This window comes from Molossus molossus, unplaced genomic scaffold (assembly GCF_014108415.1).
Source record: "Molossus molossus isolate mMolMol1 unplaced genomic scaffold, mMolMol1.p scaffold_m16_p_1, whole genome shotgun sequence".
In the NCBI taxonomy this organism is placed as follows: Eukaryota; Metazoa; Chordata; class Mammalia; order Chiroptera; family Molossidae; genus Molossus; species Molossus molossus.
Window position 1 is genome coordinate 175,554,725 of NW_023425344.1, and position 288,358 is coordinate 175,843,082.

A 288,358-nucleotide genomic window follows, 5' to 3' on the forward strand; every position below is an offset into this window, starting at 1 on the left:
TATTCAGTCAGTCTGCAAATATTTATTGAACACCTACTATGTGTCAAGAACTGTACTTATGATGGTAAACAGGAGTGAAGCCAATAGACCATGCTTGTTCCCTCAGCCAGGAAGTTAATACTTATTCCATTTGTTGGTTTAAAAGCCCATATTCAAGGTGTAGCTCAAGTTTCACTTCCTTCCTGATAGTGCCTGGAATTGCCCAGCTGAAAGAAATCGTTGCCTGCCACGTATCCCGATCTTCAGTCCCAGGGACTCTTCTTGTAGCACTTAGCTACCTCCTGTGTATTCTTGCCTTCACTCGTCTACTGGTCTGGAAGTCTCCTGATGTGTATACCCTTCCTCTCCTCTCCTTCCCGCGTTGTAAACGTAGTAGTTGCGCATGGAAAAAACAAGCCAATTTCCGTCAGTATTTCTGGAGCCTCCGACAAAGCGGTACAATGATTTCAAAAACACCTCCGCACTACGCTTTGGGTCCTCGATGGATACAGCAGTGTGCTTTTATTTTATCAAGAAAATAATTAACTTTGCTACTGTTCAAATACACTATGCCATGTGGGCTTGTATTTGCATATTAAAATAAATGGAAATGTTCCCTTGTTCCTTGTTTTACAGCTTCTATTACAGAAAATCAAGTTTTTCCTCTTTTTAATACCATCTCTACAAAAACGTTAGCACATCATCTCTTCTCGAAAGCGACACTGATTTTCATGGTCCTTTCCGGGGTATTTCATGCTACGTGGGCCTCACGTCGCAAATGTGTCTCCGAACAGATTTGCTGCTCTGTTGGCTATCGGCTCAGAAAGGGTCCCAAGATATTCATTTCTGGGTAGCTTTACACCATAAAGAAATTAAAATAGAATGTCTTAGATTCGAGTTGACTCAAGGGAGGAAGAAAACACGAGCCCCAAGGAATTGTCACGGAGGCATTTATGATCAGACCAGTGGCGATTTTACCTTAGCAACCGCTGTTCTCGTGGTGTGAGCCCCTTGGGAGCGGCTGGCGAGCTGCCCAGTAGACACCTTGGAAACGTGTGCCTGCAACTGCACCGGAAAGAGAGAGCCCTAGAGGTAAAACCTCCTGTTTCAGACGAGCTGTCCTATGTGAGTCCAGATAGCCTGGCTGCCCTCTTCCCTTCGAAAATTTTATAGTTGACATCCAGGATACAAAGAATGGGCTCCTTTCTTTTGTCAGATAAGCTACACGCTCGCCCTTTTAAATACCAGTTCGTGCTTCTCCACCAGATCTGATCCACGTCACCCCTTTTCCAGGTGTTCTTCCTCAAACTAGCCTGGTAACTGTGGCATTCATGAGAACAGTCTTTGTTTTATGCCATTTGGGCTTGAACCTCAGTTAAATGGCAAATACTTTGAAAATAGGGGAAATCTACTTGTTATCAACCACCATTATATTTTCTTTATGGTCTCGAGGACTAACAGTGGGAGTGTTTTAAAATGCCCACATGGTCACTTTTAATCGCAAGAAGAATTTAACGGATCTGGTTTACTTAGAAAAGAGAATGCTGTTCCTCCAAAAACCCTACCAAGGATGAAGGTCATAGATGTTGGCATCACCGACCTAGGCAAGAGGAAGAGGTAGACTTTAAAATGAAAAAGACTCCCCTTTTTCTTTCTTTTTTAACAGAATTTATTTTATTATGAGAGGCATTTTAGGGAGAGCAGCTTTAAGTATCAACTTCGCCCTTCTTGCAGAATTAGATAATACTAAAAGGAAAAAGGATTGACTTGTCAGGGGGAAAAAGTTTAAATTCAGCGAGAATAGAGTTTTTGGAAAGAGTAACTCTAGTTCTAACAGAATTTTATTCCAAGAATTTGAGTACTTAAAAGATTAAGACTCACCCCCTCCATCCACAAAGGGGAGCTGCCAATTATCTGGTGAGTCGAGCAGTAGTTATCTGCTGAATTTAGCCAATTTGAAAAAAAAAAAAAAAATCTAGCCTCCAACTCCTACTTTCTCCTCTGTCGTGGATTACTTTTATTTGAAATATCTGGCTAATTAATTCAGTCCTGCACTTCATTGTGTCTGTGTGGATAGAGGTTGAATGTCACATTCGGATCTAATTCCCTGAGGTAGGGCGGTGTTGGGAGGGCATGGTTTACCTTAGGGTTTCTCAGAATGACATTAGTTCGGTGAATTAATATAGAATTAGACTAACTTGCACACTCAAACAATTTTTGATTACTTATGAAAATAGAGGTAAAAGCCTGGCATGGATTACCCTAAACCACAGGCATTTGACAGAGAATCAAATTAGGCACCAACTCAACTGTTATGAAAATTTCCATTTAAAAGGAGAGTTGCATTGTGAATATACTTGTGCGCCCACTCTGACACTTCTGTGAATGGTTTTAACATCTCAAAGCCCAGATGAAAGTATCATAATTGCTGAGAAATAGAAATATCACTCGCAAACATAAGAGGGTCCTGTTATTCTTGCCATAGAGAAATGGGTCCGAACATTTCCAAGTGTGGGTGAGACTGAGAGACAAGACGGTGGGTCAACATGGGAAAGCAGCGTCCTCTCCTTCTGCTTCCTTTGCTCAACCCAGATGTAAATTCAAATTACAGAACAGTAAAACAGTTAAAGGAGCATTAACAAAGTCAAGAGGCAGCAAACTGAGCCAAGAAATAAGCCAGAGAATTCATTTCTGAATAAGCTGAAATTCTTCAAGAAGCCTTTTAGGAAAAATCATGATACACAGGAGAAAAAAAAAACACACAAAACTCCAAATCTTGAAATAGTCACATTATATAACAGCAAGTTAGCCTATAATTTCCCCCATGAAATTTAATAAAGTACAGTAAGCCTTTCAAAACCTTTAATAATTCTATAAATTCAGGATTAAAATAATTTATAAAGCAGCGGGACTCCTTTTTAAGGCTGGCCATTTATACCAAAAACAACCACAAAAAGATATTGGGTTATTTGGCACTTCAGTGGCCTTACTTTGCTTGGAGTACAATGAACCATAAAGATCTTTTACGAAGCAGATGTTAAACGGTGACTTGGCTTACCTGAGGCTAAACCACTCTCTGAAACAACAACCCTAGCAATAGTCAAATGCCTGCCTCTGAAAATTAAAACTTATAAATAGCTATAGGGTTTTGGTATGTAAATAGCTACAGAACCATCTAGTAAAGGGAAAGGCATATACCATTCAACCACAAAGTTAATCTCACCTCAAACCAGCCAAGCTGCATTAGATAAATGCCTGCCAGATTACACGTTTAGCTGGGGGCTATGAACATCCTGTTATTCTCCAGCAAAAACCTGAACAGTGTATTCTAACACTCTACCCTATCCCCACATTAACCATAAAAAAATATCAAAGAGATTATACACAGTCTGTTGTTTGGCAAGACCTGGCAAATTCTCTCCACTTTCAAGTATAAGCAAAGCATACAAACTAGATAAGGATTATATGTTTTTTAAATGCATACCATAAAAGGAAAGAACAATTGGTGTAATGAGACGGAGGAAATGAAACCTATAAAAATTATTTTTAAAATAAAATAAATAAGAAAAATTAAGAATACATCTATTTTAGAATGCATTACTTTGTGTTCTCAATAAAATATAAGAAAACATAAACTTTATCAAACAAGATAAGATGAAAGAGAGCTTTATTAAAAGATAAAGCATAAAGCAAACCAGCTGCATCAGGAATGAACATCGTGGCTTTATTTCAGCGTTCCTTCACTTCTATCACTCACATTAAAAAATAATAATAATAAGATGAAAACAATAATCTCTCTCCTTATGAAACCAGGACACAGTCACAACCCCAGGTCTCAGTTTATAAAAAATAGCTGCCAAATATATTGACTCTCGGATGAAATTGAATAAGGGCCCTGCAAGCTTGCACGGATGTCTGCAGTCCTCCTACAGAATGTGGTGTTGCTCGAAGGTTCTAGATGTTAAGTCAGTAAAAGGTCCAAGCAGCTGTCTCATAGCTGGAGCAGGCCGGTACGAGGTGTGGGCAATGCACACGTGGGTCCAGAGAACACTTTTTTACGCCAGGAAGCATGAGATGAAGCAAAGTCAAGGGGAAAGTTTTCACAGGAGCCGTCTTCCGAGGAAGCGGGTGGAGAGAACATCAAGGCAATGAGGCAACCAACTGGGAGCCAACGAATGGAAAATTTTAAATATGTGAAATTATGACATAAAGTGCATTAAAATGATAAAGTTTCCCTATGAACCACGTATATCTTTTATTCTGATGAAGAGTTGAAATCTATTCTATAACGGAGGAGTGATATGCCAAATATATTTTTTTTAAATTCTGCACTTTATATATCAACCCATCAGAACCAAAGGAAATACATGAGATATGAGTACTGGAAAAGAGGGGGGAAATTTAGTCTATGTGCCAACAGTGTTGTTATACACATTGAAACTTCAAGAGAATCAACTATAAACACAAGTAATGCATGATAACAATCCAACAAGGTGGTAATTACAAAAATCAATAGCTTTCCTATACATATATATGAGTTAGAATATATAAGGAAAGAAAAAATCACATTTGAAGAAGTAACTACAACAAAAAGCCAAAATAACCAGAAGCAAATATAACAAGAAATATGTATAGCTTATTTGGAAAAAGAATGATTTAAACTATTAAAGGACCTAAAAGAGCTGGGAAAGATAAAATCTGTTTTTAAATAGATTAATTAATACTACCTGGATAAATTTTTCCATAAATTAAACCAAATGTAATTTCAATGTAAACAACAACACAATCATTGGAGGGCAAAGGGGGTACCTAACAGTCATGAAAATTCTGGGGGTGGGGCAGAGAATCTAAGTTAAGCATTCATACAGAAAAATAAAACATATTTTACTTTAAAAAATGTTTTTAATGTTTTCATTGCTTTTTTTAGAGAGAGGAAGGGAGAGAGAGAGAGAGAAACATTGATGTGAGAGAGAAACCAATTGGCTGGCTCCTGCATGCCCCCCACCGGGAATCAAACTCGCAACCCAGACATGTTCCCTGACTGGAAATCAAACTGGGACCTCTCAGTCTATGGGACAATGCTCAATGCACTGAGCCACACTGGCCAGGCAATAAAACATATTTTAAAACTGCAGAAATTAAAACTAACACTCATCCAGAAATATATAACATACCAACTGAAAAGAGTTTAGAAATAGAAATAAATACATTATTCTATATTAGTTCATAATTAATATCACATTTTAAATCAAGACAGTAGGGGAAGAGAGATTACTTATATAATGATGTTGGAATGTCCAGTTTACCATTATAAAAAACATAAAGCTAAATCTATATCCAACTCTTTATACTAAAATACATTTCAAGTTATCCATGTAAAAAATGGAACTGTAAAAGTACGAGAACAAATTATCTATTTTTAAAAAATAATCCTGGAGTAAGTTTGCTTTAAAAGTTACAAAACAGCAAACGTAAAAAAATTACTGCATTTTATTTTATAAAAATTTTCAATATAATAGGCTTTTACAAATTAATAGGAAAATGTGAACATAATAAACATGAACACAAACAATGGATAAAAAATTTATAAAAATTAAAGAATGCAAAGGATGAAGATACAGGGAGGAGTGAAGGAAAAAAAAAACTATGAAAATTGCTCAAACTCTCCCCCTTGGAATTAAGGAAATACATGTTAAAACTAGATAGTGTTTTCTAAATTCAATTTCAGAAAAAAGAATATTTTTGATAATATATAATACTGGCAAGATAAAAGTCTTGTTCGAGGACCATTGCCAGAAATATGACCATTGTCATAAACTCATTGGTGGGAAATAGGTACCATCTGTATAAATTTAAAATACAGATTAGCTTTTGAGCTATCAATGCAGTTCTAGAAATCATTTTATAGTTATCACCTGTGGAAATGTAAACAAAAAACAAAACAACTATGTAGAAGCATTTTCATGGCAGCACTGTTTACATACCAAAGACTAGACATAATCCAAGCGTCCATTCGGAAGAATGGTCAAATAAAGAACAATAAATGACTGTAAATCAGCACACGGTAGTTAAAAGACATTAGCAGTTTGGTGTCTGTCAAGGATACATTATGCTAACATAACACACCTTACCACTGTATGAAAGTTTTACCTTGTGCAAGTACTATTTTCATGTTTAAAACAGGTTAATTAAAATGTTATTAAATATTAACATTTAACATTTGTAAATAAAAATAGTTGGGTTACATAAAAACACACCCAGGGAAATAAAGAACGTTATGGTGAAGGGAGCATTCACCTATGGGACGGGAATGGGCAGAGGAATAGGTCAGAGGGATGGATTTGATAATGGACAGCATTTTCTTTTTCTCTTGAAGATTTTTGAATCATTTATTTTAGCTCTTGACCACAGTACTGTTGAGCCTCTTCTTGGAGGAGGAGAATGAACTCAGTGAGCTTTTGAGTAGTTTACCTTAATGCTCCATTTCCTCCTGGTCAAGAGAAATCAATATGGGGAAATCCTAAGTTTTTACTTTTTCTACTGTGATCTCTTACTAATAGGTAATTGATTTTGTAGGGGAGGAAAATTAATTTTCCCTCTACCCTTCCTAGTTCTTGATGGAAATTCCCTGCAATAAAAGGCATATTAACAAGGGAAAAACAAACAGAAGTTCATCAGCAGGTATATCTCATATACACATGGGAGATACCCAGGAAAACTAAGTAAAACTCGTGGAAATGACCCAAGCCATCATCTTAAATACCAACTTCAGCTGAAGACAAAAGAAAGATTTTGGGGTGTGGGTAGGCAATTCACAGAAAGTGAGAAGAAGAAATGTTTAAGGTGAGATGCTATACAGCTAATTAAAAATATGCTTTCAAAGACACTTTAATAACATGAAAAAAGACAATGCAATTGCTGTTATGTGATCCCATTTATTAAACCAGATAAAGCCTGGAAGGAAATAAAAGTAATATTAAACGTGGTTATCTCTTATTTTTAGGATTATTGATCTTTTAAATCTTTTTATTTCATTTTACTATTTCAAATACTTCTCAAATTTTCTACACTTGATAACCACAGTATTGGAAAAATAAAAATAAATGAACATCAGCTTTTTTTTTTTTCCAGTTCCCTTTAGTCTAAAAAAGTTGTTATTACCTAATTGATGTGCCCTGCATAATTCTAGGGAAAGAAATGAAATAAGATAATCAGTTCATCAAGCCGATGGGCTGTGTTATTTCTAGTGCCCAAAGGACTTTCACGAGCTCAGTTGACACTGGTGTTACGGGAAGAGGAGAGGGGAGGAAAACACAGCGTGAGAACAGTGTGAAGCATGTTCAAATCCACTGCTCACAGCAGGGAAAAACAACTGCTTCCTCTCCTGTTTCCAGTGACCTAGCTGTGTGTGGATCACAGTGTCAGAAAGAGTATCCAAAATTGCCTTCAACATGGCTTCCCTCTGTTATTTTTACGTTAGTAAATGCCTAGTCCAAAGGACCCTCTGAGAAACCTCGAGGCCCTTGTACTGCCCTGCTTCTCTTGGGCTAAAAAAGTCTTCAAATAGACATCTGCTTATTTTATGAGACAGACAGTTCCATAATAGGAGTCAAGGACCCCTACAACTACCCTATGAACTAATAATGATTGCATCATTAATTTCTAAGGACGTTACTAAACTCTTTAAAACAATTCTCGGTGAATTTAGACCCCTGTAGACTGGAAGACTGCTTTTGTAAATACAAATTTCTTCTTTGCTAAGAAAAGGAATTTGCATATTATTCTTTCCAGATTGCTTGTTTACTGTGCCTATATCAACCTAAATCATGAAAGCTCTCAGTGTAGGTGCTGAGAACAAAGATGAAAATAGGTGAATTTAAATGTTTGTTTATAAAGATGTTTGAAGGGATTAATTTTTAGTTGGCCATTTAAATAGGATTAAAGGGATCAACTTGAATAATAAAGGCACATTATAAATATGTATGTTGTCTCTAATTGATGGGTTCAGACATGAATATAAGACATGTCAAATTATTACAGAATAGCCTATGATTACATTATTTTTAAATAATTGAAAGGAAACTCATGAGTCATTAGTAAAGAGATGACTTTGAAATGAGGCAAACTCATTCAGCAAATATAATGCTTTGCAAGACACATTTCCTATTTATATGTACAGTTAATAACATCTATTATGCAGTCTTAGTCCTAGAAAGCCTGCGTTTGTTGAGAGAAATACTTTAAAACAGAAGCTTAATTACATAGTGCTCAAGTTTCTCTGGCAACATCAAAAGGGAGAAAGTTATTTGTGTTTTAATGAATATTTTGAAAGTGAAAATAAGTTCTTAAGAATTCTACAAGTCGGAGACAAGGAGAATGTAGGAGAAATGATGTTAGATTGTATTTTTTTTTTTTTTTGTATATGACAACAAAAACTATAAGGGGAGACAACTGATTTTATATATAGTTTTGTGCAGCTGGTGTGGCTCAGTGGATTGAGCGTCATCCTGTGGACTGAGAGGTCAGGTTTGATTCTGGTCAGGACACAAGCCCAGGTTTTGGGCTTGATCCCTGGTTGGGGTGTGAAGGAAGCAGCCGATCAATGCTTCATCGATGTTTCTTTCCCTTCCTCTCTCTCTAAAAAAATCAATAAAAAGATTAAATAAATAAATAAAATAAAAGCTTCATAGTTTTTATGTCAGGGTTTTATATTTTACCCCTGAGAATTAGTCAGGCATATTACAAATAAAAATATTTATTTTTGAGGAAAAGAGTCTCCTTTAGCTCTAATTACTCATATTTCTCCCTCAAACTGCACCTAGCACATTTTGAAGAGGACTGCCGAAGGAATTTAGTGATCCACCCCAAAGGAACCAGCAGGTGACTAGCATTTGCACATGGTTTCAACTTGACTCATGATTTTGTCAAACAGAAATACACAAATTAATATTATAAAATGATTATTGATCTGTGCATGTTAACAATAGGAGAAATACACCTGGTGGTGTTCAATTTAACTTTTAGTTCTTAGAAGTGGAGAGACAGGTTTTATTCCTTGGTACAATGTATTTTATAAGATAGAAAGACATTAGCCCTGGCCGGTTTGGCTCAGCAGTTAGAGCGTTGGCCTGCGATCCGGAGAGACCTGGGTTCGGTTCCTGCTAAGGGCATGTACCTCAGTTGCAGTTTGTCCCCGGCCCTGGTTGGGTCGTGTGGGTGGCAGCCACTTGATGTGTCCCTTTCACGTCAATGTTTTTCTCTCTCTCCCTCTCACTTCCTCCCAATCTATCTGAACAAAAAATGGAAAAATGTCCTCGGATGAGGATTAAAAAAAAGATAGAAAGACATTAGACACCACTGAATGTCCTCATTTAATAAAATCAGAGCAAAGATGCTGGCAGCACACCGGATAGCCAATCTCCAATCTCCAGGCCCTGGATCCACCAGGGGTCCACTAACTAGTACACTTAGCTAACAAAGAAAATTAACAAAACTTTTGAAAGGAGGAGTATTTATCTTAAGGATTATTCGCTAGGACTTTCCAGAATTATGTTCAAGCCTAGGCTTAGACAAATCAGAAAATAAGATCAAAATCAGTTCCTTCTTCTCAGTTCCCTCTTTCCTCCCCCGTGGCTACCCTTCTCTTCCTCATTCCTTGGCCCCGTGAGCACCCCCATCTCAAGTCACAGCACCTCTTTTCTACTTCCTGACCTTCTCGTTTTGAATAATTAATTTGCACAATGCTGTGAATAAATCACATTTTACCTGAGTGAAGAGTATTCTCTTTTAAAACTTGGAATCTTGAAAGCACAGTAGTGTATATCAAAGGAATAAATCCTTCCTTTCTCCTTTTATCCTCCCTTATTTCATTTTTTTCTTTTTTTTTTTTTAACCAGGATGACACCAAAATAGTCTACTAACTTCTGTCACATATCAAACCTTTCTATAACAAACACATCATCTGTGCAAGAACACCAAGTGACTGTTTTCTTAAGCTTGGTGCAGAATAATCCTCAGCTATTAACAGTGTCTTTGGTTACTCTGATGAAATTACACTTCCGAGAACGTTCGGCAAACCAGCTCCCTACACCTACCTCCAAATCTCCAGGATGCTGGAAGCATCAGCAACTTTCTGATTCTGCCTCAAATGTTGTAGAAACAGCTAAAATAAAACGGGAACAACAGGCCTATTGTCGCCCATTTTTAAACATTTTGTCTAATTCTTCTACCTGTTCAGCATATGCTGATTTATGTATTTTCCCTAAAATGATGACAACTCTGCCCTCCCAGGACTTGGCTCTTGAGGTCACTGATTGAAAGGGAATCCCAGGTAGGATGGAACATGACCGTCACAGTCACGACTCTGGATTCCTAGCACGGTTACCACACATGACACTACACTTGAAGACCCCAAATGAACCTCGGCTATTGCAACAGAAACCAAAAGGAAAAGTAGATCATCGCGTTGCACTATGGCCTTCAATTTTGAGTTTCACATCTCGGGCTCTCGTGGATGCCTTATTTAAAGCCCTTCCTTTTGCCAATATTCCTTTTGAACTCCGAGAGATGCATCCATCATGATCTGAGATTGGGTCTGTAGCTCAGGAACAGGAATAATAATCAGAGGTGTATATATAAACTGAAACTCTCTGCATTCCTCCCAACCAGCCCCGGTTGTAGGAATGCTAAAATAATGCTAATGCAGGAAAAGATATTCCGGTGTCATTTTAGATTTCAAGCACTGCACATTTGTACCCATGATTATGTCAAGATATACACACAGGCATCATTTGAGAGAGAATTTATTATAAAAGAAAAATATAAAAAAGCAAAGCTAGCCTGACCTTGCTTTATTTATTTTTTTTAAATCAGTGCTTGAACTGGAGTTGAATAAATTTGTCCAACTTAACATGAAATTGTGTTGGTTTGAGAATAAAAAATAAAACTGGTAAGCCTATTCATGGGGAGTGAAAAGAAGAAAACATAAAAGAAACATAAAACATCTCCCTTCTGGCATTAAAAAATGCATTAAAAAATCAAACATACTTTTTAATAATATGTTTTATATAAAAAGTAAAGAATTCAAAGCTTCAGGAGCAAGGAAATTCGCATTTATTTCTATGGACCTCTCCCTAGGATGAAAAAGAGAAAAGTATAAGCACTGATATTCTTGGGGGTTTTTTTGTTTGTTGGTGGTGGTTTGTTTGTTTGTTTGTTTGTTTGTTTTTTAAGTCTGGCCAGGACTGAAAGAGACAAGGATTAATAAATGTTTTTTCTCTCAGGCTTTCACACCCTTACATATTTTATTCACTTTCCTTATACCTAGACTTGTGTGCCTAGGGAAAAAAATATATTTTATTGAGAGATTCATGAAATCATTTATTTTAAATCAAGTAGAATTTAAGTGATCCCAATTTTGCTTTCTAGACCCAAAGACCAATAGGACTAAAGTAGCATTTCTACTAGCCCGTTGCTTGTTTTTGACATGCGATATTCAATGAAGTCAGCGTTTCCTTCCATCCATACTGAAAGAAATAGGCCTAAATTGATTTTTGGTTGCCATTTTTTAGAACTTTTTAGGGCTGTTTGTTAAGTATTATTTTGTTGTTGTTGTTGTTGTTCTTTATTGATTTTAGAGAGAGAGGACCGGAGAGGGAGAGAGAGATAGAAATATTAATGAGAGAGAACATCAATTGGCTGCCTCCTGCATGCCCCCCACTGAGGATCGGGCCCAGAACTTGGGCACGTGTCCTAACCAGGAATCGAAATGGTGACTTGTTGGTGCATGGCTCAACACTCAACCACCGAGCCACACCGGCTGGGCTGTTTAGCATCATTAGTAGGTGCTCTTTGGACCAGGCTGCTGGAAGTGTGGCTTATTGTTACATGGGTACAGAAACTCAGAAATGCCTAAGAAATTTGTTTTAAAAACCCACTAATTTCAGGAAAGGGTGTCTAGTTATTATTAATCCATAGTTTTTCCTTAGAGTGTACTTGAACCATTATGGTAAAGATGAGACACTCACAACCTCTAAGACCTCATTTATTTCTAAATAGTCCTCTAAGGCATATCTCTGAGATACAGGATGCTTCCGAGTCTTCCTCAAATCTCAGTCCTGAGACGGAGTACTTGCAGCATTGGCCGGGACTCCAAAGTCATGGCTGGAATAGTTCTGGCTACACAGCCACGTGCCTTAGGTACCAAAAAACTCACTTAAGAAACTCCTGCAAGGCAAGACACAACCCGCCCCATTGCACATTCATACTGGAAAAGAAATAGAGAAAACAGAGGCATCCAGGAACACCAGACTGAACTAAGACTTGATCTTGATTGTTCTTTCCTCGTTTCCTTCCCCGAAATAAAAAGAGACTCCTGGATTTCTGTTGTGAAAAGAAAAAGCCACACCCGGCCGGTGTGGCTCAGTGGTTAAGCGCCGACCCATGCACCAAGAGGTCACCGGTTCAATGCCAGAACAGGGCACATGCCCAGGTTGTAGGCCCAATCCCCAGTGGGGGGCATACAGGAGGCAGCCAATCGATGTTCTCTCTCATCCATTTTTTCCATCTCTCTCTCCCTCTCTCTCTAAAATCAATAAAGAAAAATAATTAAAAAAGAAAAAGTCTCTATCTGAGCTGATAGTAAGATTTATAACCAAGTATCAGAATTGACCTACTGTCCCAGAATTCCTCAAGAAAACAACGTGGCAGTACTCTCAACAGAACTGGTTGTCCTCTGGCTAGTATTGAGGGGAAACAAACAGATAAGATCATCTATAGTGTATCGCCTATGGGCATAATTTACAAATGAAAGATACAGAATCCCTTTCTTATCTGAATCTGAGCCATTGAGTATGTCTCAGCAAGAAAAATGACCAAGAGGGTAAACCTCAGTAGTTGGCTACATGATGACACACAACAACGAAATATTTTGCCTGACTTTACAGTTAGAAGCATTCATTTTTATGTTCGTGTGTCTCAAACAGTATTTTACTTTGATATACTTTTATGTGATACCTATTAAATTTCAATTTGCATTCTCTTTTGGAAACAGTGAGAAGGTAGTTTATTTTCTAATCCTAGCCAAGAACTGAAACAAGGAAGGAAGAAGGTAGACTTTTTATAAATTTTTAATTTTTCTTAGAGAAACTATAAGTAGTCTTCTGCTTGGTTCTTTTGTATGGTAAAGTGTTTCTACCTGGAGCAAATTAAAGGATATTTAAAAGGAAATAGATATCTGGCAGGGGGAGGGAGGCTGCTTTTCATAATTACTATCAGTTAGAGCCAGGATAAAACATGCTCAGGTGCTAGTGAGGTGATCAACGTTCCAAGTTAGATCCAGAGACAGATAGATAAACACATCTATACACTTACATATCCATCCGTGTTCATGTAGGCAACATTTACAGCCGGTGTATATCAAACAAAGCTTGTAGCCAAAATACTAGATTCACCTCTGGTCATGAAAATTGCAAAATTTGTGAGTTTTTATGTATTTTGTACATTAAGTTTAAGGTGGCATGTGATAGACTTATTGTGCTATGTAATACAGTATTCTGGGACAGAACATGAAATCTTTCCACTTTGATGGAATGTCTATCAGTCTTATTTATGGCTGTAGATAAGGAGAGAAGCTTTGCCACAGAGAATCTCAATGATTATTATATTTTATCCTTGTTGTCATGAATGTTAATGATTATTTGGGGACAATAGCTACAGTCCCAAACACCAGTATACAAGGAAAATGATGTAGTTTAATAGAAAGCATACACAGTCCGAAAAAGCCTTACTCTCAATACAAATGAAGAGTTTTCTGCACTATGTGACTTGATTATAGCAATGTGAGAACCCTCAGACTCGCATGAAATCTGAGTTGCCTGTTGATAACATCAGGTTCAGAAGCTTGAACCTGGATGACATTTCGTAGATCAACCACCTGCCACTCCGGCTTCCCAACACCCTGTTCAAACTTGCTTGAAAGAATCTCATGTACTTTAATCTTCCAAACCTTGAAAAATGATCGGTGTGCCACAGGCATTAAACCTGGAAACTTTTTTTTTTAACCTCTTCACTTAAATACCAGAAATCTTAGTCTGATTCTGGTTGTGACCTGGGTAAAGATTTTAATGCCTGTTTGATGAGCACACACTATTTATTTATTTATTTATTTATTTATTTATTTCTAAGCATATTATTCATTGTTGCTTTATGTACAGTGCTGGAAAACTGGGAACAACAGAAGTGTCTATATAAGGGAATCCTCTGTGGCATATCTACGTGACAGACTATGAGAAATCCATGAAGAATTAATTTTCTGATGCTAAAATATGGCAAAGATTTAAAAACTTGCAAACCAAACTAACTTTGTAAAGATGAATGTGAAAAACCCTAAATAAAATATTGACAATGAGAATCTACAGTACGTTATGCAAATTGGTTCATTACAGGAATTCAAAAGTATTTCAATCTTAAAAACCCATTAATAGCCCAGCCGGTGTGGCTCAGTGGTTGAGCGTCGTCCATGGACTCAGAGTTCCCCGTGCGATTCCCGATCAGAGCACATGCCCACGTTGTGGGCTCAATCCCCGGTAGGGGGCGTGCAGGAGGCAGCTGAGCAATGTTTCTCTCTCACATCAATGTTTCTCTCTCTCCCTTCCTTTCTCTCTAAAAAAAATCAATAAAAACATATTTACAAAAAATTAAAATTCATCGTGTAAATAGGTCAAAGGAAAATATTATGAGTACCGGGAACACTGTTAAAAGCATTCAAATCTGCTTCATATTTCAAAAAAGAAAACCTTACATTTTGAAAAAGGATGTACATATTCCCCCAATTAAGACTCGTGCTAACTAGTGAAACACCTGAGGTGTGGGGAACAGCTGCCTCTGGGCCGTATAAGGCCCTCGAAATCAATACCAGCCAACCTCACATGCCTCACCAAATTAGCCTGACCACATATAGCAGGCTAAATAAAAAAGTTTTTTTTTTTCTTCATTGATTTTACAGAGAGGGGAAGGGAGAGAGAGATAGAAACACTGATTAGAGAGAACATTGATTGGCTGCCGCCTGGCCCTGACCAGGAATCTAACCTGTGACCTCTTGGTGCATGGGTTAATGTTCAACCACTAAGCCACATTGGCCGGGCTACAGCAGGCTAATTTTATTATTATTATTATTATTACATATTTTTTGGTACGTGCCCCTAGCGGGAACCGAACCCGGGACTCTGTTCCCCAGGCCGATGCTCCAACCACTGAGCCAAACCGGCCAGGGCAGTAGGCTAATTTTTCAGTTGATAATTTTGTATGGCCAGGAATGATGTTAGAAATACCCAAATGGCCCTTGGCAGAAAGCAGGTTCCCCACCCTTCAGTCAGCAATATGACATGGGGACAGTCTCATATGTGTTACGCGATATCGTTCCAAAAGCGCCAGCCAGGGTATACCCACTTCTGTCTCCATTGCCGCTGCTCGCTCGCCACTGGTAAACACCAAATGCATCTGGGGAAGAGTTGTGAAAACAATTCGACAGCATGAAAAGTTCCAATGATAAAACAGAACTCATTACATTACAAAACCAAGCAAATAACTCTGGCCAGTGTGATGGAAGAAATCCTGAGCTGTTTTTCCTGTTTGTGCCAGGACGTGCCGAAGGTTGTTCGGTTTGTGAGTGTGAGTGTGTGTGTGTGAGTGTGTGTGTGTGTGTGTGTCTGTGTGTGTGTAGGGCTTACTTTACATGAGATTTGGCATATTGCATCTGGCAGGCTGTTGAAAAATGAATAAAGACAGGAGAAAAAAGGCAATGCGCAAGCCATTGGTAATGAAGGCGGGCGGGTTGCCGGGGCCTGCGCACCGGTTCTCCAGGATCGCCCACGGGCTCCCCAGATCATTTCTTTGCCCCCAGATTTTCATGTTGCATTATCACTCACAACCTCTAAATGAACATGCCTCTTATTTTATTTAAGACACATTGGGCACTTGTGCTTGACTTCCTGCTAGGCAATACAATATTTAGTGTAGGCTGTATACACAGACGGGAGGAAATGAAGAATGGCCATATAAGCATAATTTCAAATTTATATACTTTTTCCCACTTTTGCAAAGAGATAGCTTTGCCTTGAGCTTTCAAGAGGCAGACATCAAGTAAAAAGCATTTGTTCTGTGCTGATTTTGCCTGAGAAACTCTGACCACAGAGGTCTACAAGGATTCATCCGGAGCTTTAGGCTATGGCCGCATGGCTTTGGCCTGAGGCAACGCTGGGGGCGAAGAACTTTTCATGTGGGGGGTAATGAACAAAGCGGGAACTCATCATGCCTGGATTCTCACAGTTGCTCGAACTGGTACCCAGAAGCCTCTCCCCTTACGACATGCTTGTCTATTCCTGTGCTGCTGTTAAAATAGAAACGAGCAGCATCATAACTTATTTGTGACCTACTTAGGAGAAATTCAGATTTGTCTGCAATGGCCAAGAGGAATACAGGTTGAGGAAAACAAAAAATGCTTTCTCTCAATATAGTAGCCAAAAGGAATACCGAGATGAACAAAAATACTTTTTCTTCTTAGTATGTGAATGTCACACTTGACTTCAAGTGATCACCTCTCTTTTCATGGGGTCCAATTTTATTTTATTTTATTTTTTCTTGATCTTTTTTTTCTTTATTGATTTTAGAGAGAGAGGAAGTGACAGGGAAAGAAAGATAGAAACATCAATGAGAGAGAACATCTACTGGCCGCCTCCTGCATGCCCCCCACTGGGGATCTGGCCCACAACCTGGGCCTGGGCCCTGACCGGGAATCGAACTGGCAACTTCTTGGAGCATAGGTTGACGCTCAACTGCTGAGCCACACCGGCCGGACTACTTTATTTTTTCCATCCCTACTAATGCTTGAGGAGGAAGTCATATATTTTTTTTTAATTTTTAATTTTAAATGTTTGGTCACAAGGCAGCACTTCATCTGATGTAGTAATAATTCTGTAAATAAAAGATCTGCATATCTACATCATAAGGTGCCATCTCTTTTTATTTCTTTAGCTCCATCAAGAACTGCAAAAAGAATCTGCTAGGTTGCTTATTTGTTAAGTGCTTCTTAACTTGTCTCTGACCCAAAGGATCCTCTTGTCAGAATCCAGGCCTGTCAATAATTAATGGTCTTTTTAACTTTTGATCTCCAGCCACATATTTTTAGGCTCCAATGATGACTTTAACCACCTGCAAAATAGCAGGAAAGGGCACCTTACAAAGTTCCAGAAAGTGCTGTACATTCTGGTGTCGGTGACAGTCCTTACACTGTTTCCTGGGCTGTTTTTCGTCTTTCTGAATGTCTGCCCCACCCTCTGACTTTCCTTGCCCCGTTCCCTAAGGGAACAATAGATTTAACAAAAAATGATATGAGTATGAAAGCATTTAACACAAGAACCTCTCAAACATGATCTTTTTAGTAAAATTATGTGCTCCATTTCAAAACCCACTTTTTTAGAAGAAAAGCAGAATTTCCAGAAAACAGTCGCCGAGATGAGATCTGGTCTATTGCCGCTGCAAAGAGACCAACGAAGAGAGTCGAAGAGGAGGCTAGGAAAGAGCTCTGAGCCCCCCTGAATCTGAATGTGAAGACACGTGTGGTATCTTATGACATTTTATTATTGAAAATGATTTTTCTAGTAAGGAAACTTCGGGTACTCTGTGCAATTATATGAAGTGCTACTAAGATTCATTGTAAATTAAATGTAGACTTTAAAAAGTCCAACTTTCAAAACAATCACCTGCAACAGGCAAGAAGATACATAAAACCAAAGAGAGTGAAGATGTGGCCTGAGCAATGGCCTGTGAACTATGTCTCTACACCCGAGGGGCTGCTCTGCATCCAATGCTGCTAATTTGGAGGAATGAATGAGGTTAATCTTAGGTTTAAGTCTACAGCTGTAGCTCTAAATGCAAGAGAGGTTTGCTCACTTTCAGAGTCTGCCTACTATTCGGCTCAAATCAAACAGGTCACTTTACCATTACCAATTCTATGGGTTAAAAATAGTACACCGGGCTGGCCAGTGTTGCTCGGTGGTTGAGCATCGGCCTATATGCCAAGAGGTCGTCAGTTCTATTCCTGGTCAAGGCACATGCCCAGGTTGCATGCAGGAGGTGGCCAATCAACGTTCTTTCTCATCGATGTTTCTATCTCTCTCCCTCTCCCTTCCTCTCTCTCTAAAATCGATAAAGAAAAAAATTAAAAATAAGTAAATAAATAAAAATTACACTGGGCAAGTCAGTCATGGAATGGGAGAGTCGTCTGCATGGTTCACTCAGTGATTATTGCATATACTTATAGGAGGTTGCTATTCTCATAATTCTCACTTCGATAAGTCACTGGACAGTGGGGTAGGAAGTAGGGCTGGAACTGAAGGGAAGAATCCAAACATCCTCTGCAATTTTTCCCAAAATTAATTATAAAAGTTTCCAAACATACAGAGCAGTTGAAGGAATTGTACAGCTCTCTCCCACCCATCTATCCACCACTGATATGCTATAATTTAACATTTTGCTATTTTGATGTATTATATATCTATCCATCCATCTGTTCCTCTAGTCTATCAATATGTTTAAGTTTTGCTATCATTCAAAGATAGTTACAGACACAGTAGACACTGCCCCTAAACAGTTCAGCATGCATATCATTAACTAGAGTTGACTATACAAGTTGTTGGTTTTTTTTACATAACTTGAATTGCACAAATCTTAATGTTCCATTTTGTACATTTTGAAAATTCATACACTCAGATAACCCAAACCCTATCAAGATATATAACGTTAATATAACTGCAGAAAGTTCCCTCACGACCCGAGTCGGTCTCCCCTGCTAACACTTCACGGGCCACTGCTTCGCTTCAACACCAGACACCTGTTTTGCCTATTCTACAACTTTATATAAATGAGTGACATGATACATGCTCTTTACATAAATTTTCTTTTACAACACATAATGTTTTTAAGAAGGATTTGCTCATATTGTTCAAGAATCACTTGTTCATTCTTGTTCATGCTGAATAGTATTTCCATTGTGTAAATACATCATAGTCCAGTTGTCCATCCTCTTGCCAATGAGTATGAGATTGTTTTCTTTTTTTCCTATTATAAATAAAGCGATCATAAGCATTTTTGTACAAGACTTTGTTGATATATACTTTTATTTATATAGGGTGACTAGGAGTATAATTTCTGGGTCATAGAATGGGCGTAGGTTTAGTTTTATACTCAGTTGCTAGGGAATTTTGCAAAGTGGTTGTACCATTTTAAATTCCCAAGTGTATGAAAGCACTAGTTACGCCTTTTCAAGTTTCAGCCATTCTGGTGGAGATATGATGGAAATTTCATAGGGAATTTATTTGCACTTTCCTGTTGCCTAATGATTGTGAGCACTTTTGTACGCTTGTACTGGTCTTCCATGTATCTTCCTTTGGGGAGGATCTAGTCAAATGTTTTGTCTGTTTTTAACTGGGTTGATTGCATATTATTGAGTTATAGGAGTTCTGTATATATTGCAGATAGAAATTCTTCATTAGTCATATGTTTTTTAGATTTTTTCCCCCATTCTTCGGCTTGTCTTTTTTGTTTTCTTCATGATGACTTTTAATGAGCAGAAGTTTTTAATTTTGAGGAAGTCTAACTTTTTTTAAATGATCGTTACATTTTGTGCTTAAAGAGATTTACCTGTCAGCAAGACACAAAGATTTTCATTTAATACTGGCCTTTAGAAGTTTATTGCTTGAGTTTTTATGTTTAAGTCTATGATCCATCTCAAATAATTTATTACGTGTAGTGAGGGGTAAGGATAGAGATTGGTCTCTCACTGTGTCTCTCTGTCCCATTCTCTTTCCAGATCGAAGTAAATGATTCTGGGAAACTATATAGAGTTGCTCCAGGGTCACTTGATGAAAATGATTATTATTTTCCTATATATTGGCCATACCTGAGTTTTTTCCTTCACTTTCTATTTTGTTTCATGTATCTCTATGTATACCATTTTACTAACACTCACTGTCTTTCTATAACTTTACAGACGGTCAAAATAAAATAGGGTACATCTTTCAACTTTGTTCTTCTTAAAAATTGATTTGTTATAAATGCTTTTAGTTGAATTCTGGTATATTTTAGAAGAGCTAGAGATTGCAGAGTTTATTTTCTCAGCTACTTTCCTGCTAGGCTGCAATTTGACAGTGATGTTTTCCTCTTCTCTAAACCATAGTTCCATTTGGTCTGTCATCTCTTATAGCTACAGCTACATTCTCTGGATCAGGGACAGTCCTCCAGCTCTTGCCCCCTCAGGCCAAGGAGTGTTAATAATACACTGTTGTTGTTTAACTGGGGTATTTTACCTTCCCTTGTTGGTTACCCTTTATTCTGTTCATGCCTTTGAAAACTGTCCTGTCATTAAAAGCTCAGTACAGTTTTTTTTCATCCACTGTACTTAACTATGCCACATCTTTAAAAGGCTAGCTAATTTTTTACCTTTTCAGCCACAACTTCAATGTCACTTTCTTAGAGGTGACTACCCTATGAAAGTAGGTCCACTGCCGCTCACACTTGATCACATTTCCACACTTCTCAGCATTTTGTGTAATTTCCTCATAATGCATCAACATTTTTTTATTTAACTATTATAGATAGTTAATTCCACGAGGACATGGGTTATATCTATTTCATTCATCACTATGTAACCAATGAATAGTAGAAAACTCAGCAAATATAAGCCAGTCAATAAACATTTATTGAATTATCAGTACCTTATACCTTATAAGAGAATCTGTGCCAATAGTTTACACCGAATTGCTATAGCATTAATTAAAGTCATCACTATTAGCAGTGTAGATACACAGCAATTATCTTACTTCCAGGGACAACAGATTGGTGGGAAAGATAAAACACATTAACAAAACAACACACAAAATCGTTTCAAGAATTTTCAGGTAACAACAACAAAAGCAAGTTTGTAAAGTGGAATTCAAAAAGTATGGTATCACCAAAAAAATCTGATAAATGAATATGTTAACAAATAAAGTATGTTTAAAAAACTATTTTACTCCCACAAAAGAATTTTTTTCCTACTTTGCCATTTATTTTTCTATATTGAGAAAGAATAATTCTTTCCTACATGAATTCGAGTGTTTAGAAAAATGCTTAGAATTCCTTAGGGCATTTGGAAGGACACAAGGATGCCTTTTGAAGCTGCCATTAGACCCTCAAAAATAAATTGAGACTGTACTAATCTCGGGCCTTTGAAGAAAAGCTGCCCTCCCCGACACCTCCCCCCTGGACTTGAATCATCTCCTAGTAGGTCTTTTTACCTGTGGTTTTTCTCTCTCAAGTTTTATTAATTATGCATTCCTTTGCTTAACTAATCTCCTTAAAATGCAATATTCTTCATGTTTTCCTGTGAAAGAATCTGAAGTTGTTATTATTTACTATTGCCCAGATGAAGTCTGATGTCCCTAAGTGTTCCGCAGACAGCCTTCAGCCAGCTTCTTCACTGCGCCGTCATGTCTGAGGTCAAACGAACCAGTCACCCACCACGCACCCTCTGCCATTGTCTTTTTCATGCAGCATTTCATCATACCCTGTCCTGGCCATCCCTGCCAGGGTGACCTTTGCTGCTAAGTGAATTCTCAAAATTTGTTTTAAATGATCGCTCTCATGATTCATGAAATCTTTGTTTATTACTGCAATCCACAATGCTCTTTTCATTAGTTTAATGTCCTGTTATAGTTATCGATAAATATGTACTGAGTATCTATCATATGCAGGACACCTAAGCTAGGCCCCGCGTATACAAAGAAGCAGAAAGTTCAGTGCCCCAGCTCAGAGTGTTATGTTCATCTAACAAGATAAATGATAATGCAGAGACAGAAGGATGTATAGATTACTACCCGACAATACAGCCATCCTGCAATAACGAAGCCAAATATTATACATTCAGATTGATGGGATGGGAAGGAGAAAAAAATTGGTTCCCTGAATTCCACAGTCTCCCTGTTAGGTGACAAAAAGGAACCCCTGGTTAAGCAATTGTTTAGAGGTTTCCGCTTACGTGCAGCTTAATGCAATCCTAAATGATAGAATCTATTACTGGGCTTTGGTTCACAGGAAGAAGTTCATTCAGTTTGAAAAAGTAATGATTAAAAGGTGATAATAATGTTCACTATGCACATTCACTGTGTGGATGTTTCAAAAAAAGAACTAATAAAACTTCCATTTGATTTTTTTTCACAAGGGACAAATATTTTGTTGCCATTATTATCAGGGTATAATGAAAAGAAAGACAATTAAATGGAGGCTCCCACTTTCTCTGAGCATTTTTGAAGTTCAATACACTTTCACTTTAGGACAGAAAGTTCACTGTCAGTAATAGGGTGATTCATCTTTCCTTAATCAATGAACAATTAATCTTCATTAGTATACTCAGGTCAGTTTTAATGTGCAATGAGATGCTGGATCTTAGCAAGGAAGCCTCAAACACAATGGAAGTCATTAAAATTACATTACATCTGGCACCCTTGATGAGGCAGAGCTGGCTCCATTTCCACAGTAATCATAAGCACCGAGGCCCATGGCTGAGTCATTCGGAGAATGTGGACAAATGTGTTAATTTAAGTAACATCACTTGTCCCCAAGGCCAAAGTACAAACTGCCTGCAACTCCAAGGGCCTGAAGATGGTTCCCTTAGCAACCCTTAAACATGTCACACTTTTGCCTTATTCACCTTTGCTGATCCTTAAGGGCCCACTTGATTCTGATCTCTGAACTCCATGGTGCATTCTTCAAACACTCCAGCCTGTACAGGTGTTTCTATTAATCTAGTTATTTTCTGCCTCTCATGTGGGAACATTATTATATCATCATTATTATCAGGGCTCTCATGTATTAAATGCCTAGTGTGTACTAAGGCTCTCTCCCGGCTATTGATGTTTATCATTTCAAAGATAAAATTGATTATCTTATTTCTACCCTGCAGAAATGAAAACTCAAGCTCTAGTGAAATAACCAGCGCAGTCACTCATGGGCAAAGGAAGCCTGTCTGCCGGAGCATCACTCCACACCCTGCCTTTCACTTAATTACACGGTGGAGTTTGGCTGTATTGGCCTCTTGCCAGCACCGCAGGCTGTCAGTTTCCTGAGGGGGTGATCTTGCCATAAGTTTGTAGGTATCTCTTAGATCCCAGCACAAGCTGGACGCAGTCTGGTAAAGTTTTGATGAATGCGGTGGGTTTGACTCTAGGCCAATCCTACTAACTCTTGCAGTCTTGGATCAACTTATTTGATAGGAGACTTATCTATAGACTCCCATAGTGATTTTTAAGAACGTATGGCTGGATTTCATAGATAGCAAGCTTTCATGGGCTGTTTATCCCTCTAATCATAAACATAAATAGAAGAGGGGCCTGGGTTGGGCCTTGAAAAGACCAAGTTGACTCATCAGATATATGTCTCTATCAGTCTTTTGAAACAGGCAGTCTTTTTTTTTTTAAGACTTCAATTTAATTAGAATTCCTTCTCCCATTGAGATAACATCTTCAATTGATTTAATCCTTTCTTCTACATTCCTTGCATCCTGAGAGGTAGTAATGGTTTTCATTTTACATTCTGGTCTTAAAGCATGATAAACAGCTGGTGTCAGCTTGGCTTCCCCCAACCAGAGGCTGCAGCAGGGGGGCGGAGGTCAGGGGGCTGGCCCCCAGTCCTCTGTAATTCTCCACACTCACCCCACCGCTCCAGCCCCTCTTCCTGTGGTTAGAGTCATCCTTTTGTTCTCAGAGATTGGGTGACTCTAGTTAGAGTCTAAAATCATTGCATGCTTTACAGATTGCATTTATTATAGACATTAATGAAATAGAAAGCATTCTTCTTAAAACGCAGTTCAATAACACTTTTTACGTCATAGGTCCTTAAGTGTATCACGGTTTTATTGACTACAAAACACAGCTGGGAAAGTTGGATCTATAATCTTCCCTCCTAATGAGTTATTAGTGAAGACTATAAGTTGGGGGGGCGGGGAGAGAAATACAATAAGGCCAGGAACCAAAGACTGCAAATTTAAATGTAAATACAGTAAACACTGGACGTCATAGAGTAGTACAAGTCACATGAAAATTCATCAATAAGTGAGCTCTATAATAATCAGCATGCAGAGCCAAAGCCACAGAGTGTTCCTACTGTAAGTGACACTTCAAACTTGATTTCTGTTATATCTAATGTGACTACACAACTCCAGTTGGCTTTAAACTTTCCCCATTTGGGTTCATGGCCAAGAGCGAATATTTCCATTGGGGTAATTGTAGGGTATGTATCTCTGGGAAGTCATTATGCCAGAAGAACTTTTGTTTTCTCTTTGTATAAAAATCAACTCTTTCACTACTATCATTTCTCTTCTATATCGAATTTTTAACTAACTTGCTAGCAGAAAGCTAGACATGGTACCAAAAGTGGATCTTGTATTAATTTGTTCACTTCAGAAAAAAAAAAGTTGGGCAAGGTGATCAAGTCCCACACTGGTTACAGTGACCTGCAGGGAAACAAACCACCAAAATCCAAGCTCTGGGCTCTACTTATCTCTTTAATGAATCAAGTTGCCAAATAAAACTGAATACACGATAGGTTACATAGTTCTCTAATGTATAACATTTTAATATTCTGTTACACATAAAATACAAGCTAGGGAGACACATGATATATTGTTGATGAGCGAATTAGTCTGTTTACTTCTATCTAAAAGAGAAAGCAAAGGCTTTTGCCTCAGGCAGTTTTAGGTCTAATTTACAAGCAGTATGGAGTCTCCCTGAGCCTTACTTTCACTATCTGTAAGATGGGAAGAGCAATATCTATATCAAGAAGTTATCTTAAGTGGTCAATGAGATTAGATACCATTTGAGAGGCAGCCCAAGACCTTAGTTAAGAGTATAGAATCTGAGCCAGGCAACTTACTTTCCCTTTTTGTTTCTGTTTCTTTATCTGTATAATGGAGGCAGCAGTAGTTATGGGGTGAGGTGTTAATATGTGGAGAGCCCTAGCAATCATGCTGGAGGCCAGCAGGCCTAAGTCTACTCAAGCATGAGTCTGACTGTTACTCTTTCACCTGGCAGTACTCAGCACAGACCATGCGACATGGAGGTACTGCTTTCCTCTTGTGTTGTCACTAACAGCTTGTTTTCGCACTTTATCATCACCCAACAGTGGCAGCTACAGAACATCTTTCCGAGGTTCTGGGGGAGGGGAAATGTAGTAGGAATGTTGAAGAGCTATGAGGTTTCTTTTAATGCAATGTTTGCCCAGTGGTTTAAATAACATTAAAAAATTTATTGTCCATAGAAAACGAGTAGGTAAGACTCCCGCCAGGGCTAACACCGCCTCAAATTGTGAGTCACACAGATGTTCTCAAATAGCAGAAGGCACCATCAATGTAATAAATTCTCAATCAACCCAGCATGTTCAGCATAACCAGGGGAGAATATCTGTGGGGTAATGTCATCCGCTGCTCAGCACAAGACAGTAATGGGTACCTCAAATGCATGAATTGATTGGGGTTTAGTCCATTAGGCAACCCAGATAAGTTCTTTCTATCCAAGGCATTTTACCTAAGAAGTATATAAAAATGGCAAGGACTTCCTTTATTATTGATGTCAATTTTCAAAGTATTTCAATGCATAGAAAAATTCATACCCCATCTAAAACCTCCCAGTGTACCTGTACATGAGTCCATTGAACTCTCTGAACAGATCCCACCACCACCCGCCCAGTAATACTAACACATGCACACAAACACACACCACACGTCTGTCGCCCTTTTCCATAAGGTGTAAACCTCTCCGGGAACTCTTAATTGGTAATTATTTGCCTGTTCCCTCATTCAACAAAATTTTACAACAAATCATAAAATCATACTAGTCACAAGGGAGGAAAAGCCATAAAGTCTGGCCTCACAGTCTAGGCGGGGAAAGCCAAGTAAGCAGCAAATGTTAAGGACAACACACATCCATTTTCTGCACTGCAGAGGCTGTGGCCAACCCAGCAGCAACGCACACCCCTGTGCTCAGAGCTCTCTCCCAGTACCATTTCCTACGAAGAGGAAAAGGACGCTTTGAGAAGTCGCTAATTCCAGATCTGGGAATTACAGGGGTGGGCAAAAGTGGGTTTACAGTTGTGAGTATGCAAAACACAGTTCATAAAGCTACTGTAATCATCATAACCTGCATGTCTTTTTCCATGAGAACAACTTTTTTACATACAAACCTACTTCTGCCCACCCCGGCTATCGGATCGTCCTGGCATAACCAAGAACCCTATCAGCCGGCCTCCGGAGCCCGCCTGAGTGAGCCTCCCCTGGCCAAATATGGAGCAACTGAGCACCAATAAATATATCTGAAATGTATGGAAAGACATTAAATATGTTTAAATACCAGCATCCTTGATAATGCTTAAACAAAAATTGGTCATCTCTGGAGCATCTTCAAGTACTAACTCTTTATTTTAAGAACTGATAAAGGGGGGCGGGGATTGATTCTGACTTTCTTATATGAGCTGTATTTCAGAGTAACTCAATATAGGACCAAGGGAAATTCTCTTTTTCAATGTGTTAAGATAGTAAATTGAGAAGAGATCATCAGTGGAGGTTAAGTGGATAGTGTGTAGATAAACCAATAGTTGCCATGGTGGAGAACCGTTAAAACCAGGAGATGGGTGCACGAGCATTACACTGTTACCCTCTTCTGTCCATGGGTGTGTTGTCATTTTCATAATCTGAAGTGAAAGAGGAGCCGTACGTTATGATTACTGTAGCTTTAGAGTAAGTCTTCAAGTAATGTAGTGTAAATCCTCGAAATGTATTTTTCTATTGTAGGATTATATTAGTTATTTTTGTTTGGTTCCATAGATACTTTAGAATCAACTAAGCTATTTCTACAAAATAGAGGTGTCTTTTTTTTCTTTATTGATTTTAGAGAGAGGAAGGGAGAGGGAGAGAGAGACAGAAACATTGATGAGAGAGAACATCAATTGTCCGCCTCCAGCATGCCCCCCACTGGGGATCGGGCCCACAACCTGGGCATGTGCCCTGAGCGGGAATTGAACCAGCATCCTCTTGGTGCATGGGTCAATGCTCAACCACTGAGCCACACCAGCCAGGCAAATAGAGGTTTCTTTTTTTGTTGTTCATTGCATTGAATCTGTAGATCAAATTGGGGGGAACGGACATTTTAACATGAGCGTCTCCTCATGTATTTAATCTGTGAGCGCTCTCAGCTCTTTGGTGCTTGCATAGAGTACTTCCACATGTTTTGTTATATTTATTAATAAGTATTTTGCCTTTTTACTATTTAAAATTATATTTTAAATTTTACTTTTGTTTCTTGCAAATATGCAAAACTACAATTGATATTTGTATATTGCCTTTGTATCCTGCAACTTTGACTTATCAACTGTGCACTTATTGCTAGCAGTTACTTTGTGGATTCTTTATGATTCCATGTGTAGACTATCAAATATGCACACTTTCACACAGTGTGCAAAAACAGACTGTTTTTATTTTTTTATTAGAGAGAAGAAGGGAGAGAGAGGGGTGGGGAAAGAGAAAGAGAGAAGAGAGAAAAACATGTTTCCCAACTGGGAATCAAACCTGCAACCTGGGTACGTGCCCTGACCAGAAATTGAACCCACCACATTTTGGTGCACAGGATGACCCTCCAACCAACTGAGCCACACCAGCCAGGACCTGTTTTTTGTTTTCCTTCTTAATTTTTATTTACTTAATTGCTCTGTCTCATCTTATTGCAAGTACAGTATCAAATGGAGGGGTGGAAGCAGGCAGCCTTGACTTTCTCTAGTCTCAGAGGGAAAATAGTTAGCCCTTCACAATGAAAAATGTTGTTAGCTATCAATTTTAGATACATCCTGTTAACAGACTGAAGGGATTCTCTTCCATACGAAGTTTCTTAAGAGTTTTTGGCAAGGAAGAGAAGGGCATTTTCTTCATCAGACTTGGTATCAGGCATATGCTAGCCTCATAGAATGAATTAAATAGTTTTCCCTCCTCTAGCTTCTGAACATTTTACATTATTTTCTGTAATAATGGTTTGATTTTTTTCAATAAATGTTTGACAAATTTTGCCATAGAAATAACCTGAGCTTAGATCTTTCTTTATAGAAAATATTTTTTTATAAATTTGATTTATTTAATTATTACATGTTTATTTAATAAATGCAGTTTTATTCTGATTTGCTATTTCCTCCTGCCAGTTCTGGAATATTTTTTTTCTAAAATTTGTCTATTTTATCTCAACTGTTGATTGTATTAAAATAATGTTATTCATAATATTCTCTCACTAGTCTTTTAATATCTAGAACATAGATAGTGCTGTCCCTTTTTTCAATTATGATATATATTTCTCTGCTCTTTTTTCTTATATAATCTTGCTAGGAGTCTATTAATTTATTAATCTTACTAATATTTTCAAAGAAATCACATTTGGCTCTGTTTATTTCTCTATTGTTCATCTGTTTTCTATTTTACTGATTTCTACTTTTATCTTTATTTCCTTCTTCTACTTACTTTGCATTTAATATTCTTTTTCATTTAATTTCTTAAGGTAAAATCTTAAATAATTTATTTTAAGCCTGTTTTATCTTTTCTAACATGAAAAAATATATTTCACTCCAAGCATTGCATCACATAAGTTTTGAGATGGTGAATTGTAATTATTATGGAGTTCAAAATATTTCCACCCGGCCAGTGTGGCTCAGTGGTTGAGCATTGACCCATGCACCAAGAGGCTGCCGGTTCGATTCCTGGTCAGGGCACATGCCCAGGTTGTGGGCCAGATCCCCAGTGGGGGGCATGCAGGAGGTGGCTGGTTGATGTTCTCTCTCATCGATATTTCTGTCTGTCTGTCTCCCTTCCTCTCTCTCTCTAATCAATTTTTTTTTTAATTTTTAAAAATATTTTCTAATTTTTCTTACAATTTCTTCCATATAACCTATTGGTTACCTAAAAAATTCTGTTTAACATTCAAATACCTGGAGCATTTTTAGATGCTACTGATTTTTAATTTAATTTGAGAGGATATCATCTGTAAGAATTCAATCTTTTAAAATGTTCTAAAACATTTTTTAGCTTATATGGTTTATCTCCGTGAACAGCCATGGTCATTTGAAAAGAATGTATATTCTGTAGCTGTTACCTCTAGCATTCTATAGATGTCTGTTAGGTCAAGTTGTTTGCTTGTTCTTCAAAGCTACAGTCTCAACAATTTTTCAATTAAAATAACACATATCTTACAAAATAATTTTATTCAAAATTTTCATCAGTATATTGGTTATCATCAGGACCAATTATACTTTGTCTCTATGTCAGTTTATTTTTTTTAACTACAGTTGACATATCATATTATATTAGTTTCAGATGTACAACATAGTGATTAGACATTTACATAACTTACAAAGTGATTACCCCAATAAATCTAGTACCTATCTGACACCATATATAGTTATTACAATATTATTGACTCTATTCCTTATGCTATACTTTATATTCCCATGACTATTTTATAAACTACCAATTAGTACTTCTTAATCCTTTCCCTGTTTCACCCATCTCCCCAACCCCTCTCCCATCTGTCAAATATCAAAATGTTCTCAATATCTATGAATTTTCTCTGCTTTATTTGTTTATTTTCTTTTTCTTTCTTTTTTTAATCCTCACCCAAGGACATTTTTACATTTATCTTCAGAGAGAGTGGGAGGGAGAGAGGAAGGAAGAGAGAGAGAAAGAAAAATTGACATGCAAGAGACACATCAACTGGTTGCCATCCACACGACCCCAACCAGGGCTGGGGACAAACTGCAACCGAGGCACATGCCCTTAGCGGCAACCGAACCCGGGTCTCTCTGGACCGCAGGTGGACACTCTAACCGCTGAGCCAAACCGGCCAGGGCTGTTTATTTTCTTTTAGATTATACATATAAGTGAAATCACATGGCATTTGTCTTTCTCTATCTGACTTATTTCACTCATTATAATACCTTCTAGTCCCATCTAGGTTATTGCAATTGGCAAAATTTCAATCTTTTTTATGGCTGAATCATATTCCATTGTACATATGCATCACTTTTTATTCAGTCATCTATTGATGGACACTTAGGTTGCTTTCATAGCTTGGCTTTTGTAAACAATGCTGCAATGAACATATGGATGCATATCTCCTTTCAAATTGGTGTTTAGGGTTTCCTCAGAATAATACCCCAAAGTAGAATTGCTGGGTCCTTCTCTGTCCTGGAATACTGATTTTGCGTCTTGGTGTGGACCTCTTTGAGTTCAACTTGTTTGGGATTCTCTGCACTTCTTGAACTCGTGTGTCTCACTGAGATCATTGAGCATTCTTATAACAAAGTGTTTTGAACTTTGCACGTAGAAGACTACTTTTTTCCCTTTTGTTCAGTTGCTTTCCTGGAGGTTTTTCTGTTCTTTCATTTGCAACATGTTTATCTGTCTCATTTGGGCTGTCTTCCTGCATTTGTTTCTATGTATTATCTAGAGTTGCTGTATCCCCTGGTCTTGGTCTTGGTAAAGTGGCCTTATGTGGTTAGGTGTCCTGTGAGGCACAATGACTCAGTCACCCTCGTCACCTAAGCTAGGTGCTGCAGGTGGGTCCCTTGTGTGGGTTGTGTGTGCCTTCTGTTGTAGTTGAGCCTTGATTGCTGTTGGCATGTCAATGAGAGGAACCGATCCTCTGGTTGATTGGACGGCAGGACTGGCTATGACCATAGTAAGGGAGCTGTTGTGCAGGGGCTTACTCTCTGGAGGAGGGTTCACTTTAGTGGGCCTCTGGGGTCTACTGAATCTGCCCTTCAAGTGTGTCATTCTGGAGGTGGTTGGGGGGTGCTCTGGTGTGGTTTGAATCTGGTCCAGAGCCAATGTTTGAGTCAACTGACTCTATTTACTTCTGCCCGAGTCATGTGAGATGCAGCCCTGTTTCAATCCGTATATAGTGCTGACACTCACTGTTTTATCCAAAGCACTTATTCATATAACATCATTGAAACCCATTATTGTTTTTTATGTAAGTATATAGTCTTGATTTCTACAATTGAATTGCTGTGTTTATCTAAGAACATCAAACACTTGGAATTTTAAGGTTATTCGTCATTAAATTATTACTAAATCTGTGTAAAATATGTCCCTTTTTGGAACAACTGATTGAGGTAATTTCCAGCTAATATATGTTTCCACAAATAATTACTTGTGTCCAAAATAAAATTACTGAGAAAATATTACATGAGACTTTACAAGGACTTGATTATAAAGCCTCTTTGTCTTTCTGCATATATGTGTGTAAAACATTTTACCCTTTTCTATGTAAAGAAAACACAGCAACATCATTTGTTTTTCAAAACTGAGTTACAGATCTTTTTTTACAGTTTTTCTTATATCCCTTATTGGTAGGGCATAAGTGGCAAACCAGAATTTTTATCATGAACTAAATATACTGCACATTCAAGTGCACAAATATATATATATATATATATATATATATATATATATGCACACATACAGCATTCAGCTCTGTATTCAGCTTGTTAACAAGTGGAGAGGACTAATGAAATACACAGATAATCCTCAAACCTCATTCCAGCCATTAGTTTCAATCTTGTCCCCTGCTCCTGCCTGGACCAAAGCTGCTGACGCGGAGTAAAGTAGGGCCGACGAGGACATCTCGTCCTGCACACCTCAGGTAGAGGTGCTAATGAACTGCAGAATGGCCATCAGGCAGCTCTCCCAAAGCAGAAAAGAGGCAAGAGAGTCAGGTAATCCTCCAGCGGAATGATAAACCACTGATAATGCCAGGTTAATCTCCATTTCCGTCATCTATCCAGAGGCAGCAATCCTATCCTCTTACTCAAATACTGAATAATTAGAAAGGATGGGATTTAGCTATTTTTTATTCAGTTATTGTTATTTTTTTGTAAAAAAAAATCTAATATGAGTCTTTTAAAGGACATGTAGCAAGGTGCATATCAATAGTTCATTTACATGGTCAACTAAGAGCACAGTAGAATGACCTGCTAACCAAAGACACTGTGAGCCTACTGAAATCATCTGTTGGTTTAACTGAGCTGGCACAGATTTACTATCCCACCAAGCTTGCCTTAAGGATGATTAGAAGGATATGCTGCCTCTAAGCTGTATTTATTAAATATATACAGGGCCTACATTATCAGGATTTATAACAGACATCAACCAATAAAAATTAAAGACTGTAATGTATCCAGTCTATTACAGTACTTCAACATTCAGCATAATTATGTAATTGATTAAGCATCTGAGAAAATGTAGATGTGCTGATCAAGCTTGACTTTTCTTATTTTAGAATAAACACAAGTTCCACACAATTCCATTCACATTCTTGTTAAAGTATTCTTAACCCAAAACTTACGTTTCCTCTGACAGATCATTACAGGCTTCACAAACCCTCGTATACACTGAAATGTTTTCTTTCAGTGACAAAAAGCTTGCTGAGAATATGGACGATGCCAGGAGTACAAAACCCCCAAAACATCACTCGATGAGCTCATGGAACAACAAAAAGTGAAACTGATTAGAAACAGACAAAATATAAAAGAAACCAACCAATTTAGTTTCATTACTCAAACTGAGTGAAATGCAAAACATAAACAATGTATGGAGATGCATGTCCTTTGTATTTTAGCAATTCTTAAATTTTTAATGATTCTGGGTTTTGTGGTAGCTTGGGAGAAATGTTTTAATGTAAGATTCATCTTGGCAAGAATGTCTATAATAATGGTACTGCTTAGAATAGTCCAATTAAATTTTTCATATTTGGTAAGTTTGCATTATATAAAAAGTATGCAATGGAATATGGATCATTATCACTTTTCTTTCCTAGAATCAAAATGTTAAATGTTGCAATGGCATCAAAATTGCTCTTTCTGCCCCTGAAACAGCCCAATTCTTCTGAATATCAAAAAGTTAATTACGTTCACATGGGGAGACAGGCCTTTGGGAATGGCTTGCTTCTTACAAGAAAATATATCGATTAAAACCCGCATATGTTAGCATGTTAGCTTCCATTATTTTTAGCTTTGTTCAACTATTTTAACTATATAATTGTTTGTCTTTATTGTCACCCTTCTGCAGACTGTACACTGCATAAGTTGAATGGCTGGCTGTGTTCAATTTTTTAAACTACTATATATAAAATGTCCAGATTTCATGGTTAAAATATGGCAGTTCTCGCCCTAATTTATCTAAATAATTGCATCAGTTCCTCACATCTCTTAGCCATTAGCGAATCAGCTGATAGGTTTCCTGGACTCTAGACTGAACCAAGAACTGTCCAGTTTGATGTAGAGTGGGAAATGTTAAAAAGGCAGCAATTTTGCAGTCCATGCACAAGAGTCAGATTCCAAAGTCTCTGTGTCTTCTGAGGCAGCTGCCTTTCAGAGTAGTTCCCCAGCATTACTTTACCGCTGACCAAGATCTCTGCCAATAACCTCCCCATTACTCCGTAAAAAGTTATTCTGGGATAAATCAATTTCACCATCTCATTACATAAATAAGTAGTTTAGGCCAGGGAGACATCTAAAGGACTTTCTGCACAACACTAAAGACCACCCTTGAGCTCCACGACCCGTGAGTCTCCAACCACTATTGAACTCACAAAGGCCATTTCTGGAGACCTTAGCCCGTGCTCTAGTGCTTGTCTATAGTCATTCTCTAATTCCAGCAATTCCCAAAACTTCATGGGGCTGCGAAAGATTCTGTCGTAGTAAGTTCACAAAAATCTTTTGATCAGTTAGTGAACAGAAAACTCCATTTCACAGGAAGTGTTGATAGTGAAATAGGTTGCATTCCAGAAAGTTCCTAGCACATTGTGGACGCAGAGCAAACTCTTCCGCCACGACTTCTATTCCTTTGTATCTTCCCAAGCCCACTGCAAGGCCAGGCGCAACACTAATTGCTTATAAATAGGATTGTAAGAAAAAAAAAAAGTTGAAATGGAATATCTTTGGAAACTATATCTAAATCTTTTCTCAAATTTATGATTAAATTAGCATGTTTTTTATTGGATAGATGTGAATACTATCTATGAACAAACATAGAGTAATTATGGCTTAAAAAATGTCTTGCGTGTCACATTAAAACTCACAAAGTTCAAAGCTTACGAACATAAAGCTGTTGTCTGAAAAAGAAAAATTAGATAACATAGATAAAAATCTTTTAAAACTTTATTTTGTTACCCTTTGAAATCCTTCCATATCCTCTTAAAAATATTTAATGATGCTTGAAGCCAGAGATTTTTGCCCTTTCTGCTACTTTATAGGCTGTCTTTGTGTTAAAGGACATGCTTTAAGGATGATGTAACAATTGGATTTTGACTCCACTTATGGGGTCAGTCTCAGACTGGAAACCAGTTTCCCTCTGGGGAGGGAGGCTCCCACATGCCTCTTGCACAGACTGCATTGTAATCTCCTCCAAGGAGCCAGGTCGTCTGACCCAAGTTGAAGGAAACGTCGGCGTCTGGCTTCATTATCACCCGGCCTCCAGTAGGAGTGTTACTAAAGGAGACTCCCTGAGATTCGGGTTGTGGTTACAATTGGGTCACCGCCTGCTGATAAGACGTCATCAGTGTGTGCTTCCTCCTTGTTTCTATCCTGGGGTGGGGTGGGGGTGGGGGGGTCATCAAGAAGGTTCTGAGGGGAAACTAGCATCTATGGAGGGAAAGTTGTCGCTTAAAGTAGATCCCGGGCCCTGCAGAAAAATACTGAACTGGATTATCAAATAACGTGGTGTGGGGTGCCATGGATAGCACTCCCTGCGGTCCCCAGGGTTCAATCGGGTGGGATGAAAGATGCTGAGTTAGCACTAGTCACACCCAAGCAGATTGTAAGATAAAGGTGGCAGTTTCTTGAGGAAGATATAAACAGAATGTGTAAAAATTCTTAGGTATAATTTGTTTTGTTTCCTTTGGCTATATTTCATTGATACTGTAATCTGATTAATGATGAAATATGGTTTGTCACATATTACCTCTTAAAACAAGATATTTTGTTTTCACTGTAAACAAGTAAAAAAGAAATAAACAATACGTATAATGTTAATGATAAAGGAAGAGATGGAAAAACATGCCTTGACATTAACTGGTAGAGTCATTTTATATTCAAGACATGTTTGCCAAGAGGTGGATAAATAGCGACGTATCTGTTAAGTGAAACATTCACAATATGAAAGTGTGGGGTTTCCCTGTTATTCATTCACAGGAATTGTGCTTGTCGGCGAGGGCTGTCGTAACAAAATACCACAGACAGGGAGGCTTGTCACAGTTCTGCTAACTAAAAGTCCAAGGTCAATAAGTTGGTAGGTTTGGTTTTTGCTGAGGCCTCTACCTTTAATTTGTAGATAGAAGCCTTCTTGTCATGTCCATACAGGGCTTTGCTCTCTGCTTGCCCCTGGTTTCTCCTTCTCCTCTTATGAGGACACCAATTATATTGAATTAGGGCCCCACTCTGAAGGCCTCATTTTAACTTAATCATATCCTTAAAGACCTTTTCTTCAAATAAGGTTACATTCTGAGGTACCGTAGTTGGGATTTCAATATATGAATTCTGAAGTTCAGTCCATAGCAAAACTATGTAGGACAGAACATACATTTCCGCTTTAAACTAAGAACCTCTTCCACAGTTATTGAGGACAAAAATGAATCCATTATTAACATTTATTCAGCAAGTATTTATTAAGAAACTACCATTCAAAATGCATGCCCACAAGGTTCTGTGCTAGATATAAAATAGGTAACCAATAGTCTCTTGTCATTTAGAAGTTCGTAACCTGCTGCGACGAGGAGACATGTCCCAGTGGGTTCTGTGATCTCTGTAATGGGCCACCACTTCCACCAAAGGCTTTCTCCATGTCATGAATGCTGCTCAAAGAATAGGAAGAAAAAGAGCTTCTCCAGTTCAGTAAACACACTCTTTTGGGAAACCTTCCCCTATTTCACTATTTTGCCCAGAGTTGGACATTCATTCATGCATTTATGCATTCTTTTCATCCAACATTTATTGCATACTACTACGTTCTGGACACTGGACTTTTTAATGATGGCAATATCATAAGTAACAATTGGAAAAAACCAAAATACAGAGTATTTCACTTTCCTAAAAATCCTCTGTGTTCTACCTACTCATTCTTCCCTCCTCCCACCCTAATCCTTTTGCTGTCTCCATAGTGTGCCTTTCTAGAATGTCATATAATTGGAATTATAAAGTATATAGCTTTTACAGATTACCCTCTCCCACTTAGTAATATATATGTATGTTTCCTCCATATCTTTTCATGACTTAACATCTTACTTCTTTTTATCACTGAATAATATTCCACTGCCTGGATGCACCACTGCATCTTTATCTATTCACCTACTAAAGGACATCTTAGTTGCTTCCAAGCTTTGGCAATCATGAATAAAGCTGCTATAAACACTAGTGTGCAGTATTTTTGTGTGAACATGTGTTCAGCTCCTTTGGGTAAATAGCAAGGAGCACAATTGATGGATCATATGGAAGGAGTACATTTAATTTTGTAAGAAATTGCTAAACTTTCTTCCAAATGGCTTACCATTTTGTATTCCCACCAGCAATGAATAAGAGTCCCTGCTGTTCCACATCCTCATGAGCATTTGGTGTTGTCAGTGTTCCCCATTTTGGCCATTATAGCTGGTCCATAAAGGTATCTCGTTGTTTTAATTTGCAATTCCCTAATGACGTATGATGTTGAACATCTTTTCATATGCTTATTTTCCATGTGCGTATCTTCTTTGGCCAGGTATCTTTTCAAGTATTTTGCCCACTTTTAAATCAGGGTGTTCATTTTCTTACTGTTGAGTTTTAAGTCTTCTTTGTTATATATATATATATATATTTTAAATAAACTTGTTTTTCTTTATTGATTTTAGAGAGAAAGGAAGGGGGGGGGAGAGAGAGAGAGAGAACATCGATGGATCACCTCCTGCATGTCCCTCACTGGGGATCGGGCCCACAACCAGGGCATGTGCCCTGACTGGGAATCAAACTGGGGACCTCTTGGTGCATGGGTCGGTACTCAACCACTGAGCCACACCGGCCAGGCTCTTCGTTATATTTTAGATAACAGGTCCTTATCAGGTACGTCTTTTGCAAGTAATTTCTCCCAGTCTGTGGTTTTTATTCTCATTACCTGGACATTATCTTTTGCAAAACAGAAGTGTTTTTTGTTTTTTTAATCTTCACCTGAGGTTGTTTTTATTGATTTTTAGAAAGAGAGGAAGGGAGAGGGAGAGAGAGAAAGAGAAACATTAATGTGAGAGAGAGTCATCGGTTGGTTGCCTCTTGTATGAACTCTGACCAGAGATCAAATCCTCAACCTGGCATGTACCCTGACCAGGAATCAGATCTGCAAACTTTTGGTGTACAGGACAATGCTCCAACCAACTGAGTCACACTGTCCAGGGCAGACAGAAGTTTTTAATTTTAATGAAGTCCAGTTTATCAATTATTTCTTTCACAGATTGTGTCTTTGTGGAGTTATATCTAAAATCCACAGTGTACTCAGGGTCATCTAAGTTGTCTTCAATTTTTATCTTCTAGGATTTTTATAGTTTTGTATTTTACTTTTAGGTCTACATTTTGAGTTAGTTTTTCTGAAGGGTGTAAGATCTGTATGTAGAGTCTTTGTTTTGCATATGCATATCCAGTTGTTCTAGTACCATTTTTTTGAAAAGACTGTCTTTGCTCCACTGTATTGCCTTTACTCTTTTGTCAAAGATCAGTTGACTCCATTTAGGAGTCTATTTCTGGGCTTTCCATTATGTTCCATTAATCTATTTTTTTCCAGCAATACCACACTGCCTTGACTGATATAGATTCAGAGCAAGTCTTGGAGTTGAGTAGTGTCAGTCTTCAATATTTTGTTGGCTATTCTGGGTCTTTTGACTCTCCATATGAACTTTAGAATCAATTTGTTGATATCCACAAAATAACTTGCTGGGATCTTGAATAAGACTGCATTTAATCTATTCATCTAGTTTCTAGAGAACTTACTTTTTAAAATCCTCACCCAAGCATCTATTCATCTAGTTTCTAGAGAACTTACTTTTTTAAATCCTCACCCAAGGATATGTTTATATTATTGATTTTAGAGAGAGGAAGGGAGAGAGAGAAAAACATCGATATGTGAGAGAAACATTGACCAGTTGCCTCCCACACACACCCCAACTAAGGACTGAACATGCAAACTAGGTATGTGCCGTTACTGGGAATCAAACCTGCAAACTTTCTGGTGTAAGGGATGACGTTCTAACCAACTGAGCCACCCTGCCAGGGCAAATACCTAACATTTTCACAATATGTCCATGAACATGGAATATCTCTCCATTTGCATAGTTCTTTGATTTCTTTCATCAGAGTCTTATACTTTTCCTATGTAAAAGTAGATTTTATATATATTTTATATAAATATAGATTTTACACATATTTTATTAGATTTCTTCCATTCTGGGCACTACTACTATAAAATGATATTAGGTTTTTCATTTCAAATTCCACTTGTTCATTGCTGGTATATAAAAACCCCAGAGATTTTCTGTCGGTTTCTCTCAGCTCCCAGTCCTTTCCTCGGGCTTCCGATGGCCTCGCATGCCTGTGTTGTGGCAGGGAAGGGAATCTCTTTCTGCTCTGACCCTTAGCAACCACATGAAACTTTACAGTACAAGTAGGATGTACAAATGGAGTGCAGGGACCCAGAACCCATCCCACCCCCATCTGGCGTTAAGAAGTGCCTATCTGCCCTGGCCAGTTTGGCTCAGCGGTTAGAGCGTCGGCCTGTGGTCCGGAGAGACCCGGGTTCGGTTCCCGCTAAGGGCACGTACTTCGGTTGCAGTTTGTCCCCGGCCCTGGTTGGTCGTGCGGGTGGCAGCCACTCGATGTGTCCCTTCACGTCGATGTTTCTCTCTCTCTCTCTCCCTCCCACTCTATCTGTACAAAAAATGGAAAAATATCCTCGGGTGAGGATAAAAAAAAAAAAAAAAAAAAAAAGAAGTGCCTATCCCCCTCCCTGCTAGTGTAGACAGAGGAAGCCTGGTGAAGAGTAAGGACTTTGACCACCAAGCACTTGTAACAATGCTCAATCTGTGGGGTATCAGTGGAGGAATAGTGGGGAGCTGGAAATCTCATTTGTACCCAGCAATAATGAGGAGCCTCTGTTCTACTTGGGGGTCAACGGAGGCTGAGTAGGGACCATGGGCTTCTATTCCCACCGGCCAGTAGCAAAGCAGCACTTCCCACTTCCCACAGCAAGATGTAATCAGAGAAGAGAAAACAGAAGGTGTAGACCAGATTCATAGTGTTAGTGTCACAGCCAAAATATCCAGATTCAATTTTTAAAAATCCATTACTAAGAACCAGAAAAAATTCAATTTGAATAGAAATGACAATCAATAGTTGCCAACACTGTGATTATAGAAATGTTAGAATTATCTGATTAAGATCTTTAAAACAGCTATGATAAAAATACTTTAATAAGCAATTACAAACACACTTGAAACAAATGAAAAGAGAGGTCTCAGCAAAGAAATAGAAAGTCTGAACAAAGAATATAAAATATAAAGAAGAACCAAATTGAAATTTTAGAGCTAAAGAATGCAAAATTGTTTAAAAAAAAAAAAAAATCAGTGGATAGGCTCAACAGCAGACTGAAAGAGGAGACAGGAAAAAATTGATGAACTTGGAACAATACACCTCACACCTGTCACACTGTCTATCATTAATAAATCAACAAATAACAAGTGTTGGTGAGGATGCAGAGAAAAGGGAACCCTCATGCACTGGTGGTGGGAATGCAGACTGGTGCAGCCACTGTGGAAAGCAGTACAGTTTCCTCAAAAAATTAAAAACAGAACTGCCTTATGACTCATCAGTTCCACTTCTGGGAATGTATCCATAGAAACTCAAAACACTAATTCGAAAGAATGTGTGCACCCCTATGTTCGTTGCAGCATTCCTTACAATAACCAAGATTTGGAAGCAGCTCAAGTGCCCATCAGTAGATGAGCGGATAAAAAAGTGGTGGTACATTTACACAATGGACTACTACTTGGCCATTCGAGAGAGAGAGAGAGAGAGAGAGAGAGAGAGAGAGAGAGAAGAAATTCTTACCTTTTGCCACAGCATGAATGGACTTGGAGAGTATTATGCTAAGTAAAATAACCCATTCAGAGAAAGACAAATGCCATATACTCTCACCTATACGTGGAATCTAATGAGCAAAACAAACAAACAAAATAGAAACAGATTCATAGATACAGACTAAACACTATCAGAGGGGAAGGAAGGCTGGGTGAAAAAAGTGAAAGAATTAAGCAAAAAAGGAAAAACAAGTCATAGATACAGACTTCAATATGGTGATTACCAGAGGCAAAGGGGATCGGGGGAGGTTGAAGAGGGTAATAGGGAGATAAATAGTGACAGAAGGAGTCTTGACTTTGGATGGTGAACATGCAATACAATATACAGATGATGTATTATAGAATTGTATACCTGAAACCTATATTATTTCATTAACCAATGTCACCCCAACAAATTAAATAAAAATAAAAAATAAATAAAATAAAAAGAGAAAGAAAATAAAACAACAGATGTTACCCAATTTGAACAACAGAGAGAAAATAGACTGAATAAAATTAACCGAGCCTTAGCAAACTGTGGGGCTATTACAAAAGTTCTAACATGGCATACAAGAAGAGAATAAAGAGGGCAGACTGAATAAGCACTCAAATATGTCAGACAGCTTCCTGAATTTTGCATAAGTCACAAACCTATAGTTTCACAAAGCTGAGCAAACCCCAAACAGAATATAACAAAAGAAATTCATGCAAAAACAGCTCAAACATCTAAAAGAAAAAAAACGTTCTTGAGAACAGCAAGAGAAAAAACAACATTTTACCTATAGGAAAAAACAATATTAATGGCAGCATATTTCTCATCTGAAGCTATGGAAGCCAAGAGGAAGTGGCATAAAATTTATGAACGAAAAGAAGTCTTAACCTATCGTCAACAGGTATACTTCAGTTTATTGCACTTTGCTTTTCTGCGCTTTGCAAATATTGCATTTTTTACAAATTCAAGGTTGTGGCAACCCTGAAGTGTTGCAGAGTATATCAGTGCTATTTTTTTTCAACTGGCTCAGATAATTGCTAGCATTTTTTAAGCAATAAAGTATTATTTTTAATTTTTCAATTATAGTTTATATTCAATATTATTTTGTATTAGTTTCAAGTGTATAGCATAGTGGTCAGACAATCCTACACTTTACAATGTGCTTCCCCCAAGATTTCCCGGCAGCATACATGGTTATTACAATATAATTGACTATGTTCCCTATGCTGTACCTTACATTTCCGTGACTATTTCGTAACCTTTTTAATCCTCTTACCTTTTCAACCAAGTCCCCCAACCCCTCCCTCTGACAACCATTAGTTTGTTCTCTAAGGATTTTTAAATTAAGGTATGCACATTTTTTTTTCTTTTAGACAATGCTATTGCACACTATTTAATAGACTATAGTATAGTGTAAACATAACTTTTACATGCATTGGGAAACCAACACATTTATGTGACTTGCTTTATTGTGATATTTGCTTTATTGTGGTGGTCTGGAATTAAACCTGCAATATCTCCCAGGAATGACTGTATATCTGAAGAAATTATATCTTCAGGAGTTATGTGGAGTAAAGATAGTCTCAGGCAAAAGAAAACTAAAAGATTTGCTACAGAAGTTCTGTAAAAAGAAAGAAAGTAAAAAAAAAAGGAATCATGAAACATCAAAAAAATAACAATGAAAAAATATATAGGTGAATAGAATATATTTTCTTTCTTGAAGGAAATTCTAAATTCTTGATAGTTGAAGCAAAAAAATATAACAATATCTGATATTGTTCCAAATATATGTAAAGATAATATTTAAGGAAATTATATCATCAATAAAGGGAGGTAAAGACACATAAAGGGAGGTAAGTTTCTACATGTTATACAAACTAGTAAATTACTGATGCAAGTAGACTGATTAGTTATGTATAGACAATATAACACAGAGTAACTGCTAAAAGAGTTATATGAAGAGATACCCTTCAAATATTATAGCTATATCAAAAATAATAATAATTCTACAAAATACTTATGTAACCCACAGAGAGGCAGGAAAAAGAAAGCAAAGAAAAAAAAAATGAAACCAGAAAAAAAACCTAAGAATGAAGAAAATTAAATGTCTGACTTAAGCTCTAATATATCAAAAATTACATATAAGTGGTCCAAGTATGACAGTAAAAAAGCAGAGGTTCACATAATGTATTTTTAAAGTTACCCAACCATATACTCTCTACAAGTTTCCCTTCAATTATAATGTTATAGGCAGGTTAAAAGTTAAGGGACAGAAAAAAGATGCCACATTAATATTAAAAGAAATCAGGAGTGGTCATATCAATATCAGATAAAGTAGATTTTAGAGGAAAGAAAACTAGCCCAGATATAAAAGGATATTGCATAACAATAAAGGGTTTATCCACCAAACAAATATAGCAATCCTAAAATACTAGCACCAAATAACAAAGCTATAAAATATATAAAGCAAAAACTTATAGAACTGTAAGGAGAAATAGACAAATCTATAATTATAGTTAGAAACATCCCCGTCTTCTCTCAACAGTTGACAGCACAACCCCTTCACACACGCATAACCAGGCACAGGCATGCAAAGCCTGGTAGAGTCTAAGGCAGTGGTTCTCAACCTTCCTAATGCCACAGTCCTTTAATACAGTTCCTCATGTTGTGCTGGCCCCCAACCATAAAATTTTTGTTGCTACTTCATAACTGTAATTTTGCTACTGTTATGTCATAGGCGACCCCTGTGAAAAGTCATTCGACCCCCAAAGGGGTCGTGACCCACAGGTTGAGAACTGCTGGTCTAAGGGGAGGATGGAAGAAATGAAATAAACACTCTTGGCAGCATGAGTCCTATCAATGGGTGCAAGCAGTGACCTCCTACGGCTAGAAGAGAGGTAAGAGAGCTAAAACAGCTTCCCATCTGATGTATCGGTGTGCGGGGCCTGTTCAAGGATATAGGCAATGCAGGAGACCTGAGGAAAGTCCTCCAGGCACTCATATCCAAAGCCCAAATAAAAAGAATGTATTGAACCTACCCTCAAATCACTTGAAGACTGTGCTGAACTAAATTTAAAGCAACAATAGCCCAAACCCAGCTCAACTAAAAATGTATTGACTCAATGCTCACATTAGTAGCATGATAGAGGGGAAAACCCTTCTCCTGGTACAAATATTGTTGACTTCAGTCTCTACATTTATTTTACACAGAATTCAATAAAAAACTGAGATATGCAAAATTAAAAAAAAAAAAAAAAAGAAAGAAAGAAAGGAAAAGAAAATGTGACCTACTACTAAAAAAAAAAAAACACTCAAAAGAACCACACCCAGATATATAGCCCAGATGTTAAAATAATCAGAGGGCATAAATAGATAAATATGATAAAAATGTTGAATCTATGATTGAAAGATACAAGTGAGCAACTAGAAAATTTCGTCAGTGAAATGGAAATTATAAAAAATTCTAAACTAAAAAAAAAAAAAATAGCATAACCTGTCAGAATTCTTTTTATTTACTCTTAGCAGCAGAGTAGGCACAGAGAAGCACAAAAAATAAGTGAGCTACAAAACGTGCTCATAGAGATTATCCAAATTGCAATGCAAAAGAAGGAAATTATAAAAAACACAGCATCTGATATCTGTGGAACAGTAGCGAATGGTTCGACATAAACATAGTTGGAATTTCATAGACAGAAAAGGGAGAAAATGAAGCAGAAAAAATATTTGAATAGATAATGATGGAGAATTTTGCAAAATTGATCAAGTCATTCACCCACAGTTATAAGAAGCACAGTTCCAGTGTATTTACCCTGAACAGGATAAATTCAAATAAAAACATACTTATACACATCATAGTCAATGGGCTGAGAGCCAAATATAATCTTGAAGGCAGCCTGAGAAAAAATATCACACCTTATGCACCAGTGAACAACCATCAGAATCAAGTGTGACTATTCATCACACACAATGGAGAACAGAAGAAAATGGAATGACATTGTTAAGTTCTGAAAGAAAAAACTGTCAACCTAGATTCTGTTTCCAGTGAAAATATCCTTTATGAAGGAAGGAAAAATAATTTTCAGACAGACAAAAGCTGAAAAACTTCATCCCTAGCTGACCTACACCACAACAAATGGTGCAGGAAGTCCTTTAGTCTGAAGGGAAATAGTACTGAAAAAACTAGTCCTGCAAGAAGAAACAGAGAACATTAGGAAAGATACATAGATGGATAAATATAAAGGGTTTTTCTAAATTACTCATACACACACACACATATATAAAATGTAAAAATATTTTAAAGCCTATACAATTATGACTAGCTACATATTAAAAAATTTTTAATTCTAAATTTCTAAAATTCCACTCAAAAGCAGGCAGAAAGGGGGCAATAGATGAACAAAATACAGATGGGACAAAAAGACAACAGACATCAAGATAGTAAACCTAAATACAAACATATTAGTAATTAAATTGAATGTAAATGGACTAATCACTTACATTGGAAGGTAAAAATTTTCAGGCTGGAGAAACACAAAAACAAGGCCTGACGACATGCCGCTTACCAGAACATGCTGAAGGGGTTAGGACACAGGCTGAAAGTAAAAGGATGGAAAACATATATTATACAGACATCAAATATAAGAAAAGTTAACATGTTATATAAATGTTAGCCAAAGTAGACTTTGAGAAGAAAAGTACTAACAGATAAAGAAGGAGGTTTCATAATTATAAAAACATCAATTCATCAATAAGTTATAACAATCTTAAATGTGTGTAAACCTAGTAACTAAGTCCAAAATATATATGAATCAACAATTTACAGAAGTAAATGAACAAATGGACAAATCCACAGTTGGAGATACAATACCCCTGTGGTAACTGATAGAATAAGTAGCTAAATTAGAAAGGATGTAGAAGACTTGAACAAATCTCGGCCTGATATGCTTTTATTGAGCACTATACCCAACAATAGCAAAACCCATATTTTTCCCAAGTTCAAAGGAGTCATTCACCAAGACAGACCATACTGAGCATTAAGCAAGTCTTAGTGAATTGCAAAGGATCAAAAGGATAGCGTATAGTCTGTGGTCAGGACCGTATTTAATTAGCATCCAATACCAATAAGAAATCTAGAAGATCTCCAAATATTTCTAAATTAAACAACAGCCTTCTAAATAATTCAAGGGTCAAAGAAGAACTCTCCAAGGAAATGAGGAGCCTCGGAAGCCTTAGCTACCTTCACATCTTCATGAGATTATACGCACATTTCAGAGAGCAGATTTTAAGAAGTGGGACACGAAGACAGAATTGGAGGAGCTGCATTTGAGATAAACCAGCAAATATGAGTTAGAGGACTGATACTGGGGGACATTTAGAAGACCTCTCAGAGAATGCATTTGTTCACCTGCAAACAGGAATAATAACACTTGCAGCATCACATCTCGATGAAGTATAATTACAATGCTTGCAAAAGCACCTACCAAGCAAATGGCTTGGTCCATCCTAGTAGATGCTCAACAAACACTTGTTGGATGAAGAGTCACTTGGAGCTATAAAAAATTAGCTACATAAATTTGCCTTGGGCTTAACCTAGCAAGGGAGAGAACAAAATGTATTCGTTACATGTGAGGAATTCAATTCATACCTAACTAGCCCATAAGAGAATTCTTTAAGGATAACTGAAAAGACAAAAACTTTTTCAAGTTATCCCTTTGGAGGGAACTAGGAGTTGAGGAAAGCATGCATGTTCATATTCTTCCCCTCTCTCTTAACTGAACCAACGCATTCCAGCTTCTTAAACAAACAGCATTTCCACTTCTTTGCTATTTACAGCCATAGCCTAGAGCACAAAGATCAGACTCAGCGTCTGATTAAACTAAGTTTCATAAAGAATGACAAAATAATTGGTAAAAACATTTCAGCTTGGGTATGTAAAATAGAAAAAAACAAAGTAGCAAGCGTTCAAAGCACAATGGGTTTGGGGGAACAACACTGTCTTTTCTCTTTGGCATTTCCTCAGGATCCCTGTCTTGGCTGGGTGACAAAAACCTGTCCATCAGCTGCAAGCCCGAGCCTATCAGCCTTACAAATCAGAGTTAATAAAAGTCAATCAGTGATGGTTTAACTTGCTTGCTACTGCCTGAAGCAGGATTCAGCCCCAGTGCCTGTCATCCACTTAGAAAACACTTTCTATGGCCGCCTATAAATTCTAAAAATTTAACTCATCTACATTTCTATAGATAGGAAAAAGTGCTTTCTATAAATAATGTACCAGGCCAACAGGGATGTATATGAACTCTGTGAACTCCTTATAGGTAAATGCACAGATGCAAACTTATTCCTTCACAGCTATAGATACACAGGAAGATGGAGTTTTCTTAAAGGAAAAAGAAAAAATAAATCACCCTCTTTATTTCCGTTTTACCCTGTGCATACATGCCTTTCCGTGTAAAAGGCACATATGCCATAATTGCCTTTGCATGGATGTTAGTTTGAGACTATTTCAATGAATGAAATGTGTCGATGTACTCATTGCCCGAATCCTTGCGACAACGTCCACCAACATTATAAAATTCACGAACTCCGAGAAATATGTTTAATCCTGTCAAATCCAACTCCTTGTCTGTCTACAAGGACAACAGCAGAATTTTCTGCCTCAGCCAGGAGATATATACAGCCACATACACGTGTGCCCAATGCTCAGAAAGGTCCCTTAACACAGAGGGAACAAAAATCTAAGAGGCTATTTGGACAAATATTAATCAAGTTCTCTTCTAACCATAGATTTCATGGTCTCTGAGTCAAATTTAAAATCCAGAGGTCATGTCAAACAGAATCAAGGTAGACTATAACATGTGCTCATTGCTTCATTCAACAAATATTTGCTGAAAGACAACTGTGCCTTTCATGCCTGTGCTTTTATCATAAGTATGATGTGAACCATACATGTAATTTTATTTTATTTTTTTTTATTTTTATTTTTTATCCTCACCCGAGGACATTTTTCCATTTTTTGTTCAGATAGAGCGGGAGGGAGAGAGAGGAAGAGAGAGAGAGAGAGAAACATCGATGTGAAGGGACACATCGAGTGGCTGCCACCCGCACGACCAACCAGGGCCGGGGACAAACTGCAACCGAGGTACGTGCCCTTAGTGGGAACCAAACCTGGGTCTCTCTGTACCGCAGGCCGACGCTCCAACCGCTGAGCCAAACCGGCCAGGGCCCATACATGTAATTTTAAATTTTCTAGTAGCCACCTTTTAAAAAGTCACAAAGAAATGAATAATATTAATTTTAATATACTTTATTTAACCCAATTATATATCTATGTATTATTATTTAAACATGCAATCAATATAAACATTTCTTAAAGAGATATTTGTAATCACACTCAGACCAGCGACATTTCAGGTGCTTATAGACACGTGGCTAGTGGTAACCACAGCACCCAGTGCAGTTCTAGATGCTGGGGTTCCTGCAGTAAACCAAACAAAATGCAGGGCAGGACAAGAGTAGGTTGATAGTGGTGAGTACGTGACACACAGAACTTATTCTTGTATTATTATTTATTAATGATTGTATTATTTTTCATAGGATCAACTGTAAACCTATTTTTACCCTGCCCTGTACTTGCCCTTGTGCAGATTAATCATTGTAGGAAGACAAAAAGTAAACAATTAAATATAAAATGTCAAGTTATTAACATGGCTTAAAAGGCCATATGTGATCTGGTCACAGCCACCTCTCCAAATTCATCATCATCATCTTCCGCTGTTCCCCTGCACTCAATGGGCTACAGTCACACGGCTCACCTGCCTGTCCATGAGCGGGCCTGCCACGCACATACCACCACGGGCTATCCATCTACCTGGACCATTCTTCCCCAAAACATAAAAGCACATTAAAACTTTAAAGGGCAGCCCAGTCGGTGTGACTCACTGGTTTAGCATCTACCCATACACCAAGAGGTCGCCAGTTCAATTCCCAGTCAGGGCACATGCCCAGGTTGTGGGCCCGATTCCCAGTGGGGGGCATGCAGGAGGCAGCCCATTGATGTTCTCTCTCATCAATGTTTCTGTCTCTCTCTCCCTTCCTCTCTCTAAAATCAATTTAAAAAAATTTTAAAGGGCAAATAAACACAGCTATAGAGTACTATATATATTATGTACATTTTTTACCAATTAAATTCCACAATAAAATAATAAGATAGGGATTATTATTATGCATATTTTATAGATAAGTAAACTGCTTTATACACATTATGCACATATAATTTATTTAACCAATCTCTCTCTTGTTTGATTTTCTTTTCATTGTTAAATATTTATGCTTAATGACTATTGGCTTAGAATTCACTCTCAGAGGTAGAATTGCTGAGTCAAAACTAAGAGCACGTTTAGGCTTTAGAAATACATTGTAAATTACTCTCCCAAAAAGTTATACCAATTAAAGTCCCACTACCCTCAGCAATAACCTATTTCCCATATCTCTCATGGTTTTTGATTTAATGTGTTTTCATTATTTTTATCTTTAATAGTTTGGTGTGAAAAAGATTGCATCTCAACGGTGTTTTAAATTCTTGCATTTATTTGATATTTTATGAGAATAAATTTGTTGAAAATTTTTTATTTCTCCCCATTTAACCTCCTATGCCTACTGTTATTTTTCATTTACATGTTTATCTTTTCTCGTTGTTAATAAGCACTATGCCAGAATAGGGTTTTTAACTCTTTGCTTATTTCTTATGTTGCAAATGTGTTTCCTAATTTCCCTTTTGTCTTTTCATTCTGTTTTTGATCCTGTTTATCTTTTTTCTTTGTGATTTCTTCTTTTGTTGGCATGCTTTAAAAATCCTGCCCCCTCCCCCTTCCCGGTTGGGCTCAGTGGTTAGGCTCAGCGGTTAGAGCATCGGCCTGTGGTCCAGAGAGACCCGGGTTCGGTTCCCGCTAAGGGCACGTACCTCAGTTGTAGTTTGTCCCCGGCCCTGGTTGGTTGTGCGGGAGGTAGCCACTCAATGTGTCCCTTCACATCGATGTTTCTCTCTCTCCCTCCCACTCTACCTGAACAAAAAATATAAAAATGTTCTCAGGTGAGGATAAAAAGAAAGAAAAAATAAAAATTAAAAAAAAAAAATCCTGTCCGCCAAATTTTGGAAATCCCATTCTCCATTCTCTCCAGCTGCCTTGACTGAGCCGCCGAAGGAGACACCATCTTCCCAAGTCTGAGACACTGGCCAGCCCAGCGATCACAGGAGGGCTTGCTGCCGGTGTTCCCAGCCTCCTCTTTCTTCAGTCAGTCCTCCCTGTCAGTCGCCCACATGCTCATGCAGCCTTTGTGCCAGAGCAACCCTAGCCCATGTCACTTTAAGATGTAGCTTCCCTACCTTCCAGCAAAGCGGTGGTTTCCTGCACCCACCTTGGGTCACCGCCTGTTTGACAAATATCTGACAGATTTTTAGAGAAGTACTAGTAATGGAAACAGACTTCAAGTGCAGGAGAGAGAGCACTAAATTAGAAGTCAGACCCCTACATGCTAATTCGGATTCTGCTATTAACTATATGGTCCTTACACTCAAGTTTTCTGGATCCACTATTTCTTATGAGATAAAAAATATATATATATTGGTACAGTGATCCTCAGTTGCATTCAAAGGCTAGCATTTTTCACTGACCGCTAGGTTATGAGTCTTCTTTTTCATCTGGCCTTAGAAGAAACATATTCCAAAGCACAGAAGGGGTAATCCAATTATATGACCCACATAATGAGAGTTCCTGGCATAAATAATTCTGAAAGAGGCTCAGTGGTCTAACTTGCTGCTTCTTACTGCCATTTACTGTATGATAATACTGGGAAATCAACTTCTCAACAGGCCAAGATGTTATTTATCAGTGAAGAGAGATGATCAAGGCTTGGAGTTTCTATATATGGTCCTCAATTCAAAAAGGAATTACTTCTAATTCAGAAATATCACAAGTAATAGAGAGTTGACTTTTACCTGAATTAGAAATAACAAATTTTATTGGGCTTGGAATCATCAGTAAAATATTAAGCTTCTCTTTCATATCCTACCCAATGAATAATGAACTGCTTCACTGGACTTGAACTTATTTTTGGACATGAATTTATTGGACCATTTTCTGAGGTTAGAATTCCAGGCCAGGATTATATGTTAGTAACTGAATACAAAAGTTGGCCTTTGTCTAGTACAGAAACTGCCACCTCTTCTAAAATACAGAACAGATTTTCCAGTTCGTTTTGCAGGAATGGCTTTCATGGGATTTGACAACACAAGAGTCATTCATTAATCTAATTGTCTTCTGCATGAAATTATGTTTAATGTTAGTAATGTGCAGACAGTAATATTATAAAATATGAACTGCTAAAGTAGCCTGAAATACCCTGGCAATTTCCAACCACTTGATGGATTAATGTCCAATTCTGGTAAATTTTAGATACTGATTGATGGGGCTATTTAAAAGCAAATGTAATTAGTTGCTTTTTTTTTTTAGTTTTAAACTTTATTTACCATTAAATTTCACATTGTTAACTCCTAAATGTAATAACAGGTAGGTATGAGATATTCTTATCAGAAATGACCATCTTTAAAATAAAGAGAATCAGTCAATCCTATTAAAAGTGTTGCAATATTAACCAGAATCTACTCCCAGTTTATATTTTCTCCCATACTGTTTTCTAGCTAATATTATCTTGGTAGTATAAATTATAAGAGAATTCATCCACATACATCCACATGCCTACATACACTTTCATTTATTCTTTTTGGCTTTTTTGGAAACTGCTAGAATCAGAAATAATCTAAAGTAGTATTTTCTCAACATATATTTCCCCTGTGGGGAAAATACACATTTTCCTAATTTTACTAAATAAGTTTGATAAAACTTAGGTGTTTGGACTTAAAACACCTAAAATGTTTGAGCTGTTTAAACATTATTCAGCTCAACCTATAACATGTAAAAAGTCTGTGTATTTGATGTGTCAAGCATTTCCGACAAATGTCTCAGCCTAAAGAATGCTACTTGTGTTGTTTTTTTCTCTGCTAATCTTTAGTGAGCTCACAGAGTATCTTAATGATGTAGCCTCAAATGCAAGAGGTTAGTACAGCGTTTCTGTGGTGAGGAAGGGGGAGAACGTATCTGTCCAGTATTCACGACTCCCACAGATGCCCTCAGGACACAAGTGTTCCGTGCATTTCACAGATGATTCCACCTGCAGCAACATTGTTACTGGCCCTTCCAGCCCCCTCGCGTTCCCTCCAGTCAGAAACAAACCAGAAAGTCAAAGGGTATTAGCCGAAAAGTCTTCCGAGGAAAGGATTTTCGTTATGTTCTCCCCTTCTCTGAAAGGAAACAACCAAACAAAAAAACCACCTAGTTGCGACATGTTGTATGACTCAGGGCATTTGAAATGACTGTGCCTCAGTTTATTTTTAAATCCTGCCATCAGCTCATCTTAAAGGAATGCTGCAAAATGATAATGTCTTAGAAAGATCCTCAAAATCAAGCAGAGCCTAAACAGGACAAAGCCCATCGGGGGGATGCTATCACACAGAGCGGACATCACACAGAGGAGCGATGTCTACGCTGGAGAGTGCCCCTTGGACACACAGTGTTCCTGGAAGGAGCAGGCGGCAGAAGCCAACAGTTTATTTTGTTGTCTTCTCTCTCCTCGCTGCCTGAAGAGAAGCTAAACATCATAATAATGATCATAATATATTATTAGAGCTCATATCCATTTAGAGCTGAGTTAAGTAATTTAAATCAGTTTTCTGGTGACGCCTCACTACGATTCTATGCAGTTACAGATGAGAAAATTAGAGTTTAGTCTAAGGTCATGCTATTAGTAAAAGATGGAACCAGAATTCAAGCCAAGATTATCTGGCTCCAGGGGCTCAACTAGGAAATACAAGAGGAAAAACAATCAATCTTTCAAAACTATTTTCCTGCCCACAGGTGTTTATAAAAAAAAAAAAAAAAATGGCACAGATAATGTCTCAAATTTACGCTGGAAAAAAATGTTCCCATTACTTTCAAACTACAAATTATCATTTGATAATCTTTGAGAAGATATGGTAAGTGGAAATAACCAAAAAAAGAAAATGATAAAACTACTAATCTCAATTTTATTGCACAATTATTAGGTACCAGATATTCTGTTAAATGCCTTCCATTTACTGGTTCAGTGATTTTCAACCTTTTTCATCTCTTGGCACACAAACAAATTACTAAAATCTGCAGCACACCAAAAAATATATTTTTGTGCTGACCTGATACAAAAAGTAGGTATAAATTTGTTTCATTCACACCAGACAGCTATTGTTGGCTGTTGTCATTTTTTTATTTGACAACCTCAGGGAAAAGAGGTCAGTGCCCCTGACTAAATAGTCAGGTATGGGTGTTTTAAAAATTCTTGTGGCGCACCAGTTGAAAATTGCTGCACTAATTTATTAAATCTTCTCAGCAGGCTCCTTTCCCCCTTGATTAGGGCATAACCTTTTAGTCAGTGTGGCTCAGAGAACAGTCCTGAAACCCCTCTGTGTCTTCCACATGGATTCTTGCCACCTTGTTTGGGAAGACAAGCATTTTAAATTTGGGATTAACCACAGTTGGTGATAAGGTTTCCTAAGCACATTTAAATGCTTCCTACTTCTCTTTGATGCCCCGACTGGTGTGACTCAGGTGGTTGTTCCATGCACGGAAAGGCTGCCAGTTTGATTCCTGGTCAAGGCACATGCCCGGGCTGTGGGCTCAGGACGTGCAGGAGGCAGCTGGTACTTCACTCTCACACTGATGTTCCTCTCTCTCCGTCCCTCTTCCTTCATCTCTCTCTAAAAGTCTTTTTTTTTTTCATCTTAAAAAAATTTTTTCTACTTCTCTTTGTTAATATTGACTTTATTTTTTCTATAGTAAATTCTTAACTGCTGAGCCCCATGTTCACCCAAGTCCAAGCATATAGCTGTCATCACACTCCACCTTTTCTTAAATGTCCAGTAAATGCTATGTAGTTTGAATGCGTGAAACTTTTAGAAAAAATTTGAAATGGTTTGGTCATCTTTATGAAAATTTGAGATTGAAGGCATTAAAATTAAAGCTTTATGTTTGTTGCAATCATTTTGTCAAAGTGTTACTTTGTGTCTGAAGAACATGGAAAATTATCACATATCTCCATTTCAGCTGACTATAAAGAGCTAGCCTAAATACATGCTTTGTCATAGGCTAGCCCTCTGTGTTATCTTGACTACACATATTTCTCGAGCCAGATCTCCAAAGCCGAGGTTGAAACAGAGGTAAGAGATAACCACTGGGCAATTCCTACCTTCACTGGAATTAGGCTGACTGCACTTTTCTACTTTATTTGTAGTGTGGAGACTGAGCACACAGAAACCAGAGGACACTGGCTTCCACTTGGTTTTTTAATTAGAAAATTATTTTCAATCATTCTAGAAAAAAAAAAAAAAAGTTTGGAGAAATAGAGATTCTGATGTAGTGGTGGTGAGAATATAAATGGGTAATTTGACCATGTCTAGTAGAGCTACACATGTGCATGCCTGACGACCTAGAAATTCCATCTTGTTTGTATGCGCCCTGGAGAAAATACACTGTGAACAAAGACACATGGCTCAGATTTAAGTGTATTCATACAACAAAATACTATGGCACAGTTAGAATGAGTAATTTAGATATACACGTATCAACAATAGTAACTCCCAAACATACAATGTAGATGAAACAGGTGAAACACAAAAAGATGTATATGTTATAATGCCATTTTCAAAAAGTTTAAAAACCTGAAAAATAACATATCTGCTTGTAATTGCAAAAAAATATGTAGCAAAAGTAAAATGAATGAAATAAGCATTTTTATGCATATAGTCATGACAGCTATTCTCTTTCAGGAGAGGGAACAGTCGAGGATACGTAGGAGTCCTCAACTGTATCTATAACATTTATTTCTTTAAAGCACACACACACACACACACACACACACACACATCTGAAGTGCAATGTTAAGATTTGATAAAGTTGTGTTGTGGGTCCATGGATTGTTATTATATTATTCTCTATCCTTGTCTGCATGTTTGAAATATTTCATTATGAAAATATATTTTTAAATCATCCAAGCACAAGAATATTTCTCATAGGAATTGCCAAAGCAAGACAAAATAAAACATCTCACTCAACGTCTTTTCCCTATAAGAAGCCATGAATTATGGAGCAAAGAATGCCTTGTATTTATGAGAGGGAGCCTTCTAAAGGATGCCTCACATTTGTAAGTGAGTATCCTTGTAAAGATTGTTGCTTTTTCATCCTGGATTCCAGACAAGGATATCCCACATTGGATTTGGTTCAAGCTTATGATCCCCAAAGCATTAAGGCTAGCTCTGCTTAACATTTTATTTCTTAACAGAACAGTTCAGGAATTCAGAGAGAGGATCACCCAGCGAGATCAGGGTGTTACCCTGCGCTCAGAGCAGTGGGGAGATAAGATAACTGCGGAAATGAATGATGGAATGAACCGAGCCCTCGGTTTGCTATGTTGTTTATCATACTTGTAAGACCACGGCCATCAGAACATGTGTGTGCATTTTCCCCTTAAAACATTTTTTGAGTGGTAGTTGTGTGAAACAATGATCTGTTGAATTTAATTCACAGATCAAAGAGGGAGGAAATTAACCAACACAGTAAATTGATTATTTCATGGGTGACATAACCAAGGCAATGATTTATCTTAATAAAGAGCAACTTCCCTCTAGTCCTTAACTGAATTCCAGCCAATGCAATAATACTCGGCTGTTAATGACTTTGATGTTGATGTGGAAAAGTGAATGACTGCATAATCACTGAAATGGGACCTCATCACAGTTGGAAACGTTTAAGCCAAATCATTTTGGACTGTGAAAAGAGCCCTGAGTGGTGGAGATTGGCTGGGTCCCAGCTCTTCAGTCTTAACTAAACAGGGCCTGAAAACTTTATCATGTTGCTCTGCTCTGGGCTGGACCATAACTCTGACAGCTCACAGGGACTTGAGCTTAATGTATATGTCTGTGGCCTCACAGAGGAAAAAAGAATTCCAGGGCTTACGGCACCGATAATAAATACACGTCTATCAGCATTCAGCTGAAAGTGTAATTAGTTAAATCCGTCTTTGGGAGAGGGAATAGAAGAAAGGAAACAGAAGTCAACTTTAAAAAAATTGAACCAAAAGCTTATTTTTATACCCCATGTTACTAAATATGGCTTAAGAGCTTGCAAGACAGCATTAGTCATAGATGGCAGCCTGCACCTCCTCCCCTCCTCCTCTCCCCATCTCCAAATAATAAAATGAACTAAAATTAGAGCTGTTTTCAACTATGTTCACTTGATCATTATTATTTGAGTTACAGCTGAGAAGTCTATGAGGCGAGGGAGCACCCTCGGGAAAATAAGTGACTCCCCAGTGCCCACATTTTTGACTTCCAAATGGGAAAAAGGAAAACAAATCCTGGGTCTCAGTCCAATCACCATCAGCCAACCCAATAGATTTCCTCCTGTGCTAATCAGATCCTGGATAACATCAGCTTCCTCGAGTTAAATTATTACATCCATGTATTATAATTTCAGTCTTCAGCAAGTCTTTCTAATACACCCCCATTCTGTCCCCATTCCCTGGTCCCCACCCCCTCCACCCTCCTCGTCACCTCCCACTGTCCCCAGATGCTCCTAAGCAGAAGTCCCAGGGACTCGTCCATGAGAACTAAGACCAAGCTCTGCAGCCAAAGCTTGGTGACTCAGTCTTACAAGCAATACGGCTACAGGTATAGTTGGAGGAGTGCCAAGTGCTGGCCTATTTGAACACCACAAAGCCCCCAGGCTCAAGATGCCTCATTCTGATCCTTTGAGAGAGAAAAAAATCTTTGTTTACAGGCGAGGATTGTTAAAGTGCTCATCCAGGCCTGCAGCTGGGGTAGACTCAGTGCAAAGCTGGAAAATGCCCACGTGGCAAGATTAGAAACTCCTTTGCGTGGCCTTGCCCGGAGCCTCCTCCCTCCCTCTCCTCTCTCCTCTAATCCAAGGCTTGATCAGTTTATTACTTTAAAGACACCCTCTTCCTGCTGGGAACCTGGCCTGCCTGAGTCCTGCAGCTTTTCCCCGGGGCATTCATGACCCTCAGAGTTTTCATTCCTATTCAGCCATCTACCTATGTGACATCATCTGGGAAACGTTTCTAAATTTCTGCTCTCCCCAAACTGTCCTCTCTCATGCACACTCAATTCTTTTGTTTCATTCCCTTTCCTCAAGTTCGATCTGAAGCCAAGTGCTTTTAATTTTTAGCTGCATTTGCAAGCCTGGACTTTCAGGAATATATGTTATGAAAGCGGGGAAAGAAAAGACTTTCTTGTCATCAAAACCATAATAATTATGTGTCAAAGATAATTACGGCTTGGTGTGTAATACATCTAATACCAAGTGACAGAGAAAGTAGTCTACCGGCAGACAAGGGTAACTGCCGGCTGGCTGAAACCTGATATAAAATTAACCACCAGGCTCAAGCTCTCTGCCCACTGGATTTTACCAGATCAAGGCCAACTCCACCCCCCAGAAGAAATTGGTAGCGATTGCTAGTCTATTTGTGTTTGTTAGTGGGGTATTTTTAAAAAGTATATATATTTGCATATGTAGAAACATCATTTGGGTCTCTCATAAAGATATACGACTACATTCCAAGGGCCTGAATAACTGTCTGAGAAGTAACAGTATTAATAACATAGCTAGGGAGCACAACCAATCTCTGGGCAACAAGATGAGAAGCTTTCAGAGACATGCTAATAGTTTTGCTCCATAATAACTAGATTTAAATCTAGGCTCATCTGGGAAACCCAAGCTTGGAAAGCAAAGCACTTAAGACATTTAGAAGATGGGCTACGCCCTGCCGGGACAAAGGGAGGTAGCGAGAAATCTGGAGATGCTACCCAAGAAGGACATAATGTTTGAGAAATTTCTCTGTATTAGGCGGGGAATCAAGTAGAGTAAAGATAACTATTAAGAATGGCAAGCAGGAGAATTCTGCCCAAAGGTCCCTCTGGGCAACTTTATGGCTGAGGATAGAGCCCAGCTCCTTTTGGCGCTGGGGTCCCTCGGCCCCATTTCCGCGTGAGCAGAATCAGCCGTGCCAGGGAAAAGCTGGCCTGAGCCCAGCAAAGGCAAATGTCGGTTGCCAGTAGGCAGGGCTGCACGGTTTATGCATCATTGCGTGTAGATCTGAATCTTACCTACCTCATCAGCAGCAAAAACTTATCTGCCACAGCAGGAGAAGCCAGAAAGTTAGAAAAAGAACTGAGTGGTTGCCAACTGTTCCCCGATTGGTTGAAATCACTAATCATCGTGCAGTCTGCTCACTGTCATGCGATGAATGGGCTTGGGTTCCATTTGTACGCAGAGGCACCAGTGTGGGAGTTTTTAGAGGGCTTGTGCAATCCTCTGAGGTTCCAACGCAACTGGTGGGCCCCCGTCCTCTCAGTCAGAACTAAGCCTGTCTCCCGCATAGCACCATCCCTGCAGCCTTAAAAATGAAACCTAAGGGGGCTCACAGAGTTCATACTTGTCCCCATCGAAAACCCTGCTGTTGCTTTATTGAAATAAATCATTTTGATTTAGCCCGCTGCTGTACCATTTGGCTGTTCTGCATCAATTACGCAGGAATCTCTCATTAACTTCGGGGTTACATTCTTAAAAAGGACTGAGGTTGTCAAAACTACATTTGGCAAGCCCAGGAATCAGAAAATAATTAAAATGGTATTAAGGACGTATACCTAATAATAATAAATAAAATTCCTAGAAGGCATCTGATTTCAGAAGACTTGATTAATTAGCGCTGGACATCTCCCATTGGTAACCATTTATTTGTTTAGGAAATATTGCTTCATCATCATGACTGGCTGAGGTGGAGTTGCTTGCGAATTTTATGCAACACAAACTGTACTAGCTCAAAAAAGTGTTTTTTGTTTTTTTTTAAGCATTCTTCACTGGATTAAAATTCACTGTCCTTTGCACTTAGGTCTTGTTTCTGTTTGCGCTCAGTCTGCGACATTCTTGTGTAACTGTCTCTTCTTTTTCTAAGCATCCGCCTGCTCAACAGCACATATTACTGGGAGTTGTCCTCGATTTGAGGAGATAGAGCATAAATAACTCTCTACGCCATTCTACAGACCCTAACACATGGTCTGCTGCGGGGGTGGAGGGAGAGAGATGAACTAATTTGAATTGCACATAAGGAAAAAGATCATTTTAAAAAATATTTAGTATATAAATACAAAACTGTGGTGATCTCAAACCCAATGGTGAGGAAAGATTCAAAATCTACCTTCCCTCCTCACCTCCAAGATTTTGAAGTAAAAATCAAAGCTGTCTTCTCATTCAGCTGCTCACAAGAGAAATCGAGGATGGTGAGAAACGAGATGCTGAGATGTGCAAAAAATGATACAAAGTCTCAGGGAACGAGAAACATATTCATATTATGGCTTCTGTATTCGTGTGTTTGGGAATTTTTTCACAACATATGAAAAGTATCTTTCCACTATGATTTTCTCAATACAAACTACTATTTCGAGCCCACATTGCTTCTCTGAAGAATATATAGTTTTTTGAAATGATTTAGATTTTCTTTTAAAATGCCTGGCCAAAATATATTAGTTCCAGCAAAAGAAAAGGTAAAATAGGTTTTTCAATATATATGTATATATGTCAACATATTCATATTTCATGGATAGTAAAGTATTAGATTGTCCCAATAGTATCCTTAGTAAGTCTATTCTAATTCTTATATTCTTAGAATCTGTGGTAAAGCTTAAGACAAAAGGTCATAGTCAATACAAACTAGATTCTACAACCTAGAACACATACAAATAAAAACAAATGGAAAAGGGGTGCAATGAGATGAACCAAAACAGGTTCTTGACTTCATTATCACATGGATTATTTAAAATCTTAACAAATGAAAAATAGCCATCAGAATACAGTATGGTGTTGCATCAGGTATTCACATTCGGTCAGCAAAATAAAGCTTCTCTAAGCTACATCCCCGAGCCACAAAGAGTAGATTTCTATCCGGTACTCAAAATAATATTTTAAAAATTTGTCTCAGGCATACATTTATTTATAGTCTGGTTTCCAAAATGCCAAGTTATTAGATGTCAGTTCTCAATGTACCAGGCATAAGGTATCACCTCTATTGAAGGGCCATGGCACACCTTACTTAATGTTCTGACACACTCCACCTACACTAAATGTCGATCCCCAGGACAGGCACGGATCCTTCAGTGATGCACGGATCCTGGCATCCACTTTCTTGAGACATCTGATTGGATTGAAATGATGTAAAGAGAAAGAGAAAATATACAAACCAGGGAAATTCACACACACACACACACACACACACACACACACACACTACCACTGGGTTTCTCTTATTCTCATTGTTACCAAAGAAAAGACTTCAAGCGAAATAGATTTCTCTTCAGCCACACACGAAAAGAAATAACCTTGGAAAATTGTTAAAGAAAAGCTGGCACGCAAGGTACAAATAACAAATGGCTAAGATGCTTGTTTTTGCGAATCATTGTCACAACACAGTGCAATATCATGGCTGGCATGTTTTGCAAATCTATGTCTGTCTACTGTGTGATATGATGCATCATTCAATGAAGAACAGTAGATTTTTGGTGAGTTTCTGTTTTATTTCCAACAAGATAGCAATAGAAATGGCCCCTAGAAGAAAAGTGAGAGAGTGATCAAGGCTGATGTAAATTTCTTTGTTCAGTGGGATGAATGGGTTGCAAGTCATTCTGGGTGGCCCTGAAGTATCACCTGGGCCACTTGTTACTCAAATACTTTTTTCTCTCATATGAGCCTTTAACTATCTGGTTTACCTGTATTTAACTGTATACATTAACCTGTATACATGAGTCACAGGTAAGCCTAACATCTTCCTAGATGTCTTTAATATTTTCTAGGGATAAGGGCTGCAATGATGCCCATCTAATAGCTACCACTGTGAGTTCTGTCCAGCTTGTGAAATATAAAAACTCCTTAAGGGTAAAAAGGAGCTTTAAACACTAACAAAATCCTCTGCGTTTTTGTGTAAGGAAGGCTCGTGCAGAGGATCCACTCAAATGCTCTATTTTTACTAGCACTTTTCCTCTTTGCTTGGAAATGCTTTTGTTTAGAGTGATGTTAAATATCATCTAACCAGACAGTGACAGGAGCATTGATCTGCTTAGCCTTGCAATGAACTGAACATGGTTCATTCATTCCCACAGCCAAAACCTGGGCCAAATGGGTGAACGGCTCTGACAGGGAAAAGTGGGAGCTTCCCTGATTAATAGCTAAGACGCAGAGTATTTGAAAAAGAAATTAGAAGAATGCATTATCTGGAGACATTTCCTGCCACCAAATCACCCCCACTTAGGCCGATGACTGAGAAGTCCCAGAAGGCGCTCTCCTCCGAATGTGGCCTGCGTCAATGGCACATTTCTGAATTGTCAGGCTGAAAGCCCATCAATAGTCATAAAGAGAAGGATGTGTCCTCATTGGGGGTGTGTTGATGGATCTGATCCAGAACATGAGAGGTGATTCCTGGGTTAGTTGGATGTTGGACATATTTGGGTCTGGTGACGGTGCTTCTGATTCTAAATCAAAACCATTCTCCCTGCTTCGTTCAGCGCATTACATAATACGAGGAGGGCTGTCTCTATGCATAATTATCACCGCTCATGAGAAACAGGCCCAAAAGAATTCTCTGACCTTGTGCTGATAAATTGTGTGGAGGAACAAGGGGCTCAGAACTGCCAGTCTCAGTTACGGACTCTGAAATATTAAGTCGGACTGAAGGGAAATCAAGCTTCTGCATGGCACATTTCTCAGTAGACTGATACTCTAATCTATTGAAGTCTGTTCCTCGGGACCCCGGTTCAAGCCCTACCTCTGCCCATCCGTCAGCACATCATTCCCGGCTCTAAACAACATGCTCGTAATTTCCAACCTGACTGGAATTAGCTCCTGAGAGGAGCAGGGAGGGGGAGAGGAGGGGGAAGGAAGTTAGGAAGAAATGGTTCAAAAAGTACTCTTTCTAAATCAGAAACATCTGTGAGAGTCATAAATGGTTTTAAGTAGAAGTCGGTGACAAGGGCATCCACGTAGGATCGGCAGAAAGGAACGAAGCCCCCGTCCCTGAAGGGTCCCAGGTAACTGAAACGGAACGTTTCCCATGGGTGAGGGCCGACCTCTCAGCCTGCCTGGTGGCTGGCACTGGCGTTCTGAATTTGGCTCGTACTCCAGAGAAGCGTGTAATGCTAAGGACCTGAGTGTAGTTCAGCCATACCTGAAGTGCCAGGCGGGCTTCTTCACACATACATGTCGTCATATATTAATCTCATTGAAGACCCTTCTGATTATAATTCCTCAGGGAGCTTTGCCAGAAGAGACAGGGAATGAGAGGAAGACTTTTCTCCCTCAGTTCTGATCAAATTCGCACTCAGATTTGGGGGACCTTCCTACAGATATGGAAACTATGGAATGCAAATGAAGTGGCCGCTTCTGCCTGTCTGGTGTCTCTGTGTGTCCATGTGTAGCTTGGAAAGAGCTTAACGGGAAGATTCTAGAAAGAAACTGTAAACTCCCAAATTGTCTCAAGAAACTGAATAACTTTTTTTTTTTAATTAAAGAAAAGGTGGTGTGAGTTCGAAAACAGGGATGTGTCTGCCCTGGCCAGTTTGGCTCAGTGGTTGAGCATCGGCCTGCGGACCAGGGAGTCCCGGGTTCGGTTGCCGCTAGGGGCACGTACCACAATAAAATAAAAAATAAAACAGGGATGTCTCCAGCACAGACATTCTTTAGTCATGTTTTTTGTCATATCAGCCTCACCACACACAAAGCAATTCTCTTCCGAATTCACGTTTTGATTAAATTTCAGGCATTGTCAGAGATCAGCTAACACTGAACCAATGTGTTGCAGGTATTTGCTTAAAAGGAGAGTAAGCCCCAAGAAATGACCAGGTACCTCAAAAGCAATGGGAGCTTTAAAGATGAAAAATAAACAGGACTTTTCACAAATTTGCATTACTGTAACAAAGGAGGGATTACCAGGGAGTGAAGACTAGAAAGAGAAGAAAATATAAACCAACATTGTTTTAATCGAGCCCTGGAAGTCTGAATAAGATGAGTAGTGCTTTGCTATAAAATAGCTGGGGGCAGGGGTGGGGGGGAAACAGTGAAATAAAGAATTTCTTTAAAAGCAGACATCAAATTGCAACCACATCAATCATTCCCTGATTTAGAAAAAAAATAAATGAGTGCTTTTCTCCACAGTTGGAAATTTCATTACTTCTGTATGTTCTCCTCTTTGTTTATAAGCTGACTAAGAACTCCTGGAAGTTTTGCTTTCGTTTGGGAAGAGGGGTCAGATTTTTGATGGCCCCAAATGTACCCCAGGGATTCTGCCCCAACACTAAAGTTTAACTTATTTTTCCTTCTCTTCTTGGCTTTTTCTTGTGGGGGAACAATAAATATATCTTTCAAATATACCATTATAAAACAGGCTCCCTGCCATGCTATAGTATCCAAAGAGTCACTCACATTATGGGGTCCTAATGAAATACAGATCTCTCAAACTCACTTCTAAAATGTCATTTTTGCGCATGACTAGTTTATTGCATAAAATGCAGTGGTCAAGTAAGCAAATAAGTTATTATGTTTGATTTAAAAACAGAAAAAAATTATCTCTTTTATACTTTGCAAAAAATTGTAAATTAGTAAGTTGCTATTTTTCTTGAACATGCAGGGTTTCAGTCAGAAGCCACCGAGAAGGTCCATGAAGGGCAAGAACAAAAATGATTAATGAAAATGGTACTAGGTTTCTATAAAAGAATAGATGAAAATTCTGGAATTAATTATTTCCAAAAATAATACGGTAAGGAAAGCTCAACTTGGAAATGACTTTCTAGCCGGAGTTCCTCCTACAGAGCCCAGAGTGGAGGCAGAGAAAGAAAAATAAATGGGATAATAAATGATACAGACGCACGCCAGCCAAGTATCTTTCCAATGATACCAAAACACATTTGGAAAAATGTGTAGGCTCTTAAAAATCTTATTTTAAGATACAGGTGGAATGTCAGGAGAGCTAAAAGTAATTTCTCGTTCTATCAGATGACCTGCAGGTAATGTATTTTTCTAAGATTATTTATGGTGAATGCTGACCTTTAAAGTACTGTTCTAGTACCTTTTTAGAGCACTTGATTCAGGAATACATTCAGATAAAACAAAGAAACCCTTTGAATGGAAAGTAAAAGATATGCATATCCTAATTCGAATTCTGCTCTTAAGAAAACTCTATGTACAGACCTACCTCGTTTTACTGCACTATGCTTTATTAAGCTTCAAAGACGTTGAGCTTTTTGCCCTGGCAGTGTGCCTCAGTGGTTAGAGCACCAGCCGGAGCACTGAAGGGTATCGGGTTAGGGTTTGATGCTAGGCCAAGGGAACACCCCTGGGTTGCAGATTCCACCCCTTCTCCAGGCTCACACAGGAGGCAGGCAATGGATGTGTCTCTCTCACATGGATGTTTCTCTCCACCCTCTCTCCCACTCCCTCTAAAAAAATGGAAAAAATATACTCAGGTGAGAGGGAAAAAAAGAGACAGATGATGCTTTTTTGTTGTTGTTGTCATTGTTTGTTTGTTTTCAAATTGAAGGCAAGACCCTCCACCAGAAAAAAACATTGCAACTCATTTTGTTGTGATACTCGCTTTATTGTGGCGGTCTGGAACCCAACCTGCACTCTCTCTGAGGTACCCCTGTAATAGAATGTGCTTTAATTGTCTCTCACCATATTGTGTGTTTTGATTATAGAGGTAACTTGGAAAAAACAAACAAACTGTAATTTTACCACGAAGGGATTTCTTGTTCCCTGGTAGTGGGAGGAAAAAGCCAAATAGCTTTTATTCTGCTGAATGATCACTCCCTGGACACTTGTGCTCACGTTCACTCTCTAGAACTTTGTCTGTCATTTGACTCCTGGAGAAGCTTTCCTCTCTTACCCTAGTCCATGCAGCGCATGGCCTTGTGCTCCCTCATAGCTCTTGCATGTGATACAATCGTATCACAAATTTGCACAGAATGGAGAACAGCACAAAAGCAATTCGAGTACTTTTCTGCCAAACCTCCCAGTGGACTTTCTTATCAGCCAACTTCTTCCTTGAACCCACTGCTGAGTGTGATCCGGCAGCCCGTTGCTGGCTCCCCTTCCAGGAGGCACAGCCTCCAGCTTCTTGGCAGCTCGGCTTTTCTTGCACTGGTCAGGTATTTTGAAAATACCTCCCAAAATGACTTTCCCCTACCGACAGGCCATTCCCTCCCTTTCTTGTTTCATTCCCATTCATGAATAATACTTAGCAACATGACTGACGTTCGGACACAGGAGACTAGGAAGAGAAGTCTCAGCTGCAAAGAAAGTGGAAAAAACGTATTTTTTACATCTTACCTCTTTCAGCCCTAGAGGGTGGTGCGAAGAAAGAGCAGGATGTGGCCTGGCAGCCAGGGCTGAGAAAAGTGAATTTCCTTCTCTGAATTCCACCTGGGGAGAGGATGGCGTATTCAGTAAGCCGAGGAGAATACCCAGCCTGGAGGGCCCTGGGAGGAACACGGTGCACAGGCGCCCTGCTCAAGCCTCCCGGTGCAGTGGCCACAGAAACGTCCATTTGGTAGCGACCGCAGTGATTGGCACGGGAGGGCTGGCTCGGCTTCCCTGAACTCTGTCTCCTAGATCCTACGGGGAACCCAGAAAGCAGCTGAGTTGAAAGGCAGCAAGATTCTTGATGAGGCTCCTCACGGGACTAGGAAGAGCGAGCGAGGCCAGGTGGGGACGCGGAGGGGCGCCGAGAGGCCGCACGGAGGGCGCACCTGCAGCCCTGCAGCCAGGCTGCAGCTGGGACAGCAGCGGGGCAGGCAGTCACCAGACACAAAAGGACCTTTCCACAGAGACCAGAGGCGCTGGAGGACATCATGGGTTCAAGGTCCACCTTCCCTTGAGAATATACACTCAGATACATCTGAGAAAGAAAAAAGGAAAGAGAAGAAAAAGATTGGGCATTTATCCAAATGAGATGGAAATTACCAAATTGGACTAAATTTGGCCCCCTCCCAGCATTCCCTTATTTACCTAGCCATGTGGAGGACGAAATAGATCAGTAAGAAAATAAAGAGCCTATATTTCTCCACATATCCGTATGTCATATAAATACATTTTTTACGTTTTACCTTTTTCCATAAAGTTTTGCCCTCCCTGATTCCTTTTATTAATAATTCCCACTTAAAAACTTTCATAACAAAACCACTTAAAAACTTTCATAACAAAACTATTAAAAAAATCTTTGAGGTAAATGCTGTCCCTTCTCCTAATAATGCTGAGATAAGACAGATTTTTGTTTTTACTTTTTCCTCTCGCCCCTTTCCTTCCTCCCTTCCTCCCTACATCCTACCCTCCTCCTCCTCCTTCTTCTCTCTTTCTCTCTCTCTCTCTCTGCTTTTTTTTCTTAAGCTTTTTTTTTTTCTTTTCACACAAGATAGTCTTGTCATTGAGGCAGCATTTCGGTATTTTTCAGTAAGGATCATTCTTAAAAAAGGATCTGAGCAAAGCGAGCAAATACCTTGAATTTCCTTGCTTACCACGAAGCATGCATACTTCTCTATTCCTTGTATAGTGAGTAGAAACATTTTTTCTCTTTTTTTGTTGTTTTATAATTTTTTTTTTAATCCTCACCTGAGGATATTTCTCTATTTATCTTCAGATAGAGTGGGAGGAAGGGAGAGAGAAACATCAACATGAGAGAGGGACACATTGACTGGTCGCCTCCCGCACAACCCTGACCAGGGCTGGGACGAACCGCAGCCGAGGTACGTGCCCCGGACTGCCATCGAACCCAGGACACATTGGTCCGTGGGTGACACTCTAACTGCTGAGCCCAACTGGGCAGCGCAACATTTTCGTTTGTTGTTACTCTTAACATCCAATAGGCTTTCAAAGACAGAAACCAAATTAGTAACTAAGGAGGCCCTTGCCTTCTGTTCCTTTTCTTAAAGCTAATTTCTAAAATTTCTTCGCTCCATAACATTAATATACAAACCATCTATTGACTCCTAAGAGGATAAAAGGGTATAATGATCCATTGCTAAGAACTCTCTGATTTTACAGAGCCAATGGGAAAGTCTAAAGTGCGCCAATTGATTTTCTTATATTTATAATTTTAATATATCACAATAGAATGATGGAGCAGATATCATCAGAGTAGGTCTTGGCTGTCTTTGCCTTCTCTCTCTACCTTATTGCTCCTCTACCTTTAGGACTGTAAAGGGTTCAGTGTTTCCTTTTGACACTACCTCATTAGTCAAGAGCTCACCTGCTCTTGTTGCGTCTGGCACAATAAAACTTTGTTTTCAAAATACTGGCAACTCAGCTTGACAAAGCTAGCATTATGTTCCTTACACATCAATGCTTTTTGAAGGAAATTAACCTCTGGTTTTGTGGATTTTTCCCCCCCACAACTACCTTGTATTTACATCACACATTTCCCTGGATGACACCAAGTAATTTACGGGTGTTAATCAGGTGATACATGCTTAGACAGGAGTTGGGGGAAGACACAATAGTTTAGTCCCAATGTTGGAAGTGAAGGTACTGAGCAATAATCACTTGCATGAAGTCAGAAAAGTGAGAAAAATAAAAATCTGCCATTGAATCACAATTTGACCTCCTTTACTCACCGAGGAGGGGCACAGTACAAGGCCATATCATGAATCAAGGCATCGGCTAAGCTAGCTTTACTGGATCCCAGTTTTCTATCTTTAAAAATGATGGTGCTTGTCCTGGCCTGTTTGGTTCAGTGGTTCAATTCCTGGTCAAGGGCACGTACCTTGGTTATGGGTTCAATTCCTGGCCCCAGTCAGGGTTGTGCAGGAGGCAACCAGTTGATGTGTCTCTCTCACATCAATCTTTCTCTCTTTCTCTCTCTCTCTCTCCTTCCCACTCTATCTAAAAAAATAAATCAATGGAAAAATATCCTAGGATGAGGATTAAAAAAAAAAATGATGGTGCTTGATTAAGTTTGGAAACGCATTAAACTCAAACCCAATCATTGTGTCTATTAACACATACACACACTTATTGCTTAATTCAATTAAGATAAAATTCTACCTTCAATTTTTGTTTTAAAATCAGAAAGAATATATGCACCCCTATGTTCATAGCAGCACTATTTACAATTGCTAAGATCTGGAAACAGCCCAAGTGTCCATCAGTAGGTGAGTGGATAAGAAAGCTGTGGTACATTTACACAATGGAGTACTATGCAGCTATAAGAGAGATCTCTTACCCTTTCAGATGACATGGAGGGACCTGGAGAGTATTATGCTAAATGAAATAAGCCAGTCAGAGAATGTCAAGCATCACATAATCTCACTTGTATGTGGAATGTAATGAACAAAATAAACTGATGACAAAATAGACCCAGAGACATGGAAGCAGGAAACAGACTAATGAATCTCGGGGGGGGGAGGGGAGATTAACCAAATAATTTATATGCATATATGCATAAGCCATGGACACAGACAACAGTGCAGTGAAGGCGAAGGGTGGGCGGAGTGGGGTAGAAGGGGTAAATGGGGGAGACATCTGTAATACTTTCAACAACACAGATAAAAAAATAAAAGCAAAAGCCATTTGCTCACATTAAGTATGGGCAAAAACATATTTTGCTTGTTTCCAGGAAAAAAATATGGCAAGAAAGCAAATATCTATACTTGTTATAGGCCATTTATTCCACATAACTTCCTGTTCCACTCCTGCTCCCCCAACACACAAACATTAGCAAAACTGATTTCCTGCTAAAATATTGTTGGAATAAGCCCTGGCCGGTTTGGCTCAGCGGTTAGAGTGTCGGCCTGCGGTCCGGAGAGACCCGGGTTCGGTTCCCGCTAAGGGCATGTACCTCAGTTGCAGTTTGTCCCCGGCCCTGGTTGGGTCGTGCAGGTGGCAACCACTCGATGATTCCCTTTCACATCGATTTTTCTCTCTCTCTCCCTCTCACTCTGTCTGAATAAAAAATGGAAAAATGTCCTCGGGTAAGGATAAAAAAATATATATATTGATGAAATAAGTCAAATATTTCACAGTTTTGGTAATTGTATTTTTATAATTGATTTTCCATAATTAATTTTGAGCACTTACCATTTTTGGTATACTCTCTCATATGCCCATTTTTTTAATCAAGAAAAAACATGAAATTTGTAAATTTGTTGGTTTTACTTTTTACTGCTTTGGGTCCTTTATTTGGAGCCCGGGTATGTGTGAGTGTGAGAGGTTAGGCCACACCATCGGCACCATTCCCTCTCCCCTCCCAGCCTTTCTCAGCTGGTTCTACGGCCAGGGACCTAGTTCCTGCCTTTAACATCAAGACAGCGTGATGCTCCGCTCTACTGTCAACTTTAACCACTTCCCTTTCCACCTGCAAGACGTCACTGCCACTGAGAGATGAAAGAAATAATGATGAAAAACAACAGAAGATCCTTCTCATCACAAGGCTGAGAAACCCGCAGGACTATCTTCCTTCCTGGGGCCATATTAAAAAGGATGAAAACGTGTGTTTGGTGCAGATGTCAAATTTTTCCGAAGGTACACAATTAATTCAATTCTGTATTTCCCGCAGTTACACAAACTGTTTGCTTGTTTTTTTATCCTCACCCGAGGACATTTTTCCATTTTTTGTACAGATAGAGTGGAAGGGAGAGAGAGGAAGAGAGAGAGTGAGAGAAACATCGACGTGAAAGGGACACATCAAGTGGCTGCCACCTGCACGACCAACCAGGGCTGGGGACAAACTGCAACCGAGGTACATGCCCTTAGCGGAAACCGAACCCGGGTCTCTCTGGACCGCAGGCCGATGCTCTAACCGCTGAGCCAAACTGGCCAGGGCCACAAACTGTTTTTATTAGCATGAACTGTTCTGTTATACGCCCAAGGATGTGTGGGGTACAATTTACAATCGGGAGAAATAATCAGAGTGATAGATCACATGGGGTTGCTTTTAGCCACACCATGGGAACAAGGACCAGAAACAGTGGGTACTTTTTGTATTTTTTATTGTTATGTTTGGGGTTTTCATCTTTTCCCTCCAAGCAACCTTACATTATCCCAAAATGAGATCACAATCTTGATCAACTTGTGACTTAAGAATACTTTGATAATCTAAATATAGTAAAAAACAAATGACTGTCACTGATATCCAGGATAAAATATTTCACCCTTGTTTTTTAGAGGATGGGATTATTTTAAATATCCCAAATTAACCTCAACAGGAAAACTGCCTTATTTTGGGTAAATCAGGAAAACAGAATGAAATTTATGAATAGCAAGAATACGTAGTCACTCAAGACAATGGACTTTCTTTTTTGAGATTTTTTTTTTTTTTCCATCTGCTTGAATCGATTACTGGGAAACAGAGGTAGCACAAAGCCTAGATTTTGGATTCCTCTCTTCCAGGCAGATGTATTCTTCCTGTTAGTTGGGTCAACGTGGAGAGAATAAACAGAGTGAGAAATAATTATTTTTAAAAGGATCATATACATTGTATTTTGAAACTAAATGATGATTTGTTAAATAGATATCCACTAGTAGGTTTTCTTTTCAGAATAATATAGCTTTGAAAAATGAATATTATTAAATACAGGAAGTAACCTTACAACAAAATCATCCTCATGGTTACTGATCATGATAATCATTCACAAACATATCCTGATGTCTTTTGTATATTCATTCAATAACTAAGCTGGCAAGTTATTACTTAAACACATGGGTTATCCATGAATATCAGGCATATCACACAAAGTTATCCAGCTATGGACCCATATTTTATAAAAAGGATAGGATGTGAGATTTTTATATACTGGTAATTGGCGGGGGGGGGGGGGGGGACAAAGTGTAAATCATCATTATAATTCCTAGTCACTTAATTCTAAATGACTCAGACTGAATTTTTCATGATGTGTGTATTAGGCTAAAAAGAAAAGGTACCTTTGATATTTGAGAATTTAAGAATTCTGAAATTTGTCAAATACAATTCTTACTGCAATGATTCATCTTCTAACAAATAATATAAATGAGGTTGTCTGTTATTTTAAGAGTCAACACATTCTGACTGACATGCATTTCTTCTTCAATAGCCTAAAGTTCTTTCCCATTATGTTAAACAACCATTATTCTCCAGATCTGAGCTAGAAAAACCAAGGTACACATCACTGAAAGTCTTGCCATGAGTCATTTGGCAATTACCTGAGAATAATTATCCTTGGAATTCAGAGTCACAAATAATTTAGCCATTCAACCTGCCTTCTTTCTGCAAAAGCTTCGTTTGAAATGGGAGTCAAGGAAATAAAATAAACGTCTGTCTCCAATATTCAGAACATCTGCATGAGTAAAAATTATTCAAAAAGATACCATGAATTTTTAAAATGAAATGCAGCATGTAAAAATTAAGCACCTGGTCTTTTCCTTTATATTTCATTAAAAAATTCTAAATAGACTATCACCAGCTGTATATTTTACTGCATTTTATATTATAGCAGACAGTCAAAGCAATACTGCATCCTTTCTCATCTGAATTCCACATAAAAATTAATAAAAAGGAAAGGTAAAAAGCAGAGCATGCCTTTTATCAGATGCAACAAAGAATTAAGGATGCCACACAAACCAATAACAGACCATAAAAATGATCCCAAACAAACTTGATTCCAAATGAAAGTCTGAGATAAAGCAAAAGCGATATTGTTTGATTTCTTGTTAATTCAGATTTCCTAAAACAAACATAGGAATCTGGATAAGAAATCTCGTTTAGCTTCGGAGACAGTATCTACTTAACTTATAAGTGAAAACTGTGGAAATGGATGAAGTCATCTTACTCTTCATTTTTTGTCACATAACCAGATGATTTATAAACCAACCAAAAAGAATATACATGTTATAAGCCAGGAAGCAACACTTTCTAAATTTGATAGTTGGTTGGCACATACTATAATGTCAATACCAGTCAAGTTTCTATGTTTTTGAGAGAAACAAGGAATAATTGGGGAAAACGATCCTAAGATAAGCAAGAATCCCAAATAAGCAGATAAGCTTAAGTTACAATTGGCATTTCTAATTGTTTCATGTAAATTGATTAGTCAGAGGATTTGAAGTTTGCTTCTTTAATTTAAAAATATTCATTCTGGCCCTGGCCAGTTTGGTTCAGCGGTTAGAGCATCAGACTTCGGTCCTGAGAAACCGGGTTCGGTTCCTGCTAAGGGCATGTACCTCGGTTGCAGTTTGTCCCCGGCCCTGGTTGGGTTGTGCGGGTGGCAACCACTCGATGTGTCTCTTTCACATCGATGTTTCTCTCTCTCTCCCTTCCACTCTATCTAAACAAAAAAAATGGAAAACTGTCCTCAGGTGAGGATAAAAAAAAAAAATTCATTCTGAAACATTTTAAATATTAATACTGATAAAATACCTAGTAAATAATGTGGAAACAATTTAATGGTGTTTTATCTTTCAAATTTCTATTTTATCAAGTATGCTGTATCTACGGTCATGTGTTGTGAACATTAGTCTCTTCTATATGACTGTTTTTGATTACTTCTTTTTATTTAAAAATAAAGGGGAAAATCCCTAGCCTGGAGTCTAACTTCAGTTTAAATTCAACTTTAACAACCATGCCTCAGAAAATTAATTTCTTCACCAAAAATGTACCAAGCACCCAGTGCTTAGGTGATGAGGATACAAAGTAAGCAAAACAATCCCGGCCCACACCACAGCTTTATCTGTAAAAATGAGAAACAGTATTGAGATAGCATCTCAATGAAATGGTAGCCCCTTCCTCCCTCCCAGGTCACCAGGCCATGCAGAATGAACAGCAGATGGATAAGGTCCTTTAAGCAAGTGACAAAAATGTGCCGGTTGTTGTCTTTTCAAAATGTTTATTGCCTCTAATAGCATTGGCTGTAGTCCTGGTCATAAAAGATATGAAAATAAGACACTATTGTATTTTTCTCTTTTAAACGTCATTGAATTTTTAAGGTAGATGTGTCATGTCATGGATAACAGTTAATTTATTGTGGTGATTTTAACAATTGTTTTAACCCTAAAGAGAGATATAAAATCTTTAATCAGAAGCATTTCACACGATTTCAACTCATACACTCATACGAAAAAGTCAGAATCTTTTTCTACTAAACAACTCAACTGCTGGTTAAAAATTTTGAGACTTGAAGTACATTGGAAGCTAAAGGGAACCTACTGTAGAAACACTAAACATCACTACGGTATATTATAAAGTTCAAACATACTGTGTATATTCATTTTAAGACATATGTATGCTGTAGTTCATGAAAATAAATGGACTGTTCTGTAATATTTGCCTTTAAACCAAAACCCAGGGAGGAGAGAGAGAGTTTGAAATAAAAGCATGGATTTATTTCTTTGATCCTTAGCTACAATTGCTCTATTTGTAAAGGTATGTGAAATCATGACGATGATATTGTAGAATTGAACAAATGTTAAAAAATATAGTTCTACATTGTTTTCTATTGCCTGTGAAGTCCTAAGAAAACAGAATATGATCACCAGAATTATTGCTAGGAGATTATAATAATAACTGACAGTATTTTCAAGATTCTACTTACTAGGAGTAAAAGTAGAAAGAATGACTGAGCGTGTGATGCCTTTATTTTAATACCACACTACCTCACTTCAGCATTTGGCTACATAGGATTGATAAAATTGTGGGTTTTGTTATAAATTTTATTTAAATTAGAATTTTCTCACGTGTTTGATCTTGTGAATTGCTAGCATTTGATCTTTGCGTGAGTAATCAATCTTTAGTTTTTCTTTTGTGTTGTTCTTGTGATGACTCTTTATTAAATTTTGCTACAGTCTTCCTGGAAAAAAAAAATGTTTCTTAATATTTGGGCCTTTAAGAATAAACAGTTGCCGTGAAAAAAGAATCTTAATGGCCCTATTTAATTTAAAGTATAACTTCTCAGTACCCCCCAAAGAAGGGCAAAAACATTTTCAAGGAAAAAAAGCTCTTTTAGTGACCTTTTGTCCCTCCCTAAGAGGAAGAAGTCTGACAGGTAGATATATGGAGAGTTTGTTATTGTAAATTCCAGATCTTGTGATTATCTCTGACTCAACTTCTGGGGTTTTATCTGGAATTCCTGTGAAGGGTCAACAAATGTATTACGGCCTGTCTTCACCTTCTTGTGACCCTAATTTTAAAACTACATTTTGTAGGATTCCGAGAGTACATTACGGTGCTGCATTTCAGCAGACAAACTTGGGAATGGGATGCACCTGAAAATATACAATTAGATCAAGCAAGAAAAAAATTTAGAATTTGCTGATATATTTATGTATGTCCACTTTTGTTTATCTTTAACTGTAGAGTTTAAGGGGGAAAATATAGTGACTGCAATAATATTTTAGAGCCAAATGTTCCATTGCACTATTTCTTTCTGAAGAAAATTTTCTTATGGTATTGCTATAATTAAGTGACTTCCATATGGATAGATAGATGTAGATGTATTCACATAAATACATCTTAATAGATAAAACCATGGTGAAGACTCATTAAATTTTAAAGAGGGACAAATGCAGATAAAGCAACACATTTTGACAATAAAACTGTCTTTCCATGTATTAGAAAAATGATATGAGCAATTTCCAATAAATTTTAAGTATAAACTGAAGTTCAGTGGTCCCAAGCTTCCAATGAGTTCTCCACCGACCTCCAGAACCAGTTAAGAATGGCACAACCAGTACTGTTACGGGGTGACGGAGATCAATTTGCTAAAAGGAACTCTTGTAAAATGGGCAACAAATGGTGGAAACAGATGTGCAAGAAGAGAGAAAATTAAAGGTGGGTATTTAGAAAACTTCCTGGGAAGGAAGTATTGCTGTGCAATGCTTCACGAGGATGGTTTTTGTGTTTTAAAGCAGGTTCCAGATCACTTGCTAAATGTGTCATCTTGCAGGTCATTTAACTTCTCTAAACCCATTTTTCCGTCAGTGAAAAGGACATCAAATCGTGCCCATCTTACAGGCACGACATGAGAATAAAAGGCTGCACATTTGGCACAGCATCTGCCATATCATCGTCTGTTTTTTAAACACGCCCATTGTAAGTTTAACAAGTAAAATAGGTGGATGATAAACAAACGTTCCAAATACTATAGATGATCTAAACTGTTACTATAATCTAGAACATAAGGGCCCAAGTCATCTCAAATGCAGTTGTGGGATAAAATTAAATTATTATTTGGAAAGGAAAATCATTTCTATAAAAACCCAGGCTATGAATTTGTTTTATTGTCTGAAACAGAATAATACATGGAAATCATGAGCTATGGGTGCAACCGTCCTTTGTGTCATACTTTATTCCTTTGACAGTGTCAAAGACTTATGACAACCCAAAAGTTGAGAACATTTGAAAATTAAAAGCATGAGAAATGCCAAGAATAATGGTTATGTGCAATGCAGAGATCTAACACTTTTATATTTTTACCAGCAATTTTTAGTTTCTTTTAATTTGAGAAAAAAAATGTATTCTGTCAAACATATTTGTCAAACAAATAAAATCCCTGCAATCGTGTAAAGATAAATGAGCTTCAGAAGTGAAAAAATCTATGGGACCATTTCCACTCATGATCACATGTAAAATGTGAGGGGAGTTTTCCTTTTTAGCAAGTTTCTATAGCAAATTTTGTCAAGCTATATCTAAATATCCCATCCTGATTCTAATTCTTCTTCCACACATACCTTTCCAGTCATTTTGGTTCAAATGATTGTTAATGCCCTGGCATTCTTAAAAAAGGTTTGTCAATATAGTCATATTTAGAAATAATCAGCCCAGCCAGTGTGACTCAGTGGATGAGCCTCGACCAGGCACCAGGAGGTCACTGGTTTGATTCCCAGTCGGGGCACATGCCCAGGTTGTGGGCCTGCTCCCCAGTGGGGGGCATGCAGGAGGCGGCCAGTCAGTTCTCTCTCATTGGTGCTTCTCTCTCTCTCTCTCTCTCTCTCTCGCTCTCTCTCTCTCTCTCCCCCTTCTTCTCTCTCAAAAAAATAAATAAAGAAAAACATTTTTTTTAAAGTAAAAAAAAAAAAAATCACAGAGGGCTCATGGCAATGTGCATTCACACAGGGAGCTTGTCACTTGGTTGGTTCAGCCTGATCTGAAATGAAATATTCTTGTCCTTCTTTTGTGATCTCTCTTATGTTATTGTTCTAAACTATTTATTATCTAAACAATATCGTTTTATATGTTTATTCCATCTTTCACATATTTATAGCCAAATCTTTTGTAGGTACCTTGACGATGTAACCTCATTGTCTGTCTATATATTTACCAGACAAAATAACAGGTTGTCAAAAATATTTTTTGAGATCTCTGATTCTGATTTACTGTGTACCACTGATAATTCAGCATAGTGTCCTATCAACAGAAAATAGAATCCTGATTATTATTTAATTAAGGCATATTTTCTTGCCTTAATTAACTCGGACTCAACTAAGCCCAGTGTCTTTATTTCGCCATTTCATTCTTCATTTGATCGATTCATTCATTTAATGTACCCAATGTTGTAATAAGATATTGTAGATCGACCTCAAAATATCAAATAGATCACAATGTCCACATTTATTTTAACCAAATGTTATTATTAAATATTCTTACAGAAGAATGTATGTAACATACAAAGAGGCTAGTTCTAACGGTAGCAATAAAATGACTACCAGTGTTCCCATTAACCAGTTTATGTGGTTGGGACCTTACAGAGCTCTCGAACGCTTCTTTTGTCATCCTTGCTGGCACTTCCTGTTCTTCTTTTAGCAATAACTAATAGATTTCGTATTATTTATTCTCCCTTTTCTTTATTGGTTTTGCCACATATATCTGTATAGTCATAAAACTGGGATTTTTTTTTTTTTTTGGCCTTAATCTGAACTTTGCATAAATGAAATCATACTGAAGAAACTTTTCTGTGACATGATTTGACACTTGATATTAAGTTGTGAGATATGCTCATGTCTCTAGTTGTGCATCATTCAATCTTAACATGATGCCGCTGTCTGTGTACATCAGCACGTATTTATGCACTGCCGAGGAACGCGAGGCTGTGCGCCTGTCTGGGTCTCCTCCTCCAGCGTGAGAGACTCCAGGAGATCTATTGCTGGGTCATATGTCAAAACGTACATACATTTGGAACTTCACTTGGAAAAGGCAAACTGTTTTCTAAAATACGTCAATTTATAATCCCCACAGCAGTATGTTAGCGTTCCGATTGTTCCTCACATCTGAGAGTTTGTGGTCTTATCAGACTGTTCCATTTATTTATTCCTATATCATTGGGCCTTTAACTGATCTTTTCCTGATAATGGATGAGCTTAAGCATCTTTCATGTGTTTATTAAAATTTGTGTTTCCCTTCCAAGAAATAACTGTTCATAACTTTTTGTATATCTTTTCACTGGATTGTTTGCTTATCTATTTCTTTTTGATTCATGGGACTATATGATAGTAACATGTATGATACCATATGTAGAGATACATACATGATATGTATCTCATTTTACTTGTCTTTCACCTTTTTTAATGAATGCAAGTTCTTAAGTTTAATGCAGACAAAACATTTTTACTTTATGTTTGGCTTTTTTAAATATTAAGAAATCATTCTCTACTTCAAGTGCATAGAAATAGTCTCTACGATTGATGCTAAAAGTTCGAAGTGCTGGTTTTCAAAGTTACGTTCTTATCCCTCTAGAATTGACGTTTTGGGGCATGCTGTGAGCTATAGATCTAATGTTATTTTACTGAATAGGCCATTCTTTCTTCAATGCCATCTCTGTTCTGTATCAAATCGTAATATGTACACACTGGTTCATTTCTGGGTTCTCTAATCTGATTCATTAGTTTAGTTGTTTATCTCTGCCCAAATATCAAACTATCATACTATAGGTTTGTTTTAAGTCTTAATATGTCCTAGAGCTTAGGTTTCATAAGCAAGATGTATTGCTCAGAGACAGACGTCAAAATGTTGTCATCCTCTTTATTTCTAGGAATGTTTGTACCTTATTATCTATTTCAACCTCTTTCAATACAACTATACACACTTTGGTTTGTTTTGAATGTGTCTGGGAAAACTTTCTTTTTAATCTTTTACTTTGAACATTTCTTTGTTTTTATATTTCAGTTGTGTCCAGATTTTCTTTATAGTTCCATTTTGATAATCATGGATTTTATTGAGGAATTTAATCTAGTTACATATGTTGTGTTATCCAGATGAAATATTTGGAATTATTTACATCAACTTTTTTGTCTGTATTCCTTACTACTTGTTTCATGCCTCAGTTTTAAATTTCTGTTTCTTTAGTGGTTACCTAGATATTTATGTCACTTAAAAGGTTCTAAGGTTGAGAGTATCATTAACTTAATAACAACATGTAAGTTGGAAGGGAGCTAATTAGAATGAAGCAAACTTAGGTCCTTGAATTATTTGAAAAGAAGGTCATGTCTGGCAAACTTCACATCAGAAATACTTTATTTTTACTTTTCTTTGTGGGACCACATAGGTAATGTGACTCGGGGCCTCAGACTGACAGCAGAAAAGAATTGTCAGAGATTCCCATGGGCGGCTTTTTTCATTCACCCAGGACTGCAGTATCCCCACAATCCCCCTCTGCAGAGCAGGGTTGCTGTTAACATTATTTTTCATTATTAACTTTTTATTCTCATTGTGTTGTTTATGACACGTCTCCTTTGCAAGAATATCAGATATGATTTCCCAATTTTTGTAACTCAACATTTTTTTTTAAATCTCTATGCAATGTATTGGCTTGTCGAACCGAAACTTAGTCACTGCTTCTCAAATTACCTGAGATACAGGACCAAGTTTTTTGTTTGTTTTGTTTTTAATTTCCAATCCTTTGCAGACCAATAATTTAATAAGATACATTTAAAATATTGAAGTGATGTCAAATTAGCTTGTCAAAGCAATGTCAAAAGTTGTTTTTTCCTTTTTATTCTAGAAAGAGAGGAGGGGAAAGGGAGAGGGAGAGAGACAGAGGTAGAGAGAGATCGATGTGAGAGAGAAACATCCATCAGTTGCCTCCGGAAACCTGGGTATGTGCCCTGACCAGAAATTGAACCCGTGACCGTTCAGTGCATGGGAGATGCTCCAAGCAACTGAACCACGCTGGCCAGAGTGATGTCAAACGTTTTTAAACATAGTCTCTTTTAAAGACACTATTCCAAACCACGAGATTTTTTTTTGTCAGAGTTCAGCATTTTCTTGAAGGTGTTACTAAAGACGTTTAGTCAAAAAGGTCAAAGCCCACGTCATCACCAGACTCTCAGATTCTTCTTTGTTTGCTTCCACTTTCTTCTCCTCAGCTGGGGCATTCGTGGTGCGGGGGCAGGACCTCCTGCTGGGGCAGCACCAGCTGCTGGCGCAGGTCCACCAGCCCCTACCTTGCAGAAGAGGCTTCTGATGTTGACATTGGCCAGAGCCTTTGCAAACGAGCTTGGCCAGAAAAGTTCAGCATTTACACCAGCTGCTACTTTTTATTTACGTATTTATTTTTACTGTTGCCAATATTACAGCTGTCCCCATTTTCCCCACCTTTTTCCACCTCCACCCAGCCCTTGCCCCCTTCCCTCTGGCCATCACCTCACTGATGTCTGTGTCTAAGGGTTATGCCTGTATGTTCTTTGGCTAATCCGTTCACCTTCTTTATTCAGTTGCTCCTCTACCCCTTCCCCAATGACAGATGTCCGTCTGTTCCATGTTTCCATGCCTCTGATTCTATTTTGTTGTCAGTTTATTTTGTTCATTAGATTCTACATACAGCTAATTTAATGAGGGCATTGATCTTATCCTCTGCCACCATCATCTCATCGTCATGCAGGATAAGGGCCAAAGAGATGCAGTGAGCTCCAGCCGAGACCCCAGCAATGGGGTGAGCACGGCCCCAGGTGTCAGCTGCCAGGTCGAGGGAAGGCCTCACCCACCCGGCCTTAGCTTCCTCGGAAGGACCGAGCACCCTGGCGGCAGCTAGGGTAAACCAGAAGAGATGCTATGCAAACAACTCCTTGAAGTTCCTTATGCTTTATATTGCCAAAAATGGAAGCCTCATATTTATTTCTTTATTCTTGAAAAGTGATTTTATATAACTATACTATATACTGAAGTTAACCTTAGAAATTCTTTCCTGAAAATATTGTACTACTGACTCTGAATTTAATTAAACTCACTTCTTTGTTATTTTCATGATAAAGTAACTGGTGACTTTAAACTGCACTATTTATAAAGATTAAGATTTTTTGTCAATGCACATGAGAGAGGTGAAGCCTTTTCCTTTAGGGCAATACTTGTTGATGTTATAACAGCAGCAAAGTACTTTATGTTTACACATAAACATAGAAACAGGTTTATAAATTTGGGTTTAAAAATTATATTTACTTAAGTGAATCATCCCAAAATTACCTTAAATTTAAGATAATATTTTCTTATGTACTATTTATATCAAAATCATTTTCTACTTAATAATTAAATAGAAGGGGGAAATATAATGACAAAAACAAAATTAGTGATAAAAATACTGGGCAGATGAACCCTGCACTTTAAATTATATACATTCAATAACTGTTATATACAGAGTATGATCCTAGTATAATATATAACTGCTTACTATATTGGTCATGTTGTTACAAAACACAAATCCAGATAACTTCCTTCTGACATTGTGCCTCATTGAAGAAATTAAAGAATTATAATGTCATGACTGCTGACAAAAGTGCAAAAATCCAATAGAAAAATTAACCCATGAAACGTGGTATTTGACAGCTAATACTGAGCCTGGACTATGAAAGGGTCAAGATTTTTAAGGTTACTGCTGATAATGGAAGAAAACAAAACAAGCAGTGTCCCTGAGTTATAGCTTTCAAATATATGATGTGAAAATAAATCTCTGATTTGAAGGAATGACTTGCTAACCCATTTCTGTCCTGTGAAGAATGTACAGCTTTCTCAAAATGTTCCAACGTATTTGTTTTCCTGATATGCATTTATGTTCTAGCTATTTTGAAATTACACAATAATCATCGAACATAGCAATAAAAAAAATATGCTAAGATCATATCCAAAGGAACTCACCATGGTTAACGTGGCTGGAGCTAGTGCAAATTTTTCTTGCCAAATTTTATATTTAACCTAATGTTTTCAAATGTATTTGTAAGAATGACTTTTAAAAATTATCTGCTAATGTTGTGTTTCCACCACTACCCCTTCATAAATGTTATCAATTACAAATTTTTCATTAGACTAGAGCAATAAAAACATTTCTACCAAAACACTTACTGTGTTCATTTTTTTTTTTTTTTTTATCCTTCCCCGAGGACATTTTTGCATTTACCTTCAGATACAGTGGGAGGGAGAATGGGAGGGAGAGAGAGAGAAAAACATCAACGTGAGAGAGACACATTGAGTGGTTGCTACCCACATGACCCCAACTGGGGCCAGGGAAAAACCACAACCCAGGTATGTGGCCTTAGCGGAAACTGAACCCGGGACTTTCTGGTCCATGGGCTGACGTTCTAACTGCTGAGCCAAACTGGCCAGGGCTGTGTTCATTTTTTTATTCCCAAGACCATTATAACCTAATTTTAATAAATAAAGCAGAGCCCTGGTCGGTTTGGCTCAGGGTTGGAGTGTCAGCCTGCGGATCAGATAGTCCCGGGTTCAGTTCCTGCTAAGGGCACATACCAAAAAAATAAAATAAATAAATAAAGCAGAATGAGAATTAATTACTACCTAAAAACTCAGATTATATTTAATTACTAAATGAACTTGATATTTTAAATAAACAATTCTACATTGTTCATATCTATGAAGATAGATAGATGGTCATGGCATAAAACACCTGTACTTTTGTCCAACAGAAGATGAAAAACAGCATTATAATATTTCCAAAACTATTGATATTCTATAGAAATTTTGGAATAATTAATAAAGATACCTCAGATCCTTTTGCCCAAACATTTTGATAACTGTAAGATGTTCCATTCAAAAGAGATGTTTATCTATTCATACACATGAACTTCTAACAAAATATATTCAGTAAAATAGGCTTAGTATACATATTAAAACTATCTCATAAAATTTTATTTAACATTAAAATACAACTTCTATGTTCTCTTTCTAGGTAAATTTATCAAAGAAGCATTCCTCAGTGATACATTATGTTATAAGCTATGTGAGAACTATAGTGGCTAAAATTTGATAATATTTCAAAGATAATATGTTAAAGTAATAACTGAAAATGTTATATTCAAAAATTATTAGATACAAAATTATTTTATACTAAAATTCTTGTGTGCACTTTAATTCAGTGTAAAGTCTATGTAAAATATTTAATATTAGTCAAGTCATTTGTAATCATTATGTACACATGCATTAAAATAGTTCACAACATTATCTCTGAGACTGAGCTGTACCTAACTTTAAAGAGAAAATTTTAGAAAAGTTGCTAGAGACATTTAATAAAACAGAGAAATCATTAAAGTTGACTTGATCACTTTTAAAAATGTTGGAACATATCTGTAAATAAATACATTATTTATTGAACACTTTTGATGTGTTCAGCAATTTAAATTCTATACTTGTTTTAAAATATCTTACGTCAATGCTTCTACCCCTCCAACCACAATTATGTCTTCTCACTGGAAAAATATCCTGAGTACTGTCTTCCAAAAGAGAATTATAGAATATGATGAAACAGTATCTTTTCAAAATACGGATTAAGTACTTTATATAGCCAACACTGCATGAACTTCTCTCTGTATAATGCATTGCATTTAGTTCATGCATTCATAATTGCTGTTCAATTTGCCCCAAAATAAAACCTTTAAAAAGAGAGAGAAATAATGATAAACACCTGTTGAAGAAAAAAATATTAATCACATAAAAAATTAGACGTGTCTTCACAGATATTTTGGCTTTCCACACAGTAGGTAGAAAACATCTCTTTCATGCTACAGAAATCTCTTGTTATTTTTTTTACTACCTTCCAGTGTCACCACATATTATAAGACCCAAGTGGTGACATCAGAAAAATTAGACCCAGGACATTTGGGCATACTGCATCCAAGCATACGCTGGCAACGCAGCGACCTGACCTTTGAAAGAGGACAATTCGTGTGCGCACATCTCATGCCTGTCTGCCTTCCGCATACTTAGCAGGCTGATGATTGCTCCCAGCTATGTTGATATACTTCTATCCACTTGACTGGCTGTGGATAGGAGGCAAATGATCTGTTAAAAGGTGATCTTCTTTGTAGATGTCTCACTTAATCAGAGGAGGATATTGGTAAACATAAGCAGGTGTGCTACTTTATCTAGTCCGACTGCTACCTGCACGGCTTTCACTTGCCTTATATAAAAGGTCACTGCAAATACTGCTGTGAAATGGCTCGAGGAATGAGTGCCTTCAACAAGGTCCCTGCAGCAATGGACAATAGGAGACCCTTTCCGGGAAATGTAATGCACGTCTTCATAGATAATCCAGCTACACTGTTGGTTGAATGTTGTCCATTACATACTAGATCAAGCTATATGAAATGGCCAATATGCAAACATGTTTGATCCATACAAATGCTGATTTCTTATGGTTCAGCCTAACAGATTCGATAATGCAATATAGAATGTAGGAAACTGCCATTCCCACTTTTTCTTTCAGATTTCTGTTATTGAAAACAGAAATTTCCGTCTGGTGACCTACATCTCTGCCTGAATTTTCAGAAACATTTGAAAAATGATCAGTGTCGCAGAACTCCTATAGCATTTTCTATCAATACCAGCGGTTTTCTAAAGAGTAATGCAAGTCCCAGTGGTAGGTAAGATGAATTTTGTGGTACGCTGATAAGCATGAGAACTATTAGAAAATAGGCAGCTAGCATTTCGAACTAGTATGCTTTAAGGCAGCGATTTTCAACCTTTTTCATCTCGTGGCATGTAAACAAATTACTAGAATTCTGTGGCACACCAAAAAATATATTTTTTTGTCAATTTGACAAAAAAAAAAAAAAGTATAATTTTGATTCATTCACACCAGACAGCTATTTTATTTGACAAGGGAAAAGAGGTTAGTGCCCCTGACTAGTCAGGTATTGCATGTTTTAAAAATTAGTGTGGCACACCGGTTGAAAATTGCAGCTTTAATGGATAATATTGCTTAAAACAGTTAAATTTACTTAAGTTTTAAAAAGTGACTCATTGAAAAAATGTTAACTAGATAAAAATACAAGTGGTACTCATACAGATTATGAAAAGTATAAAAAGCACTGGTCCACATGACTACATCTTTTCATGTATTACCATGTACTATATTGCTATATTTCCAAGTTTCTCCAGGGAAGACAATAAAGTTTATGTTTGATTGTACCATTTGAAATAGTTTTTTTGTCTATGAAAAACAGACAAATAGTGGCAATAGCATATGGTTCAACATAGATGTATCTCTGTGACCACACAAAATTCAATGTCTAAAAGGTATTAAGTAAAAATTAAATTTTGATTGAATGAATGAATTAAACACAAAGACTTTGAATTTTTCATAAGTTTCCCTATGAATACGAAATATATCAACAAGTTTAAGAAAACGTGCCTATAAACAAATGCCAACTGAAACATAAGGATAGAAGTCAACATGTTTAACTCATGTGTAAATATTAGAGATAGATGAGTTCTTTTTACACAACACTCTTCCCTGATAGCAACAACAACAAAAAAATGATTATCCCTCCTAAGAACTCACACCTTTGTTGATCTGCATCCAAATTGGATCAAGATCAAGAATACATTTTTTTATTTTCCTGCAAAGATATAGAATCTAACTAATTAAGAAAAAAAAAAAACTCAGAAAGCCTATATGTCCTTTTGTCTGAAATAACATACAATTAGAAGCAAATGATCAAAATACAGCAAACATAAGAAGACTGAATCAAATCTATTCCACCCACCCACCCATTTTTTTTTCTCTTTAGGCACAAAATGTAATGATGTAAAAAATTTTTACTTTAATAAATTAACTTTAAAAAATAGCTTTGTAAACTTTATCAAAACCCAAATATTCCAACCTTTCTTAGCAACCTTATTAGTTCTTCATAAAAAGAATAGAAAGACTGTGTATTAGTAATCTCCTTGGGAATCTATAACTCTTTGGACATTACTTGACCTATTGTGATACAGGAATAAGAATGCAGGGTAGGGGGAATATTGAAGGATGACCAGAATCAGCAACAGATAACCTTTAACACTATCAATGGTTTCTACCCTTGTTTACTCCACTCAGTCTATCATACCCTTCTAGCATACAATTTCTAGCTATGATACCAGGAACGTGAAGAACTTAGGAAAAGGCACCCTTATTTAGAAATTTCTGTGAGCCCACAGTATAGAGACACACTCTATAAATACAAGTGAATGTTCTTGTGAATTCTGTATAAATAAATGATGGTATAGTTTGAGAAAAAAATCACAAGCTTAAATTTAATTGTAAAAAAAGGAATACTTATATTTTTATGCCTTTGAAGCTATTCCATGTCAAATCTAATGCCTGATTTATTAGCCTGTGCTAGTGCAATAAATTCAGAAAGCTTAAAATACTTAGAGTTGTCAGAGGAAACACAGGATTCCCAGATAAATTTGAATTTCAGGTAAACAACAAATAATTTGTTAGTATAAGTAGGTCCCAAATATTGCATGGAAGCATTACACTAAAATATTATTCATGGTTTATCTGAAAGTCAAATGTAACTGGGCATCCAGTATTTTTAAGTCCTTAATTTGCCAACTCAAAAATAGAAAAGAAACAAAAAATAAAACAAAAGCCTTTTTGTTAAACAATCCAAAGATCAAAATAGTATTGGTGAAGATTGTCAGAGGCAAATGTTTTGATTACTCTCAAAGCTAAAAAAGGTCTCCAAAACTTCATCTAATGAGTCTCCACTGACTTCACCATTCTAGAAGTTGGTTATCTTGTCTCTTGCCATGCCTTTTCTTTCGTATTAGCTATAGATTTCACTGGTTCCTTCTCAGATGTAGAAAATCATCACGAGTTTCCTTTTATCACTTAGATTTAAAATTATGTACAGATTTTTATTATTACATGAAGTCAATGAAGTCTAACATTAAAAAGTAGGACAGCCACCCGACTGGTGTGACTCAGTGGTTGAGCATCGACCCACACACCAAGAGGTCACCAGTTCGATTCCCAGTCGGGACACATGCCCAGGTTGTGGGCCAAATCCCCAGTGAGGGGCATGCAGGAGGTGGCCAACTGATGTTCTTTCTCATCAATATTTCTATCTCTCTCTCAAAATAAAACCAATAAAAGGAAAAAAAATATATTACAGCCAAACAAATTAATTAATTATAAGGTTGGAAGAGAATATAGTATTGCTAATTACTCACAGCTTGGTGCCCATTTTTTCATGGCAGCCAACAACTGCATGGTTTTAATCTCCATAATAACAATAATGTCATACATCATTAACCTTATTTTATTCTTTTTTAATTTTTTATAATTCCAATAACAAAGATCATTAACCTCTGTTCTGTTTAACATCTAATCAGCCATTTTACTTAAATAAATATCATAGAAAACATTAAATATCACTTTGCTAAGCTACACTGGCTCTCAGGAGGGGAATTCTCTCTAATGCGTTATATTAACATCAGTTTACTCCACAAGTGTCAAGCCATGAATGGTAACAAGGAAGTAGATAAAGAATAATGTATGGCTTTCATCAAATTAGTCCAAAACTCTCTTTTTCAAAGCAGTTTTACATCTTATTTGTATACTAACTGCATTGTGTTTATGAAGTTATTTTCTATAAAATAGAGTTGCCCCATCACTGAGATAGTGTCAAAAACTTGCTCATGAGGATGCCAAGATAAGGAGACCGAACATGTTTTTGAAGGGGCTTTCTGAGAATAACTGCTCTCTGAAGCATGGAAACCTGTGTGGTATTATAATAGTTACTTTAAGTATTTACTTCAGGATTCTTAGTCAAGGCAAAACACCTGCTTACCATAGCATTTCCGTGTGTCACCTGAATCAGCATTTCATGCAATCGGTGACATCAGAAAAACTAAAATGGTAGACAAGACTTCTACTGCAAACATTTAGCAAAGCTTTGCCCCAGATTTCAAATGAATGGCCATTTCTCTACACACAGGCCCGTTAGCTTCTTTACCAGAACAAGCAGGGGACTCCGGCGGTCCCGCACTGCCCCATCGACCTGCCCTGTCAGGCTGGGTTTAGGAGACTGGTGCAAGGGGGATGGATCAGAACCACAGAGAAGGAGAAGAGGGTTCGGGTAACACTGCTCAAGTTTTATACACACACTGCTTGGCTTTCAGTGCCACAGGTACAACAAAGAAAACACAGGAGTCAGAAAACAGATTCGAACATGATTTGGACAGAAACATGTCCTAAGAGGAGCTGAAGGAATTGTGGGTAGTTGTTCCCCAAAAGAATCAACAAAAAATAGAAATCAGCAAGTATTTGATTGATGCCCTTTTGCCTGAGTACACTTAAAACCTCTGCTATTGTTTTCCAAAGGGAAAGGAACGTGAGTTAATTATTAGAGAAGACACTGACGTCACTTTGATTGATTTATGATCCTTTGACAAATTTCCAGAGCCCATTCCACAGTCAGTATCAACGTCTCCGTCCCCCTTTTCCCCCAGAAGTCTCAGAGGTGGCCTGGTTTGTGGGATGGTCCCTGGGCAGGACAGTAGGTGGGACGCCGGATTCGGGAGCACCAGGCTGTGACAGACACTGGCCCAGTTCTGCGCTCTCCTTGCTCCTGGGTGCCGGTAACTGAAGGGCTATTATTCTTCCTGAACCTGACCTCTCCACTGAGAATTACATTCTGTATTATATGACTTCCATTTCTACTATCCTGTATTTATTTAGGAGTTTCTCTACTTTATGGACATTATTTAAGACTGGTGGTAGAGAGCTTTCACCAGTCTTTGATAAGGTACTCAATAAATGCAGGTATCTTATCTTAACTAGCCATGGACCTGGGTACTTACAGAACTGAGTGAGGATAGCAAAAAAAAAACAAACAAAAAACAACTTTGGGTTTTCTGTACAATGATGTCAGGAAAAGAGAAAGCCTTTCTGTATTTCCCTACACTTTATTTTGGCCAAGAATCCTGGTTGCCTAGCTCCCAATGCGAAACACTATTGATTTAAGACACTAAATGAGCTACACTGTCATGTAAGATTTGTTGACATTTCACACTGTCTTTCAAATAATTTATACTACTACACAGTTCAATGAAAAAATAATTAAAATTTAGATTTGCCATAAATTAAAAAAGTGATTGCTTTGGTTGTAGCACATTAGGATACCAGAACACAGTAACTATTTATATTTTAAAATATGAAGCACAATGCCAAGCAATGTCTTTACATAACTCTTGGTTTTGATAGGATGGGATCTGGTCTAAGAAGAAATACATTGTAAGTAAAAAAAAAAATATATATATATATATATATATATATATATCTCACTACATGGATATATATTTATATGATTAAATAGTAAATATATATCTCACAGTAAGTGTTTTGAGTGGACAAACATAAATATATTCTTGCTTCTTAGTCAAAGAGAAGTATTCTTGCTATACTGGTATTATAAGGGTGAGTTCTAATAAGACTGTTTAGTAATAATATAATATAATTTTAAGATTTGCATTACCAACTCTGCCCCTGATATCTAGTAGTTTGATTTCAAATAATTAAAATCAGTTTTTATCTCAAATAAAATGTTATGTATTATAGTAAAAAATATAAGGTGAGAACTGACAAATTTATCATAAACTTCTAGACCATTGTTAAAAGTTAAGACTCGCCCTGGCCGGTTTGGCTCAGCGGTTAGAGCGTCCACCTGCGGTCTGGAGAGACCCGGGTTGGGTTCCCGCTAAGGGCACGTACCTCGGTTGCAGTTTGTCCCCGGCCCTGGTTGGTCGTGCGGGTGGCAGCCACTCGATGTGTCCCTTTCACATCGATGTTTCCCTCTCTCTCTCTTCCTCTCTCTCCCTCCCAGTCTGTCTGTACAAAAAATGGAAAAAATGTCCTCGGGTGAGGATTAAAAAAAAAAAAAAAAAAAAGTTAAGACTCAACCCCTAACCCATGTCTTCAAACTTTTTCAGGAAACTTCTCCAAGAGGACTATTCTCATTGAAGTGTAACCTAAATTCTTCCTTAGGGAAGGTAAACATTCCCCCTAAGAAAGATTTTTTTTTAGGAACACAAATTGGCTATACTCTCTTATCCATATTAGAAAAACCCATATGAAATTGCTATATTTATAGGTTTAAAAAAATGGTCAAATATTAGGAATTTCACATAGTTGAACCCAGTATTATTCTAAACAGGTTTAATGTTCATTATAAAAATCATTTCTAGGACAAATGTGTTCAAGTCAGATTTTCCTGGATTCCTTCATTAAGTTTAAAACAGAAAATGCTATTCCTTCAATCACAGATGAAAGACGAAGGTGTGAATTTAGGCTCATTTCCAACTGTGGGAGTAATATGTTCCTTGCTTTAAAACTTTCTGAGGCAATATTTGATGTCTAAACTCAACATTTTACTGAACATATTCTTCTGGATGCGCTTTTAAGAATCTAAAGAGATTTGAAAAATTATTAAAAAATAAATACCACCATTCTAATTTTACCTTATTTCTTTGCTTTTGGAAAACATCATTATTTATTTCAAAATATATAGTCATTTGCTTAGGAAAATATGTTTTCATGTTAGCTACAATGGGTTTATTATTTTTTTTAAATGAATTAATGAATACATTTTTACCCTCTCTGTGTTAATATCTAATATAGTAAATATCAAAAGATATAACCCACAAAAGTCAAAGCTCTGTGGAGTTTTCAATAATTTTTGAGAGTGTAAAGTGTCTCTGGGACCAAAAAGTTTGAGAACGACTGGGTTAATTAAAGTGATAAATCAGTAAAAGAGAAGGGAAACAGCAGACGTAAGACATTTTATAAATCATACTATTTATTTGGTCCTAAAGGAACCTAGCCTGGACCTGCTTCTAATAAGGGAGTATCTGACTGGCAGAATATCTGAGGACCTCATCTCATTACTCACTTGGGGTGAGGTTAGGAGGGGACTCTGAGGTGAGTGCAGGGATTTCCACAAGCATATTTCTGAACCTGGTCCCATGTAATCTTTTACCGCACACAGGTGCTACAGAGAAACCTCTGGGCAAGAACAATTCTATATATTAACACAGCACAGCAAAAGGTATTTTCTTGCATGACTCACTGATTTTAGATATAATTTCAAGGGTCATCAGGTTATTTTTCTTATCATAACAATCTTGAGAGATTAAGAAAAGCAGAGGTGTTTTACTCTCAGTTTATAGGTGGGGTAACCAAGACGGAAAGTTTCAGGGTTTTACCCTGAGGCACCCAGATTGTGTTGGGACAGGTTGTGAAATGTAAGACACCTTCTTCTAAGCTCGGTGCTTTATCTACCAGGTTCATGTCTTTAAAACTGCCTGTTAGAACTAGAAGGATTTTTGTTTTTTAAAGTGAAATCTTACTCAGAAGTCCCATTATGGAGCACAAGAAAGCACTGCTGCATGCGAAGAGAGAGCTGGTAATCCAAATGACCACTCACTGTGTTTCCCTGTAGCCAGTTCTCTTCCATTGTCTTTCCTCTCCCTCTCCCTCCCCTCTCGGGACACCAGTCTGTCCAAGACCTTCCCTTCTTTATGTTTCCACTTTACGCCAAGATCCTGCTTCCATTACTTTGCTTTCCTAGACATCTACTTAAATACTTTGACTGTATTTCTTTGCATATGCACAAATTCTTGTAAAATATGTAGTGTTGTTTTTTGTGGGTATGTGTTTAAACTACTCCAATGGTATTATGCTATAAATCATGTTCTGCTTCTTACTTTTCTCCTATTAATGCTATTCTTAAAAAAATCAACCCAGATTTTTATTTCTACATCTATCTGGTTCCTTTTTATGCTCATATGGTCCCCTAATATATATTAATATGCCATATTTTACTTATCCATTCTTCTATTGATGAATTCAACTCTCCACCATAAATACATATATATGTATAAGATACTTATAATATACAAAAATTTTTTGACATATAATCTTGGGGTCAAGGGGGAGAGGTTCTCTGGTATAGTCACTGGCTTGTTGGGTGTACACAAATATAATCCTACCAAATGCCACCACACTGCCCTGTTGAATGGTCCTTCCCTCACAGATCACACGAGCTCCTCACTGGGCACTAAAACCTGCTGTTCCCTTTTCTAATATTCCACATGCTGTTGAGTGTTAGGTGCCCTCTCATTATCGTTCTAATATTTCCCTGATAACTATTGACACTGAGCATTTCTTTAAAGATCCTAGATTTTGAGTTCTCTTGCCTATGGAATTATGTATTTTGTGCATTTTCCTACTGGATTTTACATACTTTTCATGGGGGTTTCCAGTTTTCTATTACAGAAAGGAATTTCTCGTAAGTTTTAGATGTTTCAAATATCTTTGGCCAGTACGTGAACTGTGTAAGAATCCTTCATTTTGATATGGTCACATCTCTCTCTCTCTTCATACAAAATACACATATACATATTTTTGTATCTATATTTTTCATATGAAAAATATAGATATAAAAATTAAGAAAGGTCTCTTCATGGGTTCATTATTTAGTGAATAAATATAAATTTTGATACTTTGTTGTACAGCACATTAACGTTGACTCCAGATTTTTTTTACTGAAGATATTACCTTCATCATTATAGGACGCTTTGCATTTGATTCAATGTTGTCTGATGTTATTACACAGTCGTCACTCAGTATCCATGGAGGATTGATTTTAGGACCTCCAGTGAATACCAAAATTTGCAGATGCTTATGCCCCTTATATAAAATGGTACAGGACTTATATATAACTATGCACATTCTCCTGCATACTTAGTATCATCTCTAGATTACTTAAAATATCTAATAAAATGTAAATAGCTGTTATACTGTATTGTTTAGGGAATAATGTAAAAAAAAAAAAAAAAAAAAGTTGTACATGTTCAGTACAGATGCAATCATTGTAGGCCTGACTACATAGTGGGCCTAACTCAGCAACTATGGAACATTGTTTTCCGAATAGTCTCAATCTGTGGTTGGCTGAATCTCCAGATGTGAAACCTGCAGACGCAGAGGGCAGACTGTACCACCTCGGGGTTTATTTTTGTTTGCATGTGCCTGTTACTGATCCTTTTCCTTTATACATTTCTCAGTCACTTTTATGTAGGTGTGTCTTTTAAATACAAATATATGTCAAGAAAAGCGTAGGAATCTGCTAAGCACACTAGACACATGCCTGTCGCATGGAACCTACATTCTCCAGGGACAGTAGACATGAAGGCAGCCAGCACTTTACCCCCAGACACTAACACACTGCCTGGCACATAGGAAGGTAAGAATAAATATAGATTGACTGAATAAATTTATTTTTAAAAATCAATTACTAAGGAATTTAAAAATTTACATCTACACAAAGACCTGCACGTGGATGTTTATAGCAACTTTATGCATAATTGCCAAAACTTGGAAGCAACCAAGATGTCCTTTAGGAGGTGAAAAGATAAACTGTGGTATATATAGACAATGGAATATTACTCAGCTCTAGAAAGAAATGAGCTATAAAGACATGGGAGAAATTTAAATGCATATTGCTAAGTGAAAGAATTCAATCTGAAAAGTCTACACAGTGTATGAATTCAAATATATAACATCCTGGAAAAGATGTAACTATAGAGATAGCACAAAGATCAGTGGTTGCCAGGGATTAATGAGGAAGGGGGACGAATAGGCAGAACACAGAGGATTTTTAGGACAGTGAACATATTCTGTATGATATTACAATGATGAATATATGCCATTATATAATTGTATCACCAACCCTACAATTTATGAAAGCAGCTCTGCGTGTCACATACAGAACATTTTATGCTGGAAAAATAATGCAAAATTTCCATACCTTCTAAGGTTAGCTATTAGTATCAATATAAATAGAGGGATTTTATTATACTTTCTTAATCCTCACCCAAGAATATTTTTTCATTTATCTTTATCAGATAGAGCGGGAGCGGGGGAGAGAGAGAGACATCGATGTAAGAGAGACACATCAATTGGTTACCTTCCACACGACCTGGACCAGGGCTGGGGACCAAACCACAACCAAGGTATGTGCCCATGACTGGAATCAAACCCGTAACTCTTTGGTCCACAGGCTGACACTCTAACTGCTGAGCCAAACCAGTCAAGGCTAAATAGAGGGATTTTAGAACTCAAAAATTATGACTTTGAAGGTTTACAGTTAAAAGTAAAGTAGATGAGACATCAAAGAGGACAAAATGAAGAAATAATTAAGCTGCTGGCCTGAGTTTCTTCCCAGTGTTTCTTATGAGGATAAAGAAGAGTAGAGAAAAACCAGGAAATAGGTTCTGAAATTGCAGCCCCCCTGAAGATTTACTGGAGCCAAGAAGGAAAGGAAGACATGGCATGCGCAACAGAAGATGGAGTGAGCAGCCTCAGCTAAACGTTACTGCAATCATTTCGTACTGGAAAGGTAAATCAGAGGAGCTTACTGTAGTAAGCAATAAATACCTTCAAATGCACAAGCATCATGGAATTATGAATTAAAATTGAGTAGGAGTGTCTGTTTTTATGGCGATGTCTCTACGGGAGAATACCAGAGATAAAGGGAAACTGGTCGGACACCATAACCTCTTAAAATGATTGCTTAGGGTTTGCTGCACACACACACACTGTGGAAATAGAATGCTTCTTGGGTTTTATTAGTTCAGTCTATCCAGGATCATAAGTATGTAATCAGGTATGTTATAGGATATTACATTTAAAAATAGCATTCTTGTTTTATTTGCCTAATCTCTTATTGCCTTCCAAATCAGTTATTTGTACACAAGACTTCGGCAACATATACCCTCATGTTTTCTTCATGGATTCTGTAAATTGTGTAACAAAGAAACAATTTGGCATCATCAAATAAATATGAGTTAAACGTTTTAAAGTAAAGAGTTTTGTTCGGTGTTATACAGATTATCTAACACAATCCTTCCCTAGAGGCAACATGTATTCTAAAAGCAGGAGCATATCCAAATTCAAAATAAGCTCTATTAGAGTAAAATGCTAACATAACTCAGGGATAAATCCCTCTTTAACCCAATCCTCAAAAGTATGCTCATATATAAAGATATTCTTAACCCAAATCAGGTCTATTTTCATCGCAATTCTTCATTTTACCTCACTAGAAACCTAGTAAGAAATGGAGTATAAAAGTATATGCAGATATATTATGTATATATTTATATCACATATATATAAGTATATTCCTTATTTTATGATGTAATAAGGGCTGCTTGAACTTGATTACAGGATACAGTTAAAGAGAAAATAAAATGCCATAAACCTCGTGTTCACTTATGTTGTATTTTATGATAATATTACTTTCATTTTCCTAGTGCAAAAATCTCCACATATTGAAAAAGTATGTCGGAGGTGACTGCTCTGTACTAGGGACTGAGATCTAGACAGTAGATATATACAAAAAGAGTGAGATTTAGTTTTTACCCTTGACAATGACTCAGACAGGAACTGTATTCAGCTACTAACAGGGGTTTACCTAACATGTAAGTATGGTCTCTTCTGAAGTCACCAGGGACTCGGGCTTCTCTGACCTTTTCCCTTTACTATTCTCTATCCTCAAGATCGTAGTCTGGCTGCAAAAGAAATTTATTGGCAGTAAGACTACCCTTTTCTGCATCTAAGGAGCTTTCCTCTCTGCCCCCACAACAACTACAACTTACACCTCATTGGACAGAATTTAGAAATACAGCCACACCTAGCTGCAAGGAAACCCGAGAATCTTTGTCTTCAGAGGACAGATATTGAGTAGGCAATGAAAAGTCTCTGCCATAACTAACAAAAACATAACGAAGACAATGTGATGTGTATGTTAGTGCTTACTTTTCAAATTTCTTCTTGGCCTTTAAAAATATATATTTTCCAAGTATTCTGTCTGTGTTTTATCATTATATACAGGTTAAAGTTTTGTTTGAATTGCTCCATTTTCCTAGCAGGAAAATGCTCCCTGAATTTAAAGTAAATGTAGAACTTTACTTACTGATATCCAATTATCAAAATGCCTCTTTAAAAAATAACGTTTTATGCCCTGGCTGGTTGCTAAGTGGTTAGCACATCGACCCACAGACCAGAGAGTCCCAGGTTCAGTTCCCACTAAGGGTACATACCTCGGTTGCAATTTGTCCCAGGCCCTGGTTGGGGTCACGTGGGTGGCAACCACTTGATGTGTCTCTCACACGTTGATGTTTCTCTCTCTGTCCCTCCCACTCTATCTGAAGATAAATGCAAAAATGTCCTCATGTGAAGATAAAAAATAATTTAAAAAATAAAAAAATAATGTTTCCCTTTTTATTCAGAGTTTCATGAACCTGAGATACAATCAAGTAAGCAAGGAATAATCAAGTAAAAGCGGAAACCCCATTAATTCACTACTATGTTGTTTCCCTGTCCTCTTATTTTGCTTATATCCTGGATTCAGACATGGAAAATCAATGCCTTCTGGCACACATTCTAGAATGTTGGTTTGCTCTTGCTGAAGAAATCCGCAAGTGCAATTGTGGTGAGACATTATTTTCATATACTGTCACTGCATCTAACTGAGACTGAGCATTTAAGTTCAGTTTTGTGGAAAACAAGACCACAGTGCAATTTAAAAATGAACACTAGCCTTACAGGGGTTAAATTAATTAAACAAGGAGGCCATTAGTCTGAGGCGGCTCTAAGACCTTAGCAGCCCGCTTAAGCAAAGCCAAACTTAAGCCTGTAAATGCCTAAAGGTGAAGAAACCAAAACCCAAGGACAGCCTATCACAAACAGCCTAGTAGGCTTGTCCAAATTGGCTATGCTTAAGCTATAGCCATTCCAATGATTTCCGTGCTTTGCTCTGCTTCCTCTCTATAAAAGCCTTTTCTCAAGCTCCTGTCCTTGAACCATTCCAATTTGGTGCTGACTGATTTTAATCAATTTTTGCTCAAATCAAGTCTTCAAATTGTTAATATGCTTTAGCTTGTTTTTAACATGGGTAAAAATCAACTGCATTCATATTAGCTACAGCATGAGCTAATATGGCATTTTTTTAAAAGAATGACCACAATCAAATCTTTTATTTTTATAAATGTACAAAGGTGATCCAAATGTGACCACCACTCATTTTTCAAAAAGAAACTTTCTATAAATAAGCAAACCATCTGCTCACGGACATGTGCATGGATTTATTAACTGTCTCATTGGGCTTAATTACAGACCACTCACAGTAATACATTTTTACTATTACTAAAGGATAGTATGATGTTAAGCTGTTTTTTAGCTTTTGCATATACATGTTACACTTATGGCTGAAAATGCAAAAAACATAAAATGTTTCAAGAATTTGCATGTTATTCTTGAACAAGGGTCCTGCTAATCTCTGTAATGGTCCAGTTTAGTACACGTGCTGCCATGCCACCCTGAGCACTAGATGGCTCCTTCAATAAAAGCAACTTTGAAATATTTTAAAACAATGCTACATTGTTATTTTGAGTGAACACTATGGTTAAGGTTTCCTGTCTCTGGAGCACATTTTGAATATTTTTCTCTCTTCTCACCACATAAACATTCAATTAGCTGGAAAATTTTGACTAATTAAATTGCTGGGGAGTATGTTTTGCCTCTCCACCCCTAATCTCTGATAAACGTTGCATATCAAGAGCCTCTAAGCTGGCATTTCTGAGCCATTGATATGAAGTGACTGTTTTGAAACTTATTCACTCCTTTAAAAGACAAAGATCCAGTGTTCTATCCTTATAGGGCAAAATTACTGTCTATGTTTGGCTAACAGGGATACATTTGCTCCAAATCCAAAAAGTTCCTGAACTCATTTCCAACATAAAAGCAAATTATAATAGTTTTAAGGTAGTGGAATTCTGAGTTATGATAAGCTAATGCACTTAGTTTTTTTTCTGCATCTTCGAACCCCACATCCTGGTTTAAGATTCAAACGTCTAGACAAACTTCTTGTGGTCGAGCAGTAGGCTTTTTAGCTGATGAAGGACTGGCTGATTTGGAAATCAGTTCTTAAGGCCTCCGGAGAACAACATGCTGATATCCCTGAGCTTTTAGCTCCTAGATTTTTCACATCGTTTTTACAAAAGAAACACCTCCAGTGTACCAAAGCTTTGTGTAATGAAATCTTTCAGAGAAGCCAGAAATATATAACTCTTCCCTACCTGAATTCAGTCGTGGGTTAGAGCACATTTAATTTCAAGCCAATAGATTCACTGCACATCAGCACAAGGGATTAAAGACAAGTCTAGTTTTGTTGCCCTAAATGTACTGTTATTGTTATCAATTCATGCAGACTTGCAATAAGTTTTCAATAAATCTAAGATTAACTATTATTTTCTCACCTATAAATAAAATATAATCATCTTAAAAATCAATGAAGGAAAAACCATCATATCCATTAACCTGGCTCAGAATCCCTCCAGGCCCTTGCTAGGAAGCACAGCGCTGTGGGTCTTTCATTTTATTGAGCTATATCTCTTTGTATGGCAACCAGCAGGCAAAAGAAAAAAAAAAAATCAAATCTGAAAATCAAAGACTACAGTTTTTTATTCTGCAAAACCACTGAGGCAGAGACTGAATATTCTTTTCTGCCTGAGGTTAATTTTTTTTTCCCCACTTTAATTTGCAATCAGATGCAATCAAATAAAATAAATAAAAAAGAAACATTGCCTCAAGTAGCCAGTGGCTTTATTACCATCTCTACTGCCAGTCTCTACTTTCTATCACTTCCAAATCCTATGCTTGTAAAGTCACCTGCACAACCCTGCACTTTTATGAACACTTTAGTTGTCTTCACTGACTGTCATTTCGAACCACCTGCGGTTACAAGCTCAAAAGCAGTAATACATAGGGGTCAAGGCCACTTTTTCTCAGTAAACTAAAAAAACAACAGCCTAGTCGTTTAGTGATTTTTTTGTTTTGTTTTGGGGTTTTTTTTCTTTGTTTGTTTGTTTTTCTGTCAGCTTTTCTATACCCTACAGTGGACATTTTCCTTGCCTTTCCGTTGTGAATGTTCCTCCAAAGACATGAACTTCACAATAAGGTAACCATACAAAAACAAGGTTTTATAGACAACCCATTATCAACTAGCAGAAGGGGGTGATTAGTCATCTGCTCCACTTGAAATAGATCCAAAAAATTCAAGCCAGTACTGCAGAGAGGAAAACGTTTAACGTAGCATTCCAGAGCTGGAGCCATCCTGCCTTCGTGCGGGGCGTTGGCGGCCGACTTTGGAAAGGCTGTGAGTAATCTCAAAAGCCAAGCAGGAGGAGTTGACCAGCTCTCCCATCCAAGGCGGTATTTTTTTCCCCACCCCACACCACTCCACCCTGGTTGATCAACCCTTTGACTTCTCTTTGGACTAGAGCCAGAAAGAACCACCTTTTGGTTCTGCTTCTGTGGGCTATTAACACTGGTTGGTTCCATTAAATTATATTCAACCTTTTAGTCCAGATAGGTTCTCTAAAGTCATAACCTTTTCTGAAAATAAAAGGAGTGTTTATCAGCATATTCTTCTCTCTTCGTTTTCTGCGATTCATTACCAATTCACATAAAGTTTTTCAACCTGTAAGAGGCCTAGTTCACCCTCAAGGCAGTTCACATGCAAGTCCACATTTTCCCTCATAAATAAAATATGATCATTCTTAAAAATCAATATGAGAAAACAATCAGAACCATTAACCTATCTCAAAATCCCTTCAGCCTCTTGTAGGAACCACACAGTGCTGAGTCTTTCATTTTATTGAGCTGTGTAATTCTTTGTATGGCAACTAACAAGGGGAAAAAAAAATCAAAGACTCAGGTGTTGTGTTCTGGAAATCAGAGAGAAGTGGAAGTGTGAGAATAGATTTTTGACCTTTATGATTATATGTAAGAAAAAAATAGGCTTTGAAAACCCAGGAAATAATGGTTTTGAACTACTGGTAAATTAGCTTGGTTTGGTTTCTCCCTTACTCATGAGCAATTTATAAACCTGGGCATCAATTTTGAAAATTGTCAGAAACTTTTCTTTTAGATTTAAAAAGAAAAATAGGAGGTAAAGATTGATTTTAAAAGTGGATGAATAAAATGTAATGAAAGATAAGACTGAGTTAGGCTCAGACCTGTAATTGAGGAGCTGAAATGCAAATACTCATGGGTGCCTGGTCACTGTCACTGTTCTGGTCACTGTCACTGCTTCATGGTCACTTATTCTGTCCTTCCCTGTTGGAATTCCTATGTAAAATTCAATATTAAGAAAAAAATATCAGACTATAACTGGATTTTAAGTCAACGTCTAACTTCATCAATGTATAAGACAATGTATAATGTCTTATAATATAGTCTAATCGATCTCATTGATACACTCTTTATGAAAATACTCAGCTTCCCTACTATCCTCCATCTCTTTAAAAAATGAAATACATCTCCAATTATCACAAAGATAAAGTAAATAATTTTCTAGTAATTAATCTAACATGCATTGAAAATGTTAAAATTATAAATAGACATCATTAGTATAGCCACACAAAAATAGTCAAGTGTGCATGGGAAGAGAAAAATGTAGCTTGGTATTTGATCATTATAAAAATTGAGTAAAGAGCCCATTTTTGGTAAAAGTTTAAGAAAATAATCTCATAGTTTTAATATTTGTGCAAAACAATATTTAAACTACCATTTTGTTCAAAATCTCTAAGACCCAACTTAATAGCTAAACATGTAGAGAAAGAAAACTACATGTGGTTTTCTCAGTAAGAATGCAATAAGGAAGTAACAGAATCTGAACTATAAATGCTATTTTCCACAACTAAACGCATAAAAATCAACCTCCTTTTATTAATTCTACTTTTAAAATTTTAAATTGCATTTCATGCCATATGATTTAAAGTATTAAACAAAAGAGTAGAAGACACATAATTCTTTACCAGCACCTATGACCAGGTATTTAATCCATTTCAGGTATTTAATCCATTTGCATTTATTGGGATGGTGGTTTTATTTCTTTAATCTGACTTATGTTTAGTATTTATTATAATTTATTATTGTTTCTTCTGTTCCCTTTGCTTAAGTTTTGCTGGCTTATCTCTCTTCATTCTCTTCCTTCCTTCCCTCCCCAGATTATTTTTAAATAAAATTGTGTTTATTGGTTTCACTAGTGATTACAGTCCCATCCCTAATAATGATAATTTAAAATATATATCTGATTAATATCTTGACATTAAATAATAACTGTGCCTCCCACCAATAGGCTTACTCGATCACTGTTTCCTCTTCTCTCCTCTCTGTCATTCAAACATTTAACTTGCCATTTAACATTTCTGGGAGTTATATAATGCTATCCATGTACAGTTGTGTTACACATATACTTCTAATAATGGCAGTGTTTGAACAGTTCATACTGGACCCAAGAATTCCTAAATTTTAGAAGACTGAAATACAGGCATCACATTTTTATGGGCTTAAATCATCAATAGAGAAAAATAAAATAACCAGAGCCAGTTGGTTTTAATTATGTTTCTAATCATTGACTCTTCACAAAAAAGAAAATTAGAGGTTTGCATTAATTACTCAGTACGTTTAGAACAGTTAGATTTTATACAACTAAGTAATCGGTAAGCTTTTAGTCACAGCACATTCTGGAAAGTTCACAACCACGCTTCCAGGTTAAGCACATAGACTGACTGGTTCAGCAGAGGACATTTCTCATATTTCTCTCAGGTGCTTGATAACATCCTCAAGCTATGTGGTCACTTCCCCTGTCATTCTGCATGGTTTTACCACAGTTCTACCTCTTCCAAAAGGACGTAGTCCCCTAAAACCTGCTCTTTCTACTTTTCCCTCAAAACTTTAGCATCCTTTTGTTCCCCCAAGCCCCAACTACTAAGTTAATAGGTTCAGTAATATCAAAAATCAAATGTGACTCTGAGTCACTGAATGTAACAGTTAAAATATCTATGTCGTAGGTGACATTTCTATAGACAACACTTGCAATTTGAGCAACTGTATTATTGTATTTTTTCATTTACTTTTTAATCTTCACCCGAGGATACTTTTCCATTGATTTTTTTTAGATGGAGTGGGATGGAGGAAGGGAGGGAGGGAGGGAGAGAGAGATCGAAACATGGACGTGAGAAAGACACATAGATTGGTTGCCTCCTGCATGACCCTTACTGGGGCCGGGAATCAAACCTGAAATGCATGCCCTTGACTGGGTATCAGACCTGTGACTCTCTGGTCTCCGGAGCGATGTGCTAACCACTGAGAAAAACCAGCCAGGGCTGAGCAATTATATTATTTTATAAAATTGTCAGGACAGCCTTTATTTAAATAAAATATGTTAATAAGAACAGTGAACAAAAAAGAAAAATGTAAGCTATAGATAATAATCAACTCAGGAAAATTTGACATGGCAAATTTAAAACAATAAGAACTTTGGACAAACTCTCACTTCTAATCATGTTGGTAGACAATGTTTTACTCAGATATTTGGTAGACTACAAAATCCAAAACTGCAGATTTACCAAAGATTTATCATTATTTAATATTTGCTTACCATTTATTTCAGAGACACACCAGACTCATTTTCACTTACAGCCAGGTACAGAGCGAAGGCTTAAGCCTTGCTTCTTAAGCTGACAAGGTCATGACATCCAGCAGCATCTATTTCTCTCTAGTCCCCAATCTCTATACTAACCTACTAACTAGTCCTTTGATACTAGAATCCAACTTCCGGTATTGCTATGCTATTATCTTCCTATAACTGGAAATCTGAGGAAGCTTTTAGCATTCCTCTCCCACGACTGGATAATCTATTTTACTGCTTTCTATCACTCTGGGTTCAAATCCTAGCTCTGCAATTTGCCAGCTGTGTAGCATGGGGCAAGCTCCTTAATATCTCTGAGCTTCAGTTTTCTCATCCTCATATTGGAGATAATAACCCCTCTCATAGATTGCTGTGAGCATTAAATTAGTAGGTGAATCAATTAGGACAAAATTCATATGCAATTAAAGTTAGCTAGTGCAACATCCAGAGATCACTGGTTCTCAATGCTGGATGCATAGTCAAAGCACCCAGGGAACTATTTAAAAACACTGACTTCTGCCTACACAGACCAATGAAATTAGAATATTTAGGAATGGGGCCCAGTCTTTGGTATTTGGTAGGTTCTAAGGCCAGAACACCCTTTAAAGTAATAAGAATAATAAGTCATTTACTGACTGTCTACTGTGTGTCCGGCTCTGCCTTAGTCACTTTACTCACAGGAAATGGGATGATGCGTAAATAGGACTTTCTTCATGAAGGAGCCCAATCAAGACTAAGAGGTGGTGTGCATTTTTACACAAAGTTCTCAGGAACTTGTCTTCTAAAGCTTGGAGTCAGGAGCTCCAGAGGGGAAAATAAAACCCACAAACCACCTTGGATCTGTGGGCCTGAGAGTCCAGTTCCCCTCTGTGAAGTTTTCCCAGGTATGACCGTCTATGGCTAAACTGGGAAAATGGAGGGAGACACTGTTCGCTGAATGAAGGAGAAACAGCCTCTTCTTTGATTTCCTCTCCAAACCACCCACATTTGCCCTTTGCCATATTGGATGTATTTGTAACATAAATTATATACATTACATATTATTGGAACTACAAAATATATTTAAAAGCCCAACATAATCACCCCTGTTATTAGCCCTTGCATAGGTATTAGCGTGGATGCGTTTGGAGGGAATATTAATGTTAAAATTAACTTAAAACACAACTAAAAAATTATAATTTTTGCAAAAAATAAACATGTACTATGATATGGAAGAAAATGTATTCTAATGTCTATGATACATAATAAGTGAAAAAGGCAGGGCATAAAACACTAGGAACATTATGATCCCATTTCTGCAAAATATATTATTTTCTATTAATATTGTATACAGATATAGTCATGTATATTCATACCAAAATATTATCAGCCAGGCATAAATGTTACAACTATACCATTAACATCAATTTTAGTCTCTGTAATAATTCAAGAATAGTTTTAAGTTCTCTAAATAAAATGAGATACTGAAATGACCTCTTCATGACATAAAAAGACCAAAAATGGCTATCATAATTTTTCCAGAAGACTCCCGGACAAAAATGTTTATGTTATTTTGAAAGCTTCTTTATTTGCATAAAAGCAGGCTATGCCACATTTCTATATTTTATTGAATATATATATATATATTTTTTTTCCAAATGTTTCTTGATTTAGGAAAGTAATTTTTCTTAAATCTTAGCTTATTTTCATTACAAAAGATGCTCTTTTTAATAAAAGAATTAAAACCGGTCCCCTTGAGAATTTTTAATTTTATTAAAATTATGTTTCAACTAATCAGAGGTACTTATAATATCAAATATATTAGGTGTCCACATTACTTGCTTGTAAAATATAGTGACTAAGTGTATGTAGAGTAATTTAGGAGATCGCTCCTCCAGTGCCTAGTGACAGTACCCATGCTTTTTCTACTGACCAAGGAAAAGGAATGATATTCCAAGTAATGCTTCCTCTATCACCCTCCAGTCTCAAAAATTGTAGCTTCTCATCCATAATGTTTTTTTATCCTCACCTGAGGACATATTTTTGCATTTATTTTCAGATAGAGCGGGAGGGAGAGAGGGGGGAAGAGAGAAAGAGAAGCATCGACGTGAGAGAGACACATCGACTGGTTGCCACCCACACAACCCCAACCGGAACTGCAACTGAGGTACGTGCCCTTCGTGGGAACCGAACCCGGGACTCTCTGGCCCATAGGTTGATGCTCTAACCGCTGAGCCAAAAAGTCCAGGGCCTCATCCATAATTTTTAAATGAAAACCTTATTTGTAGATCAGATAGCTGAATATCTCTTTCTTAATGAATTTATATAGTTTTATTTTATTCAAACTTCTTTTTACCAAAAATGGAAAGTGTTAAGATGACAAATTTTAGGGTGATATAAGTTTACTAAGCAGAGGAGTAAAAATATAGAAACAGTCAAGGTGACAGGAGAGTAGGGAACAAGTCATGGGTTTCAGGATATGTTGAAACATGTTCATTGTCATGTTTCTCTGCAACATTCAGATGACTACGTAGTAGATGGTGGAGTACAGACCTAGACTTCAAACATTAAAATGTTAAAGAAAGCCTGGCCAGTGTGTCTCAGTGGTTGAGCGTCGACCCATGCACCAAGAGGTCGCTGGTTCGATTCCTGGTCAGGGCACATGCCCAGGTTGTGGGCCATCTCCCCAGTGGGGGGCATGCAGGAGTCAACCAATCAATGTTCTCTGTCATCGAAGTTTCTATCTCTCTCTCCCTCTCCCTTCCTTTCTCTCTAAAAATCAATAAAGAAAAAAAAAATTTTTTTAAGTGTTAAAGAGAAAACCACACGCCCAAATGGCATCACGAACAGCCCATGATACCAAGCCCAGCTTTAATACCTGATCTAACTTCAGTTTCAATCTCTCCCAGAAATGTAATCTTAATCAACCATTCTGGAATTTTCTGGTCAAGCACCAGTCAAGTATTCTCTTCTATACATCTCTCTATCTCCTCCCACAGAAAGACGAGGCAATCTGCATGATAAACACCTTGCCACTCCCTTACCCCCCAGCCCACATCCTGCTCTAAAAATAACCCTTTCTTCTCTTTTAGTAACCGCTCTCTTGCCCTACCCTTCTCCCCACGAAAACCTTCCATTCTGTACAAGCCCTCATGGAGCCTCTGTACTTGCTAGATGGGATGCTGCCAGATTTATGAATTGCTTGATAAAGCCATTTCGTCTTCAGACGTACTCAGCTGAGTACTTTTGAACAAAATGTATGGAAGATAATAGTGAGTAAGTGTGAGATAAGTAGATAAGTATGTGATAATAAGAGTATATACTGGTCTTGGATTCCAGGTCCTGGAACACAGCTTCTGAAACCCTTATAATTTCTTGGGTGAGAGGAGGACTTTTATCTTAATGGGGCAATTCTGGATGCACCCTGGATGGCGTCCGAAGGAGGGCTGGTCACTGAAAACACCGAGCCACGGTTAGAAGCTTGAAATGCTTCTTGAGAAGGGAGAAGGGCTGAAAATGGAGTGAATGACTCATCATGTCCACAGGATGAAGCCTCCATAAAAAAAAATTAAAAAAAACCCAATAATATGGAGTTCAGAGAGCTTCAGGTGGTGAACACATCCATATACCAGGAAGGTGACACACCCCAACTCCACGTGGACTGGAGTTCTTGAGGTTGGGACCCTCCCAGACCTCATCTTATGAATCTCCTCATCTGACTGTTTGCTTATCTCCTTTATCATATCCTTTCATAAACTGGCTAATGTAAGTATATTCCTGAGTTCTGCAAGCCACTCTAGCAAATTAATTAAACCTGAAGAGGGGGTAAGGGGCACCTCCGATTTACAGCCAATGGGTCAGAAGCACAGGTGACAGCCTGGCCTCGCGACTGGCATCTGAAGGGTGGAGAGGGGACAGTCTTGTAGGATGGAGCCCTGAACCTGGGCGAGCTCGTGTCATCTCCAGGTCGGCCGTGCCAGAATTGAGCTGAAGTGTAGGGCACCCAGCTGGGGTTGCGGAGAATTACTTGATGGTGCAGGTAAAACCTCCATGTTTGGTGACCAGAAGTGTCAAAAGTGAAGTATGGTGTTTGAGGGTGGTAGTATGTGAAAGTAAAAAAAAGAAAAAACCACAGGAGGGGAAAATTGAGTTTTTCAACATAATAAGAATGCAGATCTGATGTCTGATTGTCTCTAGGGTACTTCTGCATCTAAATTTCTAGCATAGATTTCTTGCTTAATCCTGACTCATATATCTAAATGTTTATAGTACCGTCTCTTTTTGAAAATTTCCTAGCTACCTTAAACTCAACTTGACCCCACATGAACATCTCATTTCCCCCTCCTCCCGTCTCTCTTCCTGTATGTAATATATAAGATCATGACAGCAAAGCATGCTCTCTGAAAGGCCAGTGGAGCCAGTACGTGGAAGACAGTGTTTAAAAGTGGACAGAAGAAGTTCTCATGAGAAACCAAGCAAGAACAACATGAAAGATTGCAAGTGTCCCAGAAAAGTTTAGGAGAAGCCAAAAACTAGAGTTACAGAAAGGAAATGATCAATATCATAAAACGCCACTCAGGGGCTCCGTGAAATACAAGCTTATACAAAAAAAGAGTCCAAAACAGTCAGTCACTTGCCCGAGACAGAGACATTCAGTCATCAAAAGTAATTTTAAACAGGAATTACATTCTAATATAAAAATGACAAATAGCCTGGCCAGTGTGGATCAGTAGGTTGAGTGTCTTCCCAAGGACTAAGAGGTCCTGATTCAATTCCCGGTCAGGGCACATGCCCGGGTTGTGGGCTCGATCCCCAGTAGGGGGTGTACAGGAGGCAGCTGATTGATGTTTTACTCTCACACATCAATGTTTCTATCCCTCTTTCTCTCTAAAAAAAAATCAATGAAAACATGTTTTTTTAAAAATGACAAGTGCACCCTAGCCGGTTTGGCTCAGTGGTTGGAGCGTCGGCCTGCGGTACAGAGAGGCCCGGGTTCGGTTCCCACTAAGGGCATGTATCTCGATTGCAGTTTGTCCCCGGCCCTGGTCGGTCGTGCGGGTGGCAGCCACTCGATGTGTCCCTTCACATCGATGTTTCTCTCTCTCCCTCCTCCTCTCTCTCCCTCCCGCTCTGTCTGAACAAAAAATGGAAAAATGTCCTCGGGTGAGAATAAAAATAAATAAATAAAAATGACAAATGCATTATATAACAGCAGATTTTGTGTTTTAATAATTAATTTAACTGAAACAAGATTTGAAGGGATTTTTAAGTAAAATTAACAGAGTGAAATCAGATTTCAGAATCTCTTTTCTCCAATACCCAACAAAATGACAAATTATAGTACAAAAATGGCGGGGGATCACCAGCAGCAACTGAACTTAAACTCTCACCAAACATCTTAGAAAGAGGGCAGAACGACGGATTTCCTGTGGGGTCAGCGCCATCCATCCCCCCTGAACACCCTGGAGGCCATGCCTGAGGAAGAGAGGGAGTCACCAAAAACCTCACGAATAGCCCCAGGTTTTGGAAATACAGCAAAGGAGTAAGTACACAGCTCTGGGGAAAGTCTCAAGAAGGCAAAGCCCCTCCTAAATCTCCAGGGCTCAGCAGAAAGTTACCAGGGCCTTCACAAATTTATTTCTCTACTTTGGTCTTTCTAGGAAGAAATCTAAGCGGAACAGAAAGAGATAGGACTGTGAACAACCAAAATTATTTACCCCCAGCTAAACAAGGACTTAGCAGAACTAAAGCTACAACAGAAGATAAATGAAAAGACCCTGTGAGGGTGGAGGAAGGTGTGTGGCCAGGTACCCTGGTTAGTGGAAATCCTCCTGAACTCTTAAGTATTAACAACAGGACCCGAACCTATGGGTTTTCATAATTTTCCTCATTCTGAACTTTTAGAATGTTAGAAATGCAGGTTAAGAAATGAAGCTATAATTCAGGATTAAATTTAGGCTCAGAGCTCAATGTCCAATCAAAGGAATCTGAAACCCTAGAGGCTCCTCTTTCCCTCCTCGCCCCCCATTGGGAACAGATCACTTCTACTAAATCAGAGTGAATCCTGGTGTCATTTACCAGGAGGGGCCCAACCTAATTTCAGTTTTAACACACTGTACCCTACAATCAGATCTTCATCTTCGCCTGAAGCCTAATTCTAGGTCAGATTAATTCTCTCATTTGAAAACACAAATCATTTGGGAAACATTAATTCTACCAACTTTCTTCATGACATTGCTTAAGGATTAAATACAATAACTTAGGCCAGTTTGGCTCAGCAGTTAGAGCGTCAGCCTGCGGTCCAGAGAGACCCGGGTTTGGTTTCCACTAAGGGCATGTATCTCGGTTGCAGTTTGTCCCCGGCCCTAGCTGTTCGTGCAGGTGGCAGCCACTCAATGTGTCCCTTTTACATTGATGTTTCTCTCTCTCTTCCTCTCTCTCTCTCTCTCTCTCTCTCTCTCTCTCTCTCTACCTTCCTTCCTCCCTCCCTCCCACTCTATCTGAACAAAAACTGGGAAAATGCCACTCTATCTGAACAAAAACTGGGAAAATGTCCTCGGGTAAGGATAAAAAAAAAATTATATCAAAATGTGTAACTTGCAGTCTAGAGCTTTGATATAAAAAATCTGTGGTTGTTTGTATTTGACAAATGTACATGTATCTTTTTCTATGCTAATGCTTGTGTGTGTGCGCGTGTGCAGATGATGTTTTGTTGAGTTGTACACTTAAAACCTATATGATTTTGTGGCCCAATGTCACCCCAATAAATTCAACTTTAAAGAAAGGAAAGGAAATAACACACACACACACACACACACACACGTTAATGTCTTATAAAGCCACAGCTCACTGCAGAACTGCCCTCCCACACTGATTTCCCTTCACCTCATAAAGTTCTGTCAAAATATTTCTAAAGCTCTGGCAGAATGGATGTTCAAGGTGTGTCTGTTTTCACTGAGATTCTTTGGCTTTAAGAAACTTTGTCTTTCACAATATTGTATTTGTAAACTGGTTCCTTAATAAAGTTTAATTTGACATTGTGACCATCATAGGATTTTAACAAAACTTCAGGGCTGACTTTGCAATTGTTTCATTCCCTATTAAATATAGTGACTTTATAATTTGTCCAGGTAACCTAGAAACAATATTGCCCTCAGTGGTTTGGTAATTGGGTAGATATTTATGGTAACATCCCATACTCTCCATGTAAACACTTGATATTAGTAGCTATTCATAACTGCAGCTTGGCATGTTCATGAAATTAAACAAAGTAACTAATTTAGTTTCAGGCATAAAACAAGGAAATATGCGGGGCTACTGCAGCCACATGCACATGTGAAAACTCACAGACTCATCACAACAACAGAAAGTGTATCGCCTGCAGTAATGAAGTGATTTTTAAATTATTTTGTCAAAGAAATACATTTATCATTAGCAGCCTTAAAGATACAAATTTTAATATTTTCCCATTAAATTATCAGGTTACTTTCCATACATATTGACTATAATTATTTTGTTAGCAAAACACAGACAAAACTAATACATATGAGAAGCATCATTTCTTATGTGTGAAACTCTCCTTATTCCATTCACTATGGTAAAACCTCTAACAGGATATCATTCAAAACAACCTGTTATCTAAGTGAACACCAGGGGAGGAGAACAGTGATGAATATCATCAACGCTAAGGTGATAGAGAGGAGAAAAGAAAAAAAAAGGTTTTCTATCTTGGAATGTAACCTAGTGCAGGCATCGACTTGGTATCCTGGTTAATCTATCAGTAACAAGAGAATGTTATCCCTTGCAAAGCGCTTCACAATATGTATATGAAAAATGCTGTCTGGTGTGAATGGAGAATGAAGCATTCTAATAGCTTCTTTGTAGTCGCTTTATATGCCACATCTGGATTTCTCATTTTCAGGTGGTTACAATGTAATAAGCAGTTGTGACACTTTCACCACACTGGATATAAGTTAATCTTTCACAATTCCAAACTTTTTTCAGAATCTTTCCATATCATTATCATGGATGATATTGAAGCTACATGAGAATTCCAGCTAAAGTGTGCATATTGGTAAAAGGCTGGGTAGCAGAGCATTTAATATATTTTAAAACTAAAAAGCCATTAATGGAGGTGGGGAAAGATGGGGGAGGGGGACATCTGTAATAGTGACAACAATAAATGAAAAAATAAAAAGCCATTAAAATTATACATTAAGAAACAATTCCTCATGGAAAGGATGAACAAATAAAAGGCAAATGCCAAACCTCTACTTATACATCAACTACTGAAATACTGTTTATTAATAAAATATCAATGTATGCCTTGCACATTTTGTAAATTTAAAAAATAGTTCAGGATAAAAGGAAGAGAGAGAGAAGGAAGAGAAACAGAGAGATGAAGGAAGGGAAGAAGAAAAGCAGGCCAGCCGGGGGTGAGGTGGGATGCAGGGAGCACCTTTCTGTGACATAATTTTTTCCTCATGCCCTTAAAAACTTATTTTTCATCATGTTAAATAAAAAAAAAGAAAATATCTCCTAATAACCCCAAGTTTTAATGCATGGGACATCAAAAGGGCTAGTTATTCTAAAGGCTATGTTTAGTAAAGGTGAGAAGACAGACAGAAAGTTGCTCAGTATAGTAACTGAAAAGAGCCCTGGCCGGTTTGGCTCAGCGGTTAGAGCGTCGGCTTGCGGTCCTGAGAGACCCGGGTTCAGTTCCCGCTAAGGGCACGTACCTCAGTTCCAGTTTGTCCCCGGCCCTGGTAGGGTCATGCGGGTGGCAACCACTCGATGTGTCCCTTTCACGTCAATGTTTCTCTTTCTCTCCCCCTCCCACTCTATCTGAACAAAAAGTAGGAAAAATGTCCTCGGGTGAAGATAGATAGATAGATAGATAGATAGATAGATAGATAGATAGATAGATAGATAGATAGATAAATAAATAAAATATCTGAAAAGAATAAATAAAAAGCTATTAAGAATTAAGGCTTTGAAAATCTCCTACTGGTGATTTTCTCTCTCTCTCTCTCTATCTCCCTCCACCCCAAAGAAGGTTAATATTTTCTCTTTATTTGCCAAACCTAAACTATCATTTTGTTTGTTCATATAAAACAGAATCCGTGAAGGCTGCTGATCCTGTGTCCATGCCAAAGGCCATAAAGTTTGTGTTGCCCCATTTGATGGAGTCTTTGTGAACAGTGGCTGAGTCGTCCAAGTCATCAACAGGATGTTCAGGGTGCTGTTCCCCAGCCTTCTGTCTTCACAGCTGTGTTTAGCTTTTCTTCCTCGTTTCTGCTGAACTAAAGCTGCCAGGTGGGCAAGAAAAATTTATCTTATATTTTCTTTAGACCCTGTGAATAATAAATATGAGATTTAGAAGAACCCACAGCTTAAACATTGTTCACTTTCACCACTACTATTACACACACACACACACACACACACACACACACACACACACTTAAATAAATAAATAAATCCACATCAGTGACAAACCTTAGTAGTTTTTCTAGCTTCCTAAAGTTATCCTAGAGTTCTAATGTTTGAAATTTCAGTTTGGTTTCCAATGACAAATCCAAAGCTTTTTTTTCTTTTCTTTTCTTTCTTTTTTTTTTTTTTTTTGGAGCATGTTGTTGTGGCTGTTGTTTCGTTTCATTGTTTGCCTCATTTTTTTTTTTTTTTTCCAGTGAAAGACTCTCCACTGATAATCAAAAGTAAAATTCACCAATACCATTTCTCTTCTAACATTGTGTTCTCTTTATTAACCTAACTAGGTTATGCCACAAAATAATATTTTCTATCTGTGTAATTCTCCAGTTACACCCACCCAAAAATCAAGAGCCAGCATATACAGAAAATGTGGTGAGGGGCACTTCACCAAACCGAAGCGTGTTGGGCTACCAGCTGAATCTAAGCCTGCTCACCTGATTTCTCATTGGCAAAGCACTAATCACTAGTCTCACTCTCTAAAGTTCTCCACATTCCCAAAAGTAAGAGCCTCAGAATCCCTGCTATAACAGAAACTCACTGCAATGTCCCCCCACTCCACCCTCCATCTGTATCACCTGAAGATGTAGGGAGTTCACTGTGGGCGCAGCATCCAACCACCGCAGTGAGGATCTAAAGGTGTCTGCTGACAAACTAAGTAAGATGAGCTTTACCTTATACAATGACTGACAAACCATCACCAAGAAATCATTCTTATTCTGTATCTACCTGTAAAGAGTGGTTTTCAATTAACACACTTATTAGAGAAGGAGGACTTGATATGAGAGGCCAGCCTATGGGAACCACTGAATACTCAGTTGACCCCCCCCCCAAAAAAAATGTTTTTTCTTTTTTGCCTCAAAGCTGAAGCTTATCATTTATGCTTTTGTTCCAGGTTATAAATGGTTAGAAAAACTAGCATTCCTCCCCATGATACAGGAGACTATAAAATGCTTTCAATAGCAAGCATGTATCTTTATAAAATGTAACAGTATATAAGTCAATCTAAATAACTGTCTATTGGAACTAATTTTTAAAGATAGGTTTTGAGGGATTCTAATTGAGGAATGTTATTCCTTCAGTCTTTTTCTATACAAGGTGATTTTGTTATCACAACCCTGCTAAGCAAGTTCTGATTACATGCATCTCTTTAGAATCTCAATTACAAACCAGATTTTAGCATATTTCCGTTTTATGATATTCTACATTTTGGCCACAGTTGGTGAGTGGTTTGGGAAAAAAAGGGAGACTGAATGGGGAGGGGTTTTGTAAGACATTAAAGGGATACCCAGAATGAGTTAATTTTCTTACCCAAAATGTGTGTAAATAAATTGAAATGATATCATTTTATAGAAGATAAAGTAAAACTTGATTTATTGAAAAGGAATAAGAGCATAAACAAGATAGGGTATTATATAACATATCTCTGCTACATGAGTATCATGCTACCCTATATATTGTGTTCCTAAGATTGGACCAGATATATAGAATAATCAGAAGCAGCTCTTGAATGGAAAAAGGTCCCCCCCCTTAAAATGGGGGCATGATCATCATGCATATTTTGTATGACCATTTCTTAGGCTCTCCCTCTCTGACGCATTAGAGCCAATGCCTTTAATGCAGTGGAATCGTCTGAAGCAAGTTCTTGATAGAAAAGGACACAGAAACTCCCCTGATTGGAAACCCTGATTCCAGTTTGTATATCTACTCATACAACTATGAGATAGCCTGCTCATGTAAGTTATCTGTCTGAATGGTGGTGTCTCCCCTTAACTCAAGGAAACAAGTAAGTTCCCTGCACAGGTTGAATTGGACATCACGCTCCCACTGAGTCCCTGTGCTTGTTGAGGGCACACATACATTTGCGACTCCCTTTCCTCTGCTGCTCCCTCTACGGTGAAGTCTCAGAACCGTGGTCACTGCTCTGGGTTTCCTCTGCAGTGTGTGGATCCTGTTTTCGCTGATGACTTTACCCTACTGAATAACAAAAATACATTTTCTTCATAATATATTTTTAAGGATATGTCCCAAGAGTCTCTGAGTTTTCTTTTTGTTACTTTTTTTCTTTTTAAAAAATGCAAGAATAAAATAAAAACTCCATCAAATACCAATCAATACGCCTAGTGTTGCAAAGTTGTTAAGATTTTACTCAACTTGCCCTGGCCAGTTTGGCTCAGCGGTTAGAGTGTCAGCCCGTGGACCAGAGAGACCCGGGTTCGGCTCCCGCTAAGGGCACGTACCTCGGTTGCAGTTTGTCCCCAGCCCCAGATGGGGCCGTGTGGGTGGCAGCCAGTTGATGTGTCTCTCTCACATCGATGTTTTTCTCTTTCTCTCTTCCTCCTTCTCTCTCTCCTGACAAATGTAAAAAAATGTCCTCGGGTGAGGACAAAAAAAAAAAAAAAGATTTTACTCAACTTTTTCTCCTCTTATTCTTTTTTCACTATGGCTCAAGATTCACACAAAAAAAATACTAAATGATGACTGATTCTCATAACAGTTTTGCTGAAAAAGCAGCAATGATTATCTACATTCTGGGGTGTCACATTGCTCGAATTTTACAAAATAAGAAGATTAGGAGCAAGAATATTTTAAACACTGAATCAGGTCTCAGTGGAATCTCTTGAGGTATGAGGCAAAGTCAAGTGATACCATTTGTTCTTAATACTGGAATTATCGAACAATCACATGATTTTCCACTCTGCCAAAAATGTTTTCCATCGTCCTTCAAACTCCAATTCATCGTTCTTAATTCTTTTTTTGAAATTTCACTTTCATGTATTCATTCGTTCGTTTATTGCACATTTATTTAATAAACCTTTTCGGCACTGAGAGCCAGACACATGGAACTTTAAAGAGAAAAGGAAAGGGTGGACGTGGACACAAGATATGGACCTAGAAGGCCAAGTTCACTGAGGAGCAGGCCCAGGCTGCCTACCCATCCTCATGCCACTCTGTAGATCAGCCTGGGATGCATAATAGGAATAAATATACTTTCAGTGCCTGGGGCCATCTGCCCACGTAAAGAAACAGATTCCATAAACAACACAACAGCTCAACATGTGCCCAGATCTGGTGTCTGGGTTCAAATCTCAGTTTTGCCACTTTGAGCCACATGACCTCAGAAAAGATGTTTACTCCACCACTGTTTCTTTGTCCATAAAATGAGAAAACAGTAGTAACTATCTCATAAGTATTTATAAAATGAGTCAAGGTTGTAAAGTACTTAGAACAGGCTCGGCTGGTGTGGCTCAGTGGTTGAGTGTCTACTCATGCACCAAGAGGCCGCTGGTTTGATTCCCGGTCAGAGCATGTGCCCAGGTTGTGGGCCAGATCCCCAGTGTGGGGCATGCAGGAGGTGGCCAACTGATGCTCTCTCTCATCGATGTTTCTCTCTCTCTCTCCCTCTCCCTTCCACTCTCTCTAAAATCAATAAAGAAAAATAAATAAATAAGTACTTAGAACAGTGCCTGGTACAGAGTAACTGCCATATGTTAGTGTTTATATAAATGTATACTTACATAAATTTAAGTTCTTATATTTGTTAAATAAAGGCAAATAAATTGTGTGTTATAAAAGTTAAATGAGTTAGTACACATGTAAAATCCTTAGACCTGTGCTCTTACGTGCTAACTAAAGGTTATCAATAAATACTTATGACTCAACAGTTCCCTCCTGGGAAGCCAGGACCCTTCTGCAGAAATTCCCCCATACATTCCACCCTGTGAAGACCTCGCCACCCAATCACAACGGACTTGACCAAAGAGAAAGCACCACGCCAAAGGCAGGTGATACACCACAAGGAACTGGACCAGTCCAATTGTCCCTCTCAGGAATTCCCACTGAGGATACAGAAGACAGCCAGTGAGTTGAGAGTAAGAGCTGGAGTGCAAGAACTAGCAGGGACTGGGAAGGCACCTCAGTCCTAGTCCCAGCACAGCAGGAGAAGGGGCCTCTGGACCCCTGCTGACACCCAGCTACACACCCGAGTCACCTTCCTGTCTCTGAACTGTGATCCAGGCACCCGAGTGCCCAAGCATGCCATGGTTCCTCTTTGTCCCCCACTGCCGAGTGCTCTATCATTGTCGGTTTCTCTGAGCCCTGGCCAAGGCCAGGTGGCAAGACTCTTCTCTTTGTTATGTCCACTGATATCTTAACAATGGACCACCATAATGTATGGATATTTCTTGCAACTTAATGAACCTCCTCACTGAATCATAAGGTACTACGGGGTAGAGAGGAGGTTCAAAGGGAAGCTTTCAATCCTGTCTGGACATAAGAAACACTTGTACTGATTTTTCAAATTCATAGCCTAGGCCCTACCATCCAGATGTTAATTCAATAGTCTGGAGCAGAGCTTAGGCATTGATGTATATCTGAAGTTCCATTACATAGTATTAATGTACACCTGAGACTGAGAATTACTGAGAATAGCCAAAGAATGATGTAGGCCAGGGCCAGGAAAAGAGGGAACAAAAGAAAGATGGGGACTTAAGCATAAAACGACCTCATGATTTCCTCACTAATAAAGTACTAGTGGGTATTTTCTAGTCCATTGTAATACAGGGTATAGAATAATCTTTTCAGAACATGTATTATTCTTTCAAAACCTTTACTGACTCCCCACTAGGCATGGAAAAAAGCCCAAACCCTATTATAAGCCAGCATCCAGGCCCTCCATGAATCCAAAACACTAATTTGAAAGATACATGGACCCCTTTGTACTTTGCTGCACTGTTTATAACAGCCAATATATAGAAGCAACCTAGGTGTCCATCAATAGATGACTGGATAAAGAAGATGTGGTACAGCCTGGCCTGTGTGGTTCAGTGGACTGAGTGGTGTTCCACAGACTGACTGACAGGTATATGCCTGGGTTGTGGGCTCAATCTCCAGTAGGGGGCGTGTAGGAGGCAGCCGATGGATGTATGTCTCTCACAACGATGTTTCTATTTCTCTCTCCCTTCCTCTCTCTCTAAAAAATCAATAAAAACATATTTTAAAAAAAAAGGAAGATGTGGTACATATATACAATAGAACATTACATGACTATAAGAAAGAATAAAATCTTGCCATTTTTGACAACATGGGGGGACCTAGAGGGTATTATGCTAAGTGGAATAAGTCAAACAGAGACAGACAAATAACAAAAGATTTCACGTATGTGTGGAATCTTAATAAATAAATAAATAAATAAATAAATAAAACGAAACAGAAACAAACTCATAGTTATGGAAAACAAATTCATGGCTGCCAGATGGGAGGCAGGTTAAGGGGGTGACTGAGAAAGGTTAGCAGGATTGAAAAATACAAATTCCAGCGATAAAAAATAGTCATGGAGATGCAAGATATGGCATAGGGACTATAGTCAATAATATTATAATACCTATGTATGGGGTTAGATGGGTACTAAACCTGTTGGGGCTACCACTTCATGAGATATACTAATGTCTAAGCACAACATTGTACAACTGAAACTAGTACAATATTGTGTATCAACTGTAATTGGCAAATAAATTTTAGAACGTTTTTCAAGTTTTCCACAATGTCCCTAATCATAGCACTTAGCTTATAATGATTACCGATGATCACTGCCATTTTTAAAATATTCAGTATATGCCAGACATTATGATAAGGGCTTTAAACACATTACCATAGGTGCTACCTATGAGAAGACTGGGGTTTAGAGAGATAAAAGAACCTGTCCGAGGTTATCCAGCTAATATATGGCAGGAGGAGGCCCTGATTACAGAGCTCATGTGCTTGACCCTTATGCAATAATCTCTCTCTACCTGGTTATTATTTTGTTTTGCTTTCTGAAAGGTTAATTGTTAACATGTAGTTCTTCTCTCTGCTCTAAAACTCTCTGGGTTTAGGAAACTTCTCAGGTCACATCCCACCGCTATCACCACATAAATATCTGTGGTGCTTTCAACCATTTAAAAATATGTCCGAAATGTATTAATGTAAGTTGGCCAGAATCTTTGAAAACCAATTGCTCAGAAGACATTCAACTTATTTCATCTCTATTTATCTTCATTTTTACTGTGCCTCATCAAATTCATCTAGAACAGAATACTTCCTGAAGGCTTTCTGCGGGCCAAGCCATCCTTCACTCCGCCTGCCCCATGAGGATCAAATGGTCAAGTGAGATAAGATATGGAAATTCACTCAGGCAAGTATAAAACAGCTGACAAATGTGTATCACCCCACCCCCACCTTGTCCTGCTCCAACAGAACAGTTATGGTACCTGTTCCAGGAAATTCTTTACCTCCAAATGTATACTCTATTTGTCAATACCATATATGTTTTCTGGAGCTGTGGAGTCTCCTGACTACATTATGACTAGCATAATTAGGGTAAATGATATGAAAGGTGCAAGGATCAGGAATCCCAATTTTCCAGACCACCACTGAGTGAGTCATAATCTCATCATTCAGCAACACATTCCTGCAGTGCTTCTGACAGGAGCCACACCTGTGTCTACATTCTTTGTTCTTGAGGTTCTCATTGCTATGTGACTCCCTGATATTGTTCCACCTCTCTTTACTAATCTTATTTACATTATTTTTGACCTGGATCCCTTGATGATTTTTCCCACTCCCAAACCTGTCTGCCTTACAGGTGGTTCTCATTGCCACCCATCAAAGAATATCAACATTGGTTGAGCCACAGTGACTATCTCCACCCAAACAGCTCCTGACAGTCCATGCACAGACTTTATCTCTTTACATAAAACTCCATCAATGTTGCAGACTCAGACACAGAACTTTAAAACCATATGTTTCCGATATTTGAGACTTCAGGTTCTGTGAATGGAAGAGAGATATGACATGTTTCTTGTTCTTTCACTGACCAGGGTTCGTTTACATAACCTAAAGTCATTTGAGAATGAGTCTTCATGATGTCTTATGTTCAAGTCTTGTTATCAATTCTGTCTAAATGTATAAAGATTCTAACATGTGCTCAGAGGAGATGAACACATAGTGAATCAATCTTGTCCAAGAATATACAATGTTTCACATTTGTCCATTTTTAATACTAACATTTCAGCTGACGCTGTTAGAAAGAATTTAGAAAGTGGCCCCTTTGTAGTTTTCCCTGGTGACAAAAATAAGGATGAACCCATTCTATTTTTTAACCCAAGGTGCCACCGATTGGGTGTTCAGTTGCATGATGCCAATTCTGATTTTCAGGACTGCTTTACTTTGAACACTTTGTATTATGTATGCCATGATCGTATCAGCTTCCATTTATTAGTTTCTTCAAGTAACCAATTAGCTAAACTGTACTGTGCACATGCTAACTGCTAGGAATTCTGCAAATATCTACTATTATTAGATACTATTAGTAAACTCATTTCACAGGTGAAGGAATTGAGCCTGAAGAGAGTTAGTACATTTTTCAGAGCATCCAGCTAATAACTGTGGAGCTGGGATTTGAAAGCAGGCGTGTCTGACTCCAAAGCCCAAGTTTTTAACCCCGTGAACCATTTAGAGATGTTGACTCATCTGCAGTTCTACACAAGATGGGCATTGTGCTGCGGTCAGGGTTCAGAGGGCATTACTGACTAGTTTTCCTTTGTGCACAGTCCATGTAATACACTAACTACACTGGTCATTTTGCAGCTTCTATCTGTGACCTCCTCGCTCCTCAGGCCTCCCAGTGAAACTGGAAACAATCTGACATCAGTGATGTCCTCCTCCATTTAAATTGCATTAAAAGCATTTTTCTGGGACTGATTCTCTGTAGCCATCAGTCCACTGCCTTTCTTCAAATTATTTTAGCCAGTATCCTGTGGCTATGCAGTAAAAACTGCCCAGGTTTTAGTATCCTTCAAAATAAATTTCCATGTCAATTCTTTCCCCTACCCCACATAAAAAAACCTTCCAAATTCCTAATTCTCCCAGACAGAGGAATAGGGAATTGCATAACAATTTGTAATATATCTTTCAAAGTACCCTTTCAGGGGTCTCTGACATTATGTGGAGTGACTATGTAAGAGCAAAGTCGAGACTCTGGAAAGGTTCTCTGCTACAGAGTGACAGGTAATTTAAGATTTTAAAAAACTTTTGCCCTAGATAATACTTGAAAATTCAGCCTTCTATAAAGACTCACTTTCTCCCCTTTAAATCTGTTCTGGGGCTTCAATTCCTAGTTTCCCAGCCTACATATGCTATCATACATAATGTCTGTGGAAAATATTGATTTAAAGATCAAGTCAGCAACAGAATTGGGCTCTTTGCAAGTTACCTTGGTTTAACTACTGAAAACCACTGTAATTGCCTCTGAGACTCGAGTCGCTGGAACCAGAATTCACTAGTGCTCTCACATGAGGAACTTAACTGCTTACTCCCGGCCCCCACCCCTCCTAAGTGCCTTTGGAAGGGAATGACAGCCCAAGCAAACTGCCTATTTGTGGGCATAAGGAGCAACTCCAGTAAAATTTTAGCCACAGAATAACATTCTGGATAGTATCCATCTGTGAGGCTGGTTATTTGCCATAGCTGTCTTGGGAATCATACATCCTATGACAGTCATGAATTTTAAAAAGTGCCCATTGACTTCTGACCTGTTGGTTTTGAGAAGGTGAGTAAGCAAACAGTAGAGATGGGGACTCAAAGTTAAACAGATTTCAAGGGAAACCAGGAGGAGAGGTCAGAGCAGCGAGACTAGAAAGCAGGGCAATGGCTTCTCCTGGAGGAACCTCTAGTGGCCCAGGGGGGCACACAGACTCTCCAGGCTTCCTATGAAAACAGTGTAGATTACATTCTTCATATCTGTGTGTACATTTGCTTGAATTTAAAGGGCACTTTTCCATAAAAGTCCAAAGCATTTTCATGGTTAGAGCTATGCTGAGACATTACAAAAATTGTCTGGAGAATACCACTAGAATTAATTTAAGGGACTCTCCATTGAGCAATTTCTTAATCAACTACACTTTGTATACACATGCATAAATATGTGCATAAGATCTTAACATTGTTCAAGGCCATGTGGTAATGAGCTTTTTAGTGTTTCCAAATGTATGTATGTATGTATGCTTCCTGTCTAGACAATTAAAGGAGTTATCTGTCAGTTCAACAGTGTAAAACATACCAAAAATAATTTCCTTTTCCTATTATTGGCATTGAAACCCGAAAGACATTGTGCAAAAAGAAAAAAGAAATACCAGTCACTCCTGAATATTTTGCACTATAATATATATTTTTTAGAATTTAAACACCATGAATTAATTAGAGTTCTCCAGAGAAACAGAATCAATAGGGTGTGCATATAGAGAAAGAGATTGTTTTAAAGAATTGGCTCATGTGATTATGAAGACTGAGAAGTCCCAAGCTCTGCAGTTGGAAGCTGAAGTGCCAGGAGAGCCCATGGTATATTTCCAGTCTGAGTTCAAAGGCCTGAGAACCAAGAAAGCTGATGGTATAAGATCCAGTCCAAAAACCATCAGGCTCGAGATTCAAGAAGAGTGGATGTTTCGGTTCAAGTCTGAGGCTGGAAAAGACTGATATTCTATCTCAAGCAGTCAGGCAGGAGAAGTTCTCTGTCACTTAAGGGAGGGTTTGACTTATTATTCTACTTTTTGTCCTTTGACTGATTAGATGAGGCCCACTCACATTAGAGAAGGTAATATACTCAGTCTGTTGATTCAAAGGTTAATCTCATCGCAAAACATTATCACGCACCTACACCCAAAATAATGTTTGACAAAATATCTGGGCACCCTGTAGCCCAGTCAACTTGACACATAAAATTAGCCATCATAACCATATTATAAACTTCCATGTTCGTTATTTGGGTCAGACCAATTTCAATCTATTAGACATCTTATGAAGGCTTATTAAAATACTCAAAGACATTTACTAAGTTTAATAGCATACTTTATAAAATATTTAAGAGGTAAAAGTATTGTCTGGCTGGTGTGGCTCAGATGTTGGGTGTCAACCCATGCACCAAGAGGTCGCCAGTTTGATTCCTGATCAGAGCACATGCCCAGGTTGTGGCTTGATCCCCAGTGGGGGCATGCAGGAGGTGGCCAATCGATGTTCTCTCATCAATGTTTCTCTCTCTCTCTCCCTCTCCCTTCCTCTCTCTGTAAAATCAATAAAGGGGAAAAAAAAGTGTTTTAAGTGATAATATACCATGAGGTAGGCAAAACGCATGATTTCTCAAGCCTAAAACGCATGATTTCTCAAGCTTATTGATCTTTCCCTATAGAAGGTACATATGAAACAAAATAGAGAAGATCCTCTTGCTGGGTATATATTAATTAACATTAACAAAGGAAGGTTTCGATAAAATATGATGTGTCATTCTATCTAGTTTTATCAGGTCAATAGCTCTGAAGGAGACACAGAGATTTTTTGTGTCAGGAAAGTGGCTCCTTTCAACTTACCCATAAATACTTTAGCCTCAGAAGTCTGATGGTAGAACACAAAGCTATACAACGTCTGAAGCTATCACAGACAGTCTTAAATGAAACTCCAAAGTGGCAGAGCCCATTCTCTCAAGTTCCCTAGCTCAGCGAGCAGAGTATAAGCTGACAAACGAATGCTTCAAAGTCCTGTTTTCCATAAATACCAAAATCTTGTAATTTATCTCAATAACTATACATTATTTATTTAGTTTCATGCCTTAATGAAGACTTAGTGTGTATCATATTAAAATTCAAAGGTGGGAAATGAAACTGGGCTGAGAGGAGAAACACATAGTTCTTTTCTTAATGAATCAGGCCTTATGTTTCTTTCTTTCTTTCTTTCTTTTTTTATCAGCAATTTAATGCTCTGAAGGTGGTAAACAAAAATGATGACAGCCAAACACGCATTTTGCATCATAACAAACCCATTGGATCTGCAAACAGTTACTTAAGGTGCTCGGTTTCCATCCGGAAAAACAATAGCATTTATTAGCAGCAGTTCGCTCCGCTAACATGATTTGTGTGTTCTTCACTCTCAAAGTGTCAGCTGTCAAATGAAATGATGGGGACTGACAGTTCAGAATTTTAAAAGTTCAGCTCCTTTCAAATGCACTAAATGAACAAGAGCTGCCTAATTTGGGCTGAAGAAAAAGCAACAAAAATCCCCTGTAAGTATGCAAGGTTTTATTCTACTTCTGCATGCTTAGTATGCACAGAGAATGTTAAATACTTTTCAGCTGGATACACTGTTAATTCTATGAGAGTGAAAGATTTCATTAGGTGAGCTTCAGGCAAGACTGGGCTACAAATGGAATTCCCTTTTATTTTCTGAAATTCACAGTATATGACCCATATCCAATGATAAATGGTCTATAAACTCTCTTGTTGTATTTAATTGCATAAACTTCCATTACAGTCTACTATTAACACGGGAATACTTTGAGACAAGATGTCAGAAGGTGGAAAAAATGAGTAAAAAACTAAAAACTTCACTTTTAACAAAATCAACTTAATCTTAGTGTCTCTCAGAATCTCGTTCAACTTGTAAACTCTAAACACACAATTTAAAATATTTTTTTCAACCAATTAGTTACTTTTAATTTTGGTAGCACACAAAAAAATCTATTAATCACTATTTAATTATCTGGAGCTCTTGCCTGCCTAATTAGTGCTTTCCGTATTGCATCTTCTACTAACTGAGGACCCTATCAACTCATTTATCTGATACGTATTCAGTGCACTGGTGAGTTAATTAATGAAAAAAAAAAAAAAAAAACTCGTTTAAATGGCTCATTCAAAAAAAAAAAAGCTTATTAAACACTTTGAACATTAAATAAGCCGACTGATTTTATTGGGATTTCATTGCCTTAAAGAGCATTATATAAATGCAAAGTCCCATGTGACGTTTTTGGGTAAATATACATGGTAGAAGAAATCAGAAGCAGCAGTGATCAGTTGAGTAACAATCCCTCTTAAGTTCACTGCCTGAGGCAATGGGCTTTTGAAATCTTTTATACAGAAATGGGGAGCATGATTAGACATAAGATTTTATTTGGAATTTTCTGGTGTTAGGAACACTAAGCATGATTGTAAATGAAACCGCATTGTTTTATTCTAGGTAATGTAGTGTAAAATGGTCTGTGCTATAACTGTGCTCATAATACTGAAGAAAACAAAGGCAGAATAATTTCCCAAACCCAGCCCATCCTTCCACCTCATCTCCATTTGGCTCTGCCTTGCCACGGGGCTGTGTGCTTGTCCTCCAGCATTGTAGCTTACACAACACCTCCAAGAAGGCTTTCCTAAGGACCCCAGACCCCCTGGACATTCTCACCGCACCTGGGCATAAACCTTTGTCTTTGCACTTACTCTGAAGAAGCAGCCGGGTACAGTGGTAAAGAACACGGCTTTGGCCTTAGAAAGACCTGGGTGCAAGTCTAGATTCAGACACCAGGTAGGTTGTTGGGATTAAATGAAATGGTCTAAGTGAATCATCCAGTGCAGCGCCTGATACATCATAAATGTATTATAACCATTAGTTATTTTTGTTAAATCACACTCAACTGTACTTCTCTGTTCAGATGTTTCTCCTGCTAGCACCTGAGCCCTTTGTGGAAAGAGATACATGATCCGTCTTCATATTTCCAGAGCCTAGCACAGTATCTAATAGATAGTGAGCATCCATCTATGCCAGTGTAACAGATGGACAGAACAAAGAATCTGCAGAATCTAAGGGACTTAGAGGACCATACGCAGATGCGAGTCAAATTGTCCTTCCTTCTTACAGAGGGCAGTAAGAATTCCAGGGCACAAATCCATATATACTAAGTGCTTATAACATAGTTCACCTTCAAAAAAATATTAGCTATTTAGCTATTATTAACACCTATATTGCCTTCTCTTGATCTCCATCAGATTGTCCAATAGACACAAGTGTCTGCATATTCATTTTGTGAGTCTCATCAGTTAGTAAATTGTTCACAAGTAATAAAAATTTGTCATAGCATGAAAATATTCAGTAGTGAACTGAGCCCTTTCAAGAGTAGTTCTAACTCAAACTCACCTCTGCAATTAATATCGCACCTATTTCAATCCACAGAATCAACAGCTTAATCGGTTATAATTCTGCTGAGAACTGAGGTCTACAACTTTCTCTGCATATAGAATGCAAATTTACAAGTTAAACTGAAACGCTTTCCAAAATGCAGGGTTTCATAAAGTTAATTACAGTGACATTGGAGACCTGCTCAAGTCACGGGCAAAGACTGAGGATCTATCAAGATCAATCAGTTGCAAAAGGGAAAAATGAAAAGAATAAGATTCAAAAAAGAACAATTTGCAAACCAAATGATTAGAAAAAAACATTTTAAAATTAATAAAGGCATGGAATTTTGTGTGTGTGCAAAATCTCTCTTTTATGAACATACATTTAGTGTCTTAAACTTATGTTAGAAAGAGTATTCAAAAGTCTAAGATTCGGTTTATTCTTCCCTTGTTCTAAAGATTGGAGAATACTTTTTAACGCAACCTAAAATTTTGTTTTTAAAGTATTTGCAGTAATTTTTATTTTATATTTATAGATAAAGTTCCACCCACACCTTTCGCTTTCCCACTATCCTCTATGAACGTTTGGTTTTACTTTTTAGTGGAGGCGCTGTGAGTAGTCTTTTCTGGTACCAGTTACACACTGGTTCAAGAGAGAGGATTTTCTTTGATGTAGCCACCAAGAGCAGTCCTGCTGCCGTGGTCCACCAACTCCTGAGAACTTCCAAGGGGGCCATTGTGGCATTCCTCAACTCAAGTTCATGAGCAATGCACTTTTTGAGGAGAACAGCCGGTGGAGTTCTACACAGAGATCTTATTTATTTTTTTATTCTCACCCGAGGACATTTTTCCATTTTTTGTTCAGATAGAGTGGGAGGGTGAGAGAGAGAGAAGAAACATCGACATGAAAGGGACACTTCGAGTGGCTGCCACCCACACGACCCAACCAGGGCCGGGGACAAACCGCAACCAAGTACGTACCCTTAGCGGAAACCGAACCCGGGTCTCTCTGGACCGCAGGCCGACGCTCTAACTGCTGAGCCAAACTGGCCAGGGCCTACACAGAGATCTTAATGAGACAAATCACATCTCAAGAAAAGTGTTGGGGTAGTTCCAAATGGGTGGTAGTCCCCCTTTTAAAAATTGCTTTCTTCCATATATATATAGTAATAAAAATATCCCAACTCGACCACACCAGAAAGTGGGTATTGACAGGGGCTCCATAAGTAAATCATATTGGGTGCCAGATACTGAAATGCTCCAAAAAGTCAGTGAAGACCGTGAATATACTATATACAATATTCCAGAATGTTTTCATCTTCCCCCACCTTTTTTTTTTTTCTTTCCTTGGTTGGTTGAGAAAAAAGAGGATTTATAAAACAATTTTAATCGAGTCATCTCTGGAATGTTGAAATCACTAAAAGGAGAAATACATAATTACTAAACTATTTGTAATTTATTATGTAATATTTCTAAAAACACATTCAAGTTCAAGATTTTAAAACTATTCCATGGTCTTGCCCAGCCAGTGTAGCTCAGTGGTTGAGCATTGACCCATGTACCAAAAAGTCACAGTTCAATTCCCTTCAGTGCACATGCCCAGGCTGTGGGCCAAATCCCACAGTGGGGGGCATGTAGGAGGTTGATTGATGTTCTCTCTCATCGATGTTTCTATCTCTCTCTCCCTCTCCCTTCCTCTCTCTCTAAAATCAATAAAGAAAAAAAACAAAAACAAAACTATTCCATGGTCTGTGAATATATTTTTCCCAAGGATATTTACTTTATAACATTGATAATTATATATTATACATGCTGTGTTTTTCAAATATGACAAGGTGTTTTTGTTTCCATTTTAGTGATACCTTTAAAGAAAAATTCAAATACATTCATCAGAGTAGCAAGGTAATATTTTTTCTCGATTTCTCTGTCAAGTTAGTTTGCCTCTAATTCAGGCAAATTCCTGACAGATATCAGAGTTCTATTTACTGATTATCTATCCTTCCCTTTGGGATCATAAGATTATAAGTGAAAAAAAAATCTAAAGATTTATTGCTAATGGGATTCTACAAATGTTATCTTTGTTCAGTGTGAAAGTAATATACGACGCCGGCTTTGTAGAGCGTCTTTAATGTTCCTTTTCTGAATATGTATAACTCATTTAGAGACCAAGAATAGATAGTAACTCATCATCTTTTCTACCTGCCTTAAAATATCTGCAATTTTATCTCTTTGAAAATAATAGAAACTTGTGATTTAATTGATGTCATAACTTCGATTCATCACTACATTCACTGTAAACAAAGAGATTCGGAATAATGAACAAAATGCTTATTGTTCACCAGAAGAAAGGTCATAACTTGTTATATACTCATTTATGTCATGTCTTATTACTGAATCTGTATAAACCATCTTCTTTTATTATTTCTGAATGGGAGACTGATGATAAGTGCTATTTTCAAGATTTTTTTTAATCCTTTTTATTTGCCTAGCTAATTTGTGTGCTGAAGCATTACAAGGCTAACTCTATGTTTTGCTTGTTAAGTTATTAGGGATTTGTAACTCCCCCAAATCAAGAACGCGTTCCTAAATGTAACACTTGCGTGGGTCGAAAGCTTCAGGGAGAGAGGTCAGCTGCCCGCTGACGGAAGGAGAAATCTGTCTGCGTGGTCCTAATTTGCTTTGTATAATTGACACTGGGGTTGGAATTGGGAATGATTTGTTGTTAGGTTAAACAGCAGGGAAGTTTATGGCTTATTATTTTTACTTCTGATACAACCGAAGCAATGGGTGAGTAATGAGAGGCCCATAGATAATCATAATGATACCAGGCAATGAATCGTGAGCGCCTGGGCGATAGTGCAGGTTTATCAGACGGGGAGAGCCAGTGAGCTAATACAAACTATGAATATGCAGATTAGTCCGATCTTTATTACATCTGCAAAGAGCTACTGGCGTGTGCTTTTTCTCTCCCACTTTATAATTTTGATCATTCTGACTCTAAGTCTTATTTTACATTCAAGGAAATTTCGATGGAAAGACAATGTATCACCTTGGGATGGGAAAATGAAAATGTACCGGTGACATCTAACAGTCGCACAATTAAGTCACTAATACTGACGCTGGTTTTCTATTCCTGGAACGCCTAGCGACTGATTCCTTACCCAGTGCAAGTCCACCCAGTTTTCACCCCAAATCCTTCCCTCCCCACCCATTCCAGTGGACTTAGCTCACCCAAGATTTCTCGTCTGCTGTGCTCTGTCCCTTGTTTAAACTAAAGAGAATACAGGACCAGTTCTCTTTATTTCTTACTATAAAGTCTCTTCAGAATCTAATTCAATAAGATTGTATTTGCTACAATGAATGCGGATTGTTCACTCGGGCAGATTTAAGAAATGTTGAAAAGAGTGCAGGGTTTCGCAGGGTGGGGGCTAGCTGCAACGTGGGGGAGTGAAGTTCTACACATCACCCCATGTTTGTTAAGGTCTAAAAGCACTGAAAAGGATTTGTTCTGTTTGTGTAAAGAGCCTCCGTGCTCTGGGTCTCTAAGATGTGATGCCAAGCTTTTCAGCACATGAGTTTTCTCTTGATCTTGGCCCTGACATGACCACAACGCAGGAGCTCAGGCCCTTAGGGACTGACCCCAATTGTCACTCCAATCAGGCATCCAGGAGTCTGCTACTTAAGCAACTGGCTTTCTGCAATTAACACGTTGTTTATTTTAATATATAAATTCGAATATTTTTTTCTCTTATTTTAAAGAGTCAGTTTTGTTTACTAGATGTTTTCACTATCTAACTGTAACTAAAATATTTGAGATCTTCCAGGAGAATGAAGATCTTTAATCACATGATGTGAACTAAACAGCCAATTTTTAGAGTCACTGACAATATGAACAGCCCTAAACAGAGGCCCGAACCATACGGAAGCATACTCTACTCATGATTCGTCAGTCACAGACTTAGGTTCTATTCCTTATCTCCATCATTGTCCTACCTGCTGTGAGTGGAAATTACATACAACTTCATTTCACTATTACGACTCATGGAACAAAGGGCTTAAGGTTATTTCATCCATCTAGAAAGAATGCAACAATGTGAGAATATGTAGATATGTATATGTTGTGCATTTGTGTATACATTGAACAGGCAATACTTGATGACGTACAGCCAAGACTTAGTTTTCTTCCCTACCACCAGTTTAAGAAATCCTCTGTTAGATCTCCTTTCCACTCTCTTGGAAAATATCTCAGGAAATTCCCTGCAGCTTTTGTGGTCACTTTGGGATATTAGAACACTATTATTTTCAGGTGTGAAAAGATCCAATCCAATCTAAATCAAAACCTGAGTCATTTCAAAGCCGTCTCCTCCACCCCAACACACAGCAGACTTGCAACCTGAGTATCAGAAATGGAGGCAGGAAGCAGCCTGAGCAGGGGACAGGTGGAAAGGACAAAGACTTACTCGATAGGTGCTTATATAATATGACCCTTTCTCTTCAGACTCTTTATCTCACAGGCTACTGTGGGGGATCTTTGGAGATCCCCAGCCTGGGACCTGGGCATCGACTCTGTCACCACAGAGGCAGTACATGCCCGGGCTAACTACTCCCGATTCTGCCTCGGCTTTCTACTCGGTGCTACATTCCTGGGGCTCCTGCCCCTGTGTCTTAGTCCTCCCGACTGATATATCAAAGTACCATAGACTGGGTGGCTTATAAACAACACATTTATTTCTCGCAGTTCTGGAGCCTGGGATGGTTAGGTGAGGGTCCTCTTGTGGGTCACAGACTTCCTGTTGCATTCTCAAATGGTGGAAGGAACAAGGGATCCCTCTTGGGCCTCTTTTTTTTTGGTATGTGCTCTTAGCGGGAACCGAACCTGGGACTCTCTGGTCCACAGGCCCATGCTCCAACTGCTTAGTCAAGCCGGCCAGGGTTCTTGAACTGCTTTTATAAGGCTCTGCCCTCATGACCTCCTAACACTATCACATTGGGCATTGGAATTGCATCACTCCCTGGCAGACAGCACTAACGTTCTGGGTCCTTTCTAAATGGCTCCAGACAGCAAACAAGTATCTGGGTGGCCCACAGAAAAACTAAGCCCCAATGCACCCTCAAGCTCTAGAAGTAAAAGCCACTCCCACCACCGCACTCTCTCTAGACTCTGCTCCAATTCAACAGAAGTCCTTGACTTAGAAGTTTCTAAAGGTCACAGGATCCCGGCTGTAGAATATATGTCTCTGGCAGACACCAGCAACGTCTGTGCATCGTTCTTTGGGAGCTGCCTCACATGGCTAGGGGAACACCACAAACTTTTTTATACTACAAAATAATAAGTAATTTAAAAAATGAGCAAGAGAGCTGAGTAGACAGTTCTCCAAGGAAGATATATAAATGACTAATGAGTACATGAAAAGATTCTCAACACCATTAGCCATCTTGGAAATGCAAATCCAAACCACAATAAGATACCACTTCACACACAGAATGGCTATCATCAATAGAACAGTTAATAGAAGTGTTGGCAAGGCTATGGACCAATTGGAACCCTCATAGATTGCGGATGGGACTTTAAAGGGTTCACACACTTTGGAAAACAGTATGGTAGTTCCTCAAAAGGTTAGACAGAGTTACCATACCAACCAGCAATTCCACTCTTAGGCATATAACCCAATGAAAGCATATGTGCACACAAAAATGTTTATATATTTATAGCAGCATTAGTCATAATAGTCAAAAGTAAAACCAACCCAAAGGTCTGTCAACCAATGAATGAATAAGTAAAATGTAGTATGTCTATACAATTATTATTATTAGCCAATAAAAGTAAATGAGGCCCTGGCCGGTTTGGCTCAGTGGTTGGAGTATCGGCCTGTGGACCAGAGAGTCCCAGGTTCAGTTCCCACTGGGGACTCTTACCAAAAAATAAATAAAATAAAAAATAAATAAATAAGTGAGGTACTGATATATGCTACAATGTGGATGAAGCCTGAAAACATGATAAATGAAAGAAAGTAATTACAAATTACCACAAATTGTGTGATTCCACTTATATGAAATGTCCAAAAAAGGCAAATTAATAGAGTCAGAAAGTAGATTAGTGGTTGTCTAGGATTGGGGAGGTCAAGGGGACAAGTGAGGATTAAGAAGTGATGGCTAAGGGGTGAAGAGCTTCACTGGGGGGTAATGAAAATGTTTGAAAATTGATTATTGTGATGGTTTCACAACTCTGTGAATATATTAAAAGCTACTGAATTATACACTTGATACTGGTGAACCGCATGTTATATGAATTACAACTAAATCATAGAGCTATGTTAAAAAGCATACCCTCATTCTCTTCCTTCAAAAATCTGTAGAATTCTCTTCTGTGGACCAGAAGAGAAAGGCTGGTACTACACGGATGAGTCGCGCGTCTTTCCATAGAGTATGCAGGACTTATCACTGATTTCCTCAGCTGTAGGGTCCCAATCAAGACTCCAAGACAGAAAGAATATCCCATTTAACAATCTGTTAAATTAATAAGAACCTAACACATTACTTATAACATTTCATTTGTCTTTTCTTCATGCTCCAATTTTAGAATAATGATTAAACTTCCAAACTTTGCAGAATGGTACATATATTTTATAGGCTGCATTACCCTCCCAAGTGATTCAGCTTCCCATAACTCTGCTGGTTATGTATTTGAATTAAAGGATTAAGTGCTAGTCTTATAACAACCTCAATAAACATTTGGTGACTGGCTGACTGACTATTCTAATAAGAATATAGTTTATTATTTAATAAATTTTTATATTTGAATCCTTAAACAACCCTATAAGGTGTTATTAAATAATTATTTTACAGATAAAGAAATTGAAACTCAGAATGGTTAAGAAATTTATGCAAAATAAATCACTTAATGCATGACTGAGCCAGAACTCAAATCTATAGCCTCTTTCTACACACAGGACCTCTGAGATTCTTTCTCACTTTTTGGCTGTCCTTTGAGAAATGTTCACATAATTTTTAAATAAAATGCCTAGTTGCTGCTTCGAAGAGTGAGACCTGAAATCATGCAGCAATATGTAGTGTGAGTTTGAAAAAACTTGGCCATTTGCCACAAGTAATTTGTTTTTATGAATTTTGAAATTGGGAAATGGATGGCCATTTGGTCAGGCTATGTCCATTTCTGAGTGTGTCCTATACTGGATACTGATGTCTCTTGAATTCTATTTTGGATATTTATTTTCACAAAAGCAGTGGAAAATGGGCAGAGATTGTCATTCAAATAAAAACAGAGACTCTAGATTCTGAGAAGAAGAATAAAACTATTTGAGAAGTGTCAATGCCAGTTGAGAGAACCATGTGGACACTCACCTCAGTGTACTTTGCCATCACAGTATTACCTTCTATAAAGATGTATCCACATGCAAGGCAGTGCCAATGTGGCTTCAAACACATTCAAAATGTGCTTTCTTTATAAATACAATTATTGATACAAAAGGAAAATAATAATTGTTGATTCTGACTAATCACTTAATGTTCTGCTATTACCTCATCTATAAAATGTAATGTTTTGCCCTGGCCGGTTTGGCTCAGCGGTTAAACCATTGGCCCACAGACTGAAAGGGCATGGGTTTGATTCCTGGTCAAGGGCATGTACCTCGGTTGCAGGCTAGATCTCTGGCCCTTCCATTCTGTTCTGATCCTCCACCCTTACTTTCTGTTTCCTTCAGGATTTCACTAAAGAAAATATAACCTAATCATTTTAAGTAAAACTGAATTAATTTATATCAATTAAATTGATCCATCATTCACAGATATGAACTGACAGTTGGGAAGAAGCAGTTGGGAAAACCAATGGCATAAAAGAGAAGGGTCTAAAGTGTCCCAGCTGGTGTGGCTCAGTGGTTGAGTGTCAACCCATGCACCAAAAGTTGCCAGTTCGATTCCCGGTCAGGGCACATGCCCAGGTTGTGGGCCAAATCCCCAGTGGGGGGGCATGCAGAAGGCAGCCAATCGATATTCTCTCTCATTAATGTTTGTATCTCTCTCTCCCTTCCTCTGACTCTCTAAAAATCAATAGAAAAAAAAATTTTTTTAAAGAAGGGTGAAATGTGAACAAAACAAAAATCTGACCTCGTAGAAACAGAAAAATACTTTTTTTAAAAAATCCTCATCACTAGAGGATATTTTTCCATTGATTTTTAGATAGAGTAAAAGGGAGGAAGGGAGAGAATGAGAGAGAGAAGGAGAAACATCAGTGTAAGAGAGATACATCAATTGTTTGCCTCTGAACAACACCAACCGGGGTCAGGGATCAAACTGCAACTGAGGTACATGTCTTTGACCAGGAATTGAACCCATGAGACTCTCCAGTCTGTGGGTTGACACTCTAACCCCTGAGCCAAACAGGCCAGGGGAGGAAAATACTGTTTAAAATTTCTAATGAATTTTCTCAGAGAGGCTAAGGAAGCTAGTATATCCATAAAATTAGAATAGGCCACAATAGGAAAAGAGCAGTATAAGGAATTAAATTATGATAGACAGTAAAGAGATATTAGAAATATGAATGACAAAATAAAAAATTTAGTGTGCAAACTAAATAATAGAAAGAAAAGCTCCAATAACCAAACTGGTGATCAGGAGTACAGAGTTAAGAGAATTTCCTAGAACCAAGAGCAAAACAAACAAACAAAAAATGAATAAAAAATATGAGTGAAATGTTAAAAGATATGAATATCCAACACCCATCTCGCTGGAGACTGAGAGGCAGAGAAGAGCAACGGAATAAAGGAAATAACTTTACATAAAGAGAGAAAATTCTATGAACTAAGGGAGACTAAATTTAAAAAAAAAAAAAAAAGAAACCCACAAGATTAGCATAAAAGAATAATAATTTGAGTTGTTTTTGTATGCCAGAAACTATGGAGTGGTTCCTCTAATGTCTGAGAAGAAATAATTTTGAACCAATAATTTTCTACTTGTGTAAAAGCAAAACACAAATGTATCAGGCAAGGACTCCAAAAACGTACCTTCCGAGCCACTTCCTGAAACACTATTTATGAAAAGAATACACAAGAAAAATTTAAAAGACTACAAGCTAGATGATGACCCACGGTAAAAGGCAACACTAGCTACTCAATATGAATGAGAAGTAAAGAAAGCTAAAAAGTGTTTTAAAGAATCTGCCATCCTTTCACATATTATAAAAATAATTTCATTCACAGAGGTTTAGTGACTTAAGATTTGTTATATTTCTTCTCCTGTACATCTATTTACACTGTTTGGTTCTACAAGGAATAATATTCACATAATCATAATATTATAAAAGTTGTTTTATTAATTTCAAAATGTTAGTCTCCACTTATAGGCAAAGCATGAAGTCTTAGTTATAGCTAACTATAATGATATAACAATAGAGTGTAAATGTTATAATAAATGGTGAAAATAATATAAACAAAAAGACAATAAAATTATATCTCCTTAGACACTGACTAAAGTTAGTAAATCACAAAACTTTTAAAGTCGTAAATACAATATTATTCAGGGGCAGGGTGAGCAAAAGTAAATTACAGTTGTGCATGAAACGCAGAGCTTATTCTTCATCATTATAATCATAACCCGCATGTCTTCCCAGATGAACAACTGTAAACCTACTTTTGCCCACCCCTGTATATAAATTAGCTAAGTCAAGCATAAAGGTAGAATGTAGTGATGGGGCAGCAGATGTTTTTTTAAGTTGATAAGAAATTGACAAAATATATTATTTAGATTTATAATGGTAACTATAGAATAACTGAAAAATAGAAACTGTTAAAAATGCTTATCTTGTAAGATGAAGAGAGAGCTTGTCCTTTCTATTCTACGCTTTTATACGTGGCCTGGATTTTTATTAAACAGTCTAGATATCATTTTAATTTTTTAAAAGTTTAACATGTTTAAATGCATATAAAGTAGATTAGAAATACATCAAAATAGTACAGTGATTTTTTTTCTGGTTCAGAGAAATTTGGGACGATTTTTGTCCTTGCTCACATGTTTTTAGTTTCCAAACACCCTATGTACAAGACTTTTTTTCCTTCAAAAATATAAACTTAATTTTTATGTTTTAATAAAGCCATCTAACATGATTTTTTAAATGCAAAATCGTTAATATTTTAGAATTCTTTAACCTGCACTCTGAATGTCATGATGAAATGAAATCAAGGTAAAATAAAAAGTTCGTCCAAGAATGTACCTGCTTACCCCTTCTTTAGCTCTGTCTGCTGCGAGAGAAAGTGTTTCTGTCCACCATAAAGGTAAGAGTAGTAATAGCCAATAATAGCCCTGACCATCTGGGTGTTTTACTAAATGTGTGTCCTTGGTGGTCTCTAACAATCCACCTTCTTGTTCTCTACTCTATGTAGTCAGGAACCTAATTTCCCAGTTACTCAGGAGTAATAGGATTCTAAGTGGCTGATTCTAATTAATCTAGCATTAGGATCAAAACAACAGTTTACTAATGTATCTTCAGAAATAGAACTGCCAAAATGTCCATCAGCAGAGTCAAACGTCCTCTTCCTAAATAGATCTGGAGATACCCTGAGAAGGATCATGATAAAGGTTAGTGTTTGTTGAACACCCCATGTGCCTAACTTCCATGCATCAGATTCTTCTTTGACTTTTTTTTCCTCCATCCCTAATATTCCCTTTTCATCTATCACCTCCCCCCATTTTGTCAGTAATCGTTCTTTGACAACATGTTAAAATTCAATTACCTTGTTTATTTTACTTTAGTCCTCATTACAAATGGTGTCTCCCTGCAGATTCCAGGAAACTTGCAGGGTTGGAGGGTCTGGTGGAAAACACAAACAGTTAAGACTAAAGGAGACATTTTAGCCCCCTGTATACACACTGTGTGTGCTCCTCTCGCAGACTGCCAACCCCAACCGTTTCACCTTGATTCTTATTCACTTACATTACAGAGAGAAGCAGTGTCGACTCTTGCCTTAAATTCTAGGTGTTTCTTCAACCTGGCACTCACAGCAGCCTGCACAGTGGCTGTGTAAAACAAATCAATGGATTTCCTGCCCTTGATATCAGAATGTATGTTTTGAAAAGGATAAGTGCTCTCCATCTGCAAAGGTATTCTTGTTATTGTTGTTGTCATGTCCAATAGACTATGATGGGAGAATCTGGTTCATTATTAAAAGCAGAAAAGAATCGCCTGTGTGCCTTTAGATAGATCTGACAGCTAAGAACAATGTGTGGTAGCCATTTCTTCAGAGACTGACAATAACTTCAGAAACCTACACTGCACCATCTAATTGTGTTTTTCTGCCCTTCAATTCTGTGAAAAGATATTAAATATCATTAGTTCATTAAATAAATTTCTTGTGGTTTTTATGAATGCTCATGAATATTTCATAACATGATTAAAATTGTTAATCCTGCTCCCAATTAATTTTAAGTAATTTTTAGAATACATGTAAATAACAGATAATTATAATGTTTTATTATGTGTCGTTTAGGCCATTAAAATTGCATTTAGATGTGATACATTTCTTAGGGCTCTATGTCATTTTTTAAGAAACAATTAATTTATTTTAACTTTATTTGAGCCTATATTAATTTTGAGGGAAAAATTTGGAGGGACTTTAAGAGAGAAAAATAGGTTCCAAGAATGCCCGAGACTGACTCATCTATGAAGAATCATTACCAAAGTTCTAGGTTTTCCTTCTTCATCAATCTGCCCAGGTGACATTTACATATCTATTCTGAGAAAACTATCATCTTTGGAATCAGACACAAAGCTAATTCTACTCTTCTTTCTTTCTTTCTTTCTTTCTTTCTTTCTTTCTTTCTTTCTTTCTTTCTTCTTTCTTTCTTTCTTTTTCTCATGCTTTAGCCTTTCATTATGCTTGGCACTACATTGGAAGAAAAGGAACTCAAATCTGGAGGCAATTTAGAATAACACAAAATTCACAGCATCGAGAAGAATGAGTCAAAGGGATCATGACTTCTTACCTAGCTATGTGGTTTTGGGCAAATTACTTTACCTCTCTGAATTTCAGTTCCTTTACCTGTAATATTTGGAAGATAATACCTTCACGACTTACCTTGCAAGATTGTTTTCTCTTTTTTTGAGGATTAGTTAAAACTCGTATTAAAAAGCCATTTTGTAAAATGCTCAGCTAGTGACCCCAACTGATTAAATAAATAGGCCTTTTTGAGCAGATTGCTCCATCATTTCCATCTGTCTAGGCCTCAGTCTCCTCACGCCAAATAAGGGAATTGAAACCCATTCATTTAGAACAAATTTATTTTTCTAGTGGTCTATTTACATTTCTGATTTTTTCTTTAACTTTCAAGTTATGAATAATTTCTCACCAGTTCAGGGACTGCAGGAGTTGAGGAGCTACAGGGGATGACATGTGGTCCAAAAGTGATCCACAGCCCTGGCCTGTTTGGCTCAGCGGTTCGAGTGTCGGCCTACAGTCCAGAGAGACCCAGGTTCTGTTCCGCTAAGGGCACGTACCTCGGTTGCAGTTTGTCCCCAACCCTGGCTGGGTCGTGCGGGAGGCAGCCACTCGATGTATCCCTTTCAAGTCGATGTTTCTCTCTCTCTCCCTCCCTCCCTCTCTATCTGAACAAAAATATCAAAAAATGTCCTTGGGTGAGGATTAACAACAAAAAAAGGTAATCCACACACCATGGTGAGGCCTGTGGTCCTTCTGTCCCGTGGCATCTGGTAGGAATTCACACACTTCAACATCGCCTCAAATGCATCTGAATTTATGCTCTTGAACCACGGAGCTTACATCCCGAATATCCATCCCTTCCAAAGGAATGCTTCTGTCACCGGTTTGACTTGCTCTGGGGCAGATTGTTTCCACCGTAAGTAGCCAAGTGAAGTTCTGTTTTGCCTTTGCCTGTTGTGTTCTGTGAGAACGAATTCCAGTCTTTGACACGGGGAAGCGTATTTATGACATTTGGCTTCTTTGCTCAACAGATTTTTTCTTCCTGTGTTTATGAGCGTTAGCATTAAATATTAGCGCTCAGTCCAACTAGGTTCCTTTTGTTTAAAAGCATCTGTGTCCTTTGCACCTACTTTGGCCATTGTTACGAGGAGTTTCATGTGTTGCTTGACTGCTTTTATGTCCCTTTATAAAAGGATTCCAAGTCATGTATTTGTTATTCCTGAGTCCATTAAATGCCCAAGTAATTAACGTTAGCCATTATGCCACTAACAAAGCATGGAAAACACAATGTTTTTGTGATGTACAGTCATTTCAACGTCGGCTTACAGTTGCACAAGCCCATCTAATCACCTGCATGACAATGCATCAAGACAGGCGCCAAGATTATAGGGCCAGACATCCAAAAGACTCTATGGTGTTCAGAGATGCACAGACTCCAGCCAACCAACAATGTGTTATTTTAAAGTGTCTCAAGTTGTGCAAGAGAAACTCTTAAAACAGAGAATAGTGGTAAGGGTCTGAAACAGTGTCTAACCTGTACCTAGAGTTAACATAAACACACAGGAAAGTTACATTTCAGACAGATCCATAACATAATCAGAAACCAGGATCTGACATCGCATAGTCCCCACTTGCAAATGCATTCCTTTCTAAAAAGCTGCAATTAATTACAAACTAGTTTTGATGCCGTTTTTACTTTCCTTAAATATGGAGTGAATTCACCCCATAAACTAATGAACCAAAGTGGAGCCAAATAGAGACCAGCTGGCTGGATGGCTCAGTAATTTTATCCACATGATTGACTTTATGATCCTTTCACTGAAGTAACTAGTCTTTATTCTTGCAATCAGCACCAATGACAATTTGGGAGGGGTGGGGAATTATTAAAATCTGGAGAAAGAAGAGGTGTGGTTTGTTTGATGTGGAACAACACATTCTTCCACACACCTCTCTGGTATTATAGGTGCTGAATTCCAGGCCTCTCTGGCTTCCAAAGAAACACACTGATGACTTGCCACAGAGACATAATAAGCAACCAATGCCCAAATAATCATTACAGATACTCCATTAACAGCATCTAACTGTGTGGCTTTTAACCATACAAATTGGTTTTTGACAGCTTGTAACCTTTTCAGATACTTTCCTTTGGGCATTACACCACACTCAGATCTAATTTTAACTTTTGCTTAGTCTATAATTTATGAGTTTCTTTGGCGATGCATAATGTATTTGAGAAGAAAGGCTACATTCAAATAAAAGCTAAAAACAAAATCAATTGCTGTTTTAATCCAGGAAAACTTTCCTCACCAGAAGAGAACTATAATAGGATGAAACAAAGAAAGGAAAGAGAAGGACCTAAATAATCTCGAATTCCCATAGAACCTTCTTTAAAACAAGTAGGTTTAATTCATTTAAACACGATTGTAGCTTTACAGAAATCAAGCATATTACTGATGCATACAAAAGTTGGTCCTAAGATCCATGAAATTCTGCAACACTAAATAAAAAATTATAAAATAGCTTAATGGGGCTGTCAGTGAAGAGCTAAAATATACAACACTCCTTTAGCAGAGAAAATCCCCAGGTTTACAATTTCCAGACACTGGAATGCATGCACTCAAAGAGGACAAAAGAGTATCATTCCAAACTCTGGTTAAAAAAAAAAAAGGATTCCATTTAAAAATCATAGATCACAAATTGTTGAAGCTAAAGAGAACTTTGGAAATCATCTGGTCAGGCTCAGAATGAAGCCCAGTGCTTGACTGTTCCCTTTTTCACTCCCAACACCCAGACTATCATCAAGCTGCCTATCCACCAGCTCTACTATGAGAACCATATTCCACCCAGTGCTGCCCCCTCAGCGTGCTCCCCTCCCACCTGGGGTACTGCCCAAGAGCCCTGAACTGGGGGTCAGCAAACTCCAGCTCACCATTCTACTTGCTGCCTCTTTTTGTACATCCTGCAAGCTAAGAATAGGTTTACATTTTTAAACGATTGTAAAAAAAAAATCAAAAGAACAATAATATTTCATGACATGTAAAATTATATGAAATTCAAATTCCAGTGTCCATCAATAAAGTTATATTGGAGCAATGCCATGCTTATTCTTTCATGTGTTGCCTATGGCTGCTTTTGCTTTACAAAGGCAGAGTTGAGTAATTAAGACAGAGAGCATATGGCCCACAAAGCCTAAAATATTTACTATCCGGCCCCTTTTTACTATCTAGCCCTTTACAGAAAACGTTTGCTGACCTCTGTGTAATCAGGCCTTTATCCCCGTGCTTTCTCTGCCACAGTCAGTTCCTCACACAGCCACCAGTGACCCCTCTAAAGCAAATGAAAGCCCGTCACTCCCTGCTCTAGACCCTGGCATCCTAGCTGTCTAGTAGGCTGCCACCAGCCACATGTGTCTACTGAACACTGGTGTCTGGGGCAGATGAAGAACTAAATTTTTCATTTTATTTCATTTCAATTAGTCTAAATTTAACAATGGATACTTGGTTTAATTATTGAAAAACATTTAAGTATGTTTGGAACATTTTGGGAATGCAAATCTACTAGCTCAAATGTAAATTTTATGAATTCTCCATGCAGATTAATTATTTCCAATGAACATTTGGCGTCCGAACTGAAATGTACTATAAATGTAAAATACGCACTGGATTTCAAACACGTACTCCAAAAAGAGAGTGTAAAATACCACATTAATAATTTTAATAGTGACTACGTGTTGAAGTATGTTTATATATTCTATAAAATAACGTTATTAAATCTAACTTATCTATTTCTTTTTACCTTTGTTAAAAGTATGTTTTTATTGGTTTTAGAGAGGAAGGGAGAGGGAGAGAGAGAGAAAGAGGAAGAGAGAGAGAGAAGCATTGATGTACGTACCCCAACACCCCAACCACATCCCAATGCCCCAACCACAATCTAGCCCACAACATGGATATGTGTCCTAACCAAAAATCAAACCAGCGACCTTTCAGTGCATGGGAAAATGCTTAACCAATTGAGCCATACTGGCCAGGGCTCTTTTTACTTTTTCAATGTGGCAACTAAACAATTTAAAATTCAATATGTGGCTTGCAGTATATTTCTATTAGACAACACTGCTTCAGTGAGTCCACATGACAATAAGAATAAATTCAAACCCCTTACAATGTCAACAGGGGCTCCTGTCCACCTCTTTAATCCCTTCGTTCATCACTCTCCCCGCATTCTTTCCACAGTGGCATTTTGCCAGTTCCTCTAAGACACTAACGTAATTTCTTTCAAATCCTCACCCGAGAATGTTTATTGATTTTTTTTTTTTTTTTTTTTTTTTTTTTTAGAGAGAGAGGAAGGGAGGGATGAGAGAGAGAAAGAGAGTGAGAGAGAAACATCTACTGGTTGCCTCTCATACTCGCCCAACTGGGGACTAAACTGCAACCAAGTATGTGTCCTGACAGGGAATCGAACTCACAGCCTTTTGGTGTATGGGAGGATGCTCCAACTAACTGAGCCACCCGGCCAGGGCAACACTAACCTAATTTTTGCCTTCCAGTCTTTCTTTACCCTACTGTGCCTTCTTTCTGGGAACAGCTGCCCTATATCATGACTCATATTCATCACTGAGGTACAATTTAAATTCCAGGCTCCTCAGAGTCCTCCCTTTACCCAACTGCAGGCACTTTCTGTCGCCACACCCAGCTCTCGTCTCCCCACAGCTAGTATCAGCATCCGGAATTCCCTTCAGTATACATGTGCGGGTCCACGGACTGCCTCCTTTTCCTGCATCCCTCCCCCAAGACACCGAGGGAGGAGACTTGTGAGATTTATTCACTGCCTTATTCCCAGCATTAAAAGCAATGCTTAGTGCTCAATTAATATTTCACTGAATAATCCTTCATTTCACAGATGGAAAACTAAGATACGAAGCAGCTAAGATTTAATCACGGAGCTCCGAATGGAAACTAGGTCTCCTCTTCCAGCTCAGGGTCTTTAAGAAGTGGCAGGGCCCCGAGTCTCTCCTGCTCAGAACATAAAGACCTTCTGTTCAGCGGTGTGATGCTTTGTTGGGGTGCCCGCTTCAGAAGTGAAAGGTCAGCTAACCCAACCATTTCATTTACCCGTAGGGACCTAAAACCTTCTCCGTGGCTCTTCCGCTCTCCTGAGTGCCTTGCCAGATTGTTAGCAGCTTTTAGAATTGCTTCTCCGATGATGCTTTCCTCTGGGCATAGAAGTAATCACCAAAATTAAAGAAGGAAGTCAATGGCATTTAGCCTTTCTCTCACACCAAAGTGATAGTCACAAAGCAGAAAGAACTGGATCACAAGGATGCAAAGAGACCAATCAAGTGGTCTGAAGTCACAGTGTGACCACCACCAGCGAAGAGGAGCAGAAAAATAAACACGAGGGGTCAGGATGCCCTTCCTCTAATCTTTTTCATTTTCCTCTTTCCTTAATCAACATTCAGACTATGCTCCTGTTCCTGCAAATTAAGCAACAACCCAGAGGATGATATTTGAAGGCAACTTGGAAAAAAACTGCACACCCCATTCCTCAGTTACAGTCTCAAATGGCACTCTTTGTAATGCTATATATTTTAGGCTTTAATCCTCACTTAAAATCAGATATCTCTGGGAGAGACAACAGTACCTTAATTTAAATTAAAAGAGTTAGGAGAAAGGAACCAGAGGAGGCATCTGCCCTTTAGTTCTGCTTCCAAGTAGTCATACTATGGTGGGCATATTATATGCAAAGGCAATAAAATGTCCCAATAAAAGCCTGTTATTTAATTCTCATTTACTACCAGCTTAAGGACTCATGGATTTCTCTCTTCTTCCTTCCTTTATTCTTTCACTGATCACTGGAGAAGAAACTTTTTTCTTCGCCCTTCACATGCATTTATTCAGTATCTTTCGAGAAGGTATCATGTAAGCTGGACTCTCAGGTATGTTAGCAACATGACAGGAGGCTTAGAGTTGTGGGAGACCATAAAAGGAGGGGGCTGTTCTGGGGCAAACCATCATGGCTAAAGCGGACCCTTCACTGTATGTCAAGAAGAGGGTATATAATGCAATGGATGTGATGAGCAGAATTTAACTGTCAAGTTGGGGTGTTAGAACTTTATTCTGTCAGTAACGTGAAATTACCAGAAATTTTATTTCATGAATAAAGTATCATCATTTATTGCATAAAAGGACATATTTAGGAGAATATTAATAACCAGCATTTATTCAGCACTACATTCTAGACATTTCTAAGCACTTTACATGAGTATTATGTCACTTAGTCCCCACACTGACCCTGTAAAATAGTAGAACATTTACTATTCCCATTTTACAGATGAGGAAAATGAGATACAGCTAGATTAAAGAACTTGCCCACTGTCATACAGCTAGCGTGTGCCGAGCGGGGGTTCAAACCCAGGCAGCCCGCCGTGGCACCCTTCGCAATGGCTGAGCAACGCGGCAGAGTGGCCACAGCCGCTACTAGCGAGTGCAAAGCTTTTGCACAGAGTCAGGGAAGACGCGACCTCTCTTAAGCTCAGCGAAAGTGTTGGTCAGTGGATGATGTCACGATGTCTTTCCTTAAGCTTTAAAAGGCAGCCCTTCCTGTGGGCAGATACAGCCTCGTGCTCCAATCCATTGCTTAGTTTATGGAGCAACAAGGCTGGATTGAATCCCCTTTCTCCCTGTTGCACTGACTGTCAAACCTCTTATTTTCCATTGAATTTCTGAAATATGTTATACCTCGGCCTGCTAATACAGATGACTTTATCTAGGCACACATAGACTACACAGAGAAGTGCATGTGCTTTCCCAAAAGAATCCACCACACGTTGGGGCCCAGATTAGCAGTGCTTTTCTACCCTTGACAGATTTGCAGGCTTGTTCCTCCTTGTGAGCTCAGCCCTGCTTGCTTTTAGTCCCAACACCAGTGAAAATGCATGAAAACTGCTGAACTGCAAAGATCAAGGTTCGAGATCAACTCAGCCACAGTGCCCATTGCTTAGTCATCTCCCCTCCCCCACCTTGAGCAATTATTCTCTAAAGCATTACCCAGCACTCTGGTGCCCAGGTTCTCAGGACTTCCTCCTGTGCCCTGGGACCTCCAGCCAGATCCCCGTGCCCATGCCACCCCACCAGCCTACCTAATTCAGATTTCACTTATAAGTCTGGCTGGGGAAATCAGAATCTGTTTCCACTTTATAATCTTTGGTTATATCTGAGTTCTTTACTCTATGTCCCAGCATTTTCTTCCCATCTAAACCTTTCTGCTGTCTTTAAAACCCTAGACTTGAACAGAATTAATTACCAGGACTTTGCCTGAGGTTAGGTCATAAACTAAAACTCCAAAGCACTGTGTGCCCCAAATAATTCATTCCTTACAATATGGAAGAGCCAGATTCCTGGAGTCCCTGGAGAAACTGAAGTTCCAGGTGATTGTATTAGTGTAGCCTGGACAAGACAGCCACACAATGTTTTAAGGAAGAACTGGTCCTTAACCTATAGAAGCTCATGAATGGACTTTTGGAGCTCTATAAACGTTCTGAGACAGTATATACTATTCGTGTATGTGTGTGTGTGGTGTATGTGTGTACATTTTCTGAGAAAAGGGAGAATAGATTTCATCAAAATTTCAAAGGAGTCAGTGAGCCACAGCATGTAAGGTACGTTGTCTGGTCCATCAACCATATTTCTTCCAGATAGTCATGCCCCTAGCTATGTATCTTTGCCTTTATAGAAAAGCTAAAATACTTGGCAACTATTCAGGTCTATTTTCTTTCTTTTAATGTATAGTTTATAATACTAAAAAAGCCATGTCAAATCACCATTGTTGATGGTTTTTACACATTTTCTGAAATATAATTTGCAAAGCTCAAACATTATTTTATTTTTTTGTAAATGTACCTTTAAAAGTCTCACCTTAATCTATTAGTAAAAGTATCATAAGAAAAATATTTGTATATATTTACACACACACACACACACTAAACTAATGACTTAAAAACTGAGAACAAAATTAGATGACCATGTTTTTTTATAACCTTCAAGTTTTATATTAGATTTTATTCATAAATTACAGGGGGGGGGGCATTCTTATCGCATGAAAACAGCAAAACAGGACTATCATCTGCACCATGGGCTAATCCTAGCAGGTTTTTACACTAGGCATTTGCTATATTTAAATCCAGATGATAAAATGCTACTATGTCACAGCCCTTCCTTACCATGATGTCAGAAAATCCTGTCATTTTTCTAAAAAATAATTCATTCTGATATAGATAATGTCAATATTTTAAACACACATAGGGGCACTATTTATTCTATTAAATTGGAAAGGTTATTGGTCATGCAAACCCTGTCAAATCTCAACTTTATCTGACTTTACCATCCCACTGGGGTTACCTAAATCACATTCAATCAGAACAAATACAAGCTTTTTGACAGCAAAACTATTCCTCAACCAATACCGCATAATTAAGTCATTTTCCACTAAGATTGACTGGGGTTAGGATATTGACAAGTGTTCTGAAAAGTCTCTCTCTCTCTCTCTTTGTGTGTCTCTTTCTCTCTTTCTCTCTCATTTTCCATCTATTCCTTCTTTTTCTCATTATGTTTAAATAGCTAGTCTTGCAAATGGATTGTTTTTACTTGCCAATTAGCCAGCCATAAGTTATTAAAGTGGGACAAATTGTTTAAAGTTAGAATGCAATTTTTGGTAATTCATTTAGTCTGTACCATTTGGTGCAAATAAAACTACCAAACATATTCCCAGAAGCTATTAAGGAACTGAGCATGCAACTCAATCTTATAAACACGTAGCCAAGGACGAAGTCACATATAGAGTGAGGCAAAAGTAGGTTTACAGTTGTGAGTACACAAAACACTGCTTATTATTGTATTTTTTTCACACAAACAACTGTAAACCTACGTCTGCCCACCCTGTAAATCTCTCACACAGACTCTGAATGCCTTTGTGCTAATTATGTGCTAGTTATTGGAGGGGTGTATCCTTGCTTTTAGCTAAATCTTAGTCCATTTATATCACACCTGAGAGAAATGAATTAGCAAAGTGAGATCTGGATATGAGTCCAATACCTCCTGTATTCATTTTCTATCGTTGCTGTAAGAAATCAACAAAATTTATTATCCTATAGTTCTGTAGGTCAGAAGTCTAAAATGGGTCCCACTGGGCTAAAATCTGTTAGCGGGACAGTCTTGCTTTCCAGAGGCTCTAGGGGAAGGCCCACTTTCTTTAGAGGAGAGCCTGTCTCCTTCTCTTCTTCAGCTCTTAGGAGCTGCTCACATTCCTTGGCTGATGGCCCCTTCTTCCATCTCCATAGCAACAATGGTGAGACTTCTTCCCATATCACATCACTCTGACCCCTCTGCTTCCCTCTTCCACTTAAAAAACCCTTTTGATTACAGTGAACCCACCTGGATAATCTAGGATAATCTGACTGTTTTGAGGCCAGCTGATCAATAACCTTAATTCCATTTACAAGTTTGATTTGCATTCACTGTAAGGTAATATATTTACAAGTTGTAGGCGTTAGGACATGGACATTTTTACCAGCCATTATTCTGCCTACTGTACCTCCGGAGGCCTACTCATGTATTCTCATATTTCTATTTGCTCTTCAAAAGGAGATAGAACATTTTTGCTTAAAGTACACCCCCTAAAAGAGCTATATGCTACTTCACCTCATAACTGATGCCTGTATAAGGGGATCATAATTATTTCATTTTCAACCTGATTTTTTTTTTCAGGGTAATTTGGAATCAAAAGTCATTTTGGAGGAAGACGAGAAACTGATCATTTTGAAGCAGACTTAAGTAGACTTGAAGGATACTTCTAAATATGCAAGGTCCAGATGAGCAAGTTATTATTATTATTTTTTTTTTTGTAAACTTTTTTGCTCCTAAACAAATCCATTGTGTTCTGAATACAAGGGAAGTTATTACTCTAGTTTGTATCATATGCTTGTGATGTATATACACGGCAAGTGTTTGCAGAATTTACTTTTAAATCCACAGGCGATCTTTATGAATATCATTTCAAGCAGGTTCACTATTTATAGAGTTTGTCTCTTACCAATTAGAGGTAGTCACTCAAGAAATGCTTCTTTGCTCAAATGATCAGGCCAAGTACAGTGCAGTCTAGGTCGCACAAAAACTCCTACTATATCAGAGGGCATGGTACGCAAGGAGGGTCGGTCCAGGAAAGGCCTATCAGAGGAATACAATTTTCCTGTGAATTATTTCCCCATCACATAAAATCACAGATGTGTTCTGTTGAAAAACATTTTTGGCTCCTCACTGTAATAAGATTGTACCTGAGCATGCAGCAAGTCTTTTAAAATCACATATTTTAAAAGAAAAAAAATGTAACTTTCATTAAACATTGATACCAGCACTCAAGCATTAACCACAACAATTTGCTACACTAAAAATAAGGAAATCAAAACGCCGCAAGTGGAAACGTCGTCCCGAATCTTTGGCCGCGTTATCCACCTGCTTGATTTTTGTTTCCATTAAAAAGATAGGATTCCCTAACACTTCGTTCCTTTCTAAATTCCTCACAAACCTCATGCCATCTCTGTCTTGATCTCACACCAATGTTCTGGCTTTATGATTACTTGCAGTTTTTTTAAATTTTTTCCAATTCCAAGTCTGACATCCACTTTCCACAGTCATTCACCTCTTAATAACTGTGCAGTTTGTATAAAATGACTCCCTTCTCAATCCGCTTAATTAAACACACACATGTACAAGGACTCATATGTACACATATAGGGATGCATACACTTACACACAGTAACTCCCTTCAGGTCTTGCCTTGAAGAAAGAGAGAGAGACTGAGAGAATGAAAATGTGGCTTGGACTACACCAAGACTGGAATTATAAAATAAGAAGACAGAGAATCTCTGGCACTCGAAATGCTCTAGGGTCTTAGTTATGGCCTGAACTCCTTCCTAGAGGGTTAGGAGAGGCAACGCTGAGCTGTTTTTTTTCTTTTTCTTTCCAATAAATATTTTGCTCTCTAGAGAAATACGTAAACTTCTATCTGTATTTCCAGTAATGTGATTATTTGAACATATACGTGTGTGATATTTTTAGCAAAAGTGAATTTTTAATTATTGTGTCGGGACTGTCAACCCCCAGAGAACTTAAAAGAACCACTACTACAACCACAGGCCAGAAGGTTCTTAATGTGCATAACGACTCAGTAGTAGACACGCATCCTGAAGTCTGATGGATAGTGCCCTTGATGATAGTGCCATCCTCACAAATATATTGGAGTATTGCACTGAGATATTAGCTTAATGACCATGTCCTTCTGAGGGACTTTAACCGTATCCGGAGGGTGTGAGCTGAGTTAGGGAAGTGCTAACTGCTCATTGATGCTGAGTCTGTGCATAGATTAGCGGGCTCCTTGTCACCCGGACCACAACACAAAGGAAGGATACTCCTCAGATAGTTCCAGTAACCCCAAATTCTACTCAGGTAGTGTTTTTGCTTATGGTAGATAATTTGTTATAAGACTGATCAGAATTCATTAGATAGTAACATTTCTAATTCTATGTTGTCCTCCTATTGTGAAAATACTATTTGCCGTCATAGGGCATAAATTAATACATGATTATACTAGTAGCTAGAATGAATTTTTTTCCTCAGAAGAATACACTCGCTGCAATAATTCTCTTTAGAGACCAGTGATAAGTGTTTGCCAGAAAAGCTAGGCATGGTCACACGTAGATATGACCCCAGATCAAAGGGAGGCCGACTGGCTTGTGTGCGAACACATATCAAAAAGTATTTTGATGAGCCTGGCCGGTGTGGCTCAGTGGTTGAGTGTTGACCCATGCACCAAGGGTTCGCCAGTTCCATTCCTGGTCAGGGCACATGCCCAGGTTGTGGGTCCAATCCCCAGTGGGGGGGCATGCAGGAGGCGGCCAATCGATGTTCTCTCTCATCGATGTTTCTATTTTTCTTTCCCTCTCCCTTCCTCCCTCTCTAAAAAAACAATAAAAAAAGTTTTTTGAGTATTTTGATTAAACTCAGGGAGGAGACACTCTTTAATGTAAAGGGACATAATTCTGACAAAGTAAAGATGAACATCATTTGGGTCACTTTGCTCAGGAATGTAGAGGAGAGAGTCACGCTAAGCAGAGTGAGAGGCCCTGTCCTGACTTGGGGCTCTGCAGCGGTGCCATCTGTGAGTGGCCACGAAGCCAGGGGCATCTCTCCCACAGAACACCAAGGCGGCTCTGCGGTCCTCGCACAGACCAAGTATGAGCAGGGACAGGCCTTGGAAACATACCACAACCCACCCAAACCCTGCTCTGGTTCAAGTGGCCTCTTGGAAAGTATAAAATACAGTTGAATCTTAAATCAGTCTTACATTATTCACAATTTACAGCTCAATCTCTACTCTGCACCCTCCCCCAAAGAACTCGATTGTGAATGACACTTTCCGTTTGGATTTTCATATTCCGTCCAGTGGACTTGTCCCTGCTGGGACTGAAATGATGGAAAGCAAACAGGTCCTCAGTCCTTAGCCCTCGTCCTTCTGGCAGCATCTTGTGCTGCGGGTGTGTTTATTTTTCTGAAATCAATGAACTAGTCCGAAAACATCCTGTTTTTCTCTTTGCCTTAAAAAAGAAAAAAAAAGAAAAAGAAAAACACCTAATGTATATTTCTTACATAAAATCTCGGGATATGCAACTATTAGAAAACTACATACACATCAACTAAACCAAATTGTTCACAATAAGAAAAGTGGCAGGAGAAAATGTTTTGTTAGATCTGCCTTTTGTGCTTCCTTAACTGACTAATTGATAAAATAAATAAATAAATAAATAAATAAATAAATAAATAAAGCATAAATAAATAAAACAACTGTAACCATAACTTACTAGAGAAAAAAAGGTTTATTGTAAATGTATACTATTTTTAAAAATGTATAGTACTTACAATCTTTGATTTAAAGTTTTTCCCAGAAACTGATTTTATCCTGAACATCTGCAATATTAGTCTCTCCTTTCATTTTGTTAAAATCTACTCATTCTTTTGTAATCCACAGGAAATTTCTACTTCTTCTTTTTACACACTGACCCAAATATAATCCTTGCCCTTCCCATCTTCTCAAAAACAAAACCATAAATGCAAACCTATTAATAGCAGCGAAAAGAAGAATATGGGGGTGGGGGGACCTAAATCATATACACAATGAAAAAATGAAAAAAGACATTACAAATCTAGAACAAATTAATAGTACAAAATGTTTGTTCTTTAGAACCAATGCATTTTGTTAAACTGAGAGCACGTCAAACTATATGGCATGTCTTTAAAGATATATGGTGTGCACATTTCTAAAACATATTTCTCAAGAGAATTCATGACAACTGATGTTTAATTTTCCTTAGACTGCCTTCTGACCCAAGTTTTCTTTTGTTTTGTTTTGTTTTTCATAAAAGGAGTACTCCGTACCTTCAAAATGAAAAGCATTCTTTGTTTTAGTTCTCTAACCACAGAAAACATAAAGCACTGACTAAATTGTTATAATATCTATCCACTCAGAAGAAAGAAATGGGACCAGAATTACATTTCTGAGCAAGGCAAAAATAAAATCACAAGTAAAGTTTGGAGATTTTCTCCGATTTGGGCCTAAGTGAGTTTCCTGGTGACTTTTCTGTCCATGCCTTTGTGACACACCAAAGTCCTTGTGGAAACAGGTGAAACAGCATCATGACTTGTCAGAGACTGCTTTCAAGGGACTAAAAGGCCAGATTCCAGCCTAGCTCAGGGGTTCCCCAAACCCAGTTGCACATCAGTATCATCCAGGGAGATTTTTAAAAATGCAAATGTCCTGGGAACGCTCCCTAGTGATTTTTACTCAACACGACTGGGTAGAGACCCAGGAATTTCCATTGTTAATGCTTCCCTGATGAGCAACTAGGTTTTTGACTGTCCTAGGGGTGTGGTACTCAACTTAATGACAAGGTAGACACGTTCAGGTTTATGTCCACTCCTTTCACCTCTCCCTGAGACAACTATCTGTTGATAGGATTTCAATATGCACTGCCCACTTGTATTCATGCCTTCACTAAAAACGATTGTAAAGTTAAAGAGAGATCAGAGGTTTCATAACATGTTTCCAGATTTCAAGGTAGTGTCTACTTATCTGTTCCAAAGAGAACTTTTGAATTCTTAAGTTATCTGACTTTTTAAAGTCTACTGCAGCCCTGGCCAGTGTGACTCAGTTGGTTGACTGTGATTCCACGCACCAAAAGGTAGTTGGTTCGATTCCCAGTCAGGGTACATGCCCAGGTTTTGGGCTCAGTCTCCAGTAAGGGGTGTGCAGGAGGCAGCTGATCAATGTTTCCCTCTCTCTCTCCCACTCCCTCTCTCTCTAAAATCAATAAAAACATTATATATTTTTGTAAAGTCTACTGTATAAAATGAACAGCATGGCTCTGATCTTTTTTTTTTTTTTTTTTTTTATCCTCACCCGAGGACATTTTTCCATTTTTTTTTCAGGTAGAGTGGGAGGGAGAGAGAGGAACAGAGAGAGAGAGAGAGAGAAACATCGATGTGAAAGGAACACATCGAGTGGCTGCCACCCGCACAACCGACCAAGGCCGGGGACAAACTGCAACCGAGGTACGCGCCCTTAGCGGGAACCGAACCCGGGTCTCTCAGGACCGCAGGCTGACGCTCTAACCGCTGAGCCAAACCGGCCAGGGCAGCATGGCTCTGATCTTAGTGACATCACCCTCCCCCTCCAGACCCCCTCCTCAATTCCTCAGGTCCTCTAAGGTTTTGTTTGGGATCTGAAACTTAACCTAAACTTGTCCCATTGCCTCATCCAAAACTCATAAGTAACATTTTCCGTAACATTGCCTAACATTTGGCCTGAATTTTAACATGCCAACCTGAAGTCAAATCCAAAATTTAAAAGTAAACAAAATGCTATCTAATTATCCAACAGAGTTGGGTTTGTCCAGGCACCCGACTGGTGTAACAGAAAGAGCTTGACTGTTGGAATCGGGCTGACTACGGATCCACTCTGTAGGATCCTGCTCTCCTGCGCCACATTAATCACGTCACCCTTGGTAGACATCCAAATTGTTTAAGCTGCAATTCCTTTATCTTCAAAATGAAGATAATAATACCAGCCTTCCAGTATTATTTTGAAGATTAAATGGGATAATGTATAGAAATTGCTGTGATCCTAGTAAATGCTCAACAGTTAGGAAGAGTCAGGCTTTGGAATAAGAGACACCTGAACTTTTATTCCAGCTCTACCTCTTGTGACATTGGGAAATTCCTGAAATGTTCCATCTCAATTCATCATCTATCATACAGACATCATAACGACACCTATTCCCTTTCAAGATTACAATGAACAATACGGCTAGAGCAGTTCATGTATCCTTTCACGTTGCCTGCACTTAGTAGGCATCATTAAATGGGAGCTATTTACTTTTACTTTCCTTCTCAAGTTGTACTCTAAAGATTTAGTAAGAGGTTTGGGTTTGCAGAGATAGAGAGGGTCTCAATTTTCCCTTCACAGATGAGGACACTGAAGTCAGAGGCTGGGTGTTTCAGGTCACACAGCCAGTTAGTGACAAAGCTGAGTCTTTAACCCTTAGTCTAGTGTTGTCCTTACTATAAGGGCAATTCTTCTCTGCCCTCCCTCAGGAGAGGAATGCTATTTGTGATGAACCCAAATCACTGAGAAAATCATTATTTAATTACCCTCATGGCCGGAGAGTAAGTCTTGATTGTGGGTTAAAACAAAAGCAACCATTTTATCACTGTTTGTTATAAAATACTAGTATCAAAATACAACAACCTAACTCTATGAATCTTCTTTGCTGCGTGAAAACTGAAGAATGACTAAGTCTGTTCAATAATCAAAATGAGGTGTTTTTTCCCTAAATGAATAGGAACATGGACTCTCTGGGATGTGCTGCTCATTCTTGGGTTATTGGCTGTCTGTAAACAGAAAACAAACTCTCCACGCCTACCAACAACTGGAAAACAAATCCCCAAGGAGCCTGGTGAGCACTCTCAGGGAGATCGATGACAGATGTACAGCTGGGAGCCACTTTCGATGCCCTGCGCAGGGCAAGGTCTACAGAGATGTGGGCCAAGAAAAGCTGTGCACAAAACTTGAAAAGAGGGCAGTGCATACTCGGGAGTCCCTTTGGACCTTCTCTATCACTCACAGAGGACTGCAACCTAAGTGGTTTCTGGCCACAGCAGAAAGCAACAAAAAGCTGCATGGTTGATTTTTCTTAAATGAAAAAAGAGGGGTTTATGCTGCTTAAATAGCACGGTCCAGATGGTGTTTTCCACCCTTCATGCTCTTTCGGTTGTGGCCATGTCTTGTCTATGGCTTTTGTGGCAGGACACACTCACCAGTCAGCAGCTTCACCACTGCCTGGGTCCAAATGAGCTATGGAGAAAGAAATTAGGTTGAGTGGAGAGGCCACAGCTGGGAGAGATCAGCCACACTCAACAGGCCTCTGCCCATACATAAACAGAGCAGACAGAGGGAAGGAGGGTGGGGAAACAAAATACTGAGGTTTAGAGGGGAGTACTTGCGGCCTGCAAAGCATGTTCAACCACATGACATGCGCATACAGGTTCTAACCCAATGGCCGAAAATCCCCGAGTGTCTCTGAAAGGGTGGCTGTTCCATTTCTCAGCCGAAACATCCAAATGTTTTCTGATACCACAGAATATTTTTTCATGCACTTTGACTGTTCCTTAATAACTAACTGAAAGGAAAGAATAATTTAGTAAGTTTATTCTCACGTAGGAAAGTCCTTTAATAACAAACTGTGTTAGCTGGATTTTGAGTTCCTACTGTGGTTTTCAATCTCTTCACTGCATTTCCCAGTTGAAATTTCTAGGATTCAAAATTTACACGGACCATGATTCTTCCTGGTTTATTGGAAGACACATTAAAGAATGTAGCATGTCTTTCATAGCACATTGCATTTGCACCTGAACTGTAAAAGAAAACGAATGCCTTTAGCGATGGATTATGGCTTTCTAAGTACCACTTTCCTTGCATAATACTGCAATAAAAAAAGAAAACATCCAAATGAGGTATCAGTATTTTTTCTACAGGGTGAAGGAAATTTTTTTTAACTCCCTAGTTGTGGTTTGTGTTTATTCACCTGCTATTGAAACAGGAAGTTGTGTTCCTTGTTTCTTTGGCCACAAGCAAAGGGTCACACTTCCGTTCCTCTTTTGCTTTCCTCACATGCCACCTGAGTCTCCTAAAATGAACCAAATCATGCAAGGAATTCTTTGTTTCTTTTGTTAATCCTCACCTGTGGGTATTTTTTTCCATTGATTTCTCGAGTGGAAGGGAGGAAGAAATGGGGGAGAGAGAAAACATTGATATGAGACACATCGATTGGCTGTCTCCCGCAAGCGCCCCAACTGGGGATCAAACCTGCAACCCAGGTACGTGCCCCTTGATCAGGAAGCAAACCTGAGACCCTTTGGTTCTGGGGCTAATACTCTAACCAGAGAGTCACACTGACCAGGGCAGATTCCACCTATTTTTTGTTGTTGTTATTGTTACAGATATTTCTCCTTTTTTACCCCTTGACATCCTCCTCCCCATCCCTCTCACCCCGTCCCCGGCTTTGTTGTCCATGTCCATTGGTTATGCGTACATGCATATAAGCTCTATGGTTTATCTCTTCCCTCCCCCCACCATCCCCTCTTCTGAGGGTTGTCAGTCTGTACCCTACTTCCATGTCTCTGGGTCTACCCTATTCCTCACACTGTTATGTTCATTATATTCCACAAATAAGTGAGATCATGTGGTATTTGTCTGCTTGGCTTGTTTCACTTAGGATAATACTTTCCAGGTCCCTCCATGTCGTCTCAAAGGATAAGAGATCTTTCTTTCTTACAGCTGCATAGTACTCCATTGTGTATATGTACCACTGCTTTTTTTAACATTTGTCTACTGATGGACACTTGGGCTGTTTCCAGATCTTACCTATTGTAAATAGTGCTGCTACAAACATGGGGGTACATGTTTCTGATTGGTGATTCAGGCTTCTTAGGGTATATTCCTAGAAGTGGAATCACTGGGTCAAATGGAATTTCAATTTTTAATTTTTTGAGGTATCACCATATTGTTTTCCATAGTGGCTACACCAGTCTGCATTCCCACTAGCAGTGTACTAGAGTCCCCTTTTCTCCACACCCTCACCAACACTTGTTTGATGATTTGTTGATGGTGGCCATTCTGACAGGTGTGAGGTGATACCTCATTGTAGTTTTAATTTGCATCTCTCTGATGATTAGTGATGTTGAGCATTTCTTCCTATGTCTCTTGGCCATTTGTATGTTCTGTTTGGAGAGGTGTCTATTCAGCTCCTCTGCCCATTTTTTAATTGGGTTCTTTGTCTTCCTTTTGTTGAGTTGTATGAGTACTCTATATATTTTGGAAATTAACCCCTTATCTGATGTATCATTGGCAATGATGTTCTCCCATACAGTGGGTTGCCTTTCCATTTTGATGGTCGTTTCTTTTGCTGTGCAGAAGCTTTTGAGTTTGATGTAGTCCCATGTGTTCATTTTTTCTTTGTTTCTGTTGCCTTAGCTGATGTATCAGTGAAAATTCTGCTGCGTATAATGTCTGAAATTTTGTTGCCTACATTTTCTTCAAGGATTTTTATGGATTCACGGGTCACATTTAAGTCTTTTATCCTTTTTGAGTTTATTTTTGTGTGTGGTGTAAATTGATGGTCTACTTTCATTTTTTGCATGTAGCTGTACAGTTTTCCCACACCATTTATATAAGAGGCTGTCTTTACTCCATTGTATGCTCTTGCTTCCTTTGTCAAATATTAATTGAGCATAATGTCTTGGGTCCATTTCTGGGTTCTCTGTTCTGTTCCACTGGTCTATATGCCTGTTCTTGTGCCACTACCAGGCTATTTTGATTACAGTCGCTTTGAGTATAACCTGATATCTGGTATTGTGATCCCACCTACTTTGTCCTTCTTTTTCAAGATTGCTATGGCTATTCGGGGTCTTTTTTGGGTCCATATGAACTTTTGAAGTATTTGTTCTGGTTCTGTGAAATATGTCGTTGGTATTTTGATGGGGATTGCATTGAATCTATAGATTGCTTTGGGTAATATGGACATTTTAATGATGTTAATTCTTCCAATCCATGAACAAGGTATGTGCTTCCACTTTTTTATATCTTCCTTTATTTCTTTTTTTCAATGTCCTGTAGTTTTCTGCGAATAGGTCCTTTACTTCTTTGGTTAAGTTTATCCCTCGGTATCTTAATTTTTTTGCTGTGATGGTAAATGGGATTGTTTTTTCAGTTTCTCTTTCTGTGAGTTCATCATTGGTGTATAAGAATGCTGTCAATTTCTTGACATTAATTTTGTATCCTGCTACTTTGCCAAATTTATTTACTAAGTCTAGTAGATTTTTGATGGAGTTTTTAGGATTTTCTATGTAATATCATGTCATCTGCAAATAATGACAATTTCACTTCTTCCTTTCCAATTTGGACCCCTTTTATTTTTTCTTCATGTCTGATTGCTATGGCTAAGACTTCCAGTACTATGTTAAATAAGAGTGGTGAAAGTGGGCATCCCTGTCTTGTTCCTGTTCTTAAGGGAAATGCTTTTAGTTTCTGCCCATTGAGTATGATGTTGGCTCTAGGTCTTTCATATATGGCCTTTATTATGTCAAGATATGATCCCTCTATTCCCACATTGCTGAGCATATTTATCAGAAATGGATGCTGGATTTTGTCAAATGCTTTTTCAGCATCTATTGATATGATCATGTGGTTTTTATTCTTCATTTTATTTATGTGGTGTATCACATTTATTGATTTGCAAATATTGTACCACCCTTGCATCCCTGGGATGAATCCCACTTGGTCATTGTGAATAATCTTTTTGATGTATTGCTGGATCTGATTTGCTAGTATTTTGTTCAGGATTTTGGTGTCTATGTTCATCAGGGATATTGGCCTGTAGTTTTCTTTCTTTGTAGTGTATTTTTCTGTAGTGTATTTTTTAATTTAAAAAACACAGTTTACTTATCAGAAGAAAGCCTGAAAGTGCTACGTCACAGACCTCTATTCCCCCATCATCAGCTTGCAGGTTTCTTCTGGTTACCAAGGACAATTTCAGAGAATGGAGATGAATAATAAAAATCCACAAAATAATAGCATTAGAATTGGGCAGCGATCATCCTTTCCAGAGACTTCCACACCATATTCAATGGAATGACCAGTTAGTTCAGCAGAGGTTCAGAGGCGCCTCCTCAGGGAAACAAGGACACTGAGCATGCACAACTGCTCCTACTAAGTAGTGCCATTTTTTTTTTTTTTTTTATCCTCACCCGAGGACATTTTTCCATTTTTTGTTCAGATAGAGTGGGAGGGAGAGAGAGAGAGAGAGAAACCTCGATGTGAAGGGACACATCGAGTGGCTGCCACCCGCACGACCAACCAGGGCCAGGGACAAACTGCAACCGAGGTACATGCCCTTAGCGGGAACCAAACCCAGGTCTCTCTGTACCACAGGTCGACGCTCCAACCGCTGAGCCAAACCGGCCAGGGCAGTAGGGCCATTTTTTTAAAAATATTTTTTCTTTGTTGATTTTAGAGAGAGAGATAGAAACATTGATGAGAGAGAACATTGTTTGGCCATCTCCTGCACGCCCCTCACTGAAGATTGGGCCCACCACTTGGGCATGTGCCCTGATTGAAAATTGAACTGGCAATCTCTTGGTGCATGGGTCGATGCTCAACCACTGAGCCACACTGGCTGGGCTAAGCAGTGCCATTTTTATTTGTTTTATATAATGGATCTTAGTTTAGAGTCCTTCAAAAGAAACCAGGATTTGGGTGCAAGCACTTTATTTGAGAGATGAACCCAAGAAGTACCAGGAGGGAAATGGAGAAGAAAAATGAAGAAGAGAAGAAAAACTAATAAAAGTATGTTTGTGTGGAGTTTATCACTGTGGACAAGTAAGGCTCCGTTTGGCTAAGGATCCTTTGAGAGGTTGTAGAACATGACTTAAAATCATTTCATTGCTCATGAGAAAGCTGGATTATTTATCCACCAATTCTTGTCCCACATTGATTGAAGGTTACTCTTGGAAGGTTAACTCATTGGACTTTGCTGTCTAACTAGACTCAGCACTCTTCTGGAAACTGTCCTGGGTTAAGAGATACACAGGTAGCCTTCAATGAGCTTGCAAGAATTCACTTAAAGTCATAAAACCATGGAGAGAACATAGGATTAGAAGCTGATTAGACCTAAGGGTGAGTTATGGTGCTTCCACCTACAATATTTGGAGCAGCTATTAAATCTATGTGAAACTCATCTTTCTCATTGAAAAAAAAAGCACAATACTATAAATATTTAACACAGGCACTTTTGTTAAGTATTAATTCCCTTCCAACCACCTTAGACTATCAAGCAGTTTTCCACTGTGCAGGTAACGAGGAAGGGCTGCTAAAAGCAGTGATATATGGTGTCTACCATTTGACTGAAGCTCAAAGTGGGAACTTTAAGCTGTGCTCTCTCACTTGCCGTTTATGGTATTATCACCCTGAACACTCATTTATCTTTTAGGATAATTATTCTTTATGATAATTTGGTGGGCTCCCATATCCTTCAGAAATATTTTAGATCATTAATTTCCATGTTATCATAACACAATAAATATTCTAATTTTATAATAATGAATCTTTACTGCAGACTTCACATGCACTATCTCAATAAAGTTAAGTAATCATATTTGTTAGGTGCTATTACTTAAGCCTATTTTACTAATGAGAAAAATTGGAATCTAGAGAAGCTAAGTAACTTGCCCATAATTGTATAACTGAAATTCAATATAACCTGAGCCCCGACCTAGATCTGAATGACTCCAAAACTAATGCTCTTAACAACTACACTCTACTCCTTTTCACTCTATTGGCAACTGGATGAACCACACTTATGCAAGAGAACATGCTCTGCCAACTCTCTAATCACTACTAGACTAGGGCAGCACTCTAACATCCAACAGTGGTCTGGCAGAAATGATCAACCTTCAGCCTTAACAGATCACCACTATACACCATTACAAGTTTGTCATTCCCAGTCTTCTTTATTGGATCTCTGGAGCCAGACAGATCTGGGTTCAAATTGTAGTCCAGTACTTCATAAATGTTGATATTGGACAAATGACTTTACTTCCATGTGACTTAGTTCCCAGCAATGCCCAATTTGCAGAGAAGGCAGAATATAAAAATTAATGAAGATGTATTTCAAGGGTCTGACATAGTTCATGCTTACAAAAGCATAGCTAGAAGTTACTAATTCCCAATAGTCAGCAAAGCAATCACTCCATATCCATTAACTGACTGGAATACTTTTGGACTGGTATTTTAGATGTCCTATTGCTCAAAGTACATGAAAATGGAGCTGCTATAGTAATTAAACTTTCCTGTTATTATAGGTAGTTGTCATAGCTAAGATGTTTTGCTAGACTTTTCACACCAAGTAAAATTGGTCCTCTATCCCTGAATAAATATCAATTTATATATGTGTGTATATATATACATACATATATATAACAGTTGTACATATATACATAACATGTATACATATGTTTATGTAGTTATATGTATAAATAAAATAATTAACTCACTTCTGCTTTACATAGGTTGTTAAAGAAAATGTAATTTTTCTACTCCTACAAAAAAATAAATATATTAACCCATCTTGATGAATAGATGATGTGATAGTAGCAAAGAGTTAAAAGTCAAAAAAGAGATGAAGAAAATAAAATTAAGAAATTAAAATCGATTCTGCAAATCTTATGATTGCCCATCAGTAAAATCATTTTGGAAAAATAGCCTGTGGGTAAAATTGTAAACACCATATGTTTTTGAATATTGAAGTGTTGTCTAAGAAAACTACTGAAAATAAAAAAATCTTTATCCCAAGATTATTTTGATTTGGCAGATATAGCAATAATATTAATAACTCTTTTCGTTGAACACCTTGCTGGTTTCTGCAAATAGTTATTTATGCTAACTAAAATGATGGCTACAAAGAATTTATGTCTTTATTGAACTTTATAAATTACACATTTATTGGAAAAGAAGGAACTTCTAGAGAAAAACAACAACACTTAGATTTAATCCACAGCTGTGCTTTTTGGTGTTTCTGTCATTAGCACACTCTGACCTTTTTGTGTCTGAGATTTCACACATAAACCTAAGCAAACTGGTGCTATTTGTCCTCTAAGTTTCTTACAAAAAGTTATAAAAATGATTAGATATTGTAAAATAAAAACCATTGCACAGCCACAGCTAGTGATATTTTACATTTTCAGTTGCCTCAATGATTCTTAAAAAGAAATGAAGGAGAGTATCATAGATAAATGCAGGCTTAGGATCATTTTGTAGAGCTGTTATTAAGTTATAGTAGAAAACTTTTAATGATTGCATCTAAAGACAGTATAAAGAAGATGGCTGTCATGATCCACACCAGTGTTTGATTAGATGGATATAACATTTGTAATAAAGCATGCCCTCATCTTGCATTCTGAGGAAGTATCAGAAGAAATAATATGGAATCCAAACAGCATTTTCACACAGTGTTAGTGTATACATCAGTCAACCATCACATGGCTCAGGAGTTGTATACATTTTCATGCATCAATCTGAGCAAGTTTATCAGACTTAATGCTTTCAGCTGTTGAACAACAACAGATTTCTTAAACTCATTCATGAGCAATTCAATGAGGATAAAAAAAAATGTTTAACAGAAAGTTAATAGAGACGCCCATGAGGAATCATTTCCTATGAATGACTATGAGTTAGACAAATAGAACGCAGACAAATAGAGCTGCTGTGTGATTTGGGCATTCTGTTCAAACACTCTGATCTGCAGCAACTTCATGAAGAAGGCATGGGTCAGTTGCTGCCAATACCGTCCTACCACCAAATTCACGAACTGTGTTTTTGTGGGTTTGCTTTCATAAATTCAGTTTCATTTGAGAGTAGAATTGTACTGAACTAAAAATGTGAAAGTAGTAAAATGTCCTTTAGAAAGTTTTGGAGATTTTTTTCCTGAATTATTTTCATTCTTCCTCTCATATTTGCCTGCTTACATATTTACCTAACCAGGCAATAAACAAGTCAATTTTCTCCTACTACTTAATGTTTGTATGGCATATGCTTTTGTACTTTTTATTGTATCTCTAACCATCTTCCCACCCATTAGAAAGTAAGTTCTTTGAGAACAAGATCCGTGTCTATTTTTCATATTTCTCATTGTAGTTAGTTAGCAAAGTGATGTGCTCAGAGGATGTAGGTTTTAAACATTTTTAAATAAATTAATCAGTGTTACCTGAGGGTATCAATTTAGTGTGAGGTCTGGTGTCTGCCTCCTCTGGCTATTGCCACACTCACTGAGGCTGTGGACATAGCATCCACTGAAATCCAGATGGCAGGATGTCTCCCCTCTGTGCCTTTATTCCATTGCTCTAAGCCATTTCAGAAATCATCTGCTCTTGCTTTCTACCCTCCTGGCTTTGAGAATTGGTTCACCCTCCTTGTTTTGTTCCATTTGGTTTTGGCAACTGTTCCCAGACTGTTTACCTTGTGTACTGACCTTGGAAATCCCTAAGACTTGCCTCTGCTAATTGTCTCCGCCTCTTTTGGCTCCAAATTCCAAATCGTTGCCCAGAAAAGGCCTCTGAGACACCACCTGCCCCATCTCGTGGAAAGGAGATCGTATTTGATTTCTTTGGACAACATCCCTCTTATCAGGTTCATCCAAAAACTCAGCTTTGTTTGTAATGGGCACTTGAAACCCAGACTGCAATAATGTTAAAGTTTCTAGCTGTGAAGTTGAAGAGAACCGTCATTTGGTTCCAATAACAAGTGCGTATATTGAAATAAAGCAGAAGAGGAAAAAATGCGCTCTGTAAGATGTGTGAAGAACATGGAAAAACAATTAAGAATTAAGGAAGATAAAATATAACTGAATTATAAAACCTTGGGGTTAAAAAGAACTCCAGAGCTTTAAATAAATAGAGTATCTAATAAAAAAACCTTCACTCAACATAAATCTCCCTTATAAAATATTTCTGATACATGATCATTCGACTCTGCTTTAATATTTCCAGTAATAAAGAGCCGACTAAGCCAGTATCTTAGCAATTCTATAATAATTGGAAATCTCCATTCAGTAATTTCCACTGTGCTTGTTGAGTTCAATCCTTTGAAACCACCAAAAAAAAAAAAAAAGTGTTTTTTTTTCCACATAGTTTTTTAAATATTATAAGATGATCACAACAGACCCTACTACCCCATCACCTTTGTGCGTGTGTGTACGTGTGTGTGTGTGTGTGTGTGTGTGTAGCTAATCATAAGAGCTTTCTACTGGTTAATGGTGAGGGAGGTACTTTACATAGATTATCTCCTTATCATAACTTATGAAGTTATTAATTTCACTGTGGGCTCATGTTTAACTTTTCAGAGCATGATTTTTACCATACACTAATAATGTAGTCTGTAAACTTGAATTTTAAAATGAGAGGGAAATCATGATACATAACCTCATACAGTTTTTGTGAGGCTTAAGTAAATTAAAGTTTGTTGTCAAGATAAAGTAAGGTGAGTATGGAAAGGGCAGGATTTTCAGCAAATTGATTGTCACGAGCCATCATCATTGACTGCTTTTGGCCAGGCATCCAAATTTACTGCTTCTGAAACTGATTTAAAAATATTCATATAATTATTTAAAAAATACATGTTCAGTATAAACACTGAAGCAGAAAGAAGTAGAATTAAGAGACAGCATGTAGGAGAAAGAAAAAGATAGTATTTGGTATATATTTGTGGAATTTTTTTATTTGTGTATCATTTAAATTATTTATATAGATGAAGAATCATCCAATTTGTATTTTGTTTTTAGCATGAATAAACATTTTACCATGTTGTTGGAAGCTCTATCCCTTCATAATTGTTTTTTAATTTGATTTAATCTTTTTGTTAACCCTCACCCGAGGATATTTCTTCCATTGATTTTTAGACAGAGTGGAAGGGAGGGACGGTGAGAGAGAGAGAAACATCAATATGAAACAGACACATTGATTGATTGCCTCCCATTCACGCTCAAACTGGGACTGGGGATAAAATCGGTAACTCAGGTACAGGCCCTTTACTGGGAATCAAACCTATGACCCTTCAGTACATGGGCCGACCTTCTAACCACTGAGCCATACTGGCCTGAGCTGTAAGTTTTATTTTGATAAACAGATGATATTCTATCAAGTAAATCTATCATGATTACAGTAACTAGTCTCCTCATTTGGAAGTTTACTATTTTAAATAGTTCACTATTATAAACAACTAAATAACAAGTATGTTTATTCCTAAATATTGCGTTGTTTTCTGTTTTATTAGGATAGAGCTCGGGTGATATTTTTTAAAAAATGGTAATCTTATTATGTATACTTCCAATTAATATTGTTAACCAAAATGCAAGATGGCATACACATGTATCTTACATTTAGGGTGGATATGTGTGTAACTATTAAACTTTACTGTGTTGTTTTTGTCCCATATTGATTCAATGAGCCGAGTTTCTTAATATATTTCTCAGAGTTCTATAACTTCTACACAGATGATGTGTCTACCTAAGTTTTTGGTCAAACCATTCATATGAACTTTGAGGAAAAAGTGTCTAGGGCAGACACTTTCTCCTCAATGTTCTAGGGAAGACCCTTTTGACATGTCACTAGAGATACCACCATGGTTTGAAACTGATCCATTAATCAGAACTTTGGGAACATTATTCAAATAGCTAAAAATTTACTAACTGTTCTATCACTCAGTTCATGTGTCTCCATATCATCAAGAGCATAAAATTCCTTTCAAAATATGCTATAACAAGGTATCTTCCATGTATATGGGTTCAAACAATTACATGGAATTTGAAACTACATAGGAAAATTTTAGAAGCAAACCATTTTAAAATAGCTATTAGTAGGTGTTATGAATTAACAACTGATCTGTCTCATTTTACTGCCTAGACCTTTATACACACAATATTTAGAGGGCATCTGTTAGGGACCTTGCCATATGTCCCATGTATGTTTCTCAGTAGAAAAATAATAACACTGCCTGGAAAGCCAGGTTTATTGTTGTAAAAATAAAAGCATAGAAAATTATTAGATAATTTGTTTGTTAAATATAAAAGCATGGGTTATTACAGGAATGGATGGATGAATGTATGGATGCATGATGGATGGAATACAGTGTCTAAAATGTTTATAACATCTTAAAGCTTTTATGGTCAATAGCATATTGTCTTGTGTTCCTTGAGCTTTACTTGTGCGTTGACAGGCAAGTCTCATCAAAGTGCATGTTTGCTAAAAGAATCAGCAATCATCTGTTAGTTCTGAATACTAAATAACGGCAGCATTGTTTCATTCCACTGCTTAATAAGTTAAATGTGTCAATGGATAGATTGTATTCTCTGCAAATGTAATTCTTCACATAATAAAAATAATTTCAAGTGTTATTAGATTTTAGATATTACTTGTCACTAAAATGTTGTTTATTCCCTTCCAAAGCACTACCCCCAAAAAAGAATTTTAAAAGAATTACTCATCTTTTTTTCATGATGAATAAAATAAGCCTGACAAAATTAAAGGGGGCTTTCCACGCTACCAAGAGGAGGGTTCACACGACTTGCTCGGGGTTCCCACTGTAACGTAAAGGGAGACCTCACAATGTCCAGAGCCCTTGATGTCCTCAAATTCTTACAGCAAGACCCCACCTAGGTGGCACCAACCCTGATTTCCAAATGGAATAGTACATCTGCAAAAGGTAAAGGGATAGCATTACCTCATATGTCTGAAGAGAACCTGGGAGAAGCTTCCTGCTGGCAGCTTGAACCATTGCTGCCACTGGGAACACCGTTGACGTCACTGTCACGTCCTCCAGGAACACTGACCAGCTGCTGCTGCCACCGGCGCCACTCCTGTTGCTGACCTGGGACCTGCCTTCGGGAGTCACATCCTCCGGTGGTTACTGATCCCAGGGCCGAGCACTGGACTCTCACGGAGGCATCTTTTGTTAACCTGCCTACCATTGCTCTGTGTGTATCACAGACTCTCCTCCGCGCTGTGTGGACACTGTCATCTCCCGCAACAACAAGGAGGCTCAGTCCTAGGGCTGAGGTGGCGGGTGCTGCCCAGGAGCTTCTGCGCATGCGTGACGTCATCTCCCGAGAGCGCCTGCGGGAGGTGCTGCCTGATCTCCGCTTCCACACGGAGCCGGCCAGGTGGGGACGGAGGACAGGCCTGCTGAGAAGGCTGCGACCAAGGAGGCATTTCAGGGTGAATGGCCTGCTCCAGCTCCACAGCTCACTGCTGCTCAGCCTGAGGTCGCCCACTGGTCTGAAGGTACGCAGGTGCCCCCTGTGCCCATTCAGCAGTTTCCTGCTGGAGACTGGGCTGCAGCCCCCCACTGCCCAGGCCACTGGATGGGCAGGAACAACCACTGGGTGGTCTTAAGCTGTTCTTTCATGGATGCTTTAAAAAGGAAATGAGCCCGACTGGTGTGGCTCAGTGGTTGAGCATCGACCCACGCACCAAGAGGTCACCAGTTGATTCCCAGTCAGGGCACATGCCCAGGTTGTGGGCCTGATCCCCAGTGGGGGGCATGCAGGTGGCGGTCAATAGATGTTCTCTCTCATCGATGTTTCTATCTCTCCTCTCTTCCTCTCTCTCTAAAATCAATAAAGAAAAATATTCTTTAATAAATAAAAAAAAGGAAAAAAAGATGAAAATAAGCTTAACAGATAATAAACAATTTCAATACTAAAACCATTTTTTTAATCCATGTGATAGGAACTAGGCAATTTTCTGATCCCTATGTCTAATTTTTATTTGTCTACATTTTAATTTTCCTTTCCTTTGTTCTCTAAAAGTTAAGGTGTCTTATAAATTGTCTCCAACACAGCGTATCATGAAAAGTATATTAAAGGGAGAAAAGTAATTTGGCTAGGGTAATCATTGTTAAGGGTACGATCTCATTTTTTAAAAGCACATTACAATGAGAAAGTAGTTGGAAACCACTCGACAACCATTATTATTTACAGGTTCTATTTGGATGACTAGGAGACTGGAAAGTTATGCAGAACAAAGGCAGATTCTTCAGCTGCAATGATGTCCTTGTCATCCATTAAGAGCGTCAACGAGCATCTACACATGGTGAAGAAACTGGATATGAAGAAAAAAAAAGTTATGGTCAGACACTAACATGCATGGAGCACCTATTATGTACCAGCATTTGCATAGTTGTCATTACTTCTTTTGGGGGAGGGTCATTACTTTTAATACTCACCAAAACTACAAAGTGGGTAGAACTGGAAGCTCAGGGGAGTGGAGGCACCTTCCCAAGGCCTCATAGCTAGTGAGTGGCACCGCTTGGTTCCAACTTCAAAGTTTAAGCTTTCTCATTTGCCATGCTGCCTCTCAGCAACCAGACAGACGTCTTTCATGAGGAAAATGAAAAACTGTTGAGATCATTGTGGAATCTTAAGATATTTAAAAAGATTTTTATAGCAGACATAATTATTCCTATTATCATTGTGATTAAAATAAACAATATTCATCTCATCAATGGTGAGATGCTTTTGAGTGTTAGGTTGCCCATCTCAGAGCCCCTAATAGTAAATAGAAAACATGACTTGAGGTCCCCCCCCCACAACCAAGCAATTTGCTTTTAGAATCATGATAATACTATATATTAGCATAGGATCACAAGAACATCAAGATTTCTCTGTGGTCTGAGAAATTCTGTATCTTTATTTTTGTAGCACAGGATTAGGAAGAAAATACTAACCCAAATTTCAATATTCAGAATTCTAATCAAACACATCCCTCTTAAATCAAAAGTATGGCAGCATCGAGAGTAAATAAATGCAGACTATTTTTGACCCTCTATTTCTTCATTGTTATCTTTCTCTATTCCTTGGATTGCTTTGTCTCATCTTGCTTATTTGACAAATATTTATTGTGCATTTATTATGTCACTGGAATTTTTCTGGGACCATTAGCTAATCTCTGGTAAGTGAGACTAGTGAAAACATAACAAAATTTCTCTAATGTTGTTCGGAAAGAAAGATCAGGCAAGAATCAAATATGGTTTTAAATGATTTTTTTTTCTTTATTGATATTAGAGAGAGAGGAAGGGAGAGGGAGAGAGAGATAGAAACATTGATGAGAAAGAGCATCAGTTGGCCGCCTCTTGCATGCCCCCCCACTGGGGATTGGGCCCACAACCTGGGCATGTGCCCTGACCGGAAATCGAACTGGCGACCTCTTGGTGCATGGGTTGATGCTCAACTACTGAGCCACACTGGCCGGGCAAGAATCAAAATATAGTTTTAAGAAAATAAGAAAAGAAGACCAATCCTACATTTAGCCTTTCTAGTTAACCACGGACCATAACTACTGGCATTAGAACAAAATTTGAGTCTAGTTTTATCACTGCAACCTATTTGACTTTGGATAAGTGATTAATTTCTCAGAGCTTTGGGTTTCTCATCTATAAACTAGACATGAAAATATGTCTTGCAGGATTTTATGAAGGATTCCAAGCAAGATTCAAAAAATGTAGTATAATCCAGGCAATAAAAAATTTAAATATATGTTTAGCTATTTGGAGATTATAACCTATAATTAATCTACATTCAAAATAAATTTTAATTCTAGCCCTGGCCAGGTGGCATTGGTTGGAACATTGTCCCATGCATGAAAAGGTTGTGGGTTCAATTTCTAGTCAGGGCACATACCTAGGTTGTGGGTTCAAGCTACAGTCAGGGCATGTCCAAAAGGCAACCAATTGATGTTTCTCTCTTACATCAATGTTTTACTCTCTTTTTGTCTCTGTTTCTCTCTCTCTCCCTTCCTCTTTCTCTAAAAAGCAAACAAACAAAATATCCTCAAGTGAGGATAAATAAATACATTTCAATTCTATATAAAGATTTGTTATTAAAAATATATATATTATAAAATTATTAAATTGAAAATAAAGATAAGTAAGCCAATAAAAAGAAAATATAAAGTAAAATTTACTAAATCTTTTTTTTAACCTTAAAATGATAGAGTAAATTATAAAGTTTATGCACAGAAAAAATTCTGGATGAAAACATATCCAAAATTTTTTTTTTTTTTTTATCCTCACCTGAGGACATTTTTCCATTTTTTGTTCAGGTAGAGTGGGAGGGAGAGAGAGGAACAGAGAGAGAGAGAGAAACATCGATGTGAAAGGAACACATCGAGTGGCTGCCACCCGCACAACCCACCAGGGCCGGGGACAAACTGCAACCGAGGTACGCGCCCTTAGCGGGAACCGAACCCGGGTCTCTCAGGACCGCAGGCCGACGCTTTAACCGCTGAGCCAAACCGGCCAGGGCAAAACATATCCAAATATTAACAATAGTTGTCAATGGTAGAACTATGAATAACCTTTTTCTTTATTCAACATTTCTGCATTCTCTAAAAATGTTACAAGAAACCTCTATTAATTTCATGGTGAAAAGTATTTTTTAATCAAAATAAAATAGCTACATTACATGCAGGATGAATGGGGCTTTAAAAGAAGAATTTAAGCCCTGGCCAGTTTGGCTCAGCGGTTGGAGCATCGGCCTATGGATCAGAGAGTCCTGGGTTCGGTTCCTGCTAGGGGCATGTACCAGAAAAAGTAAAAAAAAAAAAGAATTTAAAAAGTATCGGGAGCTAGAAACAACACTCTTCCAGGGTGATCAAGGAGTCAAAAAAGGCTTTATAGAGGAAAGTATATCTGTGTTAATTCAAAGAATGTATAAGAAATGGACAGGTGGAAGGAAGGACAGATTTATATGGAGAGGATAAAGAGGAAAGTCAGGATGGACTAGAGGGTGATTGATGTATTTACTGGTTTAAGGGTTTTGTTTTTATTTTTATATTTAAGGGTTTTTATTTCCTCCTACAGGCAGAAAGGAACATTATATTCATCACGGGGTATATGAATGAATGAATGAACGAACGAACCAACCAACCAACCAATCAATGACTGATTTGATTGAAAGTAAGGATTTTAAGCTGGTGAGAAACATGATGAGATTGTAGAGAGTTGTGTGAAGTATAGATGGTCAAGAAACATGAAGAGGCTATTAGGACACTACTGCATAGGTAATAAAATGGTGAATATTTTCTGAAAGAGTGAATTCACCTAGGAAGTTAAATTGGCTAATCTGCCATGTTCTTGAAGCCAATTTTAATATCAGCCCCCTAACTCTTTTATAGTGCCTGTACTTTCATATTATTATGTATTTTATTTTTACTCGTCACTGGGGAAATCTAGTATGGAAACCAGCATATATCATTTGTTTTCTCTGTTTAGTTCTTATGCCATGCTTGACTTAAGGGGAGAAAGAATGTGCAGAGAGGGAACCAGAAAGGAAAGGAAAGAAGAAAGACATGATAGGGAAGAGGGAATGTGGTAGAGAAAGAGAAATGGGAGAAAAATGAAAGAGAAGGGGAAAAAATGGGCAAGAAAGAAATGGGTAGAAAAAAGACAAGAGACCACTGAAATATTTTTATGAATAATGAGAAAAGGTGAAGAATTTTCAGATATCTAAACTAAAATAGCACCTGTTCATGTAGCACAAATCATCAGAAATTGTTCACTTATGCTTATTTCTATTATTTGTGCTTAATTCCTAATAAGGTTCCTACTGCTATTTGTCCTTGAGTCAGTTTCTTTTGTTTTTATGGTGTGGATCAGTTGGCAGATTGATTTTCCAAAGACAGCCAATGTACCATTGCTCTTAGCAGACTCATTTAGGTTCATGGCCGTTTCTAGCTTCTAGCTGCATTGCTCAAGCTTCCAAGTTGTCCTCAGTCCGGGTGTAGCAGCCATCCATTTCCCACTCCAGCCAAAATGATCACTATGCTCTTTGAAGTCTTACTTTAAATAACACAAATTAATAAATATATTGAACAACCTGGTCAGTACCAAGGGGCTAACATTGCTATTATTTGCTAAAGGCAATATAATTTGATCTGGTATGTTTCCATTTACTTAACTATAGATCCTCATTCACAGTGCCAAATATAAACATCTCCTTGTCTGCTGGGAACCGTTTTTGAAAAGATGATATTTTTATCTATCTGAATAACCAGGGAAAGGAATATAGATCATTTCCTCAGATTAAAAAAAAAGAAAGAAAGAAAGCTTTACTTTTATGAGCTTGATTGACCACATCATTTACTAGTGTTGGCAAAAGTGCAAAGCCTAATGAGTAAAAATAAAACTGGTGTTGCCCCTCAAGAGGTTATTTTTTTTATATACAGCACATTTGAGGAGTGTTGTTTATTACTGCTTGGTCAATATTTTCAAAGACTTGTTTTGATGGAGCTGTGTTTCTTCTAAGAAGAGAGGTTTATGGGGATATTGTAGCATCCTAGAAGTTGCAAATCAGCCACATTTATGAGCTGAAAAAAAAATACTTATGAAGTTGTACATGACATTCAAGGAAATGTACAACTTTTGCCACTAAAATTGCACCTAGGTGTCTGAGGAAGTCACTATTTCTCTTACAGCGTGCTTTCCTAGGGCATCTCTAAGCTATGTATGCCAAGTGCCTGCTCGCTCTCATTCACAAAGACATTATGCACAGAATTCTAAATTCACAGAAGATATAAATTGGAGGATAATTATGCAAAATCAAGAAAAACATTTTAACAAAAAATGTTAAATAGGTAGCTTCTTAGTGTATTTATTAAAATATTATCTGGGCCCTGGCCAGTGTGGTTCAGTGGTTAGAGAGTTGGCCCGTGCACCAAAGTTCTCAGATTTGATTCCCAGTCAAGGACATGTCCCTGGGGTGCAGATTCAAACCCCAACCCTAACTGGGGCATGTGCAGGAGGCAACCAATCAATGTGTCTCTCTCACATGAGCTTTTCTTTCTCTCTCTCTGTCTCCACCTCCCTGATTTCTTCCCTTCTACTCTCGAAAAATCAATGGAAAAAAGTATCCTTGGGTGAGGATTTAAAAATTTGTTTTTAATTATTTAGTACACAGAACTGTGGCTTATAGCATTCCATCAAAATTACATCAAAATTACTAATTAGGCAAAGTAGGGTGTAGCTATAAGTAGAATTTAAATAGTATAATCAGAATGTGTTCCATAAAAGTATGAAAATAAATAAAACTATCTTAAACCCTGTTTATTTTTGAATTTCATGAAATACCCTTGGCTAGTGTACAAGAAAAATAAGTATTAATTTAAATTTACACATAAAATTCAAGGAAAGGACCAATATTTTTTTCCTGCATACTTGAAAGATTAGTGAGACTAATATAAGGTTTGGGGTGTGGACAACTTCAAAAACATTTTTAGATATATCAGTAGTTCTCAAAATGTGGTTCCCAGACTAGTAACATCAGTATCACCTGGGAACTTGCTAGAAATGCAAATTATTGGGCTCCACCCAGACTTAATGAATCAGAAATTCTGGGTGATGGTCTAGCAATCTGGAGTTTAAAAAGTCTGCCAGGTAATTCTGAGGCATACTAAAGATTGAGAACCACTGAAGTGAACTAATAAAGAGAGTTCTAATACATGCATACATCTGGTTACAGCTTCATACAGTTATTTTCAAATTCGGTTTCTTGGAATGCTGGGCATTTGTCCCAGGATCTTCTGATAGGGAGTTATAGAGAGAGAAGGAATAGGAGGGAAAAAAATATTTTGGATATAGTTGGCGCTACTGTAGTATTTGCAGTTGAAAATGTATAGTAGGTAGCTGCTATTAAAAAGTCCTGAATACAGGAGATTGAGCAAGACTTACTTGAGGGACAAGGGAGAAAAGAAAAAGGAAAAAAGAATAAGGAGAAGAGTCAGGGAGAAAAGATATTATTTATTTGGATATTTTTAAAAATCTGCAAAATAGTATACAGCAATCAAAATGAATGAATGTCCACTGTGGATATTTACAATGCAACAATATGAATAATATTAATTTTATGTTAAGTGGAAAATGTCACAGATGAGTACATAAAGCATGATCCTTCTTAAAAGTTAAAAATAAATAAAATATATATATATACTTTTTAGAAATACAATTAGATAGAATAAAATTATACAAAAAGCAAGAAAATGGCAAACACAAGACTTGGCATAATTATATCAGGTAGAAAAAGACAGGGTGAGGGAACAGAGAAGGACCACAAAGTTATTGTCAAGGTCTCAATTTTTGTATTGAATAATGGATTTATAAATGACTGTCTATCTCATTGTATAAATGAGGGAGGGAGGGAAGGAATAAATGAAAAAAGTCATTAGTGGACTAATGATGACCAAAATTATGGATAATTTATGCCCCCGATGTCCATTAAAAAGTTACAAAGATTCTTGTAGTGAAATCATGCACTTAAAAACTATCATCAGAATCAATATAAAAATAAGAGTTCTTATTATTAGGTTATGAAGACAATAGGACATTTCCTTACACAGAACTGTATTATTACACAGTCTTCATCCGTGAGTTGTCTATATTTAACAAAAAAGGAAAATATAACAAATTCTACCTCTAGGAAAGATTGATAAAATTAAAATGTATCTTTAAGATCTTGCCACACCACTTATTTAGTACCACCTTGCTCTCCTTCATTATCCTATTCCTAGATTTCCAGGGCCCTCATCTATGGAAAGTGAGAGTAAAGGGATCACTGCTCTCAGTAACCCTAAATACAGTGTGCGGATTCTAACCACTGACATCAAACCTGACTTAGTCTGTGTCAGATTGCCCAACGCCCTTCTTCTGCTGCATAGCAATGAGTAACAGGTATCCATATAGACTAATTAATCCCTGTGAACAAGCTACCTACCAGTTAACTCCTCTTAGAGTGATAGTTTAACTTGCTTAAAATGTATTGCTTCTTGAAAGAATGATAAGGTTACCTGGATATTTGGAATTTGGAACTCTGTGGCTTGCCATGGAGAAAGATATTTCTGATCAGAAAGACTATTCTTCAAAGCACACCCCTGAAATTGCATATGAGATTAGCTATGTATATATTTTTTATTAATAAAGGTAATTTTTAAAGTGTATATATAAGTCTTTGGTGGTGATGGGGGCTGAAATGATTGATTGTGGAAGCTGGACCACATTACTACTAAGTCATTTGCACCCTGGTAACCACTGGGACTTAATTGAAGAATTTACAAAGACCTTGTTTCTCAAGTGACATGGAAAAAAAAGGAGGTCATAATAAGTAAATATGTCTTATCCAAGTACCCAAATTTAGATAAAACATTATTTTAAAATATAGATCGATTGGACTTATATTTTATTTTTACCCAGTACAATGATACAATGAAATAAGAACTGGATACTATTAACATATATATATATATATATATATATATATATATATATATATATATATATATATATATGGAGAGAGACACAGAGAGATGGAGAAATACATATACGCATATGCATATTACCTGATAATACATGAAAGATTTAATTATGTTTACTTTCAAAGAAATACCATCCATAAAACAGCGTAATATTACTCTTAGCTGTCCATGTCTGTAGGCACATAAACCATGAATATTCCTTTCTTTATTACCCATAAGTAAGAAAGTAAGAATTCTTTAGGTTAGGTAACAACATTTTTTCCCCACTTAATATAAAGCAAACACAGTAACTAGATTTAGTTCAAGACTTTGCAAAAGGGAATTTACCTTTGCACTAAGATCAGATACAAGAAAATTATGCATAGCCTAAGAATATATTTGTAGTAGAGATTACTTAGTAAATGGAATCATGATTTGAAGTGAGATGGTCATACATTGCCTCCATTAGAGAAAAAAGAAACTATCATTTATTCACAGGCACAGATTCGACCCAGATATCTATAAAAAGTTAATGGGAAGATTGAGAACCTCATAAAAATCTGTAGAAGAGCATCCTGCCCCACATCAAATCACCATCCACATCCGTTGTGTGTGGTGTATATGTCTGAGAAGAATGAACATTATGCATACAAAAGGCTACCAATATGTTAAATAACAGATCATCACTAGCCTGGATATTCACAATACTGAAGGCCCCTTATTCTCAGCATTTTGGGTGAGAACATTGTCAAATATACTTTGTTACATGTGTTACTGTCATTGTGAATGCTTTCTGCTTTTTTGTTAGACATATTCTATAGGCAATACACATGAAATTGGCCTGGATGCTCAAGGAAATGTAGGCTTTCTTTAACACATTTCTCAAAATCCTTCCAGCCTCAACCCACTACCAAATCATGACATCACCCCACTTCCAGGTTCCAAAATCTGTATTAGATATCTATGACTGTGTAACAGTGTATCCCAAAACTCAAAACTTAATGGCTTAAAGCAAACATTTATTATCTCAGTCATTCTGTGATTAGAAATCCGGACTTGGCTTCGCTGGGTCAGGTAGTACCAGGTTTATCACAATGTTACAATCAAGGTGTCAGCAGACATTGTATCTGAAGGCTGAACTGAGGGGAACTCTCCTTTCAAGCTCACTCACAGGGTAGTGGTAGGCCTTAGGTCTTTTTCCAGCCAATGGCCAGAAACCTGAGTTCTTTGCTGTGCTGTCCGTCTGTAGGGTCACTCACAACATGGCAGTTTGCTTCCTCCCGGACAGGGTGGAAAGAGAGGGGGAGGGAGAGGTCACAGCCTTTTTGTAACCTAAATTCGGAAGTGACATCTCGTCATGCTGGCTGTATTCTGTTCTTTGGAAGTGAGCCACGATATCCAGCCCACGTGCAAGGTGAGTGGTGGTAAATTGCACAGGGCAGGAATTCCAGAGAGCTCCCGGAACCCTTTCCCAGGCTGCCTACCACAGCAGTCTTCCTGCGCTGGAGGAACTTGTCACACAGTTCTAATTGCCTGGGAGTCGTCAAAAAAATCTGGATGGGTTGCATTGGATCCCTGTGTTTTATCTGCATCTAGATCACTCATTAATTCTGAGACATTCTATCTATAGAATGCAATACGGTCATATAAAAGTCTAAGTCTAGAAGGTAAGGGACGATGCCCCTGAAGAAAGGACACTACACTACGATGTGAAGGGTAGTGCAGGCAGCTCTGTGTGCATGGAGGTCTAGGTGCAGAGAGGGGCAGCGAATGCAGAAAGCGGAAGAGAAAGGAAAGGGTGATATTCAGAACCCCATCTGCTTCTCAGCTCCCATTTTTTCTTCCTTGTGTTCATCTTTTATGCCTTGATTTATGAACTGATCCAACTAATTTTAGAATACATTTGTTCACTTTGATGAATTAAAGAACCTAAAATGTAATGAGTTTAGAGCACCAATGATTTGAAGAAAAATGAGAGGAAGGAAGGGGAGGAGATGAGGGGGCAGAAGAAAGGGGGGAAAGGAGGAAGTCCGGGGGAGGAGGACTGGGGACAGGAGACACAAGATGAGAAAAGGATATTTCAATGTAGCTTCTCCGTCTTTGTTCCTGAAACATACTATACATGCTGGTGAGGGAGCCTGCAGGAAAAGGCTCTACAGCCTTTCATGGTGAAAAGTCATCGTGGGTTAATCAAATTTGAGTTCAATTCATGAGCAACAAGACAAAACCAAATTGTTGAATAAGAGAGCTATTATAAATCAGAATCAGAACCACTGGTTGGAATTAAAAACAAAACTGAAGGAACATGAGGACTGCTGGCATTCAGAATGGGGACACACAAGGAGCAGGTGACAGAGTGGACGGACACTTCCATAAGGCAAGAAAATCCCAGCAATTCCAGCTCCTTGAAGATGGAAAGGATGTCCGAGGATCTTACACACATCTGTCGGCACTAGATTTTTATATTAGGTGTCCTTGTTATCTGTATCGCCATTTGAATGAAGTGGACAGGTAAAATCCTTCCCTCCTAGGCCAGCGGTTTGCCCACAGAGCTGTGAGATAGAAAAAGGTTTCTTCATCCAGACTGCATAGTTAGGAGGAGGGTCAATAGGGGAGAAAGGAGAGACATCTGTAATACTTTTAACAACAATTAAAAAGCGGGGGGGAATGTATATACTTGAAAGCCTTTTCATTCCTACTCACACATAGTCATCTTGATGCATGAAGGATATGGATATATTTGCTTTATTGTTTTGTTTTGTTTTCTATGCTCAAAGATGGAACAAACCAATTTATTTAGATTAGAACAGATCACCTGTTAAAAAATGGTCTTTATCACATTGTGAACTCATTAAGGGTGTTCTTTAATTTGTTGTTATGGCCACTGTTTATAGGATATTATATTGCTTCAATCTCTCAGAATTGAGGTCAGATGTAAAAAAAAAAAAAAAAAGAAATATAAATTTTGACAAGTGTACATCAAGCTATCAAGCTGACCTGGCTAATTGCATGTATGCCTAGTCACCACCATTTTGTTATATGGTTTAAAACATAGTCTCAGGATATTCTTAATACACTTATTTTACCTTTCCTACATGTAATTGTATTACTTCAGATCACCTTAAAAAAATGAATATTTAGCCCTGGCCGGTTTGGCTCAGCGGATAGAGCATCGGCCTGCGGTCCAGAGAGACCAGGGTTCGGTTCCCGCTAAGGGCACGTACCTCGGTTGCAGTTTGTCCCCGACCCTGGTTGGTCGTGCGGGTGGCAGCCACTCGATGTGTTCCTTTCACGTTGATGTTTCTCTCTCTCTCTCTTCCTCTCTCTCCCTCCCACTCTGTCTTAACAAAAAATGGAAAAATGTCCTCGGGTGAGGATAAAAAAAAAAAAAATGAATATTTATTCATCTACACAAACATTTATTGAGCTCTTGCCTTTGTGCTGAGAATATTAAATTTTGAGTCTGCAAAGATAAATTGGGCCCAGACCATGTCCTTAAGCTCAGAATTTTTCCTCATAGTGGACATAACCATGTACTGTTTGGGAACCATTCTCTTGCTACTAACCTCAATCAAGTTGTGCCATTGGCTAAAGTCGTTAAGAATTACCATAACCCTGACATGTGTGCTTCGAGAATGTTGTTTCCAATATATAGAAGTTCATAGATAAACATTAGATTGTTTTAATTGCTATTCTTTGACTTAATGAGATAAAGTTTTCTGGTTGGCATATTTTTAAAAAAGGCCTCCACTTCCCTTACTATCTCCTAGTGTAACTCGGAAGACCAGTTGACTAACACCAGTCAGTATTTATTTTTTGGAAATGGCAACAGAAGCACCACCAATTTTAAGATTGGCAGTCATGTCATTAAAAGGTATTGGCCTTGGCCAGTTTGGCTCGGTGGTTAGAGCATCAGCCCATGGACCACAGAGTCCCAGGTTCAGTTCCTGCTAAGGGTACGTACCTCGGTTGCAGTTTGTCCCCAGACCCAGCTGAGGTTGTGTGGGTGGCAGCCACTCGATGTGTCTCTCTCACATCGATGTTTCTCTCTCTCTTCCTCCCTCTCTCCTTCCTGTTATATCTGAAGATGAATGCAAAAAAAAAAAAAAAAGGTATTGGAGAACACCTCAAGCAAGGTCATCTAACTTGCTCAGTAGCTACCATAGTTCCAGTTGACTCAAAATGTACAATACTGAAGGTGATGGGCAGACCATGACACTATTTCTTTCTTTTTTTTTTTTTTTTAATCTTTATTATTGAGAGTATTACAGATGTTCCCTCTTTTCCCCCACTCCCACCCGCTTCCTTCCTTCCCCATATTATTGACACCATTTCTTATGTTTTTTTCTCAATCTTTGTGCAACGTGGTTCTATCAGTTAAGCCTTAGAGGTTTTTTCCTCCCCACCTCCACACTCTATAACAGACACCAAATCAAAAAGGATCTCCAGTACTTTCTTGCAATCTGCCTATAAATAATTGGCCTACTCCTGTTTCCCACACTTAATTCTGCATTCTCAATACTTCTAGTTTTTTCCACACTTTGGACTCTCCCCTTGTGGCCCCACAGGCCTGAAAATCAGCACTGAGGTGCCAGCTATAGCCCTCAGTTCTCTCTGGTTATTCTTCATCAAGTTTGCTCGATTGGACACACTTCCTAATAATTCCCATCTCCAGCTGGGCGGCCCTTGGCCCAGCTGGTGGAGCCAGAAAATATTGACTGCAGTGTGTATATCACAAACCACCATAGTTATAATGTTCCATAGAACCATAGTGTGTTCTGTGGAGCAGAAATTCTGAGCGATGTCAATGTTTCACTGGGGACAAATTACTTTCAAAGTTTAAAATTTAGTTTACAACAGGAACATTTCATAAATCAATGAGCATTGTGAATCTCAAAGAGGGAAATATAGATGCATTATTTTTCAAAGGTATCGAACATGAGGACACACTTCTTTTTTAGTGGACTTACGTTGAGACGATTCTTCTTTGGGAAATGTTAATCATATGTGACTTTATACTCTAGAAACCCATTATGGGTTTGTTGAAGCTTCATTGACAATGTAGGTCCATAATAATTCAGAAGGTTACCAGGATATTTTGATCGACAGTGGGAAAGATAGAAATGTTGTGACAATTATTCAATTATTTAATCAATTCCTTTGATATGAAAAAGAAAAGCTTCTTAATCTTTAGAAGTTTTTTTCATAATTATGTCAAAGAGGAATGTTTGTGGTCACCTGAAGAATATTTTCTACTTCTTACTTAGATGTCTTAGCAATCCTATTATCAGGGTCTCTGATGACTATAATGCCATTATATAAAATATAAGACCAGGAACATATACACATTTCTGATGTCTTTTACTTTTTCCTTACACAAAGCTTTCTGAGTTTTATTTTCCTCTGGTTGGAGATTCATCTTAAGACGCATGCATTTTAAAATAGTAACAGGGTCTTGAACTGTTCTGAGCAGACATTAAACAAGGGGGCTGAAAATTTCTATTTTAAAAATGGAAACAGGTGGCCCAGCTGGTGTGGCTTAGTGGTTGAGCGTCAACCCATGCACCAAGAGGTCGCTGGTTCAATTCCCGGTCAGGGCACATGCCCAGGTTGTGGGCTCGATCCCCAGTGGGGGGCATGCTGGAGGCGGCCAATTGATGATCTCTCTCATCGATGTTTCTATCTTTCTCTCTAAAATCAATAAAGAAAACATATTTTAAAAAATAGAAACAAGTGGGAAATTGAGAAGTCACACACATATGGTGGGGTGATAGTTTATTCTGCCCCCCCCCACCACCACCAAATTGAATCTGTAACTTACTTTTTTGTGTTGCAGTGATCTGACATGCTGCTTGGGTGTGCTGAGCAGCACAGTGCCTTCCCCCAAAGGTCATTGACTCCTACTTCTTCCCTAACGGCTCTGAGCAAGGGGGAGGGGATCCGCTGGAAGATTCCTCCCCAGCCTCTGAGGGATCTCAGCACAGCCTGCTGGGGGAAGCTGAGCCTCCTTTTACTGATGTCTTGAATAATAATTTCAATAGATCTTATACACAGTCCCACATATCATCATTTAAATTTTTTTTAAATAAAATGACTAGTTCTTTACATATTACATCTAATCCCTTGATAAACTGTTTTTAGTCCAGCATATTATATCATTTATATCATATCCAGAATATTTTATCATTTAAAAAATGTTTTATTGATTTGAGAGAGAGGGGAAGGGAGAAGGAAAGAGAGAGAGAGAGAAACATCGATGTGAGAGAGAAACAATTGGTTGCCTCCCATTGCACCCCAACTAGGGATCGAACCCAAAACCTGGATATGTGCCCTGATTGGGAATTGAACCCTCAGCCTTTCAGTGTACAAGATGACACTCAATCAACTGAGCCACACCAGCCAGGGCCATAATATTTTGATAAAGTGTTTTCTTCACACTATGCCATTATGGTGAACAGAGTGAAAACACTAGCCATTTAATTTAGAAACAAATTCTGTACATGTATAGATCCCTAATTTTAGTCAGAGCAGGAGCTTTGTCACTACAAGGACCATGATAATAAAGTAAGAAATTTAAAATCCATAAAATATCATAGAACAGAGGAAAGCAGATCTTTTCTTGAGGATCTTCTCCTCTAGTGCACTTAACATTATTAAAAAGCATTCCGTTTATTCTACTGAGTATACCAGCGTCTGGAAAACAACCAGCTCAGAAAGTAGTTCAAAGGTTAGTTACAAGATAAACTAATAGCTATGCTAAGCTATTACTTTGTAGAGCCAATAAAAAGAAAAGAAGTAAACTATATTATTTCCACAATCTATATGGTCAGCCCCAGCAACAACCAAATCAATAATAAAACATTTTTTATTTCAAACTTTCCCCTGCTTTTCAACATCTCTGCTTCTGAAATTTTATCCCAACAGGGAAATCTCCTTGGAATATACCATAAATATAAAAAAGCAAGAGTGGACAATGTAATAAATGTTTTATTTTCATTTGTTAATAGATGGTGAAGTTTAGCTCACTTGTGGATTGACCTTACTCTAGTACATGGATAGTTTTTCTTAAATGCAGCTTTCATGCAGCCCTAGCCATCTCATACTTCAGCACACACCCCAGGGAAATAGATCTATACATGACACACGTGTATACACAAAAACTGTCATTATAATAACAGCATTTCATAGCTTTTTATATGTCATAATTCAAATTGTATGGCCCAAACATTTTAATCACATGTATAAGTACCCAATGAAATATGCATGATCCCACATATATAGTCTCTACACCAAGGCATCAGATAAAAATTATTTTTTAAGTTTCACTATATGTATTAATGTTAATAACAATTGATAATAACAAATAATGAATATTGAATCTTTTTAATCCTCATCGAAGAATATGTTTTTATTGCTTTTGAGAGCGAGAGAGGAAGGGACAGAGAGAGAAACATCAGTTGGTTGCCTCCTGTACATGCCCCATCTGGGGATTGAACCCATAATTTGGGTGTGTGCCTTGATGGGGAATCGAGCCTGCAACATTTTTGGTGTATGGGATGAAGCTCCAACCAACTGAGCCACCCGACCAGGGCTGCATATTGAATCTTTATTGTAGCAGTTTTCATCCTGGCTTTACAGTGAGATATTCAGAATGACAGGTTTGGTGTATGGCCCAGGCCATGGTGTGTGGTTTTTTTGTTTGTTTAAGTTCCAGATGTTACTGATACAAATGTAAGGCTAAAAACAAATGACTTATTAAATAGTTGCTGAGTCCTATGCTAAGTGAGTAACAGTCATTATCTCATTTAATCCTCATAACTGCTTTGGGTAAGTTTTATTATCTCCATGTCACATAGAAAGGTTAAATAACTTGTTCAAGGTCTCCCAGAATTTGGATTTAAACTACATAATTCTATATTTTTTATCATATAATTCCTCAAATAAATAAAAATAAGAATAAGACAAAACTAAGATGGACCAATGAAAATCCAAATTAAAATAGCAGATGGTCTCCCCCAAACATTTTCCTTCTGCAGGATCTTCCATAAACCACTCTGAACAACCCCCCCCCCCCAATCTATTCTCCACCCTACAGCACCATGATTATTTCAAAAACAATCTGATTGAGCTACCAAGGCCCTGAGCTCTGAATTCTCTAGGATTACCTCCAGTCTTGCTCCCCAGTATACATCCCTGTCCCATTCATGTTGCCTTTTGCATGATGAGGGGTCGAAAAATATCTTTTAATAAAGGTTACAGATTCAGTTCACTGCTTTCTCAACAAGCCCCATAGTTCCATCTGCTGCTTCCTTTACAGCACTTGCTGGTTTCTAACTCTCAGTCCTCCCACAAGTCTGGAGCTCAGAACCTCCCCTACTAGGCTTTCAGGCTCCTAGTGAGCATCTATATCAGGCTTGATTCATCAATTACAGATTGAACCAACCCCTCTGATTTCCCCCTGGGGAGCTCCAGTGTTCTCTGAGCAGATCCCTTAGTTACCACATAATGCAGCAAGTGGGCAGCAGAAGCAAGCTGAGACCCAGCATCCCTGTTTCAGTGCGGCCTGTTGGCCTACAGTATAGGACTACAGACACTCCCATGCTTCTGTCCCCATGTGCATCATGCTGGTATAATTCTTACATTAGGTTATGCTGTCTCTCCTCACTGGGTGAACTCCAGAAACGGGATGACAGAAAGTAAAAGCCCTTTATTCACATGGCTCTGAGTAAGGACTAAGCTGGAGGAAATGATGCGAGTGAAGAGATCTTTTTCTCAACTTTGATTTAAATATGAACACTCAAATCGCCTAAAATGGTTTGATAGAAATATTCCAACAGGGCAGAATTAACCCTCTATGACTTGCCTACCTTTCCAGAAAGACAATAGCTTGTCCTCAGAACTGGGAGACACACCTAAAGAGAAGTCTCACAATTAATACATCAGTGCCTAACATTTTAGACAAAAACAAACATGTAATTCAAATAAGGTATTTAAAAGTTAGGAATTACTCTCGTGAAGAGGAATTTTCTATCATGATGGACAATATTAGTGTGGTCCCTCAACAAAGGCTTTTGCTTCTTGCATACTATTACAATTGCATGGTAATCTTACCCAGCTAGTGTTTCCTTAATGTCCTGGGGAGCCTGATCGCTGTAAATTACCTGTGACATCTCATTAATCCTCTTTTTCCTCACAAACGCATAATTAATGGTAACATTGACAATAATACACAAATTAGCTAAGTGACGCTTTATGGTGTTGGTTTTGATTAACGTCAGGAACCCAAAAATGACATTAATGTAATGCAGATCCCAAAAGGCAGTCTGCACTTTGACCCCAGACATACATTTTGTTTGCACCATCACCAAGATTAATCCTCCTCTGGATGAAGACGAGACAAAACTCTGGCCACTGGCAGTGTGTGCCGGGCTGTCGGAAAACAAACCGCCTCAATTGCATTTGTTTAAGAAGGAAATCTTAATGCATAGAAAACAACAGCGTAGTGTCATTTCCTATTGTCTAGTTAGGACAAAGATAAATGAGCAACTGTCATGATTTAGATCAACTGCTTCTCTGCTAACTTCTATTATTTGCTTATTTATGGAGCAGTGTTTAATTAAAAGTATACCTAGATGATATGAACCCCATGATAAAATGATTGAAATTCCTTCTCCTTTACTGTAAATGGTTTTTGGCAATCAAAACTGATTTTTATATGCATTTCAACCTGCAGGACCTCTAAATAATAAATTCTTATTAACCACAGAGGGTAAAAAAAAAATCAATGCCTGAAAAAAATATTCTTTGTCTCTGACTTGAGGAACAAAGCGAAAGCAATAGCACCAGTACCAGAAGAAGTTTGGATAAAGTAAACTTCTTTGCTTCAAAAGAGAGGCACCTTTGCAGAGAGTGAGGAGGCTGATTCAGAAGCACTTTTGCCAAATTACAAAAGAAACAGACACTCTACGTTAGCCACAGTATTGTCTATTGCTGCATCATCAACTTCCAAATTCAGGGTTAATCATATGACTTTATTATGATCATGAATAGTTCCTTAATCATGACTTTTCACAAATCCAAGCTGAGCACTAAATCCTTTTATCTCTAAAGAGGTATAGTATGCTAATTTTTTTTAAATGCAGCCTTCTATCTTCATTATAACAATTATTCTTAGCTAAAAAAATCCTGATGGTATTTTTGGAAATAACAATAATAGTCTTTTTTTTAAAATTAATCTGACATCTATTTATTTACGCTATTTTTCAAAATGTTGCCACTAAACCTCAGCCCTGGCTAATGATCACATTCCATTTCAATAATGGAATAAGGAGAAAAGTCATATTTTCACGCTGTTTTCTATTATTCACATAAATAGCTACCATTTGAAGAATGCTTTATGGACAAAAACATGTAATACATAACGTTGTAAAAATTGAAATAAATCCACCAAAATTGGAAAGTAAAAATCACCAAAATTATAAAGCACATGGTGTGTATATTTCATAAAAGAAGAGGAATTTGAATATCTTAAAAGGTTTTCGTTCCTTTGAGTATGCATTTTCAATGGTAATACTCCTAATCTTCACCCTCCACCCACACACACCAAAAACTGAGGAAGCAGACTGCCTTACGACTGCTTGTCATAGCAGTTTAATTTTGAAAAATGTCTTATCTGTCCCTGCTTGCAATATATTTATCATATGACTTGGTTTATCTTTTGTTTGTTTGTTTTGGTTATTTAAAGTTACAAGGAGCAAAGTAATTTATTTAAAGAGCCTCTGTTTTTTCTTCTTTTCTCATTTAAATATTATTTTAAAATCCAAAGCAACTTATTTTTAAATCAACATATTAAGTATTAGTTGTGCCAACTTTCACCAGCACACAGATCCACTGTAAAGCAAACTGGAATTTAAGGGGCAACAGGGATTCCTCTAGAGGTCATATTTTCATTCTGCCTAACTAAACCATAAATCAATTACAACAATAAATTTCTTTTTATTATTTTGGCAGGAATAAGTACAGCTATTTTGAATTTTGAAAGATATTTGAGCTTAATTCATATGTTAAATAGGCCAGGATAAACCAGTGGTAGAAGAAATCGAAACCGGCCCTGTTTTATATAGAAACCAAATTAGGCATTCACCACCAAACTAATTAGTAATTGATAAATTTATTATAGAAATGCAATTCCTTTACACTACAAAGCCTTAGAAATAGGATGATTAAAAGCTTCAAAATTTAAAAAAAACAACCATCTGTGACAATCTTTGAATCAGGGGCATTGTTTACAACATGGTTTTAAGGTAGCTGTAGTAACATCTTTAACTAGTTAAAAACACTCATCAAACTATAAAACTATTTTCTTTGATGCCTCTTCTGTAGCAAACTATTTGAAACCTCCCAAAGTCCTTAATTTGTATTTTTTCAGCAGTTACAATGACTGTTACCATCAGCTCAAATGTATCATTATCACTTTTCAACTTTATTCAAGTTCATAGCAAGAAATCTGTCAAGCCATAATTTTATAGAAATCTCTTTTTCAGATTTCAGCGTGGTAGACTGAATTTTAATAAGCTCCAACAGTTGTACCAAAGTTACTTTTTTGTTGTTCTAAGGAATTATTCCATGCAAATAAAGAGGCTGCTGTGTGGGAAAGCATGTTTTCCTAAGTGTTTAATCGGATATTTCCATACCACAACACTTTGTAGACATGTTTCTGCTTTGAAAACATATCTTATCAGGGGTGGTTGGTGTAACATTCACGTCTGTTTTCTTACCTTTGAATCTGAGCTCTATTTATAAGGTTCTGCTAAATGATGTCTACAGCTAAGGAATTTCCTTACCAGGGAGTTTTACATGAACACGATTAATAAGAAAGCACCACAAGGTACCGAGCAGGGTGTCAAATTAGGTTTCCTGTACAATCTAACCTTATCAAAGCGCTTCCCTTTCCACAGGAGAAAAAGCCGTGACAAAGTGGTTAAATATGTACCTGGTTTTATCTTTCTAATATTTTCCTCTCGATAGAATATCTTTTCAGAATAAACAAAAGGAGTGAATTCTTCCTTCCTTATTTGTGTGTGCACATGAAATGGAATCCCTTTCACTGTGGAAGGTGCTGGTCTTTCTCACACAGAACAAACTGCTGGAGAAAGTTGGTTTAGACGAGATGCAAATATTTAATCCTCGCATCTCGATTTTGAAATATAACATGGTATTTTCCATAAATCTAGGCGTGATGACATATTTCATAACATTACATAAGTTTTTTCCATGCATTTTTATTCATGGAAGAATGGTTTACAGAAAATCACAACCTTGTGCTATACTTCTCCAGCAAGTTAATTTTCACTTTAATGTGAATATACAATTTAGGAAAAAAATAATAGTTATTTATAGACATGGCAGCATTTACCTGTTGCTGTGTGAAAATCCCTACCCTCAAAAATGTGCTTTCATTTCAGTTATTATTGGTAGGCGAAACCAATGCTAAAGATTTTGAAAGCAGAGCATAAAATATGCATTTTGGTTTCGGGCTTTACTTTTGGAGACAAATGAAAATCAAGCAGCAGGACATAAAGTCAAGTCCAAAAGAACATTCTTATACATGTCCTGACTTTGGCTATTTCAGTAACTGCCCTATGGAGACTGTCCTTTATTAAGATTCTTAATGAGTGTTCTGCCTGTATTTTTCTACCAAGAATGTCAAATAAGGCTCGAAAGCAAATGTAAACTGTAATGCAAGTGACACACACTAAAAATAGCCCTATAAATCTGCTCATTTTGTTTAGATAGTCTCCAGAGTTGTAAAAAGTAGAACTGCTCAGCTTTATTATTTGTTTTGGAAAAACTAATTCTGTAGAGAATAGGCCACTGATAATGCTATATAACATAAGAGAAGATTTATTAAGACTGTCTCTAGATTTAATTTTTTTTAAAAAAAGAAAATTTTCCTGCTTTTTTCCCCCCAAACAATATACAATATAATTAATTGAATAGAATCTACAATGCCTGTATAGTCATTGGAACTAAGATTGTTGAGAGTCACATTTATCTAAAATGAAATTAATTAAAATTTCAAATAGAATTCTCATCCCTATTAACCTGTCAAATATGTTGTTTCCAATGTTTCCAGTGACAGAGCAACAATATTTATTATCCAACATACCATAAGTTTTTAAAAAATAACTCCAAGAGAACATTTTTAGAACATTTACAACCTGAATAGACAACCAAAATAAAAAAAAAATTTTTAAATCAGACATTTGTGTGTGAAAAATAGCTATTGCAATTTACAGTGTTTGATGGAGGATGTATTTTTAGAAAAACCATGAAATTTGAATTTGAGAAATTGGGTGTCAGGGCAAAACTGAAGGAGGAGAGCATGAGTTTCTCCTATGTTAAGGAGGTTTAAGAAAAGTGGTTTATTTTTTCTCTTGATAAAAAGTTTAGGAGGCTTAAACCCTTCCTTCTCCCATTCCACGTGACAGTCAGCAGGACTTCTTGGGTTGGTTAGATAGCTCTGCCCTTCAGCCAGGATTGATTGCAATCTCAGGCTTTGTTTTTGGATATCTTCTCCCGATGGAGGCGTGTATAAACAGACAAAATGACTAAACCGGGCAGCGATCTGACCTTTTAGAAGAGAGGCAGTTCGAAAACTAGACGAACATGTCTTTGAAGAAATAAGAATATCGTCATTTCACAGAACCTTACAGCTCAGTTCCTTTTCTTCTACATGGCCAAACTGTACAGTTGAATTGCTAAGAAATGGGAGTTTCCAGGGCTCTGGGCCTCCTTTCCCCCCAGAGCTCTTCCCACCCCCACCCCAAGTTCAGAAAGAAAAAAGTGTTGCTATTCATGTGATAATTGTCAAAACCATGATAAGTGCCAAACAAGACAGTGCCAAGAAATCATTAGTTCACCATACATCTCGGATTTCTCCAATGTTCTTTCTGTTAATGGGCCAGATTTCAACAGACTTTTTTTTTATCTTGTACATTCTTCTTAGCTTGTTTTTAGCCATCTTTTAAAGGAATTGTGCAAGCCAGCTTTGTAGTAATTCTTCATGAGTTAATATTAAATATAAAAATACCTGGAATATTGCTTTTGACAAATTCTTACATTCCATTCTCATTACATGCATTTTTAAATGACTAATTTAGAAAACCAAAATACTGGATTGAAAAATTTACCAGCTCATTATTACAGCTGAAAATTTATATATCTCAGTACATAAAGCATAGAAGGAAGATCAAATAACCAATTTATCTTTAATTTTTTTTTTCTAAATTCTGGTTCATGTAGAAAAAAATAACCTTCAGGAAAATTTAAGAACATCTTCCTTTTTAATCATCATGATATATGTTGATGCAAAATCTTTTACATAAATGAATTACATCTAATGCATCAAGTACATAGTTTAATTGTATCTTTCTAAATATTTCTTAGAAAAATATGTCATCATGAAAAGAGCAAATATTACAATTATAGTAACCCAGCAGGGTTTTAAAAAGCAAAGAAAAAGGAATAGTACAATTTTTGTTTGTAAACCCATTGACATAAATAGTCTGACCTGTCACAAATTATGTTTTAGCTACCGTATGTTATGTATAGACCAGTCAAAACTGATAACATTTTGCTTTCATCAGTTTCACGTTAAAAATCTGAAAACCTGAAATGTTTATTTTGGTGAGATCATACGATGTATCTAGATAGCATGCACTCCCTAGACATGTTTACTTGAGTGAGAATTCATAAATGGAAAATTGTTAGGGCTAAAGAACAGAGTTATTGCTTCTAAAAGGCAGCTCATGGGTTGTTTAATAGTATTTTAAATGTCTGCTAATGAGAGTCACAAAAAAAGCACAGAAGAGTAGAGAATTGGTTCCAGAGGCGATCACACAGTAGTCAAGAAGATTAACATGCCACTAGGGGACAGCAGAAAGTCACAAAATAAGGTAGTGCCAGAGAGACCAGAACAAAAGGCTTTTCTTTGTGGAAAGAGGAGAGAGAGAGAGAGAGAGAGAGAGAGAGAGAGAGAGAGAGAGCTCTTCCAAACCAAAATCTTTTACAAGTGTTTGTAACTATATTTTTAAAAAGCAGTAAAAAATATTTGCAGGGATCTATTTTTAGATCGCTAAAATCAGTGTACCAGAATGTTATAAAATATACATAACTATCATCTTGGCAAAATAAATTTCAAATATGGACTATTCTATTTTTTGCATTTGAAAGTGAAGAAAAGTTTTAAACATCAGAGGAAAAATGCATTGCAAGACACATGAGACTGAACCTCTCAGTGACAAAATACAGCTGTGAAATATTGAAAATTTGTTCAACAAAACTAAACATAGGCAGAATCCATTCCATTTTTAAAGAGGTATAATGACTAGTTGAAGAAATAAAAGTAACTAGAAAATTGATCAAACTCACCAAGTAATCTAGAAGTAAAGCCACTTATCCGGACCCTGGGTATAATATACAGGTTGGGGTAAAAGTAGGTTTATTCTCGTATTATTATTTACTAAGTATTGTATCCTTTTCCGTATAAACAACTGTAAGCCTACTTTTGCCCCACCCTGTATTTGTAATCTTTAAACACAATTCTGATTTTTGGTTCAAGTTGTAATCCTTGTTCAAGGGGACTGGAAATTTTAACCTCTGTAATTATTTTAAAAGCCAAGGCACATCTTTTAACAATTCCACTTGCTGAAATGGTCATTTATACTTCTGTGTTTATGCAAGTAAGCATCATTTTAAGTTCAGTAGATTCTGCAGTCCCCGGTGATTTACCTGTGATGTATCAAATATAATCAATCTTAGACTCTAAATTTCTTAAATTCATGGATCACATTTCTTTGTTTGATCTGCATAATACTCAGTATTTCCTGTGATAAGGTTGATAACTTTTACAACCATTTTTCTGGGTTATATATAACACAGCTCCCTGAGTTTTATGCATTCTTTTTCTTGTTTTGTGTGGTATCTATGTATCAACGTATCATCTTTTACTTAACAAAGAGTCATAGTTTTCCCTTGTGTCATAAGATCAAAAGAATAAGATTTGGATATGGTGTAAGAAGTTATTTGTTTATCTCCTTGTTCTTCTTTGTTTATTTTCTAACACTGGGCATAAAATATGGTAAATCTCTTTTTTTGTTAATCCTCACCCAAGGGCATTTTTTTCATTGATTTTTAGAGAGAGTGAAAGAGAGGGAGGGAGGGGGAGAGAGAGAAATATCGATGTGAGAGAGAGACATAGATTGGTTGCCTTCTGCATGCACCCCCACCCAGGCCAGCGATCGAAGCTGCAATGCAGATACTGCCCTTTACCAAGAATCAAACCCATGACCCTTCCGTGTTCGGGCCAGCACTGTAACCACTGAGAAACACCAGCCAGGGCTGGTGGTCCTATTTTTAACATTCAAGGATGTCAATCCAACAGAATTTGCTTAAATAACTAGTAGTTAGCATATATATTATTTGCATGAATGTTTACAATCTTTTCTTACCACCAAAACAAATTGTTGATTAAAACTGTACATTCATTTCAAATACATGCCATACCCTCACATTTTCATAGTCTTGTCTTTCTCTTTTTAATCCCCTTTCTTCTGGCACGTATTTTCCCTTGTAGTCCAGTGTTCTGCCTCCTATACACATCTAGAATTTAGTATTTCTTTCATCCCAGATGGCCTTTATCCCTGGATCACAGCTATTCATTCTTTGCCTCCTTTCCTCCAAAGGATCCTGTTTTATAGATTGTATGATTGTATGCTCTCTTTTTATTCTGCAATTCGGACTAAATGACTCCAAAAAATACTAATACAAATACCCTCAACACATTCTAAATTGTGAGGACCCTCTCCTTGCACTTCCCCTGATCTTCCCAACATCTTTCCCAAAGCCCATCTACTGCATTTAAGACCCTGCTGTCATATATTATCCTTAGAGGAAACAGAGACCAGCTATTCACCTCTACCTGCAAAGGACTGTTTTCCTTCATGAGCTTGAAGACGGCTATTAATTCCCTCCAAGTCTTTTCTCCTCCAGACTAAACAAGGCCAGTTCCTTTACCCTTGTTTCATTGGGACTGTTTCCCAAGCCTTTCGTTGTTTTGCTGCTTCCTCTGGACCAACTCCAAATTCTGCACACCCAGCTTAAGTAGTAGGATCCTGAAGGACACAGTATGATAACAAGGAACTGATTACTATTGCATATAATATGGACAATTATTTATGTTCCCTAAATTCTTCAGTAAGTATCTATCAGTATTTTGTCTTTGAACAACACAGCTATGTTCTGAACCCATAATTACTTTGTAATCCTCTATGGCCTCCTATGTCTTTTTCGTTTTTATGATTGAACAAATATTTCCTTTTATGTACTTGATATTTTTTCTCACCATCAGTTAATTGCTTTTACTTTTTTATCAGTAGCCCTCACTATTTTTTCTACTTGCTTCTTTAACTTTTGTTTCTTCCCTTGGTGGTTCTCTCTTGTTTAAATTTAGATCACCATGTCTTGGATAGCTATCAAAATCTCAATAATTTATAATACAAAAATAATTCAAGTCATTCTGTGTGTACTTCATTTTCTTAAGCAGACTCTTAATAAATAATATTAGTACATATTTAAGAAGGAACAATATCTGAAAAAAAATAATATATTACACTAAAAGCTAGATCTTTTTTTTTTTTCTTCCAAACAGGAAGACTTAGTTAATGTGGCAAGTGGCATGAGAGAGCGAGAGCATGTCCGTTAACTAGTTAACTTCTGGAACACTGAGAGCATCTGGCCTTCACCCTTTTCTTACCCCAGAAAAGGCCTGAGATGTGTGGTTTTCCTCACAACTGCCCACTCCATCATGTCTAATACTATGTCTGTCTATACAGAGAGATAGAGAAGATAGATATGAATAAAATTATATCTAATCTCGCCCATCCCTAACACTTGTGAATTACAGTTATCTTTCAGCATGGTCACCTTACACAGGATGCTATTACACCTAGAAATTATATTAAGATTTTAGAGGAAAAGCTGTGCAATAATTCTGCAAATTCCACTGTGCATTATTGATAACTAAGCTGGTTAGTAACAACGAGGAACAGAGTAAAAATTGGTATGTAATTTGTTATTGCCTAAATATTGTACTGTGAAAAGGAAAGGAAAAATTGTGAAATTATGTGGACTTAATAGAAAATTATGAGTTAAGTCGATTTTCAATAGCAGTCATCTAACATGAAAGAATAACACTATATGCAAAATGATAATTATTTGTGCTATATTACAAACTTTTTTAAAAAGAGATCACAAGAAATAAGAAATTACTTGCACCGTATTATCCATTTATCTCCAAACTAACCTTTACCCAGAAAGGGGGGAAAGGGAAAGAAATAAAATGAAAAAAATATAACCTTCGAAATTTTATCCTCATCCAGATGTTAGCCTATAAAAAGAAGACATTCCGGCAAAGACAATCCAGGACTCTTGTCATTTCCAGCACCTGCGTTCAAGTTGCTGAAATCACAAAGAAAAGTTAACTCTACTTAACACATGTTTAGTGCATCTGAGCCCTTTTATTTTTTCTTAAACTCCTCAGCTACCTTCATTAAGAAAATACTACCCTCAAGTAAGAAGACAAAAGTAAAGGTCCACCCCTGTTTCTATTATTTCAACTTACAAAAAATGTAAAGTAAAATAAATAAAACCTTTGGGACAGTACTATAGCTGTCATTTGGCACATGGTGAATTTAGCCAGACTGTTTACTTACACAGGAGTCTCATCTGAAGGTCAGAAAAGTAATAAAAAAACAACAACAACAACAACTAACCGAATACAAAGGGAAGCCAGTGAAAGATGAAATAATCCAATCTCAAAATAGCCTACTTAAATCATTTATGGTTTTTGTTTGGCTTTTACAATTATTATTTTCTGGAAATAATTAGAGCTGGAGAGAAAACACTCCATGCGAAAGTTCCCATAATGTACGCTGTAGAATCGTGGGAGTGAGAAGTGGACGTGCAGGCTGGGCTCACTGGGGTGGAGGGGCGCAGCGCTCCGGGACAGGGTCCCTTCTGTGCGTCTGTGGAGAGGGACAGGGAGACGGGCGTGGAGTGTCGGACTCCCTGTCCCTTGAACGCACAGACGCCGGGGCTGGGAAACCTCAGGGGCTCTGCTAGTTCTGTTTCTTCCCCTTCGTTTAGGACTTTCTCTGCTGATCAGCTGTCTGCATATGACCCATTTTTCAACTTCCTACAGTCTACTTTTTTTCCCCTCTCCCAGGTTTAGTAAATCTCACTTTCCCTATGTAACATTTATGTTTATTATGTTAAATTATGTTTATATTTTACCTTCGTGATGCCCTTCTTTATTTCCCCTCCCTAAATCATGTCTTTCTGTCTACCTCTTTTCTCCTCCAGGCCTCCTGTCCCCTCCAGCTTTCTCTCTGATTCTGTCACCTCAGGGTGCAGCTGAGCTTACTGCTCTTTTTCCTGTCACTCTGTACACTCTTCAAGAGCTGATTTCTTTTGCACTCTCTTTCCACATGGTCCGTGTGTGCGTTTCAGAAGGATGACTTATGCATTGGGTCAGAGGTAGGGAAAGGGGTCATTATACCCAAGAAAATGCAGAATGTCTCAGGAAGAGTAGATTTTTCAAAATATTTTTATGGAGAGTCCCAGCAGATGCAAAAATTAAAAAGTAATATTCATAAAATACGATCTCTCTGGGTTTCAGACACACTGCCTTTATATCCTGCAGGTGTTCTTCGAGCCCAAGTTGAAGCACATTCATTTAAAAGATCTCTTGCTATTTTATTTTCACTTTTCATTTCCCAAAAGGTTTTAAGTGATTTCTTTAGCACCATTTACTAAAAGGAAGATAGATGCAGTTGTCTACTGAGTCTGAATACTTTGGTTTGGCTCCAACAAAATGCATTTTAACAAGTCTGTTCTTAGTAGAGACACAGTTTAAGTAACCTACTGTGCATTTCATTTGTAAATAATTTATTATTGAATACAAATGACCACACTTTCTAACATGTCAAAATCAACAGGAGGCAGGACTTGGAGTAAGGGTCCACCATTAGCCCAACTAAATTTTTGTCGAGATGGTATGAAAGGCATAGTTAATATTTAATTCAGCTTATAACACTGAAAGATTCTGGAATCGACCTCGTTGCAGTGATATACAAAGCTAAATTGTGTCTTCCCGTTTTGGTGAAAAGAAAAAGGCTTTATTTTCCCACCTATGAAGCAATCTGAGAAACTGGATAACTTTCCAGATGTTTTTGTCAATTCCATCTTTAAAAGAAATGAGCATTTATATGTGTATTCGGCAATGACTAAGATACCATTCAGCAATGACCACGATACCACCCCCCCAGGAAAAAATCTCTGATGGGTTTTCAATCTGCGGCTCTCCCCATTACAGTCTAGGAGGCCAGAGAACAATAGGTGGGTTTTATGTAGCACCTGATTGATATTTGCAGGGTGTAAAAGCCTCCACTGGCAGATTAGGCTGATATTGCATATTCAAACACATACAATGATATATTTGTCATTGCTATTGACCTTTATCTCTCCAATTTCCTGACAACCTTCTACAGTTATTGACATTACAAATACCAGCAACAACGTGCAGGGCAAAGTATAACCTTTCATTTACCTTCATGTCCCTCAAATGACTCGTGTAGGTAGTTTCAACAAAAGCGGCAAACAATGATACTGTTGATTTTTTTCCTTAACTTGCTAAAATGTTTTCCACTTTCTTCTTGTTCTCAGAAAATCATGCCAATAACTCTCTACAAAGGAAACGATTTCAAATGAATACAGGTAATTAGAAGTGTCAAGAAATCAGCAAAGTAGGGTGTCTGCCATCATTTCTGTGGAAAGAGTGCCAGATTCCCTTTCAAAAGGTCTTTGTCATTTTTTAATAGAAGGTAATTAATGTAGACTACAGAAAAATGTACAGGATCACAGTCACTTGTCTTTCTTGCCATAGAAATGGGGCCATAAAGATGTTTTGATATCTAGAAACAATCTTCTGAGGTTATTTTTAAATGACTTTTAATTACAAAAGTAGTCCTTTTAGTCTTTTCATTATAAAAGAAAAAGGATTTAGAAAGGGCATATTTATTAGAAGACAAAAGAAAGAAAGTTTTACGAGGAAAAATGATCTGGAAAGTGAAACAGGACTGTACAAAGCTGACAAGAGTTGAGAGTGCAGTAAATTAGCCTATATCTCAAAGATTTCCAACAGTAAGAGAAATAATGCCTAATGTCCTAGTGGAAATAATTACACACTTTTAACACCATAATACCTTGGAAGAATGAGATTTTTTTTCCTCTCAGGCCACACACACCAAACTGACTATTTGACTATATCAAAGGCATCCCTCCATGAGATCAGCAACAAATGACTCACAGGGATTTATTAAACAGGAGACTATTTAGAACTGTTCCCATTCTTTTGGGAATGAGGGTGAAATTCAAGCACATTTTGAGAATATCTGAAGGTCTTCGCTTTGCACACTACTCATCAAACACACAAAATAAAAACACTAAACTACAATGTATATGATAATCCCATGTTATTCCATGTGCCAATATATGCTTCTGGGGATCATAATTTCACGTATTTTTGTTTATAAACCAGTCAAATCAAGTTTTCAGAGTGGGTACACCTGACCATTTTAGAACAGATGGCCACTTCATCCAAGCATAATCTTTCGAGTCTGGCATTAAACTAATATTTAAAGGGTAGTGCAAAATGTCACAGAATCATTTGTAATAAATATTTCCCCAAAGGTGGAAGACGTAGCAAAGTAGTAATTAAGACAGAGTCTAGGAAAAGGGGCTTGGTCGATATGGTCAGATTTCTCAGGCCCAAGAAAAGTGCGTAAATAACAGACCCATGCGTCAACCCTCACGTGGAAGCAATAATCTGAGACTCTTTTAATGATTAAAGATAAAGTGTGGTTCAGAAGCGGAGGTTACTTCACAATATTATGTAAGAAACGTGGTCAGAAACACAGAACATAGTCAGAAAGACAGACAGAGGAGGTGGAAAAGGGTGAGGGGTTCAAGAAACACATGCGCATCAAGGAAGAGGAAGGTGGACTTGCTCAAGTGCCTGAGTTCGGCTGATGGTCCTTTCTTGCTTATCTGACTCTTGCTCTTTTAGCCCCAGGATTGTGGGTGGTCAGGAAAGTAAGTCTAAAGTAGGATCACTTCAAGCTGTGCTGCCTCATCCTCTAAATCATATCATCTCGGCTGAGAGCCGTGACTCAATGCTCTCTCAGAGCCTATATTATAAAACCCACCCCAGAATCAAGAGATTGGAACAGTTATTTGAAAGACCATGTTCCAAGTATAATGTGTTCAACTGGTCTATATTTCACCCCTTCCCCTCCTTTCTTGTAAATAAAAAATTCCATTAAGATGTGTTGCATTATTGCCCTCCTGCCAAAGACAATGAAAATGACTCATTTTTCCTATTACTGATGACATAGTTTATTATGTATGGCCTTAAAAAACAGATGAACCTATTGGTTAATCACTGTCAAATATAATAGCAAAATATTAATCATGCTTAAATCAAAGATCACTGGTTTCACTATACCTTGTTGTTCCAATGCACAGTCCTAGGCAGGAATGGTATTCAACCAGGGGATAACAGAACAGGCCATGTTGGTTGTTAAACTAATGAAATACTGCTGGTCATAGTCACAAACCACTAACTGCTCTTAACTCTGCGAGGACCAACCATGCTCCTCTACCACCCTGTCTCCTCATTCCCTTAATACCCACCCCAAGCTAATGCAAGTAATGTCTTCATAGCAACAGGTTCTCCAGGGCACACCTTGAGCGATATGACTGATGCCTTTTCTTATTGGCTTGTGCCCTTACCATACCAGTTATTAATTTTTAAAATAATGATCCCTGATTTTAGCTTCTCCCTTCACCCAGTAGGCTAATTTATTACACTTCCTATGCATATATTTTGCAGCTGGTACACTCATTCTATAAAAAGCCACATTTATATTGTAATAGCTAATTCGATTGATTGATAAAATCTACACTTAAATTTTCTAGTCAAATTACGTCTTTCATGCATGTATTTGGGCAGAATAAAAGGTATTTTTGAAAAATAGCTTTAGCATAGCTCAGATGTACCTCTGCAGTCTTTCTCTGAGTAGAGGTAGCATCGTCCTCTACGTATTTGTGTAAGGTTTGTCAGGCTCATTAATTTTCATAATAGAATACCAGCTTTACTGCTCGCAAGTCTGATATCTAAAGTATACAGCTTTTAAGTTCAATAATCAGCTCAAATATTATTGTGGGTCTGTTATGAACTAGGCAATTGGCAACATACACAGTCCATGCTTAAGGCACATGGAATTCAATTTTTAAATGAGTTCCATGTAACTCTGCCAAAGCATGGTCAAGACAATCAATATTTGAGAAAGTCTAAAAAACATTGACTGTCTTTTTCTCTCAAATTATCTGAAATCTATAATAATAAAAAATAATGGAGCTGGACTATATTAATTTGGCACTCTAGAAAAATGCTTTCATTAAATTAATGTTGTTGAAATTCAACACAAGAGATAGTATGATGAAAACCTTTTTTTTCTTTTTCCTCTTTCCTAAGCTAATTACTCAACATATCACTCAATCTCACTCCCATCCAGACTAGTCAGAATCCATTTTTATACCAACCACATTGATATCTCCTCTGCCTCAAAGGCATCTGAAATTCAACATGTCTAAGACCCAACTGATTATTTCCCCTCCAAATCTGCTTGTCCTTTAGGAATTTCCCATCTCAACACCTTCATCAGAAAGGGCAAGTTGGAAATTCAGAAATAATCCGTGACCCCTCGCTCTTCTTCACCTTTATATTAAAACTATTACCAAAACCAACTCATTGACTCCCCTAAACACCTCACAAATCTCTACTGCTCACTATCTCCATACTGTTATCCTTCATCTAGACCCCATCATAGCCGCCTCGGTGGTCCTCTGCTTTCACTCGGAATACCCTCTGCTCTGCCCTGCGGAGGGATGCTTTCCAATGCAATCCGATCATCATCTTCCTCTGCTTTCCTAATAAAACCTAGCGATCAAAGATCCCGTGTCTCTCAGGCCTGCAACGCCCTGCTTGAGCGGCCCCGCCCTGGTCGATTTCCATGACCTTCTCCAACAGGCTCGCCCTTCCTCCTCTTAGAAAGGCCGTAGCCACATTGCCTGCATTTCGGGTCCTCAGTACTCTCTCCTACCACAGATCCTTGGAACACACAGTTCCTTTTGTCCTATCCCACCCCTTCCCCAAGATCAGTGCCTCTCGAAGTTGAATGTTCAAAGGAATTACCCGTGGATCTCGTTAAAACAGAAACAGATCCTAAATCAGCATGTCCAGGCTGGAGCCTGAGATACTGCATCTCAGAGAAGTGTCCAGCTGGTGCCAGTGCTGTTGGTCTGTGGGCAGCACTTTGAAAGCAAGGACCTAAACACCTTCTGTTGGCCACTTCTTTAGGTAGGCCGTTTCTAAACCCCAAGTCTAGGTCATGTTCTTTTGTTATGAGTTCTCATGGAACTGTGCACCTTTCCACATAACAGAGATCTCTCTTTGTACGTTCAGACTAATACAAGGATCCACGGCTCTTTGCTCCACTAGTGTCCTCTCCAAAAGGCCTGAGACTTTCGTTCAGCACTGAGTTCATAGTGACAGACATAATACTGAGGCCATAAATGCATTTAATAAATAAATAATTGTTGAATGAACAAATAAAGGAGAGAAGACAGTGCTCATGGCATAAATTGTTGGAATTTAGTATTATAACAGTTTGAAATTTGCCCTATTTGCCCTTACTGAGAAATATTTCCCCTTATTAAATGAAAGCCCTATAACCCATTACATTTTCCTTCTTCTTTTTTTTTTTTTTTTTTCCCCTCATCTGTGGGGAGTATTCCTAAATTTACTACTATATTCCAGTATTCAGTTTAGCGCAAATTTTAGTTTTTAATTATAATAATTTCACCTTCATTTTTTTTGTTTATGGCCCCTTGTTTTATCCTAATGTTCAACTGTGTTATCTGTTGATGTGTTATAATAAGCTGCATCAAATTCTTCTTGGAAATAGTGAAATAAAATTACTTTTAAAATGATAAGTGAATGGGTATACTTGCTACATTCATAGTTAAAGACCAGAAAAAGAACTCGATTCTGGAATCCAACATCAGAATCCTGACTTCATTGGTTAATAGCAGTGTAGCTTGAATAGTTAGCATTTATTAGTGTTATTATTTTATTGCTGTTAAGAGGCACAATCAGCAGACGAAAAAAGTTTCCAAATTGAGTTGCCACTAGTTTTAGACAATAACATTAGAGCACCCATAAGGTAAAACTCTGAAATTGTACAGTAGGCATAAAAATGGGGACAGGTATCAGTGAGCATCTACAAAGGTGGTTATGATTCTCAGGAAAGGCTTGAGATCTTTATAAAGGTAGAATAATACTGCCTCATGTTCAAATAACACTAGACATAGTACAATTAATTGATTTGAACACATTCATAAAGCCAACCAGGAGTAAAAGTACACAGCAATCATCATAGAACTCAGAACTAATTCCTATTCTGTAAGTTTTGAATTCTCAATGATTGCACAATATCCAACATTCAATACCTAGATATCAAGACCAACATTTGAATGTTGAAAGAAAACTTGACAGAATAATAAAGTTGGACAAACTGTGTTGACACAAGGTTGAACAAGTCATATTGCGTACTTGCCCACAAACCAAAGATGCCATAAAAAGCTCCAAATAGATATCTTGCCCTCAGGGAAGCTTTTATTTTAAAAATTCAGTGTGTGTTGTATTCCTTACTTGTAAAATTTATTTAAGCTTAACTACAAATTAAAAGTTAACTGATAAGCAATATATAATGTAACATCAAGGGCAAAATACAGCTTCTAACTGAACATATAGAACAGTCTTACCTTCAAATAAGGGCCATGTGAGTACCATGGAGAATAAAAGTGACTTTGGGTATGAAGACATTTTATAACATGAGGTTGTAAATGGATCTACTTTAAACAGCCCATTGTAGATCCAAGAGAAGTGTAAAAGGATGAAAGAAAGAAAGGAGATGAGAAAATGTATCTTTCCAATCTATTAACAAATGTTAATTTAACCACAGGGCAGGCAGGTTTTCCTTGTGTTCATTTTCATTTAAGGTTACCAGATGAAAAAGAAGCAAACTCTTCGCAGTAAAATCCCAGAGTAGTCAAAAATTCTTTTGGGGCATTAAGGGACTTGTCTCACCTTTTACTTTTCAGTTTTACATCTGTAATTCATGCATCTCCAAATAGTATGCAAACAAAACTTTTCAGGAAAGAGAAAATAATTATTTGAGCCTGAGGATATATCACACCCAAGCCAAAATTAAAATTTGGAGTAATTTATGCTCATAAGTAAAGAGGTGATAAAGCCCCCTGTAAAATGAAGTAAAATGAGTTTCACTTACCTCCAATAAATGCAGGCCAGCTCAATCTGTATTTAGCTGTGTTCAAATGTTTTCTGTCGCTATCTTTCATTCCCCAGTTAAGCCTCTTCAGCAAACATGTGGTGGGATAAGCAGGACTTTCCATTCATTCATTGTTGTGAGATTTTCAAGTTGTGTATGTATGGACCTGTTCCTTTAAAGTGTAATTCCATTCAAATCAGTGGAAGAAACAAGTTCTCTCTTACGTGATGGAACTTTCAAAAACATGCATATTGTTTTTACAAACACGACATACTGCAAACCAGAAGAATTCTGTACAAAAGAAACATTTCCCAGGGAAGGAGAAAAAACTATGGTTAATTTCTGGTTTCGAAAATGACATACCACCTTCCAAAGCAAGTACATAGCTGTGGAAAAATAAAATGCAACATTTTAAGGGCTGAAGTGTAAGAAAATCCTCTGTCGTAAAGACATCCGAATGTCTTTTGAACTATTTACACCATATGCGTCCCAATAAGGCTCTTTTCTGATTAAATAATGACAAGTAAGTGGAACCATAGATGGCTTCAAAGACCCTTGAATCTTTACACAGCTTTTTGTAATTTTGCAAGTGTGAAATTTCGCTCTCATTAAACAACTCTTCTAAAGCATAATTTTCTTGGCCTGTGAAATGTGTCTAGGAACAAGAAGCCATGCCCATAGTAGGCACTCAAAAAAACCCAACCAAATAAAGTCATAACAAATGAATGCTTAGGAAAGTGATTCTTATAAATAGCACATATCTTTTCCAAAATTCTGAACACACATTTAATGACTTGAAAACAGCCATTGCGAACTTGAGGTGGACAGCCATAACTCAAACGAAAGTAGCCGTGAGCTAAGAGTGAGACTGCAGGGTGATGTCTACGCACGCGTGGAACACAAAGGGGAAAGTGGTACCCTCATTAAAAGTCTGAGTGGCTTGTAGGGACGTGGGAAATATTTATAATAAAATAAGTGTAAAAGCAGAACAAAACATGTACAGTAAAATAGGAATGCTTCCGTGCTCATGAAATAAGACTGGATTAAAATATGCACAAATTTCAGTAGTGGATATCTCTAGGTCAAGGAATTATAAATATTAAGTTTCCATTTTTTATGAAATGCCCCTTCAATAAGCATGTAAGACTTTTAAATTCAGACTAAAAAGATGCCTTTGAGTGGTATATTAGTGCTATACTGTTATAATAACCTTTAAGGTCTAAAATTCCTTTTAAGAAGATGTGGCTATTTAAGTAGCGTTCTACGAACCAATGGGCACCTTCATGGGTTCAGCCGCCCCAGCCCTGGACATCCCGAGAGCCAGGAGTGGCGCCCGTAAATATCTAGGCGACATCAGATGCCTCAAGTTGCCCAGGCAAACTGGACCAAGGTCATTAACAGAACATCATTGTTGAAATAACACTAGGGCAAATGAATGAAAAACTCCAGAGACGCTTTAGATACCAAAAACTTTAGGTTTCTGATCTATAAGAGTATCTGAAAGCCAGTCATCAAGAGACTTCCATACATAAGGATGTGGCGGTCCAACCTTTCCTTTTCGGGAAGTTGAGGAGAGCCTGAGGCCATCTGGTGTGGCGGCTGGTGTGATGCTTGCCATCCTGGGGTCAGCATTGCCGGGTCTAACAGTCTCCTAGTTGGCAACCTTCCTGTGGCACATTTGTCGGTGAGAATGTATTTTCTCTCTTGGTATCCGTAGGGTAGCAACCAGATCAGCTTGATTTAAAAAAGGGGGGGGGGACACATTTGCCAGCACTTTTTGGTTAAAATGGGGGAAAGAAAAATTCAAACTGGCTTCACCAAAAAATAAAACAAGACATATATTGAGAAGTTCCGAGGTAAAACGGTCTCAGGTAAAACAGGATCCAGGATCTCAAATGTTAAATCAAGATTCGAGTTCTCGCTTTCACTCAGCTCTCTGCCTCTTTCTGAGGCTCCATCCTCAGGCGGTCCGGCTCCTCAGCTGTGGTGACAAAGGCTTCAGCAGCCCCCGGGTCCAAGTTCTCCCCTCTCAGCTACCCTCTTAACACATACACACAGCATTATTTTCCTCAATGGTTTCTTAAAAATAAAAATCCTGGGCCTAAACATTATGGTCCTGAATTGAGCTTTGCAACCCGTGAGAACCAGTTTTTATGATCAAGGGTATGACATTCATTGATTGATTCCTTTAGACTATCCATCTACTGTAAGAACTGAGCACATGGTCAGTTCCAGGCAAACCATATGGTGTAAGAAACAAGAGAAAAGGGTTAACTCAATGAGTGTCAGGGAAAGAAAGAGAAGGCAGAAGAGATACATGATGATGGATGGATGGATGGATAGATAGATAGATAGATAGATAGATAGATAGATAAGCAGATAGATAAGCAGATAGACAGATAGACAGAAATCTATCCATTACGAGTTAATTTCTTTGCAGCTGTGCTCTTCAAGGCCTTGACAGGAGGGGAGGAAAAAGAGTAGGGTTGAACCAAGAAAAACGCAGGAAAGCATTATTGTTTGTGTCAGCATCGTACAGATTTACAGATTCTAAAATACACAGAAAAATGAACATAATGGTAAACCACTTCACAAATATTATGATGATATTAGCAAACAATGAAATAGAATCAAAGATGAATTTTACGATGACCCATGCCATCTGCTGCCTGGCATGGTCTCCTACAAAACCAAACATTCTGTCACCACACACCACATGCCTTCAGCCTTTCCACAAAAGCAGCATCCAGTGATTCAAGGTATTGGGCACAAAGTGACTGGTTGTAAATTTACCTGCTCAGGTGACTCCCTCTGATAATCCCGCACAGCTTGTGATCAGAGTGAGTGGGTTGGATGCAGTTGGATGAATTTAAGAAGTGTGCCGTGGGGTGGAAGCTGAGAGCAATCCTGATGTGTGATGACTGACTTAGAGAGGGCTTCTGTTGGAAGATCTTTCAGAGAAACTGTGAAATAATAGCTGGTGGGAAAACTTTGGTTGAGATGGCTAACATTTAAAGGATAATGCTGAATAAAGACGCTCAAGTATGTGCGTATTCATGCACCAACTGAAAGAAAACACTGAAAATTTCTTTTGAAAGCCTAAAGTCTCAATCAGAAAAAAAAAAAATCTTTAAGATACAGAAAAAATTTTAAAAATATATAATAAAGATGATTCCAGGGAAAAAAATTAAATAGAAACTTTAAATCTTTTGAAGGAAAAAAAAAATCACTCTTTTAATGTATGGGATTACTACAATATGACAGATGATCCTGGATTAAACTCTTTTACTCTCTCGACAGGTGTGTGGTGAGCAACTCCGGTATGCGCCCCACTCCATCCTTCCTGGAAACACAAGGCATAAGCCAAATACATACGGTGTCTGCCATCAAAGAATTTACAAGGTAGACCACACTATTACAGAGACTTCCATGAAAAAGTTATTTAAATAGGAGTGTTAAGCCCTCACCGGTGTGACTCGGTTGGTTGGTCATTGTCCCATGAACCGAAAGGTTCAGGTTCAATTCTCAGTCAGGGCACATGCCCAGGTTCTGGGCTCAATCCCTGGTAGGGGGCGTGCAGGAGGCAGCCGATCAATGTTTTACCCTCGTATCAATGTTTCTCTTCCTCTCTTTCTCTCCTTCTCCCTTCCTCTCTCTCTAAAACTGTAATTTACAAAACAAAACCGGAGTGTTAGGAGTGAGTAAGAGAGAGGCAGGCGGACAAGGTGTTGGAGGCAAGGGGAATCCGATGTTCTGGAACATCCTGAGACAAGAGGGAGCATGGAGCTTCTTAAGTAGGAAAAAGACATTGTGAGTTGTGGTAGCAAGAAAGGAGGAAAGTGCTCGCAGACTAGTCGAGAAGCAGGAGCTTTGCCAGGTCACACAGGCCCTGGTGACCCTGTTAGGGGTATTCATCCTCATGGCAAGAGCAGTGCAAAACCACTCTGGTTGTGAGCAGAGTGGAGTCAGGAAGGTGTGTGAGTTGAAAAGACCATTCAGGCTCTACTGTGAAAACATAAGTGTAAAGGATTTGATGGGGGAGAGCAGGCTGCCAGAGTATATAGCAGAACTCTGGGGGAGAGGGGTGAAAATAGAGATGAAAGAAGTGGGGGATCTGAAAGATAGGTAGGAGCTCACCGACAGAACTCAGGACAGACTGACTAGGATGGCCAAGGGAACTGAGGTGTGCAGGGTGACCTCTGGCTTGTTAAGCTCACTGGTGATAGGTTCGCTGAGATGGACACACAGAAGCAGCAGGCCCAGGAGCAAGGCTGGAGTCTGGCTTGTCTTGAATGTATTGAGTTTGAGATGATGTTGATACACCCCCTTCAGAAAGCTGAGTGGACAGTTTGATACATGGGTTTTGAACCCCGAAAGAGAGGCCTGAGCTGGAGATACGAACGTGGGAGACATTTGAGTAGAACGAAGCGTCTGGGGCTGTAGGGTGGGAAACAAGGTGTCAGGAAGGAATACAGGGGGAAAGGTCATTTTAAGCCCATTTTGAGGAATTTCAAAACCTAATGGCCCAGTAAAAAGAGCATATGCTTGGGAGAAAAGGAAAACCCAAGCTAGAAGTCCGGCACGGTAAGAGGAAGATCGGGGTGCATGTCTGGAAGTCCAGAAGAGAGGGGGCTGCGGGAGGAAGGGCTGCGGGGCCCGTAGCAACCTTCCATTCCTGACAAGCTGCCGCAGGTTGAGAAGAGCCAACTCGAAAAACCACCTCCTCTGCCCAAACACAAATGGATTTTTTCAAACCTCTAACATATTTTATTAAAAGTGTAATAGTGCTTTAGTCTGGTACCAAAAGCAGGCCTACATTGTGTAAAGTTTAGGTAGACCTTGGCAGGGTAGCCCCTTACTAAGCAATGGCCACCACAACATTGTGGGGGGCCATCTCTTTTCCTGCCTCTCCCATACGGGCGGGAGGAAGTAGGGGAGCAATTCTCCCTTGATGCCAGGAAAATCAAGGTGGGGGAAATGCTCCCCCACAAGCAGAGATACGACGGGAGCTGTCTATTTTCTAGAGGCCGGTGGGAGGGGACGGGCTTCCTTCGTCACTGCTGCCCCACTGGGTGAGGAAGGAACTCCGCGCAGAAGCACTGGCGGGAATGATCATGAAACTGGATTAGAGCTCAAATAGGTTTCGCTGGATCAGCTGGAACTGAAACCACCATTTAAATCCTGTTTTTCCCTGGGCAAATATGTTTGAAATTTGCCGCATTGAAGGCAAATTCTCCTATAAGCCTCTGATCCTATATGCTGTTAGTATCTTTGGGCCCAGGGCAGCCTGCTTGCTCCGGAGGGCGTAAAGCAAGGAGGAGAGAAAGCAGTGTTCATCGAGGTTGATGTTGTTTGGACTCCTCCCTGTTCATGCTCCAGGAAGATACTGAAGCAAAGAAAACAGCAATTATTTCTCACAGACTTCATTTGGGGCAGAGGGGTGAGTGCAATCTAAGCTGCAGTTCATGGAGGTGATATGTCTTCGATTTCAGAAAGGTCTTATGTGTTCCTGAGTTCATGAAAATGCAGCTTTTTTGCCTCTCAGATCAGGAACTTCATTATCATACCTGAGAACGTAAACAACAGAAAGGTTTGTGCGTCAAGAGTAGGTCTAACCAGGCAAGACCAGGGCTAAATGCAAAGTACTTCCAAATGTTTCCTGCCTTCCAAAGATTACAAGGACCCTGGGAGCTCTCCCTGGTGCTACTAATACCATGACCTGCCTCATTTGCTTGATGTTATCTTTGCTCTTTGTGCAAATCTGCCAGAAATGCAACCTGAAGGCACTCTGAGTCACTGGCGGCCTCCGGCCAGGAACGCTGGCTGCCCTCGGGTCCACCGCCAGCACCTCCACCCGATGTGTCTCTATTAAAAGTCCAGTTCTGAAGTAGAACTGTCTTGGATGCAATGTGGATGATGCTCCTCCCTAGTAGGTCCCCCTCAAACTCTCAAACCTCACTGTAAATTCTTAAGTCTTACCAAAAAAAAAAAATTGGCAGAACTTGGAGGGAGCTTAAAGACTATTCAGTAACTACTAATCATTGTTTTCCTGAGTGCAAGTAACTGCCCTAGAATTTATTAAACCTTCACTCCATCCTTTAAAAGTTAAGGAGTTCAGCCCTGGCCGGTTTGGCTCAGAGGTTAGAGCGTTGACCTGCGGTCCGGAGAGACCGGGTTCGGTTCCCGCTAAGGGCACGTACCTCGGTTGCAGTTTGTCCCCGGCCCTGGTTGGTTGTACGGGTGGCAGCCACTCGATGTGTCCCTTTCACGTCGATGTTTCTCTCTCTCTCTCTCTCTTCCTCTCTCTCCCTCCCACTCTATCTGTACAAAAAAAATGGAAAAATGTCCTCGGGTGAGGATAATAAAATAAAATAAAATAAAATAAAGTTAAGGAGTTCTATAACCCCATTTTATGAATGAGGGCATTGAGACTCAGAAAGGTTAGGTAGCTTGCTGTCTTGATGCCTGGATAGCACTCCACTCGCCTTTCTGCTCCTCTGTGTTGCCTGCTTGGGCCTGTGGCCACTCCTCCTCCTCGCTGGCCCCGGTTAGCCCGCGGGACTCGATCCCCAGCCCAGCTTGTCCCACAGCACCTGCCAGACGCAGACTGCTCCATGGGCAGCCAGTCTTGGCCTCAACAGCCACATCATCTAGTAGTCTTAAGTGCAGACTTTGGGTGTCGAGAGACAGATGTGCACCCTGGCTGTGCCGCATCACAGCTCCGACACCTGTGTGGTTAGTGACTGTCACAGCCTGTGTCTTCACCTGTAAAATGAGAGTGCTCGTATCTACTTCTTCAGCTTGCTTAGAGGCTGAGATAGAGAATATACCTAAAGTGATTTGTGTGCAATAGCTGCTCAATAAAAGAGAGTTATTATTTTTTACCACTTCCCATGTGGCAGGGATGTTACAATAGCCCCTCATGCTCTGGCATGCCAAGAACAGACTTTTGAAGCAGGAGGTTTTTATATATATATATATATATTTATAATCAGCCCTGGCTGGTTTGGCTCAGTGGTTAGAGCATCGGCCCGCGGACCAGAGAGTCCCAGGTTCGGTTCCTGCTAAGGGCACATAACTTAGTTGCAGTTTGTCCCCGGCCCCGGTTGGGGTCGTGTGGGTGGCAGCCACTCGATGTGTCTCTCTCACATTGATGTTTCTCTCTTTCACTTCCTCCCTCTCTCCCTCCCGCTCTATCTGAAGATAAATGCAAAAATGTCCTCAGGTGAGGATTTAAAAAAATGTGTGTGTGTGTGTATGTGACCAATTTTATACAATCTCCTATATAGTCATACACAAACACACATATACAGCAGAGATTATAGAATATTGCTTAATCACATTTTAGAAAATCTTATGTCACTAAAAGACCAGCATTGGAAATAATCTGTTAACATTTTCTATTTTGGCAGTTAGTCAAAGAGGTTGCATATGTACCCAGCACTAATTTGTGCTTAGTTTCAAATGATGGTAACGTACATTAATATTCCTCCTTACAAGACCCCCAAGCCTGTTTCCCAGGCATTTCACACCAACAGGTCCACGAGGTGACTAAGTCTAGGCACTTGATGTCTGATACCAAAACCCAACCAGACCCAGCCAACTGGTGCCAAGGCCATGCCATGAGGACAAGGGCTGCATGTGTGGAAATGGAAAGAGCTGTTCCAGTTAACACCTATAACATTGAGTCCAACAGCAAGAACATCTGGCTTCCGGACCGGAAGTCCTCACAAAGGTTTTCTCTGGGAGAGTCCAGTCTCCTGTCTGAAATAGTCTTGTTCTGAGCTTCCACAGTTCATTAATGTGTTTTTAATCATCTTTATGCTCAGTTGGGTGTTAAGAATAAAACACTCAGCCCAGGGGGTGTTGCTCAGTGGATTGAGCATCATCCCATGGACTGAGAGGTCCCGGTTTGATTCCGGGTCAGGGCACATGCCTGGATTGCGGGCTGGATCCCCAGTAGGGGGCGTGCAGGAGGCAGTTAATTGATGTTTCTCTCTCACATCGATGTGTCTCTCTCTCTCTTCCTCTCTCTCTAAAAATATCAATAAAATATATTAAAAATGAATAAAATGGTCAGATCCAAGATCTGTTTTTGTTCAAAAGATTGTTCTATCTTAGTGTAAACTTATAAATGCAGGTATATAGATATATAGAAGAAGAGATATTGCTAGGTACAGGGATCACTGCTATCCATTAATATCCATTTTATTTTTTTTTATAAGTGGGGTACAGACTGACAATCCCCAGAACAAGGGGTGGTGGGGGAGAGATAAACCACAGAACTTATATGCATGTGTGCATGAACAGTGGACATGGACAACAAAGCTGGGGACAGGGCAGAGAGGGAGGGGGTGGGGGGGAATCAGTGGAGGAAAAAGGAGAAACATCTATAACAAAAATAAATTATTAGATTATATATATATATATATATATATATATATATATATATATATATAATTTTACAGCCTCCCTTGAATTTAGGGCTTGGTACCATGACCACGTTCTTGCCAGTGGAATTTGAGCAGAAGTGATGTGTACCACTTTAAGACTTAGCCCATAACAACCTCCCCTGTGTGATCCTTTATGCTTCTTCCCTTTCTGTCAGCCTGTTGCAGATGGTAATGAGGACCTTGGAGATAACTGAGTCATAATGTAAAAGGAGCCTGGGTCCCTGAATGACCAGATGGAGAAGAGTGCCCTGAGCACCTACCCAGGGCTGACAAACTTCCATAGTATTCAGCCGTCACATGCTTGTCTCTGCCTGTCACCACAGATATCCTACCCTCACTGATAGGCTGCCCAGTTCCTCTTGGAAGCATTCAAGCCATAAAAACTAGGTATGTTGGGGAAGAAGCAATACACCTCCTGCATGTACAGCACCTAAGACTCACGCTCTGAGTCCAGCTGAAATGCTCTGTACAAAAATCTGGTTTAGAGTCAGCAGTACCCTTCATGAGGAGTAAAAACATATAAATGAATTGCCTAAGATCACACATACTGCACGCAGCGAAGCTAGTATTTGAACTCCAGGTTTGGTCTCAGTCCAAGGCATCTTCCACCATACACCAGCAAACAAAACACATGAAGAGCTTCCATTCAAGAACCATCAATACTACTTATCCATCGAATCCTGGCCTCTAGAAAATTATTTCCTTTCTCATATGCATGTTTCTAAATTCTTTTGAAGTGATTTTTTTTATCCATTTCATAGATAAGAACATAAAGGGGCAGAAAGTTTAAGGAGTTACAGAGACTACCAGTAATAAAATGTAGATTCGAGAGCAATTACCTTCTGATTTCTTCTAAAAAATGTGATTTCTCTTACCAACCAAACCCACTTGTTTATAATGCATGAACTCTTTCAGGTTTATATCTTTTTCTCAGTATCTTAACAGGAGTTATATAGTACAGGTACTTCAATAGCTTTAATGTGTCTATATTTTTGTCTACGTAATAAGAGTCGTAATGTAGATACAACTCAGATATTTAAAAATAACTTTTTTCTTCCAAGAGTATATAGATCTATGTGTAAGCCTTTGGGAGTTTAATTTCAGAAGCATCTTATAGGTTGTAAAAACATAAAACTGTGAGTGGTATTTAAGTCAATAATAGACACAATGCTGTAACATTTTTAAGTTGAATGTTGCAATATGTACAGAAAGATACTGAATGCTCCGAGGGAAGTCAGATTCTGCAATCTTGCAGCATCAATCATGATTCCAATCAAAACTTGACATAGCAATTAATGGCATATCTGGCATATATAGGTGCCTCTAATCATGTCTTGGACTGCATACCAAAATAACACTGGGCAAGGACTTCCAGTAAATTACTTTCATTTACTCTGCCCAACTGAGTAGAAATTCTCTCCTTGTAATCTGGACAAATTACTTCTGCCATATGTGTATTTTTGACTTGGACAAGAGATTATATAGAAATGGTGATGATCACTCAGGCAATACATTGACTGAGTCACGTGATGATCAGTTATGATGCCCAGCTGAGGACTTACCAGTCTCCATGCTTTTTAGAAAACTATTTCTGCCAGGGTTGGGAAAACCGCCTTTTGATCTATGAAATCAAATGGTCCTCAAGTGACTATAACATTTATGGAAAAAGAGTTGACTTCTTTCCACAAATATTATAGTGGAAAACATTTTCCTCCCCCTCATCCCAATGTCCAACCCATCTGGCGTGATCAGCATGACTTCAGCACGAACCCGTCTCTGTGTTCTTCGACTTCCAGGTGACGGGTATTGTACCTGAACTTCACACTGTCCTGTAGCGTCATAACTACAGCTGTGCTGCCCGGCTGGTTGTGTGCATTAACCCCCTCATTTCTAGGCACTGTGTCACATCTGACTCATTGGCATGCTATCTTGATAGGCCTAACCTCACCATACACAGTGCCCTAGGTCTTTACATGCTGACCTGGGGTGTGCAGGTCAATGGCATGTTAGTAAGAGTCAGCTATGCTCGTGAACTGTTCATTATTTCATTGTTTTAAACATGTATGAAATAAGAACATAAAGCAATGTACATTCATACACATACACTAACACACACATTATAGTTCCTATGTAGATTTAAGAGAATGAAAGAGAGAGAGACTAAGTTTCTGTGGTCTAGGAAGCCTTATTCAAATCTATATATTCACTAAGGCAAGAGAAATCTCTTTTTGCTGAGGGCAAAACTCAGTACTGTTTATGTTTTTCATTGAACTTTAGAAGGATGCACTATATCATTTTTTTTATTTAGAAGAAATTGTTATCAAAATAGAAAAGACTAAAGTTGAACCTAAAATATATTTTAATTTCAAGTGCATGCCCTTTATTTGGATCCTGACAATATTTTTTGTGTGATGTTACTATTTCTTCTAAGGAATGACCTTTTAGAGATACATACAGACACTATTTATAGGTACTTGGTTTAAAACAGTCCATTGTTGGATGCGGTCGTTTTTATTTTTTTATTGTTTAATTAATTTATTTTTGTTACAGATGTTTCTCCTTTTTCTGCCATTGACACCCTCCTCCCGTTCCCACCCCCACCCCGTCCCCAGCATTGTTGTCTATGTCCATTGGTTATGCTTATATGCATGTAAGTTCTGTGGTTTACCCTTCCCTCCCAAGTGTAGTTTTTTAATTAATAAATAGCCTTTTCTTACTTTAGAGTTGATGCATCTCTTTACTCATAAGTCTTCCTCTCAAATATCTCAATCTAGCTGTGGGTAGCATTGCACTTGCAAAGACAATGTAGCTTTATATTCTGCCCTGGAGATGATTTGGCTGCATTCTAGGTAACTTTGAGAGCAACTTCATCTCAGTCAGAAGAAAAAGAACACAATGGCCTGGGCCATGTACTCATAAATGTCAGATACACTTGTGCAAGCCTAGATTAGCATGTCCGTTAGGTCACGAGGGCATGGTCATTTCAGCTCTAAACCCCCCCAAATTCATTTACCTTTTATTTGTCATCTGTTATGACATTTGAAGCTCAATTTGTGTGCTTTTCTTAGAATGTCTTATCTAATTGTTTCTGTAATTCATAGTTGCATTCTGCATCTTACAATGAAAAAAGAAAGCATTTGCATTTGCTATCCATGTTCCCAAGTGCTTATTTCCAAATGATATTTTCATAAGTGGAGTTTGAAGGTTTTCTATAATGCGATTCAAAAGTGCCTCTCCCAAAAAGGATAGGTTCCTAAAGCAATAAATCACTGTATATTAGATATGGAAGGGAGGGGGGAGCCAAACTTCTTCTGCTGTGTAGATCACACTATCCAGCCACAATATATCTGCTTTTTTTTCTTTTTTATCTTGACAGGGATTCACAGCTGTCTTTTTAACCACCATAAACCAGAAATACTCAACCTAAAAACAAAAGAACATGGATATTCTCAGTAATAATTTGAGTAATCCACAACTCCTTCCATTAACACCATCATGTTTATCTGTTCCCACATGCAAACTTCTTTCTGCTTATAAATCAGGAGACTAAAGGGGAATAAACACACACGTATCATAGTGATCTAACACCCATCCCAAGCAAGCCTCATCCTGTGTCACTGCCTAAGTCATGCAAATTACACCAGACCTGCCAGTTGACTAAGATTAATGACACCGCGCCAGCTTCTTTGTTTCTCTCTGCGGCCGTTTAGTGTGAAATACTATCCAAAAACATTATCTATCCTCGATTAATCCCACAAATTTGTTCACACGATGCACATTGTTTAGGGCAATTTACAACAGGAACATACTGAGCACAATTGCATTTAATTACTTGGGTTCTAATTACATTCATTAAAGGCTAATAAAATAAATGAAACAGCTTTAAAAGCTTCTGCAAAACACATGGGTCTTATCTCCCTAGTGAAACATACAGTAGATGTTTGATGTGAAACACAGATTTGACTATCTATGTGTGTTTGTAGATGGAGATGTATACATATTCCATGCATTGTCGAAGGCAGATTTTAAGTCATAAGCAATAAAATAGCAAGTGTTGTATGAATGCACTTCCTTAATGAGTGGTTGAGAGATTTTAGGAACCTTAAACTACTTTTTATGTGGCAAATAAAGAGAAAAGCAAATCAGTTTTCAAAATCCATTTTGAATCGTAATTGTTTCCACCTGCATGGTCCAGATGCCCAACCCCCCCTTTCTCGTGTCCACATTGTAAAGGCCATTGACCAGCAGAACAGGGCAGCGTTCCACTCAAGCTGGGTCCTGGAAACTATTCCCCTCGGGTCCGATCTCCAAACTCAGGACTTGGGACTACTTCCCCCCCAACACTGGAGGCAGCTTGTTTAAAGACCACGTAACCTACTGAATGAAGGTTCACACTGTAAGACACACTGGGCACTCTGAACAATTTGCTCTGCGAGGTTAGAAAAATGAGCCTGTAAATATCAGATGTTCCTAATATTTTCATACCCATTTAATGTAGTGTGTTTGGACCATCTGAGAAAGAGAAAACGTAAAATATCATTGTTTACAACTGTGCCAGAGAGAAACAATATTGGACATGCACAATAAGGGCTTTCATTTCAAGCTTTTTTGTCGCCTGACTGGAGCTCTGAATAATCTATATTACCTAATAACAGATGTCTACCTAATTGTCTCAGATACCACTAGAGCCCACGTCTGCTGTATCAAGTCCACGGTGATTTTACAGGTAAAGCTACACTATGCTTTGTACGTCCATCTTCAATGGCCCACTGGGAGGTGGGGCAGGAACATACACCTCTAAATGCGTGTGACTGGCATAGCTCACCACAAGCAGCGCTTTGCTTCTGGAATGGGTTTTAAGCGTTCTCTGAGATAAATTAAGAGCTTTGCGAATGATTTTGATAGGTACCTGGATTTATCGTTTAACTGGAGTCAGATCTGTGCCAAAGAATAAAGATTTTTAAAAATCTTACATAAATGCATGGGAAACATCCTATTATTGTATATATATACTTTTGACCCAGAAAGTTCACTTCCAGGTATCTGAGTTCAGGAAATTCTCTCACACGTGCACGAAGAGGGAATGGGGAGAGGGCCTGATGGCATTGTTTTCAATGGTGGAAACACTGGCAACCTCCTCAACGCTCGTCAGTAAAGGAATGGCTGATAAACTATAGGAACCCATATTATGTAGTCCTGTGTAGCAATGAGAAGTAACATGGTAAATCCATGTGTGCGATATGGGCTGTTTTCAAAAAGCAAGTGGTTGGACGACATATACTATGTGAATGTACACGACAAAACAGTGTGGAGATGTGTGAGTGTGCGTGTGTGTGTGTGTGTGTGTGTGTAATATGGTCTGGAACATGGACAGCAGTTGTGAGCGCTGAGGAGAGCAGACACAGGGCAGGTAGGAGGAGTCGCTAGGCAGGAGGAGGACTTCCACCTGTTCTCAATATACTGTGAAATTAGGTGATTTTTATAAGACTGTATTCATGTATTATATGTAACTTTTTAAAATTAATATATGTGGAAGTTAAATACTTAGAGCTACACACTAATTTCCCAGATATCGTCCTCTGATAGCTCTTCAGAATGCGATTTGGGAGGGATTTTTCACAGAAAGTTATAAAATGGAGTGGGATTTTACAATCTGGAAGTCTTCTCTCTCTGACACCCATTGTCTGCTCCTACCTTATTATTTTCATGTCCCCCTGTTACAGGTCGCTGTCAGCAATTTGGGGGGAGTTCCTTTCTCATGACGCAGCTTCGGGGGCACTTAATATATTGGCAGAATCCCTCTAACAAGAACCTTCCGGCGTCAGCACCACCTACCCTGCAGAACCCTGTGAGTTCAGAGTCCCGGCCAAGATGCGGACATGACCTCTCTGGGAGGCAACGGTGCCAAGTCTGGTGCCCAGCGAGCACAGCTGTTGGCTGTGGGACGGGTTTGAAAAGAATGATGCTTTGCTGTCATTCACTCACTAATAGGAATGCTTTCACAGGATCTCAGCACTATTTGATAAAACTTAAAAATCATAATAGCATGGGAAAGGACTTGACACAGAAAATAGATGGGTAAACTGAGAAGCAAGTGGGACCGCTAAGCCTTGGAAGGGTGTTTTCTGATGAAAGCTCTCTTCGCCATTTCTCAGACACCACTTGATCTCCAGAGCTTGGAAGATTCAAGACGTCTAAAACCGAGACCCCCGTTTCATCACGTTATCTCTGGTGATGCCTACGAATGCAGTCCAAATCGCTGGGCCTTGCATTCAGGTTCTTGGGCTCCGGAGTTTCGAGTCTCACTACACCATTTCACATTCCATATGCCCTGTGCGGAGTTGGCAATGTCTTCCGATAGTCTCTCCTCCTAGGATGTCTTTGTTGGTCTCTGCTGCTCTCCATCTGTTAGAATTCCTCAAGGTCTGTCTTAAATGTCTTTTCCTCTGGCGATGTCCCCTGGTATCCTGTGAGGTGCCTTTCCTGATGAAAGTCGTCTTTGCTCTCACCGACTTCCCCCGCAGTTGCTGTGTGCCTCTGCGGCACGGACCGCTGGCGCTCCCGTGTTTCAGATCTCCGTGCGTCTCATAAACCCCTAACCAGTCTGAGCTCCTTAAAGTTCCGGACAGATATCAAGGTGTCCATGAAACTAAGTAAGGTGCTTATCATATAGCAGGAAGAAATTTTTAAAAATTAACAAATTAATAGTTAATTTGATTAAAAGAGTGCCTGAATTATTTGAATTATTATTCAACAGTTTGAATCAATATATAGCTGTCATTAGACAGAGCATCTCTAATATCTAATAGAATGCCTGGCATATAGTCGTGCTCAATAAGTATGTGTTAGTGCACATGAATACATAAATAAACAGAGGAAAAAATAAGTGAAGTAATTTTTTTCCTTCCTTCCTTCCTTCCTTCCTTCCTTCCTTCCTTCCTCCTTCCTTCCTTCCTTTTTCCCATTTGTCTACCCCAGGAGGAGAAAATGTTTATATAGTATATCATCAATAATGTCAAAATTGTTTTATGGCATGTCATCAAAAAATGGCAGTCTTCAATATTATAATCTAAAACTATAATAACTTTATAGAGGGTGTAATTCAACATCTAGTTTACATTATGATTTTGGGGACTGACTCTTACAATCTAAAATTCTTCTATTTTACAACAAAAGCTGCAGAATAATTACAAATGTGTTTACTGAGCCCTGGATTAGTAATTCGATATCTTTAGAATTCTGTCTTTAAACATTCTTGCTGAGATTTAAAGATAATAACCTGAACATCCTGAGAGGAAGTAGGCAGAAGAAATGCCTTCAAGGAGAATAGAAAGCTAGAGGATTCTTTTGTCAGTAGGAAAGTCCCCTGTACTTTGACACTTCTGGGCAAGAGACCGCAGTCTCTGGCTGGCCAAGTGGCAGTGCTCGCTGTCACACGCTCCCGTGCCATCCTCCTCAGGACTCGTGAGGACTTCTCCTTCCCTTACTGACAAGGATACACAACAAGGATGCACGATTTGTCAGGAAAACACCCACGCTAACAAGAGTAACACATTGTCATGGGATTCAGCGATTTCGTTCCTTTTCTCCTCCTTTTTTTTTTTTTTTACTCACCTCTAGAAAACTAAGGGGAGCTGTTCCACCTAAGCACCAGAGAAATATATAACTACAAACTGAAAGCTCATGACCTCAATCCTCAGCCGCCCCTTGCCCCTCATTACTGCCGCAGTTGGTGTAGGGAAGGATTAAAGAGAGCTAGAAATCATTGGGTGAGCATACAAGGGCTCAGAAATTTGACCTTCGTTACTTAAAGCACACAGTCTCCACTAAAAGCTGGTATATGAGGAGAATTAAAAACAGAACCTAGAGAGGTCAGGTGGAGTGCAGATGCACTAACAAAGATGAGGTTGAAATGGCAAAAAAAAAAAAAAAATCCGCTAAAATATTTATATTTTCTTCTACCAGGCAGAAGTTGACATCATAAAAAGACACTTTGGCTTTTGCCACTAACCAAAAATGCAAAAGAGCCTCCGTGCCCCAAGCAAGAGCTGAAAGGTTACAAATGCGAAAGAAACAAGAGTATTTCAGAACGCAGCTCCCCGTGCAGGGGACCTTCTTGGGGCACTTTCTAATGAAGTGGAATCGGACTGTGCCTCCCCCTAGATCTGATCACTTTTATCATCTGTATCTATGAATTACCCACGTTTAATGGGAAATACAAGAAGAAATTAAAAGGCACGGACTAGTAAAATATTTTTACGGTTCTGAGGCTTGCAGGAAGCACTCTCTTTTCTGGGAAGGCGGAGTGAGGGCCAAGGGCTGACATCCTGACGTCGTAAAGCACAGGACCATGGCAACCGCCCGATGGGGGCGTGAACTCAGAACCTGCAGAAAGCCTACGCTGAGCCTGAATGGTTCCCATCTGCCAGCGACAATGGAGCCACGTTACCATTGTTCTGGCAGGCCTGGGCTCTGTGGGTGTTGGGAACACGCCTGCCAGTTCTGAGAGCTCTGGTTGTAGATGAGGAAACCGAGGCATTTAATTGCACTAAGCCTGAATGGCTTACCCCACAGTGCTAGGCAGCCCGAGGTCGGCAAACTGAGTTCTGAAAAGAAAATCCAATAGCCAACTAGTCTCTTTCTTAACAACGATTACAAAGATGTTTTATCTGTTCCTACTTTTCTGAAGCAATTTTATAAATTGTCAGTGAAGCAAATAAGTTAAATACTGTCCTAGAAAGATGACAAGGGGTGTGTGTGTTCTAAACTCTTTTTATCCCCCCTTGTTTAAACAAATAATGAATCCTTTGGAACATTGCTACAGAATAGAAATATAAGGTGATACACTTTTATAGTTTTCAATTTTCTAGGAGCTTTAATAAAAAGGTAAAAATAAAAAACTGGTAAACTTTAAGAGCATATTTTATTTAACCCAATATATCAAAAATATTTAAAATGCAAATAATGTAAAATTGTGACTTTTTTTTACTCTTTTTATCTAAGTCTTTTAAGTCTGCTGTGTTAATTTTAATTACAGCACATCTCAGGACTGGAGACCTTTCACGTGCTAAATAGCCACGTGTCGCTCCCTACTAGCAACCATTTTGACTAGTGTAGCTTCTCCCCTCATTTAGATGTTACGCTGCCCTAGTTTCTCTGTTAGCTGCTGTAGACTTCAAGAATGTCTTCAAAACTTGTTTGACTTGAGTTAATGTCATATTTACCGAGCACATCCCATAATCCACGTGGGAGGTATCAACACAGTCTCTCAAGTCCGAAGAATGAACATGTGTGTGTGTACTTATGATTATACGAGTGTGTACGTGTGACACGAATTATTCTCCACAAGCCTAATGGTGTGCCTACTCTATGGAAATCATTGTCACAAAAACCAGATTAGCATCAAATCCTCATTTTGGCCAAAATATGTATGCAGCTCCTGCAAGTCAGGAGACCAATGTTTCTTTCACCAGCAACCCTGGTTCTAAACTTTCAACACCTCTAAGTGGGGGGGGTTCGACGTTAAACAAGGACAATGGAACCCAACTTTAAGTCTTGCCTTTTTTTTTTTTTTTTTACCTTTGTTGTAGTGAAGTCTCGCCTCTTTATAAGCACCATGAGAAAGTCATTTTTCCACCCAGATCTTTAGGGTACTTATTGGTAAAATGAGGATGGGGTGACCTTTAAGCCCCTTTCCAGTTCTGACAAGCTCTGGCTTGATAATAAAAGTTTACTTCCTTTTAGCCTCAAGGAGCACATTCTTTACACTTTAGCAGTTGTCTATATGCTGTGATTTATGCAGTACTGATAGAGCTGGATTTAAGGGGCAGGGGGAAAGAATGTCCAATTAAAGTTCAGTTAAACTTGAATTTCAAGTAAGTAACAAATACAGTATAAGCATGTCCCATGCAATATTTGGTATGTAATAAAAAATTATTTGTTGTTTACCTGAAATCCCAACATAACTGGCAACCCTATGTACTAAGAAAGTCTCATGGCCCTCGGCCCTTAACCAAAGCTTGACATTCTCATGCAGGAGCCCAGGAGAAGGAGATAAGCACAGACTTTTGTCAGATCCCATGAGTTTGAACCCTGCCTTAGCTCATTTTCACTGTGTGTAAACTGAGGGCACCAGACCCATCTCTATCTTATCTGAGCTCCTCTTATACTTTTGGTTGGTTTAATTTGCTTAACATTTATATTGCCTGTGAAGGTGTGTGTGTGTGTGTGTGTGTGTGTGTGTGAGTGTGCTCCCGTGCCCACGAACGCGTGCATGCGCAAATATGAGAGTCGATTTAGAATGTAACCATTTTGAGGAAAAAAAACAAAGTCTTCCAGTTCAGTCTCCTCACACTGAGTGAGACAATACCTTGTACATGTTCAATAAGCATTATTTTTGAGGGGATAGTAATATAACCCATCAGACCTTCTTCTAATAATTCATGATTTTGTCTCATTAAGACTGACCTAGCCTGTTGAAACCAGTGAAAATTGTTCAAGTCGTGTAGACTGGTCTAGGGAGCATACTCAGACTTCGGTGGATGGCGGACAGAAAGGAGGAAGCAGGTTGACGATGAAGCTGGGAAAGCTGACCCAGCGGTGGAGCTGGCCCTTGAGGGGACTGCCCAGCAGTGCAGATTAGCGTCTGTATTGATGTGGTTCATCGGGTCACTAAAGGTAGTCACTGAAGTGTCCAGACTTTTGTGAGACCTCAAGTTTGGTGTATGACAGCACTGCATTTTGGGGGGTTTCGTCCATTTGAGGATCAAGACCTGTCTAGGAGTGACAGGTACGAGAAACAAGGTCTAGCCCCTGGGAAAGATGGCTGGCAAGAGGTAAGCAAGGCATGTCTGTCCGTAGTCTGGGATCTAGGGCAGAAAGCTGGTGCCTGCAGCTCCTGACATGCTTATTTGAAAGCCCATGTAGAGGCCTATTCGTATCACTAGATGTGCACGGAAAGATGAGTACCAGAACTAATGTTAGAACTGCAGGTCTCAGGGATCTTACAGAAGCAGGACTAATTCTAGATCCCACTCCCTGGTGAGGTAAAATCTCCTAATGTTTTTCCCAGTCTCAAGATTTAAGCCCATGGATTGTGCAGGAGATAAAAGGCCTCAGCACTTGTGTATATCTATCGCTCTAACAGGACTGGACGAGTTAAAGACTGATAAGTACTCTGTTGAGGAGTAATGAGATACCTTTAATCACAGATACCCTGAATCTTCTCAGTAATGGTTAAAAGCCTTGCAAAAAAAATGTAAGCTAATTATTATTTAATATTAACTAAGAAACACATAGACACAGAAAAAAAGAAACACACTTCTCCAACTCACAGTTTAAAAAACAGACCAAATAAGAGCCTAGAATGGATATTCTTCATGAGTTTATAAAGAGCGAATATTATTTTTCTCCAGGCTATGACTCTATTATGTAGTCAGTCTGCTTTGGAAATATGGCGAGTGTCTCAAGTAGAGCTCACAACATCGGCCACACACTCCTTTTGCACTATTCGGTCATTCACTTTGGGGTATGAAGTGTAGTAGATGGGGGGAGGGAGAAATGAGAAAATGTTGGTCAAAGGGTACACGGTTTCAGCTATACAAGATGAATAAATTCTGGAGGTCCAATGTACAGCATGCCGACTTCAGTTAACAAACTGTGTAATATACTTGAGATTTGCTGAGAGGCTAGATCTTAAGTGTTCTCACCACACACACACACACATACACACACACACACAATTCTTATGTGGAAATGGTGCCTAATACAGCTCACAGGAAAGTGTCATAGATAAAATAATAAAGGTAGAGAAGACGCTCAGGGCAGAGCCCTTGAAGCCCCTCTATACAAAGACAGGGAAGAGGAATAGAGTTAATACAGTAAACTGAGAAGGAAAGGCTGGAGGTCAGGCCAAAGAAGTAGAAGAGCTAGGAGAGGGGAGTGATGAAGCCCGAGAAAGAGGCATTTCCATAAAGTCTGTCTTAGTCAGTGGTGGCAAATGTTGAGAGGCCGAGTTGTTTCCTCCTCGGCTCTCACACCTCCTTTCTAAGCAAATTCACACATTCTAACTTTGGCTTCAGCAGTCACCAGTTTCAGCAAAGGCTGGAAGAGGATTACACAGAGTTTGAGCTGAAAATCCGCAAGGGAGTGGAGCAAGGCGTTTTCTTCTGTGTGCATTGCAGAGCACGAGACGGGGGTATTGGGGGCTCCATGGAGCTACTCCCTTCCAAATTCAAGAACTCAGCTAATGTTTGTTTTAATAGTACATACAGTAGGAGTCCAATGAAGTCAGTAGAAAGATAAAGAAAAACCAAGAGATTCCTGGATCTCATTTGAAGGCATTTTTTAAAAGGGCTTGTTTAAGAGTCTTTTGATTAGCACATAAATCTGGTACTGGCAAATAATGTTGTATTCTATCACCCAAGTTGTACTTCGGGGTTCTTAGAATTCTTCCAACATGTCGTGACATAGCTTTTAGAGTTTAGAATTTGTTTTTCACCTGTATGTTGAGAAAATGTGTTAGATTCAAGTAATAAACTATTCTCTAAAATTCATTTCAAATATTAAGGTTCATAATATTAAATATCTTATAAAAGCATTATAAGTCTCAACATTCTTACATTATTATTAAAATAGGTTATAAAAATCTCTTAAACTTGTAATAAATTAACCAAAACTTTGGGGGAGGTGCAAATTTCCTTTAAAAATATATAACAGAAGGCAAATAGCCTTAATATATTCTTGTTTGTTCAATGTGTCACCAACCTCCTCTGTCCATGCACACTATATGTTAGCATAGGACTTTCCCAACATTTTAAATTCCATTAATTTAAAATATAAAGCCCTAAACCTGTGATATATTACTAATGCTAATAGATAAGATCACTCAATTATAAACTTCAGTTTACTCTTATTAATGTAGCAAATGAAGTCGTGGAAGTGAGTGAGATCTCATTTTGGATAAGGTTCCATTTCTTATTAAACGTTGTTATTCCAGAGCTGGGCATATATCATCATCGATATAACAATAACGGATGTCTTATTTGTGGATTCCTCTCCTGTCTGCCTCAGGAGCAATGGTTTTAGTACTTGTGAGGAATCACAAAAAATTACTGGAGGATTTAAAATAGGTCTCAGCAATATTTATCTAGAAGCCAAGGATAATCATTGTTTTCTCTAAACTCATCAACCAACACAACTTCATCTCAACTCAAAAAAGCTGCATTATTTTTCTGTCCTTAGCCTGCCTGCATGATTACAGCTTCAGTGCCCTTTTTGTCAATAAAAGTTGGATTAGTTGCAGATGTTAGGTGGGGTATGATGAACATCCCACCCTCTTATCCTCCTGGAAACATCAAAAATCATCTTTCACAGGAAGTACTAGCACAGGTATTGTAGTGTGTACCTACGGAACCAATTCCTTTTTTAAGTGGGTGGTACTTTTTCATTGTAGCTGTCCTCAAGGATTTGGAACTTGCTTGCTTTCAGGTTTAATTAAAGTTTTTATTATTATTTCTTATGAACTGATCAGGAATAAAAGCAGTAGAAATTTTGGAATTTTCAGGACATTCTGATTTCTTCCCCCAGTCAATTGTCTACCGAAAAGACAACTGGAGTAATGAGTCTTTAAATGTCATAATCTTGGACACTTGCACCAGTGCTGTGTCTTTAAGTACCATCAGCAGCTTAGCGCTGCTGCCTCTCCTGCAAATGATAAGAACATCAGAGTCTAAGTACATAACCAAGATGCAAAGAAACAGTTTGTGGGCTTTGTTACTATCTCAGGAATTATCCACAAGACCTCATTACATTCCCATTGACATATGAGGGCTATGGATTGCCATTGTCTTCTTACAGATGGATACAGACAAGGCGATTTTTATTCTATTCTACAAGTTAAGCAATGGAAACCTGCAGTAGATCTGATTCTACTCTACATTGTTTTTCACAGCATATCAGAGTCCAGTCAGGGAAATGCCCTTTAGAGCTTTTATGCAGAGGAAATTGAATACAAGAAAACGGTAAGATGGTGATGGAAGAGCTGAAGCCAGAAGGAACAATGAAGCCGCACAGAAATTAGCAATGCAGGAAGCATCCACCACCTCTGAGAAACAAGGGGAGGAGGTGTTGTTCCTAGAGCTCAACAGCCAGGGCTGCCCAGTGGGAGCAAGAATCCCAGCAGAGGGTTGCCCGGTGGGAACTGGGACCACAGAAGGAGGGGGCAATCCCATAAAAGCTAGAGCCACAGAACAAAGGTGGCCAATTCCAGAGAGGCAGCCAAGGCAAAGAACCAGGGGGAGAAATATCTGGCTTCTTCTCTACTATTGGCCAGTCTTCCACCTGTGCCTTTTGGCCAAAGCTACCCAGAAGCCACTGGGAAAAGAGACTGAGAAGTGTAGGTCCCTGCAACACAAAGCAGAGAGTCAGGGCAAAGAATGGATTTGTTTGCAAACATATCACTGGCAAAAACTGCATCTGCTATTCAGAGAAATGTATATCAAATACTGGGGGGGGGGGGGGGGGATTTTTCAATATTACATACATTCCCTATCTTCAAAGAATTAGCTCCAGCATGTCACTGGAAAAGTGAGATACAGGCATTAGATCGTTAAACAAAGTAAATAGATGAATTCTGACTGTTTTGCTAGACTGCTCATGTCTATACTGTGATTTAGTTTATATGTAATTGATAAACAGAGGAATATAATTAATAAGCAGGGGAACGTCAGTGCCATGTGGAAGTCACATTGTTTTAATATGCATGTTATTAGGGTACCCATATACAGCAAGAGGGCAATTATAACTTTCTGTAGGTAAGGAAAAGTTCCTCTGGTGGCTAGTGCATTTGTTGCAGCAACGCTTTTAAGGCTGCAGTATCTACTTTTAGAAAATTATAAATAAATGTTTGCACTCCAGGCTCTCTCCGCAAAGAGGTGCTCTCGCCCAAGGAGACACCAAGCTTGTGGCAGGTTGCACAGCCCTATAGGTTCAGACTCCATTTCCATCTGCATTATCTCAGCAAATCCCTTCTAATGAATCAAAGTATCATCAGCGTCTTCACTCTATTATCACTATTGTTATTGAGACCTACTATGGCCATGTCCAGCCACATGGAGGAAGATAGCCAGGGAGATCCAACTTAGCTCAGATTCCACATATTATTTTTATTAGTGCTGTGATTACAAAGTGCATGGGGTTTTGAGTGGTCTGCCCAATGAGCCTTTTTTATTGTTTGTCTATGTTTGTTCAGTTTTGTTTTTGCAGAAGATTGAATTTTTTAGGAAAGCATATATCATGTTATCGTAGAAGCACTTACAATAAAAATATCATTTGGTTTGGTTACAAAGCACTATAGTATATGGGAAAAATCAATGCAGCATTTATTAAATGCATGCAGCATTTATTAAATGCCCTTGTACTTGGAAAATTCAAATATCAATCAGGTATTGGGAGAGCCCTTTCCCCAAAGAGTTTACAGTCAGACCTAACCCATAGGTAAAATACAAAGCAATAAATGTTATAATAGAAGTATCATTGGCATGCTGAGGAAATATAGAGTAGGGTAAGAATAACTCTGCCAGTGTCAGAAAAGACTTCAAGAGGAGGTATGTGTTTTTATTTTTTATTTATTTATTTTTAACCCTCATATGAGCCCTTGACCGGAATTGAACCTGCAACTCCTGGTCCACAGGCGGACATGCTAACTACTGAGCCAAACCAGCCAGGGTGAGGAGGAACATCTTTTAAAAGGTAAGAGTTTGCCAAGTGTTGAAGGAGAAAAGAAGCATCCAAACAGTAGGGCAATATGTGTAAAGGTATCAATTATTATAATTAATTAATATAAAAGTTTGATATGAGTGTTTAGGAATAGAAGCAGAGAGCCAAAGAGGAGAGTCCACACAAAAAGTAGCAAGAACTGTAACTGGAGAAGTAAGTTGCTGCCCAATTGCCAGAGCCTTATAGGCCCGCTTAGGAGATTAGAGTTCATCCTGTGAGCCACTGGACTCCAGCTGAGGTCTTTAAGAACAGAGGTAACTTGATGAGAATTGTTTTCGGGCAGCTCCTTCTGCTGTCTGTGTGCAGAGTGGACTTGAGGAGAGGAACACAGATGCCAGGGAAAGCAGATAGAAGGTTGTGTCATACTCGAAACAAAATCGATGAGGGTCCAAGCCAGGGGCCATGAGGATGATAAAAAAGAAAAGGACTTTAGCCAGAGGACACTTCTCAGGAAGAATGGACAGGTCTAATGATCAACTGGACATGGAGAATAAGGGACATGAGTCAAGGATGACTTGAGGAGTTCTAGCTGGAGCACCAGAGTGTTGAAATGCCATAAGTTGAGGTACGGAATTCCATGAGGAAATGCAGGTTTGAAGATGAAGATAACAGGTGTAGCACTTCTTATTTCAAACCATCGAGATGAATTCAGAAGTGGACAGGGGCCTTATTTTCTGTGTGACAGCTACATCCATTGGGGGAAACCCAACCGTTTGGTTTGCATATCATAGGCAAGTCACAGGTGGCCTAATCTCCTGATCTGCTAAATGGGTTATACTTACTTATGTTTGTAAAGAGATCAAGTTTAAATCCATACTCTCAATGTTTAAAAATATTATTAAAAGCAGCAATATCTTTCTAATCCAGAAAGCATCTGTACTGCTTGGCAAGCATACGATGTGTAGATTGGGAAAGAAACAGTCAAATTCAGGGCGGGCTACATGTTACAACTGAGGACAGATGCAGTTTCGTGGAAATTTTTGTAGTGTACATAAAGAAGGCATCGCACAGCCTTGAATTAATAGGAATATATATTCTAATTAATTGACAGCAAGAGCTGTTGATAGAATGAAAGACTAGATCTCCAGCTCCCTAAGCAAGCACCCAGACACAGCTGAATAAATTGCTGAGACTCTGTCTTTATATAATATATGATGCAGCCTTGCAATAATCATCCTGTGTTTTCCCATCCTCCATCTATTATTTCGGATTTGGGGGTTCTTGTATACGCTTAAATTTAGCATGCATGAAAGAGAAAACCTAGAGATAGAAATTAGAACAAAGAGCAACATAAAAAATCAGAAAGAGCACTAATTCGGAAAAAAATGGGCACCACGTGGTACATTTAAGAAGTCTATGGTTTTTGTAAAAATGAAAATTATACCAGTGATGCTCCTTCCCTGTGGCGCTTTTTCCAGAAGCGACGGGTTACACTGGCCATCAGCATCGTGCTGGCATGTCCCTGTGACCGACAGCACTGTCATGTGGGAGATTAGCATTCAAAACACAATTGTCCTTTGTACTAAATTAACACACCGCCTTGCCTTAATAGTGGTATCTTCTTAAAAGAAAAATACTATATTATTCACCTCAGATAATTCATCAACGTTATGTCAAGTACCAAGGAAGTGTGTGAAGCCAAGTCAAAAAAGCAGAGGAAATAGGTTTTAGAGACACTGGTCTGCCTCTTGACGTTCATTGACAGCAGCGCCTTACGAAGGAAAGTCTCACTTCATATTCTTTGCTAAAAATGCTGCTGAACATGATATTTGTGTGTTTCTGTTGTACTGATCTTGAAAACACAGGAATATTGTAAGTCATCTTATTCATACAACCTGCTATTTTAATATGCAATTGATTAGCTATTATTGCTCATAAAGAGAGGATAATTGTAAATTGCCCAAGTGGTCTATAAATATTCCCCTTAGAAGTGCCAAAACTGCAAGCCATAATACCACAATAGGGATGGAAACTTGAATAAACTTCTGTAAAATAAAATTTATTTCCTAATAATTTCTCCATCAAACCAATATTGTCATTACCATTTATTGGGCAATTACTTGGTGGCAGGCTCCAAGTATCTGGGAAAGAACATAAAGATAAATACGATTCAATCTCTGCTCTCTGAAAGTAGTTTCGAGGAGAACTTAAACATATTAATAGCTATCTATAACAAAAATAATAAACGCTGTTACACATACAGGACACAGACATGCCTGATTGTGTGTGTGTGCGTGTGTGTGTGTGTGTGTGTGTGTGTGTAAATACAATGGGTAAACAGTTGAGAACACAATTGTCAGTAGGCACTGTGGTGACACATCAATTCTAGCTCCAGAAATATTGGGCTTTGACTCCTGGCTTCGCCTCTCACTTGCTCTGACACCTTCGCTAGTTACTATGTTTCACTGGGCCTGGATTTTTGGATCTGAACATTAAATAAGAGCAACATGAAAAGCACCCAGTACAGCGCCTGGCCCACAGGAAGTGCTCAATCAAGAGTGACAATTATTCTTCACACAGAGGAATTTAATAGATAAATTATATTGGGCAGTTTCCTCCACCTGTTGGCAAGAAGTAACCACGGAGCATCATCTGTGGCTGAGAACAAAAAGGAGAAGGAGCGGCAGGCCATTCTGGTAAGAAATGAGTGTGTAAATAAAATGATACAGAGTGAGAGAAATCAAGAAATTACAAAATCAAAGGAATAAAACTGGGTCAGGAGCCCAGGAAATCTTCAGATAGAGGACGCAGTTAACGTAACGCCCCGGCAGGATGGAGGGTGTGCCATTGGGAGTAGCTGAATTCCTTTGGCTCTGGGGCCAGTGTGGATGCTTTTCCAAAGGGAGCAGGTGGAAAGGAGCAAGGACATTTAGGACATTTGTAATCAGGGTTCAGTGGTATTATCAGAGCATGGCATTACCTTTCTCACAACTTACATATGGCACCTGTTTTAATCCACGAAAAGAATTGTTCATAAATCTCTCTAGTTCATAAGCATCTCAGTCCTGTTACGGCACTTGGGAACTTCACATCTTTGCAGTCCAGAAGACTCTACCCACTTCTTAGGGCTCTGCTTGCAATTTTACCTCACTACACAACAAAAGAAACCAGATTCCTCGGGATCCAACACAGAGATTCCCTGCTGGGATAGAACTAAATCATCCATTCGCGTTATCCCATTGTAGGTTTTCTAAAATTGCATAAAGGACCATTGTTTGGTAGAGAGCACCAGGCAAAACAGAAAAGCTTTGGGAGCCTGGGCCCGAGGAAGAAACACCTGGAGAGTATTCTACATGCTCCTTTAATGCTTTCAAAATTGTTGTATTGTGGTGCACATGGAAATGAATTCTGAATGTGAGTCAAACAGTAGGAGGGCACTGTTGACAGCTGGGTCTGTTGGAAATCTGCTCACTTATAAAAAATGCTGCAAGGAAAATCGTGAATTTCCTGTTGGCATTCACTGCAATTTAGCAATACTTTCCTTAAAAAATGTAAAATAGCAAATGAAGTGCTTTTTTATTTGTTTATGACTTGAGAGTTTCTGCCTTGTGGGAAAAAAAAAAAAAAAGCTAAAAGGCCGAAAGGCAAAGCCATCTTTCGTCCTAAAGGGAAAATGTTGTGGAAGAAAATAAAGGTTGGGTTAAGTATTCAACAAGATTCAGAGCCGCTCTCAGGGGAGACGTCCTTCATCTGGGGAGACTCAGACTCATTCAGGCCGCCAGGGTACCAGTTAGCACATGGCAGCTGTAATTCACTAAATGGAACCCTGGCGACCTAAAAGAATCAATGCCACCAAAGAGACAGACTCACCACGAGGGAGCAAATTCTGTGCTAGCAGAATGTCTGATTATTTTGCCATTTATATTTATAGAGTCAGTGAGTCAACAAGTATTTATTGACCCTCTAGAGCCTCCCCGGCTTTGTAATAAATGTGTGGGTACCTATTAGTGGTTAGACACAGTCTCCTGCCCTCAAGGAGATTTACAATCCAAGAGAGGTGATAACTATTCTTTAAAACGGATACATATTAATAAGAACAACAAAAGGGAAATTAGAAAGTTTGGGTTGGGATTTTCTTGACACATTTGAAAATGGGATACTAATAAATCAGGACAAGCCTGGAAGTGGGACTTTGAGGGGTTTTTTGTTTGTTTGTTTGTTTTGTTGGTTTGGATTGGTTTATTTGTTTGGTGTGTTTGTATCATCTTTGTTTTCATTTTTTAATCTTGTTTTATGACAACAGAAAGAAGGGATTTATTTGAAACCTTCCGTAAAGTCTCAGTTAAGAATTTCTAAGATTAAACAAGGGAGAAAAATAGTATTAGAACAAAACAAATGTTGTTTTGTTTGGCCAGTTAAAAGGTGCAGCACTGCTTGTGTTACATGAGAGAGATAATAGGCTTTGTGGATAAAACTGGCTAATAAAGAAGTCAAAGGAAAAAAGTCAATATCTCATAAAGAAGTCATTGGAGGTTGTTATTAACAAAAATGCATAATTTAAGGACTGAATAATACTAAAGACTGAACAATACTTTTTGGCCATGCGCAGCTGGATTCCAAGTAAGAGGCACTGGGAACTAAAAAGTCCACAATGAAAGGCCAACCATGTAACCAGTCTCCACAGAAGCTCTGTCTGGACTAGAGAGGAGCAAATAGTAGGGAACAAACTTATCAACAGGAGGCTCTTCTAAAGGGGCATTTAAAGGGCCAAGTGTAGTCGATGAGCTCAGTTTGCATCTTATTAAATTTGACCATGACAAAGGAAATCAGTGAGAATTATACTGAGGGCCAGGAGGAATCTTTGGCTGAAAACATGAATTTGTTTTAGAGGAGAGTGAATGTGGGAATTTAATACCTGGAGGCAAGGATGAGATCAGAGGAAATCTTCAAGAGGATTTCCCACATTAAGGAAATTATAGTGGGGTGGGGGCATGAATTGCAGTTGCATTTGAGATGTTCTCCCAAAGATCTTCCATGAAAAGAAATAATATCATTACACTTGTTTTATATTTGTTGAGCTTAAGAAGTGTTGTCCAGGGTCATGGTTGGAATGGCAGGGGTGAAAAGTTTGAACCAGGGATAATCAAAGACTTATGGACACTCACCAAATGATGCTATACAGAACTTAGTTCTTGCCACAGGATGGCCTTCTATGTTGAACAGGCCACCATACTATCTGGAATACCTATCTTGACTGTAATGCAGTCCACGCTGGACCCCATGGCTCTGCAAAGTGGTATCAGAGAAACCAGGCAACTTGAGTCCTCCTGCTACCTATGATCCTGAGGAAGTCTTAAACTTCTTCGAGCATCCATTTCCTCAATAGAGTTTAACAATAGATCCTATCTCAGAGGGATGAACAAGATAACATGTATCAGATGTCTGACATGTAGTATGTATTCACTAAATGTTAGCTATTACTCTATTATACATTTTAATTAAATTATAAAAATAGACATATGAATGCATGCTAACTATAGACCCATTTATATCTGTTCATTTCTTCCTATTTTTAATACATACCTTCTTCTCCATTTATGTCCCTCTTTAGAATCTATAATAAATTTCATATTTTCAAGAATAGACACACACCATTATGATTTCTCCTTCACCATTGTATTCAAAATTATTATTACACCTTTTAAAACTACATTCATTTACACTCATTTCAATTCTATCCAATTAAGTATCTAAAACCAAAAGATTTGAAATCAGAAGATGTAGATCATAAGCTTTATTTTAGCCAACTTAGACAAGTTTCTTAACCTCAATGAATCAAAATTTTTCAGTTTTATAAATGGAAATACTAGGAACAAATGTGTACACATCATCATTTCAGGGTTCTTAAAACAATTCAGATAACATATGTAAAACTCCAAGGAGCTGAGGAAATGTAAAAGTTATTGTTATAAAACACTCTTAGTGGTTTTATGCTTACCACTGATTAGAGGATGCACTTTGAGAGCAGACACCGTTGCACCTAGTACAGAAGAGTAGCACTCAAGAAATGTCTGTGTTTGAACAGAGGAGATGGTCAGCAGACAAAGGAAGGAGACACTGACCGACAGAGCTAAAGTGGATCCCATAGAACAATTCTTTAGAGTCGAGAGCTGGAAAGACTCACTCACAAGGGGGACTGACTTCTTCCCATGTTATTTTTTATAACCACAGTGAAGTTTGAAGTTCTCTACCAAAAGGAATTATGTGATTTTTTTTTTTTTTTTGGTTCAAATTTGCCACTTCATCCCTGGTTCCAAAACAGTACTTGCCACTTCATGGCTTTTCACAACGTTTAATTCAGGCATAATTATCCAGAGGCTCTTAAGCCATTTGGCTCACTTACAATCTGAAGTACATGGAGTTTCTGGATTAGAACATCATGTTATCCAGAGCTCCAGAGGGCTTAAACCTCCTCCTGGTTATTATTGGCACAAATGGAGCTCCAGAAACAAAGATATAGAAGTATAAGCTGAAATCAAAGACAGTGTTTAAGCAGTACGTAAGGTCTTGGGAGTGACAACTTCTCCCTAAAATTGCCCTTTTATCTCAAAAGTTTTCAGCTCTGGCCCAGCTTTAGTGTGCTCTAAATCTACTCCATGTCTTCTGGTTCACCTGATAATTTCATCTCGCCCAACTCCAGCTCAGAGTCTCTCTCCTTGTCATATTCTTCCTTTATGGGATACCCATCAATAGAACCATTAGTATTGGTATGAAGAGGGGAGGGGGCTTTAAAAAACAAGCGATAACTTCAAGGATAATAATAGGAACCAACTTAAGCCTTGTTCTTACCTTGAAACAACTGAAATATCTATCTCAAAGCACAACAATCGTCATTAGCATTTTTCATTTCTTTCTGAACAAATCCTCATTGGGGGGCATGCAGGAGGTGGCCAATCGATGTTCTCTCTCATTGATGTTTCTACCTTTCCCTCCCTCTCACTTCCTCTCTCTCTAAAATCAATAAGGGAAAAAAATTTTTAAAACCATCCCTCAGCTCATTCTCCTCCGTCTCTATAAATGTCACAGCATCCTGCCTCAAACTCAGCTCATGTGCTTTTTCTTCACTTTTTCTCTCCAGTCTATTCTTTTCCCCAACTAATGAGGCCTTTTTTTCTGATGTGAATTAATGTTTTCTTTCTGTCTTCTCCCACCTCTTTCTTAGCTCCTCAATACCACAATAATCCCAGACAAGGAGGATAAGGGGTAAGAGAAAATAAAAAGTTGTGGATACTCAGATGAAATAGATTTGCCTGGCACAAAAATTAACATTAAAAACTTGAAAGTCACCTGAGTTTTAAACACTTTCTGAACTTGATAACACATAAGTAACCAGCAAAAATATTTGAAACCCTCCTAAATATTTTGCACACCTGGATATGCCCCTCAGGAAATTCCTAGCAGTGACTGCTGCTTTAAGTTCCCCCCGCGGTTGGCAGACAATAGCAAGGAATTCCGACCGGTCCTCTCCCATGAATTCAGTTTCAAAGCTGTTAGCACAACACTAGTATTTCAACATTCCTTTGGCTTTACCATCTTTATGTTCATTTTAAATTAAGAAGTCTGAAGCAGATCTTATCAAATCCATGATATTGTTAAGAGCACTTCAAGGTCCTTTTAAAAACAAGAATTACTTACATCAACTTACTTTATTGCTTCATTTTCTGACTCTAAAGGACACAAAGTATACTAAAGCAATTTAACATGGCCATAACCTACAATTTTAACTCACCCTGAGGGGCCATTTTACCTCTTGTTTTACTTTTCCAGACCAAATCAATAGAGGGAAGAATCAAGTCAAGACACATGTCATAACTGTATTAAAGGTCAATGAGGTTTAAACAAATTGGATTCTACTCATAAATAATTGACTCACAATTTGTACCAAGGTACAGGGTAAAATGCTATTCACCTGAAACATCTTTAAAGTTTATTCTACCTTTGTTGGCACCTGAGGGAACTATAACTAAACATATGCTTGGGTCTACAAGTCAGCTATCAACAAAGACTTTCTCTCAAGAATGTAAGGGGTAATAATTCATTCAGTAGGAAAACATACACAATTCACCTTGTTCTTCACCAAAGAGGGTAAAGTACACCCTTGGTATTCAGAGACTTGACGTTTGAGGGCTTGACTAATTGCAAGCAAACCTAAAGATCTGCAGCATCTTGTCATTTGTGACTTTGCTGAGGCATGAGTTTAAATTTCAGGTATATAAAGTTGTATGAAAATGGGCACCACCCCTTAGAAGGGATCCTCAACAGCTGGGCAGTATCCACGTTGTCCTTAGCTTTCTGACCCTCGACTTGCTATCACGTATAACTGTCATTACAGCTCTAACTGGGCCTTTAAATTCTTTACTTATAAACCACTGCATTTGGGGGAAATCTGGGTTTATGGTAGTGTGTGTACACTTGAAGACCTACAAAGGGATCCAGTACTGAAATGGAATAGAAGAGGAAGTTAGGCCCATCTGGTGTGGTTCAGTGCATTGAGTGTTGATCCATGCACCAAGAGGTCACTGGTTCGATTCCCAGTCAGGGCACAGGACTGGGTTGCACCTCGATCCCCAGTAGGGGATGTGCAGGAGGCAGCCAACTGATGTCTCACATAGATGTTTCTATCTCTCCCTCTCCTTTCTTCTCTATCTAAAAACCAATATTAAAAAAAAGAAGAAGAAAATAATCAGGGAGCTCCTGGGAAGGTTTTCTTGCCTGGAAGGGGCGGGAATGAGCAGATAGCTCAATGATGCTGCTCTCTCCCTCTCTTCTCACCTTGAACAATAACCAGATGCCTGGACCCGTGACAGCCACCTTGCAACTGAGAGGTGGCAAGTGCGAAAATAAAAGTTTAATACTGAATGTGATAGAAAGAAAAAAGAAAGAGCTTGGGCCCTTTAGGAAATTGTTAAACTGCTACACTCTGGTGCCGTGAACATCTAGACATGTTGTTTTGTGATATAATTAAATTTCCTTATTATGGAAAGCTAAAAGCACTCCTGATTCATAATAATGGTGTGTGATAATGTTCCTCCTCTCAAGGAATGTATTATTGATTCAGGGAAATGATACAATAACTCAAATAACTTTAACAAGCAATAGGAAAGTATATGAGCCATGAGATCGGTGATAACAGAATGCCGTGAAGGTTTACAGTCAGGAGGGACCTCATCATCCAGCTGGGGGAGATGGAATGAAGAGACCCAGTAGGGATGGGAAGGGGCGATGCCGCAGAAATCTGCATTTGTCTTCTGGCCACTGACAGGCTGTGCACTCTTAAATATATGGCTTGAACGTTTTAGGCTTCTAATTCCTTGGACAGGTTTCAAAATGATTAGCTAACCTTTGGGTAAATAACCTACAGCAAAGCGAGCAGCCATGAATGAGTAGCTATCAATTTTGGAGAAATAGCATAGTATTCCATAGCCTTTTCTTTCTTTTCCTTTTTGTTAATCCTTACTCGAGGATATTTTTTCCATTGATTTTTTAAAAAGAGAGTGGAAGGGAGGAAGGTAAGGGGGAAAAAAGAGAAAGAAAAACAGAGAAGCATCCATGTGAGAAAGACACATTGGTTGCCTCCCACACGTGCCCCAACCAGGTCTGGGGTTGAAAACCATATACAGGCCCTTGACCTGGAATCAAACTCACAATTCTCCAGTGCATAGGGCCAATGCTCTAACCATTGGGCACATTGGCCAGGGCACCATAGCCTATCTTTTGATTAATCAGTTTTTTGAGAGTCTGTTTCTTAGAGCTGGGGACAGTGAAACGAGGAAGGACTTGGGACAGAGGAAGAACAGGACTGAGCTTTGGCTCTCTAGAAACGTTATGGGAAAGAAATGAGCATGGATAGGGCCACTTTGGTTCACTCAGCAGTCAGAGAAAATGGGGTTTTGGGGACAAGATCAGGGGGTTAGCCCAGGATGAGCTGCCACTGCCCATTGCTCCCCTGTTGAAAGTCTCCTGGGGACCCCGAGGGTTCAGGAGATGCACACCTGAAAGGAGAGAAAGGCACGGGTGTGCTCTGGGAGGGAGAGCTGCCTCCAAAGCCTATCCTAACCAGACACATTAGCCCATCGGTCCTAATCTGCCCTAACCCACCAATATGATCCCATTGGAATGACATTCACAGGGCCAGCCAATGAACACAGGCAAGGCCTATTTAGTGGTTGCAGAAAACAAGTATCAATCATTTCTCCCCTCTGCTCATTCACTCTTGGTCCCGTGACACATCAACTATGATGTAGAAATCATTCCCCTCTGGGTGGGCTGGATGTTACTGCTCCTCCAGGTAAGGAATGAGGATTCATGTGTTTTCCAGGCACTGTGTTAAGAAGCTTTGCCTCATTTAATGCTCACCTTAAGTCTAAGAGATATGTACTATTAGCCGCATTTTACAGACAAGAAAGCTTAAATTTCCTTAAATTGAATAATGACTTAGAATCAGACTTCAAGTTAAATGGAAAGATGAAGTTTGTACTGGATGTGATGTAAAGCCTTCCCTCATGCCGTCACCGCACACCGTTCCGCAGAATCAAATCCATTCCCCTAGTCGTGTTCTGAATGGCTTGAGTGTTTAGTTACATGGCAAGAATAGGTTCCCTCCCGCTGCCCTAAAACACTGCCACCACCAAACTTAGTTGGCCACCCCTGCATTCACGGAAGCAGTGCTGCCCAAGGGATCAAAAACGACAGGTATTAGACGCCTACTATGTGCTATAAACAGTACCAGACACATTAGCATATATTCTTGCATTTCTGCAGCACAACCATGTAAGAAGTAATAATGCCCCCATTTAATCCAGAGGAAAATGAGAGCCTAACAGGTTGAATACAGAACCTGTTGCATAAAGTGAGAGAGAAGTGGTAGGGCCCGAACTCAAACCCAGTCCTGTTTATAACCAAAGTTAATGTCTTTCCTTTATGCCGGTGTTTCCCCACCCCTGGCTTCCGGCTCCTCTGTAGCTTTAAAAATAAAAGGCACATTTCTAGTACTGAAGGGAGAAAAACACAAACCTGATTTTGAATTTGTGAGACAGATTCTACTCTAAAATTCTTATATCATACCAGAAAACTTTTGGAGGAGTAAAGATGGTGGCTATAAAGCCAGTTATATTCAAATGGAAATATCAGAAACTACTAATAATTTATATTACTATGTATATTTTGTCACTCTTTGGAGTAGGATATTAACTAGAAACCTGGGGAAAAATTTTAATTTGTTTTCCCTTTATTGATTTTAGAGAGAGAGAGAAAGGGAGAAGGAGAGAGAGATAGAAACATGGATGAGAGAGAACATTGATTGGCCGCCTCCTGCACGCCCCCCACTGGGGATCAGGCCCATAACCTGGGCATGTACCCTGACTGGGAATCGAACCAGTGACCTCTTGGTACATGGTCAATGCTCAACCACTGAGCTACACCGCTCAGACGAAACCTGATTACTATATTTTTTTTCTTTCTTTCTTTCTTTCTTTCTTTCTTTCTTTCTTTCTTTCTTTCTTTCTTTCTTTCTTTCTTTCTTTCTTTCTTCCTTCCTTCCTTCCTTCCTTCCTTCCTTCCTTCCTTCCTTCCTTCCTTCCTTCCTTCCTTTCTCTCTCTCCCTTCCTTCCTTCCTTCCTTCCTTCCTTCCTTCCTTCCTTCCTTCCTTCCTTCCTTCCTTCCTTTGTCTCTCTCTCCCTTCCTTCCTTCCTTCCTTCCTTCCTTCCTTCCTTCCTTCCTTCCTTCCTTCCTTCCTTCCTTCCTTCCGTACTTTTTTTTAGAAATTAGAACATTAAAATATAGATACTACAGTTACTTTATAATCTGCAATGGATCCAAAGTGATATTATTTATGACATGTAACATGATTTATGAAAGGTGAATTTCTTTTGAAGACAAATATATTAGAGATATGGAGAAACGAGACCATCACGGTTTTTTTGTTTTTTTTTTACTCCTTTCCTTTGCAGGAGCAAACTAATTACTGTTTAAGTTTTCTAAATCCAATGTCTTCCCCGAGTTGAAAATTTCAACCTGGAGGAAATCTTTATGACTATCTTGTAAATCTCTAAAAATTAATTCATGCACATTAAATCAGTAGGCACCCTTAATTCATAGGGCAGAAAAGATCAGATTCATGACTGAGTCTTTCAAAGGTTCAGAGAGCTGTGTGTGTTCTAAATTGAAAGCAGACAAATATTTCTCCAAATATCTGAATCATAAATAAAGCTGATAAATATACTAACGTTGTTCAGAAAGACAAAATATGACAATTCTGAGAAAAAGTCGCTATTCTGTAGTGGTTTCTACTTAGAATGTTGTTAGTTTGATTTGTACATTTTAACTAAGCCTAACCACACCTTGACTAATATCTTTGCCTAATAAAGAAAAGAGTTGTGTGAAGAAAAGGCAATGCAGTTTGGTGGTTAAGTGTCTGCATTTGGAGTCAAACTACCTGGTTCAAATCTCATTTTCCAATAGTTTGATGTTGGCCAATTTAATCATCTTTTCTCAGCCTCTGTTTCTTCTGTTAAATTTTCCAGTAATAACATATATAACATAACGCACTTAGCATAGCAACTAGCAGACAAAATACCTTATCTACGTTACTTATCTCATTAAATGGGCACACTGAGTCATAGTGTAATCCAATGATATTTTTGTAGGCCATTGTGTAGCAATTTATTGTAAAGAGTTCACACACTTAATTTCAGCATGTAGCCAGTTACTAGTTGAAGCGCTTTCCAGATTCTAACTTTTAATCCTCATGATAATCTATGAGGTAAATACTATTATTATCTCCCTTTACGGCTGGGGCCATCCCCTGTGGCACAGGGGAGTTAAGTAATGTACCCAAGCACATACAACCCTTTGATGGTTGACCCAGCATCAGAATGAATACCTGGTTTAAACTGGATCCAGCATCTATGCTCTCCACCGTGATATCACATTGCTTCTTCCTGATGCAGCTTCAATGGCCTCGAAAGATCTAATTTCTGACCATACAAAAGAAAAGACAGATAAAATAAAATAGAGTAGTCACCACAAATCCTATTTGAGGGCGCTAAGAAATAAATTGTGCATCTATCTATCTATTTATCTATCTATATGTATGTGTATATATACGCACATATATATGTATATGTATGTATGCATATATAGTTAAATATATAGTTAAAATTCCACACTCCTCTCTGGCAACATAGGAAATGACTTTATAAGATTTCACCACCATGAAGAGAGACCGATTCCATTGAACACATATGAAAATCGACATCATTGTCATAACAGTGTATGTGCTACCTGGGGACCTAAAAGAAACTGATGTTCCCAGGGCCGCAGGTGAAGAGCTTTCGGACGTCCACCGGCTGTGGGAGCAGCGTTCCAGAGCAGCAGGGCCTTTGGAGGGGCCTTTGGAGGGTACTTGGCAGGTAACTTTTTATTTTTTATTTTATTTTATTTTTTTAGAGAGAGAGAGGAAGAGAGAGATAGAAACATTGATGAGAGAGAATGTCAATTGGCTTCCTCCTGCATGCCCCACACTGGGGATCACTCCCACAACCAAGGCATGTGCCCTGACAGGGAATTGAACCGGCGACCTCTTGGTGCATGGGTCTACACTCAACTAATGAGCCACACTGGCCAGGCCCTTGGCAGGTAACTTTAATTCAAAGTAATCAAAGTGTTTTTGTGGGATATTTTGGAGCAGCCTGCCCTGGGCCCCAACAATTACATCGTGAATGACATGAATATATATATACAGTATATATATATATATATATATAATCATCGGTTTCTTTTGTTTTTTTAATTCTCACCTGATTTTTTCCATTTTTTGTTCAGATAGAGTGGGAGGGAGAGAGAGGAAGAGAGAGAAAGAGAGAAACATCGACGTGAAAGGGACACATGGAGTGGCTGCCACCCGCACAACCAACCAGGGCTGGGGACAAACTGCAACTGAGGTACGTGCACTTAAGGTGCCCTGAGCGGGAACCGAACCCGGGTCTCTCTGGACCGCAGGCTGATGCTCTAACCACTGAGCAAACCGGCTAGGGCTATCATTGGTTTCTTGAACAAGATAGAAAACATCTATGGTTCCTGTTGTGAGGGGGCAGATAGAGAGATTTTGAAAGTTAGGCCTCAGTTTTCCTGCAGGTCTGATTAGAAAATATCCTCCCATCTTTGAAATCCTGAGAAAATCAGCATGTCAATCAAATGCCTATAAATCATGTCTGACTGAGGAGAGCTTGGCACATGATTTAAGGGCATTCTGTTTTCACTCATTTACAAAGTGAAATAGGTTTTTAAAAAGCTTTTTATTTGAAAATAACTTCAAATTTACCAAACATTACAAAATAAAAAGAGTGCCAAAAAAAAAAAGTCCCTATGCCTTTACCTAGAATCCCTTACTTTTGACATTTTACACCATTTGATTTTTCATTTACTCCCTCACTGTCCTTGATTATTTATTTTTTCTGTATCATTAAAGATTATATGTATATATTTAAATATAGTCTGTCATTTGTATTCCAATTTTTTGTGTTTATCCAAGAATGTTTTGTATTTCACTTTTTGCCTTCCTGTGAAAAGCCTGCCCTCGGTTAGGTACTGTATTTACTTATCATGTCTTTTTAGTTTCCCTTAAACTAGAAAATAAAATATCCTTTTGATAAAATTAATTTTTTGAGGAATGTAAACTTTGAGAGCAGGCACTCGGTGAGTCCTATGTATCGTTTATACACATGACCCAAAACAGTGCCTGGCACAAGCACTAATTACAAGGTAGCACTCAGTAAATACCTGTTGAATGAATGAATGAATGAATGAGTTTTTTGTGAATGATCATATTTTCCTAAGAGGAGCTGACATAATGACTTATATTAATCTTTGCCTTTTTAAAAAATATATTTTTTCTTTATTGAATTTTAGAGAGAGAGGAAAGGAGAGAGAGAGAGAGAGAGAAACATCGATGAAAAAGAATTGGCTGCCTCTTGCATGCTCCCCACTGGGGGTCAGGCCCACAACCTGGGCATGTGTCCTGACTGGGAATCGAACCGGCGACCTCTTGGTGCATGGGTTGATGCTCAACCACTGAGCCACACCAGTGGGGCAAATCTCTGCCTTTTAAGAGCATTTATGTTGTTTTTAAAAATTCTGACTATACAAATCATTCTAGTGTTATTCTGTAAAACTAGATTTGTGTATGCTTGTGTAGAGCTTAACTATTCCTCAGGTTCTCACCTCTGTTCCTCCCTGTCCACGCCAATACCTAAACCCCCTCTCATCCCTGACCAACTTGAATCTTTTGGCGTTGTTTGAAAGTGAAATGGAAGCCTGAGGTCTCTGACAGGAGGAGTGGCATCCAGTGTGACTGTCCTCTGGGCAATGCAAAACATTTGCTCTGTGCATCCGGGACCGTAATGTATCTCCATGTGAATGCAGATATAACTAGTAGCTATCTGAAAAAAAGGCATGCTGGCTCCTGTGTCAACACGTTGACTGACAGAATGTCGGCATGGTTGGAGGCTCACTGACATGATTTCAATCACAGCTCTGCGAATGGAATGCCCAGAAAAGCTGCGCACCACTCAGAAGTCTCTGCCTTCTCCAGCGGGTCCATGGCATCATTTCCACTTTGTCTGAATTGCAGCTCACTGCTGGAACTGAAGGATGGGCCAGCCTCGTGCGGGCTAAGCCAAGGCTCTCCTCTCAAGGACTGGCTGCTGAGAGTTCATCTCCTAACTTCTGAAACCTACTGCTCTACTCTTAATATAAAACGAAGGTCAAAATTGCCAAGTGTTGATAAGAATATCTTTGGCTCATGGTGTAATGTAAAGTGACATAGCGGGACTCAAGTTGTACATACAGTTGGATTTTATCTATGAAAAGAAAAATCTTGTAGAAAAATGACTGGAAGGAATCATGCCAACATGGTTACAGTAGTGGCTCCAACTGATGGGACTTGGGATAATTTATAGTATCTGATCTTCTGTTGTTGACTACAAGAAGCATATGTTTCTTTGATGATCATGAGGGAGAAAATTTTAAGTTAAAAAAATGTATAAAAATAAAGATGTATTTTTATAGCCTCACATTTAAAAGTGAAATCTAAGGAAACTGGTTGAAGTCCCAAACCACTTTGTACCTCAGTTTCCCCGTATGTCAAGTGGGTGTAATAATGGCTGTCATACATTTTGTGATGGCAATATGTTAAATAATTATGTAATGTGCTTTCATTTTCCCAAAAGAGAGGAGCCTGTTTCTATTACAATAATCTCTATACTTAGCTGAGAAGGAACTCCTTCCCTACCTCTCCTTCTATTAGTCATGAAGAGGGAAGGGGTTAAAAATCATGACTGGCATCTTAGCTGCTCTTTTGAAAGTCTAACCCAGGCCCTGGCCAGTTTGGCTCAGCGGTTCAGCATCCGCCTGTGGACCAGAGAGTCCCGGGTTCGGTTCCCGCTAGGGGCACGTACCACAAAAATTAATTAATTAATTTTGCCCTGGTCGGTTTGGCTCAGCGGTTGGAGCGTCGTCCTGCGGTACAGAGAGACCTGGGTTCGGTTCCCACTAAGGGCGCGTACCTCGGTTGCAGTTTGTCCCCGGCCCTGGTTGGTCGTGCGGGTGACAGCCACTCAATGTGTCCCTTCACATCGATGTTTCTCTCTCTCTCTTCCTCTCTCTCCCTCCCGCTCTATCTGAACAAAAAATGGAAAAATGTCCTCGGGTGAGGATAAGGAGAAAAAAAAAAGAAAGTCTAACCCAGTAGGATGACAAAAGAGAGTACTTTTTTAAATGAAGAGATTTAGTGCTAATATCCATCTGACATGTGCTTCCAACTCTACCTTATGTGGAAAAGGGTGCTTATTAAAGACAGACTTGATTCTTTGCCTCTCATTCCTCTTCCCAAACCCCCAGTAGAAACCCTCTGTTCCACCAGCAGAGTTCCTATCCATTCCTGAATTTATAAATGTGAGCAAGCCCTCAGAACAGGATGTATTCTCGCAGAATGGTCTGTGGGACAAGAAGAATGATTGACAACTGCAGAAATTACATTTGAGGTTACTCCTACAGGAAAAGGGGATGCAAATTGCCTGAAAATTATCCACAAGTCCCTGATGAGCCCGAGGAGAAAATTTAAGAGGCTTTAGTCTTTCTTCAACAAACATGTGCACGTGTCTCCCTTTGCTAGAATACAAAGACACCCAAGAGAAAATATCCCTGTAAAAAACGCTACTTTTGTTTCTTATCCTTGTCAAGTGTTGTAATAGTAAATGTGTAAATGCCAATTAATAGCCTTTATCACGTGCCAATAGTGTTGGGTGTGTAATTCAGAACAGAAGTGGTATATGAGCTCTGACTGATGGGTTTATTATCTCAAGAAGAAATTGGGTTTTATGCTATAAAAACACATGGTGTTAACTTTATAGGGTGCATAATGAAATAGGCTGTAAGGATGTGCACTGCTGATCTTAATAAATATGCATCACTTGAGAAGAACTAAATACAGTAGAAGAATGGTAATAATAATGATGGTTGATACTTAGAAGTTGAAAGGGAACAGGTTATACTTCGCCTCTAACTAGGAGTACACAGGAGTGTGATATCCTAGACTTTGCACATGCCTACAATGTAGGCTTTCTAAGGTAGTACAGTGCTACTCAGAATGTGATAGGCAAACCAGGGCTGACCTCAAATTTTGTTATGTGTCTTTATGGGAGGAGTACAGAAATTGAGAGTAACTGTTTAGAATCTTTTATATCAATTTGACAGAGTAATTCTGTGTCTGCTGAATTGCATAACAACTAATTGGGAGCTTGCATTTTATATGCCCTTTTTCAAATTTCATTTTTGGATAATTCATTTTTAAAGATATTATTATACAGAAATATTTGTCCATAAAAAATGGATGGAAAACTGGGTCCTCAACACAGATAATTTGAGAAACACTAGAATATTGTCAAGTAATTGATGAGATAAAGTAGAAACCACCTCTCTAAGCCTTAGTTTTTCACCTTAAAAATGAATTTATTAATAGCACTTACCTCTTGACACAGGAGCCGAGAATTCAGGGAAGACTGATGGATTCAAAATGCTTAGCACTGTGCCTACCCACTACCTGGGTTCCCAGTGTTATGGACTAACAGAGGAGATGCCTCTCAGAACGCTGTGCATGTGGGGCCTGGTTTCTCTTCGTAACAGGCCCTCAGTGAATATTCCCATCAACAAGTCACCGCCCTCTGGAATCAGGTCACCTGGTTTGACAGATGAGGAGCTCATTCACCATTTACTTGCACGAAGCCACCACATCTGGGCTTTTGGTCTTCCCTGACTTGTTAAAGTGATTGCGCCACCATCATAGTGTGGAATGTTCTCCTGTATGTTTCCTTCAGTTTTGCTTAAGTCATTAATTGGAGTACAGTCAGCCCTCGCTTATCGCGGTCAATCAGTCCCAGACTGTACCGCGATAAATGAATTTCCGCGAAGTAGGATTCTTTATTTATACAGCCGTCCCTCCTCACTTCGAGCTTCGACTTTCACGACTTCACTCTATCGTGGTTTAGGGAGGATTGTAATTGCTACGAGCCTCAACAAGTGAACGATTCTGCTTATTATTGCTCACTAAGCGTGTGTATTATTTGGGGACCAGGATAAAATGACTTGTCATGCGTGGATGGCAAGTATGGAGATGTAAAGTTTGATTTCCAAAGATCCATCATTTTAGGCGGTGCATCATGGGGCAAAGAGAAAAATATGCAATCTATTCTAGTCAAAGAGGCCAAACAATTTTTTCAAAAGTGTGTTTTGGCCAAATGTCAACATCAAAGGTTGACTGCCTCTTCAACCCTCACTGGTGGTGGCCAAAGAAAGTAGCCGGCAATTTCAGAACATTCATGCTTAAGTGAAGATAATTCCTCCGAAGATTTTTTCTTTTTAAATTACAGTACGCTGCAATGGAGAACATGAGGCTTTATCATCAGACCTGCATCCAAATCATGGTTTTGCAACTTAACTAGATCCATCAGGTAAATCCTTTACTCTCTTCGAGTCTCTGTTTCCTAATCTATAAATCAGGGCCTAAAGGGGATAATGTTTGAGTTAAATAGGTGTTTAAATAATATGAATTCCCTTCTTTACTCAGTTAGTAAACTTCAATTATTTTTCTTTAAAATAATCAGTAAGTTGTCTTTAACAAGATTTCATGAACAGAATCAGAATTCAAAATGTAATAAAGACATTCAGCATTTCTTTTTAAAAAACACACACTGGATTTGCCAGACTCAGCTAACGACAGACTGTTTAAAAACGTGACTGACTCGTTCCAAGGTCAAGCATCTTCAATTCCTTTTACTCTGCCTAGAACTCTCTGCTCCAGCCAGAATAACTTTCCCTTGCGCGTGACTTGGCTCACTCTTATTTTTAGTCCTTTGTTTAGCACTCTTCTTGAAATGACCTTCTGACGCCTTCCTGCCAAACCCCACACTCCTTTAAAATTGTTCATCATTCACGTTATCCTGAAATTGGCAGGAAGAAATCTGGTCGATTGGCTCCACCCCACCTCTCAGGGTGGCAGGTTCTTCCAGGGAGCTGTACTAGCCTCCACTGTGGCACATTGTGTTGCTGTGATTTCCTCAAGTTTTTTTGTGTTCCTAGATACTTCCTCCCTACCCGAACTATAAAGTTCCATGTCTTGGGGTTACACGGAGTACACTCAGGATTAGAAAGGCTTTCATTTGTTCAAGGGCCCACCATTTATGGCTAATTATAAACAGGTAGCCAGTTCTTTGGGTTTTTTAGTTTGGCATTGTTTTCATTTCATGACCCTTCTTCACTTAATGGGCACATGGTTGGTATTACTAACTGACTGAGAAACGGAACCTCAGGCATGAAAGGGCAGCTCAGAGGAGTAAAGGCAGATGAGGGGCATGGGGTATGAGGCAAGAGATGGGGCAGAATGGAGGTAAGTAAAGGGAGGGAGAAGGGGGCCCCAAAGGCATAATTGGCTTACTCCATGCATTTCACATGAAAAGAAAATTTAAAAACACCTAAACAACAACAACAACAAGAACAAGACATTTCTGCTTTGCTTCTATTTTGTGCTTAATAAACAACACTACTGTCACTGCCAACAAAAACAGCAACACAACTGTGCTCTTCCCCTGGCACTAACTCTAAACAATCTACTGGATTTGGGTCAAAATTGTAATCTGCCAGCATGTTAAAAATAAAAACAGAAAAACAAACCTGGCCTGTTCCTTAAGGGTTGTGAGGGTGAAGGCAGGACAAGAGCCAGGGAGAAGAGTTACTATAAAAAATAACTAGTGCAAACATCCTTGAACTGACGTTTTCTATAAAAATCTGTTGGCTGTGAATTGGAAAGAGGAAAGTGGGAGGGAGAACGGAATGGGGGATCAAGTGGTGTCTGCTTATCGTCAGCTAGCTTTCATGTAAAAGTCATGGCAGGGTCAGCAACAAACTAGCCAGGTGGCAACTCCAGGCCATGCTGCCATAAATAAATAGTTATGTACTAATGTCACACAACCAGAGTTAGATGCAAAGCATATGGCAAGAAAACATTCTGATGTAAATATTCAGGAAACACACACACACACACACACACACCATGGTTTCTGAATTCAGGATCCACTGTTGTTACTGGACTTTGGGAAAATAAAGTGGTGGAACTTTTTAAACTCTGAACTAGAAGATTCTTCGAAATGTAGATTATTCCTGTTCAAAATAAAAAATCCTTAACCTTTGGCCTAAGAGAGTGTGACTATTTTGTGTACTGATTATTACTGAGAACTGCCAGGAGTACAGACTCTGCAACCACATTTCAGCAGTTTAAACTGGACGCATGCTGCTTACTTGTTCTCCTGACCTCTGGGAAGGTACTTAACCTTTTCATGCCTCAGTTTATTCACCCTGCAGAAAGGGAAGAGGAAGGTGATAATGGCATTGTACCAGCCTCACAGGAAGTTATGAGGATTAAGTGAGTCAAAGTGTAGGGAGCCTGTTAAACAATAGCTGGTAAAGGCCATGTCCATGTGACCTATCATTACCAAGTAGTTTTACATAGTCTATCTGCTGGACAAGATGCAGAGGAATGCTTTCCCTTCCTATTCAAGCTTACCAACTACCTCATTCATTAAAAATCAGTTTTACAGACACAGGAACTGAGGCTTGGATGGATTGAGGAATTTATCCAAGGAGGCATATCTAAGCCAAACTTCCATCCCAGGCCTTATTCCAGATTTTAAAAAATAACAGCAATCGCTTACACATTCTCTAACATCTAAACACGTTTTTCCTTCATTTGTTTTCAAATGTTAACTTTGGAAAGAAACACAATACATAGCCTTTTAAGAAACAAAATTTGTTTAAGAAACAAAATTAGTTTTTTAAAAGGGATTAAAGGAGGGTTCGATGTCCTAGAAAACTGCCTCAGGAGATCTGAGATCTGCTCGCAGCACCAAGGAAAACATTCCTTCTCTGGCTCATCTCTCCAAACATGTGTCCAGCGCCTACGGTTTTCTGAGACCTGTGGAGACGAGGCAGAAGCGGTTTCGGCCCCTGAGCCCCCGACGGGGCGGAGCGACAGCGCCTGCTTCCCGCGGCCTGTTCGCTGAGGTCCAGTTCGTTCGCTAGTTTGTTGCACCACGTGTCCAGACCGCCACGCCAGCTCCAGAGCCGGGCTTGTGTCGTGCCCACGGAGATCCTGGAGTTTGCCCCTCTGCCCCCGCTCCCGGAGTGGGGGCCGACTTGGCGGGAAGGCATCTTTCCTTTGTGGGTCGGCCTCCAGTGGCAGCTGCTTTAAAACACGCGCGTTTGGAAGCGTCTTCAAATCGCGCGCCCTGGCAGTGGCTTCCCGGGGCTCCAGCCTAGGGACCGCAGGACACCCCGTTCCCTTGCTGCTGGGTCTGTGGGCCAGGACCGCCCAGCTGCAGGAAACTGGGAGGCTACGGTATCAACGCCTAGAGCATCCCAGGTGGTCGCTGCCGGGATACCTGCCGGAGGAAACTTAGGCTCCACCTCCGCCGGGGCCGCGACTTCCTGATTGGTTTGCCCTTAACTGACATGGCGGCGGGTTGCCTCGGCCCGGCGCACTGCGGCTGCTCAGAAAGCCAAGGCCGGGCAATCCGGGCCACAGCCCGCCCCCGCCGCCGCGTCGCTGCAGGGTGAAGCCCAGGCGGGCAGCTAAGGGGGAAGGGGTTAGGGGCAAACCGGCGAAGTGGAGGACCCAGCGCTGTGCCCACGTGTGCCCACCCCCTGGTCTCCCGCCACCAAGGCTTCTCGAGCCCAGGGTGTTTTTTTACTTGTCCCCGCCACCTCCCAGACTCTGGCCCAACATGATACTGACTAAAGCCCAGTACGACGAGATAGCCCAGTGCCTAGTGTCTGTGCCTCCCACCAGGCAGAGCCTGAGGAAGCTGAAGCAGAGGTTCCCCAGGTAAGTGCCCATCTCTCCTCTCTCACAGCCCTTTGCCTGCATCGGCTGTGCCTGGGCAGCCGAGCCAGCACGTAGGAACCACGTGCCCCACATGTCAGATGTTAGGAGATCAAGGATGGTGAAAGAGGTTTGAATCTAACACGTTAACAATTGCTTATTGAAACTTGGTATGTGCTAGTGATCGGTGCACATAGTAGGTGCTCCATAAAGATCTCGTGGTTAATTGACAGAGACTAGGGATGAACGACAGATGGCAGGGCCCTCTCACAGTGCAAATACCAACTGCAGATTGGAAAGCAGGAAATGGAGGGCCGTGTTCAATTGGCCCTTGGAAACAGACTAGGGAGCCCAGGCCTAAAGGGGCCTCCTCTTTCACTATGGCTCGCTAGTGACGTTCAGTGACCTCCAGTGTTCTCAAGCCAGCCAGGGAGACTGGTATCCTAGCAATCCCACTCTTGGCTCAAGGTTGGCCTTTGAACAACCATATGTATACACATTCCAGGTATATTTCATACTTCCCTCCTCCCCAAAACACTTTTTTTTTTTCAGTGATTTTAGGATTATCCAACTTTCTAAGAAAGGACTTGAGGATCCATATACTATAGAGTTCCTCATTTTGAAGATGTGCCCAGACATTACGCAAAGAACCAGTCCAGGACAAAAAAGGTCATTATATTTGTGAGATGGTAATAGATTACTTTTTGTTTACTTTGTTTGTTTACTTTTCTTTGATCTCAAAACCAAATTCACACTTGTACCATTTTGTTTTGTGGCACTGAGTGCTGTAGCCCCTAATGGAGAATGCGCCTGTCCTTGACATGTAACCCTTCAATGGACAGCATCATAGAAGTTTGTGTTTTTGAGGAAAGCAAGATTATTGGATAATTGGTATCAGTAAAGTACAAATCGAAGGTCTTTTATTATCTCCGTTTTTTGAAGGACTCAGTTTTCCTAATCTATAAAATGAAGGGATCTCTTTCTAATATTGTCCATATTTAATTTAAGGCAATATTTATCCTTTTATAGTCTAAGGTTTTTTATCAGATTTGCTAACTGGGAACAAAATGACAAATATGTATTTAATTATCTGTTTATAACTCTTGCCAACTCTGCCAATAAACAATGAATGGTTGAAGGCTTGCCAGCTATGAGAATAGGTAGATTTTTCTGGACAGTTTTAAAATAGAACATACATTGAGATATTCTTTTCTCATGTACTTATATTACAACTGTATTTTTGCTTTTTTTCCCTCTTGCTATTCTCTTTTTCTCTCATTCTTTTTCTTCTTCCATAGAAAATACCTTGTCCTCTCCATAAGAGGTAACCTCCCCATACTTCCTTATGAAGTGCATTTACAAAGGACTCCCTTCATTTGAGGCACCATGCTGCCTTGGTTATTCTTTTATGCATCCCCCTCCCCTTTTTCTTATTCATGATATGCTCACATACTTTTCACTTCTTACAAATACCACTTGGGGAATCATGAACCCTTCTTCCACTGGAAACTATTTATAGAGGCTGCACTAATCGTCAAAAGAAGGAATTAAAGGGCCATTTAGCAGCATGGGTGGAAACTATAATAAATGTGATTTTTGGACTTGGCTTCACAGTTTTCACTATAGCACTGTTTTACTTTATTTTTTCCTTTCTGTTTTATTGAATTTATTGGGGTGACACTGGTTAACAAAATTATACAGGTTTCAGGTGCACAATTTACAACACATCTTCTGTACACTGTATTTATTGTGTGTTCACCAAGCACTGTTTTTACTTTAGGTGTTCCTTACAAAGGACTTGAACAACCTTTAGATTTGATAGATCATTTTATCTATCAAATCTAGAGTTGGTCGGGTACGGACCTGAGAGATAATTTCTGGTGGTTCAAAGAGGTTAAGTGACTTGTCAAAAATCCCGGAGATGTTTAATGGCCAAACAGTGTCTTGAGTACAGGTTTCATAATTTTCAGTTCAGAATTTTATACTAAGCCGTCTTGATGAGTTTCAATATTAATAATAATAACAGCAGCAATTATTTTGGTGGTCTTTGCATACGTTGAGTACTGAAATGTTTTACAAAGTCGCTAATTTTTAAAATTTTTTTTATTTTAAAAGGAGGATATGCTCAGTAAAGAGATAAAAATTATTTGTAATACTATAGCCCAGAAAATTTCTGTTAACATTTTATATATTTCCTTTTAAGCTTTTATTACCCCACTGTAGTACTGTCCTATAATATACTTTGTATATCTTACTTTTTTCACTTAATATATAGTGAGCATGTCTCATCTTCAGAAATTCTTCACAATGTGTTTTAGATAAGCAATTCACATTCTAGATATACCATTCATTTCCTTTTTGTTGGATAGCAAGTTTTGTTTCTAATTTTTTGATACTATTTTTGTACATAATATAATGTCAAGTCTGCTTATTTTCTTTCTTTACATGCCCAGAAGTTGGGAATGACCATATGAGCAGTTTTCAAACTTTTAGTCTGCAGATCTCTTTACACTCTAAATAAATATTGAGTACCCCAAAGAACTTTTGTTTATATGGATTATATCTGTTGATATTTACCAAAATATAAATTAAAACAGAAATAAAACAAAAAGTTACTTATTAATTTATTTAAAAATTAATTGTAATAAACCCATTACATGTCAACATGTTTTTGTTAACATGTTATGTTTAACATTATTGATTCATAACCATCACTTCAAAAAAGTGGTGAGAAAATGGCCTCATTTTCTACTTTCAAAAATTTTTAAACGTCTGTCTTAGTAGAAGAAAGACATCTATCTACTTCTGCATTCAACCTGTTGCGATATGTTATTTTGATTAAAGAATATGAAGAGACTTTGGCCTGAGTCAAATATGTAGTTGGAAAGGGAAGAGTAATTTAATAGGCTTTTCTGATAATTGTGGATATTTTTGTTGCTATATAAAACCCAACAAGTGGTATTTTCTTAAAGGTTAATTGCAATGTGGAATGTGAAACCATATCTTGGAACTTTCCACTGTTATATTACAATCCATTGGCCTGTCATGAACTTTGAATGGATCTTTTACCTATGTATGATTTTTATTATCATGCATTGTTCACTTGCAAAATGTTGGTTGTGAGTTATGTAAGTCTCCCAAATGTTGTCACCTTTCAGTATATAGCATAAAAAAAATTCACATTTGTTCATATCTTCCCTGATCTCATCAGAAAAACCTGTAAGATTTGAAGCTGTCAAGCTTATGGTGATGGATACAAAGTTTTCCAATATTTGAATTTTCCATTGAAAGCTCAAATTTGATCATTGGCAACAAATATTATCACTTGTTTTCCTTGACGAGACAGGCACACATTGTTTATTTTTGAGCACATGTCTGCCAGATACCCAAATCTGAATCACCATACTTTGTTCATCGTTCATTCCAATAAAAATGCTCTCTTATGGAAAAAACAGCTAGTTCAGCACTCAAACAATCGTACAGGTGCTTTTCCTTGAGACAGCCATCAGTCTCCTGAACGCTGTAGATGTGCTTTGTGTTTACTTCTTATTTGGACATATAGAACGTTAAAAGGATGTGTATTCAAGGGTTGACTATTAATAAGTGAATTTGAGGATAGTCTTAAGTGGAACTGCCTTTTTTTTCCCATTGCAAGTGTGTGACGGTGAAGAATACAGTGACTTCTAGGACAGTTGTGTCCAGCCTTGATTTGTGCCCAGGAGCTGGCAACTTTACCCACCATTGTTTTTGCACTATCGTTGCACATGTCACACAGGGAAAAGGGAAACTATTTCTATAAAGATAATTTTGACCTTGTAGACCCCTGAGAGGGTCCCGGGGACTCCAGAAGTTCATTGACCACACTTTGACAACCACTGCCTATTTTAAATAAATGAATATTTATGTTTTGAAGGATTTTGATGTGCATTGGCCATTTGCTATCAAAAAGATTGTATTAATCCTATTACCAAGAGGGCATGGATGTATCTGTCTCTGCACCTTTTGCCAACATTGAAGAGAGTCATCATTTAATCTTTAATATGATAGATCAAGAATGACATCTCATAATTTGCATTTTTTATTATAATACATTGTATGTTTTCTCAATAGTTTATTGATCATTTGGTTTTTTTCTTCTTGAATTACCTGCCTGGTGTCCTTTGCCTAATTTTGTATTGAAGTTAGCTGTTATTGTTTATTGATTTATTGTTATTGATCAGCAAATGTTAAGGATGTTGATCCTTTATATGTCCATATTTATTGCAGATATTTTCTGTTATTTGCTTTTAGTAATTGTTCTATTTGGGAAATGCTTAACTTTAAATTTGTGTTTTTTCTCATTTTTCCTTTTATACTAAGGAAATTCTTTCCTGTCCTGTGATATGAAAAAGAAATCTTTCACTTCAGTTTTCTCCTAGGTTCTTTAAGTCTTTCTTTCTTACTGTTAATCCTTTAATCTTTCTAACTGAAATTTATTTTAGCATATGCTCAGAGATAAAGAGGTAGCTTAATTTTTCCCCAGCTTAATTTTTATTTTCCACCGCGGTTTCCAGTTTCTAGACTCATTCCTCCATGGCTTCTTTGTCTTCATTTAAATGACAGATTTGTCCTTCCAAGTCAGTACATTGAACTGGGCAATCCCCCTAGCCTCTCTGGTCTCAGTATCCTCCAAGTTAAAATGAAGGGATAGGACTTCGTGATATCTAATATCGTACAACTCCTACTTTCACCCTCCTTCTATTCTGTTCTGTTCTGCAGTTTTGCAGTAGTGGGTCCTTTGCCCCCAAGAATGTAGGACACTGTATTTAAGTACTTGCTGAGGACACATTTGTTGATTTGCATCTCTCAAATGATTTCCTGGACCTTCTTATTCAGGTTGAAGCCCTCAGCCCAATCAGCTGTTACTTATCAGATTATATTTTACATTATATTTTACTGCCTAAACACTACATGTGTATTTGATTTTATGTATATATAAAATGAGATTGTTCCTAGAGAAATCTCAAAAGGAGTATTTAAAAACTTGGCTGGGCTCTGTGTGCTTAAGCCAATACATTTGGTTCATTTTCTTGAGTTCTACACATACACCTGTCTCTACTCTTCTCTGTCTCTCTGTCTTTATATATATCGATATCTATATTGATATATATATGTATCTATATAGATATATATATAATTTTGAAATAATTTTAAACTTACAGAAAAGTTGTAGAAATATTACAAGAATTCCCATATATCTTTCACTCTGCTTGCCATCATGTTAACTTCTTACATAGCTATAGTATACTTGTCAAATATCAGAAAATTAAATTTTGTGCAATCTAGTTAATTAATCTACAGACCTTTTTTGAATGTTGCCTTGTTAATGTTGCCTTTTTTGAATGTTGCCTTGTTAATGTTGCCTTTTTTGAATGTTGCCCACTAATGACCTTGTTCTATTCCAGGATCCAATGTCTATTCTAGCATCCAATGTCTATTCCAGGATCACAAATTAGATTTAATTGTAAATTAAATTTTTAGTCACCTCCAATCTGTGACTTTTTAAAACTATTATATTGTCTTTTATTATCCTGACACTTTTGAAAGTACTGGTCAGTAGTTTTGTAGAATGTCCTTAATTTTGTGTTTGTTTTCTCATGATTAGACAGAGGGTAAACATTTTTGGCAAGAATACTCCAGAAGTGATGTTGTGCCCTTCTCAGTGCATCCTATCAGGGGGCAAGTGACATCATATGTCTTATTACTGGTGAGGTTAACCTTATTCATTTGGTTAAGGTGTGGTGTCTGCCAAGCTTCTCCATTGTACTTTGTAGTAGGGATCACCTTTGAGATGATGCACAAACCTGTTTCTCACATCACACTTGTCCTCACTGATTGTAGCATCCATCAGTGATTCTTGCATGAAACGGTTATTATTGGTATTTGCCTAATGGTGATTTTCTGTTTCTCTCACTGGAATACTTTCAGCTAATATCATCCACTATCACCGTGTTATGTGAAACAATCCATCCTTCAGTCAGTCCATGATTTTCACTGGTATGTGCAGTTTATCCACTACTTATAGCAGTTGGTCTATAATAATTAACTGTTTGTGGCACTATTTGGGTATTTTTTAGAAAACAGAATTATATAGTAATTAATTTGTAATAACTTGTAGTCTCAGGGAATAGTTTAAGACACCCCCAATAGCTATAAATTGTTAAGAGTCTTAGAATGTTAGAAACCAAAGGATTTGTTGAGCAGTCAGTTCAGACATGGTTAGTTAAGTGGGATTCTTAGTGGAGATTCCTTTGGCACAAGTTTGATTTTTCCCTGAGTTCCCTTTTCCTACATTAGTTATTTGGTTGCTATTTATGCCTTTACTTACGAGTCATAAATCAAACTCTTGACACCATAAATCTAAGCAGATAAGTGTCTTTACCCTGTTGCTATGTCTTTTCCCTTAGGGACCCTGCCTCAGGTTTTTCTAATGGTGGTTTCCACATTTCTGAGCATGATGTTCTGTCTTGGCCCATAACATCTACTGTTCTCCACTCTTGGATCACGACACAGGCAGTCATTCACTCATAGGAGGCTGTTCCTAGAGAAATCTCAAAAGGAGTAGTTAAAAACTCGTTTTATTGGGCTTTCTGTATATGAACCCATATGCATGGTTCATTTTCTTGAGATCTTCACCTGTTCTGTACCTGAGAACTGGAGTTAAGGCTGGCTCTACTGTGTATTTGTCAGTGTTGAACTAGTGGGTTCTTGGTTCTGCTGGTGGACCTAGGGGTCCAGTCTGATCAGGAGTGCAGTAGCTAAGGGACTTGCTTGGGGCAAGCACAACAATGTTACTTAACTTACATTTATTTAGGATGGCTGAGTTTAATTTGGTGCTGCTATTGGCTACAGTTATCCTTTTCTGAGCACTACCCGCCCCTCCATGGTGCATTTTAATCAGTCCACTTTTTCCATAGAGTGACTTTTATACCATTGTTTTTGCTTCCTGTCACAATTTGTTCTTGGGAAATGACTTGGCTGTGCCTTTTAAAAAATCTAAGTCACAGTTGCCTCATCTGTAAAAGGAGGGATGAAGCTCCACAGCTAGCAAGCAGAAAGAAGCTGGATTCAAACCTTTCCTTCAGGCTGTGCTGAGGATTAAGTGAAGTCAGGCGTGTAAAAGCACTTAGCATAGTGTAAAGGTCCTGGTAAGTAGTTAATGGATGGTAAATCTGCTTATTTTTAGAATTTAGTATATGGCCTATAGTCGAAGAAATATCTGAGTAGTAACCTTTTGAAACATATAAAACAAAATTTGGCTTTGCAATGAAGCCCCACAGATTTGTAGAAAATAAATGTTTTTGTGGATCAGTGGATTGTATGGCTGTGAACACATAGATTTGATCATTAGTTGAATTTGGCCCAGATATCTGAAACTTGCCTTAAATCTTTCATAGTTATATGTAATACCAGTTTTTAAAATGTTTTAAACCTAGATTCACTGATTTTTAAGAATCATAGAACATTGCAGTGTGTAATTAAGACTGTAGGGATTGTTTTACTTAAATTGAAAGATTATTCCTGTTGGCCTTGTTCTCTCAATTTGTGGTCAATTTTCTATATTCATGATAATGTGGTGGTGGACCTGAGTTCCAAAATAATGAATAAGAATAACTTGTAAAGGAAGAAAACGTCAGCCTTTTATTGAACTGGAAATTCTTTTGGCGATTTTGCCAAAGAAATATAATTATTTATAGACTTTCAAAATAACATTCATATACCCATGAATTATATATAGGAGTATTTCTGTATTAATCATTAGTGCAAATTGCAAAAGAAATTGCCCTAAAAATTGGTCTAAGAAAAGAACATGGTTATTTCATGCATTTCCTTTTCTTTTAAAATGTAATTTTTTTTAAATTCTATAAAATTTTAGGTTTTTATTTTAGTTGCTGCGCTGTGGCCTAGCTTTAAAGACTCTTGAAGGTTATTTTGTTATATGGCACCTTTGCTTTCTAGAATTACTGCTTAGATTTTATCAAATATTTGTTCTCCTTTGGATTTGCGTAGTTGCATAGTGACATGAGCTTGAGTTCTTGAAAAGGAGTACAGTATTTGAAGAAAACCTCAGATAATATGATCTCAAGAAGAACCCACATGCTGACTACATTTCTTATTAGTGTGAGGGGTAACTTTTCATGTTATTAGCTTATTGACTTAATTTTTAAGTCTATATTTAGGCATCAAACTTTACTCTACTAAGTAATAACCCATACCAGAATGTTTGCTGGTATAATAAAGAGGAATTATATATTTCCCTTGGAGAAAAATGTTCAGTAGATGTATAGGATAATAATATTTTATTATTTGACTCTCAACACATGTTGACTGAATTCATTATTATGTTTTTACTGCACATTTTTCCATATTGGTTGAAGTTTCCTGGAAAAAACAAAACAACCAACATACAAGTACTTTTCCAGAGTAAGTATGAAAAGTGACCTTAATATATAAAAGTCATATACTGGTGTGAAAATCATATGCATTTTAAATATTGAAATTCAGCTGCTAAAAACGTTTGGCAACTATTAAGCTTAGAGTAATAACCTCAGGACCATAGGAATACATATTTTGAAACAAAACAAGCCATACAAGTAGAGGAGAAAGTAGGGTGGATTCATGGATCTCGGTACTGCTCTGGCAGTTATGTAGTCCTGGGTCTTTTCCTGACCAGACACTGCCCCTGCCACTGGGGCAAGTCTCTGTGAATCCCGGGCTTTTTCTGAGGTTGTCCCGAAAACAGTAGTCAGGTAGACACTGAGATTTAAAATACGTGCTGCGTTATCACCCTGCTTCCCCCACCTCCACCAACTCATATTTATTTTTAAATTTAAATTTTTTAGTTATTGTTGAGATCTGTCCTTTGTTCCAGGCCCAAGGGAGGATGAGATGCAAACTCTGATCTTGTATTTAATCCTGTTTTGGGAAATAGGAGACATGGCAGACTCATGGTATTTGCAAGGGTTACCACTCGAGACCTGAAAATCTGCAGACGTGGACCTTGCATGTAGAGGATGGAGGGTCTTTCAGCTTGGGGCTGCAGGTGTGTGGTTAAGCTCCTTTACCAGTTATTTGACTTGCTGCTCACCCAGTCAGCCCCGTTAAAATGATTCAGATTTACACTCAGCAAGTTTATGAATTACTGTTTGTCATGAATATTTGTGATTCCTCTAAAATAGAACTGGATATGTTTAATCTAGGAATGCTGTGGGAGCCCAACTCCAGCTTCAGAATAAGTAGAAACGCAGGGTGGGACCTCTGTGTTTGTCACTCATACCTGTGCCACACCTTAGCTTCTGAAGATGCTGGAACTTATGAGGTGGTGTCTAAGGCTTGTGTGTTCTTTGTAGGTGACCTTCTTTGTGGATGGGATCTGGGAGGGTAAAGTGTGATTTAACTGCATCTTCTTATGATTGCACATGAAATTAGACTGGAGTTCTTTTTTCCTATCTACAACTCTCCTAAGCCAATATTGTATTTTGCTTAAGGTGGGTTGTTACCCTGATATTTGTTTTTGCTCATAATATTGGTAGGGAAAGCTAACAAAATTAGAAATTAACTTGCACTTCAGGCCCCATTTAGCTAAGATAGTAAATGGACTGGGTATGAGAGAGTCTTCATTGTACAGTATTAGAAACCCCACAGACTGTTACAGCCTAGATGTAATACAAAGCTCACAAACCTCATTTCTTCTTCTTTTTTAATCCTCACCGAAGGATATTTTTCCATTGGTTCTTTCAGATGGAGAGGGTGGGAGGGGGGAAGGAGAGAGAGAGAGAGAGAGAAACATCAATGTGAGACACATTGATTGGTGGCCTCGCACACAACCCTGACTGGGGCTGGGGATTGAACCCACAACTGAGGTACATGCGCTTGACTGGGGATTGAACCCACAACTCTTCAGTCTGTAGGCCAGCACTCTAACCACTGAGCCAAAGCGGCCAGGGCACAAACATCATTTCTTAACAGATAAAGTTAGCATTATCTAGATTCTTATTTCTTGCAGCCAACTAAAATACATAGCATTCTAATATTAACCTCCAGTTTGTAGCATTTGAATTTTTGTTTGCACTTTGGTAGGTGGGTGTGGAACTCCTCACTTGCAGATCACAAAAGCTTCTCCAGAGGGACCTGCATACCTCTCATTATTTCAGATTCAGTGACTTACAGAGTCTTGGATCAAGATCGGAATTAGAGATCATCTGGTCAAATCGATCAATGTTACCATGCAGAAGCGGAGTGGGAATGTCCCCTGGTGACTTGACTGAGGGTGCACATCTGGAGGCAGAATTTTCCATTCATGCTCTTTACCTGGAGGTCACAGACTCCCGTCGCACTTGGGGGCCTGGAGGTATCAACAAGGAGTGGATGAATGAAGCTGGCTCGGCTGGGATGTGGCAAAGCAGAAGTGCAGCCGTGTATCCTAGCAGAGCGGCTGCCGTCATTTGTGCCAGCCATGTGTTGCCATGCAGGGATGTGGGCACATTGCTGCCAGATGTTCCGTTCTCTAGAAAGCAGCTCTAGATCTGTTTTTTTAAGAAAAAATATCATGTTTGCCCTGGCCAGTTTGGCTCAGCGGTTGGGCATCAGCCTATGGACCAGAATCCTGGGTTCAGTTCCCACTAGGGGCACGTACCACAAAAAAAAAAAAAAAAGAGAGACAGAGAAAAAATATCATTAGTTTAAATTTTGTCAATTTGTTTGAATTTTTAAAAAAACACTGTGTTGGCCAACAGTTTCCTGGCCAAACAGAACAAGTCTGTGGGCTAAATTTGGCCTACAGCCAGCGGGTACTGGAGCTGGCCCTTTCCAGCCTGTGAGAACTGATTGTGAACATCTTCCCCCTAGTCTATAGACTGTGACCTTGAATTAGGACCTTAAAATCTGCCACGGTGGGAGTGTTTACACCACAGACATTGGCAAGCACTACCAACGTGAATTCCCTGCGCTGCTTCCCACTGCCACCAACGGCCTTGGTTAAGCCCCCACACCACTGCATACCATCACCAGTTTGAGACTTGCATTGCCTGTTATGGCCCTGTGGTGTGTCTTTTCCAGAATTTTCTTAACCCAATGTTTTCTGATTTTTATAGCTTTTTTTTTTTTTTCCTGCAAAGGGCTGAAAATAGTTACATCTGTATCTCATTTACTGTATAATATATTTATCTATTGGGACTTCTCCTTTTGTTTCTTATCCAAAGAGAGGATACATATTTTCCCCTACTGTAGTCAGTGTGGGAGTTAGAATTCCAGCCTTGAGCCTTAGCAGTACCTAGTATATTATAGGTATTGTAATGCTTGTCCAGATGGACATGGATTGAACTGACCTGAAGAAGATGCTGCTTGGTTAAAAAAACAAATATGTCTCACTTAGGAAAATTAATCCCTTTCAAAATAGATTACTTTGTTAAATTTAGGAACAATATAGTGGTTTTTCACCCTGTAGGAATTTAGAAATACTTTGGGGTATACCTAAGCGTTTATCATGCCAGAATATTTTTAGAGAAACTTCAGGCTAAGGTGTTACATCTTCAGTTGGCTGTTACTCTAGTGTAAAAACCAAAGCATCTCTGTAATTATAATGAAACACAATGGGAAGATAACCAATTGATCACATTACAATTTGAATTAGTACAATTTTATAAAGACTCAATGATCGCATGTGCAGATGGATTTCTTTTGTACATTTCAAGTATCAGTAATAAAGTAATATGACAACGTACAACTAAGACAGAAATGGACAATACAGTTAACAACGCTAGGCAAGAATATGTGAAAGGCCTACATGAGTGGGCTGGCCAGGTGGTACTGAGTTTGGTGGAGTTCTCAGCGCCTATGCTTGACCTTGGGTGGTTTATTTAGCTCTCTCTGCTTATGGTGGTTGATTATTTTGTAAATCAGTAGGAAGCCAAACTCTATTATTGAGAACTCCAGGGGCCTGTTCAGTTTTTTTGCTATAAAAGCAGTTTTATATATTGGCTTAAAGAACTTGGTCCTAGAAATAGACATTTGGATTCTGGCTTCACGACTTGCTTGCTGGGTGATGTAGGGTGACTTTCTTCACCTCTTGGTGTCTTTGCATCCTTATTTATAAAATGGCATTGTTATGAACTTGAAATAAGATATATATATAGATATAGGTATAGATATAGATATATAGATATATAAAATGATTAGCACCGTTTCTGATGCTGTGCGGAGTAAGTTTTACTGCTGCTGCTCTTGTTACCGTTATTGACTTAAGGATGCTCGTGGCGATGGTATTTATACTTATAATAATTAGACTCAGAATATTAGAACTGAAAAAGATTTTTCCTGAAACCAGCCCTTTATTTTCCAGGTTTCCGAAGTGTTCTTCCTTGACTCTCAGCATAATAGGAAACCGGCTTTTAGTAAATTCTGGTGAAGTCCTTAGATGGTACTGGTAACCGGGATGTGATACTCCATTGATGACCAATGGGCATATTGAGGTTTAGGTTGATTTCCCCCCCACTCCCGCCCCTGCAATAGAAAATTGTTATATAACAAGATCACTGCCTAAGACAGAATAAGTTGGAATGTTTAAAACCTCAGAATTTTAAAATATTTTCCTGTCTAATTACTTTTCTCAATTGCAGTGCCCTATAGTCTGGGAGTTGTTTTACATTCATGCCTCATCTTGATAACAGGGTGGTTATGAATTTATGGAAAATATTCGGGTGAATACCAGTTTTGGAGTCAGGGTTCTGCCACCGGGAAGTAGCTTAAGTCCAATAATTATGTGAGGTTAGGTGTAAGACTTCCAGGGCATGGAGATTTTGTAAGACACCCAGATCATCCTTTGAACACTGATTTAAGTGTTTGATATAGGTATTAATACATTTGAAGAATGAGTGTTTTTTAAATGTTCTTAAAATCTATTGATGGTACTAATACTGATTATGAAAAGACCTTGTGGTAAACAAAAAAATTGCTTTAACTTTTTAAAGAAAATAGATTTATTGTTTCTTAAGGATTTGGCTTTTATTAATTACAATGTATTCCAGAATGCTGCCCACAAAGAATTTGTTTAATTTATCTTATTTGTGCATTTCTGCTGATCAGTTAGTTGCAATAATAATGAGTTGGGCAAGACAATAATATTTCCCCCTTCCTATTCTATTTTGTTTATATAGAGTGTATCTTCCTCCAGGTTCTAGGTCAAAGAGATGCTTTCAGGTTTAGAGCTACTTCATTTAAGCTGCTTAGGCCAGATTTGAATACAAGTATTAAAACTGGCTAGAGATCTTTGTGTTTAAAAAAAAAACATACTCAAGCCCTGGCCAGTTTGGCTCAGCGGTTAGAGCATCGGCCTGCGGTCCAGGGAGACCCGGATTCAGTTCCCGCTAGGGGCATGTACCTCGGTTGCAGTTTGTCCCCGGCCCTGGTTGGGTTGTGTGGGTGCCAGCCACTAGATGTGTCCCTTTCACATCGATGTTTCTCTCTCTCTCCCTCCTACTTTATCTGAACAAAAAATGGAAAAATGTCCTCGGATGAGTATAAAAAAATAAAATACTTAAAAGTTTTTGTGGCATTCTGAAAAATAGCTGCCTGTAGCCAATGGTTATGGAAGTTGAAGTCATACTTATGCTACAGATTGTATTTTGAGGACGATTATTTGCTTGTAACTCTGCTGAAGTATGAAGAAAAGACTTGGTTAAGTGTTATTTTATCTGTTAGCAGTGTGTAAGGAGTCTAGATTTGGCACATTGTCATGAAAAATATTTTATTCATGTGATAGCTTTTTGGACAATTGTATTCTGCATTGTATTACAATGGCACAATAAATTGCTGAATATACCGTCTGCTGAATATGACTTTACCATGAAAAATTTGATGCACGGAGAAGTAAAGGTTGGAATGTATTAACCTTTTATGACAAGGGACTTAGAATTTTGACCTAATACAGGTGACCTTTGTGCACAATAAAAGTGAGCTTAATCTTGAGGTCAAGGTGGAGGTGAAAGGCAGGCCGGTGTGGTGGAGTTTATGCTGATTGGTATTTCACAACCTACCAGGCTATTGGCTAAATGGGAGCCTGGCACGTCTTTATTTTTATTTTAAAATTTTAGCATTTCCAGGAGCTTATTCATAGTGAGTTGTTTAGCTCTATAATGCCACCCCATTTCCTCAAAGCTCAGCTCCTTAGTTGTGGTAAGTTTGTCTGTTTGTATAAAGTGCACTGTCTCTGAGTGAAAGGTATGCATGTGCTATTATTTTCTGTTTCATAGATGACCAAATAAAAATGTTTTTATGGCTTATAGAAAAGACAAATGACATGTATAACCTTGGAACTGGAAATATATCTTCTTTTAAGAGGTTTATTTCTCAGACAAGTGGAACTTCTGTCATCCGACTTTGGAACTGTCAGAAGAATTTTGAAGAAGTTTGTACCTATACCTAGATTATAATTAAGAGAACTCTCACAAATTATTTATTGTCTTCAAGGGTTTGGATGATTTAGTGACTGGTTATTCCCTTGAAAGTTTCTTTGAAATGCATCTGCTAATGCATTTCCATTATAATATGATATAAAATATTTTTAAGGTTTTGCTTGCTGTACATAGAAGGAAAATTGTTTCTAAACATAAATTTCACTACCAAATGTGTCAGCTGTTTTGTCACAGATGAAATTACACCTTAGCATGTATCAGAAACAGACCTGCCGGTGTTAATATTATCTGCACACTTATCAAATATTCTGCCCAAATAATTGGTTGAAACAACAAACATTTGGGGGAGAGTGTCAGAGACTCTAATGGGAAGAACTCTCCTCTTTTAATCGAGCCTGCAAAATATATTCCCTGGGACTGATCAGCTCTGAAGCGCTGAGGTTTGATGATTGGAATGGCAGGAAACCATGCTTTCAGGACGTAACGAATTGACGAGGCCATCCATCATTCGTTAGCATACACTGAAACGTGTGCTATGTGTGCAGAGGCCTGTGATTTAGTAAATACTTGGGAGATGAATAGAGCTTACACACAAGGGAAGATATTGCTGTCCTTCAGCAGCCTGAGACCCAGGCGCCTGCTGAGAAGGCCATCTGACTGCGCCTCATCAGTAACTGGCCTGTCACAGTCAGCGGTGCCCACCGACCATCGCCAGTATATTAAATGCATTTTTAATATCTGCTTCAGTAGATTTAATGAAGAAAATTTAGTTTCCATACTCCAAGCACTGCTTCTTCAAGTGTTCTAAGGCATGGACTCTTGCCTGTACAAGAAAGGGGGAAGACCAGGCTGGCAGTTAGGGAGTCGATTGAAACGGACACTCAGACAAATAATGTGCAAATAAAGAACGCTTCTAGCAGAGTTGGCATCTTGTTGATATAAAAAGCTCTTTTTTTAAAAAAAATTTCCTTCTTCGTTCATAAGCCCTTCCCCTAGGAGTGTTGAACCTGCTGGTAAGAGATATAAGCCTACTAGTCTGAAAGGAAATACTAGAAGGGGAATATTATGGTTTGGCATAATTTGAATAGAAAGACTCAATTTTAAATTAGTTTGTGTTTTTAGATACTGTTTGATTCTTAGGATTTTTGAATTTCTATATAAAATAGCATTTTTGTTACCTAGTTGCTTTTACGTTTTTGAATGTTGAAGTTTACTCGTTAAACCGAGATAGTATATTTTTGCCCAGTGTCATGCAGAACAGTTCAAAATGAATGTAAAAAAAATTGATTAAAAGTGCTCTTATACTTTCTTAGACTATAAGGTTTCTTTAAAAACTGTATTTTAAAATACTCTATTTTTATATTCCGGCAAAGTAGGTAGATTCATTCTTTTTAATGAGTTTCATTGTTGACATTATTTACTACAAAACAGCAAGACAACCAATTAGATACTGTTGCAAGCATGCACTTTAAAGGTTTCCCCTCTTGTTTAAGAAAAAAAATCCAGAATGTGCTCCCATGTTCACAGAAGAAGCTACGGAATGGGACCCATAAATCTGATTCCTGCATGTGTCAAAACAGTAATGTATTAAATGCATATTATTATAAAAATTTAAGACATGTCTTAAACACACTTACATTTTTATAACACATGGCAATATTAAATAATACATTTCCTTGTTAGCATCTGTTTGCCGTCATTGTTGGCAAGACCTATGATTTATTGCTTAAATTAATGACCAAGACCATTTTGGACCTGATATATGCCCCTAAGCTTATTACATCACTAAATAAAATAAAATGTATGCACTTGTGACAGAGTTATTTTTATAATTGTTTATCCCTTTAAGTGCCCTATTCAGTGATTCACTGAAAGGTTCATAATGGTTGGCTTGTAACCAGAAAAGAATCTCAGAAAGGTAAAGTATATTTCCTGACTAGAAATAAAATGCCAGGGCTATGGTGATGATAGGGGTCCCAGAAAGATTTTGCAACACTCAAACTTGTTCCTTTCTTCAATGCTCTCATTTAACCCTTGGTGAGTTTTTTTTTTTTTGATGCACCTCCCCCCCCCAACTCTTAAGGCTATCTTGTAATGCTAGAGCTCATCCTCCTATAAAACTTTCAATTCGGATAAAGTGTTTTGCTCTGACATAAAGCTGCAAGGGTTAAATTGTTCTTTACTAGGGATTCTTCAGGTGCCATTATCACCATGCATGAAACTGAGCAAGATTATTTTCCTATTTTTAGTTCTTTTTTGGAAGGAGATTGAGATTTCACTGTTTTTGTATTGAACTTTATTTGACTTCATAGTCTTTATCTTTCCTTTTTGAAGGTGCATTATGATAGACCCTTCAGTGTTTTTACAGTAACCTGTTATCTGAAGTCACTCTGCTGCCTGAATTGTGATACAGTGTAACATGGCTTCCTGGTTTTCTTGCTCCATATGAAGCATTTCACCTGTCATTTGATGGGAAAGCAGAGTTTTTGAGAAGCTTAATGGAGCCACTGTGGGTGCCTGAGAGTAACACTTGTGGGAAGATAATTGTTTTGTAGCAATCTTGGGATGATTATCACTCATAAATGGAAACAAAACTCAGTTCCTAAGCAAAGGTCTTTTTCTTTCTCTTCACCTCACTTTGACTGCATCTTAAAAAAATAATTTATTGGAAATTAAAACGTGTGTGTGTGTGTGTGTTTACCCTTGGTCTTCTTTCCCAAAACAGTTGATCTGATAAAGTTCTCTCAAAAATGATCAAGCCAACAAACATGCCTGTGTCTCTTGAAAAGCTATATTGACTTTTTCCACTTTGGGCTCTCATTTCCCATTTCTGATCTTTATATTGTTCTTTTCATCTCATCTTCCTTGTCTGGGAGGCCTGCCTCCAGATAAAACGTTTTAAAGGAAAATTGACGAAGAAGAGTCTCAAGTACCAATTACTCTCTCTCTCTCATCTTTCTCCCCACTCCTTTTTTGTTTGGTTTTGTTTTTGTTTTTTGCTTTGACCATTGTAGTTACTTTCACCTCTTCATTCAGAATATATATCTCCAGTCTTTTGCTCTCTATTGGATTGACTGTCCATTCCTTGAGGATAGGAGCCATGTGTTTTGCTATGATTTTATCTTCCAATTTCTCCCTTTAGTGCCTAGCATAGTATTATTTTCCCTTATGCATTGAATGGATTTTGTTAACTTTCTAATCCTGGCCAGTGCTTATTTTTATGATCTCTTGAGGAGAAGATAACTCAAAAAGCATGTTTCTTCTTTTTGGTTAGTGTTATTCTATCTAGTACCATACAAAGGACTTGCTATTCTTTCCTAAGATTGTTTCTTAGGCTCTCACTCTCTAGGTCAGGATGTTTAAGTCCTATTTAAAAATATTAAAATATTCAGTAGGCAGCTAAGTGCTTAGCCTGGTGTACTACTTAACACTAAATGAAAGTAAAATATAACACAGACACAGAGCTATTTGTTATATTTTAGTAGATGAAGCAATGGCTGTGTAAACCTTAACCTTGTAATTTTGTGAGTTCCACTTTATCATGGAGCTGTAAGGGTAATCAAAATAAATCATGGGAGATGAATAAATATTTTCTAGTGCTTTCTCTGCTTTCAGAAGTGATGCTCAATCCATGAAATTTTAGTAAGTGTATTAAATAAAACAATATGATGTGCACTGTGTCAGATCTGATCAATTATTCGGGATAGGACATTTATACAACATATGTTGGGCTGCTATGTGAACAGCTTAATGACTATAAATTATGTTAATCTGTCCTGCCATTTTTACATTTTGTTAAAAATTTCACTATTTGTATTATAGATATTTATATATATTTGAGGGGCGGGGAAGGATAAGAAGAAGGCATAAGAAAGGCGTGGGTCATCTCTGCAATGTTCTGACAGTGATCTGGGCTCCTCAGCTGTGCAGTGTACATAACACAGATGTTGGGGAGTCATCTGTCAACCATGCCTCTCCTATGGAGTTAAAGTTCTAGAGGGAAAAGAATTTGACACAGTGCTGTCACTGTTACATTTTCACAATAGAAGAGCATGCAAATATTGAACCTCCTGCTTAGCAGTAGTGCCCTGTCTAATGTCTGTGCTGGTTAGAATAAAAAATCATGGGTGCATCTTGGGCTCAGAGATCTGACAAAGGTCATGCTATGTTGGGCATTTGAATTGGAAATTGTCTGGACTTAGATTTTATAAAGCTCCCACTGTTGTGTGTGGGGAGAATTTCAGCAGGGTTTTGTCCCTGGAGAGGCCTCTTAGGCCCTTTTCTGTCCTATGAATGAATTTAGATGTGAGGGTTACTCCTGCCTTAAAACTGTTAAGTTCATTTTGCATACATCCCTAGAGAGAAAAACTGGCAGATGCTTTTGTCTTGGAAGTGTTTAAAAGAAAACTGCAGAGCAGGAACAAGAGAGAAAAGGGGCCCTGTGTGGAGTCCCAGAACATTTTGGAAATGGCCAATATGCAGTTTTCATCAGTATGAAGGCGGGGTGCAATATGGTGCCTGTAGCCCACCAGGGAATATGAATGTTGATTAAGCATACTCCCAGGCTTTGAAATTCTGAAAGCAGTGTCAGAATAATGGATGTTGAGCAAATGTCAAGCATTTGTTAATTTCTCTGTTATTTGGAGTTTATCTACCATGATCAATCAAATAAACTAGTGCTTCTCTCTTGTGGCATGTGTCATTGATATGGTGATTAGGTGGCTAGAGAGACCTTCTGCTTTTTTCCCAGGTAACAGATTATAAATGAGTAGACAGAGCTTTTTGATTTTAAGGTTTGTTTATGGCTTAGTTTAGTAGAAATTTGGATATTAACTGAGGACTTTAGTGGTGGTATAAAAAAATCTGTGGCAACATGCCAAAGATATTAACTGTGGTGCCATTTATACCAAAAGAGCTAGTACTGATGTTATGGTTTCTGTCTAAATATAGTTTTCACTAGTTTATAAAACTTTGATGTAAAACTGGGCGAAAGAAATTCGATCCTGAAAGAGTTCTGACCTATTAACATTAGTAGATAGAGTTTTTGATCTATTTTTATTGTTGTCTCCCTGCCCCCCCACCCCATTTCAGTGGTTAATTCTAATTCAGTTATTGACTTTTATTCTTGAGACAATCAGCAGATTTGATTCATGTGGTTTGAAGGAATTTCTTTCTATTATTTTTAGGAAGCAATGCTACAGCGTTTCAGTGCCCCAGTATAAGGGAGCAGAAGAACCTTTTCAGCAATGACTCACCTGCAGGTTTTTGTGGAGTGCTAACATTCCAAGGTGTGAGGAGTAGTTTCTTTTTAGAATGTGAATGGCCGTAGCAACTGGGACTTCATTCGGGTTTGACATCCGGTACCACGTTGAAGTGTCCTGTCCCTGCGGATAGTGTCACTTTTACTGAAAGCGAGTCTCTGTGTGAACCTGCAGTGGCTGGATTCAAGGCAGACTTGCCCTGAGAGATTTGGCCTTTTTCTTTTTCTATTCCCCCATTTCTTTTCATAATCTCAGCCATGTGGCTTACATGATTCAGATGGAGACAAGTACGTCCTTTCCAACCCAGAGCATGTGAAATAGGTGCCTTTATGATTTTTGGCATGATCTTTCTGCGACACTGGACCTCCTGAAATGACCTGCCCCCTATTTATAAACCTCAGTCAGCTTTCCCTTCAGGGGATTTCCAGCTGGGCAGCCACAGGGGGTTCACCCTGTGAACTGCCTGTGTGGTGTGTGGAAGGCTCAACCTGCCACAATGTCTCAAGTATTACGGCAACTTCCAAAGCAGAGAGTCTTTCACTTCCTCTTTAGGTTAAGATGCTTTATCTTAACCCTCTCCAGGAGGCCTTTGGTTTTGGCCTTTTCTGGGACTGCATTCCTAGCCCTCTGAGTGAAATCCTCATGAGTGCCCGCCGGGTACACGGTGTCAGTGAGCTCTGCTACTGCAGAGCCTCCAGCATCATAAAAACAGACACTGCTGACTGGCTCTTCTCGAGTTCCCTCTGCAAGCTCATCAGGACCGTGCCCTGACACAGCGTCACTGAGTCATTCACTGACATCACACCCCAAACACTCAGCCTGTCACTGATATGTAGCTCTCAAGTTTATTTTCTGTTCGTGGCGATAAAGCTGCTGTTGTTCCCAGTTTAGATAGAAAGACATGCAAAAACCTTGTTACATTGTTGAAAATTATTATTATTGTGTAATAATAGGAGAAAAAGTATGAACTTCAAGATGGTTCATTCTTAACTGTGTATACTCATGAATTCTTCCCATCTCTGCAGTAGGACACTGATGGTTTTGATAGGCAGTGTGCCCCAGCACCTGCCAAGCTATCAATCCCTCTGTCTCTTGACTTTACCTAATTCTTACTTAATAATTGAACTTTCCTCTACCTCTCTTGTATTGCAACTACAAAGCAATGGCTCATTTAAAAAAAGAGAGAGAGAGAGAGAGAGAGAGAATGCTAGCATGACTATTGGTCCCTACTGGACACACATTCTAATTATAGCCAAAATGTTTTGGGGAGTCCTTGTTAGGTATTTTTAGAGCACGTGGCATCATCTTTTAAATATCTTCAGTGGTGACAAACTTTGTACTTTGAGAATGGATCTGATAACTGGAGATATCATTAGGTTTCAAAACTAAAGGGGCTGATGCTATAAGGTGACTGTAAGTCTGGAGACATTATTTTGTTATGTGTTGTAATTCAGGAGCCATAAACCCCTTTTTATCTATTTGGCTGTGTTTCTAGACTTGGTGGCCACCCTGTATTTTGGTTAGATGGGACATGTGACTGTTAAGGTAGCTTCCTTATGTAACTTGTAAGTGGTTCCAGAGAGATTCCTGAAGATGAGTTCTGTTTTGAGTAAAGGCCGCACTACTGGTGGTGGATTTAAAAACCCCACTCCTCCACGATGATTGCTTTGTTCTTGACCACTACTGAGAAAGTCCATTTTGGTACTTTGTCCTCATACTAAGTATGTAGGCTCTAAGCATGTAAACTATTAGTCATTTTTTTTTTTTATCCTCATCCGAGGACATTTTTCCATTTTTTGTACAGACAGAGTGGGAGGGAGAGAGAGGAAGAGAGAGAAAGAGAGAGAGAGGGAAACATTGATGTGAAAGGGACACATCGAGTGGCTGCCACCCGCACGACCAACCAGGGCCGGGGACAAACTGCAACTGAGGTACGTGCCCTTAGTGGGAACCGAACCCGGGTCTCTCCGGACCGCAGGCGGACGCTCTAACCGCTGAGCCAAACCCGCCAGGGCATGTTAGTCATTTTTTAATGCTCCTCTTTTCTCTGTGTCCCTCAAATGTACATTAACTACTTAGTGGCTAAAGACACTTAAATTTCCTCCTAATTTGTTCCCATTACCCACTTCTTTGCTGGTTGTTAGTAAGTGGTGAAATGGTTAAAAGTCAGCCTTCTCAGGGGAGGAGGAAAAGTGAAGGGTTAGGTAGTTCGTTAACTAGCTAATCCTTGAATACCAGAGAGGTAGCTCAATATGAGATTTTTCAGTTAATTAAAATATTTACTTTATTTTATGTATATTTCTAGAAAAGAAGACAAGGGTAATTCCAGAATTCCATGCTACAGCTTAAGAAGCATTCACATAAAACTTTTTCCTTTTTCTTGGTGGTAGTGGTGGAGGGGACGGAATTACTTATTTAAGCCTCAAGTTGGGAAAAAGTCTGAAATAGGATGAATTTCTTTGTTTTTACTTTCTCTCTGTGTTTGGTGCAGACTGTATTTGTTAAAAAATTGCATTTTATTCAGAGTAATAATATGAGGTCCATTTGCCTGTTACATCATTGAAACTCATGCTTTATCTTAGAATAAATTAAAGAGGTAAAATTCTTCGTTCTTTTTGGAAGGGAATTACACCTACTGTAGATTTAGATTTGGAAGAATTGCTACAATAGGCTAAATAAAATTGGAAGGCAGAGCCCGAAAAGAGAGTTATTGTCTGTTTCTTTTGCATAGTTTTATGGTGGGAGGAAACACGTCAAACCATTTTAAAAATTGCATCCGTCAAACCATTTTAAAAATTGCATCCGTGAGAAATCAGTAAATCTTTTATTTGGTTCAGTAAGAGTTGATTGAACATTGGTTTTTTGTTTCTTTTTTGTGTGTGTTTTTTCTTTTTGGTAATGTTTAAATCATAGAGATAGAACTTTGAGTAGCTAAGTGTAGTTAAACATTTTTTGATGTGCAGTAATTATGTATCTGGTTTTAGAGCTGCTTCAGCAAAATATTTTACAAGTTCTTGTAGCAAACATCATTAAAACCTGGGTATTTGGGATTCAAGCAACTAGTGAGGGTGTGATCTGAAACTTGGGCAGCTCGCTTCAGTGATCAGTTCCACCATGAGGAGGGTAGTTATACACCACTCTGCACTTGACACATACAAATGCTAAATACAGTAGCAGCATGAGGTCTCTGTCATTAACAGTAATTTATGTAATGAAAGCCACCTGGATGTTTTTTATAATTAATTGCTTGTAAATAATAAGTTTAAATATAATTTATAGTTTTCTAAATTTGATTACTATATAGACCCAACAGCAAACCTAAAAAAAAATGGCAAGTCCATAATGTAGTTCAATTACTTTTCAAGGAGATATATTTAAAAGTATATGTGTAATATATATAACACATATTATGTATTTCCTTTGAGGAAATGGTTTCACGAGGAAATATATTTATTTATTTTTTAGAGGGGAATGATAATAATACAATTCAATTGTGCTATCTTTATTTAAGTTGGAATACTAATTTTGAAATAGTCTCACTGATTTAACTTTTATATTATTTCAGTCAGCTTTTTAAAAGTATTTGTACAGGTAATATAATACAGAAGAAAGTGTACCTATATAATAGTGATGTAGTAAAACACTTGAAAAAATGTTTTTTTCCTATTTTGTAAAGTTTCCATTATGTTTTGAAAATAATTTATATATGGGGAAAATGACTTAAGTATATGTGATGCATGTTATATACTATGGTGATAATAAGAGACTTTGCCTAGTAGATTTATTAAGCACAATGTCATGAATTAAGAAGGTATTATCATATTTTTGTTTATGTGGTTACATATATCAGCTACCAAAAAATTATTTTTTTTAATGGAGTGGAAAATACCAGTGATTTCCATGTCTTACAAGGAAAGGTATCTTTAGAGCCTTGTCCTCTGGATTTCTGTTTCATTAAAAGAGAAAGGAAAAAACGAGGGAGGAACAAAGAACTTAGTTTATGGCTAATTTATCATTAGTTATATAAAATTTTTTTTGAACTTCATGAGTCTGTTTTTTAAATTAATATCTCTTTTCCTAAATACATTTTCACTAAAAGCTATATTCTTTAAAATATATATATTTAATATAGCAGTGAAATTACTATCATCAACAATTATGACGTGTAGAAAATTTCTGTAAAGGATTGATCAGTTACAGGTGAATTTGCAGCTTCGAACTACAGATTTTATAAAATAGAAACATTTACCTTCATGTGTGACCAGTGGCATTTTTCCTTCACCATGATTTGGTCAAGTTTATATATCAGTAATGCAATTTTAGTTAGTTGGACTTGAAAAAATATTTCGAAATTTCCTTTGTTCTTTGTAGAAGCTCAACTTGATCATGCGAGCGAGACCTAGTCCTGTTAAGTAACAAAATTGCATGTTGACTGCTTATGAGTGGAGAGTCGAGTCGCCGAGGTGCCTGTGCTGGGATTGCTGATCCAGAACATGGTTTCTGCTTGTGGTCAGGGTGTGACCACCATCCCTCACCTCAGCAGCAGATAGATTTGTTCATAGCTTGGTTTCCGAGGTTTAATAATCCCTCAAGAATTTAGAATGTTGTTGACTGTCCCCATTTACAACACTGAAGAAAGAAGCTTAGCAACAGGTGCAGCTGTATACTAATTGCAGGGTGTCTTTAATCTGTCCAGAAGGGAGAGGAACTCCAAATTTGGTATCTTAAAGAGTTGAGTGACCTTTTAAAGTCCCAGGATGAGAATTGCCAACAATCGCAACAGTCTAATTATACCCACAAGGAGTTGTGAAGTGCTTTTAAGTTTTCCTATACACCTAGAAGTTCAGTGAACGGCTTGAAGTCATTAACATATGACAGATGCACTCCCTTTTCAAGGGCTCCTATGATAAATTTTGATTGTAGAAGTGGGAATTTGACCCATAGCTTATCACTTGCTTCATTAGCTTGCTTGAGGACAAGGACTTTTTTTTTGACATGAGTGTTATCTTACTCATGTTCCAGAATTCCATCTGCCTCCTTCTCTCTGCTGATGGGAAGTCACAGCAGATAACCTTGATGCTGGTTTTTCCAAAGCATATTGTGTATTGTGCAGTTGTACATATATCTTATACAAACATGTATAGAATATTAATATTGCACTTATCATGTTGTACAGATTATACTTTAATTACATGACATTTGAGCATGGCATTTCAAAGTTTGATGATCTTATTTTAGAAATACCGGCTTCATGTGACTTCTGTTCTTTTTAATGAAAAAAAAAATAGAAATGCACTTCTTGGCTTATAAAGACAAGAAAATTGACTTCAACATTTCCAAGAGGTTGACTGCCTTTTGAAGCGGGTGAGGATTAGGAAGAGAAGTTCAGGTTTTCTCCTGGGGGACTCAGTACCCTTATGAAAGAAAGCATGCTTCCTAAGAATGAATGAAGGATAGAGGCGCCTCCCCACAAGGAGATGTGGAAATGGAACGTGGGAAGGCCTTGTGCCCTAAACCCATGGCTGCAGTGCTTGAATGAAATTGCTCTTAATTATCTGGTTGGAAAATCATCCAAAATAAACCATACCGGATTAAGGTTAAAAAGCTTCTGAGTAAAATCAATCTTGGATAATCTAATTTCCTCTCACAGTGTCTCTCTTTACCTATGAGGCCTGGTTTAATTCCTTAATAGACTGTATACCTAAATTTTATTTTAAAATGTGTTCTGTTAAATTAAAACCTGTGTTTATAGAAGTCACTATTTCCTTAGCTTCTAAGGGTTATTTGTAAATTTCATATTCTCACCAGGCATAATCATATTTAGCTGTGTTCTGTAAATTAAAAGCAAGCTCTTTTTGTACAATTGGGGCTGGTTAATTTGCTCCAAGTAAGGTTGCCACCTGTCTAGGTATTAACCCCCAAACAGCTTCAAGTCACAGAGAGACTTCTGAGTTTGTGTTTAAAGCAGTAGCAGTTGATTTCTTGACACTCTACTGCCATTTTGGTTGTATTTTCTGGGGTAATCAATGGCAACAGTAACAGCAGGTGTTTCTTGGTTCCTGTGTTCACTCAGTTGATCAACTGAGTTGTTAAAATTATAGGTGTTACTAGAAATCTGTGAACAGTAGGTGCAGTAGTACTTGGTACATATTGAAAATAAGAAGGATCTACACATTTCTATTGTTCCCACTGTTCCCTCATCAGATTGTCCGATGGGTGAAAAGTGACATCCCTAGAGGAGGAGAGTTTGAGGACCAGGATGGTGTTCAATGGAAATACTGTTATCTTGTGTCTCAGGGAAAGGAAACATGAAGAGCATTAATTATGTATTTCACAGAAGAATCTGAGGACATAATTTTACAGTATTTAAAATAAGCCCTGGGAGAAGTAAAATTTATTAAAGTGCATGTGTTGCTAAAAAGTATGTAAAATAAAATATCTTCTCTCATGTGACCTAATGTGTAGGTTCCTGCATTCTATCTGGTGCCTGGTCCCACCAGGAGATGTGGGCCCACGATCATGACCAACTTCTTTGAGATTGATCTAGATTTCTTTTCTCTACTTCCTTCCTTTCTAAGTTGAAATATAATGTCAGATGTGCGCTGTTCAATGACGGGGATATGTTCTGAGAGTTGTTTCCTTAGGCGACTTTGTCATTGTGTGAACATCACTGAGTGTCCGCACAAAAACCTAGATGGTACATCCTATACATACCTGGGCTATACAGTGTAGCCTGTTGCTCTAGGCTACAAGCCTGTACGGCGTGTTACTGCACAAAACAACATGACATTAAACCAAGCGGAAGAGAAAGTGATGTGATCAAGGGACGAGGTATACAGATATACGAAGCTGCTGCCAGCATAACACAGCATACTGCTTTACAGCAAATTTTTTTTGTGTAAGTGGAAAGAATACACTCCAAAATAACAATAAAAAGTATAGTATAGTATAGTAAGTAAATAACCCGGTAAGATCGTCATTCCTTACCATCATCAGGCACGATGTGCTGCACAGCATTGCTATAGGACTGGCAGTGCAGTAGGCTTGTTTGCCCAGCTTCACCACAGACTCATGAGTGATGCATTGTGCTACAATCGTAATCACTAAATTGAGCAACAATTTGATATGAGCTATGTTAAAATGCTAAAAATAAAATTTGTGCAAATCAGTGAAAGTGTGATTTTTAAAAATAACTGTAATTGAATTGTAAAGATGTAGGGCCCCGTTGACTTAAAATGCAAAAACTTGAACTGAGTTCCATCGCTTTTGAAATGTAATGAGTCAGATATGGTTTATGAATTGTGTTCCTTTAGATGAGCGTTGGGAAGAGTCCTTCACCTTTCCCTGGCTACAAGCTCCAGGCCTGCCGACCCAAGAGGAGGTCTGGCCTCCAAAGCCAGTTTTGCAGCCATCTGGAAGGCATGGCTCTGGGCAAGTCACTTGTTCTTGGAGCTCCAGTTTGTCCACGTAGATAGCAAGAGCTCCTGGTTTTTGCACAGGGATCCTGTGACGATAAATGAATGCCGTGTAAAAGCTTTGGGTTGTGTGGTGCCAAGGTAATGCCCTGCCAATCTGGAGGCTGGTGGTTTTGTAAAGCTGTGAAAGGAGACTTTTGACACTCTGTGGGAGAGAAATTAAATGAGAGCTTCTCCCTTGTACAGCTCTCTATATGACTACACACTAGCTCTCTGACTTTTCAGAATAGGGCATGTACCCTAGAGCTTATTCTGGCTGACTGTTATCTCTGGGGTCTTAAGGAGTGAATATATTGCTACAGTCATTTATAGACATCCGTTCACAAACCACAACATGGGAAATTTTCAACCAGTAAGCAGGTATTTGCATCAAAAACAAAGCAAATGGCAACTGCATCAAAGCGCAGGGATAATTGCCTGTTGAAATGATATTTGAGTAAAATGAGGGGGCATGTAGAAAGCCTCTTGGAATTGTGGTGTTGTGGAGAAGCAGCTAATTGCTTGCCCTTCTTGTCACTTTGCTTCTTTGAAGTGACTCAAGCAAGGTAGATTCTTAAATTGTGCCTTTATAAATCTTTTCATTTGTGTAATGTGAAAATTACAAATGTGTGGTTACCCGGTCTCTTTATCCAGTCTCAGCTGTACAGTATATTCTCTCCTTTGGACAGTGAAGGAGATGCTGGCTTTTGTGTTATTCACAAAAAAGATAGATGAATGACTTTCACATTTCCTTTGTCACACTTTCTTTGATTTGGAGTGGTTCATATATAACTGTGTGGGGGGAGTGGGTATGTATTTTTTTATACTTTAGGTGTAAGGATAATAAGAATATATGAAGTCTGGTTTTTACCTGGATTCTATTTTGCATATACTTAGTCTCCTCCTCTCATCAGTAGCTACCCCCTCAAGAAAACTAAGTGTCTCCAGAATTGGTGACCTGTTTTTAAGAGAACTTACAAAATCTTTCGAAATGAAAACTCATTCCAGCGGTGTCTAATATTGGCAATTTCCCTCTGACTGCTTTTAGAACTTACTGGCCCAACCAGGTCAGACATTATTAAAGTTCAAGGGATCCGATGGGAGAAGTAATGGTTTTGTGCCTTACTATGAATTTTAAATGTTGCCATTTTCGTGTGTTACGGCATCATCTGTTCTCACATGCCACTAAAAATGTATAGAACTTTTAGACCAAATTCAGGGTCAAGGTTACAAGAGTGATAATGCTTCTGACTCATTCTCTTAGAATTATGTTACCCAAATTATCTGCATACCGTTTTGTACCAAGATACTTTTTATCACATCATTTCAAAGAACTTCTATAAGAAGATAATTTTTTTTTTTTTTTGGTTTTTTTTCATCACTTCTTGGGAATTTATACAGATATGATGGGAGAATCTGTACTCTTTGGATATGGTAAGTGGTATTTACTATACTAAAATATTAGGGAGGAGTTCTGTATTTCTGAGAGTAACTATATTTTGTGCCTTGGGAAATCCTTTAAAGATAAAACTCTTGTGGAGGCTGAGTCTTAAAGCAACATACTTACTGAGAGTTCACTATCTCTAGCACATGGAGTGTGTCAACAAATAGATGCATAATAAACAGCTGTTGAATTACTGAAAAAACAAACTGACCACCTCATAGGAGTGGCTTCTAAATGTATAGTCACGTAATATACAAAATTATTGGATTTAATGAAATGAAGAGAGACTGAGAAGAGTATTTATACAAAATCTTGGTGGTTCGGTTGAATGAATCCATATAAACCTACTTCTCTTTTGTTATGAAGTGAAATGTCCATGTCTTATAAAATCAATTGCATTTTAATTTTTTACTATTACTATTATTATTATTATTAACTTAGAAGAGAGAAAAAAGGTTTCTGTTTTGAGAATCAAAATAGTTTATGCCTAAAGATAGTAAAAGTTATACTAAGGGGATTGTGTCTTGAACTGAAAACAGCAGAGAGGCCTTTGCCTTTTATCAAATGAATAGCAATGTGTTTAATCGCTGGTATCCCCAACCCTAAATATGGTTGCTCACCAATGGTGTTTGGCAAGTGAAATTCATTATAATAATGATTGGAGAGCCCTGTCAAAGAAATAGCAGATACCAAGAGTTCAAAATGACTTGGATTTATTAAACAAGAGTTAGGGAAACTGAGATAGCTTTGAAGTAGAGAGTTAACTTTTACCCATGTTGTATTGCTGATTATTGTAGTAGCTTTGTTTATGACTGTTGAGTTCAGTGGGTCCTGAGGACATCCTGGAGCAGAATTGCTATGCTAGAAGAGACAGCTTTCTGCCCTGTTTAATCCACAGTTATTTTGGATTCTCTGTCCCTTGCAGCTAAAAATACCCCATCTGATGTAGATAGAGACACTGAGTTTTATCAGATTGGAATCCTGGGCTATAAGGTCAGAGTGGAAGTGGATCAGACCAAGTTTCTCACATTATTCAGCGGTATTTCAAATTGCACGCCTGTCAAGTCATGTAGCTTTTCAGTAAGGTTAGCACTTTTATGATACCCAGCGCCTCTACTTTCCTTGTTCTAGATTTGGTCTTATTGAGTCAAGGCTCAGACATGGCTGTCATAGATTTCCTACAGTGACTCGTTTACATTATCTACCTGGATATCGTAAAGAGAGAGAGTTGGGTTAGGGTGGGGCAACTGATGATTGACGATACAAGGAACAGGTCCGGTGCTGTTCTCGAGCATCTTATAGTCTGGCCTTGAACATCTTTTTCTTGAGGTTATCAATCTCACTATTTATTGATGTCCTTTAAAAAAATAATAGTTGATTGCTATGAACTTTGTGACAGCAAAGGCCAAACCATACAGGATATTTCTGTTGCATTCTGTATGGCCAAAATTTCTAGGCCTTAAAAATTAATTAGTAACACACACGCTCCTATTTTTTGGTAAAGCTTAAGATCACTTATTATGAGGCACCACCAGTTTTGGAAACTAAAAGTCTTATTTAGCCACATTATCACTGTCTTGTGTTCACATGTTGTCTTAATGACTGTGTGTCTGTGAGTTGCAGTGTTTTTGTGTTTTCCCTTAGCCTGGATGTGTTGGGTATGGGGTGTGCTCATATTAAGGAGTAGGGGGAGGAGGAGGGTTATTCTTCATTTACGTCTTCATCTGAGAGGTTACTGTGTGCCAGGCCCTGTGCTAAATGTTGATGGTGTGAAGTTAAAAAGATATAAAGGTAAAAGGAACTCCAGCCTTAAAGAACTCAGAGGCTAATGAAAAAAGCAAATGAAGAAAGGAAGAATATTTTAAATTAAAACTCAACATGAAGATTATTTATGGGCTCACTAAATCCAGAAGTCTGAAGGGTTTCACGGACTCTTGACCAAAGCAATTCTATTGAGAGCCCTTGAAACAGCAGTGCTAGTCTCCAACAGCCAATGAAAAATCCTTCAAAGTATGTTTTTTAATGCTTAAAATTAAGATAAAAAAAAAATACAGGATTCCTTAGCTGGGTGTTTTGTTTGTGTTTGGTTGGAAGCCACATGTTTTTCCTGTTTTTCTTTTTGGGACATTGTGTAATTGTCAGTATTCTGGTACAGCTCAGTGTTAATGGAGCTATTGTGGAAATTTCCAGGTATCCTCCCTGTTTTTATTCTAAAAGCAATTCTGAAGGAGAATATTTGCCTTTGTGTAGGTTTCAGTGAAGTCTAACATTGAACCAGTGAGAGAATAGAAAGAGAAACCATAGAAAAGAAAATGACTTTGTGTACAGGAGAATGTAGGCAGCACGAACAAGACTCTTTCTCTGTGTCTTTTTCTGGAGTGCAGACGCCGCCCCCTGAGCGTGAGGACGAGAGTCCCATCTTAGTCATGGTAGAAGGGTGGGCTGGAATAGTGGGGTCTCAGGGACTTGGAGTCACAGAACTGAGTTTGGGAGACTCTCTCTTTTAGGAGCTGGATGCTTCTGCATATGTTTTGGTAAATATACCTAAGCACACATTTACTAATCTGCATATAGTAATATCAATCTTTTCCAACTGATACCCAGTATTGCTTTGAGAATATAATGTATATAGAATTATAAAGTATTATATCTATTGTATTGTTTTAGTTTCTTAAAAAGTTATTTAAAAATTGCCTGGCCAGTGTGGCTTAGTGGATTGAGCATTGCCCCATGCACCAAGAGGTCCCAGTTTGATTCCCCGTCAGGGGACATGCCTGGGTTGTGGGCTCGATCCCCGGTGGGGGACATTCGGGAGACAGCCAATTGACGTTTCTCTCTCATCAATGTTTCTGTCTCTCTTTCCCTCTCTCTAAAATCAATAAAAAATTTAAAAAATTATTTGAAAATTAATTTTGTTGTTCTGCTTAGAGGGACAAATTCCTTGTAAAACTGTGGAAAGGGTAGTATCTGATATAATTACAATATTTAGGGAAAGTTTTTGTTGGCTGACCTACCTTTCCTTTCTCTCTTCCTCCCCTCCCCCTCGCCCCCAGGGCTTTTAATAGAATTGCTTTGGTCTCAGAATTCATGATAGACTAAATGAAATCCTTCAGTCTGCTGGATTTAGTGAGACCATAAATTAGCCTCATGGTGAATGTATCTTTCTTTTCCCCTTTTCATTTGACACAATTCATTGAAATGACGACCACTCATAAGTGGTTAGAATTTTATGTGTGGAAAACTTGGAAAGAAAACTTTTTAAAGTGAGTGTTTGTTCCTTCCCTCATAGTGTCACCTGCATTCAATCCTTTTTAGTATGCCTATGCTTAAAAATAGATTTCAATATGTGTTCCTTGATGTCTCTATCTTAGAACTGAAAGCGTTTATATTCAAAGTAGACTTTCCAGCATTTTTACTGCCATAGATAGGGCAAAGCTGATGAGACCATTTCCCTCATTGGAAGGGAGTGGGCTTGTGGGCGGGGTGGTGACAATTGGATCTGCCTGTAGACTTCCCTCTCTCCCCTTGACTGGCACAGACCAGGTTGGGAGGAAACTGAAGCAGGTGTTTTGGAGGGCGCCGTGGAGTAGAAGAGGCACCCCTGGGAGCTCTGTCACCGGGAGCCGGGCCCAGCAGTCAGGCTGGCCTTGGGGATGGGGCTTGAGTTCCTGGCAAGAACAAATTCTCAATATCCGTGATACTAGATAGGTTTGTACAGATATAGCCCCATTACATAAAAAGCTCGGAATCATATTTTACATCAGCAGCTGGGTCGAAAGAAATAAGAGCCAGAGTGACAGCAAATAGGACCTGATCTCAGGCACTGGAGTGCTTGGCGAGAGCTCCTCACATTCGTCCTCTCTGAGGTTCAGGTTGGTCTGCAAGTCATGGGCAGGCTCCAGGATAAGGTCAGGTAGCTCCAGGAGGTAGCAGGCAGAGCCTGGTGCTTCTAGCAGGCGCAGCGAGCTTCCCCAGGTGGGTTTTGTGTTGAGTTACCTCAGGGTTCGAATCAGGGGGGCAGCCTTTCTGGCTTCCTCCGATCTGGGGAGGGCGTGCCAGCCTCAGGAAGTCATTTTGAGGCTGAGAAGAGAATTTAAGTTTCTGACACCAAAATCTTTCTAAATATGTGAGACAAATCTTTGGAGATACTGATGCACCAGGCACATTCAAATATAGGGAGAATCTAATACAGTGCAAGCTTCAGTTCTGTAGAATAAGGGACATCTGCTATTGTCTTTCGTGGTTGGGTGGTATTTGTTTGTTTTTTTAATCCTCACCCAAGGATATTTTCCTTTTTGTCTTCAGGTAGGGAGAGAGAAGGAGAGAAAGGGAGAGAGAGAAGAAATGTCGACGTGAGAGGGACACATCGACTGGTTGCCTCCCTCACGACCCCAACCAGGGCCGGGGACCGAACTGCAACTGAGGTACATGCCCTTGACTGGAATCGAACCCGGGGTCTGTAAGCCAGTGCTCTGCTACTGAGCCAAACCGGCCGGACAGGTGGTGTTTTTTTTTTTGTTTTTTGTTTCTTTGTTTTTTAGGAACATGATGACACCCAGACTTATTTATTTGTTTGTTTATTTTTATTGATAATCCTCACTCCAGGATTTTCCCATTGATACTGATTTTTAGAGAGTTCATGGGAAGGAGGGAGGTTGGGAGGCAGAGAGAGAGAAACATCCATGTGAGAGAGACACATCAATTGGTTGCTTCCTGCATGACCCCAACCAAGACCTGCAACCCAGGTATGTGCTCTTGACTGGGAATCGCACCTAAGTCTGCTTGAACCACTGAGTCAAACCAGCCAGGGCCCCAGTGACATTTTTAGAATATCACGTATGAGTGTGTGTGTGTGTGTGTGTGTGTGTCAAAGAGGTATATATTTTCCCCTCTGATTTTTTATTTCTTACATAAATAATATTACAATCAGGAAAAAAATTTAAAAATGAAAAGAACGATGGACACAGACAACAGTGCAGTGAAGGCAGGGGTGGCGGGAGCAGGAAGGAGGGTGTCAGTGGGGGAAAAAGGAGGGGCATTTGTAATACTTTCAACAATAAAGATAATTGTGAAAAAAAATTACCTGTAACTCCAAACTTTTATAGTTTTTAAAACTGTTTGCACTTATAGAACTTGAACACATGCTTGCTTAAAAATATAATGATAAACATAGTGTAACTATGACTATATACATATTTATGTGTGTGTGTGTGTGTATACATATATCACTTCAAAATGTACAGCTAAAAGTGTGTTCATTTACAGTCAGCAGTTGCACATGAACGTTATTGGGTAATGAACTGAGATCCATCGAGGTGAACCTGGTTGGTGAGAAGCCTTTGGGTGCAGGATCCATTCTCTTGGCAAGTGTTGCAGTGGGACCCAGTGGTGGAACTGTCCACACTCTGGACAGGAGGTGTCTGATAGAAGCACGCATGTCTTGGGGTTTGGGCACTATTCTTGGTTATGAGGTCTCTGAGCCTGACTTTTGGTCCTGTGGAGATTTCATGAGCTGTCTAAAAGTCTGCTAAATTCCCTCTTTTGTTGAAACTAGATTGAGTAGATTGCTTACAACTAAGAATCTAGTGATGTTGGAGTACAGGTTCTCAAGAGTTATTTTATCATTTGGATGCTGTAGTAAGAATGCAGTGGTTGAGGCCAAACTGCCTATTTTCACATGTGTGTCATTTGCATAAGATGCTTCCACCTCCCCCTCAGTTTCTTTTTTTTTTTAAATTAATTTTTGTTGCAGATGTTTCTCCTTTTTCCCCTACTGATTCCCCCCTCCCCCTCCCTTCCTGCCCTGTCCCCAGCTTTGTTGTCCATGTCCATTGTTCATGCATACATACATATAAGTTCTGTGGTTTATCTCTCCCCCACCACCCCGTCTTCTGGGGATTGTCACTCTGTACCCTACTTCCTCGTCTCTAGGACTACCCCATTCCTCAGACTGTTATGTTCATTATGTTCCAGAAATAAGTGAGATCATATGATACTTGTCTTTCTCTGTTTGGCTTGTTTCACTTAAGATGACACTTTCCAGGTCCCTCCATGTAGTCTCAAAGGATAAGAGATCTTTCTTTCTTACAGCTGCATAGTACTCCATTGTGTATATATACCACTGCTTTTTTATCCATTCGTCTACTGATGGACACTTGGGCTGTTTCCAGATCTTAGCTATTGTAAATAGTGCTGCTACAAACATGGGGGTACATATATTCTTTCTGATTGGTGTTTCAGGCTTCTTAGGGTATATTCCTAGAAGTGGGATCACTGGGTCAAATGGCAGTTCAATTTTTAATTTTTTGAGGTAACACCATATTGTTTTCCATAGTGGCTGCACCAGTCTGCATTCCCACCAGCAGTGTACTATAGTCCCCTTTTCTCCACACCCTCGCCAACACTTGTTGTTTGATGATTTGTTGATGGCGGCCACTCTGACAGGTGTGAGGTGATAGCTCATTGTTGTTTTAATTTGCATCTCTCTGATGATTAGTGATGTTGAGCATTTCTTCATATGCCTCTTAGCCATTTGTATGTCCTGTTTGGAGAGGTGTCTATTCAGCTCCTCTACCCATTTTTTAATTGGGTTCTTTTTCTTCCTTTTGTTGAGTTGTATGAGCATTTTCTATATATTGGAAAATAACCCCTTATCTGATATATCATTGGCAATGATGTTCTCCCATACAGTGGGTAGCTTTTCTGTTTTGATGATTGTATCTTTTGCTGTGCAGAAGCTTTTGAGTTTGATGTAGTCCCATGTGTTCATTTTTTCTTTGTTTCTGTTGCCTTAGCTGATGTATCAGTGAAAATTCTGCTGCGTATGATGTCTGAAATTTTGTTGCCTACATTTTCTTCTAGGATTTTTATGGATTCAGGAGTCACATTTAAGTCTTTTATCCATTTTGAGTTTATGCTTGTGTAGGGTGTAAATTGATGGTCTACTTTCATTTTTTTGCATATAGCTGTCCAATTTTCCCAACACCATTTATTAAAGAGGCTGTCCTTACTCCACTGTATGCTCTTGCCACCTTTGTCAAATATTAATTGAGCATATTGCCTTGGGTCAATTTCTGGGTTCTCTGTTCTGTTCCTCTGATCTATATGCCTGTTCTTGTGCCAGTACCAGGCTGTTTTGATTACAGTGGCTTTGTAGTGTAACCTGAAATCTGGTAATGTGATCTCTCCAACTTTGTTCTTCTTTTTCAAGATTGCTGTGGCTATTCGAGGTCTTTTTTGGTTCCATATGAACTTTTGAAGTACTTGTTCTAATTTTGATGGGGATTGCATTGAATCTATAGATTGCTTTGGGTAATATGGACATTTTAATGATGTTAATTCTTCCAATCCATGAACAGGGTATGTGCTTCCACTTTTTTATATCTTCCTCTATTTCTTTTTTCAATGACCTGTAGTTTTCTGCGAATAAGTCCTTTATTTCTTTGGTTAAGTTTATTCCTAGTTATCTTAATTTTTTTGCTGCAATGGTAAATGGGATTGTTTTCTTAGTTTCTCTTTCTGTGAGTTCATCATTGGTGTATAAGAATGCCATCGATTTCTTTACATTAATTTTGTATCCTGCTACTTTTCCAAATTCATTTATTAAGTCTAGTAAATTTTTGATGGAGTCTTTGGGGTTTTCTACGTATAGTATCATGCCATCTTCCAATAATGACAGTTTCACTTTCTCCTTTCCAATTTGGATCCCTTTTATTTTTCCTTCCTGTCTGATTGCTGTGGCTAAGACTTCCAGTACTATATTAAATAAGAGTGGCAAAAGTGGGTATCCTTGTCTTGTTTCAGTTCTTAAGGGAAATGCTTTTAGTTTTTGCCCATTGAGTATGATGTTGGCTGTAGGTATTTCATATATGGCCATTATTATGTCTAGATATGATTCCTCTATTCCCACATTGCTGAATGTTTTTATCAGAAATGGATGCTGGATTTTGTCGAAGCTTTTTCGGCATCTATTGATATGATCATGTGGTTTTTATTCATATTATTTATGTGGTGTATCACGTTTATTGATTTGCAAATATTGTACCAGCTTTGCATCCCTGGGATGAATCCCACTTGGTCATGGTGGATAATTTTTTTGGTGTATTGCTGGATCCGATTTGCTAGTATTTTGTTCAGGATTTTGGCATCTATGTTCATCAAGGATATTGGCCTGTAGTTTTGTTTCTTTGTAGTGTCTTTTTCTGGTTTTGGAATTAGAATTATGCTGGCTTCATAAAACGAGTTTGGAAGTCTTCCTTCTTCTTGAATTTTTTTGAAATAGTTTGAGGAGAATGGGTGTTAGTTCTTCTTTGTATGTTCGGTAGAACTCCCTCATGAAGCCATCCGGGCCTGGGCTTTTATTTGCTGGGAGAGTCTTGATTACATCTTCAATTTCTTCTGTTGTCATTGGTCTGTTCAAGTTTTCTAGCTCTTCCTGGTCCAGTTTTGGGAGACTATGTGTTTGTAGAAATTTGTCCATTTCGCTTAGATTGTCGAATTTGTTGCCATATAATTATTCATAGTAGTTGTTAATGATCTTTTGTATTTCTGTGGTGTCGGTTGTTACTTCTCCTCTTTCATTTCTGATTTTGTGTATTTGGGTTCTCTCTCTTTGTTTCTTGGTGAGTCTAGCTAAGGGTCCATCAATCTTGTTTATCTTTTCGAAAAACCAGCTCTTTGTTTCATTGATCCTTTGAATTGTTTTTTTTTTTTTGGTCTCTATGTAGTTTATTTCTGCTTTGATCTTTACTATTTCTTTCCTTCTACTTGCTCTGGGGTTTTCTTTTTGTTTGCTCTCTAGTATTAGAGATTTTACTTGTTTGTTTTTTTTTTTGTTTTTTTTTTTTGAGGTAGGCCTGTAGTGCTATGAACTTCCCTCTCAGAACTGCTTTCACTGCATCCCATAGATTTTGTGTTGTTGTGTGTTCATTTTCATTGGTTTCCAGGAAGTTTTTAATTTCTTCCTTGATCTCCTCGGTAACCCATTCATTGTTTAATAACATGCTATTTAGCTTCCATGTGTTCAAATGTCTTTGCATGTTCTTGTTGCAATTGATTTCTAGTTTCATGCCATTGTGATCTGAGAAGATGCTTGATATGATTTCAGTCTTCTTGAACTTGTAGACGTAGTTTGTGTCCTAACATGTGGTCTATCTTGAGTGCCTACTCTTTATCAGACTGAAGGAGTTCAATAGAAATGTAGAAAAGTTACAAATTGGATGTTCTGGCAAAAGTTGTTGTATAACAAAGCATAATTGTGTTGTATGTAGACGTAGCAACTGGACTCCATCTCTGCCCTTCCTCTGGTTTTTCTTAGGACAGAGAGAAAGAGGGAAGGCAATTACACCAATTTAAGGTTGGTGTTATTTGAATGAGTGACATTAAGTGCTGAGATTAACTGCCAGAAGGATTTGATTGTGAATTAAGAATAAAAGGCTGTGGTGAGAGTTAAAATTTCGTGTTTAATAAGAGAAGAGCTTAATGCATTTTAAGGCATTCCATTTGTTGTTTTAATATTCTTAGCATTTATTATTAAAGTGGGGTGGTTGTAGAATAATTATAGTCCACCTGATGATGATGATGATGTTTTTAAGAAAAGACCAAAGATCTACAGTTTTTTTTTTTTTCCCCCAAACTAAAGCAGTAGGGAAAATATAGTATCTGAAGCTTCAAATCGTTTGATCCCGTAAGAACACTACTGAGGCTATGTAAAAGCACTAAATATTCAGGAAGTCCGTTTTATGCCAATTCCTGCATTTCCTTGTTAAATTCTTAAATGAAAAGCATAAGTTTGGCATTTGGGGTTTGGGTGTAGTGGATAAAAGACATGGAAAGAGTATGAGATTATTAGTACTATTATGTTAATAAAACTGAAAATTTATTTGGGAAGAAAGCTGTAGAGATGGAAGTTGGATCTTTATAAATTACAACAATTATAAAGTGAATCTGGCCAATCATTTTTACTGTTCTCTTTATAAGGTCTCTGTGACCTATTAAATTAAGAAAGATTAGGAGGACAGAATACATATTTTGTACAGGAATGGAATAAGGAAATGCCTAAGCGGTTTTATGCAATATTCTAAACTTTTTTTACTGTGAAAATTTTGAAAAGTAATTGTGATTGTTAGACACAGACTAGCAGCATTGTGGTTATAGAATTAAATTAGCCTCTTGATGTTCATTCAGTCATTTATGATGATGTAGTGTGGCAGAATGACTTGGCGTTCTAGCAGAATTTCATAAACTGAGGAATTCCCTGAGAAAAGAGGTCTATTTAGGCATTTTCTGTGTAAACGAAACCAGGACACATTTGAAATCCAGAGGGGGGAAGAAATGGACACCAATGAGTAAAATCAGAATGCTTCATAAAACAGTATATGGAATAAGTAGGCTGATACAGGCACAAATTAGGTTTTCTGTGGAAGTTTTTAGAATCTATGTCCCAAGAAAGAGACAGGGTTAGAAAAAAACTCAAGAGAGAGCTTGACCCATCCCTAAAACGTGGAGAATTAGCTATCTAGTTGGGAATATTGAAGGAATGATGAATTATTATCTCTCAGACTGTGGCGTGCTGTGAACGGACCTTCAGTGTCTAATTCATTTTTTGGCTGCCATAACAAAACACTGTAGTAGACTGGATGGCTTAAACAATAGGCAGTTATTTTCTCAGAGTTCTGGAGAGTGGAAGTTTGAGATCAGGTTGCTAGCATGGTCAGGTCCTGGTGAGGTCACTCTTCCTGGCTTGCAGATGGCACCTTCTCGCCCTGTCCTCACTTGGCCTTTCTTTGGGGCGTGCACCCAGAGTGGTCTCTTTCTTCTCCTCCTTCCAAAGCTATAATCCCCTCATGACCTCGTCTAACCTGGATCACCTCCCAAAAGCCCCTTTTCCTGTTGTAATTTGTTAATGCTTCCTAGAAAACTAAAGTGTTTTCCCATAGTAGGGTGTTTAATAAAATTTAATATTTAATATAAAGAGAAAGTAAAATCAATTTATTTGGTTAGACAAGCTGTTGGTTTAAGAAAGCTACCTGAGGTAGATCAGAATTGGTAATATTTTTAGCTCTGAATATTACTGAGGAAAAGTGAACAATGTTATTTGGTGATAGTTTAGGTCTCAGGCTTTTGCAGAAGAAAAAGCAAATGATGACATGGAGTAAGAAGATAACAGTTATCGGTTAGTGGTAAAACGTGATCTCGTCCCATTCATGGTAATGATATCATTGATTGTCCACGAAATCATGCTGAACATGGTCTGTTAGGAAAGTGAATTCGTCACTTCAATAAAAATGAATAACCATTGTTCTGTACTGTCTCATTTTGTATTTTTAACCCTTTTGACAAGTGCCCATCTCAAATTAAACTCATTTTAAGAAGAAGGATTACTTCTATTTTCCTCAGTGTTGGCCACCATAATAAAAACCTTGAGAGTCAAACAAATCTTTCAGTTTGAAGTCGCTGCAAAGAGATGGGGGCCCTTACCAGCCCTCATGACATACTTGTCTCTTCTTGGGATCACCTGATTCAAGCAGGTACCTTCTCATGAAAAGACTCTCTCAGTGCTTGAAGAATTGTGAAGTTGAATATAATATGTATATATATCAATATGTTTTTAAATCAGCTATTCAGAGTTTTAAATAGCTATCTGGTGGTTCTTTTATTAAGTATCTTTGTTCAGTCTTGTATTAAAAAAATAAGGTGATTTTACAGCAGTGAAATAGTTATGGTGTGTGTAACACTATGAGGTGGTTATTTAATCTTTATTGGGGGAAGTGGTACCTTATAATCAATGGTGAATGAAAGGAGTTAATTATTTTCCTTCATGTTCTCACCCTGTGGTCTGATTACTTTAAATGCCTAGAAGTCTTAATAAACAATTCAATCACTATAGTTATTGACCTAGAATAGACCCGCTGTTAGGCCCACACAGAAATGTCCAGTGTCAACATGATTACAAGTCATTATTATTAGGACCAAGGCAGTTTTCTGATAAACGATACTTGAAAGTTTTAGGACTGTATGCAGAGGGAAATTCAATCTAAATCGTTGAGTTGTGGAATTGATAAAAATCATAGAATTTTTAAGATGAAAATGGATTCTGCAGTCTCGAGTCTAGGTACAGATGGTAAAACTTAAGTCTTTGAATTATTAAATGATTTTTCTAATTGGATTTTAAGCATGTCAAGAATAAAGACAATAGTTTTTATAGGTGTTCCTTTAACAATACAACTTCTGACCCTCCCTATTTAAAAAAAGTAATTGTGGAATACACAAAAATGCATAGCAGAAGTTTGTAAGAGAAAACTAGATTTTGAAGAACTGAAAAATTTGTCTAAATCAAGGGAGATGACATATTACCTGGAAAAATAATCACTTTCCATATTGTGAATTCATATTTAAAATTTTGCATTTATAGTAGGAAAAAAGAACTGTCAGAGGAAAAAATTTATAATTTTTATCTCCCATTCATTGCAGCTTTTGGTGGCAGGAAGTGAGAACTTTTGGGTTTGGGGTCTACTGGTGACATAACTTATGTTCTGATGTATTTTACTTTTTTATTTGTATTTACGGTTTAATGTATACACTTTGGTCATAGATACATTTTGATTACTGAAATAATAAAACTGTATTAAAAATATGAAAAAAAATATATATGTGATATTCCCACCTGTAAAGATGACCTAACTGTTATTCCATCATATATGGAATAACATTATATATAGCACAGCTTATTTTTTTTCTTAATATACATGTACCTGGTATAAAATAATGCTTTGGTAACCTTGGGCAAATCATTTCATCTCTATCACTGTACCTTTATCATGTTTAAAATGAAAGGGTTCGGTTTGATCTAAAAATCCTGTGCTATATCACCTCTTAGACTAGTCCTTTAACTAAAATAACTTAATTTAATAGTGATTAGCATGGTATAGTATCCCAAGTCCAAATATTTCTCTAAAGAGTAGAAGTTCTCGCCCTGGCCAATTTGGCTCAGCGGTTAGAGCGTCAGCCCATGGACCAAAAAGTCTTGGGTTTGATTCCTGGTCCCCGGTCAACCAGTTAATGAGACTTGGTGACTTGTTAGATGTTTCAGGTGTGCAGGAGCAAAGGCTCAAGAATGACTCAGAGATTTCTAGCTCAGGCAGCTGTGTTTATGGAAATGGTTGATTTAATGGAGGTTGGGTATGAAATACTTTGGTGGGAAAGGAAGGTGGTGGTAAATTTGGTTTCAAAATACTTATGGCCAAATAGGTGAAAAGTCCTGTAAATAGATATGAAATTGAACTGTGAATCTGAGTAGAGTTGGAGGCTGGGGGAAAAAATGTGTGTTCATGTTTGGGAGTTAGGAACATAGCAGAGTGTGCTGTCACCCGCGTGAGCATGTCGGGTGAAGAGAGAAGAGGGTTGAAGACACCCCCCAGGAAGAGTTTAAGCAGCCAGGGAGAAAGATAAATGTTTAACAGAGTAGGAGGAGAGATTAGAAAATAGGGCCCTGGAATTAATTCACAGGAGGAAAGATTTGCAAGGAAAAGAGAGTAGTCAAAGGTGCAAAGTGTTCAGTGCACTCAGCTGAGATAAGAAGTCTGTTTGGGGGTTTGGTAGTGAGGAAGTCTCTGTGACATTTGTTTCAGCTAAAGGGTGGGGGCAGAAGTGAGACTGCAGTGGGGTGGGGGCCGAATAGGATTTATGGAGCCAAAGACCTTCTAGAAAAAAGACACTTGGTAATGAAAAGAAACTGTGATGGACAGTAGTAGGAAAGTGGGGCAAGTTTTGGCTTAGGAAGACAGAAGCATGCTTGGAAATGAATGAGTAGCACCAAAGGGAGGACATAATGGAAGATACACTAGCTAATACTCTATGCAGAGTTGGAAGAAAGTTGAATTTTCACCAACAAAGGAAAGAGTATAAATATCTTTACATACAGAATATTGTTAGCTGTTAATGTTTCTTGTGCCTTCTCTCTCTCTGGTGATCAATACCATCACTCTGGCCTTGGTTTAAGGATTTCTTATCATCTGATCTATTAAACAAAGAAAAATTATTGTAGGAAGAAAGAATGTAGTGAACATTTTTTTTTTTTTTATCCTTGCCGGTGGATATTTTTTCGATATTTTGTTCAGATAGATTGGGAGGGAGAGAGAGAAACATCAACGTGAAAGGGACACATCGAGCAGCTGCCACCGCACGACCAACCAGGGCCGGGGACAAACTGCAACCAAGGTACATGCCCTTAGCGGGAACCGAACCCGGGTCTCTCCAGACCATAGGCCGACACTCCAACCGCTGAGCCAAACCGGCTCATTACATTTAAAAATGTAAAAATACATTTTTAAAAAATGTATTTGTTATTTATATATTGTATTGAAGTTATAGGGATTGTTTTAGAGGAAAATGATCAGACATCTGGTCTTGCAAGCAAAAATTAAGTTTCTGTCACCCAGGCTTCTTATTCTTTATCTGATTTTCATTATGCTTGTTCTAAAAAGTTAATACATACATTTAATTAGAAAGGAAAGAAGTGTAGGTACTTAAGA

At 38.3% G+C, this 288,358-nt stretch overlaps 1 protein-coding gene, 1 non-coding gene and 1 pseudogene across 13 annotated transcripts in view; 2 read left to right on the plus strand and 1 right to left on the minus strand.

Moving 5' to 3' along the window:
• Positions 1 to 15,509: 15,509 nt before the first annotated feature.
• Positions 15,510 to 164,176, plus strand: LOC118620204 (annotated as a pseudogene).
• LOC118621910 lies at positions 95,910 to 96,017 on the minus strand. The gene has a single exon (XR_004957842.1). It is a non-coding gene; the product is annotated as a U6 spliceosomal RNA (small nuclear RNA).
• Positions 164,177 to 244,967: 80,791 nt separating the features above from the next.
• CDIN1 (CDAN1 interacting nuclease 1) overlaps positions 244,968 to 288,358 on the plus strand; it is a 211,445-nt gene continuing 168,054 nt past the window's right edge. For 3 of the 12 annotated variants that reach the window (XM_036266787.1, XM_036266814.1, XM_036266807.1), the window contains exon 1: positions 245,000 to 245,221. In XM_036266787.1, the coding sequence (XP_036122680.1) occupies positions 245,121 to 245,221 (101 nt within the window). In that variant the 5' untranslated portion in view covers positions 245,000 to 245,120. Of the gene's footprint in view, positions 245,222 to 288,358 lie in introns of all 12 variants that reach the window. The other 9 variants (XR_004960155.1, XR_004960157.1, XM_036266778.1 and 6 more) reach the window with 9 other exon arrangements.